Raw genomic sequence first — 228611 nt, 5'->3', positions numbered from 1 at the left:
TAGAAGCCATCGTGACACATGGTGCGATTTTGCTCAAAGGACATATCACAGTCCATATTTAATTTGCTTCAAAACACTCTGGAAGATTGTCAATATAAGCGTTCGAAAGAGGCTGATTTCAGTCTTGAATCCCACCATCTTAGAGAGGCAAAAGCTTCTGTATTACTAATCCCAAATACTTGAACTCCTGCACTTGTTCTAACTGTTGAGAATTAAAATATCAGGCGATACGTCAGTTATCAACGGCTCTGAGGTGTGAATTATATCATGAAGAAAGCTAGAAGTCTCTTAAGTTTATATCAGTAAACATCAGATTGGTCGAGGAGTTCGTAACATCATAGCGTAGTGCAAAAAGCCTATCTACTGAACCAAATGTGTGTTTAATTGTTTGGTACAATGTCCGATATTCAAGTTTAGATACAGCAACTTCGAAGTCGTAGGTCACAACGTTCTAGTAGGCTTTCCTTTCTAATTTTAGTTTTTGTCTAACATTAATATTTAATTTTTGGGATTTCTCTAGATCGAGTAATTTTACTTGTTTTCGAACTTCTATCATTTGTAAACATTAACTATTACTGTTCTAATTGCAAACCGTGCTGCGTTATTTTCTGTACAGGGGCTTGGGAGTTTCTCTATTGTGAGGATTGTAGATGAGATGGGATGAGGATAAGAATTTCAATGCCTGGGAAAAATATTTCCAAGTAACTGAGTAGTATAGCAGTCTGATGTTGGCAGTTCCATCAGGACTTACTTAATAATTTGATATATTTTGTAGGCAACATTATGTGAAATCTTTGAAATGGAATTATCTTTATAAGTATTTTATTGGGTTTTTCAGTTTAAGGCGGTCTAGTTAAATTGAAGCTACTAAAAGCCATCAAGTGACTTATGGTGGACATCTTCATCGATAAAAACCTATGAATTCAGATTACTCTATGATCTAAACCTATATGTCTATTTTGGTGCTGTTCTTTGTATCCCCAATCCAGAGATTGGATTTGTTACAGAAGTACGTTAGAGTGTTACTTGGCAAACATTATCTCCGTAAATACGTACGTTGCAAACAACAGCGTTTATCTTTATGTATTTTGCTAGCTGCAATACGATAATATTACTGCGTATATAGGTAAGTAAAATGTATTTCTTAATGAACAATATGTATAGGTCTACCTTAATGTACTGTAACTAAGTATTATATATCTTGCGATCTTATAAATAAAGGCATGAATTAGATAATTTTTGTTCTGGCTTAAAACCAGGCGATGGAATGCATGACGCATACTTGGTCGCAGAGACTTGCTCTGGAGTGACAAGTTAGACCGGGTTATGTGGGACTGCCTCTGGGCTTACCAATACACTAAACCGAAACCGCCTCACAGTTGACCCCTGTCGATCGCTACTGCTACTACATTAAATGTGGGGATATGGCACCCGCTGATTGGGGAGCCGTTATTGGGCACGAGGACCCGGCGATTCTATTGATTCGCGAACTTGAGTTCTTGAACACACGATTGGATACTGTCGTATGGGGGCAAAAGTTATGACTGCATCGAAGGATGAGGTCGTTTCAACCTGAGAAGGGGGGGGGGCAGTTACCGATGACATGGTGCTAAACTCCCAATATGTCGACCAGCTCGCGAACAGGCGCGTTTTCAGAAGAACTTGAGCTGAGTTGTTGTTTGTGGAATGATTGAGAAATGAAGTGCTTGATTTCTAGAGTGTCAGTTTCCCTATGAATTTGATTATTTCTTGACAAACCATGGAGCGTTTAAGATTCTCCTAAGGAGCTTATTTTGGAAAACTTGAAGCCGTTTGACCTAGTTGGACCGTGTAACAAACTTGAAGTAGAGATTAGATCCGTAGAGGAGTACGGGCCGAATTAACATCTTGTAAAATAAGCATTTGATGGAGATGGGAAGTCTGCTAGATAGGCAGATGAGAGAAGATAGCAGGTTTGCTATCCCCAAACTTTCCTGGATTTGGGAATGCCAACCGAACCGTCGGTCGAAGTGGAGACGTGACGTTATCCAGCCATGGAATTATTGCGGTGTCGATCTTAAGTTGCGAGACGCGCAGTGCGTAACGCTTCTTATGGAAAATGATGGGCTGGGTTTTTAGGGGGTTGATTTGCAACCTCCAGAATTTGAACCACTTGACCGCATGATCAAGCTGCTTCTGTAAACGTTCATGAATTGTAAGTTCGAACCTGGCGGCCGTGAAGAGAGCAGTGTCGTCAGCGTAAAACGCGACGCCAATGTGCTCTTTTCTGGGTAGATCTGAAATAAGGAGGTTAAATAAGGCTGGGACCAACGGGGAACCTTGGGGTATGCCAGCATCGATTTGTTTTCGACTGGAAAGTGTTTTCCTGATCTTGAGCGGAAAAATCTGTCCGATAGATAGGACTTGATGAGAACCGTTAGGTCTTTCTTCTGGGAGGCCTAACGTACGCATTTTGCGATCAAACCGTGGTGCCAGACCTTATCGAAGGCTTTGGTTAGGTCCAGAAGGACTGCTTCAAGCTTTTTACGTTGGTCAAGAGCGTGATGGATGTGTGCGGCCAGACGGGTAGCCTGATGGGTGATGAGTGCGAAAGCAGAATTGTTCATCAGGAATGATGTTGTTGTCCTTTGTGAAAGAGTTGAGAGAATAGAGTATTACCCTCTCGGCAAGCTTCGAAATGGTACTGAGAAGGCTGATGGGTCTGTAGTCAGATGGAGATGATTTTTCTCCTTTCTTGGGAATAACCGCTGTATGTTCGTGTTTCCAAGACGCCGGGAAATGTTGTAGCCTGATGATGGAGTTAATGATGTTTGCCAGTTCCGTGAGCTGCTTATGCGGGAGCTTTTTTAACTGGGTAATCGATATTCCGTCAAAACTTGGAGATTTTTTGGTTTGAAGTTTTTCGATCATAGTCTGCAGAGACTTTGGAGACACGAAATAGTCGAGAAGAAAGGCTGGGTTTACTGGTTTTTGATGGAGTTGGATTCGTTGATGACAGCGTCGTTGTATTTAGCTTTAGTGTTCTTTGCGGGTGGGAGGCATTTCCTCTGAGCTTCGTAGGTCTCTGCGAGGACTTCGACTTTTTCTTGGTCAGTGACTACGAAATTCCCTGTAACCGCTGACTTCATGGGGAGAATGACATTGTGCGTCTTCCCCACGAGGCATTTGGATGATGGGTGGGTTCATCTGGCAGGGCAAGACCGTAGCCCAGATCTGCACTTGGAGTTACGATGGCGTTACCCGCGGGGTTCGCTCTGGAACACTCCCAGGTGGGGTGGTGGGCACTGAAGTCGCCACCTATTATTTTTGGAAATTTTCCTTCGACGAGTGATCGGTATTCGGTATAGTTGAATGCAGAAGATTTCCTATACAGTGATGTAATCACGAAGGGACGTTCTTGGATATCGATTTTAATGGAGGTTGTTTCGAAGTTGTTTACTGATAACGAGGGTAGGCGCTCGTGTTTGATTCCTTCTTTAACGAGAATGGCGGTTCCACCGCCTCGACCTGGGGTTCTATCGTTTCTGTAGACAAAAAAGTGTTCGAAAGAGAGACGATATGAAGGTTTCAGGAAAGTTTGCTGGATGAGAGCAATGTCGACGTCATAGAATGTCATGACGTTTTCCAATTCTACTTGCTTTCCGCGTAAGCTGTTTGCATTCCATGTCATCAGTATAAGAGATTTTGGAACAGCCATTTCGAAGATTTAAAAGGCTGTTGGAAGTTAAATAAACAGTGCGAGGGGCAACTACCTGAACGATTGGTAGTTCTATTCCGGATTTTAATTTCCATCTTTGCACAAATTTGGGATGGAAGCCTTGATCGAAGAGTTTCCGGTAATAGCTTATGGCAACGAATAAGAAAATGCACTCCTTTTTGTTTCGGGTGATAATATCAATTGATTGTGCCTATGTGAAATTCTAATGAGATACATGAACCTCTTCTTGTCACGGAGCACTATAGGTGGGAATTTTTCCTTTTTTGATGAAGTTTGAGAAACAGTCGTCGAAATGATTGGCACTGTTTTTGCTGTGGAGGTTAGGTTTGGTTTGCTTGTTTTGCACTGGTCTGGTAGCAAATTTAGTGATCGATAGCTATACGTTAGCCTTGGCTTTCGATTGGATGGATTGAATAGCCGGCTTGGGTTCTAATTTGGAAGCAGTAGCCTGTTTCGCGTTGTTGCCGGCCTTCGGCAGCTGGCTTTCCTGAGGTGGAGTGATGGGCCTTCTCTTCCTTTTTCCCACCAAGGTGAAACCATCATCCGGATCTTCATTTTTCAACCTTAGGGATGTGAGTTGATTTGGTGTCTCAGGAGGTTGATGTATTTGCTCGGCCGGGGTAGCTTTAGCAAGGGCGTCTTGTAGCAGCATCCGCATTGCGGAGAGCTCGTCTCCTTGCTAGGTTAACAGTACTCGAAGTTGAGTAACATCAATTTTAAGCTCTGCATTTTATTTCTGCAGATACTCGATAAGTCCAAGACCCATCAACCGGGCATCGTCGGCATATTTTTCTGTTGTTGGACGGCTTTTTGGAGGCGGTAATGGCTCTGGCATGCAGGACGCCATTGCCCCGCCTTTAAAACGCTTTTCGGCTTTACAAACGTTTCTGATATTTGGGCGAAGGTGCTGATGAAAGCGGTTTACGAGTCAATCGTTTGATAATCAGTTGCGGGTAATTCTCGGAAGAATAGGTAGGCTCGGAGGATCGGACACGACCGTTCTCTTTGAAAGCTAGCACGGAACTCTGCATGAATTAGAGAATATGCTATAATAATTATGAAAAAGTCAGATATATAAAAACACTTTATTATGATACTATATAAAATATAATTTACATAACTATTCTATATGCTACACTACAAGTTAAGATTACATTATAGAAATAATGTTGAATTAAGTTGTTAAGATATACAAAGTGGATATACCAATGTTTATGCTGGTAAAAGATCAAAGTCGTCACTGACGTGAACTTCTGGGACATGTAATTCATCAATCTTAGGAGTAGTTTTCTTGTCACATAGATTGAGTTCCTTCAGTTTCCATTCCCAATTCATTTTCTGGACGGCATGCAGCGATTCCGCTTCATGATGATGTCTCAGGAGCATATTCTCTTTGATCTTCTCCCATTTGTCATCTACATCTTGTAACCAACTAAGAAACAGACGTCCTAGAGAACGCAAAAGCATAAAAACTTAGAAAAGTGTTAAGTCATTTCATATTTTACCATTATATCTCGATCGAGCGTTTCTGTCTTTCTCCTCCTGCTCTGGAGTAATTAAATTATACACCTCTTCATCTCGTAAGATGGTACAAACTGAAAATGGTAGGGACTGATTAGCTAATGCTCTAGCAGCCCTTCCATGAACTCTTAAAATCTCTTGTTCCACAGACAGAACTAATTTTTCTTTTTCAATCACATGCTGAAAAGATGGTTTAGATCAGTGTTTAAATTTATAAATAATCCAGTATTATTACCTGCATTCTCAGTCGATATCTCTCCTTTTCCTGTTCAGCAAACAATTCTTTTAATTGTTGAGGTAAAGTGGGAGGATAATTTATGTTTGTGGTGGTAGGTGCTGTATTAGCCAAAACATACGTACAGCGGTTCATGAGATAATCTTTGAAGCCTTGAGGCGGTTTAGGTTGAACTAGGAACAATCCTTTGCGTCGCTTCTCAATCTAAAGACAATTTTCAGGTCATCAACGATTGGTTTTTGCTGTATCAGTTTGTTTCCATACCTGTTTTCGAATATTCATGAACAACTTGTAACAATTTGTTATGGGTTGGTCGTGTGGATGTACTTCTCTAGCCTCTGCAGCTGATTCCGACGGCTCAGCGGCTTGTTGTGCTTGGTTATTGGCCTGTTCCCTGTTCTGTTTCATTTTTCGTTTCCGCGGATGTAGCTCGACGGAGGGTGGCGGTGGAGGGGCTGCATTTGAGTTATTCGAAGTACTCGGTTCGATTTCCGTGCTTTGAGCTGCCTGTAATGAATCAATCGGTTCGTTAGGTCTCGCCACTATTCTATCTACACCAAGTGATAATGCGATAATGTCTCAAAACGGAAAAGAGAGATGATAAACGATACAGTGAAAATAAAGACAACGAAATAAAGCAACATGAAAAGGTTATTAACAAAACGTGAATAATGTGATTCTATGAATTAAAAACAACAACCTTTTTAGCAACAAATAATAAAATGTTTAATAATAACTTGGGATCTATATAAAATGCGTACTAAAAAGGTTTCTATACCAAGCGGTTTCGATAAACTTGTTCGAGTGGACCCTGTAGTAATTCAAAAATAACACAACACAATTTTTTATAGGTAATTGAAGAAATTAACAAATTATAGTGAAGCTGAGACGACAAATTGAGTTTATAAGAAATATATTAATGCCAGAGTATCTATTAGTATATTATATATTACTAAAACAAACTTTATTAGAAAACGTAATGAATTCGTGTTTAATTTGTGAAATGAAACGTATTTGTGTGAAAAAAAAAAACAAATGCTAAGGAATACATCAATACTATGTGAATATACATCAATATATCGAGGCTGTTACTTCAATATTGAAATCTCTTTTGTTTCTTTCGTTTTCATTCATATTTTCAAAACCTTAGTTAAAAACATTTATTTATATTATTTTAAGTCATTTAGTGAAGAAGAAAGATATATTAGTAAATTTGAGCACCATATTACCTGACTGACACAAATTTGATGTTATGGAGTTAAGTTTTTCAACTTTCAATTCCACAAGTACAATACACATGAACGCATTGGATGAGCTCGTAAAATATAAATTCATATATAGTCCAAGATTTGTGAATGCCAAACGACGGGCACCATTTTATAAAGCAATTTTTTTTTATAGAAGTACTACGGATACTACTTCAGTCTTATGAAAAATCGGTCACAGCGGCCTTGATAGATAAGAGCTAAGAAGATCAAAGCAAAAATTCATATATAGATTTACTGTAATGTTAAAATAAATTATATTTCATAATATTTTTGTTCAATTATTTTATTCAGATTAGAATTTTTTTGTATGTCAAAGCCAAACTGAACTAAAACTCAGAGTTAATTCGGCAACATTGCAATATTTCGACGTCACAAATATCCATGATGTATTACTAAAAAGACTTTGAACAGACTATATAATGTCTGCGTACTGTCACGCCTCACATACGTTAATGATTTTTAACATTTACTACTATATGAAAGCCATTATTATGAGTCTGGCGTTCGTGGAATCACAGACTAATAAGTTTACAAGCAATTATTACAGGGGCCATGATCAAAGCAACTTTAAAATTATCTTTATAACCTTGTCATTTTACTTTAACCTCAGATTAGTTGACGAGGAAAAGATTACACTCAATGATTTGTATTAAAAAGTAAACGTGTCATGATCGAAAATTAGGTGTGTAATCGATTCAGCGTCTTGCGAACCAATCAAACTGTCCGATGTCAAACAAGAGAGCAGTGGATGGTATGTGATGGAATTTGGGCACGAATAACCCCGTACGCATTCTATATTTTGGTCGGTCCCAATTGGACGGCCGGACGGCGCCCTTAGCTTCATACCTGCGAGTCGGTTTTCGACTGAGTGGGACAGGTGGCCGCCCCCGTGGAGGTGGGCACGTCGGCCTGTTGGCAGCTGCCGGCTGCCGCCGGACTCGAGGCCGACGAGGCACCGCTAGAGGGTGACGGCGAGTGTCGTTGCAGTTGTGGGGAAGAGCTGTTGCTGCCGCGATGCGAGCTGCGCAAAACGCGCTGGTGCTGAGCGTGACCCCCGGATCCCCCCGCGCCACTTGCCCGCTGATCGATATAACAGAAACAACTTTAGCAGTGGAGGAAATATTCATTATCTTACAGCAACTTACTGTTATGTTTGAAATATTACCTTGTCTAATATCTATTAAAACTCAAAAATACGTACCTTTCTGAAATTTCATTCACATATCTATTAGGTGTGACGATTAATAATTCTTAATTTTAAAGAAAGTTTAATTTGTAATAAGCACGAGAAACATTATTCATTCATCATCTTAAGACGTCTCTATCTCTCCAGTATAAGTATTCCAGCCATCAAACCATGTATCATACATATTGAACTGCTTTATGTAAAATGATAAGATGAAAACCAGTGGTAGGCGGAAGGGCTACAGTTATTTGTTGACTGTGGTAAACGGTAATGACTATTTCACTTTGTTTCAGAAGCTCATAGTTTACGACACTCTTCTGATCCCACAAATGAACAATAATGCGTTCTTTTAAAAGCGATTCGGATGTTCCAGATTAACCCACTTTTTTACGTGGGTTGATTTTTCAAAGTTTATCCAATTTTGATCACCTCTTATAATCAGTGAAAAAAGTTTTAAAAAACCTTTTGTCGTGAAAGCAAAGCTTTGCACACTGTTTCACTCTGTATGTTGTCCAGCTAATGGCTCATTTTCTTATCTTCTAACTGACTAAATTTAGACACAGCAACACCGTATTCGTCCAATAATACTTGCGTTTTGAAATCGTTATTATTTTTTCGACTGCTATGAAATATCCATTGACTTTCAAGTTGAAATCACCACTCCTAAATTGTCTAAACTAATCGACAGAAGTATTTTGCGTCAAATAATGTCAGCGTAAGTTTCAGCAAATATATTATTTCATTCACCTTTCTTTAACTAAACAAGAAAAGCTTTAAGAAAAAAAAGTTAATTCCAAAGGATATTTGAGAAGTCAAGATTCAATACTGTAAATTAACCCTTATTTCCAGTGTCAAAAATTTAAAAAATATTAAACGTCACACCTGCTATTAAGAAACTTAAGTAGCATTGAAAAAACCACCCATGATTTTTCTTATCAGATTATTTTAAAAGCATTATATTGCCGAGTATATAGTAGAAATGGGAACAATTGCCTATAAATAAGCTTGGTTAATAGCCTTCAACTGTTTCCACCTACTAGCAATAAGCATACTGTAGTTTTTCAGTTGAAGTGTTTAGACAATCTGTTGGGCCCACCACAAAGAAACGTCAGATTGACAGAGAATCTAGTCATTCAAGATCTCGGCCTTTCACAGACTTTTAACGGTACATTTTACGTCAGGGCTTGAGCTTATGTTCTTACTTAATCCCACTAAGAATTGGTGATTATAACAACATCAATCCACTTGAGGCTTATGGTGGTAGTGCAATCTCTCATATGGTAGTGTGAAGCCACTTTTCTTGTCGAGTTTTCTAAAGTTGTTAATCTATGCTAGCAAGCCATGACCTATACTCCTATGGTCGACATAATACAGACCACTGTTCAAATACAGAGGCATTAACACAGCAGTCACTGATTGGACCACTTGGAACTGGCAAATGGCCAACATGAGAGAATGGCCTTAAAAAGAAAACCCTATAATTTCTGTGAAAATGTTGATTGTTTTTTTTGGCATATTCAAGGTTGTGCTAATTACTGCTATTAAGCAATAATTATTGAATAATAGCATGAGCATGTTTGACCATATATTATAGAAAAACAATGTATTATAATAAAAATAATATGTTCATTATTAAAAACATGAATTCTTAAAAAGCGTCAACATGTTATGTTTATCCTTGGTTTTAATAAAGCTTGTTCACTAATCAACTATTTAAATACTTAAATATATTTAATTGTATTGCAACTTTTAAATTAAAATGAATGTTTAAGAATACATTAGGTGATTTTTCCATTCCAACTAAGTTTTTTTAATGACAGTTACATAAGATAGATTCATTATAACCCAAGCTAGATAAATACATAAAGTAATAAAAATAAGGGTACTACTAATAGGGACAAATATCAGTAAAAAAAATGTATATCTTACCAGATATATATCAAGATATAGATTATTTAAGCAAATATTTCTACCTGATCATCGTTCTGAGCACTAGAAGAATCCTTCTTTTCCGAATCCTTCGATGTTGACGCGTTTTCTGGATTACTATTGGACGACGCTCCATCTTTATCGGTCGAATCGTTCGAACTGGCTACGACGTACGGCAATGCCTGATGGACCCGTTGGGAGTTGTTCTTACCTAAATATTTAATAACTCGATTATTTTTCGTCGACGGCGTCGAGGAAATTATCAACCCATACCGTTTCTGCTCGTACTCGCGTCTTGTTCACTCGCCGAGCTTTGTGGTATAACTATTTTCAAAGGGGGTACTTTTAAATCGGTAGTTTTACCGTCGGACGCGCTTGAACTCGCGTCCACCTCCGCATCACTGGAGCTATTGGCTGCGTTCGGTTTTGGACTACCTACTGGGCTCTTTTTATCCGTACTACCTGAACCGCTCGACTTTGATCCCGACCCGGCCGATTTTCCCGCATTACCCGATGATTGCTTACTACTTTGACCTTTACCTTGACCTAAAACAAATGACGATGACAGAAAAGAACAACGAGAAGCGGTGGGGTGACCGTACCTGTACCTCGTTGATTCGTTTTACCGCCTTCTTTGCCTCCGTCTTCCTTACGTTTTTTCCGTTTGTTCTCCTCGTCCTTCTCGTTTTCCTCGTTACTTTCGAAGTCTGCGTACGATCTCTTGCCGGGCTCCTCCCCGCCGCTGTTGGTGGGTATCGAGAGGGGGTCGACTGGGTCGATCTCCGACTCGCCACCCTCCATATTCTTGTCCGACGCGGAATCCGATTCCTGCAACGAGAACGCATGAACGTATAAACGAGTGGGGTGTTCGATCGCTTACTTTTACTGATTTGAATTCGTAGACGTCGTCAGTGTTGGCGCCCGATTTGCCGCTATCCATATCGGCGGAGGAGGACGCGGAACTACCGCTTTTTTGCTTATCCGATGACGATCCGTTCGTAACTTTCTTATCATCCCTCGAACGAGGCTGGGCCCTTGAGGATGTCGTATTGGCTGATTCTAAAACAATAAAAGTTACACATTTACAAATAAAACATCATGTTTTTTCAAAATCACATTTATTTGCCAACAAATTAACCGTCATTGACGTCATCAGAATGCCTCGAAAAATTAAATAATGACGAACATAAGTAGGAATCTCATGAAGCCAGTGAAAAGTGGGGAAAAATTAGACACCTGATCTTTCCGAGTTATGGTTGATTTAACCGTCCGGTTAAACTAGCAAAAAAAATTCGCCAAATATTACATATCCAATAAGACAGCCAATGCACGTCATTAAAATATATGACGTCAACATGTCGCAATAACTTAGAATTTTGGTTTCCAACATTTGCCGGTTTGTAACCGCTAATTATTATCACTGTTCACATTTCGTAGCCATTTGACAACTATGTCGACCACTACCACCACAAATAGAATTCAGTCTCATCAATCATCAATAGCAGCAAATCAATAAGTAATTTTAATGCATTGAAACCTTGAATGCGATAGTTTCAAAATTAAAAAAGATTTCATAAAAATAAATTCTTTTTTGGGAAGAAAAATTGTCGAAGAAATAGTAAAAAAATTAGAGCTTAAAAAAATCATTTCTAATTTTATACTTTTTAAATTAATTTTATAGCTTTATCATTTGCCTGCATACGAGTTGGCTTGATAGTGCATTGGTTAATGCGACAGGAAGATGTGTAACCGGTAAATGTTACTTATGTTTGTGATTTTAACTAAGTTTCTACGCAATAGTATAAAAAACGACAATGAAAAACCACCCTAGTCACGCCAGTAACTCGCTGCGTAAGATGGATGTCTTCTGAGATGGTCTCTTATGTTGGTCAATCAGTAGGTTTAATGTCGAGAATAGTATTCGTTAAAATGCGGGTCACTAAAAAATCCAAGAAGTTAACGTGTCTAAAATCCATGTCATTACACTCCATCGCATATGTTAAAAATTATTAGGCCCATAAATAAGCATAATTTTAAATCATTTACAATAAATGGCGTTACTGCGTATTAAATCGCATTGGGTACATTTGTAACCAACTTCATTGAAGTCTCACTGATCGGTTTCACTTTTCAGTATATGCCTTTTAGCGAAAGTGTAAACAAACGTTTTTTAGGGCGCTGAATATGTCTGAATTTGTGCCGAGTGAATCGCATTTGCGGGAAGTTTTACTTTTTTATTTCAATTTGAAAAAAATGGTGGCTGAAGGTCATCGAATACCGTGTGAAGCTTACGGCAACCATGTTCCATCGATTTTTAATATGTGAATGCTGGTTTCAATGTCTTAAAAGTGCTGATTTTGATACTGCTGAAAAAGAGCGTTCTGGATAGGTAAAAAAAATTGAAGACGAGGATTTGAAGTCATTACTCGATGAGGTATAAAACGCAAGAATTGCTGGGAATAACATAAGAAACCATTTCTAATCGCAAAAGCTTGGATATTTTGTACCGTATGAATTGAAGCCAAGAGAGTTTGGTCAAAAACAAAATCGGAAAGATTCTTGCATCGTAATATTACTGGTCAAGAAAAGTGGATCCGCAACAATAATACAAAACGAAATAGATTATGGAGACTACCTGGCTATGCATCAACATAAACCATAAAGCTGAATATACGTGGTTGCAAGTTAATCCTCTGTATTTAGTGGGAGTAGTGGGATCAGTTTGGCGTGGTATACCATAAGCTTTAAAAATCTAATGAAACTATTAATGGTGATCGCTATTGACTATAATGTATGCGTTTCAATAGAGCACTGCGCGAAAAAACGGCCGGAAAATGAGCAAAGACATAACAATGCTATTCTCGAGCTGGACAACTCTCAACAACATGTTGCAAAACCGATGAAAACATTAAAATGGGAAGTGCTACTCTACCTGCCGTATTCCCCGGACTTTGCTCTTATTACTACTTGTTCCGACTTATGAGTATAAGCAGCACTTCTCTATTTATAATGATACTAATGGATGGATTCGTGAATATTCTCAAAAGATACATCGTTCTTTCGAGATATAATACGTAAATTGCCTGAAAAATGGGAAAAATTAGAGGCTATCGATATATTTTGAATAAAATATATTGTGCCAATTTTTTCACAAAGCTTCAAATTAAAAAATCCTTTAAAAGTAATTTATAAGCCTAATACTGCTTTCATTTAGTTTTAGATCGATAAAAAAAACACCAAAAGCAGTATTTTTCGATGGCACGCCAGACATTCTACAGGCCGCCATTTTATTAAAAAATATATTTTTATACACTTTAAATTTCAAATAATAATTAAAACGTTTTAAAATAATGGAACTAGTTTATCACCTTAAAAATTAAGCCTTTTTGGTTTTTGCCTTAAAAAGACAAATGTTATCAACCCTCAATCAACCTCAATAACCTGTGGCGGAAGTTCGAAAATGTGGAAACGACCCATTTCCAAAACTATTCGTTTAAATGTTAGTGCGCACGTTATTTATAATTATCACTTTGTTTTGGATCGAATTTGAATTTCTCTAAATAAACAATTCGGCCGTTTTGATCAGCATGCTTGAGCCGCTCGTAAACGTCCCGTGTTCCTCGATACTTTGTGTGGTCAAAACATCATCGATAAAGACGTGAAAAATTGAAATTCCGGGGCGAATACCGCAAGACGTGCCACTTGCAACGGTCTGAATGCAGCCCGGGTAAACGATCAATAGGGAAAAGTGAAAGGACCCGGTTCAAGGTCGGCGTTGGCAACGTACGCGCGGATATGCAAACGTCCATTTATTATAACATCCTCATTCCTCGTAGGATGTTATCCGGCCTAATTAAATCGACTATTATAACGAGGAGAATTAAAAATGACCAACCGCATAACAAAAGTAACGAAGCATTGTTCGGGATCGTATAAATAATCGAATAGCCGTTTCGTTCCTTTTTCTCGTTCTTTTACGATTGGTTTGCGTCCGCAATTTCTGAATGTTATCGGTAGGTTCTCATTCCGAGGAATTTTCGCACCACACGTCAGCTGCGATAAATTATCTACGTGATTATTATCATTAGTAAATTTAATAAAAAACAAGATTTCCTAATTTAATTATAGGTTTTCCTCTACCACTATAAGATGGACGTTACGTCACGAGTTCAAATTTTATTGAATATCAAATAGATTTTAGCGAAAAAATGTTGTGGAGTTTTTGCAATATCAAACATTAGGTAAACAGTTTCGTTGATAACAGCATTGAAATGTAAATTGATTATTCGAAAACGGCCACGTCTTCCTTGTTTATGTTGTTCTATTACAAGTCGGTCGTCCGCGATTTCCGCTGAGAGGCTGTTTGAAGTATATCTATAAATATGCCTTTGTTTGTTGTGCTACCACCGTCGAACGGAATGTTATGGCTAATCCGCGACGCATCGAGAAAATAAACACACGGTTTCTTATCGCGATACCCTGGAAATAAATGCAATTTTTCTTAAGTGTTATGTTATAACAGACTCACGTGGATCGCAAAATAAACAGTTGAGCAACAACACGTCCGTTTCATACTGGTCCACAATAGAGCAATGCAATCTTTATTTATGTTATGTTAATTCAAAGAAAAAATGATATTCTGTCGCAATGATTTGAAGGTACTTCGGATAAATTAAAATATAATCAACGAAAATCATTAAACACTAAGTTATTTCGGAAAATCCAATTAAAGAATAGAATGAAAACTTCTAATTACCTTAATTTTAGAAATAATTATGGGAAGACGAACGATTTAAACGAATTACAAAAAAAGATGAAACGAACCAAGTGCCTTGTGATAACGAATCGTATGCGCGAAATTCAGCGAGAGTGTTGAACCAAACCAATCCCGCTGGATTTTGAGTCACACCGAGAAACGGAGCACGTCAAAACAATAGAAGCCGACGCATTCTTCGACGACACTTGCGGTAACATCACCACCACACGCTGGGTCGGTCGCGTTTGTGTGTGCGTGTGCCCGCCTGCATTCCATCGTTCACGCACACTACGACACGAAACGCTGTTACATACGGTCACGCACGCAACAGGACAAAGTGATAGATCGGTCGGTTCTCATGCCGGGGAGAGAGGTCTTTACCTTTGTAAAACTGGGAAGAATGGGAGCTGCCGTGCGACGCACGCCTCATCGCACCGCACTCGCTGCGGGCAGAGGAGACAACAGGCAGCGGCACTCTCAAGCTTCAAGAAAATGGTCGCTCGACCGACTGGAACTGAACGACGACGACGACAGCGGCAGCAGCAGAAAACGCAAGGCCAGTTAAAGCGGACGGCGACGGTCTAGTCCTACCGGCTCGATAAAACGACTGTCCCGGACTTGTATCGATCCTGCTACAGTGTTGTCCGGTGGGAAAATGCACATTTCAAAATAATACAAATAAACAAAAGGCATTTAAATAAGAAAGTATTTACTTATCGAAATATGAATAAATTAGGAGGGTTTCAGTTTTTTCTGTAAAATATCCTGTCTTTTTGCATATAGTCTATCCAAAGTAGCAGTGAACTTACGTAATCAAGGTGTATAATGTATTTCCTATTGCAGATTGTAAATTCGTTTTAATACCAGACAATATTTTCAAAGAGATACAGTGGTGTTACGTTCGAACATGTAACCGAATCAGACTGCAAAAGTCGTACGGTTGACTGTCTGCCTGACTGTGTGTGCAAAAACCTTCAAAACATTAGTGATAAGAGCTTATAAACCGACAAACGTTGCTTGTTTTGATCGCTGCTTAATACTTTTGATTACTCACTTATAAGTAATTATAATTACTTACTTTTAAGTAATCACTTCAAACACTGTTAGGAAACATATAATTTAAATAGTATAAAGGTAACCCACGAAGAGGTCCAATAAAACTTCCAGACATTGTTTCTAAAAATTAAGGAAAACTTATTTCAATTACATACGTATTTTAAAATGGAACATTACGCCACTCTTGGCAAGACGCTAATTAAAAAGAGTGTAAAAAATACAAAAGTTGATGGAAAAGGTAAAAGATTAACATTTGATTGGGTATTGTAAATCATAATATTTTTTAATAATTCATTGCACATATATTATTATTCATGCTATGCTAGAAATAAGGTTTGGCCTGCAAAACATAAATATTAAAATTGTTACTTGGTAAATATAAATAAAATATTTAATTGTATAATTTACTTTTTTAGAAATAGACCTGAAAAAAGAGACACAGTAGATCAGATGGCTGAATAATATGGCTACAGAGTGCATAATGTCTCCCTCCCTGTCACTACATATTCTTCAATCAAATCGAATTGTTATGGGATGTAGCAAAGGATTACTACAGTAGACATGCAGGTCGAGAAAGATATACAGGCAAGAACTGTTTGGATATGTGAAAAGGATTGTGTACAATAACACTTTTCAGTTTAGATGAACTCCATCAGACACACAGAAGATATTGACAAATAGTGCAATTGTGAACTAGTATTATTGGAAATAACAGCTTAGTTATTGACTTGAATAGTGGCTCAGAATGTGACAGTGAAAGAATAAAACTTTCTGGATGTGGGATTACAATTCAATGCTGACAATACCAAGACAGGGTGATGAGAGTGTAAACAACTAAAGGTGGGTATATAATTAATATAGGATAACTGTAGAAAATAGTATTGTAAAGTGTGAAAGATTTATGTGAATATATATGTGTGTAATTGTTCCGAATATATATAACCACCATTTGGTTAAAATGTACGAAAAGAGAATGAATATTAACTGTTTTACAGGTATCAAAAATGCATTAGGGAGAATGCAGTGATTAAATCTAATTTTATCAAGAAAAATGTACATAGAAAGTAACAGAAGAGATTAAGGAGAAATACAATGATATCGGAGTATTTTGATAAGAAAACACAGTAATGAAGGAAGCAAGAACGAAACATAAAAAGATAAATATGTTCTCTAATGAAAATAAAATACATTACTTGGATTTTCAATTATCAATTAGGTGGATTAAGCCTCCAGGGGATGACATAGGTGGTTGAGAAAAGATTACAATGTAAATATAAAAAAACAACTCTAACCTACAAACTATTGTGGCTATTGCGGTCCTTCGATAATATATGCATTAGATGTACTATAATTCACAATATGTTAAAATAAATTACATTTTATAACATTTTTGTTTCATTATTTTATTTATATTAGAATGTGATGTTAAAATAAACTAAAATGGGTAAAATGGGTTTTCACTGAGATGACGTGATTTCACTTTGGATAGACATAGATATTAATTTGATTGAGATTGTAAATATTATTTTTAGTAGTACATTAGTATTAGAGATTGGTTTTAATAGTATTAAGTATCCGTTTAGAATTACAATTCTTGTATCATATAAATTAATATATAAATAATTATATTTTATCTCATCTTTCCTTATACCATCTAGTTAATTCCCTTTATTTAACAAACTGAACTTCACTGAATCAAACAGATTTGAAACAGAAAGTGAATTCCGTTAGTTGCTGCATAATATTTGATATTTTGCTCGTTTACGAATGACATTGGTTTCGTCACAGAAGACTGCGCCGTCTAGAAAATACTTTTTATATTCTTTCAATGCGAGCAAAAAATATGGAAATGCACTTTTTGGCATAATTAAGCGTATATTAAAACTGATGATTCATGAGTATTAAAAACAGCTAAATGTTTACGGGCAGAACGTAATCATGCACTTGAAGGGCGTTTTCAATAGCAAAAGCACCTTCAGCTACTAATCCAGAACTTCGGCCGCGTTAATTTAGATATCTCGCATTAAACATAGCCTCTCAATCCAAATTTACAATATGAACTTTCCCAATACCAATATATCGTTACCGTTACCGCATCATAGAATAGGCATGATAACAATAATCAGCAATTATAAAAGTACTGTGTTTATGTAATAAAATAATCATATTTAAAACAAAAACATTTTAATTATGGAATTACATTGCTACTATATAAATTAAAATAAATGGCATTCTGATTTGTGGAAACTACGACGACAATATCTGAGTTTTTAATCGTTTTTACTTGCTTTTACTGTTTTCTATGATTTCTAAATTCCAGATGTTTAGTTGTCCAGTTCTGGAAGTGTCGAAAAGATAGCTATATAATAAGGACTTAGTAAAACAAATAGGTCTAATACTATTTTTGGTCCCAAACAATGATTTTTATTCAACAAAATTTAGAAATATTTAAGTTTTATAAATATGGTGGTAATCTTAATAAAAAGAGAAAAGGAGGAGTAGAAGTTGTTTAACGAATTATGGCATCGAAAATTTGCACATCACTTATATACTTTTTATTTAATAATTAACACGCAAAATAAATGATTTAGATACTTAGGCCTCCCAGGTCCTTGTTTTATTTACATAGAAAAGACATCGCATATCACCAATGAGCATTTTGGCGCAAACTTAAAACCTAAAATATATTTTCCGAAGAAAAAAAAAACTAGAATTTTATGTTTTTAAAAATCATCCATGCTTATATTTCAGTAAAAAGGGGTTTTAATGATTATTATTGTTATTATTTATTTCGATTATACTCTTACGCTATAATAATAAAGTTATAGTATATTTATTATATAGTTAAATATTTCTTCTGTAGTTGTCATAATTATTTATGTTTTGTTATATTAATGTTTTAATAACAAAAAAACTATGACCACCGGTCAATACATGACAACGGCTATATCGACGTTATATGTCTATAACCATCCTTGCAGGAAATTATCAACAATACAGGAGGCAGCCATATTGTATTTTCTGAGATTTTTTTTCCTTTCGAGATTTATTTTTTCTAGATAATAATCATGGACACTTACCTGGTAAAGGCAACGTGTGATTTAATAGATAAGGCTGTATAGTAGGTGATGCAATATCTAAGGGAGTCTTGCCCTTTGAGTTCTTGGCATGAATATCAGCTCCTTTTTCCACTAACAACTTGATTAATTTTATATGACCATTATCAACAGCATCATGTAGGGGTGTATCATTATCTAAACCTGGATATCGGAAACAAAACAATTTATAATAATAATGTACTTAATAAATAAGAATTAAAAATACCTTTAGCATTAACATTAGCACCAGATTGAATCAATTTCTGAGCAACTTCATACCATCCATGATTACAGGCTTCATGTAATGGTGTCCACCCTACGAAAAAAGGAATGTAAACAGTAAGAATTACCCTTATAATACATCTAGTGTTTTTCCCACACATTACAACACAATAAAATAATGAATTCCTTTGTCTCTATAAATAACATTCCAAACTATATAGTATATAAATTCTTGTAAAAAGTATATGAAAATATAAATAAATTTTGTTGAGTCTGCAACAAAATTTGATAAACTTTTGCAATACTGATCTACAGAATTTAATTTTAAATTTACCAGCAAAATCAGCTACATTAGGATCGGCGCGATGCGCTAACAATCTACAGACTTGTTCTACATCCCCTTTAATAGCCGCTAAATGCAATGGGGTTTCACCTCTTTCATTTCTGTCTCTTGATCTTGATCCGGAACTGGGGCTACGTGATCCCGCTTCGCCTGACGACGTCATCTGCATCAGAAGCGCCATTTGTTGACGTTCGGACATTGGTGTGACCGGCGGGCCTCTAGTTGAACTGCCTGATCCTTTAGGGCGTACATTAGAAGGCATAGTTATACCTGTAAATTCCTTATGTTTATATAATTAACCGAGGTTTAGACTGGAACGTACTAATTCAAATAGTACTATTAAAGTTAGCAATATAACAAAATATATCTTAATTACCTGAGAAAAGTATAAATTTTGTACTTGTAACAAATCTATTTACATTAGAAATTAACAAAACGTAAATAAACTGTAAATTTATCAAAATGCCAGATAACCTCACATGCCATTTGTCATTTTCAATAACGACGCATGTCGCGCGTGTCTATTGTGAACTCGATCTGAAATGTTTTAAACTAAAAATTCATATTTAATTAATTTGAACAATAACAATTTGTTGTAAAGTAGTTACACATTTTTATCTGTTTATTTCAAATCTTAATGAAGTTCAATACTTTATTTCAAAAATCATAGATTTTTAATATCGACAGTAAATTGCAACTAAAAGTTCGATTGTCTAATAATCAATTATCGATACCTTAAAAAAAATATATTTAATTTTATATCAAGATGATTCGTATGGTCTTAATTGATCTTAGTGGTACGTTACACATTGAAAATCAAGCTATATCTGGCGCTGTTCAAGCTTTGAACAGGTACATGCATTTTACTAGTATAATTTTTTAAACTATATTCACATAGTGTTCCAGATTAAGAGAGACCGATTTAAAAGTTAAATTTGTTACTAATACCACAAAAGAAAGCAAGCAGATATTATTTGATCGCCTAAGGAATTTAGGATTTGCAGTAAATAAAGATGATATATTAAGTTCACTCGAAGCATGTCGAAATCTCATTGTAGAGAGAAAATTAAAACCACTTCTTATGGTATTAAAATAACTGTGCGTGTGCTAATAATTACGGTTTGTAAATTTACAGATAGCTCCTGAAGCTTTAGAAGATTTTGTTGGATTAGAGTGTCCATCTAATAAAACTCCAAATGCTGTAGTTATTGGACTTGCACCAACAGAATTCAATTATAATAGATTAAATGAAGCTTTTAGGTGTGGATTATATATTAAATTATATTAAACTATGCTTGAATCAATTGTTTGTAGATGTTTACAGAATGGAGCTGAGCTTATAGCAATTCATGCAGGAAAATACTACAAGACTAGTGATGGCTTATCTTTGGGCCCAGGTTGCTTTGTTAAAGGCTTAGAATATTCTGCCCAATGTTCTGCAACATTGGTAGGAAAACCTAACAAATTGTTTTTCCAATCAGCATTAGGAGATGTATCTGCAAATGAAACTGTGATGATTGGTGATGTAAATCTATTTTCTTCATAACAAAAAGGGTGTATTCAAAAGTACAATTTTTATAGGATGTGACAGATGATGTTAAAGGAGCTATGGATGCTGGATTACAAGGTTATTTAGTGCAAACAGGAAAATATAAAGAAGGAGATGAGCATAAAATTAGCCCTAAACCAACAAAAGTATTTCCTAGTTTTGTCGAAGCTGTTGATTATATAATAGCTCAATTAAAATAAAACACTTTTTATTAATGATTATATATATAAAAATATATTAACATTAAGTAAATATATTTATTAAACATGTATATAAAAACAACAATGTTAGAATATGTGTGTATATATATAAGGGTCATAAATACTGACATTCACTTTTATTTGATAGGCTTTCTGAAAGAAATTTTAAAATGGGATTATTATTTTTCTATTTTCAAATTATTACTGAAGAATAAAGAGGACAAGCACCAGCTTATTAACTTACCTTGTAATGAATATAGGCAAACTAGAAAATTTTCTCTGATAATCCTGAGAGGTATCATCCTTCGAATTTAATGATTCGTTGGACGAGTACGATGTGTCCAGAGCTGAATCAGATCCGCTATTCCTGGCACGTTCGGACTTTTTCGTTGCTTTAAGCAACTTAGGTAAACCACTGGGCCTTTGGCCAAATTTCAGGTCCAAAAGTAAGTTTTGATCACTAGCTGATTTTACTTTTTCGCTGTATGATAGCCGTTTCATAGATTTCGAACTAATCGGAATTTTACTGTCTCCTAGGGAGACGCAATTCAAACTACGCCTTCTTAGCAACTGTTCGCTTTTCTTTTTCTCACTTTCGTTGCTATCACTGCAAAAGGCGTATGAATGCCTCTTTAGCCTCCGAACATAATCGCGTTGTTTGGGTATGTTTTGCACGTTGACTGAACGTACATCATTTGTATTGTCTGACATTATTTCCAAAGTTTTTTGATCTTTCTCCATAAAAGAAGAATTGATGTCGATATTTTCCAGTGATGCTATCAACTCATTATTGTTTTTATTTATATCAGTGTCGGATGCAAGTGCAATTGGATGAAAATCTGCCGGTATTGATGTCTGATTGCTCTTTCGATTGACATCGTCAGGTTGTAAGTATTTTGTAAAAGAGACACCTGCATCGATGTAGAAATGTTGATCCAGAAAATGCTGAGACATATCGCTACAAGATAAGGAAGAATTTTAAAGCAAAAAAAAGCAGGAAACGGACAAACAAGAGGCAATGTTAAAAATTACCTGGGCGCAGGTTTTTTTGTGTATTTCGCACTCCCCCCTTTGGACAGACTTAGATTTGGTAGTATCTGTTCGGATTTTACAGCTGAAAAAATAAAACGTAGAATGTCTCCAATAGGTTTATGAGAAATTTTGTCGTTCCTCATTTCCAAATATCACAAAAATATAATGTAATTTTATTGTAGAGCAAGTCATTTATGTATGTTGTACACGAATTATAGCCAGATTAACCTCTTGGATTCTATAATGACTGAAGCTATTTCTTAGCTCAGTTTCACAACTGCGGCCTTTTGGCACAGATTAATACTCTTTAGGTCGTTAACTTTTAGCAATTCGTGAAGCATGATATGACCAAAGTGGATATCATCTTAATTACACTAGATTAGCCTGTGTCAGATTTCCACCCTTGCCTAAACAATTATAAACATCCATGTCAAGAGCTCTATTCAATTCCACTATCTGGATTAAAAATAATTAAGGACAAAAAATTGAGATAAGTGGTTCAAGAAGAGGCTACAATTACCTATTCTATCGGTAATATATTAGAATTTTATCATAAAAGAGGTGTCTCTAAACTGTTTAGAATTAGAGAACTTTGACCAGAATTCTGATCATTAAATCCTTGTATTAACTTAATAAAAAGGGCTGCCTTATTTTTATAAAACTACTGATCTGAAAAAAAATCTTCAAATCGACCTTTAGTATTAAAATCTCCCTGAGCACAAGTCTCAAAACGATGAAGCAACTAACTGATCATGTACTGAAGTCCAATAATAAAAATTAATAACTAATCCCCGAGTATTGGTTTGAAGTCAAAGCATAACACATGACAATTGACCAGGTATTAATATCCTATAACTCCGATGGATACTTTAGACTTAAACGAAAAGATGATTATTTTGGTTTAAAAGAAATACAAGTGCCTCAAATTAAAAAATGCGTTCTTGCCCTGCGCATCTGCTCTGTACTAGTGATATACCTAAAATGGTTATACAATAATTACACTCAAAAGGTATTTTAAAAAGTACCCTATGTTAAAAAAATGGTAAAAAAATTTGGATTAATTAGCATCATATATATATATATATATATATATATATATATATATATATATATATATATATATATATATATATATATATATATATATATATATATATATATATATAAATCATAGAGATTTGCAATTGGAATCACTTTTTTTAACTATATATACATACTATTACAGTGTTAAAGACCGGAGAGACCTTCAATTGAAATATAATCTAAAAATCTGTTATGTGTAAAAAACAAATTAAGTACCTTTGGTTTGGACTGCAGGTGCTTTCACCGGCATTTTTCCTTTGGCAATTTTATCCTCTTCTTCAATTTTTCTCTTTTCTTCTGCTGCAGCATCAGTTTTACCAATGGGCCCTGTCCTCATATCCTTTAATTTTGCTCGTAGCGTCCGGATTACATCAATATCTGATTCAATCATCTCCATTTTGGATATCATATTCTCTAATTTAAGTTGCAGAACTTTATCCTCAGGAAGAACCAACATTTGCTTCAAGGTTGGACAGAGCTTGATCACAGATAATCGTATAACAGATACAGGATCATCTAAATAATGACATATTGTTTCTAAAGATTATAATAAAAAAAAGTATTTTTTACCAGCCAAGCAAAGAAGAGGAAGATAGAAATACTCTTTAAAGAATTTTTTACTAAAAACATTGAATGCATGGATACATAGTTGGATGTAAATCTGTCTAGTATAACAACAGTTGGCATTACATAATTGATTGATTATACTTTCTGTGATCCATTTTCTTTGGTTTTCTTTCATGTTGTATCTCAAAAATACTAAAAGAGTCCTCGCTGCTTGAGATCTTACTGGCCTTGCCCTCTAAAATAAATTATTCATATTATAATTGAAAAGTGCACCATGAATGACTCACTCCACTTAAACAGGTATTTAATACAAGCTGTGTAAAGTGATGATGAATAAAATCAGATGGAAACACCATAGGCAAAATTTCAAACTGAATTAAAAGGGATTCTTTCATTCTCCAATTGTTTGTTTTGAAAACTTGTGTAGTGCATTTCAATAAAGCTCTACCTATATCCAGCATGGACTGAAGAGGTAAATCTAAAAAAGTAGATTCGAAGTGAAAAATTAAAAAAACGGTACATAATTTGATAATTACCTCTTGATATGACACCAGAAATAGCAAAACTTTCTAAGACAGGCGATATTTTCGGGACTATTGCTTGCAAAACTTCTTCATCGTCATCTCGTAACAACTTTGCGAATTCCGGCACTATCAGCTTACATTCACTGCCTAAAATATTAAATCAATCAAATTTTATAATCTCTGCCATTAATAATTACCTAAAATTTTAACAGTGTCATCAAAAACAGATGCTACTGCTTTTCTAACTATATAACATGGATCGGCTGATAAGTCTCTAAATGTGTGATACCACTTAGTGTTAATATCATTTGGGATTTCTGTCAAAACCATAGTAGCCACAGTTGGGAGACATTTAGAGCAGTTTTCCCTGCATAACATATTCTACAAACAAATTAATTAACAGATGTATCAAAATAAAAATATATATGTGTCTTACTACTGATGGATCTGTATCAATTTCAGCTGTTATAGAGAATCCTTTCTTAGAAATATGAGCAAAATAATCCAAAAACCACACAGCATCACTGTTTGTTAACTGAGGTAGTATACTGACTATCAATTTCTGGTAGTTATATGCTATAGCTGTATATGTTGTGTCACCTTCTGAAACACTTCTTGTACATAATTTCTTTATTAATGGGATAATTGTTCCTTTAATTGTATCTGAAAGTGTTGAAATATAAATGGCTGTATTAAAGCAAGACATAATAAAAGTTTACCTAAACTCAAATACTGAACTGTCATTACCACTGAATCAATTGCTACAGATCTAACATACAGGTTCTCATCAGAGGAAAGTTCCACCAAGAGTGGTAACAGATTCACTTTTACAATAACATCGCCAAGACTAAACAGACCTGAAAATAAAATTTGTATCAAAGCAACTCAATATTATCATCAATGTTACCTTTTGCCACACTGGGAATTTCTTTACACATAGCAGCTCTAACTTCATGAAAACAGTCTTGACATAAACTTTGTACCAAAGGAAGTATATCTTTCTTAACACTAGAATTGATATGAATCAACAATGAATAAATGGCAATGAATGAATGAATGAATATATGACTTACTCAAAAGAACTCATAGATGGATGGAGTGCAAGTTTTCCTAATATTCTACAACTAGAAACTCTAAAATAAGCAGCCTTTGATAGTTGAGATTTTGATATAGCACATTTTAATATCTCATGTTTAATAGTGCTCTCTTTGAGAATAGGTATAATTGAAAGTAAAGTTTCCATCCAAGCATTTGCAATTATGGGATCTTTATGTTCCAAGCCTTGAAGTACCTAAATGCAATTCTTCATTAATTAATGATACTTTACATCACATTAATTTTACCTGTGGAATCAAATTGGCAGGTACTTCCATGTTAATCAAGATGCTGAACATTTTGCTAGCAGCCAAATTAAATTCTGATGAGGCATTAGGAAGTTCTTGCTGTATTTTTGGCATAAGCTTTGACAACGTCCCATTTCTATCTATGCTTAACAATTCAGGTAAAGAGCTAATTACACTAAGTTTTTGCAAATCATCGCCTCTGCTACAATATAAGACAACATAAATCTGTTATTTCAATATGCATTATTATAACATTGATACACCTACATTAATATACTTTCTTGTATATCCAAAAAGCAATTAATTTCCGGTTGGATATCTTCTATTTTACTCATATTTAAATCATTTTTACTTAGTTACATCTTTTAATAAGTTTTATAATTAATAATGAATTGACTTTTAAGTGTTTAGACCAAAAATACACAAAATTTATAAACAAAAATTGAGGTTACACATTGCAAGAATGAGAGAGAAAGAGAGAGAAAGAAAGAAAGTTCTAATGGATAGAGCTATAATGAAAATAAAATTTAGTACATGTAGGAAAATGAAAAATATTTGTGTAATATTATACTACTTATTACCATAGACTAATATTTGCTCTCTGCTTATTACTTATAATATTCTATTTATTATGTATTCTAAACCTACTTAGTGAAATGAATAATTATATTCCAATAACAAACCTTACCTCTATGTAGGTCAGTGATTTTATAGTTAATTAATTAATAGAAAATATTTAAGGGGGATATATATATATATATATATATATATATATATATATATATATATATATATATATATATATATATATATATAGAGTTACCTTAAAATAAAAATTGCTCTTTCTACATTTTTATTAGCGAAAGATGCTTCGTCTATTGAGTGCTTTTGAATTTCCGTCATGCTCTAAAAGCAAACATTTTAATTTTAATATTTGAAAATATGAATACATTTATACTTTGCCTTGTCCAGGCTTATCAAGTTGCAGCATTCTCATTTCTTCATCCATTATATATATATTATATTTTAGCTATGACAGCTTATTAAATTAGTCAAAAAATATATTCTTATTTATATTTTGAATTTTTTATTAGGTGCCATAATATATATAGCGTCCTCTATGAGATTTATATTTAATTAATTTAGTAATTTCTTCTATTTAATTGTCTGGCTACTATAAGTCTATATACGTATATATATATATATATATATATATATATATATATATATATACATATATCTTCGTCTTTCCTGGATAACTATATAGATATATATTTTAAACTATACTTTATATCCTATTAATGAAATGAATAAAAAATTATCATAATGGGAAATATATTGAAAGCAATTAAATTTTTATCTGTTATCTGACAAACGTCAGTGACTCGTGATTCACTGCGCAAAATCTTTTGGCAGTGAGGTGACAACTTGTCAAAAACAGTGGGTGTATGAAAATAAAGTAAACTAATTTAAGAAGTCTATCGCCCTAATCCATTATGTTTATACTCATATAATTAAGTTGAAGTAAATAATTGTTTCAATAATAAAACGTGATCACGTCCAAACTATGATAATCTTTTAACATTCTACTTTTTCGAGAAATTTATAGCACCAGATAGGTAAGGAATTCTCAGTCTTTTTATTTATAAACTACGCATTTCTCTAATAATTTGATGTTAATTGATGAACTTAATATTGTCGCATATAGATAGAATGGATTTATCAGATTCAGGAGGCAACATGAGTGTTGGAGCAGAGGTAGTGTATGGCACACATGAAGAATCTCATGTTGTAATGTCAGAAAAAGTACAATCGCTAGCAGGTAGTATATACCAAGAATTTGAACGTATGATAGCTCGTTACGATGAAGACGTTGTAAAAACTCTAATGCCATTATTAGTAAATGTTCTTGAATGTTTAGATGCTTCTTATCAACAAAATCAGGTGGTGAAAGTAATAAAGATATAATGAATTAGTTAACTGTATTAATTAAAATTTAAGGAACATGACGTCGAATTAGAATTGCTCAGAGAAGATAATGAACAACTGGTTACTCAATATGAGAGAGAAAAGGGAGTTAGGAAGGCTGCTGAACAAAAGCTGTTTGAGTTGGAAGATGCTGCTGAAGGTATGTGCGTGGTAATAAAGCATTTGAGGACTATAAGGACTTGTCAAAAAGAAAATTTATTAATTGTTTTCAATTGTACGTGCTTAATTAAATTGATTTTTCAAGGTGAGCGTAAGGAACTTTGTTCACGCTTGGAAGCTTTGGAATCTATTGTCAGAATGTTGGAACTTAAGCATAAAAATTCTATGGAACATGCAAGCAGATTAGAGGAAAGGGAAGCTGAACTGAAAAAAGAATATGCAAAATTACACGAAAGGTAAATACTTTGCTTTTTATTTGTTAGAATTTAATCTAATGTTAATTTTAAAGATATACAGAGTTATTTAAAACTCATGTTGATTATATGGAAAGGACCAAGTTACTTCATTCAGGTCAGCAGTTGGTTAATGAAAGAACCGAAACTGGTAGATTAGGTTCAAATAGAATTAATATTGGTCGAAGTTCTGGGCCAATATCTTTTGGTTTTGCGAGCTTGGAAAATGCTGAGAATGTAGATAGTGTTCCATCATCTCCTATTAGTAGTACACATTCATCTCCAAGGTAAATGTTAACTAGAAATAATGTTTTAGATATTTATATATAATAGTTTATTACTAATCTTGAAATACATTATATTTTGTCAGTTTACATAGTGAATTAGACAATGTAGCATCAAAACAGGAGGTATTAAAGGTAGAAAAAGCACAAGAAACTGATAGTGTTAATTTAGAAAATAAGAGTATGGTAACTTCACCAGTATCACCACCAAGTAATAATACACAAAATAGCGGTACAGGTGGTAGAATTCATACAAAGAAAGAACAGAGAAGTGCAAACACTTTGTATCAAGAACTTAGTTTTCAGGTGAGATTTTTAGTTATGTTTAAAAGTATTCAATAAAAAAGAGATTGTTCTAGGATGGAGATGGAGATGATGATGCTGGTGATATTACTGGTTAGTTTTAATATTATTGTAGCAATTAGGTCATATTGTTTTGTTTGTTTTTTTATTATAGGAGGTTGGGTACATCCAGGGGAATATGCATCTTCAGGTAAATGGAAAATATTGAATAACCATTAGTTGTGTTACCTTGCATTTAGCTTTGTAATTAACTAAACTACATTGTATAAAATCTTACCCAGATATTTTGTAATATAAATATTATTTTTCTTTATATGAGAAATATATTAAGCGTCTCAAAAGAAAGTTTATATTTGGTGGATTGATTTAAAAATACTTCTTAAAAATATCATGCAATTGTAAACTCATATGTCCCTTTTCTTTTTCAAAACAGCAATCTCTGATTATTACTGGCGCCGGCTATTTAGCCCATACGGTTATTTTTTACTAATAATTCCGACGGTTCTGCTTATCTGTTAAGATGCAAATTAATTGCACTAAAAAATAAGTTGTTGGTAAACGTCGAAAAGTGTTAAATTGGTTTATCAAATCTACTTTCCGACTGCAATTCTGAAGATTTAATTGCACCAATTAAATTTTCTAAGGGTTAGGCGTTGGATATTTTTGTAAAATGCGGAATAATGATTTATGAATACTTCAACACGTAAATAAATATAAATTTTCTTTCGAGACGCCATGTGTGATTGGCGCTTTATATAAAAATCGTATATATGTTTATATTTAACAATTTAATTTATGCTTTTTTTACTAATAATTTCTGCTTTGTTTTAACCAATGCTTATTCTGGTGGATAGTCAACGATAATTTTTATGGTAAGTCATAGCTGCTATTAATTTTTTAAATGATATAGTTGAGTTCAATATGAATTGCCTGGATATAAAAAGATTGATTTTCAGGTATGGGTAAAGAAGTTGAGAATCTCATAATGGAAAATAACGAGTTAATGGCCACAAAGTAAGATTCATGTTGTTTTTTCTTGGTTAATTTTACGTGCTTCTTGGGTTTTCTTTTTATTAGGAATGCTTTAAATGTCGTCAAAGACGATCTCATTGCCAAAGTAGACGAGCTAACTGGAGAAATCGATATGTTAAGGGAAGAAATTCTTTCTCTGAATGTATCGCGAACGAAATTGAGGTAACCAAACCTTTATGTTAGTTCCGACGATTTTCATTGGTTGTTTTATTTATAGAGAACGCATAACAGAACTAGAGGAAGAATTGAGAAAGATGAAGGAAGCAAGGGAAACCAAGCAAGAGGCAGATGATGAAGCCGATGTGCCAATGGCTCAAAGGAAGAGGTTCACAAGGGTGGAAATGGCTAGAGTTCTTATGGAGCGCAATCAATATAAGGTAGAAATCCTTTATCATGTTATTGAGTAAATTAGTGATTGACATAAAACCTCAAGAAGGGATATCTAAGAAGCCTTTTTGTTCCTTAGGAGTGAATCAGTCCAAATCAAGGTTTTATTTTATTTGTTGACGCGCTCTTGTTTCTTTTTCTTATTTCATGCTCTTCTATATTAATTTCCTAATACATTTATTTCCTATACTTCGTCAAACCATCACAATCTAGTTGTTTTCTCTATTTTTCTTGCTAGTATCTTCCACTCTAGTCATTTATATATGGCTATAGATATTTTGATTATGATCGTTTCGCCAGGAGGTGTTATAATGAAAAAATGATGTTATTGTATAGCAAATCGAAAATAAAATAAAAGGAAAATCTAATTAAAAAATGGCAATTCGCATCAGAGCAGTGTTTAGATCTGTCAATTATAATGTGTGACTATAAGTGTCCATCTCTTCCCCTTTTTCTCTCTTTAACATACCTACTTAATAAAACTAGTTAACAGAAAATGTGAGTTGGAAGGGAGAACAACGACTATAGTATCAATTAATCATGTGATACGGTCATATTTATTAGATGTTAGCAACTTTTGAAGGCCTTCCAAACAATTTGATAGGGAGATAATGGTAGTCAATGGAAAATTAGGGTATAAAAAGGGAGTTGTAGAAGGCTCAAAGTCGGAGGTGGTTATGAGAGCTATATTGCAAGTAAACATGTATCCAAGACTAGGGATATGGTAGTGAAGATGCTAAATTTCATATCTGTAAAGGAGATCGATGACATCGATTACACAAGGCGAATGCAATTTTTTTTGGATTATATCGGTTATTCTTAACAACAATTATCATTGCCTTCGTACCTGCATAATTAGCTTTATTAGTATTTTTTATATGTTTGCCTATAACAGGTCAATTGAAAAGTCCCCGGTCTGACACATAGAGGACGCTACTAGAATTAAATCCATGTTTTTTTAGTTAGCCCTAACCCTCAATAGATGCGTGTTTAAATTTGACATCTGTCGGATCATTAGTTTGTGAATTATGGCATTTTGAGTGAAGCAACTTTTGTTATTGTGAAAAAAATGGATAAAAAGGAATTTCGCGTGTTGATAAAGTATTGCTTTTTGAGAGGAAAAATACAGTTGAAGCAAAAACTTGGCTTGAGTTTCCGGACACTGTCCTAGGAAGATCAACCGTCAAGGATTGATATGCTCAGTTTAGACGTGGTGAAATGAGCACCAAAGACGGTGAACGCAGTGGACGCCCAAAAGAGGTTGTTACCGTCGAAAACATTTTAAAAATCCACAAATAATTTTGAATGGCCGTAAATTGAAATTCAATGAAATAGCAGACACTCCAAAGATATCAACTGAACGTGTTCATCATATCATTCACGAATATTTGGGTATGAGAAAGCTCTCTGCAAAGTGGGTGCCGCGCGAGCTCACCTTTGACCAAACACAACGACGAGTTGATGATTCGGAGCAGTGTTTGACAATGATCAAGCGTAATAAACCCGAGTTTTTGCATCTATATGTGACCATGGATGAAACATGGCTCCATCATTTCACTCCGAAGTCCAATCGACAGTCATCCGAGTGAACTGCACACGATGAACCCGCTCCAAAACGTGGAAAAACGCAACAGTCGGCTGGCAAGGTTATGACGTCTGTATTTTGAGATGCGCATGGAATAATTGTCATTGACTACCTTGAAAAAGGAAGGACCATCAACAGCGACTATTATATAACGTTATTGGACCGTTTGAAGGACGAAATCGCCGAAAAACGGCCGCAATTGAAGAAAACGAAAGTGCTGCTTCACCAAGACAATGCACCGTGTCAAAATCAGTGAAAACGATGGGTCGGAGGATCGCTATAATAAGTGTATCACCCTTGAAGGGAATTATGTTGAATAAACAAAAACTAATTTTTCTAAAAAATTGTGTTGCCCTAGTAGGCCGGGGACTTTTCAATTGACTTGTTAATGCAAACATATAGCGCTTTGTTTTTATAATCTTTATTTCAACCTATCTGGTTTCATTTCGTGATACTATAATAACCAAATATTTAAACATGTTCAATATTCAAACACACTTCTTACGTTATTAACGAGCAAGAGTGTTAATAAAACATAATTTCATAGGAGAGCTTTATGGAATTGCAAGAAGCAGTACGTTGGACGCAGATGCTTCGAGCCTCACGAGAACCACCACTTGATAAACATGCTAACCGTAGTATATGGCGTTTTTTTCAAAACCTTTTCAATGGCGGTGACAAGGTCCAGCGATCACTCAACCTAACACATATTAGGTACCAGTCTGGTACGAATCAGGTAGGCTACAATATATCATTAAATCCATAAAAAGTTTCATTAAGCAATTTCATGTATTTTATTTACCGGTTGTTCTTTTCGTTTAGGTCATACCTGGTATCAAAGCATTACCAAGGATTCAAGATAGGGGTGATATTGAAATGGGTACGGAACTGTGATATTTTAAAGCCATAATAGGTCTGAACAAGAAAAATGTCCTGTTCCGAAAGCGTGGCGTCTTATGGCATCAGAGCAGGCGTTTCTCTTGTTTTCAGACATAGGGTTGTAAACAGCAAGACTGGTTTAAAATAGGTTTTGGTTTTACGTTAATGCGCTTCGAAAACGCTTTTATTTGTTATAAGAGTAGTGTATACATGTTGGTAAATGTTGCTGTCTGTGATATATAACAAAGATTTCGTTGTTTTCACCAAAGTTTATTGTTAAGTTTCACGTTTTTTTAATTGTTTGTTGATTTAATTTAACGCTTTAGTCCAAGATTATAAAAAAAGTCCATCAGGGTATAGAAGGCTTTTTATGTTTTTTTTTCTCTCTTTTTTTGATAATCTCATTTTGATTGTTTCCTATCACTCATTTGGTGAATTAACAAAAGTGTGTATTAATTGCTGTTGAGCTGTTTTCATTGCAATCAAGATAATAATAACAAACAAATGTGTAATATGTACTTAGATATTTCGTTTCAGGTAAACAAAGACTTTTATTTTGTACGATTTATCGAAAGGTGCCATATAGACTTTGTATGTTTATCGCACTAATACCCACCATCTATTATTTCACCTTTGAGAACATCTGCAATATCATTAGTTTTATTAAAAGTACGATCCTTTGCTAGGCAACGACGATCTAAATAAACTTGCTCAATATTTATTTTTAATAAGGAATGCGGTTGGTTTTTTATTCTATAAATTTATTTATTTGGTATACATAGACTTTTGAGTTACCTTTTTTTTTTTGATAACGAGGTATTAAGCAGTATGTCGAGACTTTAAGCCTAAGTCTAAAACACCTTGTACACCATCAGTATAATTAGTTCAGTATCCTCTTTATTGAAGTTGGTCTTTATTTCGGTTAAGAATATCAATATTGAATAAATTATATTGATGTTAAGAGGAGCATAGTTTGTGTCAATGTTATCAACTCTCAATGGCAGAGGCATTATTGCTTACAATACCATCTAGTCGCCAATTATAGTTAACCCTTGTTTAGAAGTTGCGTTATGTTTACTTGCCATATAACATTTAAGGATCCCAGTGATTGTTAAGTTTTAGTTATTAAATATATTTATATTGAGTTTATCGTTTTTCGTAGTTTTTTTTTGTATGGCATATTAAGTTGTAAAGCTATGCTGTAAGGCTGGTTATAAAAATTTGTATTCGGATAGTTGTATTATGTAAGTAGATATGAAATTTAAAATGGTAAGTCATAAAGCGTTTTCTTTTTAGGTGATAAGTATTCGATGAGGAAACGACTGGAACGGAGGGAACAGTATAGACAGGTAAGAGCTCACGTGAAAAAAGATGATGGACGGATGCACGCTTACGGCTGGAGCTTGCCCGGGAAAATGGGAAATACCGGTATGGCGGGAAAACAGTCCTCTGGATATGCCCATGTACCAGTCCCTGTGTATTGTCGGCCATTAGCCGAAACAACTTCCCAGATGCGAATATGGTGTGCAGCTGGTGTCAATTTGATGGGTGGCTATACACGAGATGGTGGATTAATGGTCAGTTATTTAAGTCATCCATTGTTTAGCAAGAACTCATCAAAGAACAAATCTCTTAGGTCGGTGGCAGCGTGTTTTATTCTCAAGAGCCCCAAATTCCTAGTGTGGATCCTCCTGAGAACGAATTGGAAACGTTAGATAAGGAGCTTGACAATTGTAAGGAGGGTGCTTTGCTGGAGACGCGTTTGTCATCGCTGGTTTGGATTTGTACTACGACCCATCAAGCCAGTATTGTCACTGTGAGTGTTTTCCTTACTGTGTTTGGTTTTCAGTTCATATCTTACTTACTCTCGAATGATTATTTTAAGGTGATTGACGCCAACAATCCAGCTGAATTACTGAATAGTTTTGGCGTTTGTTCGGGCCATATTCTTTGCATTGCCAGTGTTCCAGGTGCTAATCCTAGTGATTATATTGATACCCCCATAGAGGTTCCCATCAGTCGTAAGTTAATCAATAGGTTTTGTGGAATTTGATTATAACCAGTTTCTGTAGAATTAGAAGAGGACGTAGTAAAAGTAGAAAAACCCGCACCCGAAACTGAAGATAAAAACGGAAAGCCGGGTGGAAACAGTACCAAAGATCAAGATATCGAAGAAGCAGCTGCTGTAAGTACTACCCTTGTGAGTTTGTTTCAATAAACTTCATATGTTGTTCAATTTTAGCTGGGAAAGTTATTCTTTATTGAAAAGGATACATCCGCGATCAACAAAAAAGACAAATATAAAGTAGGAACGGTAACGCCAGATTTACCAAAGTCAGAAGAATCCACGGAGGAATGTGCAAAAATGAACGAGGAAGTAAAGGTCGATGAAAATTGCGTAGAAAGAAGTGAAGAAGATAACGCTGACGCCAATAGTAGTAATGATATCGAACGTCCAGTTTCAAACGAAGCTCAGTCAAATACTGCTAGTCAAGAAGTAATGATTGTTTATATTTTCTCGATTTCCAGTATATTACTTTGTTAATTTAATAGATAATGTCCAGTGTATTGGCTACAATGTGGATGGGAGATGAACAAGGCAACGTTTATGTCCATTCAGCTGTAGCGAACTGGGCTCAAATGCTACATACTGTTAAGTTAAAAGATTCTGTGATCAGTATAGTGTAAGTGTATTTTCATTCATTAAATGTTGGTATGTTATTCATTGGCATAATTCTCTAGGCATGTCAATGGACGGGTAGTAGTTGCATTGGCAAATGCACATTTAGCCATTTTTAAACGAAACGTGGATGGTGAATGGGATCTTTCGCAATATCATTTGGTGCAAATCGGTTTACCTTATCAGTCTGTGCGACATCTCGTCGTTGTGGGGGACAAGGTATGGTGCGGTTACCGTAACAAGATACACGTTGTCCAACCAAGAGAGCTGAAGGTTATTCATACCTTGGAGGCGCATCCTCGAAGGGAGAGTCCTGTAAATAAAACTCGTGGTGTTACTTCAAGAAATATTATCCTGTATATTTCTTCTAGGTAAGACAAATGGCTTGGTTGGGAGAAGGTGTGTGGGTCTCGATTCGCTTCGATTCAACGCTACGTTTATACCATGCCCATACTTACCAGCATTTACAGGACGTTGATATCGAGCCGTACGTTAGCAAAATGTTAGGTTAGTGCAGATTTACGGTTTTCGAATTATTTACACGTGACCTGATTCTTTATGAACATAATTTTTTTTAATTTGTAGGAACTGGTAAATTAGGATTTTCATTAGTGCGCATTACCAGTTTGTTAATATCTTCAAACAGATTATGGATAGGAACCAGCAACGGTGTAATTATATCGGTACCACTAAGCGACGGCAACACTAACTTGGGTAATGTTGTGACTAGGAATTCCAGTTTGCCAGGCACGGGTAAATTAAATTAATGCTGAGTTACAATTCGATGTACTTATCGGCTTAAATTAACTGTAGGTGTGAGGCTAAAGCCGGTGCCGGGTAATTATGTACCGTATTGTTCTATGGCACATGCTCAACTTAGTTTTCATGGACACAGAGATAATGTTAAATTTTTCGTTGCTGTACCTGGAAATGATCGTAAGCCATTACACATCTCAAGATGAACCTGTTTGACTTTGATATTATTCCTATTGAGATATAGGAATGAGCGCGGCATCTACACCATCAGAGGCAATGTCGGCATCTGTGACGTCGGTGGGAGAACATTACAAAAATCCCAGTTCCATGTTAGTAATGTCAGGCGGTGAGGGCTATGTAGACTTCAGAGTAGGTAAGTCAATGCAAGTTTTCCACTTCATCTATCCATCACTTAGCTAGGGTCAGAAACACGTTTTATAATGTAACAGTAATCCAATTAAAATGAGCAATTAATATGTAATTTTGCTAAACACTTTTTATGCTGTGTGGATATTGTATTCAAATTTGAAAATATAGACTTCCTTGATATGAACGAGATAAAACTGTTTTTACTAATAAATTTGAGTCAGAGTTTTGATTGATCATCGACCCGCCAGACGCATGTCTAAAATAATGCTTATGTGTATCGGGTTAATACACATGATGACTTATTTTCAAACTATAAATGAATGTATTTACTATTTTCTAGCCATATATTAATGTTCAGAGAACACCATTTCATTATAACACCGATTTATTTTCATTACTTTTAATTCTAGGCAACAGTTATTTATTATTACATTGTTGTATTCTGTAGAACAAAATTAATATGAATGTTAATTTGAATTAATAAATAAGAGCTGTTTTCATTGGTAAATTCTTCTTCCAATTTTTAACTCTAGAACTAAAAAAATATTTGGAAACCACAGAAAGTTCTATAAGTGCAGGTAAAATAGATTAAAAGGCACAGCCATTCATCAGCGAAAAATATTCACTTTGATTGGCTTTCAACATATCATAACGTATGATTGCTGTATTTCCTAGTTTGATTTTACCAAATAAATTATCAATCTTGCTTTAAATATGAAAATAAATACATTAGATAAATACAGTATTTTTCTGATTATTGAATACTGTCATCCTGTCTTTTCTGAACGGTTCTTGATGAATTCTGATTGCTGTATGAACATCGCTAATATAAGAAATATTATTAAGCATCAGTTTTGTCTAATTGTTATCTAAATGGACTCACTAAGTTTTTTTATCTTTTATTTGTGAGATATTATGAAAATTGTTGTCTTTGTATTATCTCAATAATATTTTTGATGTTCAGTGGCAGGTCAGTTTATATATTAGGTTGGGGAAATAGTAATTTCGGTTTTTTCCTATTTAAAGTTGCATACCGAGTAACCGCTATTCAGTGAAAAAGTTGATGAAATTATTACCACATATTAATGAAGTATATTGATCTAACATTTCATATCGCAGAATCGCTACGCAACTAAACATTGACCACAAAACGGCTTTGACCATAAGACTGGATACAAAAGGAAGTTCGATACTTAGTTTCTACATGAACTAACAGGGGAATATTTAATGGGCTGAACTTTCATCGCTGCTGAAATATAACGAAATCCATCTGGTTTTCAAACGAATGAAAAATAGAGTAATGTTCCTTAGATGCCAAGGGAGTGTTTGGTGAGAATGGAAAGGAAATGTTCATATTTAACTGCTGGATGTGGCCAAATAATTAATTTGCCTGCCTACTTTTGACAACTGATTCGTTCAAGACGTTCTTCCATTTCGACAAAGCTATATCACAAATATCTTTGACTTTGACTCGGCAAAATTTTGAGAAATTGACTGGGAAGTTCATATATATGGCATGAAAGGTCCATCCACCTTTTATTCTGGTCTTTGCAAAATCTCGTGATGGTTAAAAACTGGTTTCATAAGAAGTTTTGTTTAAATCTCTTGGTTCAGATGTCTCAGTGACATAATTGTGAATTTACCAAATAAGTGCCAAAGGTCATCGATCAAAACAGCAGATTTATCAAAGTAGCGTTTGAAATGTATATTAATAAATTTCCTTAGAAAAAAACATAAAGACAAGCGAAATTGCTTTTCCCCCAAACCACTATTTTTATATCCATTGCATCGGGTCGTAAATTATATATTTTTTGAATATGAAAGCACCAAATTAAACTGTATTTACCCGATCGATCTCTTATATACTAGACATATTTGCACTATTTTTCACTTTAAACGCATGTTATGCACTATTACAAATAATTTTGGGTTTTCCGATGAAATTTGATGACCTTAAAATGTTGTGTCTCGCTTAAATTAATTTTAATCAATGCGATCGAAAGATTCGGCAGATTATCGAGTCACAACTTGTTATGGTCAAATGGTAGCATGGTGTTACAAGATGTTGGAATGGTAAGCTGTGGGATTCCTGAGGTCTGGAGTTTAGGGTTGTTTATCGTTTTTTGTAAATTTAACGGCCTGACTGATATAGACTTCTCTTTTCGAAAAATGTTTCAATGCTTGTAACTAATGTGCGCTTATAACTGTAAATAAGAAACCGTTATATCGAAAAAATGTCCAATGGGAAATATTTACAATAACAATTTGCAGACGATGATACGGAACCACGAGATGGAGCGTCTCATCTGCTCATTTGGCAACTAATAAATGATGAACCTGGGAATCCCATAGGGTAGGTTCACTTGTAACTAATATTTTCTTTTTCCACCTCTTCATAAAAAGCACCATGCATATAGATATTTTTAAGTGAATTTAGTCAGAACAGATCAAACAGTTGGTATTTTGCTCCATACACAATTCAGTTTTTTTTTTTCAGTAATATGGCCTTTTAAATTAATTTGCCATTGATATTATACAACCACCTTGTTAATACTCTTATATTACAGGTGATGAAATGGAGTGCAGCATCGATGGAAATGAGGCCATGGTGGCCAATGCTCAGGAAATTAATCTCGGAGAGCTGAGTCATCTCATAGTTTGGCAGGTTTCCACGCAGTGAAGCTAACTCAGTCATTCGACCGCATTAAATAGAAAATAATATTATTAAAACTTATATTTATACAACTACAGAAAAGGGCAGATATTTAAAACTTAATTGTTTGTCCTAATAGAATACCATATATATTTGATTAGATATATAAATGGTAATAGAGAGAGAATATATACATTAACCAAAAATTAATGCTGTGAATTATGATGTATATGATTTTAAATAATTTTTGGGCATTTTTAGTATCACAGTTTTTGATACTAACAAATAATATAAAATGTACCATAACTAAATAAAATATGTAGATGTTTTTTTAAGAAATATTTCAAGCCTTTCACCTGTAGAAACAGTTATTAGTCAATAGCTTTTCATTATTACAAAAACTGATCATATTTTTAACATAACATTAATGCTGGATGTACTAATTGTTTTTTTTTCTTATAAAACAAGTTAATATTTTTCTATGGCATCATTAAACTATTAACTTGCTTTATAATAAACATTGTATATTTCTTTTTATATTTGTTTATACAAAAGCTCTGTTTTAAATATTTTGAGTGCAACTTGTATACAATTTTCTTGACTATGTACATTTGCAATATTTAAATGTAAGTAACTAGCTTTTATTATTTATTTTGTGTCAAAGCTTTTCTGTATATTATTTATGATTGCGCTTTGTTTTATCTTTAATAAAATGTTTACAAATAAGCTTAACGTGGCCTTTTTTTGATACAAAAAAATAGAAAATAGAAACAAAAATATTTACTATATTTATATTTATTAGTTATATAAATAATGAAATATATTATGCAAAATATTTAATGAGTTAAGTCTTAACATTTAATATATTCTAATTTGAGGTTTCTATGACTCCTTTGAAACCATATGTCTCACAAGATTATTTATAAATTTGTCTATTTTTCTAATATCTTGGGCTATTTCTGTTTTGAACTGAAGACACTAAAAACAATGCATACTTATGAATGTATGGTGAAATAGTAGAATAAAATAACATCTTACCACTACATTATCAGTCATTTTCAAAATTAATTGATTTTTTGAATGGACATACTTCATAGTATATCGCACTTTTGAAGGTTCTTGAATATACAACTTTTCGGCTGCTTTTTCAAATTCTTCCCAAGTTTTTAAGAAAGTCATAATTTTTTATAAATACTTATAGACATAAACCGTCCAAACTCATGAGGTTATAGTGATCGAAACGACACGTCAAACTAAAATAAGCACTCCTTATTGTAATGTTTATGAATTGGATAATCCTCCAGTCGAAAACGCATGATACATTTGAACTATCTAGACATTAATTTTGACAGATTTCAGGTGGTACTTGACAGTTCTTATTTCTAACCCATCTAAATTTCATTTCTTAAGGGTTTTGAAGATTTTAAAACTTAGTATTAAAAAATGCTTTCTCATTATTTTTAGTTTCTATCTGCTGATAATTTGAACCCTAATGTATAAGGTAATCGCAAGTAAGCAGAAGTACAAAGGCAAGATTGCTATGATTCTGTTGATAAAAATTACTCCAACGTAAATAATTATTTTATATTATAAAGTATGTAGTTAGAAAATCATCAGCAGTAAGACGGAATGGGTATGTGTTGGTGTAAAAAGAAAAATGAGGACCTAGAATGTTATGTTTCACAAATAACAACCCATCAAGATGTAAATGTAGTGCTTCCTCCTCCTTCACCAACACCTCAGTTGTTTTACAGCAGGCCATCTATAACTAAATCACCAGATCCTGCAGTTGTAGATAGATTAGTTTTGGAAACACTTGGTGTTATTGAAACATTGGTCGATAAGTATGTAACTTAGGTAATTTTACAACCTATATTGAAAATGTGTTTTTATAGTGAACAAGAGCCTCCTACATCAATGGTGCAACTTCATAACATTGCAGATAATGAAGATGGATGGATACAAGTTGTTAATTCTATGATTAAAGTTATACCTTTGACAGATCCACTTGGTCCATCAGTTATAACATTACTATTGGATGATTGTCCTCTACCTTCTAAAGATTCAATAGTCAAAGTTGTTTCACTATTTTCTTTATCTAGACAAACTGCATTGATGGGAAGAAATAATCCAACACATCAAAGAAATACCTGTGTTGTATTAGGAAGTATTGCAGAAAAACTTGCAGGACCTAGAAATAGAGAAATTTTGAATGACAATGTGATAGATTACCTTTTAACAAATTTGGTATGGTTGTTGAATTTTTAAATATTTTTCTGTTTTGAAGTTTACATTGACAATATTTTAAGGAGCCTGAAACAAACCCGAATGTGATTCTATTTTCCTTGTTAGCACTGGAAAAGTTTGCACAATCTAGTCAAAATAAAGTAACCATCCTAAATAAAATTAAAAGGAAACATCCATCACCTATTGTAGCTCTAGAAAAATGGAAACATGACATTCATTATGTTAAAAGACAGGTGGGATTTTGTGCTCAGTGGATATTAGATAATATTTGTAAGTTAATATATATTTAATTATATCATTTACATACTGATTGTCATTTTCAGTTGTTATAGAGAACAGAACTTATTCATATCTTTCTGTTAAAATGGATCACATCAATGCAATGTTGAATACAAGTGATGTTAGTGAATATTTGAAAATATCACCTGATGGTTTGGAAGCTAGATGCGATGCATATAGTTTTGAAAGTGTTAGATGTACAGCCCAGGCAGATTCAGGGGTTTGGTATTATGAAGTTTTGATCATAACACCAGGGGTAATGCAGATTGGTTGGGCTACTAAAAACAGTAATTTTTTAAATCATGTAAGTAGAAAAAATTTCAAGTAAAAAATTAGTTTATTAAAACTGAATATTATAGGAAGGATATGGTATTGGAGATGATAGATATTCTTTGTCATATGATGGATGTAGAAGATTAATTTGGTATAATGCCAAATCTGATCCTCAGACTTTGCCTAGATGGCAGTCTGGGGATATTCTTGGCTGTTTATTAGACTTAGATAATCAACAAATTATTTTTTCTATAAATGGTGTTTCTTTGCCACCAAGTGTACATGTATTTAGTATGGCAACGTAAGTAATTAATTATTTATGATCAAATTCAATAATAATAGTTGTAGTAAAGGTATATTTGACTGTTTATTTTGTAGATCTGGCTTTTTTGCAGCAGCCTCCTTTATGTCATTCCAGCAGTGCCGTTTTAATTTTGGTGCAGAACCATTCAAATATCCTCCTGCTGTTCATTTCAATACTTTCAATTCACATGGTAATTTGAATCCCGAGGAGAAGGTAGTTTTGCCCAGGCATATTTTTGTGAATCAGTTACGCCAGCAAAATATCAACGAAGACAGTTGTACATTGTGTTATGATAATAAAGCAACTGTCAGGCTCATACCTTGCGAGCATTCGTAAGTATTCTCATCAATTTTTTTAGTGAATCATTGCACATTTTGATTTTTAAAGGGGATTTTGTGCGTCCTGTGCTAGCTTGCTGACAGAATGTCCAATGTGCCGTGCCCCCTTTCAGTTAGTAGTTGAAGATAATCCTGTATCTTCGTGACAGCAATTTTCTCACAAAATGAATTGTTTTTTGTTTTGCCGTTTTGTACATACCATTAATTTTTTTACTTATTTAAGCAGGTCGATGTATAATATCATTAAAAACGACATTGGTAGCTATTATTTTTATGATATGACCTGTATATTCAAGATAATCTATTCATTTCTGTCTCCAGATTGTTATTTTTTTCCGATTTTTGTGTATGTTTACAATTTGTAATAATGTTATATAACAAATGTATATAATCAAATATGGGTTAGGTATTTACAGATATATTAATATTATTATTATTATTATTATTCCCTATTTGTGTTCTAGTTTTTTCAACTAAGAATCTGACCTATGTATTATAATTTTTTGTAAATGTTACTTTTTTTTTGTTTTTATATATAATAAGCCTTGGACTTGAAAATTTTTAAATACTTTCCCGTGACTATTTAAAAATCAACGTTTTTTTGTTGTTATTATAGTTAAATTTTATTAGTTATGTTATTTATTGAATACTTTAACCTAAGCAATGGATGTGCATTTACCTTTTTACTTAGAATTTAAAAATTAGCCTGTTATAAACTCTATTTTTTTGAATTAAATTGTTGTTTCCTTTAATTTTACGCAAAATATATTTTTAATGTTAATGTTATTTTGGTTTTTATTTTCTTCTATATTTTCCCTGCGTTCTATACAAACGACGTCGTTTTAAATTTGCCCCCGTATTCTAGTGACTGTTGTTCTTTGTATTGTTTTAAGTTGGCAGCACATAAATCACTAAAATGCAAAACAACTAAATCCAATCTTCATAAACATTGTGGCGTTTTATTACATTTTCTTAATATTTAGTTTGTTTCCTGCATTATTTTTAATTTTTCAAAGTTTTGTTGACCGAAGAGAACCCTTTCATTCAATTGTTGAATTTCTTCAATCGTCACGTGTACATTAATATGGTCTGTTTACGCTCTTGAATAAAATGGCCGGTGCTGGTAAGTAATTTGTATTTTTTTGGCTAAAATAAACCCGATGACGTTGTCCGTATTTTTTTAGATATTTCACTAACATATGACGATGGTCCCGAGGACCTGGCTGACGAAGGTATGACCTGTTTTTAAATTATTTTTAGTTTTGGTGATCATTTCAAAATTTGGCCAGTTAAATCCCCCTGATGTAACAATTTCTCGTCGTTTATCTAAGTAATAAGCCGCTGTTGTGCTTCTATATAATGAATTTGAATGCATAATAAATAGTAGTATCAAATAGAGATTAAATTCTGTTCTTGGTGTATATTTTTCTTATCAAAAGTCTGTTTTCTTCAATAGAGTTTATATCATATTGTAAAGTAAAATGAATAGGACTCAGGGACAATTCATTCCTTTCTTTCCCAGTATTTGACGTTCATTCATTTTTGTGTTGCAATGTTTATAAATGAAGGATTTCTGTAATTGTAGAATTTTATAAATCGGTTATCTATTTCCCTTATAATAGTTCATTTAAAAATAAACTATAGAATCTGATAAAAAACAATTTTTGAAACTACATTATTTATAGTTAATTCTAGATTATCTATCTTTTTTTTTTACAATATTACAATTATATTTTCTTTTTTATCAGTAATTTTTGTTCCATATTAGATATTATTTTGCTAAATACATTCAAATTGAATATTTTTATTTCAGTTTTAATAAGAAATAACAGTTTTATTGCTTTATATATTTCTTGGTTTAAATCAAATAAATTTAAGATAATCTTGCTATATACAATATAAATCTTTTCCTTATTTATGGTGGAACAATCTCTATAATTTACTAGTTTTTATTTCGTGTTTAACTGTTATTTCCTTTCAGCTAGTTCTCTTTTGATTTTTCCTATCGACTGTTTATGGACTTGGCAGAACAACTAGTTTCATCTTAACTGAATCGTTTTTTCCTTTTGAGTAAATGTTTTTAACTAATAATTGTTTGTCATCAAACGATAAATATTTTCAATGTACATTGAATTATTAGTTTGATGGTTTTAATTATAATTTTCAGTTTTGTTTGTGGGATTGCGAATGAATGTGTTATTTATTAAATGTTAAACTTGTAGAAAGGGATGAGTCTGTGATAATTATCAAGAATTTGCTCATTATCTTCTATCTTAGATTTAGATTCTATGTATTGTTTATTTCCGAAGTAATAAAATATTGTTTTGTGCTTTGTTTTTGATTTTAACGCATTTTAGTAGTAAGTGTTCCGCTGGTCGCTCTATTATTTATTTGTTGATGAATTTATGTAATGTTATGTGCTGTTTTCCGATCGTGCGAACTCTCAGAGAATCATCGACAAGGTCAAGTCCAAAACGTAAACGTTAATATTACTCCCTCGTTCGTAGTTCGACCCCCGCCGCCCCCACGTTCACTACGGACGATTCGTTAGCGATTTATCCACACCCCCACATACGCAGGTCCCATCGATCGGAGCGGGTAGAGCGCTGCCGCGCGCCCTCTGTTCGTTCGCGAACTACCGCGCAGAGCCTCCACCCCGGCAAAAACGTCGCTTGTCGGGGTGCACGGCCTCGTGGAGCACGCGGAAAAATGCCGGCCAAGAATCGGGGGTGGCGGTGGCGGTTCGATGGGATCGTTCCGAATTCCACTCCGGGAATGGCATCGAGGCGTCGGATTTCCGAAAGATAAAATGACGAGAACGACGCGAGGACCGGCGGCCTACGTTCGCAGCCCCTCAAAATGAACGGTAACGCTTCCTTAGAGTAATAAGCTTTTGGTGTTTTCTTTTGCCTTATATTTTTATGGGTAAATAGCGTGCTTTTATTTTTATTTCACCTCGCCCGGTACGTTGTATGTGTACGTAATCGCCAACGTCATTTTGGCGGTAAAACTTTTAAAAAAACAATAAACATTATTGATCTGGCTGAAAAACTAGTACAGTAGTGTATGTCACTATCGATGCCTTAGATTTTTTAATTTTTTTTTCTTTGCACGTTTCAATCGGCATGATCCTGGGACACTAACGAAACGGGCCGGGTCAGGACAGACAGAGAGGGACGTATTTTATCTGATTCTTGGGTGTTTTATGGTGGCAAAAGCGCCGGTCCCAGCCTCTTCAAGGAACATCGACATTTATCACACCCTCATGTTTGCCGTCAATATTTCTTCGTCGATATCTTCCTTCGCGCCCAAGTAATATAAAACGTCCCCCTTAATCACCCCGCTTCTCGCTAAATGGTCGACTAACATACCTTTTTAAATTCTCTAGATTAAGAGACGATTATTTGAGGTTAATTCCTGTCGGTCTTCTTGCGTTGATGATGAGGAGTTACTACACGCGTTCGGAGACCGTTCCTGCCTCGATTGCTACGATTGTACTTTTAATTACTGCATGATTGGTCTGTTCAGTATGTTTTACGTATATTAATCTGTTTTTTAGGGTTCGATTCCAGCATCTCCTCTTATTTCCAAAACTTCACTCAGAAACGGGACGAGTATGACGGGTAAGTGTGCTTGTTTTACAGAATACATTTAAAAAAAATTATTCGCGAGGAGCTGTCAGATTATCTGGCCTCCCGTTACCAATTGATGAGGTTCCATTTTGTCGGTAGCGTCACCGGCCATTTTAGCGTGATGCGGCGCGACGTTGCCAAATGTTCACCGTCGATCTCACCCATTCTGGCGTAAAACGTTCTTGACGAGGTAATTGCGTGCGGATACTGCGACGCACTTAACAATTGACGTCAGGTTTTGATAGGGGGCGCTGTTGCCGCACCGTTCGGACGAGCAAAAGCGGTTTTGTGCGTATCACTCCACACTGTTCCGGTCCTGTACGGTCGGCAGTCTTGCAACAATAAAGCACGAAAACGAATAGGATTTGAGGTTTTTTTTTTGTAGAGGTCCGTCCGAAAAACGTTTCCATCAGAAGTCCGGTGCGTTATTCTGTTGTTTTTCTTGCGTCACTCGGTCACTGGCGATTATTTTTGGTGTCGTGATCGGATAGAGCATTCCGTGACCATTCCATGTTAGGTTGATGTCTTTATACCCTATCTATGTTTGTGTCTGCATTTTTCAATTAGTAAAAGTGTGTTTTTTTTTAAATTTTGATCGATTGCCTATGAAAATTGAATAAGTTTTTTGCCAGGTCTCTTTTGAATTGATAGTGGTAGGATTAAGAAAATACCCAAATGGTTAATGTTCAAGAACCTGCTTATTTTGTTAATGTAAGGTTGGATTTATAAGAAAATATAGTGCTTGTTGCTGTAATGTAATTAAATTGAGTATTTTTAAACTCTGATCTATGATTGTATGCCAATTCAAAATCCATCAAAATCATTATTGTATCAGTGCAAAAGATGCCAGTAACGTTGGGTGGAAATTGCATCCACCAATATTTTTCCTTATTTCTCTTGGTATCAGTTGGCACTGTCTTGATTCTTTCTATCTCTGCTGATCTAGTCCCAATTGTTGATTTTCTCCATTTTTCAACTAAGGAAAGCGTATTCCATTTTGATTAAGTATATGGTGGTTTCCACTAGAATTATTGTCTGATTGAAAAGAGTTTAAGACAAATGCTGTGTACTGGATCAACTATTTGTCTAGACAAAACTTATTTTTGATATTTGATATAGATCTAACTAAATACGTTGTATGAATATGGTTCCTTTTTTTTGAACGAATTAATGCCTTTACACTTCTTGAAGGTCTGTCGCTTCTAAATAAAGCTTTCTAGATCTCGTGAAATATGCAGTTTTCAAAATTAATTTTTAAAACACTCTATTTCATTACTTCTTGTCCTTATTTTTGTTTATTGTTTTCTTTGCTAATCTATAGATTTTATTTGTCTTTTTCTTCGTAATTACATGCTTCTGAGGATGCATACACTTTAATTATCAATATCGTTGTTCTGATTCTGGCGGATTCTTTTATCATGATGTATTCTGTGCTCTGTCATCATTTCATACCCTTGTTTCAATAATGTTTATTATTTGATTGATTTTGATGTTATAAATCCAACTTATATTTATAATTTTTTTTGCGCTGCATACTATGTATGAACGTAATGTTTGTATAATTGAATATAATAGTTTGCTTCTCATTTTTGTACCTTTTGTCCATATTAATCTCTTGGCTCTCTATTTAAAATAATGAAAAGCCAAGGTTTTTAATTTATAATTCAAATCACTACTGTTATCATTCATTTCGCGATTGAAAATGCTGTTCAGTCTAATTTGTCTTTCTGTGTCCTCCCTTGTTTTATTTGTTCTGGTTTGCGGAATCTTCCAAGATATTGTGATGATCTTGTTCACTGTAAGATACCTCTCGAATGGTATATTCTCATATCTTATTAGTTTTTCTAATCGCCGTCATCAATGACACCAAAGTATCTCTTCTTTCAGTTATAATCTCTCATATGCAAAGATTTACAATTATTCGTTTTACGTAAAGTTCAAATAGGGGTAGATTTTGACTCATTGTTTTTTAAGAATTTCCGAATCTCAAGTTTTGGTGATTATGAGCATGAATAGAACACACAATTTTTAGTTGACGCTTTTTCATTGTTCTGTACGGCCGGTTAATGTTGGGTACCATACATGATGTGATATTTTCTTTCAGATTCGAAGTAAAGCTAAAAAGGAAAAAAAGATAATACATTGGATTTAGTTACCAAAATATCAACGATTTAGTTGGAACGTTGTTGTATTATATACCCTATACAACTTATACGGGTGACCCGAACGTAAAAAGTATACTTAGGTCGTTTTGATGATTTTGATAATTAAAATTGATTTGAAAGTAGCTATTTAATACTTCATAATACTGTTTACGACAGATTGTGCCGTTTTCTTATGAAAAGTCGCAAAAAAACATTATTGAGAGTATTTTGAAGAGCCTAAACTAATACATTCTTGATAGAATATGGATAGAGCGGATAGAAAACGGACTTAAGTTTCAACTATAATTCTAAGGACATTAGCCACAAATTATTTTAAACAAACCAGTACAAATATTTAGCATTACTAATAAATTACCCACATTTCGTAGAAATGTCAAATAGTACATTTCAAACTTACTTATTGGTACATAGCTCTCATACTTACGGTCTTGGTAATGTTCCTATTTGACTGTTGACAGATAATGATAACTCATTAACAATACTCGTATTTTTGAATAGCGGTTTTATTCTCTTATTGCTCAATTGCCGTTAGACTTCAGAAGTGTTGGTTTTATTTGTTTTCAGCAACCCGCATTATACCATATTTTGTTATACTTGCCAAATGTAGAACAACTATGGATATTGTTATTTGGTTCAATTTTCGATGGTTCTCCGGAAAAGAGATATTTCTCCTTCAAATAGTCTTCTTTTATTTTGGAGTGTATACATCTTCAGTTACAGTACATCACAGAAAACTTTTAATATTACTCAGGGTGGGAAAAAAGTTATCTAGACATCCTAATCATGTAGAAGTTTTTCAACTCTTTTGTTTTGTCCACAAGTTATTTAAGCGTCTTAGCGGCGTTTGTGTTTAGTAACGCTTGCAGATAGTTGCATTCGAACATTGTCTTTATGTTTAAAATATGAATTATCCCCATAGGCTTCTATAATCCACGAATTTCTGACAGCTAATTTCTAAAAGTAAAACATCATTCCTGTATGACCAACGGGTCTGATAGTGTCGATCATCGTTCGACATTCATGAGGTCATATATAAAAACCTGGTACCGATAAGAATTGATTTATGCTACTTAGATTTTTGTACCTCCGTTCTGATTGTTTCTTTCCTTTTTGTCTTTGAACTTTCTTTCTGGATCGTTATATATTTTTGATCTGTTTATTGAACAGTTCCTTTATATATATGTTTTCTATTCATATAACTCAATAAAACAACGAATAAAACAAATTTTAGGCAGAATTCAAATTTATTCATTAAGATACCCTTTTCTGTTAAGAGTAATACATTCTGTCTAGCAATTGTTTTGCCTTTGTCTTCAAGATAGACTTCAACTTCGGTAATCACCGCTTCATTTGAGCAGTACCTCCTTCATTACAGCTTTCTTTGAGGTCTATAAACGGACAGACCTACTGGAAACTAGATTTGGGCTATACGATGGGTGGCAGAGCAATTCCTTCAACGCATCCAGCATTCAATATTTTCTAGTACTGTATTTTCGATTTTCCAATAGTTAAGGTACGTTAGGGTTAATGTGATTGGCATCATTAGACTTGAATGGCATAGTTTTACATTGGTACCTTATCTTGAACTTTAAGTAAATTTTTGACTCCTTAAGTTATTTATGTGAAAACTTGTATAATAGCTGCTTTGGTTCGTTGCTAAAACACGTTGCATCGAACATTTCATCAATAAAAACATAAGAGCATTAGGTTAGGCATTTTAGAAGCGATTATTCCAATGTAGTTGATAAAAAACTCCCTCTACATGTATTTGATATTATTTTATGTATGACGGATGATTTGAAACAATCTACTATTTCTAATTAGTATTTAGTTTTTTTTATTACTGTTGCTGTTTTTATTTTAAGATACAATAATTTAAGAATTTATTGAAAATATCATAATTTTTGTTAAACTGAAACATTTTTGAAAACATGTATATGATAATTACTGAAATACGCTCGTCACGTGGTAAATTAAGTGATAATTAAGAGATTTTTATACTTTATTCAATTAATGGTTGTATTTTAAAATTATTAGACTAATTACCAAATTACTGGCTTTTTCGATGCTACTTGGTAATTATCTTGATCGAAATTTCATAGTCTTAATATCGACATAATTATATTTACATCTTAGAAATGTTTGGTTTGATGTTCTTCGACAAGCAATTAATTTATTTCTAGTTATATTTCTCCAAAACTACCCAGGTTTTGGGTTGACCCTTGTGTATTTTCGTCTCGATCTCATTTAACCCAGAAAATAAATATCGCTACTATCTGTTTCCGGCACAGTTTCCGGTGAGGCCAGTAAGAAACCTTTGCTAAAACTCCAAATTTTAGATAAGGGGAAAGTACTATTAGTTTCTACATGTCACTGATTTGTTGATTTTTAATGAATGTTGCCATTTGTTGCAAATTTTACTTACTTTCAGAAAACTGTTTTAAAATGTAATCAATGATTTACCCAATTAGCCATTCGTTTTCCCTATTATTTTGCCTTAAATTTGTTTTTCAGAAAAAAATTAATATTTCTCGAAATTATCGAATATTTGATTCCTATTTGAATATCTTCATAAATAGTGCTGTTCAGTCGGATCATGTAGCATCGATCAGAAAAGTGCTCAACAACTGAGCGTTGTCATATTCTAACATTACCTTGACACTTTATTACTTGTATAACAGTAGATTTTGGTGCAGAATTTGATTCAGATGCATTAATTTTGTCGTCATCTCCACACTTCTTAGGTTTACTAAGGCATTATCTGATGTAGTATTCTAATCCTAAGTTTCCAACGGCAGTAAAATTCCTTGTTAATTATGGTCCGTAATTTTATAACTGTGGAGTTGTTAAAAAATTGTTTGCATTTAACTCGAATATTGTTATAGAAATGTCCACTACTGACTACTGTAAATTCTTTAAAATTTATTAGCGTTTCTTGTACGATGTGCTTTTTCAATTATCATTAATACCAATAATTATAGTATCTTAATGGCACTACACTCTAATTTGATTTTTTTTTAAATGAAGGTAATATAATATCAATACACTAATTTGTGATGTATTACATTCACTTTTATTCGTTCTCACCTGACTATTTTAAGTGGTCTTGCCCTCTTCAACACTCAAAGCACTTAACAGTGTCAGCGTTTTCTAGTAATTGAATATCATTGATATTGACATGGTTCCGAAAGTCTTTCATTGTGACTTTGATCGCTTGTTTAACACTGTTTACTGCTGGGATATTGTGAGTGTTATTATTATAGATGGGTGAAAAAGTGTTAACAACATCTTTTAGTATTTTGTTCTGAAAATGTGTATTTATATATATTATGGCAATTAAATATGCTGCAGTTCTTCATTTTATTGTATATTTAATATTGTCAAATTAAAAAAAAAAAAAAACAATTCCTTGTTTTGTTCTTTAATAATTCCGGTTAATTGTTATTCATGATGATCAGCAGTAATAACTGTGTTGGGAATAATTGGGTTACTAGTTACCCCAGCATATTTTACTATATTAATTTTTTTGTTGGGTTGATATTATTTTGGAATTACTAAAATATATTTATTTAATATATATTAATTAATATAAAAACAACTTTGTCTTTGAGGATTTCAGAGATTTTGATGACTGAAGACTTTTGAAGTCACTTTTCTCAACATTTTCAGGATATTTTTGGTATATTATTTTCTGTAAAGTCAACTGGTAACTAATTTAGTTTTTTTAAATGACTCTCTTGTGTTTCAGAGAGAAATTTAGTGTCTCAGAAATTTACTCAAGGTTCTATACTTTTAAGAAAGAAAAAAAAAATTCTTTTTTTGAAATTCAATAAAGCCAAGTTTATCTTTTATATCGAAATCGTCATAATTAAGAACTAGTATTCATATGTTCAAATTGACAGTTATTTACTGTAAGTTTTAAGGATTCATTTTTAGATGTAAAATGGATATGTTATAAAAGTATACTTTGGTATAAAATTTATATTTATACTTATATGTTTTTAACATTCATACACGCTCATATTATTGTTGAAATTATAGTAAAAAATATCCAAAAGTTATTTTGAAACCAGTCTGATTTATTTATATGTATTATTTAATAAGTAACTTGTTTTGCTTGATAATAAATCATCTGGAGATTTCAAATTAGAAATTCAGAGTACATATTTCCTATAAATGGAGGGACATGGCTCAAAATGACAGAAAAAATGTTTAACGCTGATACAAGATTTTTAAAGTTTAAAGGTTATCTTGTTGACAGATGTTCAATTTTATTTTAAGTGCCATTTTAATTTAGTAAGTAATAGTAACATTTAATTTGAGATTTACTGCATTTTTGGAAGAATCAAATAGTTCAAACTGGTGGTTTATATGTTCAATCTTCTTTTAACAGAATTTTAATTTTTATCAAGCAGAATCGTACAACATAAATAAAGCCACATATGTTTGAAATATGTTTGTAAGTTGTAATAAGTAATAAATTTTACTTAATTTCATTTAGTATTCTGAGTGGTTTTAATGAATTAGCATCTCATTCGCTTCTCACCACCTAATTTAGCACCGTGCTATTTGTGGTTGTTGATGTATGATCTTTGGTAAAACAATGTTTTTATATTTCAATATTTTTTTCTTTTCTATAATAACAATATTATGATTTTAAATATACGTTGATTTTGTTTCTTCTTTACTGTATCGACATTGTATTATTATTGTCCAATCGTATAACACTTCGCTTCTATTCATATTTAGATTTAGAAAACATATTAGTCTGGATGATTTTTGGATTTAAGGTTTTAAAGGACTGTCCATAAAAAATTTATTTTTCTCGTTGAATTCAGTAATATCTGAATCATTGCAGATTTGATTGGCCGTATTCAATAGTAGATCAATGAAATAAATATTGCCCATGATAAAAACTTGAAAAAAAGCTTGTACAAAAAACATAATTCCTAGATTATTCACAGTTGTATAAGTTTTTTTTACAAAAGAAAAACATCTGAAAGTATTTTCAAATTGGCGTTTAGACTGAGAATTTGAAACTTGCTGGAAATTATTGCTGTGTTACTATATAAATTATTTACTTATAATTATAATATTTAAGGTGGAAATATCCTTGCTTCATATATACATTAATCTGTGGTTTTTAATTACTTTCAGATTTGATATAAAAATAGAATGGCAAAAGTACTAATATTTGTTTAAAGCCTGCCTAGGGGAGAAATTGATGTTTTTTTTATCAGACTTCTTTCGATTCCACTAGTAGTTAAAGCATCAACAGTACAATTGTTTTCTTCAATCATATTCTGAATCATCTGTTGATAAATAGAGTCTTTATTGTTGAGGAATAGAACCTTAGGTTATATTCAAAATATTGTCAAGCGTTGGATACTGCTTTTTTTCAAACAGCCCCACCACATACTCCAAACCATAATTTTACTAAAATATTTACCACCGTGTTTGAGAGTTGATATATTTGTAGGTTTAGGATTGAATTTTCCTTTTTTTGAATTTTTCACATATTTTATTCCATCTGATTTAATTTTAATTTGCTTTTATCAGACTACAATGGTTGTCATTGTCATGCCCTGTTGCAAATTTCAGTTAAGCATTCTTCTTTGAAATGAAGGATTCACAAAAACGTCTTCTGATCGATTTAGTGGAAATTAAAATTGATGGTTAAACTGATTGATAAGAACCACTATTTCTATGAGACATCGATCTGACTATGCAAGAAGTGAAATTCCTTCCTTGTGGGAAACTTGTTTATTTTAATTGCGATGTTGGATGAATATTTTTGTTTAAACCAAAAGAAATACATTTGGGAGGCGATATCCCTTCATCATGAATGTAACTTAAGTTTTTACGCCATTTTAATAGTTCTTTATCATATTTCAACTTTTCTGACAACATAATCAAAGTATGATTGAAATTGTTCATCAAGAATCAATCAATTATGTTGGTCAGATTTGTGTTAATTATTTTAACGAAATTTATTTTTAAAACGTCGTCGTCGTCAATTATCGATGTAGATTTTAATGAAAGATTTACTATGAAATTACAATTAGGATTTGCATCTTGGTCAAGCAAGGTTTTTCCACATTTGAGTCCATAATCATCTGGTGGGTCTGAAATGCAAATAATAAACGTTTCTGTTCGGTCGGAAGGTTTCAGGTTTCCTGAAGTTTATCATTGTTTGGTTTTAAAAACTGATTTTGGGTTAGTGCAGAACCCCTTAGAAAATATGTTTATTTTCTACTTGTGATAAAAGTCACAATCTCAGTTTCTGGTTACTTACCTCACTTTAAAGGAAGATTTTTTGTTAAGCGCGGTGAATGAAGGACAATAGGAAATGTTAAGAGGATTAGGCCATGATTGTATATGTGCAGATTCATTAACTACAAGCGTTCCTTGCTTGTAGTGAATGAATTGAGAGAGGGGTTTCCATGCTGTTTGGCTGAAACCATCTAGAATTTGCGGCTGCTTAGATATATTATTGTGTAATTTTAAGGATAATTGCCTGTATACTTTAGATATTGTTTTATGTTCTTTCTCCTTTTAAAATTACACATGTTTAGAAAATATATAAAAATTTCTGATTGATTGAACCTTCGCATCCTGGAAAGCAACACTTTTGTTCTCTTTTTTTTTGCAAAAATCAGATCATATTTACCATAAATGTTAGTTATAGCAACACATTTCTCTCTAAATCTATCGGTATTTCTATATAGATTTTACAAAAATACGGGACAAAAACCCGATATTTTTTAAGAACTAGGTTTTGGTACCGAATTTTTCGGCTCCAATCCAACTTTTTATCAAAAAAAAAATGATGACCGCGGGGGAGATATCTCAAAATAAAAGTTCCATATTCTACTTCAACACCTTAGATTTTTAATGTAGATATTTTAATTTGACACTTAAAATTCGATAACTCTCTATATCAATCGATATTTTTTTCTTGAAAAAATTTGGCCCAAAAAAATCGGTAAAAATGTATCAATAAATTTCGGCATCCCAATCTTGTGTGGTCAATTGCGTCTTATTTCGCCAAGGTAGTGCGTGAGCAACGTCGCGTAGCAGCGGCAAGGTGTTATTCGCCAGGCGCGGGGAATCGCCGCTAGAAGCGACAACGTCGTCGGGTGGGTGTATCCCAACCCCGCGGAGCCCGGACGACCAATCGGCTTGGGCTGTGTGGCGCCGTTGCCGGCGGAAGAACTGCCGTTCGGTATTAATAAGCGCGATCGCGAGATCCGCGACTTTGGCGTTCCTTTCGCCGACTGTTGGCCGCTCGGGCTGACATGTTTGCGGCCGTATTTCGCCACTTCCGACGCCGATTTTAGCCCCTTGCGTCAGTTTTTTGTGCACTTTTAAGGTCGCTACAAGTCGCACTTGCTCCCCCCTGTTCGGTAACCACAATTTCTTCGCCCGCCTCGCCAGGACTTAACCCTTTTATCGATTAAAATATTGGCGATGCCATGAGGTTCAATGGTGATGGAACTAAATTATAATAAACAATATTTTGATTTAAGAAAGCTAATATTTCTATCAATATATTTATAATTAATATATATTTTTTAAAATAGTAAAAGATGAATTTCTTTTCAAAGATTTTTCGAATAAAGTCTGTTCATGTATTATATATCACATCAAAAAAGCAAAGTTTATAACGGAAAATAAACGGAGGGGGACATTTTAACATGAATAAACAAGTAAAAACAACCAGGGTTAAGAAACGAATTAATCTTAGTTAAATAGCTCCCTATAATTTTCTTTATTTCGCCAATTTTTGTCATTTGCGGCGTTTTTTATGCAGTTTTACTGTCGCTTCAAGTCGCACGTCACACCTGTTCGATAACATCAATTTCTTCGTCGGCCCACCCAAGGCTTAACCCTTTTATTGATTAAAATATTCGCGATGTCTTGATATTAAGGTTTACATTTGGAGGATATCGCAATTAACAATATTATGATTAAAAAATATATTTCGATCAATAATATTTATGTTTGATATGTATTTTTTATGTGTAGATATTTTAATAAAGAAAGATTAGATTGATTTAGAATATAAATGCAAAAAAATGAACATTTTCCATTGCTACTAGTTTTTCCAACCTTCCTTTTGGATCAAATAGATCGTCTTCAATTAAAGTCTTTTTGTGTGCAAAAATATCGATATTTTTTTCGATAAATCATATCAAAATAGTTAACTTTGCAATGCAACAAACGAATTAACATTGTTCGAATAATTTACAATATTTTTATCTAATGTCTTTCAGAAAGCCTAATGAATGAAAAATACTAGAATATCCACAGTTTTATAAAATATATATATAGTCTTAATAAAGTAAACCGAAAGAAAAACTTAAAAACTAAAAAAGTTGGTACACTTTGACTCTTGTCTTGATTTGTTTTGTTATTCGTTTATTGAGATACAAAATGAAATTCTATATTTATTGTCCATTGCTAGTAGTTTTTTTCCTCATCTTTCAGTCTAAAAACTAACTCATCGTCTTTAGATGCAAAGTACCTACGAATCTACGCATTTTTGCCATTCCAATTATTTCATGTACAATCATCTCTCTTCGATATATTATATCGAAAAGTAAATAGGCTACAATAAAAAATAAACGGAAGGGGGACATTTGAATATGAATAAATAGGTAAATACAGCCAGGGTTAAGAAACGAATTAATCTTACCCTTAATGCCGTATTTCTATAAAACCTAAAGTTTTTCGCTTATATAACGTTTATGATGAAAACAAAAAGCATTCTTGGAGTATCCACAGTTTCTAGGTTTGACCATAATAAAATAAACTAAAAAATATCTTTAAAATGACATTTAGACTGAGAACTGTTGCAGTTCTTGTTTTATTATGTTAATTTATATGACGTATCGAAAAACTGAAGTCTGCAATAAAAAAATAAACAAAAGGGTAACATTTTAATATGCATAACCATATAAGGTTAATGAATTAACCTTATTCAAATAACTCCCAATATTTTTTATCTAAACCTTGTGAAAACAAAACTTTTATTTACTCTTTTGGCTTGTAGTCTGCTCCTATGTTGCGTTAACACCTGTATGGCTTTCGGAAAAAGTCGTTGAAAAGATATTGAAGGGTTTGTTTCTTATCGCTTTGTAGTTGGAGCGTCCTAGATCTTTGATTTAATGGTTTCTTCACTGGATTATTAGCACAAATAAGAAATAAGATAGAAATATTTGTTTAGAAAACACAACAGCCATTTTATTTCCTATCAGTGCCCACAGGCTAATATGAATTAACAGATAGCTCGCGTTTCTAGTTTAGGGTTGCTAGTATAACATTTATTTGGGTTGCTGCAAATTCCGATTTTTCAATCAAGAGTTGTATTTTTACTCGAGTAAAAATATTTCATGTTGTGAAGTTTTTATGTACATATTACATCATTCGATAATATCAAGTTAATTCAATATATGTCGATTCATATCGAGCACTCCTAATTTTAATAATAAAATAGTGTCTTCCTTAATAACTCATGTGCCATTGATCAGGGCAAGTCGTGGTCAGACAGAGCAACAGCTGGAGAACACGGTGGATGGAAAGTGTTTTTAAAATGGATTTTCAAAAGTCAAAATACGGAAAATAGGAAATTGTGACGACTTTCCAAGCGTTCCCATTAGATTAGATGTAACATTAGATGTAACCAGCAGGGATCGTTAGTACTAGTAGGTCTTTCGCATTCTTCCGATTCAATAAATACACATATTTTTTATTTTCTACTGCTGAATTGTACCAATATTTAATATACTAATGTTCTTTCTTTTCATTCGTTTTTAACATTCCCAATGCCTTTTTCTACTATCAACAATATCATGATGATTCTTGTGAAGAAAACTTTTAAATCTTCTGCAGTTTCAACGTGATTTAACGCTTCTTCGGTCTGAATTTAGCTTGATATGGGTCAACATCATGGGTTGATGTGTTAAATCGTGATGCACCACGTTTTTTATCGAAAAATTTAGTATTTATGGTATCAATCGAGTGGAGATCCAAGCTGTCTTTTAAAATAGATTAAATTGACCCAAATGAAAAGTTGTTAATGGTATATATGATATATCGTCAAATGCTGACATTTTTTGAGCCATATGCTCCATTTACTTGACGTGGTTTTTATCAGTCAGTATGTTGTATACATGTTTAAAACTTTAAACTTTAAATCAGTTGAAAAAGCTAGCTAACAGGTCAATTGAAAAGTCCCCGGCCTACCATAGTAAAACATATTTCTTTGGAAAAATTAGTTTTTTTATTCAATTAACAAAAATTCCCTTGAAGGGAATTATGTTCCTTGAATTCCTTCCCTGTATAGCGACCCTCCAACTTTCGATACCATTTTTGTAGTACGATTTGTCCTTTGCTTCAAAATAGGCCTCAGTTTCCGCGATCACCTCTTCATTTGACGAACATTTCTTTCCAGCGAGCATTCTTTTGAGATCTGAAAACAGGAAATAGTCGCTGGGGCCAGATCTGGAGAATATGGTGAATTCGCATTCGCAGGAAGCAATTCGAGGCCCAATTCATGGATTTTTGACATGGTGCATTGTCTTGCTGCGAATCATCAACTCGTCGTTGTTTTTGGTAAAAAGTAAGCTCGCGCGGCACCCTGTGCATCTGTGCAAAGTATAGAGCTTTCTCTTACCCAAATATTCCTGAATTATATGATGTTCACGTTCAGTTGATATCTTTAGAGTGTCTGCTATTTCATTCAGAATCATTTTGTGGATTTTTTAAATGTTTTCGTCGGCAACAACCTCTTTTGGGCGTCCACTATGTTCACCGTTTTCGGTGCTCATTTGACCACGTCTAAACTTAGCATACAAATCCTTCAACTGTATTTTTTCCCTTCAAAAACCAATATTTTATCAACACGCGAAATTCTTTTTTATCTATTTTTTCACAATAACAAAAGTTGCTTCACTCAAAATGCTATAATTCACAAACTAATAATCCGACAACTGTTAAATTTATACACGCATGTTTTGAGGGTTAAGGCTAACTAAAAAATATATGGATTTAATTCTAGTAGCGCCATCTATGTGTCAGGCAGGGGATTTTTCAATTGACCTGTTATGATTAAAACATAATTTACCAAATGACTCTTTCGTAATTTCAAAATCTGGATAGGCCAAAAAGCGTCTTTAGCGTTTTTGTTGATCTTTTCACTTTCGTTAAAATTCGAAAAACGTACTTTTATTATTGAATGCTAGCGAATTTCAGATACTATGGTTTTCTAATTTGACACAGATGGCACATACAGTCAATATAATCCGAATTTCAATTGCCTGAACGGTTTAAATGTAAGTCTTATTCTTTTTTTAAATTATAGTAGTTGTTTACAATGGTATTAACAACCAGTGAAAATATTTCGCCCATTAATGGAAATCTTAAATCTTGATTTCTTCTTTTTACGTATTTTCAGATATATCCAGGAGGCCGAGAAAAGCAATAAGAATTCCCACTTTTTCATTTGAATTTTTGTACCTAGTCTACTAAAAGAATATTTTTTTATCCTATCCAATGACACTAAATTCATTTTAGATCATTACCATCATTTACTCTGATATAATAAAATTAAATCTTACTATTTTGTCATCATAGTAGTTACTTACAATGGTATTAACAATCAGTGAAAATGTTTCTCCCATTAATGGAAATCTTGAACCTTAATTTCCTTTTTTTCGCATTTTCTCGAATATATCAGGGGAGGCCGAGAAAACAAGCGTAAAACTTCATTATCTTTCATTTGGCGATAAAAAGTCCCACATTTTTCAGTTGGTTTTTTATTCTTTGGTTCCCAGAAGACTATTTTTTCCTCCCATCCAATGAAACTATATTTTTTTGTAGATTATTTCCATTATTCATTCTAATCTACAGTAATATAATGGTGTTTTATCAAACTTTTAACATTTGTTTATCTAAATATTACTGAAATCCGATCGTATGTATATTTTTGTCGTATTTTTAGATTTAACCTTATTTGCAGTTTATTTTTTATTCATTGAGTTGTTGTAAAAGGTGAACTTTTTACTGGGTCATAAGATTTCCGTGAAAAAGTTTTGAGAAATAATTTTCAGTTTTATGATCAAGGTTTAAAACTTTTTTCATTTATTATTAAAACCAGCTGGCACAGCTTGCTATTCGCCCTTGTCTGTCTTGTTACTCATCTTTCACTTACAGTATTTTATAAAGAACTTCATTTTGAACATATCATAATGGGATTTTTTTTTGCCAAACACTTCAAGAAAATTGCAGAGGTCTCAAAATATAATCAGAAAGAATTCAGAAAATACAAATTAGAGGATATCAACACACTGTACAGATTCTTTATTATTTCGCAGTAGCTGAACTTCTAGAACATTCGAAAGAAGTTTTAATTAGTTTCTTTAGTGCAGCTCTACGTTGAATGATTTCAAAACATGGTGTTTTTTAAATAAACAAATGAGTTTCCTCATAGTTTTCAATCCATAACTTACTTATTAATAATTAATAAAAAAATGCTTTTTGTTTTTCCTTTTCATCTTACGCCTGATTCATTTTGCGTCTTCTTTACATTAGCTATATACTTGTATGTTTTATTGCTCTTTAGAGGTTGTCTCTTATATTATATAACATTTGTGACTGTTAACATGTAAATATTTCTTGTATAACTTGTGTCAGTTTTGATATAAGATTGTAGGTAAGATCTACTCTTTTAAATAATTCAATTTTTGGTAGATTGATACTATTTTGTTGGAGTACTATTTTAATTTTTAAAATCGTTTTGATATTATTGTGTCCCAAATCACACATTTTTGTTAATTATTTAAATAATCAGTGACTTGTTTGACTATACCTTAAAATTTACAAATTGACAAATGTTATTCCTGTTATTAATAGTTCCATTGCTGGTAACAATTTACTGGTATTATTAATACCAGCCACTTTAATATATCTAAATTTTGCTTACCATAATTCTACATGAGTGAAGAGATATAATTTTACGAATATGTAATTAAAAAAATTAATATAGTAATATCTGATAGTTATAAAATTCTCTTCAATAATTTATTGATAAAAAAGTTTTCAAATGCTTCTCAGAATACTTTTTATAATCTCTTTTGGACTTTGAAATAACTCATTTATTTGTATGTGCTGTTGTAATCATAAAACATACAATCGACATACAATAATGCAGTTGAAAAATAAAAGAAAAAAGCAACGTTATGACTCGACAAAGCACACTATTACATGTCGGTTTGTCGATAACAATTTTAGATAGTCACATAAGTATTCAATATTGCATATGTGTCGATTCAAAATAATAAAACAACCCATATAACAAAAATCAATTTTATCCAGTTATGTATATCGTTGTTGTTGCCTCATTATTTTGTGTATTGTCACCAGCGTTTTGTTCGATATTAAACGAAGCTAGTTGTCAGCATTAATATTATAATAGTATGCTGAAATCCTCTAAAATTTATATTATTTAGTTAATGCAATTTTCAATTAGTACTTTCAATAGTTTTTATATTTTCAGTTCATTATCGATATTTCATGGTTGACATATAATACCCAATGTTTAATCCCTGTTGTAATAGAGATGAAGATCGTGAAAGAATTTTCGGAGTTTATAACTATTTTGTTTGTGTTAGAACATCTCTTTTCAGTATTTTATATGCAGCTGACGTATTTGATTACTATATCTCAGATAGTAGAGAATGGAAAACATTGGTTCGAACGGATTCATTGTATTTTATGTGCGATGTTTATAAATCGCTGATTGGTCGCTTGCTGGTTTTATTGAAAATTCTCTGAAATCAGATAGCGCTGCTTGCTAAAGCTGCACTACCGGGGATTATAGGAGATCTTATTTGAATGTTGTCAATACGAGTTACTGTTTTAGGAAAATCGAGGAAATTGTATTTCTAAGTTAATGTAATAATGTTTAATGTTTTCATGTTAATTTTTAAATATTTCTGACATCAATATATAAAATAAAAGATACATTTTATAGAATATATTAATTTATCATGGTTTAGTGATGTTTTTTCGATATTCTTTTTAAACGGGCTTTTCAAAACATCAATTCTTGGTACTTTTTTGACAGCATATACATGTTATTATACATAGTATTGAAATAATATTTATTGCTCTATATTTTTTACATTGTTGATTGTTTTTCATCCTTTTTTATTGCCAGACTTCCGCAAGCTTCAATCAAATATACATTAGGGTGAAAATAGTTTCCAAATTAGAACGTAATAATGACAAGTAAATAACTTTATTTGTACTCTTTTCCTGGATTTTTTATGATTATTACTTAAAAGCCGATAATATCCACATTTTATTAATCTGTAGATACTGAGAATATATTTCAAATAAGACGCAAATGCTACATAAAATATGAAACTTCTATTTTGCTCTTTTTATTTTTATTTCTCCACTTTATTTAATGAGATACATTCGCTAATTTGATTCAAATTTATCTAACCTTTGTGCTGCTTTTCTCTTATATTTTTGTGGTAAATTTAAAGAAGACTAGACTAAGTATTACTTACGATTTTATAAACACATTTTGTTATTTAATATAATTGTTTTAAACATCAACTCATTTTATAGGCTTCAGTATATCTGAAGCAAACACCGAAAAACTGTTGAAATGGTATTATTACCTTTTTACTATGCTAATTGTTCTCTACGATTAATTTTGTTCAGGTGTGAGTAACAATAAATTCATTTTAACGCCGATTTTTTAAGTGTTCTTCGATAAATCAGGTTTTTTCTTGCAATTTTTTATACTCATTTGGTTTAAAAGGTCACAATAATAAAAATAACTAAAATTTCCTTTCATTCCCCAAAAAATATTATGTTCACATCTTCTTAGCTATTTTATTTTAGCATCGGATATTTGAAGTACTAGGTCCATACCATAACTCCTTAGTTGTTTGTATCGATTCAGGATTGTGATGATGAAACCAAGTCCCATCTTTAGCGATGAAGTGACGTACAAAATCATTTTAAAAGATGCATTTAAATATTTTTTATTGTGTTGTTAGCGAATGAATATAGCTTTCTGAAATCTAAGACTTCAATGGAAGTATAGTTTGAATTTCTTAATATACCTATTAAATATCTCTAGCTGATGATTTGATAATCAGTTGATAAATTAAATATATTTACCTGAGCAGCGGAGTTTAATAATGTTTAGAAAAATGTTTTAAAACAAAAATGTTTTCCTATAAAATATCACCTTTTTTATTCTAATTTTTTTATATTTAATTGTCTATTTATTTGTGACATATTTAATGAGACAATATATGAGAATTTAAGCACTTATTCAGTACAGCTTCTTCAAAGATTCTTTCGAATATTCTTCTTAGAGGGTTACATTACACATTTGTACATTTTTTAATAAATTTTAAATGAATTTTCGATTTCTCCCTCTCCCTTTTTTGAAATTTTTTGACATGATACCTATGCAAACATATTCTTTTAATTTTTTTTATGGTTGTTAGAATGCAAAGTGGCGAATGTAATAAAATGGGCGCTTTTCGTAGAAGGATGAATTTTTAACCGATTCCCGTTTGTATACGTTTCTACCTAAGTGATTTATATGCTAGCAATACGAACATTTTAAAGTTTTGTTAAAATGTTCGACAAAAATAATATGCCCAAAATACGAAGCAAAATAACGAGGCTTTTGTCGCATTAACTTATGTTCATTGAGCAATTGTTTCATCTTTTATTCTCATATGTTATTCTTTTATTCTTTTTATTCGATTGTAAATTATATTTTTTATTACAAATAAATATAAATATTTGTTATCATTAAACATTTTATCATAAGTTGCAAATTCAAATGGTGCATTAATAGAATTACCAACCAGGCTTCATTTCAATGTTGTGTTTGATACAACTAAGTATTGATAATATTGAATTGCCGCAATAGTTCTGTCATGTTTTTTTAAATTAATCTAATTGTCTGGTCTCGCACAGTGCACTCTGTTTGGAGTAGTGTTTCAAACAGGGAACCCAAGAGATGTGTTAAGGATATATTTAATTAGTGGACCCGATATTCTCGGGAAAAGGCCTTTTCTAATTATTGATCGGCGAGCAATATTGTTGCAATTGTTGCAAACTATGAGGTATACCATTACGGTAGCATTGCAGAAATTGAATTAAAGAGTTATTGATGCTCCAATTTCCTTTATAAACTTTTCGCTAATTGTGTTTGTAAACCAGGAGATTGGTATCAGACCGGTTTCCGGGAAACCAACTTAACCTCTAATCTTGAAAAACCTGAAGTTTTTAAAAACTGGGTCGGTTTGATATTTGTTTGCGTACCGTATAGAATCATGGAATATGTCAATTCACAAACACTTTAAGGTTAGGAACTGAAAGTTTTCTGGATCTACGAATCTATGAAGAAAATATTGTTCTCAATGAGGGAACATGTATGTATTCTAAAATATATAGCCATAATTAAACAACTTTTTTAAACAATAAATTTGTTTGTGTGAATAAGCGTTAGATGTGAGAATGATTGCTTGTGTTTTATGTGAATGTAATTGCAGTTTCCGACTGATTTGAATCAGTCGACTATTACAGATCTCTAGTTCGGAACATTTAGAGCATAACAATGTGATGTTGTCCTACTCCAGACTTCATACTGAATCAATAGTCGTGTTAGATAGGGCGTTCTTCATGTAAAATGGCACTAATTCTAGTCCTGCATGCAATGACCTCCATAAAACCACTTAAATTTCGAAGAATGAGACTGACTCTCAAATAAAATATAAAAATCATTAGGCAGATAATCGGCAGCTCGGAAGTCACGGACTCAATAGAGAAAACTGGACATCTTATAATAAACAACTTATAATAAACAAAACAAAATCTTATCACAGTAACCCAAATTGTGAGATTGTTTTTACGGATGACTCTATAGGAGTAGGCATTGCTATATATCACAATAAATTCTTTAGGGTGCCCTCAGTTTCTACTATCCTTACAGCTGAAATGTTCGCAATAAGGGAGATCCTAAACTTTATAATCTCACTGAATGGTCATGCTATACTTTTATCTATACATAATTTATTTTATTGTTTGTTTAGTTTTTTATTCTGCGGGTTTGATTATTGATATTATTTATTTATTTTTTAACTGCTAATGGATTGTTGCGTTATTTTATTTGAGTTCCTTGGGACGCGAAACAGACGGAGGGGTTTTTTCAATTTTCGTTAATATTTCTGGGTCTGTGTTTTATTGAAAATTCTCTGAAATCAGATAGTACTGCTTGCTAAAGCTGCACTACCGGGCATTATACGAAATCTTATTTGAATGTTGTCAATACGAGTTACTGTTTTACGAAAATCTGGGAAATTGTATTTCTAAGTTAATGTTATAATGTCTAATGTTTTCAAATTAATTTTTAAATATTTCTGACATCAATATATAAAATAAAAGATACATTTTATAAAAAATATTAATTTATCATGATTTAGTGATATATTTTCGAAAACTTTAACCAAACCTCTTAGATATGAAATATATTTAAGAGAATATATGTTATGGAAATATTAACTTCCTCTCCTTTTCAACCTTTTTAATGAGAAGTTGAACCAAACATAAATTTAAGTGGACGTATATTTGAATTTCATTAGATACTTTCAGAAATTGAAATTAAGTGAAATTAAGTAATAAAAGCTTTAAGATCTGGTTCTGAGACCTAGTCATACATTTTTGGAAAGACAAAAAAGTTTTCCGATGCATTATCATATGAATACGATGGTTGCGTTATTGGCCAGAGAGTCGTGTCATGCTATACTTTTTTTCACAAATGTGGTCTTTCATGAAGTTTCTTGATCAATCTAAATATAGTCTGTGTTGATAGTCTCCAAATATACTAACGCGTTGGCGAGACTAAACCAATAATATCAATAAATTCTTTAATTTATATCATTATTCATTATTTTCATGACTTTTATGCTTTGATAAATTACTCTAAGGTAACTCAATGATTTAGATAGTTCTTAAATGTTTTGGTCAAGCCTTTATTTAACATTTTTTTTATCGATGAATTTTGCTATTTGTCGGTGTAATAAATACAATCAAAATCGTTGCCCTTAATTTGTGTATATTACTTTCGAATGCTTCACTAACAAAATTTGGAACGTAATTTTCAATATATAAATATAAAAATGTAAAAACAGTTATTAATTTCGATTTTAAGTTGAAGAACCAATGGTCTATAATTGCGACTTCTTGTGATCAAGAGCTACTCACACATTTTGCATGACACTCAAATAACATTTATAATTGGCAGGTTGGTCCGGATATCCACAACGAACATGATTTCAAGTCATGATTTTTACGTTTTATTGATTTTCTATTACGGTGGTACGTTCAAATTCTTCCTTCCTAGGAATCTCATCTAATAATGTTTTATTGACCTATCGAAACATGTACCTCGTAATTGAGCAAGGAATAGACCGAATTAGTTTCTAATTGTTTCATCCTCTTGCTCATTTCGATGAACCCTCGACAAAGTTAATTGAATTAGATCAAATATTGATCTGCAAACTCTGTACATTGTTTGAAGATAATAATTACAATCTAAATAGCTCTAAATACGTTGATAGTCATGTTTCCATGTATCACTTAAAAGCAACCCTTTAAAAACATTACATAGTTTAATGTATTGGTTCTAGCTTGAGTTTGCAATTTAATAATGATTTTTTATTTTGTCTTATATTAGATATGGTTAGTATAATCTTAATTTATAAAATTAATTTATTACTGTTGTTATATTGTACTTGAATTAATGCACAAGCAAGACACAAGAGAGTGCGGGATAACACATCAATATGTATTTCACAAATTAAATTACTTAAGCTAAAGTTAAGAGTAAACAGTATATCAGTTCATGCTGTTTGGTTCGCTTCAATCTTCTGATATAAATACAATCAAAATCATTGGTTTTAAAAGGTGTACATAACTTTCGATTGCTTGACTTTATACACCAGAAAATTTGGAACATAATTTTCAGTATATAAATGTAAAAATTACGATTTTTCAGAACTTTCCTCCAACTTCAACACTTCTGATTCCAATGATAGTCTAATTTATATTTATATCACTACACAAAAAATTATTCTTTTCCTCTGTAAATGCAGTCTTTCTCACGGATTTTTGAAGTCAGGTTCAAAAGATAGATGTTTTTTGTTCGATTGGGGATTATCGACGCACAAAATTCCTAAAAATACGGATGCTAATGATTTCTTGGTGGATTTTAGATTACGAACTCCCTCCGGTGTCGAAAAGTCGGGTTTGCGCCATTTATTAATCTCTTTTCCGTTTTTTATGGTACGGCGCCCCTGTGTATTGTTAAATATTCGCTTTCTATATTCATCGTAAATGTTTCAAATAAAATTTAATTTAATCAAGAAATCAATTCATAATCTTATTGAATGACCAATTATGATGACTTTCATCAGCGATGTTTTCATGTTAAAATGAAATAAAACTCCCCATCCAAAACATTTTATTCGCAAAAAAATCTAATATATTTGAGGAAGTAGAAGTTGTTATTGTGTACTCTTTGTCAATATAAGATGTACTTGAAACGGATTAAATCAAATCTATTAAGTTACTGAAGACTGATGAATTGGGTAGTCCCAAAAATGACACGCCTTCGTTAACAAGATTGCAACCTTCCTAGGAATCTGAATCGTAAAAAATACAATATTTGATCTAGAGAAATTCTCTCGTACGAAGTAAAAAAGCATTGATTTCAAAACTGTAATAAAAGTAAATTTAAAATTTGAATGTACTGATTAGATGTAATATAGCTGATGCCTATTTGGCTGGGTGTAACATAAATAAAGTATTACTCCTGGATTCCAAATTTGGAATTTAAAGTACTTTACTTATTCCGGGAGACGTTATTTCAAAACATCTATTATATTTACGAATTGTACAGAGAATATATTCTAAGACCAGATCCTGATGGATCAGGAAGATCCTCAATAATAGGAGCTTGACCGCCACCACAGCCTATTTCTAAATGATCGTCCTTCCATTTTAAATCACGACACCAAATAGAGGTTAATTTATGATTGAGAGAGAGATATGGGATAGGAGAGGTAAATCTAGGTATATATTTATAAGGATCCATGGGCTCTATATTAGTATCTGGTGTAATAATGTTCATTCATTAACACTTGTTTTTCTATACTATTCAATATCAAATGGTTTGATCCTTTTAAGTCTGTGTCCTGTTTTGGTGTTATCTAAGGAATATTTCTGTTGTAAAACTTCGATATTGACATGAAAATGAAATCTCTCCTCATGTTGCTATTATCTTGATTTCCTGATTGATAATCGGTATCTGAAAGTCTCGGTGTAAGTATTCAGTCCTCTAGAATCGCTGTGCATCTACAACACCTCTCAGAGCTTTATTCTAGTATTGTGTTAATATTACTTTGCATTATCTCCATATCTGAATTCCATATGTCTTTAGAGATTTCAAGACTTGTCTAAAAGCAATATATTATGTATCGATGATTGTGATTTTCTTCCAATTAACCAATACATTTTCCTATATTTGAACCCCAGTTCCAGTAAACTAATTTTTTTGCTTTGAAGATTAGACCGTTGTGTGCCACATTTGTTCATTGAATGTTGTTGAATTGTTCATTGGGAATTATATGATGCGCATCAGTGAGCTGTTTAGGGCGTGTAATATCGCTTTTTAGGCAAGTTTGGCGAGTGAACTAATTAGGCAGATGGGCCTGTAGTCGGAAGGATTCGACTTGGCTTGGAGCTGAATGGAGCCTCAGGATAGAGTTAATGTTGTTGGCAAGCTCGGAAAGTTGCTTTCTGGTGAGGTTTTTCAGATGGCGTGCTGTGATTCCATCTGGCTCTAGAGATTTTTTTGACGATAGACGTTTGATTGTCAGCTGGAGGTCTCTGGGAGAACTGGGCTTTTTCCAGATTTGTTAGGGCGATATCCGTGGAGGATTCGGCTTTTAGAGGTCGGATTGAGTTCGAAGATTTCAAACAAACCACAAACTACATCTTTTCTCCGAATATAATTTAAATTTTGAAATATTCTATTAAGAGCATTAATAGGAAATATGAAAAAATCGATTTTTTTAGAATGCACTCTTAATAATAGCTGTGATACGTACGCCATCTTATGTGAAATGCTATGCTATGAATAATTTTACATCTTATATATTTTCTTCCTATGTCCAATTCCCGGCAAATTGAACAGAACTTTTCTTTAATAATCGAAATTCCCGCAAAACATAATCTTGTATGTGATTGTTGCACGAGGCGCTTCGCATTATGGTGGCGTCGGCACCTATGTCGACGTCGACGACGTCGGTCATCGGCCTACGCGCGGTGAATCACGCGGGGGGCGGCGCAACGAGTCGGCGTGTAGGCGTCGGGGTCAGGGGGTAAAGGTCGGCATCACGCCGGGGTCATTGGATTAGCCACCTGATTTGGCAGGCGGGGTAGGGGTCCTGCTGGTTAAATTGGACCCGCCAGAGTGATTCATAACGCCTTGCTCGGTAGCTTTTTTTGCTAGTTCGGTCGGTCGACTGTTTAGATTTATGTCGACCAGGTGTAACTGGAAAAATTCAATTTTGGGGCTTTTTATCATCGCCCGAAAACACTCGCATCGATATTTATGTTTTTAAATCTTACGAAAAGTTTTGCCCAGTTGTAGTTCATTGTATGTTCTATACGTGGAAATAGCTTTGGTTATGCATATATTCAATCCCTTCCGCTCAAACTAAGGTCCAGAGTTTGATTATATAGTTTTGAGCCGTTTTATTTTTGCTGCACTTAATATTGATGTTGATATTTTTTATTAATTACATCTTAGTTCAGTTCCAACCTTCGTAGGGTGAAGACGTATTTTCAATACGGTCCAAGCTATAAAAAGATACCGTTCTTTAAAAAAACCCAGTATTTTATTACGGTTATTTAATTGAGTGTTAAAAACGCATAACAGATGCGGCTATCCGTCTCTCAGTGGACCTAAAGTGTAGTGAATACGTGTTTACGTGACCAGACAAAAGGACTGCATCTCATTTTTATTAGTGTTTAAAATTATTTCATCTTATTTTACAACAGTCCTTTTGAAATTCATTTATAGTATTTATAGTAAAAAACTAGTGCTAAAATAACGTAAGTGAAAAATGAAGTGCGTGAAATAAACAATGTATTTATTTTATTTTTTTTATCATCTGGAAGTAAATAAAATAAAATATTAAAATATTAAAAAATGGCAAACCACAGCGATTCAACCAAATCACCTGCACACTTTGATATAAGATTAGAACAAACAGCAATAACGCAAACTCCACCATCAGAATGGACTACAGTCATTAATAAAAAACGATTGAGAAGTCCAGAAGAAGAAATCGCGAGGAAACAAACAAGAATCAGTGACTATTGGTTGCAGAAACCGATAGAGACAAAAAACAGTTTTAGCAACCTGTCGGAAGAAATTGAAGAGAACATACAACCAAGCCCTGAAAAAGTTGTTCCCAAACCACCACCAATAACAGTCTATAAGGTAGGAATAATAAAAAACATCCATGACTTATTGAAAACCATTACTACGAACTACACAATTAAAACAGTGAGCTATGAAACAATTAAAATCCAATTGTTCGAAGCGGATCACTTTAAAGTTCTTATAAAAGAATTAGATGAAAGAAACACCCAATACCATACATTCAGGCCAAAATCCGAGAGAACATTTAAATTCGTATTAAAAGGATTACATCACGGGACGGACTTTAACACCATCAAGGTAGCACTAGCTGAAAAAGGCCACGAGGTCGTAAATATTCACAATATACGACATCACACGACAAAAAAACCTCTGCCTATGTTTTATATAGACATAAAACCTAATGGAAATAATAAGGCGGTGTATGAAATCACCAAATTGGAAAATAATATTATTAAATGCGAACCACCACATATAAAAAGAATTATACCACAATGCACAAGATGTCAAGCGCACGGGCACACAAAGACTTACTGTCGCAAATCATATAGATGCGTAAAATGTGCAGGAGAACATAAGACAGGAGATTGTACTCGTAAAGTTCGCGATGAAAAAGTGAAATGTGTTAACTGTAACGGAAATCATCCAGCGAACTACAAGGGTTGCGCAGTTCACAAGCAACTACAGCAGAAACTCTATCCTGCCTTAAGGGAAAAAAGGCATCAACAAAAACAATCCACTACTACTAATCTACCACTACCCACCAGAACAAGTCAACCAGACATAACTTATGTCCAAATAGTTGAAAATGGTTCAGCACAAAAACGAGAGACAATATCTCAACCTACTGAAACTAGCAACATCTCAAGATTAGAAAATATGATGGCCAAACTAATGGATCAAATGAGTACGATGCTTGGTCTACTCACAACCGTCGTAAGCAAACTTGCCTAATGCCTGAAACCAATAGCTACAAAATCGCCGTCTGGAATGCCAATGGGCTTCAACAACACGCCAGGGAACTAAAAATGTTCGTAAATGAACAAAATATTGACATTATGATGGTTTCCGAAACACACTTTACGGACAAGAATTATCTGAAAGTTCCTAAATATAAGATTTATCATACAAATCACCCTGATGATAAAGCACATGGAGGTACAGCCATAATAATTCGAGATGATATAAAGCATTTCGAAAAAGAAAAATTCCGCAAAGACTACCTGCAAGCCACCAGTATAACCATAGAGGAAGCCCATGGACCATTAACAATTTCTGCGATTTATTGCCCACCCAAACATAACAACAAGGCAGAACAATTTCAAGAATTCTTCAGTACGCTAGGTAATAGATTTATAGCAGGAGGAGATTATAATGCAAAACATTTAATGTGGGGCTCAAGAATAATAACCTCAAAAGGTAGAGAACTGCTCAAAGCCATAAGGAAAGATAACTTACAACATATCTCTACTGGTGAACCAACATATTGGCCTTCAGACAGAAATAAAAAACCAGATACAATAGATTTCTGTATTACAAAAAATATTGATCCAAAAAAGTGTCAGGCAGAATCATGTTTCGACCTGTCTTCTGATCATTCACCAATAATAGTAACAATTTCTTCAAAAATTACCATCAAAGATAAACCCCCTTCTCTGTGCAATAATAGAACTAACTGGCCCTCATTTAGAGAAAACTTAGACCAAAATATCTCTCTAAACTTACCGTTACAAACTGAAATGGATATAGAAATAGCAGCAATAAATCTTACCAAAAATATACAGGAGGCAGCATATTCCGCGACTCCCAACATTGAAACATTTCCAAGAAAAAATACACATATATCATGTACAATACAGAAAAAGATAGCAGAAAAAAGAAAGTTACGACGAAATTGGCAACAGCAAAGGACTGAAGAGAATAAAAGAAAATTTAATAGAGGCATAAAAGAGCTGAGAGATCTAATTCAAATTGAACAAAACCAAGGCATCCAAGAATACCTAGAAAACTTGACATCAACTGAGGCTACAGACTATTCGTTGTGGAAAGCAACAAAAAAGCTTAGGAGATCCCAGCAGCATAACCCACCTATTAAAACAAGCGAAAATAATTGGGCGAGAAGCAATAAAGAGAAGGCCGACATTTTCTCAAAACACTTAAAAAATGTTTTTAAACCTTTCCAGTCTCAGCTACATAAAGATGACGAAAATAAAATTACTAGCTCTCTAGATTCGCCATTTCAAATGGATTTACCGCACGAGAAATTAACGGTCAAAAAAGTTAAACATACAATAATGAGAGAGATTAATATTAAAAAAGCTCCTGGTTATGACTTAATTACTGGCAAAATTTTAAAAGAACTATCAGAAAAGGCTATAAAACTATTAACATATATATTTAATGCTATGCTACGAATTAATTATTTCCCTAGTATCTGGAAAGTAGCTAAAATATTAATGATACTTAAACCAGGAAAAATACCAGAAGATGTGACCTCCTACCGACCTATAAGTTTATTACCAATAATCTCGAAAGTTTTCGAGAAATTATACATAAAAAAATTAAACTATATAATAGAAAAAAGAAAAATTATTCCAGAATATCAGTTTGGCTTTCGCAATAAGCATGGGACTATAGAACAAGTGCATAGACTTGTAAACCAAATAAACGCTGACCTAAATGCCAAAAGATATTGTTCGGCTGCTTTCCTAGACATATCCCAGGCTTTTGACAAAGTATGGCATACGGGCTTGCAGGTTAAACTAAAGAAACTTCTCCCTCATCCGGACTATCAGCTACTAAAATCGTATCTCACTGACAGACATTTTATCGTAAATCAAGGCGATGAACATACCGAATTAAATCCCATATATTCAGGAGTTCCGCAAGGTAGTGTACTGGGTCCAGTACTGTATCTTCTGTATACGGCTGATCTGCCCACCACAAAAATAACTACTGTGGCAACATATGCAGACGATACAGCAATCTTAGCATCCCATGAAGATCCAGTCACAGCATCAATAAACCTACAAACCCACCTGGATCAAATACAATTATGGTTGAAGACATGGCGCATTAAAGCCAATGAATCAAAATCCACGCATATAACGTTTACCCTGCGTAGAAGAACATGTCCACCAGTAAATATCAATCATCGTCAACTCCCCCAAGCAGAGCATGTTAAATATCTTGGTATGCATTTAGATCGACGCCTAACCTGGAAGAAGCACATACTCTCTAAACGGAAACAACTAGGACTAAAATTATATCAAATGTATTGGCTCATTGGGCGCAAATCCAAGTTATCATTAGATAACAAGGTATTGCTGTATGAGTCTATACTCAGGCCCATTTGGACATATGGAATTCAACTATGGGGTACCGCTAGCAAATCTAATATATCCATCATTCAACGGTTCCAAAATAAGGTGTTGCGTGCCATTGTTGATGCTCCGTACTATATTTCAAATAAAGTGATACAACGCGATATTCCTCTAGAACCTATAACGAGTGTAATCCAACGTGTATGTGTGAAGTACTTCGAAAGAGTGTCAGTGCATCCCAATGTACTCGCTAATCAGCTAAATATGCGACGTGATAGTGAAGTGCGTAGACTAAAACGTTTAACACCACCTGATCTGATTACTGGACATATGTAGAGTTTAGAATAAGCATTAGAATAAGTCTAATTAATTAAGATAATATTTTATACAGAAGATTGCTTATTGAAGTGATTTTCTACATGCCATGTATATATAATATAAACAGAAGAAATACTTATTGCCAATAGGGCAGATTGTGGACTCACGAAGAGTAATAAAAAAATAAAAAAAAAATTACATCTTACATTAGATACGCTTAGTATAATCTGAATTTACGTATTAATTTATTACTACTATTCTGTTGTACTTGAATTAATACACAACTAATGCGAGTACCAGATTAATACCTCAGTAATTTCCCAAATTAAACTACTTGAGCTAGAGTTAAGAGTTAAAGTTAAAGTTAACATAGCGATAAGCATTGGTTATTAATCGTAGAACTTCGTTTTGGCAGCGTTGGATCAATTGTTGGTTTGATGTTTTAGTGCAATGCCTTATTTGCATCAAATAGATCCATGGGCTTTATTATAACTATGATGACTAACCAATACAGTTGAGTGATTTGAGTCCGATCTGCTCTGCTTTTTGTCTAACATGATGTTTCCAATTTAACCTACCATCGAGATGAATGCGGAGGTATTTAAATGACTCTGCTTGAAGAGTCGGGAACCCGTCAAGTGATAATTATGTTTTTGTCATTTTGTCCATTAATTATTAAGCTGTATTTTTCAATCTTTAGTCCTTTTGTAGATTGACAACTAACACTTGTACTTTTTCTACATATATCCATGATAACTGTGTCGTCGACAAATATTCCAAGTATTGTTTCTTTTGTTGTTGGGACATTAGCAGTGTAGAGCAGATACAGCAGTGGCTCTGAAACACTACCCTGGGGAACTACAACCGATGTAGGTTGAAGTGTTGAGAATGCCGCTTTATGCGAGATTCTAAATTTTCTTTCGAAAAGATATGATATAAGACTCCAGTGGTTGATAATGGTTCTACTTAACAGAAAGAGTTTAATTATATAATAATTTTCTCGACAAATCAGTTTATTGGGCTAATTATCAGCTATTAGAATAAAGATATACTACAAATGAGAACATATCGTATTATAGGTTACATTTGCAACGGGCAACAACAGGTGTATATTGAGTTAGCGTATACATTATCAAACTTTGGAAGATGCTAATGTTCCATGTTAATTCAAAATTATGTTAAAGGAGCCCCCCTACCATTTTTTGCATAGATACCAAAATAAGCTGCTACATAAATTGGCCTCAAAATCTATATAAAAAACATGCCAGTTTTTTTAGAATATGGTCCCGATATATAGTGTATTAATCTACGCAATCAGTATAAATTGAAAACTTTTCAATAAAAAACCGACAAATTGTAAAGCTGAAATTAATAAGATGAGACCTGAAACAGGAAAAGGGAATAGAAATCGTCAGTGCTACTTTATTTATTAGCGCCATATGACGAATCTTAACGATTATTGAAACAAAACATTTGGCACCATTTTATTATTTCATCGTGAACGTTACTTGAACATTTTGAGAATACAGTAAGTTGTATGGACACGTGTACCGCATTCGCTGGAACTAAAATATCATTCGAATCAAACTTCAAAAATGATCAAAAGACCTTTGGGTATAGTTTCATCAGTACATTTCTAATACTATCATCCTAAACCAAAGTAAGAGTCTCAGAAGATGATGATGCATATACATATGTCGTAGATGTATAGAAATACTATAGAAACCATTAGTTATATTCGGATATTCGGATGCCACTGTCATTCTGGAAATTAAGAGAATTGCGTCAAGAGACATAAGGGCATGAGGATTATCTTCTATGGTGTTATCACTGATGAATTGCTATGGGTGCGATGTATTGAACAATATTTTTGATTAAATTTACACTAGAAATAGAAACATTAGTTTAATTTTACTTGTTTATTGATTGGTGTAAAATTACACATGGTTGACAGAGGGTTAACCAGAAAAAGGGTTTAGGTTATGACGATAAAATAAAGCGAATATAAAATAGAAACGGTCATAGACGTCATATTCCATGGCACTAACTTATACTTCTTATCCACTTGTTCTTGGTTCTTAGTAGGTGAATGTACGGTTGCCTACCGCGTCATGCGGTAATCTTGGTGTTCGTAGTTATTACTTACAGTGCTTACAAAGTAATACTTAAATGTTGTCAAGGTAACTAAACTCATCACAAAGTGAAAAACAGAAACAATTCTTTCTGTCATGATCTGTAAATAATAAGCACGGATGCACTCCGATGCGCAGAAAAACTTTTTAACGAGATTTTTTTATTGTACAAATCGCTGATGAGTCGATTTTGTACGTATTCTATATTCTATAGTGCAGTCTACTCGGATGACTATCGATTGGACTTCGGAGTGAAGTGATGCAGGCATTTTTCATCCATTGTCACATACCGACGCAAAAACTCGGGTTTATTACGCTTGATCATCTTCAAACACTGCTCCGAATCATCACCTCGTCGTTGTTTTTGGTCAAAAGTGAGGTCGCGCGGCACTCACTCTGCACAGAACTTTCTCATACCCAAATATTCGTGAATGATATGATATACACATTTGGTTGATATCTTTAAAGCATCTGGCATTTCAACTTACGGTCATCCAAAATCACTTTCTGGATTTTTTAAATGTTTTCGTCGGTAACAACCTCTTTTGGGCGTCCACTGCGTTTACCATCTTCGGTGCTCGTTTCACCACGTCTAAACTTAGCATACCGATCCTTGATTCAAAAAGCAATATTTTATCAACACGCGGAATTCCTTTTTATCCATTTTTTCACAATAAGAAAAGTTGCTTCATTCAAAATGCTATAATTGACAAACTAATGATCTGACAGCTGTCAGATTTATACACGCATCTTTTGAGGGGCTAACTAAAAAATATATGGACATAAACATATTTAATTCTAGTAGCGCCATCTATATGTCAGGCTGGGGACTTTTCAATTGACTTGTTATAAGCTTATGTGGTTTGGTTTGCTTCAGTCATTTGATTTTCTGTTTGTTGTCTGCTGGTTGTATTGCTTCCACGTTGCTGCGCTTTAGTAACTTTATTTTATGTTTAAGTCGTAAGTAATTTTGGATAACTTCGTAAATCCACTTGATTGCGAGGTCATCGTGCATTCTTCGTTAATTACGTAGGGATAAGTTACGTTTGAATACTAGTCGTTTTTAGGTTTTAGTCAAACCCCATATTTGAACCTACAAGTCCAAATAGGCTGTAACATTGATTGATAAACTAATTTTTTTGATTTTATGGAGGGTACTCGAATACGATATCAATCTTACGCCTAACCAGTACAGTTTTTTGATTTTGAGTCTGATCTGCTCTGCTTTTTGTCTAACGTGGTAAATTTAACGAGGAGTTATTTTCTTATGTACGGTTAAATATTAAATGTTATCGAGTTTGCGTTCTACCGTTGACAAATAGATGGCGCTATACTAACAACTTAGCATTTATGATGTCTCTCTTTTTTTGTAATTTTGCATCTCGTATTATTAATTTCTGTTTTTATATATCCCGTGTAGAAACATATCTAATGTATGTATTTTTTATATTTTATCTTGTATGGGCTATGTAGATCAGTGGTAGTGGTATATCTTAACGACATTGTATATCAACGACAGAGTTGTCGAAGTTAATTTTTATCTCCGTACTTATATGGAATTCGATGTTTATTTAAATATAAAAGGAACGTGAAGACGTATATGGACGAGAGCGTATCTTCCGCGGTTTATATGCGGCCGTAGCAGCCGCGGCGCTGACCCCGCCCATCTTAAAAATATCCAGACGAACGTATTCGCAGGGGGGCCCAGTCATAACACCGGCCGAAAATAGATGCCCCCTTCGCACCTACGCGTCTTCGACGCCCCATCAATCAATGGTTCCGGTGCATCTGTGCGACGCCACATATTTAGGGTGTTAAGGTAAATTGGTGTCTCGATGATGATATGGTGGACGCGCTAATTATAATTATTCTACTTTCGGTAATTCTTAATAGAAAGGCTATTTTTGATATCTAGACATTTCCAATCTAACGCAGCTATTGCAAAAATTGTTTTATCTTAACGTGTTTTTAAAAAAGGTGATTAAGGGGTATTTTTTACAGGTGTAAAACACAAATAAGTTTGTATGAAATCATTTATTAGAACTTAATATTTATATTTCAATATGATTTCTGGCATATCGCTGGCTCAGATGTCTCAGATGATACATTTTTGTAATATTTGGAGCCATATATCGGTGATAACCACGGCAAATGTTGTTTTCAAAATCAATCGTTTTTTGCTTATTGGTGTGAACTAATTATTTTATAAATCTTTACTTTAGAGAATAATCTAGTGGTCTTAAATCGATATTGGAGGACTCAAAAACTGAAATGATGCGTTCACCAACTCGATTTTGTTCCGAGTTGTTTGATATTCAAAAAAATTTTAATGTTGTTTTATTAAATATATTATAATTATTGTTTTTCCGTCGTGAATTTTTTTTAATGCTCGGTATAAAGAAGAAAGGATGGTGGTTTTTTCATCACCCAACCTTATCTGCACATCAAAATAATGATCACGTATTTTTATCGATATAATATCTTTACTGTACGTTTCTTGCTGTACTTATTTTCAGCAGTACTTTTCTTTGATGTAAACAGGGAAAGAAAGGCTTCTATCAAAAGGTACTAAGAAGTAAACATTGTTTACAATTCCCAACTTAGACGGTTACGTTGTAATAATTGATATATCATAAGTTTAAAATTTTTATGCATAAAAAATTAAAATTCATTAAGTAGTAATACATATACTATCTTTTGTTAATGATTTATTTCCTTTCAGTTATTGATTTTTTAAAATGTAAATGGAAAGCTTGTATCTGTTTTTTTAATTATATCGCCAAGATGATCTCCAGACCGTCAATAAAACTCATCCAAAGGAAATAGAATATTTTCGAACACAGTTTGCAAGTCGTTATAGAGATTGCCGCCATTTCTTGACGATTTACATTTTTTTAATTACTTTTTGACTTTTGCAAACTCTGCGGTCGCTATGTTAGACATTGTCATTTCTTTTTCAAATCAATCTGAAGTGGCAAATAGTCCCATCCTCTTGAGTCATCTTCAGGAAATGAACTAAATGTGACTTTTATTATTTTATGGGTCTTTAACTAGAATTTCTTTGAAATACCAACTGAGATAACTATAATCATGTCTACTGAAAGCATAATCAATGTTTTATTCATTTTCCTACAGTACACAGCTAAATTGATTATTATCGTATTTTTGTTGATATTTTTTGCAAGTTGTGTCTTATTACATAATTGATTTTGTATGATATGTTTAATGTGATCAATGAGAAATGAATATTTAGTAAATCTATCGTCACCATTTGTTTATAAACAGTTATCCTAGAAGGTATATCAAGATTTGCAGTAACTCATTACTGGTTAGCGTGGTGTAATTTTATTTTTTAAGTGTTATAAAAGAAAATTGTGTTTCTAGTTGTACAAAAAATGTTTTTAAGCATACAATACACTAGCTCAAATTGCCCGTTAAATGTTGCTTATTTTTATTTGCCATATGGCATTGTTATTGTTATTTAAGCATTCTTTATTTGTTGTTTATAGAATTATTTGTTGTTTATAGAATTTCCTGTAAAAATTGCGCCATGGTCCCAAGATATACCTCAACATTTTCACACTGCACTTTTTTCCATATAAGATCAAAGAAATGGTTCCATTTTTTCTGAACAGTCACATTTTGGTGTAAACATTACATTTTTTGTTTCTGAAGCAATATTTCATAAGTCGATTCTATCCTATTGTAATTTCTCATATTTTTGGTTATATATCTATATATTATTGTGAATATTATTATTATGTAATAGTTAACGCTGTAGCAAGTTGTTTTAGTTCAATCATCATCTAATGATTCAAGTTTACATTTGATTTTTATCTTCCTTATTGAAATTGCTTCTAATATAAATTATTTGAGCCTGTATTTACCTTTATGTTCAAGTTTCGATAGCATATATATATATATATATATATATATATATATATATATATATATATATATATATATATATATATGTAAATATATATATAATGACAAAACATTTAGTTTAAATAGCCAATTGTTATATTTTGCGATTTCTTCAAGTTTATGTCACCAGAACGAAATAAATTGCCTATGTTTTCTTAAATATTTTACCAAAACTATTTCGCTTACTAGTAGATTTGTTAAAATCTGTTTCTTTTTTGTAGGAACATAATCGTATATCTTCCCGTGTTATCAGACATATCAAAGTGGGTCAACAAAACAAGTAGGAAGTTTCAATTTTTCGAACTTCTTGACGAAAAATAAACATGTTTAAATTTTGGAAAACTTCTTTACATAATCAACTTTTCACTGAACGAAAAGTTTTACTTAATTATATTGCGATTTGTTTTTATATTGCTATCTCAATGTGGCTGGTATTTTTAATATATTAATTAGTAATTTAGTATTTGGAGTAAGAAAAATTAGCAGTGAAGTTAAATTTGTGTGTATAGTCGTTTTTACATTTCTGATGAAATGGTGAATGTTCATATTCAAATTGTTTCACTTAATTTTGCACCTATATAGATGAAAAGAAACTAAAGCTACGAAAGATGTTTTTTACATTATGTGTTGACATTTTTATGAAAAATCGGGTGTGTAGAGTACGTGCGTAACATAACAATCTCTATTTCTCCCTCTAGATCTCTATTTCCTTTCTACAATTTGAATTTATATAAAGTTTTTTTATGTATAATTCATAGTTATATAAAACCCAGATTAGATACCTTAACTTGTTGAAGTAAAATATAATGTAATAATATTTTATGTATTATGTGTGGTGATTATAGTAGAGAGTAATTTTCGTTTTGTAATAGCACTTCTGTGATGGAAAGTTTTTTGTGTAGTTAACATCAAAGTCTTTGATGAACTACATTTTTTAATTATTCATTGCATTAATGGATTTAATTCGTGATGTTTTTTCATAAAAAGTATTGAATGAGTATAAAATGAAAAATGTGTTATTAAATTTATTGTTGACGAATGAATTCTGTATGAATGAATGAAATGAATTTTGTGTTTTAGAGGTATACATTGAATTACTTTTTGTGATGTTCTTAAAAAGTTAACTTATGTTAACAGATGAAGCAATATCTGGTGAATACAACTATTTGAGTCGTTCTTTTTTCAGTGCGCGTTGTAAGCTCAGTTGTAGTTGGTAGCGATATCTAATTATGACGTCAGTTGGTTTTTAATAGTTCATAGTTGATAACCCTACTGATTCCACTAAAAGTGCAGCATTGACTTGAAATGGCGGATATTTCTCTTGACAAAAGATGTTGATGGTTCGGCGAGCTTACCAACGACTTTTTATGCTTGTGAGAGTTCTAACAGATTCATTTTTCATAATCGGCGATAATTTAACGCAAATGTTCCTTTGATTTTTGTCGTTGATATAACTAACAGGTTACGAATTGGATAACACTCCGAAATGTCCTGGTTTTCAGTATACAAGGTATCTAATTTTCTTCTTTTTTTATATAACTTCGAAGGTTTTTAGGCTTTTGCTTAGTATATGTGATAAAGTATATATTATTGTTATTTTCACGTTAATTATAAAGAAACTTACTGAAATATATGCTTAAAAATTAAAACAGATTTTTTTTCATCTAAAATTTATTGAGATACTTTTGTATAATATACATTAATCAAAATATATGCCATCATTTTCTTTTTCGCACCTTTCTGAGGGACTTGGCGATACCGTGTCGAAAAGCGGTGTTGGTATGTTAGCGATTTATTTTCATATTTCTTCAGTATTTCCGGTGTGCCTGTCAAGCCATACTGTGTAAATCTTAAGTGGTATTCAGAAGGCGTTATGGTAGAATTTCCCTTTTGTAACATATTGCAGCGGGTTGTCATGCAAGAGGTTGACTTGCGCTTGTTACTCGTTATTGCTGTCAATTTTGCAAGAATACATCATTCAGTGTATGAAATTATATTTTCACTAGCTTTGCTGATCCCATCATATACACAGTAAGAGTTTATGGTCACGAATAATCGTGTGGATGCTTCTCCTCAACCAACCTGTGAGTTTTTTCTCTTTCGTTTTTCCTGGAAAACAGACAATATATCCGCGATATTAAATTCACTATTGCAAATGGTATTTTTCAGTGTGGTATATAATACATGTGGTAGCTATTTTCTCTCCTTTTGGATCGGACGTTAACGTCGGCGCCGGCGACATTTAACCAACTAGTAAAGGCTATTTGAGAGTTTGAGCTGAGTTTTCGCCAAGTCAAGTCTTGCAATTCGTTGTATCTTCGTGTTTTTTTGGTCTCCCATGCCTTTCTTTGTAATTGACGTCAAAATCATCACGCCTAGATCGTTGAACCCAAATTCTATACTTGGTATATGACGGAGCAGCATTACCATATATTTCCAAAAGCGTTTTGAGAACTTCGGCATCAGATTTATATGTGGGCTTATAAATTAATTTAAATGGGTCTTTTTAAAATTGTCATTGTGAAAATCAATATATTGTATTTTATTCAAAATATTGCCCATCGAGAGCCGCAATTTTTTCCCTTTTCCCAGGTATTTACGGACTCCATATCGAATGAACGACTTATCTTTTGACGGTATTCACGAATCGATTAATTTTTTGGTATCTTCATATGCCGGTAGTAATCAGAAGAAGCATGTTCTGGGGAATACGGTGGGTGGGGTAGCAGTTTTTAATGTTAGTCTTAATGTTTTTGTTCTCACTGGTTTTACCACATGTGGTCGAGCCTTGTCATACAATTATAACATTATTGCGCGTTTGTTCATACTTCGGTCGTTTTTTTGTGTAGTGTTCAGCTCAAACTAATTAATTGAAATCGGTAGTGATCCCCATTGAATGTCTTCAAATCATCGTCTTTAATGTTTTGACTGTTCAGAACAGTTTTTGTCTTCGGATTCGAAATCATATGCTGAAATCGATGGAGCATGGTTGCCATAAGATTCACACAACATTCGATGATTTCCCGGAAATGCGCTTTACTCGTTACACATTCAAGTTAATAATTCACTTTCAATGTCCTGAAAAATAATTCATACATTTACACACGAAATGATACATGCTGAAAGTTGAAGCTTGTAAATGAGGCTTTAACGTGAAGTTGGTTAGAAATATACCCAATGCGATTTAATACACAATATCACCATCTGTTATAAATCCTTTAAAATTTATTTACAGGACTGAAATAAACGTAATGAATGTCGAAAATGTAATAAATAAATTTTGAATAACACAATGGTACTAAATAGAAAATATTTCTTTTATTTAGAGAAACCTCAAAAATGCGAGCTACCATCCAATATCTCTGAAAAAATATTTGCAATCACCTAATACATCACAGACTCCATTTTTTTAGGAAACGCTACGAATTAATTCCTAACATGTAATTATCTCGAAAGTTATGACGATATGGCGCTACGATTACCACCAGGTTGAATGAAACCCAATGGGGATCGAAGAAATAAATAACGTTTTAGTATTTGGCCCACCGTCATCCATAAATCTCGTCATTTATTTTGACATCGTGTCGATGCAGTCGATCGTTAAAACTCCCCACTCGTAAATCTAAACCAATTTTCAACGTCGCGGCTGTGATTCCGAAGAGAGGAGCGAAGGAAGATCGAGCTGTGGCGGTGGCCGCGGAGGTTCTCGTATTTTCTTCGGTTTTACGACTTCCTAATAAAAATGCCACGTTCAAATGGTTTCCCGGTACTCAATGGGTGCGTACCCGACAATTTTAGCCTCCAATGCCGATGCCACACAGTTGACACGCTTATAAGAATAGAACGGACACATCGCCCGATGCTGTCCGGCGGGTATAACAGAGAATTTATTCAAATTATTAGAATTATTTCATCGTAATGACGGCGATGTCATGTCGTAGTACCACGGAGAATGTTAACGCGTACGTCGCCCAACAGATGAAGCTTCGGGTTTTTAATATTACGCTCGTCGTTCTGTTGAATTAAATAGGACCGTTGCTTTTAACATCTCTGTTATTCTGAATATTCATTCATTAACTAGACGATTGGATATTCAGTGGGGTTCCTTTTTCAGTTTTTTATTAAATTTTCTACCAAGTTGCCTTGGTTTTATTTCATTTTTTTCAATTTGTAATTTTTGTTAAACCAAACCAAATTAAAAAGATTAATTTACTGTGATAATATTGTGCACAAACATATATTAGAGATTTAGTTAGAGTCTAAATATGTTCGTGTTACTTTTGCGTTGCAGAGAAATGACAAAAACCTAGTTATATCACTTGACGGATGCCCGATTCCTTAAGCAGAATCAGCTAAATATCTCGGCATACATCTCGATGGCTGGTTAAATTCGAATCATCATTTTAGTCAAGCAACTGTACTGGTTAATCGGAAGATACTCTCAACTTGTCCCGAAATCAAAAAGATTGTTTTATCAGTCAATCAAAAATCCAATTAGGACCTATGAGGTACAAATATAGGGTTGCACTAAGACATCAAACCAACTAGTAATCCAACGTACCCAAAACAAAATTCTACGATTAATTACCAATTCTTATTGTTACGTAACCAACGAAGAGCTGCACGATGATCTCGGAATCAAATGGATACACAAAGTGATCCAAGATTTCGCCTTAAAACATTAAATAAGGTTGCTATATTACAGCAACGTGGGAGTAATAGAACTACTGGACAACACACAGGAAATCAGAAGATCGAAGCGAACCAAACCACACGAACTTGTTTAGTGTATATGTGTATTCTTAACTTTAGCTTAGGTAGTTTAGTTTTATTTTAATTTTGGGAAATACATACTATATTGTAAAATAGCCGTTTTGCCAGTTTTTTAAAGCCTAATTATTTGAGCAACCTTAAAACATTCCGTAATATGCTTCACTCTCCAACAGCCGTTGAATGTCAACATGATGATTGTTTTTCGCGGTAGCTCTTTCAATAACCCAAGTGAAATATCATCAATTATGATTGAGATTGTTATTAATTTTCATGGCAACGTCCATTGAAGAAGTAATATTTACAGCTACATCAAATTGATGAACAGAAGTTGTATCCATTGTAGATTCTATATCAATCAGTTAGAATGCGTTAGCTAAACTTTGTGCGAATAATTCAGCTTTTGGATCGTTGCGTCGAACCCATTTGTTAGTGCGAAGAGCTTGTGCGATTCTTGATTTTTGTTTGACTTGATAACATATTTTTAAAAATGTCAAGATCCAGTTGGTATGGTACTTTTATTAATGTCGGTGGGCCAGTAAGCGGGTTTACGCCCTGAATGATAATTACAATTTGAACATTAATTGCTGTGAGTAATTAATGTAAGTTTTTTGAGATTTTTCTAATTTTTCTACCATGACTGAAATTATGTCGCATTTCAGTCTGAACTAAGTTGAATGCCAGTTAAGAAGACGTGAAGAAGTTCTTATTTCGTAAGTTATTTATAAATACTTAAAAGTAAACATCAATAATGAAGACGGTCCTTTTCGGAGCTCACTCCCCCGCGAATCGCCGGGATATTTTTAGGAACGACACGTGACAACCGAAAAGGGGAAAAAACGGAAATCTCCGAAGTCGTTGACTCCGAGGATGCCAATCAAGGTGCGAAGATTTATGTTGGAACGCGAAGGGATACATGTTGTTTTTTTCGTCGCCCCTCAAATAAATATGGCGTCCGCTCCCTCTTGTATAAGTTCATACTTCGTTAACTCTTACTCCCCGGTGTATTTTCGTCTTTGAAAGTGACATTTCTTTCAATTAGGCTCGCGCCCGGTTATTTTGTTGTCCGATCAGATTTAAAAAGAAAAAATAGATTAGATGCGTTTTAATTATGACCATGTAGAAGCGCTTGTTTATCTGTTGGGTTGACAGCAAGGTAAATTTGGTTTGGTTGGTAAAACGCGTTGGTAGTTTATCTATTTTGAAGGGTTGCTTTTAGTGGGTTATTATATATCAATATTGGTATTTGATTATGAATGTTATATTCGAAATACGTGGATTATGAATTATATTTAATGCATATATATTACAGTAACCGAGATATTTTGATTCAGATTGATATTTACTTCACCTCTGAAATTGTGTTGTCAGAGTGAAAAAAAATAATTGTATCTTTGAAAATATGCATAGAAATAATTGAATACATAAAGAATTGTATAGCGATTTGGGTTTGTAAACATTACTTTACTTTTCAATATAATCTCCCTCAATTTCTATACATTTATTTAAGTGATCTTCTTATTTACGAATTTCATCATTATAATATTTTTACAGAAGTCGTTTGTTTACCTTTTCATTTGTTGAAAATTGTTTTTTATGAAATAATTTTTTTCAGATATAGGAAGAGGGAGTTAATTCTGACGAATATTCAAGATTTCGGAACAGTTCATATTTTTTTTATTAGTCTCTTGGAACGTCAAAACTCTGCCCGTGGGCAATAAGTATTATTGTTTGTTATTTCTGTTATATAATAGAACCACCCTAACATGTAGAAGATCACTTCAGTAAGTGATCTGCTGTACAAACTTGTAATCTTAATCTTATTCTAGACACTATTTTAAGTTATTCTAAAGTCTATCCTAACTTACTCTAGGGATTATTATATCTCACTCTATGTATCTATTAATCAGTTCGTATGGTAGTTTGCGTTTGAGCCTACGCACTTCACTGTCATCGCGCACATTTAACTGTTTGGCGAGTGCATTAGGATGCACTAATAGTCTTTCAGAGTACTTCGCACTAGCACTTGGAATCAGACTCGTTATGTGTTCTATGGAGATATCGCATTGAATCAGTTTGTTGGACACGTAATATGGGCCATCGACGATGACTCGCAACACTTTATTCTAGTACCTCTGGAGGATATCTATGTTAGATTTGCTAGTAGTACACAACAGTTCAATATCACAGGTCCAGATGGGCCAGAAGTATTGACTTATACAGCAAAACCTTGTTATTTAATGATAATTTAGATTTACGCCCGATCAGGCAATACATTTGGTTTAGTTTAAGCTTCGGCTGTTTGCGCCTTTTGTCACTATTTGTTTTTTCCAAGTCAGACGTCGATCAAAATGCATTCCCAGATATTTAACGCTGTCTGCGTGCGGAAGTTCATGATTATTCAATTTTACTGAGGGACAGGTTCATATTTTAATTCACAGATGTTATATCACAGCGTTATTTTGATATATCAATGATTTTTTGTTCTATAAATTGTTTTTTTATAATTTTTACATCTAATTGGTTTAAGTCATTAGAGTAATAACCTAAGTTTATTATATTACCAGTTTGGAGATAATGCATAACCAAATTCTCTTTTCATTTTAAATACTCATTCTTCTTATGCGATTTGTGGACTCTAATTTACTTCGAAAAAAAGTAAAGAATATCGCTTCCACAATAGACTAATATAAGTTTCATCCATTCTGATGAAACAACATAGAATCTAATCTGTACATAATAATTTGTAAATTTGTACCCGAATGACTTATGTTCTTATAAATGATGAAGTAATAAAATGACATCGAATTTTTTGAAGATTTATTTAACAACCTAGTATAGAACTTATTTATGCCTTATTTGGATTTATAAGGTTCAAATATGAGGTTACACTATTTCTGCAAATATAACTTGTGTGTTTTCTGTTTTTCTTGGTGGCCTTTCGGTTCAACACGTCATTCAGTGTCTGAGTATAACCAATAAATATCTTTCTTTTTTGGAAATTTAGCTTTATTCGTCAACATATTTTCCTTTCGAAATGATTTAACTTTTTCATGCCCCTTTTTGTAAAAAGTTCTGTTTTTCGTTTTAATATAAGCCTCAGTTTTGGCATTTACTTTTTCTTTTTCTGTAGCATCTTTTTAAGGCTTGCAATATATTTATAGTCCTTGCTGGAAATCTGGAATGTACGGTGGATGGAGTGAAAACAGGTCCAAGCGTATATAGCTGATTTTTCAACGTAGAATTTCAATACTGCCAGGATGATGAACATCAACAGCAGTTGATGAACAAAAGTCCGAAAATAAAATATAGACTATTTTGAGTTTCTAATTTACCAAAAGAACATCAAAATTTATACTTAGATGTATAAATGTGCCTAATGTTGATACATACGGATGTTGATGTCTCATTTTTTTAGTACCAGACAGTTTTACAGAAATGTATGTTTATTTATACCAGATATTTTCCCGATGCTTTAATTTCAGTTCCTCTCTGACAGAATTAGACGGTCTCGGTGTAAATAATTATTCATATAGTATCTGGGTGCATCCACAATACTTCTTAAGATTTTATTCCATAGGTCCATGTAGGTTTTAGTCTGTGCTTGTACAGCGGCTATATATTATGTACGGATAATATAGATTTTCTCCCAAATAACTAATCCATTTTTTTTGTCATTTAATTTGAGTTCTTTTCTGTGCAATAGAATCTTGGAAATGTTGAATATTGCATTGTGTGAATGGTGAATCAACCTAACGAACACTTACTCGTAATTAGTTGCTCGTGTGTTTGAGAATATCTGCTCCAGCCTCCATAGTTTTGTTTTCAAAAAATTAACATTTTGGGAATTATGGTATTTATCTCGCACTCAACATGCTTTTATAGTGATGCAAGTACAATAGAAAAATAGTAATAATTTAATATTGTATTAAGCATATCTAATGTATGATGTAAGATGTATTAAGGGTCGTTTTTTTTTGGAAAGAAAGTGAATCATTCAAGGGGCTATTTAAAAGTACGAATTTCAGAATTCTTCCAGAAACTTTTTTTCGTATTCTAATATATCCATTCAATAATATAAGTTTATCGTGCCAATAATATAATTGGTCTAATTTAAGGTACATTGTTTTTATGCAAAATTATTTGTTTATTCTATAAAACATTTTTTTTCTGTCGAATTTTTTCAACCCGCTGTTTCAGAAAGTTAAAATTTATTAATATATTATTAGTAGTCGTTGTCAACTAACAATTTGTTTCTTCTCACTCAAAACTAGGTACTTATTTAGGAATACTCATTAGCTCTTGTTTAATCTTTAATAAAATAAAATTATAGTATGAGTGTTTTTACCATTTAGTGCACGTCAATATACAACTACTTAATTTCTGCTTGTTATTGTATTTTTGTTTGTTTTTGTATTAGATTTTCTTCCACATAACAATTTTTTGTATTTTAATTCCAGTTCTTTCCTGTTAATATTTATATGCTCCTTCCTTTTGCGTCAAAATTCATTCTAAGCTACCTAGCATTCTTATTACAGTGCATAATAATTGATACTTCTTAGGTTTTTGTTAATATTTCCGGAATCGTGCTACAAAAATTACATTTCATACCCTGTGGGGTAATTATGATACCCCACTGTACTGATAACTTATGCAATATTTTTATTTTGAAATTAAATTATTACTTACGCTTAAATCATTATTTTTACGGTCAGGACATAAACATATTTTAGTTTCGTCTCCGTGCACGTGGCAAATGGATTTTTATATGCACTGCAGGATATTTTAATCTTCCTATGGTAGAAAAGCTGCATCTTCGTTTTACATAATGTAGAATATCTCCAGCAGAATTTTCTTGAATTGTGACGTTGCTGTTCGCAGGAAATAAATCTATTGGAGTTGTTACAGTTTTGTGAAAATTATTGCTATTTTGTTTCCTGATTAGAGCTTTTGAGAGTGCAAGTTCTTGTGCAGGGTTTCGTAAAAAATTCGTCATCTACTTCGATCATTACATTTCCATGGAATATTTTTAGTATATGATATAGGCACTGATCAGTAATTGCCATAAAAATCCTAAAGGACTATCTTCTAGTTGAACGAGCACAATCGTAGACATGTAGGATTTCGATACGCTGCAGGCCGTGTGGGGAAACAAGGTACCACACGTAATTAAATTTAGTTTTTGTCGCAAATTCCAACTAATTCCAACTAATAATCAATCACTTGTTTAAAAATGGACTTAATATTTTTTCTAGGATAATCTAGAAGGAAAAAAAATCAAAAAAACATTTGGAAAGTTATTAAAAAGATACCGTATCTGGGGTACCTAAAATACGGAATGGTTAAAAATGTACGTTATGTACGTTTATTTATATAAGAGATATTTTCCCTATACTCTAGTTTCTATTCCTCCAATGACCGTCGCGGTACACTATTAGATTCGAATTCCAATACTACTTATTTCGTTAAAAAATAGACCACACATCCTACGGGGTACCTTTGATCGTACCGCTAAAAAACCGGCCGCCTACGAAAATAACCGTTGTTTCGATAACATCAAACACCGCCCCGTTCGGAATGCACCTCGCCTCCTCTCCTAAATCTTTCCCGTTTGCGACGTATTTATCGCACCCGAAATAATGTCCCGTCGTCGATGCGGCGCTGTCCCGCTCCCCGGACTTCCCTTTCCGACGTTTCCCGCTTCCTCGCGGCCGTACGGACGGCACGAGGGGCCTGAAAGTAGCTTTTTTTCCTCCTGGCGTCTAATTCGGGACCGTCTAATCGATCTCGTTGGGGAACTTTTTCTCTTCCTTCCTCTGATGTATTTTTTTTTCGGGATGTGCGTCTCAATATTTGACCAGTTCGTCGGAGAGGTTTGTCAACCTCTCCTAGATGCGTCGGTTACGAGGAGTACACGTTAAGTTCGAACGATTTCTGAAGCGTTTCTATACTATATTGTCGAGGAAAAGCTAGAACGACACGATAATGTAACAAAAAAATCAAAGATTTCCTTTTTTCTTTTGTATTATTATGTACACGTTAAAACAATTAATGCTATAAATTGAAATAAATATTGGAAATATCAAGATGTCGTTCAGAATTTTTTATTGCTCTGGGAAGCATTAAAACTAAGTTAGCTCATAGTTATTTGACTTATATATATGCTAAAATTATCTTATGAGGCGTATTCAAAAGATAATAAAATTTTAAAAATTTGGGAGTGATTTTGTGTGATAAGATGTCTAGAAATTATGCCTTTCCAGCAATATTGGTTACTTACATTTTTGTCATCCGATAATTTGCATTATATATTGTTATAAAAATAGTATAAAGTGCAACAAAGTCTTGGAAAGCTTATTCAGAATGACTGTGAATGTATCGAATATGAGCGCCCCAGTCGCTTAGCCCTCAACATTTACTTTGGTCTGATCTAATTTATAGATTCATTCCTGGAGCCTGAGCGATGCCGGGTGAGGATTTTACGTGAATTTTTAACTATGTGAGAAGAAGCGTTGTTTTTATGCAAAATTATTTGTTTAATTTATAAAAGAGGTATTTTTTGTTTTATTTATTAATATTTTATTACTAGTCGTTGCCCACCAACTTACAATTTGTCTCGAAAGTGACTTCAAACTAAGTACTTATCTAGGAAGCCCAATTGCCACTTACTTAGTCTGTATTAAAATAAAAATACCATTTAGTGCATTTTCACAGTATTCACACAGTTTGATTATTTGTTGTCCAAGAGTTGCAGCATTTAATTGTTTACATGGATGTAGAGTCTTGCCTCGTGTGTTGTTGCGAATCTGTTAATTTCCTTTATGTCGGTTGATATCCGAAGATCTCGGTGTAAGTAATTGTTCCTGTAGAATCTGGGTACATCCACAACACTTTTGAGGGTTTTATTCTAAAATACTTGTGTTATATACTTCTCATATATATTACTTATATATTTTACTTCTCAGAGAATATCCCCCTAACTGAATTACATAGATCCATATAGGTTTTAGTATCTACTTGTACAGCAGCAACTTCTTATGTGCGGATAATTTACATTTTGTTCCAAATAACCATTACATTTTTTTAAATTTTAATTGGAGTTATTTTCTGTTATTTTTGATATGCCCCTTCAAATGAAATTCTGACGACTTTGCGTCAAAATATTCATGCCATGGTACTTAGCATTATTGCTGTATGGGATAATAGTATTATTCATATTTACTGGTATATGGACAGTTTGGTTGTATATGAATTTAATATGCTTTGGTTTACACTCGTTGACATTTATCATTATTTATCATTTATTACTTACGTGTTGCAGTTTTCAGGTTGCTTCTTCGCTAATGTCTCCAATAGCAAGTATCGCAGTATTATCAGATCTAATGTGTGATATGTCACATGTACAGAGTAGGTAAAGAACAGGATAAACAAGAATGATAAAAGTTTACAGTGATAACATAAGTTTAATGTTATTTTTCAGTTTTATGTTTTTGTTCCATTGTTAATGATGCAGCAACCATTATGCATACAACTTTCAGAAATTGAAAACATCTTCTTCTTCCAAGTTGAAGGATCTCTAATAAGTACCATCTTCTATTGACACGCAAGGTATTAAAGAATCATTATTATTGTGTTCAAGAAATTTTATGTTCGAGCCTAGATTGAATGTAATTTTCTAGTAATAGGAAATGTTCTAATTTTTATACGAAATTATAATAATGTAAATTTAGCACCACCGCCATCACCATTATTATCAAATCAAACGTAATGGCAGCATTAGACTTATGCAAATGATGTTTTTATCGAATAGCATTTCTAGGTCCGACCGAAAAAAAAAGTAAAGAAAATTCTCGAAAGGTACGATTTTGTTCGAGGTCTTTGTACCCTCCGTTCTATTTTTGGTGGGCCATCAATTAAATCGTTCGTCTTTTAAGGGGACGAATGGGCTCTGAAGACGAAATGTATATCCTTGCAGCTTGCGTTCGTCAAGCACGTGTCCGAAGTGCACCATCTGCAGTATCGCTTCTTCTTCGCCGATGGCACGTAAACCCGCCAAAAATCCTTCGTCCTTTAGAACTCCAGGTGTGCTCGATAAGCTCTCTTTTATTAAATAGTTACATTTAGTGGTTCTTCGTCTATTATAGGTCGCTATCCTGATCGCTAATATCCATTTATAACATCTGAACGGCGAATATTGGTTGAAGTTTGTGTCAATTAGATGAGACCATATTTCTAGTCCAATCGACAAAAAAGCAGTTATAAAATGCTGTGTTTTCTTCATTTAATACACAAGAAAACCAAGTGATAATTTTTCACCATAAACTTTCCCTTATTAAAATTATTTTAATTATATTAATAGATAAAGTAAATTGCCAATCTCAATTAAAATCCTTATATAACAGGCTACGGTACCTTCCATTTTTCTAAACGGTTAGTAAGCATGTTCTCGATTTCTTAAACCCTACTAAGTTCAATAACTACTGAACTATAACTTTTTGAACTACTAGTGATTCAAAATAAGATGTTGAGGATGATTCTGAATATACCCCATTAGTAACAACCAAATATATCGAGAAACAGGGGTACCATTAATCTTTTAATTCACAAATTCAATCGCGAAAAAGGTGAAACGGAACATTCGGCATTAATAATACGTTAATTGATTCAATTCCGACACTGCTATCGCAGCTATGTTGCACGCTCTACAACAGTATACTAATAGAAGACTTAAAAAAACTTCACTATACAACCTTACAAATGGTTTGACTCTCTATGTTATCAAAAATTTGCAGTATTTCGGTGTTACCATTGCAGTGGAGTTTTCCCTCACATCTTGGAGCGAATCTCAGAGGATTTCAGTGTAAACATTTATTTATGTGGCGTCTTTGCATTCTAGGGCCTCGTTCTGAAATATTGCATTGTATTATATGGTGTTACATATGTAAAATAGGTAAATATTAGGTACCAATAGACTACCTTTAGTTATACCTGTTTTCATCTTGATTAAATCTATATTTCCTGGAATATTGTTTTCATGGATTCAGCGTTTTATGTTGGTAACCATTTCTGAATGAATCCTTCCAAACTTTGTTTAGTTTGGTAATAAAGCGGTGGTCTGTGTAAAGTTATCACGTGTGAGCACCCAGGGTTATAATTCTTCATTTAATTTTGATTGTCTACAAGAACTAACTAACTCTAAGTTGTTGAACTTTATTAATTGTATTCAGTTAAACTTTCTCAAGCCTCATTTTCAAACGTTTTAAATCACAAATTATTGAAGGAGGTCAATTTTTATGATAAATGCTTTATTTCTTTGTTAAACGCGATTAAAAATATTTAAAAATATGGTATTTACATTAATTAAACGTCAGATGTAATTATTTTTTTATAAGTTCAACTTTATTGTTATTGTTGTTGTTTATGTTTATATAATAATTTCCAGAACGGTTTTGTTTTGTTCAGGCTTTTAGTTCATTATTTTTTAGTTTTTTTTGTCAACTGCATAGAGATTACCACTTCTTCCAAAGTTTGACATCTTTTCACCTGAGAAAAGAACAGGTTGTACTTGAACACTTCAGTAAAATGACATATAGTAGAAATAAAAATCTGATATTAGATCTTTGATAAGGGGGCAACATAAGTTATAGTAAATTCGTCAAAATTAATTCTTAGTAATAAATATAGTTCAAATCTGAACATGTCGACTTAAAAAAAATGTTGGTTAATTGATTTTAAAATAGAGTCTTTCTTTTCCTTTTTTTCCTTTTTTAAATTAATTTCCTTTCACTAAATCTGTAGGCATATAACCATTATAATAATAAACTGCAGTAATCATATAATAACTATGGAATAATCAGATTTAGAATGCGTAAAATATTTTCGTTAAACGTTCAGGAGTTAAACATTTTCTGCAGTAACCGCTTCAGGTTTCCCTATCATTAGTTTTCCTCAAGTAGCCTTACCATAAAACTTATAAATGCAGTGTTTACTTGAGCAATTTCTTCCAATATCTAAAATGTCATAAGATATCATTTTACTTGGAATATTAAAAGAAATATTATTGCAATCGTAATATTAAAATTGACGTTTTATGTTTAAGTCTAATACTTCCTGAATTATTATTAATGATTTTATTAGTGCTTCTATTTATAGATTAAATTGGATACTTTTCAGCTGGTATCTAATTAGCAAAATACTGGATGGTTCGCTAATATAATAATAAAGTTGTATAATGACAATGAATCATCATCTTTCCTATATATTGTTATGTTAGCATTTCCGGGTTTCATATCATTAAGCTTTCGCACCGGGATAAAGATTGGTTTGCGACCTTCGAAATCACTCGTGGTGACGAAGAAATGTTACGGCGAAAGGGGCGCCAGATGGTGCTTCCAGCTGCCGATGGTGGCACGAGCTGCAGCTGTCCCTTTGACTCCCGTCCACTGCGTCTTCTTCTGCACTTTGCACATGGTTCGGTTTTTAATTATGAGATTTTCCATCTTCAGCTCGAAGCTACCATTGACCTTATCTACAGAGTGACACGGAGAAGGTAAAATATCAGTATAGAAATAATCCGTATTAATTAATGATCAAGTCTAATCATAATATGTTATTTAATGAATTGCGTACTTTAGGCATTAATTAGACTAAAATTCGTTTACAAGATGAATATAACATTATAGAAGATAAAGGATGTTGTGGGACATCGATAACTAAGGACGCGGACTAAACATACTACAACTTTAAGTTCGAAACTTCTTTGAATCACTGCCAATTTTATGAGCAAAATTGTACTTGTTTCCATATATGTATACTACTGAATGACCCGTAATACTCAAAATAATCCTTACATCCTTATCCTTATATTATTTAAATTAAGATTTTGTTACTCATAAGTAGTCAAAGCTATTTATTTTAATTTGAGTAAAATTAGCTCTAGGGAGATTTGAAAGAAGTATCCATGCCTTTGTAACAATGGAAATGCTGACAGGCGCTGGTAAAATTGTCCTGTTTTTCTCGATTCTTTGTTTCGGGGCCGATTAACCCGCAATTTCGGTTCACCAAATAATACACTGTATTTTGAACTGTTTATGGACTTTATTCACTTATTTTAATTTGTACAGACTACATATGTTACCTTAAACGTTTACAATCTTATTCTATCAATTCTTACAATGCTTGCTGTTTTCCCGCTTACATTCTAACTTAACCTAACTTTTCACAAATGTCAAACACTATAACTAATTACGTCGAGGACATCCGAACTCTCTTACCCATCGAAAAAAGAAATTTTGCCCATCGACGTGTAAATCATATATAATAAACGAGTCTTTGCATATAAAGATGCAACACTCAGATGATCAGAAGTTTGAGAGGCTGATGTGTAAACATTTCCTTCATTTTTCGATCTTCGTCGGATATGTTTTTCTTCTTCAGATTGTTAGAGAATTTATTATATGACGTTTTTGTGTAATCAATCAATCAATATAGTATGTATAATTAATATATTGTTACTAGTCGTTTCCGTATAACCTACAATATGTCTTTATAATAACTTAAATCTAGGTATATAACTAAGAGGACCCATTGGCCCTATCTCAGTCTCTGGTGAAATAATGTTTACACATGTTACTGCTGTATTTTTTAATATATGCCCCTCACTACACAACACCGCACAGGATCAGATGGTTTGATTCTTTTGAGTCTGTGTCCTGTTCTGGTGGTAATCAAAACCTGCAATACTTCTCATGCCCCCTTGCAATTCTCTTAATTTCTTAACTGACTGTGGGTATCTGAAAGTCTCGATGTAGGTAATCAGTCTTATAGTATTTGGGTGCACCCACAATACCTCACAGGACTTCGTTCTGAAAAATTTGTATTTGATTTATGTTACTCTTTACAGAACATAATTGAATTCCATATGTCCATATAGATTTTAGTATTTGCTTATATAATAGCAATTAATTATATACTGTTAATTGTAATTTTCTTCCAATTAACCAGTACATTTTCCTATATTTCAATTCCAGTTCTTTTCTTTTCTTCTTTATATGTTCCTTCCAGCGAAGTTTTGCATCGACATTCATTCCGAGATATTTAGCGTTATTGCTATATGAAATGATATTATTATTTAATGTTATTGGTGCTTGTACGGTCTGTTTATAGGTGAACTGCACATGTACAGATTTGCTTTCATTAACTCTTATTTTGCAAGCTTGTGTCCAATTATTTATATTGTCACTTGTCTGTTGTAATTTTCGTAGACTTCACTATTGTCTCCGACAGCTATAATCGCAGTATCATCAGCAAATGTAGCCATCATAATATTTTCCATTTGTGGTATATCACAAGTGTAGATTAGATAAAGCATTGGTCCCAGTACACTTCCTTGTGGTACACCTGCTTTAGCTTCTTTTATTGTAGAGTAAGCTTCTTCTTGTTTGACTCCAAACATTCTGGTTGTAATGTATGATTTTAATAGTTCGGTGTGTTGTTTTGGTAGCATTTTCTGTAGTTTATGAACAAGGCCTTCATGCCAAACCTTATCTAAGGCTTGTGCTACATCTAATAATATAGCTGAGCATACTTTTTTACTTTCATAGGCTTTTTCAATAACATCTGTTATTCCGTGGACCTGGTCAATATGTACAAGTGATAGTGTTGAGTTAGCTTGGTGAGAAGACTGACTTCGCTAGGACTTTCTATTTTTGTAGCTGTAAAATTGTAAGTTGTGAGACTAAGATGGGAAAATAATATATTTTTCAAGAGGATGACTGTACTATCATCTATTACTGATTGATGATTTTTTATAACATGTAGGTCTTTGGAGTTAATGAGTGAAGAAAAAAAAAATACTACCAGTTACAATACGTCATAGAAAACATTTCTGTCGATTGAATGAAAAACTGGTGAACCAGTTTACGTGTTATAGTATTGTTAACCAGTTATGGTGTGGTATCTTTCGTTCTTTTTTACTATTTTCTAAACAATGTAAATGTGTCCCAATTGTTTATTCATCAACCCCTAGCTGATCTGCAAGTTTTTTATACATTTAAACTGGATTTATGTTCAGTAATACTTTGTTTTGTTGTTTTCTTGTATGGGGTCCCCGAGGTTTTTGTACTCTCCAGGACGTTCTTTGTCATTGGCTTCAAAACCATTACGTTTCTATAATTATTTGGTTGACGAACTTGCAATTTTAATCGGTTAAGGTTGAGGGTTGAGGAAAAATGTCTTGGCTCTAATACATAATATTGTACAAAATATGTATAATAAAAATTAATGATGAGTATTATAGAATGTTCATAGGAATCAATTTTTAAGTTTTTTAGTTAGAGCTTCGCATTTTTCTTTAGACATCAACGTTGAAATGTCAGATCTTGAATTTCTTGTCACTGCTTAGTATCAAGTGTTCCTTAAAAGGGATTTTGAATTACTTCTAATTGAAAGAACTAATTAGATTTAGGTTTGAAACTGAATTTAATAATTGGCTTAAATGTCTACAAGAAAAGTATAATACATATTTAAGGACGCTCTTATTATTTGTGGTGTATAAGGCGATGGGCAATATTTCTTTCGTCTATGGTCTGAAAGTAGTTCAGATGCACTCGACATAATTAAATATAACATTTAGCATATATATATATATATATATATATATATATATATATATATATATATATATATATATATATATATATAGATGTTAGGTTAAGATAGAGTAATTAAAAAATGTGCTGAAGAAACAAGTAGCGTGTAAATATAGAATATGTCATCTAGCATAATGTCTAATAGTTAAATATGGCGAATAATGTCCATAAACAATTAAAACTGTAATTTATTATTATTGCTAAGGCTAAGTAGTTAGTTAAAAGCAAATTGGTGCTTCGAGTTTGATGCTTTTTTTTATTTTCTATATACTTAAATATTTGGTGAATCGAAATCGCGGGTTAAAAGTTCCAACACTTGATATCAACCAAAGTATTAAAGGAATCGAAATAACCCAACGTGTGACTGTGAAAAAAAAACAAGCATATTATAACCGAATATTAGATAACAACATTTATTGATAGCATCCAGTGAGTTTCTGTAATTACACTGGTATCAATAAAACGCGTCATGAACTTGGATGTGTTACAGCATCCCAGTACTGCTTGTACGGTGTTTTCGTATACATATCATTTTGTTGATTACGGTTTTATATGTTTATAATCCTTAAGGTACTTCTACTCTGTTTTTTTAGTTCAGTGTTATTTCATTTTTTTTACTTTAAGAAATCTTTTTTCTCGCTCGTGCGCAATGGTATTTTGTGTTTTCAACTCTGCTCTCAGTTTTTACCCCTTCAAAGTAAATGATTATGATTAGTTCTTTCTTATTTAAATAAGTAGTTGTTTGGTAATTAATTTAGTTATTCTTTATACAATTATTTCTAATTTGTAATATTATTATTATTATTATAGATGAACACAATGTATTGTATTGAAGTAGTCTATTCCGTATGACTTTAATGACAATGTTTTTGAGTGTTGATTTGTCTGTAAGTTATATGAACAAATAGACAGGAATGAATCGTATCGATGACGGCCGATGAACGTTTGTTTCGTGACCACCCTGTATATGATAATGGTCTCGCCGACAGGGCAAACCGGAAGGGTGTAATACGTCGAGGAGAGGTACGAGCGATGGTGCATCTGTAGACCGTGAATTAGGGGGATGCGGCAGCGGGACCGGCTACGTGGGGCATGTGTTCTGGCGGGGATGCGCCACCAGGCTGACGTCGACGGAATCGTTCACGGGAGTCTGGCACCTGCCCAAGGCAGATGTGCGCGGTTACTTGATCAGGGTCGCACGCAAAAGATTCACAATCACGAAAATCGAACGCAATTTATTCCCACAGAATCAATCGGTGGGATTATCGACCAGATCTATATATAGTTTAATCCCGTCGATCCTGCCTACGGGGTTCCTTCACTTTTGTGCTGTTAAATCTTGTTTATTTGGTTTTCTTGATTCTTCTATTATTAACAATCAGTGATATTCGGTGTATTAGGTTGTGAGTTGTTTCCCTGACCTCCCATCATTTGGTTTTTTATTAGGCCATTACTTGTTAATGTTACGATTGTAGCCTCTTTTCAAAAAATATTATCGTCTATCAGTAATAATATGTGATGGTATGAACTGGCAGGATTAATAGTAATATTAAAAATTATTCTAGTTTATTTAGAGTATTTTTCATTATAAAATACTCGAAGGCATATCTGAAAACACAAATCTTCCAATTTTTACTTAAAAAAAAATCGATATGATCGATCTGTGCCTCTCACCAGGTGTAGTTAGGATGGAAATAGCTTCAATCAAAATCTACTAAAGACTTGAAATTTGTTTGTTTTGGGTATAAAGAATTGACTTTTTTGGATGCTTTTAATGCTTTTCTCTAATTATACTGATCATGATACAAGTTCATGTGTTTTCTAGTAGTTTTATTGCTTCCTTGTGGGGTGAGATCCTCGGTAACTTTGTAATCGTGCCATTCTTCGTTGGTTACATAGAAGGGTTTTATTTTGGCAGCATTGAACTAGTTGATTTTTTTTACTAGTTAAATTTTACATATTTTAACCTCATAAGTCCGAATAGGCTTTATCATTAATCGATAAATCAATCGCTTTTAATTCTGATATATTTCTCTAGCTTCTATCAAAAGCTTCTTAATTTGTATTGTGATTTAATCAATAATAATAAACTTCCAGAAAAATATAAACATAAGTCGCAAACATAAGCTACTTATCAACACACAACTTGAACATTGCGGGTTGACCTATGACCTTGTTGAGGACAATCCTCACCATGTTTTTATATAACATTATGAGACGTAAAACAACCTACGTAAAAAATAGAAAAATATTGATATTAAAATATAAAATATAATATTTTTGAATCGCTGATACATTAATACACATTATTATACTTGCCTAATGACATTGAGTATATAGATTCCTTGCAACTTTTGTAATTTTCTAGCCTTCAGTGTAAACTTGTAGATCTCAATAGATGATAACGTTTCCAATGTTTTTGTACGAAATTCCTTCTCTAATATAATACCAAGGTATTTTGCCGAATATCATAAACTATTTATGGTAATTGCTATATATTAATTATTTTTAGTTGCAAGCATTTGGTTTTGTTCCATCCAGAACCCCATGTTTTGGTCCAGTTATTGACTTGGTATTTTTGTAACTTATTTTAATTTTTTTTATGCTTTTTATGTTTTATAGTTGCGGAGGTGTGTTGCTTATATCACGTACAAGATCATCTTAAAGCATTCCCTGAGATGTTTTCTTAAACATTATTTTGAGCATTTATTGGTGAACTTTAAATTCATTATACACTTCTTTGTTTTTAAGCGATTTTTTAATGAAATTAGTAATTGGTATTAATCATTTTTTTATTTGAAAAGAAGTTTAGAGAAAGCGATAATAGTGTTGCTCATTGTTGCATATTTGATATTACTTCCTCAGTTAGTCATGTGATAAGAAGCATAAGTTGGGTATATAACCACATGATTATATTATTTAGTTAACTGGATGTTTTGCTGGTAGTTTCCTATTTAGTTCTTATTTGATTATAAAAATTGACATAATAAGCTGTTCATTTACATAAATAAATAATATTTTCTTTAATTATTAATATTAGTTCTTATGTTCCATATATTATTTCAATATATTTAAGATTCAAATTTAGAAGTAAATAGATTAAATAAATTTGAAAATATAGTTTAAAATCAATACCGTTTTGAATCCAGTCCTTAAGCCATATCTGTAAAAAAAAGTAGTCGGCAACCAGATCTACAAATGGACCAGAGACTGGAAAATACACTTTAATAGACAGACAAAATAGTAAATAGTATAATACGAACAAAAAAGTAATTATATCACTTCACGGATGTCCGATTCCTCAAGTAGAATCAGTATCATAACTCGGTGGTAGGTTGAATTGGAAACATCATGTTAGACAAAAAACAGAGCAGATTAGACTCAAAGTCAAGCAACTGTACTGGTTAGTGGGAAGATACTCTCAAATTGATACAAAATCAAAAAGGTTATCAGTCAATCATAAAATAAATTTGGACCTATGGGGTGCAAATATGGGGTTGCACTAAAACTTCAAATCAATTAGTAATCCAATGCACCCAAAACAAAGTTCTACTATTAATTTCCAATGCTTATCGCTATGCAACCAACGAAGAGTTTCACAATGGCCTCGAAATCAAATGGATACACGAAATGATTCAAAATTTCACCTTAAAACATGAAACAGGGTTGCTAAATCACAGCAACGTGGAAGTAATGCAGGTACTGACCAACAAGCAAACAGGAAATCAGATGATTAAAGCGAACCAAACCACATGAACTTGTGGAAGTGTATTCTTAACTTTAGCTTAAGTAGATTAATTTAGTAATCATTTTTTTTTAATTTGGGAAATACATACTGATCTCGTACTCTCCTTGCTTGTGTATTATTGCATGTATTAAATGCGATAGAACATTTGTAATAAATTAATTTTCTGTTCCTTTTTTTTAAGCATATCTAATGTAAGATGTAATTAAAAAGAAACTTTAGAGCAACAAGATTTAAAATAATATATTTTACACAGCTGACCGCTTATTGAAGTTATGTATTGTGGTCATGGATTGGCCAGATTGTGGAACCGCTACGGGTAATAAGGGATTGATAACCAAGACTCACATCAATAGGTCATCTAATCTGTTTCATTCTCAACATTTTTATAACGATTTACTCCGCCGACCAATATATAACATCTTTTTCATTTTTGATGAAATCGAATAAAATACAAAAGAGTATTTTTCTATAGTCCCGCTCTGTGGAGAAAAATAAATAGTGACGTTACGTATACACGAGCCGATACTGACGCCACTGATGCGTCCGTAACGATAAAAAAGGGGATCGACTTTCGTACAGGAATTCCCTAATTTGTAAATCGGCTGGACGGGTGTGGCGCTCCGTCGTAGGGGTGATTGCACTCGGCCCGAGCATGGGACGATAAATGTTCTCACAGGATATGTTTCGGGCCCGCCGGTTGGGACTGTTTGGGCGCTTGTTATTATTGTTACTGATTTCGGGGAAAAAAAACAACCGCACTGGCGCTTAAGACTACGGAACTTGCCAGTTAACTTTACTGCGTATATTTATTTTTTATTATTTATTACATTGTTATTACAATTTGTCTTTACAATAGCTTAAATCTAGGCATATATCTATACCCATCGGTCCTAGCTTAGTCTCTAGGACTTATAACGTAACTATACACGGTTTTGAACCTCAGAAACCAAAAGCTACTACAATTCCAGTCCCAATGCGTTTCGTATTTTAATATGGTTCGCGAATATAGATTCGATTCCTCAAGATGATCATTGATGGATGATTCTAAATGTTATGTTAAGTTACTTTAAGTAATGGTACAATGTGGTTAATTAATTTAAATTAGAATATCGATAAAAATAATAATAAAAATAAATAAAACAAAAGCTCTTTGTAAGGTAATTTGGGCGGCTGGATTCAAATTAGCAGCCCGGTTTTTTAAATTGATTCTAGTTTTTGCAATATTCAATAAAGTTATTTTAATATTATCGGCGATTTATTGAATTAAAAAATATAACTCAGAAATGAACTGAGGTTGAACTGAACTGAGTCTTTTATACTGCTTGGAATCTGTTTCACGCACTAAGGTCCAACAGTAATCAGCTCATGCCATCGTAGCGAAATCCTTGGCATCAGCTTTCTATTTTCGCTATATCTTGATATAGCCGCTCTCCTTACTCGTCGCTCTTGTAGCCCAAGTTTTATAAGAAATAATCAAGACGTGAATGCAGAAAATGTATTTTGAGAGGCATTCGAGCTCCAATCATGTAGTAATTTTGCAACAAATTATCGATTGTGTGTTTGTAATCCGGTGATTCGTGGTTACGGAGAACACTGTGAACAATATTTTGAAGGATGTTCATCCTGCTGCTTTATCAGGTTTTGAACATTTTGTAAATTTTTCATCAATCATTAGTTTTCCAATATAAAATCGGACAAATTCGGAAATCAGACAATTCCTGCTTTGATTTTTGCAAATGACAGTTTTAGAAACAACCTAGTTAAGTACTGGAAAGCCGGTCCTTCACTATTAGGCGTATTGACAAACTTCTTAATTATGCCACATTTAGTACGAAGACGTGGCAATAAAACTTTCTATGGGTTTACAAGTAGTATGGAGGACACCTCTTATTGTTCTTGTTCATAATTGGACCACTTAAGCATACCTTTTTCTCATAATGATGATCAGCTACACGGCTGTCCCACAGACACAAAAACAACATTTCATGAATCCAGATTACATCCTAACCAATAGACCAAAAACCTGTAATGAATATGTAAATCAATTAAATATTTTATAAATTATAAAATAAATATTTTAAATATTTTAAATTGATGCTCATTGTATTTGATCTTGGGCAGAATTGAACGCATTGAATCGTAGCATTTTTTAGTTTATACTGCATAATTAATCGGAATGGATACTTTTTTGTTTCCAATGAGGAATAGAGCCGCCTTCAAATTGTATTTCCAATCCATCAATGAACAAACGCTATACATTTACTATGCATGAACACTATGCAATTAGATCGTAAGTGTATCACATCAAATGATCATTCAGTCATTTTCTTTTTTGAAGAACAGTAAAATCGCGTGATTTTTATTTTCGTATATAATGACTTGTTTTTTAGGCTCAAGATGTTTCGGTAAGTTCAAATCGCAAATCAAATCACTCAGTCCACTTTGCGAAATTAAATGCTTTGCTCGCCGGTGTAGTAAAAAGTATACATTTTCACCAAGTGACCGCTTGTACAGCTTTGTTCTGCACGTGTTACAATACAATTTTGGTACCCATGGCTTGTCAGTGTTTACAAACAGCCAATCAAAGTACTGCAAATACGCATCTTTGAGTGCATTTGTCATCATTTTTTTCACGTTTACCGAACATATAACATCCATAAAAGTAACAGAAATACTTAGAATCGATTTTGCAGTGTTATGTCTGTATTTTAACACGTTCCGAAGCACAGTTACAGCATAATAACAAGCTACAAATGGTGTTTATTGCAAATTGAGTAGCAAGAGTGCAGTATTGTCACCATGCGTGCTTTCTCATCTGCTCGGGTGCAAAAGTTAACCTTGATTTTCTATAATTTATAAGTCGTGCCAAACCTTGTCAAAGCCTTGTGGTACATATAAGAAAAAAGCTAAATCTACTTTTTATATTCATAGGATTTTTCAGTGGCATCTTTTATCATCTATGTACCTGATCAATTGTTGAATGTTCATTAAAAAGCCAAACTGATGTCTTGGTATTAGGTTTTTTCTTTCTATAATGCATACAGTTCTGTTCTCTTTTTCATTTTACAAATATGTTTTTATTCCAAGTTAGCTGTCAGTCTAGATACATGCCAATTTAATTAGTATCTTGTTGGTATGTATTAATATTCACTAGGTGGGTATATTCTTCTACGCAAGGTAAAAGTTGCATCGGCTCTTTATTTCACGCCAAGTTTTCAGCAATACTTGAATTTTATTAAGGTATATTTGGAGCTTTTTTGTTGCCATAATATTGATTCTTTTGATCAGCAGTATTCAGGAGATACAAATTGAAGCTATTACACTGCTTTGAGGTATTCCTAAATATATTGGATGTAGTTCAGTGTGTTTATGATGTCCAACTGAAGTTGGAGAGATTGAGGATAAGCCTCTTGAGTTAGACTTGCGATTCAGAATGTCAAACTATTGAACATCTTTGGTATATATGGCCGAATGCAGTCGAGCAATATCTTTTAGGACTTGGGTCTTTTTTGGTTTTTCAGTCAATGTACTTTTCGCAAAACTCAAATTGATGATCTGATTACCATCAAATTAGTAGTTATCGATTCCGTAGTCAAGCTAACAATATAACCGTATTATATTTTCATGCTTTGACGTTGGATATCATACCGTCCATACGTGCTTTAGCGTATCTTTATGGAGAATAGTTGATAACCCAATAACTACAGTTCAGTTACAACTGTTTCTTCGCGTCATAGCGTTAAGTCATGATTTAGTAACATATATATTTTCACAAGAACTTCTAGACAGAACTAATCTCTTAATATTTGTTTTTTTTCAATATAAATTATTTATTCGAAAATATGTTTGAGAGATCAAAACAGTAGTAGTTGGAATTGCTAGGATATTCTTACTGCTACTTTATTGGTCTAGTGGTGTTAGTGATTCTTTATTTTTTGTGTTTCAAAGGTTTTTCTTTTTTCTGTTTATATTATTTTTCGGCATTGTTACTCTCTTTTTTTATAATAGTACGTCGGTCTAGATTTTGAAAATTATCACCGGCTAGGATCGATTTTTTTGGAATGGTTTGTGAAATGAGGAATATTTAGATCGCTCGTGTCGTTGAAGCCACGAGCCAGACGTAATTACATTATTACGAACCGAAAAGTTGTACAAACACCTGCCGCCACCTATAGCAATGATTTTATCCGATGAGCACAGCGGAAAGAGTCCACCTGTCCCTTTTGTAAAAGTACATACCGACACACAGCTGCCCCCTTTTTGTGGTCTTTACATTTCCTAGGTGGGACGCCGCGACCTCTCTCTCTCTCCCTCTCTGTCTGTTTCATTCTCTTTTTTACCCCGAATTCGTTGCAACAACGAGAAGCAAAAGTTACATAATCAATTACGATCTTATTGTTGTCGTCAATTTCTGGGCTAAAATGTGAGAGAAAAAGTCCATTGTTCGCGCTAAAGCTGTACCGAAACGTGTCATGGATCACCTGTCCGTCAAAATTTATGATTTTTTTACCCATTTCAGGTACAATCCGTAACATCTCTGTGAATTTTTCGAATGCCTTTAAGATTTCCGATCAGCGATTAGAAATTGGTAAAACGTTTTTGGGGTGGGGATTTATGAATTAAACCGTTAACACATCATTCAATAACTTTATGGCCTGAGTCTCTTTAATTGATAATCTTGTCTATTCTAACCTAGTCCTCCTATAACTTAGTTAATTTTCCTGATGCAGAGTTTGCATAATGTACATTTTTTCTCTATCAAAAAAAGAATTGTTATCCATTGTTTTGAAAATAACAGAAATTGTATCACTAATAGTACTGTAATTTACAAAACAATAGTTAAGACATGTGATAGGATATTTTCGTGTTTATCATATGATCATTAAAGTTTTATTATAAAAATTACATTAAGTCATTATAAATGTTCACCTTATAAATTAGTAATTATTATTATTAACTTATTTTTACTTATTAGTAACAAAACTCAAAAAGCCATATCTTATACGAGGTCCAATAATGTTCATAATTATGTTTAATCACCATACTTAATAGAAGTAGATTTCATTCTGTTAAGTACATTAATCGTAAAGGGTTTCTAATAGATGTCGCTACCATAACATTAGTCGGTCTATATATTTTTTGTGGCCATTGTTGTCCACGGGCCCACAATCTACAATTTACCAGTTGAGGTTGGGTTCTGGAAAAGTTAACTCGGGAAATCTATGAAGATATATTTTTTTAAATATTAACTGGTATATTGTTATATTCTGTAATATATTACGATAGTGAAGGGAGAATGGATCGAATTAAACCATTATTGATGTTGGATGTTCCTTTTACGACATTTTCGGTAAACTCAGAGCCTAATGACGTAATATGGGGCATTCAGAATTATGCTCTACATTTTATTTTGTAGCACGTGCAGTGTTTGATCTTGATCTACACCCGAGAGGAAATAGTGCTGTCTTATTATACTATTGTATAATGTTTGGTATCATCTGTATAAATGTTAATTATTGGTTTGAAACTTGAATTGATAGTTGACTTACTTCTAAATTACAGTACTGCAGAACTAACGACTAGTGTTTTCATACAAAAGTCGACAAAACTGAATCATAAGTTCAGCGGTGATTTTCAGTTATATCTTCAATTTGAATATATCAGAATTAGGAAATAATTCTTAGCACTTGACGCTCATTCTGGAACATGTACGCCTCTTGCAACGTGAAGTCGAACTTGCAAGGTGGTCACTGTATCTGTGGCTTTCTGGCGGCCTTTTCCGCATAGTTTTCAAATTGTTGATATACGTCAGCATTAGTTGTTTCATTAAAGCAGTTCGTAGAACATCACTCTTTTTTTAGAGATTCTAGTTTGATTTCAAGTAACTCATAATTTTGTTGTTTGGCATTTGCCTTATTTCATAAAATACTCTTACCTAGCGAGCAAAGAAACATATTGAATATATTTAATAGATTTTGAGTTAATTCAAATGGATTTTCTTCATTTTTGATTACTTTTCTGGCCTATGGTTTGATTATTTTCTGGTTTTATAACTTTGAGCTTTCTTTTCTAGTAATGATTGTAATTGTTTGCGTTCCTTTTAGAGTTCCTGGAGTGTTTTTGTCATTGAGATTATGATATAACAGTTTCTTTCGCTAATATTTGGTGGGTTTCTGTTCCATAGTTTTTAAATAATGAACATTAAAACTACGGGTAAATGTTGGTCTATTTGCATGTATTTATATATTTATACAAGTGGAATTTAAATTAATTTCATGCAAAAAGCAATGAAAAAATGTTGCGTTTTTGTTTTTTTGAGTCGTTTGATATATATAAATAATAGCGAATTTTCTGAAGCTATTAACTTTATAAATGCGAAGCGATAACCGATGTTTATCTTTTTACTGAATACTGTATTTTTACAATTACTGATTAAATATCATAAAATTAATTCCATATTACTTAGAAGCTTATTTTTTAAATCGCTGGAATAAACTGTCTGAGAGTTATCGGTCCATAGGTCGCCTAATCTGAAGAAGTTGTTTACGATGCGACGTAGTCCTTCCACGGTCGGATCGAAGGGCTTCGTTCCGTGTGGGGCGCCGGGAAGTGGCGGGGCCGCGCGGGGTCCTCGGGGGGCCATCGGCGGCAGCCATTGACCGAGACCGGATGCAACAGAGGCAGCGTGACGGGAACGAAAGAGCCGACACAGAGGCGCGCGTCAACCTAAACAAACGACATTTTTCTCTCTGTTAACTTCTTCCGAGAATTCCTCGGTTCCTCTTACCCTTCACCCCCCGCCGGAGCAGAATTCCTTTGTTGATATCATCGTGTTGTCGATCACTTTTAATTTTTTTCCCCCGTTGCGCGGCTACGTCGCACGTTGATAATCAGCTTCAACTTCGTCGGTGGAACGCCGATGAGCTAACTGCGTAGTAAGCAAATGGGTTCGATACGTAGGTCACGCAATTAGTACCCGAAGATGTGACCGAGTAAGCGTACTCACAGTGATCATATTGACTTGGTCGATAGGAACAATAAACAGGCTGATGTATATGTTGTTGTGATGGCTGGACTTGTTGGAAGTTGATGTCAGCAATAAAAGATCACACAGAATTAGATTTATGTTAATATAGTGTATAGTGTGTAATTCCTACGATTTCAGTAGAAATAAAAGCTGAAAATGAAATAAAATCGCATTTGAAGTAAAATACCTAGTTATTTAACATTCATTTTCACATTCTATCGTTTGTATTCATTTGAACTTTTTGGCGTTTCTTGATATTATTCAGATTATATAACAGTATGAAAAACAAACGAAAAAATGGAAAAAGGAATTTATCAAGGTATTGTACTGCATTGATATTGTGTTGTATTGAGGTATTTCTTATACATGCTAATTAAGACACACTTTATGATTATATTACGTATTTTATTTTTTTTACGGTTTTATATAGTCCTTTGATACAATGTATAGCTATTATTTTTATTTATTTTAAATCTTCGCGACCCCCATATGGTTATAGTTTAGTTAGTATATATTAATTTTTAAAATAATTTATGCAGTAATAATTCTTAAGAATTGGTTAAAGAGAAGATGCAGATGTAAGAGATGTATTTGAGAGAGCTACCAAATTATTGCTTTTTTACCAGAAGAAACTTTTCATAGCTAATACTAAGTTCAACACAGAAAGGTTTAAATTATATACATTTAATGATGGATGTTTGATTAGACAATCAAAAACAAAACAAAATTTTTAGCAGGTCTGTGGAAAGAAAATTTAAAGAAGTAAAATTTGAGTAGATTAAAAATGCTAATTGTAATTTTAGAAATTATTTTTAATAATAGCCTTGTGCAACAACACGTGCAATTACGATATTTCATTAAGTATTTTTACAAAATCTATGTTTACACATACTTAACATATTAAATTATCTTAAGTGTATATAGTCTTATGTGTATATTGTCAATATGAATTCCTAAACTAACTATCTGCTTAGGTTCTTTTACTACTTGGCTTCAGTGACAATACTTGGGGTTATAAATTATCCATATTAAAACATTGTTCCAAATGTTTTAATCTTTTGTCTTTCAAAAAACAGACATATATGAAACTGTAAAAAATGACAAAATCGCATTATTCAACCAAACATGTAACATTAAACATCAGTAACCTTTGGCCTGATGAAGTATATTTCATTGAATTATTTGATGTATAAGATACCATACATTAGATAATATAAACTTTTTGTAATCTGATCATGATGGGACCTGATTAATACAATTTGAAGGCTTATTTTTAATTAACATATTTATTTGTTTTGTGGAAACCTTTATCGTATTTTATTTTGTCTGAAATTCAAATCTTGTAGGAATATATGCTGACTTTATATATACTTGTAAAACTAAATCCATGATATTAAATTTAATTTTACATGTTATTTGGTAACTGAAGCAAGAATAAAGTTGTTAGGGACTTATATATACAATAAACGAAACAAATAAGACCTTATTTAAAATTTTATGGACAGTGTTCCTTACCTCGATAAACATTATAAAAGTTTTTTTCTGCCTTAGATCTATAACGTATAATATGTTTAGAGTATTTATCAATGTATTATTACAATGAGGATCCTTACCATCGATACGCGTTAAAATGCATAATTATAACACAAATTTATTAAAATAATGTATCAATATATAGCCAGACAAACCATCAAGTGGTACCAAAACAAATACGTCACATACAGATTTTGAGTGTTTCAGCGCAAATTTAAAATTAACTTTCCAATGTTGTCATGCCCATTGTTAAGTGTTTTATTTTAAGATCTTGCTGATGCTGTAATTCTTCGGATCTAAATTGGAAAGTGAGAATTGAAAAGTTTGACAAGCACTTTTTTACATTAATGCTAGTTGTCATACATAGATCATATTGTTTTTATGATTTTGTAGCATTAAACAAAAACACTATTACACTTATAACTGTGAATTCAGGTTGATCATTTATTGGTTTATTTTTAATAAAGCGGCAATATTGCTAATGTGAAAATTACACGTGTTTTTCAAATCAGCTTACAGATGTTTGAAGGTATTGTTGATATGATGAGATGATCTTTCATAAAAGCGACACTTTTTTATTGTTGACTAATACACAGAGTTGGCTAATATTCGGCCATTTTTATAGAACCGGAGATGCTCCTTAGCATACAATGTGACAACGATTCAAACTAGTATTAAACGGTAATGATGAATAGGAAAGATGAGCATAACTTTCCAGTTAAACATTTTCATGTAGGTTTTCAACGATTGAAGCCAAGTGACCTCATATTCAGAAACTAAGTTCTGATCATATAACGATTGTAATAATAAATGAGTAATGCTATTATACAATAATCCTTTCTATGATTGGTTTTTTAGTCTTAAAAAAAACTAATATCCGTAACCGTATCTGAATCTGGTATAAAAATGGCTTGGAGAAAACATTAATCAATTATATATGTTATTTTAAGCGATGATATTTTGCCATATTTCTGGTAAAGCTAGTGACAGTCTGAACCAATTAATGGGACCAGGTTCGGGATAGTTGCTAATGAAGAACAATTCCTTTCGAATTCCGATTATTACTACCTCCTATTATATATATTAATTATCAATATCACTCAATGTATTTCGTCGGTAGTTATATTTCAGTTAAATAGAAAATCGGATAAAACATATAGAATTATGTTTTATGGGCACATATCTCATATGCATGTTAGCATAAGTTACTTTATCTATTCCTTAAAAGTGGTTTCTTGAAACACTGAAGCACGTTCAAATGTGCTCTTGTTAAAATAATAATGTGTTTATGAATAACGTAAACAATAAATTCATAACGGTTATCAATTAAAGAAAACACTCAACTTCCATGCTTTTGAAAGCCTTCGGCATCGCCTAAAGCCTTGATTGTGTGATCAAGATTTCTAGCTAAATTGACCTGGGCGCCAGTGGGATGGATGAGGTCTTTCTTACGAGATCAAAGGGTGAATACTAGTGTTTGCGCTTTTGTTGTCGATTATTTCCTTAAATTAAGAGTAACTACCCGATGGGGGGAATTTTCGTTAACTATTTTGGTATTTATTCCAGTTCTTGCTTCTCTAATTTTCCTTTAACTAGTTTTTTTTAACTTTTCAAGTAGTTATCCATAGAATGAGTCAACCAATGAAAATTAAAACAACATAAAATGTGTTTGTATTAGTTTTTGTTAAGAATGGGATCAATGTTTTCCGTTGAAACAACCAACATCTGGATCAATAATGGAGGTTCTAGTTTGCACTAACATAAAAGAGCTGGAATATATATCATAGATCGAATATTTATCATTTGTGAAGCTCTACTAAAATAGCCTGCTGGACCCTCCAAATAATCATAAATCCATAGTCGGAAGGGTGTATACTTTTCAACGCTATGTTAGAGAATACGATTGTTGAAACCGTAGGTTTTTCTTTGTAATTTGTTCTTTACCAAATTGTTTCATGCTTACAACCAGCCACTAGTTTCACCTTAAAGGTTGTCGATTTTCATTTTTTTTCCTGGTGATATGGTTGACTTCGTCATTCAAATTTGTTACCGAAATTATGTGTAAACAATTATAATTGTTCAAATACGTTATTGTAAGGCATATGGATATACTTGGTTTATGAAGTTTTTCGGAATACTTACATCACATATATTTATTGTAAAATGTCTCTTCTTCCTTCCCACCTCACCATCTTACAATATGAATGTTTTTTTTTGTTTTATTTATATATTTTAAAGTCTCCTTTTATCAACTAGGGGTTTATCTGGACTGGAACTACAGTTTAACGTGGACTCTGAACTGACACTGCTACTCTGACTGGCGAGTGGCCAGAACTTAGAAATCGTCCCAGAAAACATTAAGACCCGAAGGTCTTACCCAGCCTGGATACAGGCGTGACTGGAATTATTTTCCTTGGCGGATTTTGCACTCTTGCCTAGGACAATCACATATGTTAAACAATCATAAACATAAATTTACGACCCCCTTCCAATCCGCGACTATCGCCACAGTAGATGGACCGTCCTATCGCCTTTACCACTGCGCCATCAAGCCGGCAATATGAATAATTTTTAATTAATTACATGTTACATGTAATAAAAAATTAAAAAGTATTTTTTTCGTAATTTTCAAAATAATGTGTTGAGTGTCGTTTTCACGTAGTGGTCCTCTTAAGTCCCAGTCAAATGCTGACGTCTTTGCACTCTCACGTCTTTATTTATTCCGGTAAACAAAAGGTTTTGGATGCATATGGGTTATTTTTGTCTCGTCTGCGAGCTGACATGTCATTCATAAACATCTCGCTAACTGCTATAAAATATAATGCCATATTTTCATTTCTTCATAACAACATGCATTTTATCTTATTTCTTCGTATTCTTGAACTCGATGACTGCGTCAATAGATGCATGATAAGTGTTTTGCGAATTTTATAAACGTAGATTTTGCTCGATTTATCCGAATGGAGTGAATGCAAGAGAATAGTATTAACCAGCATGTTTTATTAATAAATGTGCAGTTTAATATTATCGATAAGTAATGGAATGCAAAATTGTTTGTTGTTATTCTCGTTTTTATGCTTTTAATTTATACCATTTTCGTGATAAGGACGTTGACTCACAAACAATAATACTATTAATAATTGGTATTGTATTAACACCAGTTATTAATAGTTATAAAAGGTTGTAAGAATGGTTTTATAACGGATGTCTTAGAATGTGTTCAATATTTGAATATACTGCCATTTGTGTGGTAAAGTGTGCACTGAAATAGAAAAACAAAAAATTTAACATTACTGGAAATATAACGTTATTCGAGAAATCGATACATTTTTTATTTTTACAAGTTTTTTTTTAAATAATAAATTAAACGGCGAAGTTCATTTTCAACTTTGGTTAGTTAGGAAAACTTCTTCAAGAAATTGTCAAAATACAATTTTCTTTACATTATATGTCCTTAGTACAATCTAATTTATAAAATCAATTTATTACTATTGCTCAGTTGTGTTGTAAAATACATGAGTATATATTTGCCAAATTAAAATTAAATTACGCTACGTAAGCTGAAGTCAACAAAGATTAAGCATTTATACACTATACAAATTCATGTGGTTTGATTGGCTTCAATGTTTTAGTTTTCTGGGCGTAATACAGTAGCTGTATTGCTTCTACGTTTCTATGATTTAGTAATCTCGTTTCACGTTTAACTGCGTAAATGGAAGCGTAAATTTGACTTCGAAGTCATGTTGTACGTCTTCTTTGATTACGTAACCATAAGCATTGATCATTAATCGAGGAATTATGTTTTAGCAGTGTTGGATTACAGGTTTGTTTGATGTTTTATTGCAACACCATTCAAGTTCAAATAGGTCCTATAACAGACTATTAAATCAATAACTTTGATTTTAGGTTAAAAAAAAAAGTTTTTTGATTTTGAGTCTGATTTGCTCTTTTTGTCAAGACAATGTGTCACTTTTCGAGCGGATTTTAGGCTGAAAGAATTATTCAATATTTGTAGTGCAAATGACCATTACTAGTGCTCAATATCGCAACATTAACTGAATTATTTCTACTTGAATTGGAGGATATGCGATTTCAATAAGATGGTGGCATATACCATACAGCCAGTGAAACAATTCTATTATTACGTGAGATACTTCCTGGTCGTGTAATTGAAGGTGACATTTCCATTCATAAAAATCAGGATCAAAGTTCTATTTTTCTGCTGATCAAAATTGGACTCTTAGATCATGCGAGATCACCAGTCTGCCAAAGGAGTGGATTAAATTACTATATCAACAAAATTCGAACGTTGAGTATTGATATTGAATTCGAATTGATTCGAATATTATTGAGTAATAACAGAGTATAAATTTCATCATATTAATTACGCCTTGAAAGGTATTAAGTACTTTTTAGGAATATTTTCAATATTGGGATTTTGTGCCCGATTTTTTTTTAAATAAACCACAGGTGGTGTTGCCTAGATGAACCTAACTATTCCAAGAGTGTACGACATACTATAAGCCTTTATGTTATTATTAGATTTGTTTTCAAATGTTTTTCAAATTGCCATTTTGCTGTGGATTTCGTACACTGGTTCTCACATTAGACAGCTTTGGAAAAGGTTTCTTTTAAAAATTATTAAACTGATGGTTCCATTATCTGTTTGCGAATAAGAAATGATTTGTCGAATTAATTTACAATCTAATACAATTATAGGACATGACTAGTTGCATGAGGAAGATAATTTCTATAAGGGATATCCTTTATAAAATATCATATTCTAAACTAGTATACATGCCCTTATTCGATCGATTGGTATTACTACTTTATTAATATTTTGGTCTACGCACTTCATTGGCAAGTCTATTGTGGTAAACTTCGAATTACTTAAAATTAAAACTTTGAATTATACTCATATGGGTTCTAGAGGAATATCACACTGATTCACATTATTGTATTATCACATTATTACAATTTGCGAATTGATTGAATTATTATTGATTAATAACAGAGTATAAATTTCATCATATTAATTACGCCTTGAAAGGTATCAAGTACTTTTTAGGAATATTTTCAATATTGGGATTTTGTGGCCGGTTTTTTTTTATAAACCACAGGTGGTGTTGCCTAGATAAACCTAACTATTCCAAGAGTGTACGACATACTATAAGCCTTTATGTTATTATTAGATTTGTTTTACGAGTTTAAAAATCAATTAAAAGCAACGGAAGCCGTACGTAAAGTAAGGAATGCATTTGATGAAGATGGTGGCTTCTGTTCATCTCTGTGCAACCTTTTCAGAACAAAATAACGTACCTTGTCTTGCCTTTATGGTAACTTGTTTATCGATGATTGGCTATCGTAACTATAATAATGGTTAAAGCATGTTAAACTTGATTATATTTCTTTTATTGTTTGTTATTTTAATGTTCAGTGCATGATAAGCCGGTTGAATTTTCAAAAAACATTCGTGAATCATGATCATCACTGAAATGGTTTTATTGCATACATCGTATAGTCCAGACATCTTTTAAGATTATTATTATTTATATTTGACTTGCTGTAATAGTCGAGGGTTCAAATTCTACCATGCATGCGGTTTACATTTATTATTATGTCACGCTAATAGCCAAAATGGGTAAGGCGGGATGTGTTCTGGTTGATAACTCGCTGGTTGGTAAATCTAACACCGAGATCGTAGTTTGAAGCCCACATTCACTTAACTAAAAAGTGTTATCATCCTCATCAAATTAAGATATCGCCAATGCGATAGCCAATGCAACTCAAAAAATGATCGCAAGTTGACTATTGAAAGGCACCATTATTTGATGTTATTACCATCCGACAACTTAAATTTTCCTGATAAACACCTCATTGAGCTCCCAAATATCAGTCATCGTGTTTAGTAATTGAAAACGTTTTTGAACAATCCCTTGAGTTTCCTCAGTCTACATTCCCGATTTTTACTTTATTTTGAAGGAAAATGCGACTGAAGACCATCGAATGCTGTGTGAAGCTCATGGCAACCATGTTCCATCGATTTCAGCATGTGAATACTGATTTCGACGTTTTTAAAAGTGGTGATTTTGATATCGAAATAAATAGTCGTCCAGACAGAATTGAAAGAAATTGATTACCATTGGGTATATTGATGTACAAGCATGATTGTGGCCCCTATTCCTATAATTGTAAATTTGTTCCTGTTGTAAAGATGCGAGCACATAAAATAGCGGAATTTGTCGACCCTCCCCGGTAATATGGTGCAACAACCCGTCTCACCCCCACCCCCTGCCGGCGGTCCTTTGACTCCGAATTTCGGTCCTTCCGAGAAACGCTCGGCGGTGCCCCGTTTGTCGGCGCGGCGAACGTCGCCCCGGGCTGTTGTTGTCGGGTTCGAGGCCCCGAGACCGCCGCCGTGAAGCGCCTCTAACGTGCTTCGGATCACGCCAGTGTGCCAAACGCCAGACGCACCACCCTCCGCGTCCTACCATTACCGTACGGCCCGAAGATCTCATTAAAATATCGAGATTTCGTTAACGTTGTGGTCCTTTCTTTTTCAAAAATCATCCGGCCTATTATATAGGAGATTTCTCGGCCAGAATGTACATGGTGTAGAAGAATATATCGACGTTTTTCTCTTATATTGAAAATATTGCGCACTGCTAATAATTACTTTGTTCTGTTATTTAGGATATATATATATATATATATATATATATATATATATATATATATATATATATATATATATATATATATATATATATATTCGAATTCTCCTGGTTAGACGAATTAGTTGGATCTATTTCTTTAAAACGGCAATTAAGTATAATTACAACACAATAGACCGGCTGAAATTAAAAATATTTTGAACAATATAATACAAAGGTTGAAAATGGAAATACTGGAAATTAGAAATAAGTCTATGACTAGGGAAACTAGGCTATGACTTAGTAACTGGACAATGTTGCAAATACTACCAAGAAAGGGGATTATAAAACTCACCAATTTTATTAATGCATCGTTTCGACTAAAACATGTCCCAGTCGTCTGGAAGATGGCAGAAATTATTATGATCTCAAATCCTCGAAAATCACCAAATGAAATAAAAGTATTACATATTTGAAAACTATTGAAAAAATTAAAACCGATTATAGAGAGAAAAAAACTAATACCGACACACCAGTTTCGGTTTATTAACAAACATTCAACAAATGGCCAGGTGCATAGAATAATAGATGTAAATGAAAAAGCGTGTAAAGGTAAAAGGTATATATAAAGATATGGCCGGCTTGTTCATAAGCTACGGAAAATGTTACCGAAACAATACACTGTACTATTAACACTTACACATATTACTATTAACTTACATTATAGGCAGAATTTTTATAATCAAACAAGAGGAAGCTTATTCTACAATATAAGAAGCTAAAGCAAGTGTACCATAAAGAATTGTATTAAGACCAATTCTTTACCTACTCTACACATGTGATATACCACAAATGGAAAATATTACGATGGTTACATTTTCTGATGACACTGCCAGGGACAATAGCGAATAAGCCACACAGAAATTGCAACAGGCAACTGTCAAAATCAATTAATATCTCGGAATATCTCTTGATGCAGAACGCTGGATGGAACATGTAAAAAAGAAAAGAAAAAAATTGGAATTGAAATATAGGAAAATGTGTTGGTTAATTGGAATAGAAGCACAATCATCAGTACATAATAAATTACTATTATACAAGCAAGTAATTAAATCTATATGGATATCCGGAATTCAATCATGGGCATGTTCCGCGAAAAGTAATATGTTTTCTAAAACAAAGTCCTAACAAGTATTATAGGTTTATCCAGATACTACAGGACTGATTACTTACACCGAGACCTTCAGACACAGACTGTCATCCAGGAAATTAAGAAATTGCAACGAGACATGAGAACACACCATTCTCATGTGAATATAAAAATAATACAAAACTCTTTGATAGCACCAGAACATGACATAGATTCAAAAGAATCAAACAATTGAATATTGTGTAGTATAGTGTACTGAGGTGCATTTAATAGAAAACCAGCAATGTTAATACAAGTTGTAGGTTAGTCAGCAACGACTAGTAACAAGGTAATAAAAAAATATAGGAAATTTCCCAACTTGAGTGTTCATACATACATTAGGGATATATCGTTGTTACGAAGGTAATCATTTAATGGAATTATTATTTTAATATATATATATATATATATATATATATATATATATATATATATATATATATATATATATATATAAATTTAATTTTTCGAAGTCTTAGTTTTGGGGCTACATAAGATTCATCATTCAATCCAAAATTGAAGTATTTATTGGAAACGAACAAAACCTTGTATCATATTTAACTTGCTGTCCATTGCTAGTCACTACTTTATTTTAGGATGAAAGGATGCTTTATATTTTCAAAATATACAATTTGCTTGATCCAATTTTTTATATCTTCATACGTGATGTTCAAGCGGATCATCTGTTTTTGCTCGAAATAAGTGGTAAACAAAAAGAGCAATAGAGGTTGGGGTGACATTCTAATTAAGTCTTAAAAACTGTAGATCATCTTAGTTATGCAGTATCATGTATTTTTCTTTATAATTAAGCGTTGTCATGTTAAAAAGTTACTGGATCGTGTTTTAGTATCATTTCGATCAAATTTCTTTTAATTCTCGACTCCAGTGCATGAATTACAATCTTCAACTTCTAATTATGCGGCTTCGTATACTTTTACCCCCAATTATCTTTCACAATTCGCTGAACTTTTGAGGATCACTCTTAAACTGTAACCTCTATAAAAATGCATGCTTATTAACTACAGCTATATTCATATTAAGTAATATTATTCCCTCAAATGATTGCACTATTGTCTCAACCAACTATCAGTTAATTTATTTTATCAATGTAACAGACTTGTGATTATCTTTGCCAACATTTCATGATCTGGAAAACGATTCGTCTCACTAACTGAAACTGTTGATTTTCCCTCAAGAAGGTAAATATGTTTTTTTTGTGGATCTTGGTGTTTGAGCCTGTAGTTGTCGTAGGGAAGTGAAAGTATGAATTTTCATTTCATTTTCATTCACTGGACCATCCAACCAATAGGAAATTGTAAATTGACTTACATAAGGGAACAAATTATCGCTTGAATGTTTTGACGTTTTGAGAACGTAAACAGAAGACAGTGTCATCCGCATAAAACGCTTATCTTACTGTTTCAACCTTATGGCTGAAGATGGGGTTTTTATTGGGTTTGTAAAAATGCCTCTGGGCTCTAATGTAAGTCGCTTTCACCTGTTAATTTACTTTCGATGGTAAATTCTAGTAAGAGTACAAAAACGAAAATGTTTTCGAGATCATTTCTGTTTCTATATTTCAATGTGTGCTCTGCAAAGCTTTTCCAAGTTGATATGATCTATGACTAAAGGGTTATTCCAGGAAATTTTAATTTCAGTGTGGTTTCAAGTGACTGAGTATGTACTAAAGATACAACGCATGACCTCCCCAATATAATAGTATCAGTTGAGTGTATTTTCTTTGGTGGATTTTTATTTACTTAGAAAAATTTTCATTTTGAAAAAATTTATTTTCCCTAATATTATATTTAAAATATAGATAATTATTTTTGTTAGAAGACTTCAGAAAACTTGTATGACTATAAAAAGTTACGTATCTTGGAACTTTTACGTTGGTTTCGACGTATCATTGTTTCCCCTTTCATGTATATTATGCAAACTTCGAGTGCATTTCGTGTTTCTATATCATTAGCAAGTATAAGCTCGGTTCCTCAGGCTGGCACAAATAAAAAACTTCAATTTTGACAAATTAAGATATTAAGGATGATTATGAATATTATGGTCAAGTTCTTTAATAGCAAATGTAGTTAATATATGTATATTAAAATGTCGACAAAAATAATAATACTTTATCGAGACTCAGTCAATGCACGCCACATTTTTAAGAATTTCCGTGTTGTTATCCTTCGTCTTTTGTCTTCCAACAATTTATTTCAAGGATGTAGTTGCTTAACCGAAGTAATAATTCCGCTGACTGTCTCGCAACTGACGTTCCTGATCGCCAAGTTATTATAAATAACGAGCGGGGACGCTTGTGCTTGTAAAATATGCGTTAATAAAAGCCGACATGCGAAGAGATTGAACTTGGCTTTCATTCAGCTGCGATTGTGCGTGGCCCATTCGACGACGGACGACCGCACCGTCGAGATGAGCGTTTCGATCCGGGCTGCCGATAAAACGTGTAGTTTTTCAGGTCATCGGAACATTCATTGAAGAAAGTCCGGCGATAATGCGACGCACTGAACGGGGCCCGATCTACGGATCTCCGTCCTAACGCAATTTGAGCGTTCGCATTCCATCATTTACGATCAAATAGGAAACGATCGGTCCCTATTCCTATTAATAAAATACTATTGTTGGTCGAATTCTGCTTCAGATAGCTTTACGATAGTGCAAATACCATTTAACTTTAACAATACAAAATTTAAGAAATACCCTTGTTAGTTGGTGGATACTAACATAATATCAGACCTTTAAATTAATTTTTGGAGGGTTTTAGATGGTTTACAACAGATGGCATTACTGCGTATTAAATCGTATCCGGTGTTACATATGATTTATGTCGATATAAAAGCCAATTTTGAAAAGAAGAAGAACAACAAGTAGAGCGCGTTGTAATTTGTAACTAGACTGTTTAAAATGGTTTAACCAATGGATGAACGATGTAAATAAAGTTTCTATTTTGTTTCAAAGCCATAAGTGGTGTTATTAATTCCATCCCGTCCCGTATCATAAGTGATTCGTAACATCGGGTACATTTGTAACCAACTTCATGTTGAAGCTTCACTGAGACTTTTCAATATGTGTCATTTTGTCCAAGTGTGAACAAACATCTTTTTCAGTTTGTGAAAAATGTTTGAATTTGTACTGCGTAATTCGCATTTGCGGGAAGTTTTACTTTTTTACTTTAATTAGAAAAAAGTCATCGAATGCTGTATGAAACTTCTTGTAGCTATGTTCCATCGACTTCATTGATGGGAAATCTAGTTTCATAATTTTAAAAGTGGTGATATTGACACCGAACACAAAGAGTGTTCTAACAGTCAAAAAATGTTGGAGACATTACTCATTGAAACCTCTGTCGACTAGAATTGGATACATTTGAGCCGAACACTGTGCCAGAAACAGTCGTGATACGAGCAAAGATTCAACAATGTTATTCCCTAGCATGACAAAGCTCGACCACATGTTACAAAACCGTTGAAAACATACTTGCAAACATTAACCCACCCGCGGTATTCTCAAAACCTTGCTCCTTCTAATTATTACTTGTTCCGACATAAGAGTCGTTTCATGTCTGATCAAAAAAATGGGTTGATTCGTGAATAGCCTCAAAATCTTTTTGGGGGATGAAATACGTAAATTAAGTGACGGCTATCGATGGGCAATACTTTGAATAAAATACATTCTACCGATTTTTCACAATATGGCTTTAAATAAAAGAAAATTCTTTAAGACTGACTAAAATATATGTAATCTTTAAAATATTGGTTTATTAACAGTAACATATGATAAACATATTCTAAAAGACCGAATGATTTTTAAATTGCAAGTGTGACTATTAAGGTTTTAGTAGAAGTAAAAGCGGAACATTTAAAAATTCTGGAGATCGAATCTAGAGCGTTACGAAACCTTGAGTTCACTTAACATTGCATAACCATCATTTTCGTCTTTCATCGTTCAACTTAGCGCACTTCTGGCTGTAAAAACTTCGTAAAATAACATGGTTCAATCAAGTTTGTATCACTTACCCTTAATCTGTTGAAATATAGCTCATATAGAACTATTGATGTATATGAAATGGGGATGACGCCTAATCTCAAATTTTACCAACAGTGTTATTTACCTCTATATTACATTTATAAGACACTTTAGACATAACTACAATAGTTAAAATAGTAAATACCTGCCTTAGAATGGCAATACATTACCGATGTTCAAGCCATACCGGTTGGTTCACGCCTAGCAAGATTTAATCATATTTCTATAATTTCTTTTTTGCTTTTTCGTAATTAAAGTACATAACTTAAACTATCAATATACATTAGAATGTCTAGTTATAACACAAAATTATAAAAGTAATGTATTCATAAAACCTATACCTTACAAACTATCCAGTGCGATCAAAACATCTACGTCACGCACAGGTTATACGACTCGGGCTTCAAGAAGCTCGCCAAGAAGATCAAGCATGATTTCGACGGAATCTTATTTATGTAACATAATTAAAGTTTTCACATTGCTCCCGTTTATAGTGTTGGTTTTCTTCAGATTGTCATTTTGCTGTGGATTTCGTACACTGGTTCTCACATTAGACAGCTTTGGAAAACGTTTCTTTTAAAAATTATTAAACTGATGGTTCCATTATCTGTTTGCGAATAAGAAATGATTTGTCGAATTAATTTACAATCCAATACAATTATAGGAAATGACAAGAATTAGTTGCATGGGGAAGGTAATTTCTATAAGAGATATCCTGTATAAAATATCATATTCTAAACTTGACTACATGCCCTTATTCGATCGATTGGTATTAATACTTTATTTATACTTTTGGTCTAGGCACTTTATTGACAAGTCTATTGTGGTAACTTCGAAGTACTTAAAATTAACACTTTGAATTGTACTCGTATGGGTTCTAGAGGAATATCACACTGATTCACATTATTGGAGACGTAATATAAAGCATCGACTACAATTTGCATTTTGGAACACTTATTTTTTGGACACTTTATTTGGAACAACACTTTATTTTGGAATTATTAACATGCGTAATGAGGCATGAGAGAGGCATTTGTTAAGCAGCCCTTTTTTTTATCCAAAAATAGATATTTGTCCAAGAATGTAGCCGATCTATTAACGTTTAGATTTGTATTTATATGGTTTACCAATATGTATTTGTTCCATAATTTCTTGCTTATTACGGAACTCAAATTAATGTTTTGGAATAATATTTCTGTTTTCAAGTATTGTATTTCTTAATCTACAGTTTGTCAAAAAAATTGAGATTACAGATAATGAGCTTTTAGGCCGGTAAAATGTTTCAAATATTGTATCGTATTAAGCTCCTTGATGTACAATATGTCAAAAAAAAGAGATTACAGGTAATGAGCTTATAGGCCGGTAAACAGTGACTTCTGGTTATTTTCTAGGTTTTAGTCGTAATATTGCATTAAATATATCTTATTATTTTCATGTTCATTTTTGGCAGTTCTTGTAGTCTTCTTTTTTAGGCTTATTATTATTTCTTTGACTTCCTTTGGCAGTACTTTTTTATGGGGATGATCCATTGGAAATAGGGTGTAAACAAATTTTCAAATGATTAGACACAATTTCAGCAGTTTCTTTATTATTCCTAGCCCAATTATTGTCATTCTTTTTAACTGGGTTATGCTGTTGACGCCGTCTGAGTCTTCTTATCTCTCCATGGTTAAATATCGTTCTTTTTATAACATTTTTATTAGATACCCTTAGTACAATCTTAATTTACAATTAATGTATTACTACTTTTCCTATGTACTTGGATTAATTAACAATCAAGACGAGTTCGAGAAAATACATCGGTATGTATTCCTCAATTATAAAATTATAATTATTTATTAATTATTAACTTATAGCTATACTTTACACTAAATGTATACACTTTATATAAGTTCGTATGGTTTTGTTCGTTTCAATCTCCTGACATCCTGCGCGCTATCCAGCAGTTGTATTGCTTCCACGTTAGTATGATTTAGTAATCTTCTTTCGTGTTTCAAAGCGAAATCTTGAATAACTTCGCAAATCCATTTGATTTCCAGGTCCTCGTGCAGTTCTTCATTAGTTACATAGTGATAGGCATTGGTAATCAATCGAAGAACCTTGTTTTGACAGCGTTGTATGACTAGTTGATTTGAATTTTTAGTGCAACCCCATATTTGCACCCCATAGGTCCAAATTGGCTTTATAATTGTATTATAGGTCAACCTCTTTGATTTTAGATCAAGTTGAGAGTATCTTCCGACTAACCAGGATAGTTGTTTTATTATTGTTCTAATATGTTTTGCTTCTCGTCTAACGTGATGTTATCAACATTTAACTATAACTTATGCTTAAATGTTCTATTATTTTTGGGAGAATATGTAAACATATAGATGTTTTTTGATTTTTTTATCTGCCTTGGTACAGGATCACACCACACCACTTATTAATAGGCAAAATAAATGATTTTTATGCTTTCACCCCCAACATTGTTTACTCACTGTATACTGAGCTCATACAATATCAACGAGCGTTTTAATGTGATTTTAAATCTAAAAACATATTATAGAACTTATCCTGATTATAGAACTGATCACCTGTTACTAATACGACATTCCATTAAAAAAATTTCGGTCGGAGGATCAGTAAATTGTATCGCTCTCTATTGGTTTTTTTAACGATTCACTGAAAATATCACGGTGGTACATGCTCATGCTAAACTTCTCCGGAGATAATAAAACTTTAGGCCTCGAATTTCCGGGTAGTCGTAAAAAATAGGCGCCTCTACGTTTGTCACGCATTTTCTCACGCTCGTCAGCCTCCCTGGTCTCTTTGGATTTCTTGAATGGGTCACATGTAAAAGATTTGCATCCCCGAAACAGGTAGAATACGTGACTCTTTAGGCACAGCGGGGTGTTTTCTCGGAACTTTAAAGTCAGTCGAGGCATATGTTCTAAACACTAGATAGATATTCATATGCAGATCATTTTATGCCTATTGTAATTTTATTAATTCTAATTAATAGATATGAAATAAGTATCACTTGAAATTATCAAATAATCTGAATGGTAAAATAATTTAACATTATTAACAGTATGATTTCTTGTACACATTATAGCAAATACATGTAAAATCTTATTTAGGATATATATAATGAATATTTTATCAGAACCAAATCTATTAATAATCATTTGTATCGAATCTCTTAAATCTGCCTTCATAGCCCTTCCAAGTATGGGTTGGGTATTCCTGGAAAACACAAGGATCATGATCATGACATCTTCGATCTGGACAACGTAGAACCTCTGATATTCGTTCAATTCTTATTCGATTATGATTCGATGAGGTTTTGTGCATATCGGAAAACTAATATAATAACATAGTGGCGTTGAATTGATGGAATAAGCTTTTATCATCTTATCTCTCACTTTATTGATAAAACTAGAGGTAGATATGGTTCTCTGTTCTTGAGAAATGGTAGTGAATATAACCATTCATAGATTATTACCATTTTTTAAAATTTTAAGTGTTATAACAAGCTGATGGGCAGTTTGGTTCCAAACATGAACTTAAATCAAACCTTTACTTTTTAAAATTTATTACATTGTTGTTAGTTTTTACCAACTAAATTTTTGCCGACCAACTAAGAATTTGTCTTTAGAGTAGCTAAAATCTGGGTATATATTTAGGAATATCCATCGAACAATATCCTATCTCATCCAATATCCTAAACTTGGTCTTTAGTCTAATACTGTGTTTTTATTAACACTGTTATTCTGTTGTAAATGTACCTTACCAACTTCACTACATAAGATCAAATGGTTTGATTCTTTTGAGTCTGTGTCATGTTCTAGTGTTATTCAAGCGTTGCAATACCTCAATAATAGCATGGGAATAAAGTATATCCTCATGTATCCCTGTAATTCTGTTGTGTTGTATTCTGATTTACAGTAAGGGGCCTCGGTGTAGGTAATTTTTTCTATAGTACCTGGGTGCATCTGCGGTACTTCTTAGGACTTTGTTCTCAAAAATGTAGCGGAACATCCCCACAACTGGATTCAATAGTTCCATATTGGTTTTAACATTTATTTATATAATAGTAACTTATCAAGTATACATATTTCTTATTTTCTTCCAATTAACCAATAGACTTTTTTATATTTTAATTCCATTTATTTTTAATGTACTTCTTCCTTCGAAGTTTTGAATCGATATTCATTCCAAGGTACTTGGCGTTGTGACTGACTATATGGGATGACAGTATTTCTCATTGTTACTATTGTATGTACATTTTGATTATAAGTAAAGTCAGTATGCTCCAATTTGCTTTGGTTAACTTTTGTTCTCCAAGTGTTCATCGAATTATTTATATTGTTACTCACCTGTTATAATGTTCTAGTTGTTTCTTCGCTATTCGCATCAGAAAATGTAGCCATGCTAATATTTTGTATTTGTGGATATATCACACGTGTAAAGTAGGCAAAGGGTTGGCCTAATATACTTCTTTGTGGTACACCGGCTTTTTAGCTACTTTTATTGTACCATAGTCCTTATCTAAACTAACCTATCTAAATTCTTAACATTTTCTGCATTTTTTGTGGCTTGCTGCATGTTTGTCGAAGGCTTACTTGGACTAGATTACTTTTAGCAATCTTCCAAACATGTGCGATACATAGATAGATGTTTTAGAAGTTAGCAAGTTTAATAGCGCCCTTTTTTGACAGTTTTTGCTCGGTCATCATGCATCATTTGTTCGGTTATTAAGTATTATTTGATGTCAGTTATAACTCTGGTGGCTTCCTTTGGTGTAACTAGATGGATGGGTGGATTTTTTGGTTGGAGAAATCATAATGAACAACTGAATATTAGCGCCCTACGATTCTTTGGTCACAGTTGCCTACCTTACGTTAGATTTTTCGAAGTATCCTACGTGAATTTCCCTTATTTTGTATGCTTTATTGTTTCACCTAGCATAATCTGTGGAGTGTTTTTGTAATAACTACATATTAACTTGTAGTGTAGCCCATCTATATAATTTTATGGTGATCCTGGGTCATATGAAAAATTATTTCCAAACAGAGGTCTTGGTTCCACGAGTTTTTAATCACAAATGAATAACTTCGTTTCTAAAAAAGATTTCAATTTAAGTTAAATTCTTAATGTTAATAGTTATGTATTTTTAGTTTCTTAGTTGATGGGATGTTCTTTTATTTTGTAACTTACAAAAATGTGAAAAATGTGTACGCTGAAGACTATTGATTGTGTGACACTAACGGAGGCGCGGTATTGTAACCTCGTATTCCGGTGGTACATCCGCGTTCGATCGAAAGCCAAATAACCCAAATCGGAACCGATACGATGCGGAGGGACTGAAGACGACGGCCGGCATCGATTTCCCCTCGGGGCCGAGAGTGCAGCGGCGCGTCTTCACCTTGAACCTGCGGCTGTGTCCTTGCTGGCGTGGTGCAACGGACATTCCTCGGCTATTGAGGAATGCCCCCGAGGCCTCCGCTGGACACAAACAATCCGCCCGCACGTCCCACCGCCGCGGTGCTGAACGTGGAATGCGGCCACCATCGACAGCCGATGCCGCCGCAGCACCACAAGAAGAAGACGAAGAAGAGGAGCAGCAATAAGAGCTCAGCTGGACCCTCGTGGAGCGAGAAGAGAGAAGCGGCATCGCCTTTCTCGCGAAATATCAGAAACGTCGGGTTTTAACCTCTTTCTTTAATCGCGCCGATCTTGGCCTACGGTTCGTCGTTTTTTTTCGGTATTCGTTGGGAGTTTCAAAAATTCATACCAGAAATCTTTGAAAGATTTTATTTCTCGCCCAAAAGTTACTTTCGGCGAGGTCCTCGTATATGTTAACAGTACTTTTTTTCGATTCACAACGGCATTAGACATCAGGTCTTTTAAGAATTTTAGGAGAATACCTTTTTTAAAAGAATATTGTCGGTGTAACTATCGGAAGTATTTCGATATTGTTGTTTTTAAGATGTTGTAGTCCTATGCTATGTCTTGTCCAATGCTGGGATTCTTGGAATAGTTGAGAACATTTTCGTTACAGTTAATTGGCTTTTAGACCCTTAGTGTGACATACGTTTTAATCTCAGTTTCTTATTGGTGAATCAGTTTTGAGCATGCGCCAACTCTTTTAGTTTTTAAGACTTTATTAGGATGATTCTTGTTATACCTAGTGTTTGAAGAAACTGGAACTCGTTCGGAATATCAAAAACTAAGAATTTTCCTTGGAAACTCTGAAATAACTTGAAGGCTTAATGGTCCTTTATCTTACCGTATTTTTATCATTATTTTGGTCTCATTTTATATCGGAAAAGCAACAAACCTTTGAGACTGTCAGAATCAATGAGTCTCAGGAGTATCTTCATAAAAATATAATGGAAGTGTTAATCGCAAGCCAGATAACGGCATAAGGTTGTGGCAGAATTTTTCATTGGTAAAGTTCGGTTTCGGTATTCAATATTACTGACTTGCCCAGCTGGGGGTATTGTCATGTTACAATACCACATCCTTGCATTTCTGTTCCTATAATGACCTTTTTTCAATACTCAACTCAAACATATCAATCGCAAAGGTGTTTTGTGATCATTTTCAGTTCATGGACCAAATTGTCGAAATCAATATTTACGTGTTAGTATTAATAAAGGGATGTTGATGTTGAATTTTGAGAAATAAGTAAACTAATGACCGTTCAGCAAGACATTCTCGTAATATCTATTATAGATTCGGCTTATCTGCTAATTATTCCTTCATATTATAAATTTCAAAATATTTTTAAAACACTCTGATTCAAAATACTTGACACATGTATATGAAATTTACTAAAAGTACATATCAAATAAACAATCTCCATATATCTTTTTAGGGATGTGATATTCCAGGGTTTCTTCAAAATCGGCCGTTTTTCTGCGATTTCGTCCCTCAAACGGTCCAATAACGCTATGTAATAGTCGCTGTTGATGGCCCTTCCCTTTTCAAGGCAGTCAATGAAAATTATTCCATGCGCATCCCAAAATACAGACGCCATAACCTTGCCAGCCGACTGTTGCGTTTTCCCACGCTTTGAAGCGGGTTCATCGTGTGCAATCCACTTGAATGGCGAGCGATTGGACTTCGAAGTGAAATTATGGAGCTATGTGTCATCCATTGTCAATATCGACGCAAAAACTCGGGTTTATTGCGCTTGATTATCTTCAAACACTGCTCCGAATCATCAACTCGTCGTTGTTTTTGGTCAAAAGTGAGCTTGCGCGGCATCCACTTTGCACAAAGCTTTCTCATACCCAAATATTCGTGAATGATATGATGTACACGTTCAGTTGATATCTTTAGAGTGTTTGCTATTTCATTCAATTTCAATTTACGGTCATTCACAATCATTTTGTGGATTTTTTAAATGTTTTCGTCGGTAACAACCTCTATGGGCGTCCACTACGTTCGGTGCTCATTTCACCACGTCTAAACTTAGCCTACCAATCCTTGAGGTTTGATGTTCCTGGGGCAGTATCCGGAAATTCGGCATCAAGCCAAGTTTTTGCTTCGACTGTATTTTTGCTCTTCAAAAAGCAACATTTTATCAACACGCGAAATTCCTTTTTATCCATTTTTTTTCACAATAACAAAGATTGTTTCTTTCAAAATGCTGGAATTCGCAAACTGATGATTCGACAGCTGTCAGATTTATATACGCTTCTTTTGAGTGCTACGGCTAACTAAAAAACATATGGATTTAATTCTAGTAGCGCCATCTATGTATTTGCGAAAATTAAACTCTTAAGAAGATCCATTAGAACCAGCCATGGCTCACTGGCAAATACAATCCCAACCAGCTAATACATTTTTTTTCAGTTGTTACAGCTATTTTTCGAAGTTGTTGGTTTTCAATAAGAACGAGTTGATGTTAAATCGAATGAAACAAACTGTGTGAGGTAAACTAGCGAAATTCTTTGCTCGTTTTTGAACATTGTTTAAATATTCGCTGCATTTGAGTTGATTGGTTGCAGTTTATTGGTATAGACTTGTGACTATAAAAATAACAAGAACACCAAACAATTTCCATTTCTGTGGATACGCTGTCACCTGTGTAAACCTTCTGCAAGAACCCCGAGGAGAATTGGTTCTGAAATATCAAGATAACAATTGTTTTTAACTCTTTTGAATTTTGAGGACTAAAATGTTTAAAAATATCTATTTTTATTTCTTGTTGTAAAATGTTTTGTGGTGAGTAGTTTTTTGAAGAGAACAATGTAATAGTATATTATCTACTCTGATTACAATTACAATAAAATGCATATTTTGTTATACTAAATTTACAGTTTTATACTAATTATACAGACTGAATAACTCAAATAATAAACTTCCATAATTTTTAACAACAGTTGAGTTATATATAATCAGAACATTGCGTCAAAACTAATATTTATGATGTTGACATAGAACTACTAGCATACTTGTTACATATTTTCTCACGCTTGCCTACCCTCTCGATCGTCATCCACTTCTTGAATGAGTCGCAACGTAAAAACATTCGCATCCCCAAAACAGGTAGATTGTTTTTCTATAGCGGTACGTTATTCTTAGAACCGAACACTAGAAGAAAATCTTTCCGAGAATCATTTAGTATTCATAAAATTAATTTAGAAATGTAGAAGAATATACTAACTTGGTGTTTTCTGGTTAAAATAATATTTTCTTGAACATATCATGAGGGTAATTTTTTATTTTTATATCTATTCAGGAGTTGCCCAAATGGATATAAATTAATAACTCCTCATTCTGAGATAATTGTAATTTATTTGAGAAATTTCGAAGAAACTCTCGATATATTCGATTTCTGGTATCGAATGGATGATATAAAATAAAGGCGCCTTCGCCATAAAATTATACACCTATTTCGTGGTGGATCGAATTAATCGAGCAAAGACCCCTGGATCGACTCAAAGGTAGTTCCCTTGAGTCGAGGTCAGTTTATTGCGTCGTTAATCCGAATAAGACGACGACGACGAAGTGAAACTGGCGTCCGCGCTACCGCCGCTACTGGATCGCGCTCTTCGGCTTCTCGGCCGCCGAGGTCGCAGCCCTGGAGTTCATGGAGGTTTTTGTTTGGGAAAATTGCTGGGTGGCCTTACGTTTGAAAAATAACCTGAATATATATATATTTGCGGTGCAGTTCAGTTCCAACCTTCGTAGGGTGAAGACGTATTTTCAATACGGTCCAAGCTATAAAAGGATACCTTTTTTTAAAAAAAACCCAGTATTTTATTACGGTTATTTAATAGAGTGTTAAAAACGCATAACAGATGCGGCTATCCGTCTCTCAGTGGACCTAAAGTGTAGTGAATACGTGTTTACGTGACCAGACAAAAGGACTGCATCTCATTTTTATTAGTGTTTAAAATTATTTCATCTTATTTTACAACAGTCCTTTTGAAATTCATTTATAGTATTTATAGTAAAAAACTAGTGCTAAAATAACGTAAGTGAAAAATGAAGTGCGTGAAATAAACAATGTATTTATTTTATTTTTTTATCCTCTGGAAGTAAATTAAATAAAATATTAAAAATTAAAAAATGGCAAACCATAGCGATTCAACCAAATCACCTGCACACTTTGATATAAGATTAGAACAAACAGCAATAACGCAAACTCCACCATCAGAATGGACTACAGTCATTAACAAAAAACGATTGAGAAGTCCAGAAGAAGAAATCGCGAGGAAACAAACAAGAATCAGTGACTATTGGTTGCAGAAACCGATAGAGACAAAAAACAGTTTTAGCAACCTGTCGGAAGAAATTGAAGAGAACATACAACCAAGCCCTGAAAAAGTTGTTCCGAAACCACCACCAATAACAGTCTATAAGGTAGGAATAATAAAAAATATCCATGACTTATTGAAAACCATTACTACGAACTACACAATTAAAACAGTGAGCTATGAAACAATTAAAATCCAATTGTTCGAAGCGGATCACTTTAAAGTTCTTATTAAAGAATTGGATGAAAGAAATACCCAATACCATACATTCAGGCCAAAATCCGAGAGAACATTTAAATTCGTATTAAAAGGATTACATCACGGGACGGACTTTAACACCATCAAGGTAGCACTAGCTGAAAAAGGCCACGAGGTCGTAAATATTCACAATATACGACATCACACGACAAAAAAACCTCTGCCTATGTTTTATATAGACATAAAACCTAATGGAAATAATAAGGCGGTGTATGAAATCACCAAATTGGAAAATAATATTATTAAATGCGAACCACCACATATAAAAAGAATTATACCACAATGCACAAGGTGTCAAGCGCACGGGCACACAAAGACTTACTGTCGCAAATCATATAGATGCGTAAAATGTGCAGGAGAACATAAGACAGGAGATTGTACTCGTAAAGTTCGCGATGAAAAAGTGAAATGTGTTAACTGTAACGGAAATCATCCAGCGAACTACAAGGGTTGCGCAGTTCACAAGCAACTACAGCAGAAACTCTATCCTGCCTTAAGGGAAAAAAGGCATCAACAAAAACAATCCACTACTACCAATCTACCACTACCCACCAGAACAAGTCAACCAGACATAACTTATGCCCAAATAGTTGAAAATGGTTCAGCACAAAAACGAGAGACAATATCTCAACCTACTGAAACTAGCAACATCTCAAGATTAGAAAATATGATGGCCAAACTAATGGATCAAATGAGTACGATGCTTGGTCTACTCACAACCGTCGTCAGCAAACTTGCCTAATGCCTGAAACCAATAGCTACAAAATCGCCGTCTGGAATGCCAATGGGCTTCAACAACACGCCAGGGAACTAAAAATGTTCGTAAATGAACAAAATATTGACGTTATGATGGTTTCCGAAACACACTTTACGGACAAGAATTATCTGAAAGTTCCTAAATATAAGCTTTATCATACAAATCACCCTGATGATAAAGCACATGGAGGTACAGCCATAATAATTCGAGATGATATAAAGCATTTCGAAAAAGAAAAATTCCGCAAAGACTACCTGCAAGCCACCAGTATAACCATAGACGAAGCCCATGGACCATTAACAATTTCTGCGATTTATTGCCCACCCAAACATAACAACAAGGCAGAACAATTTCAAGAATTCTTCAGTACGCTAGGTAATAGATTTATAGCAGGAGGAGATTATAATGCAAAACATTTAATGTGGGGTTCAAGAATAATAACCTCAAAAGGTAGAGAACTGCTCAAAGCCATAAGGAAAGATAACTTACAACATATCTCTACTGGTGAACCAACATATTGGCCTTCAGACAGAAATAAAAAACCAGATACAATAGATTTCTGTATTACAAAAAATATTGATCCAAAAAAGTGTCAGGCAGAATCATGCTTCGACCTGTCTTCTGATCATTCACCAATAATAGTAACAATTTCTTCAAAAATTACCATCAAAGATAAACCCCCTTCTCTGTGCAATAATAGAACTAACTGGCCCTCATTTAGAGAAAACTTAGACCAAAATATCTCTCTAAACTTACCGTTACAAACTGAAATGGATATAGAAATAGCAGCAATAAATCTTACAAAAAATATACAGGAGGCAGCATATTCCGCGACTCCCAACAGTGAAACATTTCCAAGAAAAAATACACATATATCATGTACAATACAGAAAAAGATAGCAGAAAAAAGAAAGTTACGACGAAATTGGCAACAGCAAAGGACTGAAGAGAATAAAAGAAAATTTAATAGGGCCATAAAAGAGCTGAGAGATCTAATCCAAATTGAACAAAACCAAGGCATTCAAGAATACCTAGAAAACTTGACATCAACTGAGGCTACAGACTATTCGTTGTGGAAAGCAACAAAAAAGCTTAGGAGATCCCAGCAGCATAACCCACCTATTAAAACAAGCGAAAATAATTGGGCGAGAAGCAATAAAGAGAAGGCCGACATTTTCTCAAAACACTTAAAAAATGTTTTTAAACCTTTCCAGTCTCAGCTACATAAAGATGACGAAAATAAAATTACTAGCTTTCTAGATTCGCCATTTCAAATGGATTTACCGCACGAGAAATTAACGGTCAAAAAAGTTAAACATACAATAATGAGAGAGATTAATATTAAAAAAGCTCCTGGTTATGACTTAATTACTGGCAAAATTTTAAAAGAACTATCTGAAAAGGCTATAAAACTATTAACATATATTTTTAATGCTATGCTACGAATTAATTACTTCCCTAGTATCTGGAAAGTAGCTAAAATATTAATGATACTTAAACCAGGAAAAATACCAGAAGATGTGACCTCCTACCGACCTATAAGTTTATTACCAATAATCTCGAAAGTTTTCGAGAAATTATACATAAAAAAACTAAACTATATAATAGAAAAAAGAAAAATTATTCCAGAACATCAGTTTGGCTTTCGCAATAAGCATGGGACTATAGAACAAGTGCATAGACTTGTAAACCAAATAAACGCTGACCTAAATGCCAAAAGATATTGTTCGGCTGCTTTCCTAGACATATCTCAGGCTTTTGACAAAGTATGGCATACGGGCTTGCAGGTTAAACTAAAGAAACTTCTCCCTCATCCGGACTATCAGCTACTAAAATCGTATCTCACTGACAGACATTTTATCGTAAATCAAGGCGATGAACATACCGAATTAAATCCCATATATTCAGGAGTTCCGCAAGGTAGTGTACTGGGTCCAGTACTGTATCTTCTGTATACGGCTGATCTGCCCACCACAAAAATAACTACTGTGGCAACATATGCAGACGATACAGCAATCTTAGCATCCCATGAAGATCCAGTCACAGCATCAATAAACCTACAAACCCACCTGGAGCAAATACAATTATGGTTGAAGACATGGCGCATTAAAGCCAATGAATCAAAATCCACGCATATAACGTTTACCCTGCGTAGAAAAACATGTCCACCAGTAAATATCAATCATTGTCAACTCCCCCAAGCAGAGCATGTTAAATATCTTGGTATGCATTTAGATCGACGCCTAACCTGGAAGAAGCACATACTCTCTAAACGGAAACAACTAGGACTAAAATTATATCAAATGTATTGGCTCATTGGGCGCAAATCCAAGTTATCATTAGATAACAAGGTATTGCTGTATGAGTCTATACTCAAGCCCATTTGGACATATGGAATTCAACTATGGGGTACCGCTAGCAAATCTAATATATCCATCATTCAACGGTTCCAAAATAAGGTGTTGCGTGCCATTGTTGATGCTCCGTACTATATTTCAAATAAAGTGATACAACGCGATATTCCTCTAGAACCTATAACGAGTGTAATCCAACGTGTTTGTGTGAAGTACTTCGAAAGAGTGTCAGTGCATCCCAATGTACTCGCTAATCAGCTAAATATGCGACGTGATAGTGAAGTGCGTAGACTAAAACGTTTAACACCACCTGATCTGATTACTGGACATATGTAGAGTTTAGAATAAGCATTAGAATAAGTCTAATTAATTAAGATAATATTTTGTACAGAAGATTGCTTAATGAAGTGATTTTCTACATGCCATGTATATATAATATAAACAGAAGAAATACTTATTGCCAATAGGGCAGATTGTGGACTCACGAAGAGTAATAAAAAAAAAAAAAAAAATATTTGCGGTGCATTTTTTATGGGTACGAATTGCGTGCTTATGTAATTTAAGTTGTATATGATTTTTTCGGATTTGTGTTCGTACATGTTGAGTAAAAATGAATTTGTTCAAAATATTCATTCAATATAGAAGGTACAATTATTGTTGTGATTTTTAGTAAATTACAATGAGGCCATCAAGTATTTTCGATAAAAATTTAATTTTTTCATTTATTTTTTAAAAATATCTTTATTTTCTGTTATTCGACATATTCGTGTATGTTATATAATTTTTTATACCATTCCAAATATGTTTCTTTTCCGTGATATATTGTTAAGATTACTTTCTTAATTTATCGTTTATTACTTCATTATTTTTCTATTAATTCAAATTGTAAGTAAATGTAGGTATTTAAAAGAAAACATGTATAGATATTTAACATTCCAAAAACATCCATCCATGTTTATCTACGAATTATTTATGTATGTCCTAACTATTTGGTTATTTAATTTCTTGTTATTATGCAGTTGTTAATATATTTTTTGTTAAAATATTTTCTTTGAATTATATATTTTCTGTATATTTAAACGGTGTTTACATTTTTTACATATTTCGAAAACTCTCTATGATTATCATATGAGCTTCTTCTATAAAATATTTTTTGTGTTATTTTAAAATAATAATTTTGTTATTTTATGTCACGCTTTTCTAACTATTCTTTTTTATATTTAGTATTGTAATTCAAAATTATATTCAATTTAACTACATCTAACTATATTATATTGCAAAAGTTTTAATATGAATATTAAGCCTCTTTTTTATGACTTGTTTTCTTATTAGTTACATCTTACATTAGACATGCTTAGTACAATATTAATTTATAAAATTAATTTATTACTATTGTTCAATTGTACTTGCATCGACATACAAGCAGAACAAGTGTGTAATAAATACATCAGTATGTATTTGCCAAATTAAATTAAAGTTAGACTACATAAGCTAAAGTTTAGATTTAACACTTATACACTAAACAAATTCGTGTGGTTTGATGAGGTTCAATTTTCTGATTTTCTACGTGTTATCCAGTAGATGAATAGATGATCTACGTTACTGAGATTTTGTAAAATTATTTCATATTATAAGACGACGAAATCTTGGATAATTACATAAGTCCATTTCTTGTTTAATTACGTAGCGATAAGCATTGTTGGTTAAATGAAGAATTTTGTTTTGGAATTGTTGGATTACTAGTTCAGCCTCAGTGAGCATTTTTTAAAAGTTATATCATCATCCAAAAGTTACATATTCTTCTGAGAAATCGTGTTTTTTTTGTTAAATTTAAATATTAACATATTTATTTAGTTTCTTTGATATCTATTTCCATTATTATTCCACAATTTGATGTAAAATAAGAAGTTAAATTATTCAAATATTTTTAAATTATTGTATTAAATCCAATCATATTACTAACAAGTACGGATCAATTGTTATAGCGAAATATATTTTTATCAAGATAATTGTTACATCTTTATATTTACTGTGTGAAATATACTTTAGATTTTTACAAAATTTATGTGTAATACGTATTTTGAATAATTAAGTGTGTTATTGGAAGTTGAGTCGAAAATAACGCGCGTATTACTACAAATTGGTCGGGCATTCATCGTTACTTGTTATTGGTGCATTTTTAGCGATGCGGTGGCGGCAGAAAGAGGACGGACGACGGCCGCGGTGCTGTTATGTTTTCGTGCACGAGGCGGCAACGTCGCCCGATCACCGTGGGAAAGACAAGACTGTACACAATCGTAGCAAGCCGAGCATCCGTACGTTACTTCGGCCTTTCGAGTTAGAAATTTACTGTAGGAACGTCGCGTTATCTTCGTTCTGTTATCAGTAGGGTTGCTAACCGTATTCTATTATGGAGGACACTTCTCTTCTCTAAAGCGTATACGTTTTCTATAGTTACCGAACTAGCTTCTTTGGAGAGTTTGTCGATGTCTAATTTACAGTTTCGTCCGAAAAGTCTAATATTAATTACTGAAAGCCTGTCAAAAGTCGGGATTTTATTTACACAATGAAAAGTTTCTGGTATAATTATTTAAATTATGTTTAAATTATTAATTTTAAGAAATTATACAAATTCCTTAAGGATACAAATAATGATAAACAACCAGATCACATAGAGAAATGTTTAAACTATCTGGTGGATGCTGTAAAATCTCCCATCCAACGTTGCTCAGGAAGTAGAAACATTTTTCAAGTTTCTTGGTGATATTCAACAAGTTTTTAGTGAATAGCTATCCTACCTCCCGTTAAATTATGTAGAACTATCTAAAGTACTGTTTCAGCCTATTTTCCTCTCTAAAATCAGTCAAAATTATTGTCCAGTAATGAAAAATTCACTTATCACTAATTATATTTGGGGACATATATGATATATAATTGCTTCCACGTTAGTATGATTTAGTAATCTTCTTTCGTGTTTCAAAGCGAAATCTTGGATAACTTCGTAAATCCATTTGATTTCCAGGTCATCGTGTTTCTTCGTTGGTTACGTAGCGATAGGCATTGGTAATCTATCGAAGAACCTTGTTTTGACAGCGTTGTATGACTAGTTGATTTGAATTTTTAGTGCAACCCCATATTTGCACCCCATAGGTCCAAATTGGCTTTTTAATTGTATTATAGATCAACCTCTTTGATTTTAGATCAAGTTGAGAGTATCTTCCGACTAACCAGTATAGTTGTTTTATTTTGGTTCTAATGTGTTTTGCTTTTTGTCTAACGTGATGTTATCAACATTTAATTATAACTTATGCTTAAATGTTCTAATATTAACCATCTTAAGCTAAAGTAGCTTAAGTAGCTAACGAGCCTTGATAATTAGTACTCACTCATACCAAGTAATAAAATGCTTATATTAATTATTAATAACATTTCAAACGAATGCTTCTACATTTATTATTTCTAGAATGGATCCAGTTGTTTATATTGAACCTATTATTGGCAAACGTAAGTTCAGTAATTGTGGCAACAGTTGTAGATGACAATACTCAAAAACCGCCCTCTTCATACTCAGTAGTGTTCATTTGTACATATTTTATTATATTATTAATTTTCACTTATTTATTGATCAAGGTCACAACGTACTTACAAAAACAATCTAATAACCAAATAACGTATGTTTTTAACAAAACAAATTATAGGTTAGATTACGAAAAATATATTGTTTTAGTGTAGTATATCAGAATATCCATGTGTAAAAGACCAAAGAACTGAATGTGAGCTATTAAAATGTAAGATATCTGTCAAAAATTTAAATATTTATTTATATAAATGAGACATGTATGTATGACATTTCGAGTGTAGCAAACTCAATTAGCCTGATGACTCTTTAGGAAGCTGCAGTGTTCCATTTCATAGCACAGTAAACTCAATGAGTTATTTCTTAGTTCGAAGCCTTAACGTATATATCATCGAATGTTGAAGCTGTTTGCCTACTATTTGTGTTTCAATTATCATAAACTCCATTTTATTATTATTTGACTATTTATTTGTCATTATTATTTGTATTATTATTATTATTTGTTTATGTGTTATATTATTAATTACATCTTATATTAAATATCTTTAATACAATCTTAATTTACAAATTTATTTATTTATTACTACTGTTCTGTACGGGATAAATACATCAATATGTATTTCCTAACTAAAAATTGAACCTTTTAAGCTAAAGTTAAAAGAAACACTTAGTAGCTGTATTGTTTCCACGTTGCTGTGATTCACTAAAGTTATGTCATGTTTTAAGATAAAATCTTTGATAACTTTGTAAATCTTTTGTTACAGTTCTCAATCACCAAAGCTCCTACAACTACCAACTCACATTCACTTATATTTCCCCATATTTAATTCCAATGATACGAAACATGTTAAGGCTCGATTCTGGTGGAATACTCCATGGAGATCATGCATATTAGACTGCTTACCTTCGCCTCGATATAAAGAGGAGGCCATTACCTGCAGAACTCACTACCTGTGTACCGAGCCTCGCCGTAAAAATGCCTTATGCTTTACGAGCCGGGGCACTTCATTGACCTTTCGGGAAAAATTCCTTGTTTGGTCGTCGCGGCAATGCCGACGGTGATTCAGTGGTCCGATAAGCAGCAGCGCGGTGTAAACAAATGCGCCCGTATTCGTCGCTACGATTTCCCGTTACGTTCATTCAGCTCGGCTCGATTTTGATCCCCCGTCAATCCGCTGGGGCTTCTATCAGCCATCGTTATCACGCGGCCATAAAACGTCCTCTTCGGCAAACATTATTTATTTATATAGAGCCTACGGAATAGCGGGATGCGATCCAATTTGGACGGAACGATGCTGGCGATTAGTTTTAGGTGGTGGCGCGATCTGCGTCGGTATCGAGAGACGAGCACCACCTAATGTCGGAAAAACTTTTACGACTTTTCGATGAAATTCATTATTTAAAGATGGCGGATTCATTTTGAAAGAAGAAATTGGATTTCGTGTATAATTTTATATCAACTTTGTTATGCTATGTTTATTAAGCCAGTATTTTATATGCGGAGACTATTTTTATTTTGGGATTAATAATTTAAATATATCAATTTATTATTGAAAACTACTTTTGTGTATTAATTTTCAAAATCTTGTCTTTCTATTTTCCTAAATGTTCGTACATTGTGATTTTCCATCCGTTTCTACTGACTTGTGACACGGTGCATTCTGTTGGGGACAGTACACTTTTCTTTTCCTTCAAATGCGGCCGTTTTTCGATGACTTCGTCCATCAAACTGACCAATAACGCTATGTAATAGTCGCTGTTGATAGTCCTTCCTTTTTTAAGGTAGTCATTGAAAATTATTCCATGCGCATCCCAAAACACAGACGCCATAACCTTGCCACCCGACTGTTGCCACTCTTTCGAGTGAGTTCATCGCATGCAGTCCACTCGAATGACTGTCGATTGGACTTCGAAGTGAAATGATGGAGCCATGTTTTGTCACATATCGAACCCAAGTTGGGTTTACTACGCTTGGTCATCTTCAAATAGTGCTTCGAATCATCAATTCGTCGTTGTTTTTGGTCAATAGTGAGCTCGCGCGGCACCCACTTTGCATAGAGCTTTCTTATACCCAAATATTCGTGAATGATGTACACGTTCAGTTGATATATTTAGAGTGTCTGCTATTTCATTCAATTTCAATTTATGGTCATTCAAAATCATTTTGTGGATTTTTTAAATGTTTTCGTCGGTAACAACCTCTATTGGGCGTCCACTACGTTCACTGTCTTCGGTGCTCATTTCACCACGTCTAAACTTAGCATACCAATCCTTGATGGTTGATTTTCCTGATAGAGTGTCCGGAAACTCGGCATCAAGCCAAGTCTTTGCTTCAACTGCATTTTTTCCCTTCAAAAGTCAATATTCTATCAACACGCGAAATTCCTTTTTATCCATTTTTTTTCACAATAACAAAAGTTGCTTCACTCAAAATGCTATAATTCACAAACTAATGATCCGACAGCTGTCAAATTTATACACGCATCTTTTGAGGGTTAGGGCTAACTAAAAACATATGGATTTAATTCTAGTGGCGCCATCTACCTGTCAGGCCGGGGACTTTTCAATTGACCTGTTATTACCAAGCATTTTAATTTTTTACTTCAAACCTTTAGAAAGTTTATTTTACCATATAAATCTTTGCAGAAATAATCCATTTGTCATGGCTTTGGGCTTTATGCTTTCTGAATTTCATTGTGGACATAATATCATTGATCATATAATTGATTTCATTACTATAAAAATACCTTGAAAGGCCGCCGAGAGAAGACATTTCCTTGACCAACGCCAATTCGAAATGGAAATTAATCGAAGATATCGTTTTATATTTATATATAACTTGTTGATGCTTGAAAACGTTTAATACTTTTGGATGAAATCTGATAAAATGTGGGCCAAAGTTTCATGAAATTTACATAAGACATTGGACATAGTAAGTATTGGGAAGTCTAGTGATTGTAATATGATTGTTTCATTCCAATTACTATTCTTCAAGCTTTCGGGGATGTTTTTGGTTTTCAAATCATGGTTACCACTAAATATTAGGCTTTATCCTTGTTTTCAAGGTACCCTTCCAAGACAATTATACCTACTATAATGATTGACGACTCCATGATGATTGATTCCATGAATTATCATTTTAGTGTACAATAATTATGTTGACACCTGATAGTTTGCAAAGCGCTACATTTTTCTTTTGTTTTTTTGGAAAGACATTAGTACTGCGTTTTCTGTTGCACGGAATGTATCAATCCACTGTCTTTTATGCAATAAAACGAGTTGATGGCAGTACAAACACAAGTTTGGTTAAAGAGGCGCATATGCGCGATATAGGTATATTTACAACTTGAGTTATTGCGAAATGGTACATATACAATTACATTAATTGGTGAATGCGGCCTAAATTGTTTAATATTAGTGCACAAATATAAGAATGTCGACTGGAATAAGTGTGGATAGAGCATTTTCATTTTTCAATGGATGTGTCAAGCTGCCTAGTGGAGCTAAGCAAGCAATGAGCCAGTAATTTCATGTAATCCATAAGCTCGATTGCAAGTTGTTGTGTTACAAGTTTCGAAGATCATACGTCTCCAATATCATTAAATAATAATAAATAATGATATCAGCGTGAGCTGCATCTCCATGTTAGTTCAAAAATAATGTTAAGATATTGTATTAGTTCAATGATATCACCATCGACACTAGTAAAACTGCACTAGTACAGCACCAGTACCTCAAAGTATATGCATAGTGACATTTAGTCACATTTACTTTTTCTAATTATTTTATAATTTTAATAATATAATTCCAGTTATTGTTATATTAATTAAAATTTGATAATATTTTATTAGTATTATAACATGCATATAGAGTTCTAAAAAGTAAGTGTAGTATATATATATATATATATATATATATATATATATATATATATATATATATATATATATATATGTATGTATACATATATTGTAAAAGTCATAATAATTAATTAATCATCATGGATAACAATAGGGCATGACAGTTTAGAGAGAATGGTGAGAATAGCTTTTTGTTGTTGCTATTGAAGCCAACCCCATGCAGCATGAGTGGCAATATTTAAGTCATTAGAACTAGGGTGTTGTCCAAGAAAAAAAGGCGGCTCTCTAGGATACTGGCACGTATGGCATCAAGCTTATTTTTGAAAAATAAGCCATCGGACATAATATAATTTTTTTATTATTTAAATAATATTCTTTTACAATTTCTTATGCAGTCTTATTCAATAGATATATATTTAGTAGAGTGAAGAACATTTTATGGTCCTTATGGTTATTAATATACATTTGCCGCATCAGTCACTTCATATTTCTACTAAAATGAAAATTGTCATTAGTTCTGTGTTTCCACGAAGAATTTTTTGAACTTTTATTATTGTGCTTTTGTATGTCGAGGAATTATATCGAAAAACAATTTATAGCCTATATGGTTATTACTAATATCATATTTGTGCTAATGTGAAGACAATGACAGTTTTGTTGTGAATAACTTTATCTGTGTCTAGAATTAACTTTCATTAAAAAAGAAATGTAAAAATAAAACTTCCTTTTATAATTATTCAAACCGACAGATTGAGTTAGTATTAAATTAAAGCAGCATTGACGATATTTATGTATCCTTAGCTAATCGTTACCATAGTAGTTGATGTTTCGCAAGAAAGTCGTTCTTGAGCTTCGCCGGCAGGAAGTGTGCATTAAAAGTCGTTGGAAAAATGCCTACGCCACGTGGGCGTATCAAAGATGCATCCGAATACCCAACGAAAGAGGAAGAACTACGACTTGTGTATTAATATCGGCCTGTTCTTATGTAACCGAATGAATGAAATGATACCACCAGATCTTTACTGTCTCATAAAATATCTTATTCCTTTTTAATATTTCCTAAACATTTTTTTATTGTTTCAGGTAAGGCATCAGCGGAGATGGTAATAAATAATGAACGGTTATCGGTAAGCTTTTGTTTGTTAATAAGCATATATATTTACTTAATATTAAATGAGTACTTATTTATCAGTATTGTTTATTGAGTAAAATATTAGGAATACTTGCATATCTTGTGTTATGTAGCACAATGTTCGAAAATAAAAAATCATTTCTAGTCATTATTGTTAATAATAATATTTTTTATAGTAACATTAAAAAATGTGAATTCATTTTGAGGATAAATTCTTTTATATATTTGAAGTTATTAATCGGTGAAATATAATTTTTCTAATTCTTGCTTTTTTGTTAAATTTTGCCTCATCTTTTCGATACCTTTTGGAGCTATTCAAGAATATTCATGTAACTGGAGATGCAACATCATGTTATCGATCAGAACGGGTGAGAATAAGAGGGGGGTTAATAATTGCTAAATGAAGTACAAAAGATGAAACAGTGTTTTCTATTTAAGCGTTTTTTTTTTCAAATTTATAAAATCACGCTCTACTGTTATGGGATATTTTGTTACGTTTCTGCTCGTATCACATGTCCGCTGTTCTTTTAGTATTCATCTCATACGCGCCAGTTGTAATCAAGAATGGTTTCATTCAGTCTAATATTCTTATTATGTATGTTCTATTGATTATTACAGTAACTTACATAGTACATTTCTTAGCATTTCTAACAAGTAACATTTCTTTCTTCAGTATGTCAAGGAATTATATTGAAAAACAATTTATAGCATTTATGGTTATTATTAATATCATATTTATGCTAATATGAAGACAATGACAATATTGTTGTGTATATCTGTGTCTAGGATTACTCATAATTTATGAATTTTACCGATTTGTGAATTTATTATTTCGAATCTGTATTCCCGAAAAACCCGATGCATCCATTTCGTGATAATATTATTCCAAGACGCCATTTATTATTAGTTCTGTCAAAAAAGCATCGAAATTTGGTTAAGAAATATAAAATGTTCCAATTGATAAGACTTCATTTAAACGCATACTCCAGAATCGAATCAGCACTCGATGTGAATTTTCTTTTCTGTGTTCTATGGACTGAAAGTTGAAGGACAAATTAGGTGTACACGATTATTGTTCGATGATATTTGTTTAGTTTTTCATTAGAAACTTTTTCGCTATGGTGATTTGCGAGATGCTGCATGAGATGATAGTGATACAAAATTCAATTCTTGACAAGTGGAGCAAGATCAATCTTCCACCACACATCTCAACAGTTCTGAATACACAGTCACTGATCATGTATCAATGATTCATTGTATCTTATTTCATTTTCAATACAAAGTTTAAGAAACATTGTTTCTTCGATATTTAAGACACGCTTGAGATCATCATTATTAACCTATGGTGATCGCCCAATCGATGATTTGATGCCATTTGATGATTTGTTCTGGTTTTGGATCACGTTCATGTCCTTCAATTTGCTCTGTCTTGGTACATTTCCTTTTTAGGCCAAGTGGTCTTCCATCCATAAAGGCCCTTTGTACCACAAAAGACTTGGAGAAATTTGTTTAACTACTAACAGCGACAATATGCTTAAGAAATAGCTTCCTTTCATACTTTTGAAGCAGCACTACACTGACAATTTTTCTATTTTCTAATTACCCGTTATTCAGTTTATGTGGCATTTCTTATATTTTGGATCTTTTCCATCGCTTATAATCGTTCACAAATTACAACTCGATTCACATTCAACTTCTCTGACAATTGTTTTTGATTTTGTATTGCGATTCCACGTTTTCAAATATTTTCGGCCTATCAAGATGTTTTTTTCCCTTTAACGTTGAATGGTTAAAGATCTCCCACTGTAAATGTCTACCAGCAAATCATGACTTTGAGCGATCTTTTCATGACCTTTTTCTTTTGATGAAACCAGAAAAATAATGCAAATGCATATTTCCATCTATAACGCTACTATTTTGATGGAACTTGACTATGTAGTTTTAAGGTTGTAGTCAGTAGAATAAAGTGATCTATGTATCATATAATATTGAATATTTATGGCTAATGAAATTTATTACAAAAAGCATATTAAAACTTACCGCATATATCTGGTATTTTAGTATCTCCGTAATCATCAGACATTACCTGTTCTAAATCCCACTTATTTTGAGCAATGCCTTGTGACTTGACTGAGCATCATCATTCATATGAGATTGCTTCGTCGACCCTCAAGAGATAAAATAAACCAATCTGCCCGTGTAATTACATATAGAAGATCGCTTCAGTAAGTGATCTGCTGTACAAACTTATAATCTTAATCTTATTCTAGACACTATTTTAACTTATTCTAAAGTATATCCTACCGTACTCTAGGGATTATTATATCTCACTCTATGTATCTATTAATCAGTTCGTATGGTAGTTTGCGTTTGAGCCTATGCACTACGCTGAATCAATTTATTGGATACGTAATATGAGACATCGATGATGACACGCAACACTTTACTCTGGAACCTCTGGAGGATGTCTATGTTAAATTAACTAACCATATTACGTATCCAATAAACTGATTCAGCGCGATATCCCCTTAGAACCCATAACGAATGTGTTTCGAAGTGTTACTGCGAAGTACTATAAAAGATAATAAGTGCATCCCAATGCAATCGCCAAACAGTTAATGTGTGCGATGACAGTGTAGTGCATAGCACACTAGCTAGTGTACCCCACATTCAATACCATAGGTCCAAATGGACCTAAGCATTGAGTTATACAGCAAAACCTTATCATCTAAGATCATTTATATTTACGCCCGATTAGCCAATACATTTGGCTTAGTTTAAGCCCAAGCTGTTTACATTTTGTCACTATATGTTTTTTTCACATGAAACGTCGATCAAAATGATTCATTCATTCGATCATACTTATTCATTTTTACTTGGGGTCAAGTTCTTCTACAAAGGGTGAATGTCATATGGGTAGATTTTGTCTCATTTGCTTTAATACGCCATGTTTTCAGGCACAATTCTAGTTTGTTTAGATGAAGTTGGAGGTTTCTTGTGGCTGATATTGGATCCTCGTGTGATAAAACTATTCTATCGTCAGCATATGTTGCAATAGTATTGTTTCTTGAGGTCGGTAAATCAGCTATATACAATAGATATAACATTGGACCAAGGACTGCCCTACGGAACACCTGAATATATTGGTTGATGATCAGCGTATTCGTCATCCTTTTTCACAATAAAATGCCAAATGCTCAAAGTGATAAAAAAGAAACAGTGGGCAATATTTGAATAAAACCTCAGGTTTTTGAGGTATATTTTCATCATTTAAATATCAGTTCTAATATAAAAATTCCATTTCGACTATTAATTTCTGATATTGTTCTTTTTCTCTAATAAAGAAGAGAGTAGAGCCGTTAAAGATGTTTTACTTAGTTATATTTATTTTTCTTTTGTTATCTCAACCGTGCTGGGATTGGAAACCTTTTGTGCCCGTGAAACAAAACCGTCCGAGTGCCGGCTGAAATCTCCCGGTAGGAGAAAGAGATCGTGTGGAGACGCGGGGGGATGGGAGAGGTGTACTCTCCCTTAGGCGAAGTGTCGCCTCGCAACATGATAAATGGCAATCAGCGGCCGATCGGGGCTCCGGTTCCTTAATGATAGGGCGGCGAAGAAAGGAGCCTCTCGTTTACGATCGGTGGAATTTCTCGTCGGTTAATCGAAGCGAAATTATTGTTTGTGTGTTTTTGGAAGCAGCACGGTGGCCCCACACTCCCTTGTTCTGGCCTCGTTGTCCTCGTTCTCGTTTAGTTGATGTGTCGCGGTGAGGTAGGTTTGTAAACATACCACCTATGACATGTTGGAGGAGGTCGTTATGGTCTTTGTTGTGTTGTGGAGTGCTTTGGTGGTTTGTAAAATAATGTACGCGTGACACAGTGTTTCCGATTGGAAAGGTCAAAGTGTTATTAAAAAACAATATTTGCGTATATATATGTTTATGCTAAAAAGCATTTATACTCGTTTTATTTTTATATAACCTTAATCACCAGTGTATTCAATAGATAGAATCACTTCTCATAGATAAAATAGCCGGCTTAGTGGCGTAGTAGTTAAGACGACAAGACGGTCCTCCTACTGTCGCGATAGTCGCGGATTCGAATCCTGCTGGGACATGGATGTTTGGAAATGTAACTGTAAATGTCTTTATAACATTGGCAACAGTGGAACATCCTACAGGGAATAACCATCCCAGTTACGCCAGTAACCAGGCTGGGTAAGATCGGATATCTTCTCGGATGATCTCTAAGTTGGTCACTTGTCAATCGGTATGCCTAATGTCCGGAGGACCGTGGTTCGGAGTCCACATTAAACTGTAGGCCCAGTCTAGATAAACCCTTGTTAATAAAAATTAGACTTTAAAATAAATAAAATAAAAATAGGTAAGACAGCGGACATCCAGGGGCCTCAGACTACAAGTCAGATTAGTTTTAAAGGATGTTTTTTAAAATTTGAAGCTTTATTGTGAAATATCGGTATAATATATTTTATTCAAAGTATTGTTCATCAATAGCCGCTACTTTTTCTCATCTTTCAGGCAATTTACGGATTCCATCTCTAAAGATGTATCTTTTGACGCTATCCACGAATCGTCGACCCATTTTTTGGTATCTTCATAGGAAGTGAAGCGCTGCTCAGATAGATTCATGACTCATGTGTCGGAACAAGTAGTAATCAAAAAGAGCAAGGTCTGGAGAATAGCGGATAATGTAACACTACCCATTTTAATGTTTCCAGGTATGTTTTTATTGGTTTCATGCTGACGAATAACATTGTAGCGGCCTTTCGTGCAGTGTTCAAACTTCTTTTTCGTCAAAATGAAGCAAAAAGTAAAACTTACCGCGTTTGTCATTTATTACAAATTCAAACATTTTCAAAGTACTTAAAGAATGTTTCGTTCACACTTCGACGAAATGTTTTTTGCTTGTAGGTTTGGCTTGTAGATCAGAATTCCTCCCCACTACCCCGCGTTGAACATTCTTGGGCAATCCAAATTTTATATATGAACTTTTCCGGAGAACGTCCTTTATTTCATCGTACAATCACCTTAATCTAGTTTAAAAAATGGCGAAAATTTGATTGTTAGGTACTAATATTGTGGTAACTGTGGTACTAATATTGTCTTGATTCATTAAAGATGAAGGGGCAATTTTAATTAAATTGAACATAAGATAACCTGTCAATGATATTGAAAATATTACTTTTCAAAATATTTTCTTCAAAAATACGTTAAAAAAACCAAAACCTTATTGAGCAAAAGCTTTCCAGAAGGTTGAATATTATACTCGAAACTTTAATAATATCAAAAAATGGTATTTTTGGGTTTTGTTAGGATTCATAAATAATATCTAATATAAGAAAGCGGCTGGTTTTTGTAATTGTGTATTTTGTTCATTAAATTATTTAGCTATTTATTGCTACATATTGTTTTTTGAACAAATTTTAATTAAAAAAAAATAAATATCACATTGCAAATATTTGTTTCAGAATTCCTTTTCTGTTTACTTAATTTTATAAATATTTTGCACAAGAGTATATAGGAAGATGGATTTATTAAATTGATGACAATTTATAAGTAATAATATTTTGATAGTGATAATATATTTTCTATTATTTATTTCTAAGATTTTATTTTGGAATATAAAATAAAACACATTCCGGATGTTTATTGCACAATTTGTTTATTTCTGATCAGTTTTAATTAATTTTATTTACATTTTGCGTGTTTAACATTTTGCAAGAGAGTATTTTTTTGTTATTATTTATTATAGCAATTTGGTAAATTACACTAATAAGGTACTTGTTTTTATCCTTATTTACTACGGTTTTAAAATGACTAGAAGTACTTATTCTACGATGGATTTCTTCGGCTTAACATTTATGTCACTACTTTTAGTGTGCACTGAGTCACTACACACTCTTTTTAATGTTCTAAGTTATTTTAATATATGTAGGAGCTGGAGAAGCTCAACATTGATCTAATGGAGCCTCTGTTCATGTCTTTGAGCATATTCCCCGATAACATTATCGAAGGTTTCTAACTTGATTGTCATTACGAGTGTAGCATGAAATATCAACAATACCTCTCAGTACCTTGTTTTGGTATCTTTTTGATTACTCCATTTATTTGTCCAGAATTGTATTTCTACAATAAGTGTTTAAAACTTCTCGACTGATTCAGTGTAGTTATCTATATTGGCTAGGTTTGCAGTATTATCTGCAAATATAGCAGCAATATTTTCATTGAATGTAGCCAAATCCTGAGTGTACAGCGGATTAAGAACTCATCCCAATACGCATCCTGCTTGTGTGCAAGAGAATATGGTAAAATATATTAGTTGAATTAACAACAATTCTATAGTAAATATATTTTATCAATGTAATTTTCTGTAAAAAGTGTTTAAATTTAATTATTGAAGTAAAAGAGCTCTATTCCAAATATAGTTTTATATAAAATATAAATAGTTATTTTTCAAATGTTAAATTGTTTATTATTTTTCAAAAATGTGGGAACCTGTATTAATTAAATTAATATTGATTCAATTGGAAATACTTTAATGAATAAAGTGATATTAAAATTTTTAGAAATATATTTTTTAGAATTTCGAAGAAAGAAAATTTAGAAAACATCATTTTAGGTAGAACATTTTTATTGTACGATTTGCTTGTTTCCTGACATGCATGCATGATATACATTTTATTTTACGGAAATATCAGAAAGTTACACGACCAATCTTCTAGCTTTGCATTAAGCTTTTTTAATATTTCGATTACTTTAATTAAAAATTATTCAATAATTAATATATACTATTAAAGTGATATTAATGATTTTAAAAATGTTTTAGAATTTTAAATGAAATGTAAGAAAAGCACGTGATGTAGAAATTTCTAATACGTATAGTATATTGAATTTACTATATAATTTGCTACTTACTGATCGATGTTGTTTAATATATATTATATATTATTATATGTTGTTATTGCTTGTATGTCTAAGTCACCTTTTTAATATTAGGTATTATTTACAAATCCTAATAAAACATTTCTATGATAAAATTTGATAATTTTTGTATTGTTATATCTTGTGCTTGTTAAAGTAAATGTTATAAGTATCATTTCTTATAAACATTACTAGTCTATAATTATAATATTAGAGCAAATAATAAAATTAACTTTACAAATATTTTAGCCTAAAAACCCAAAACCTAAAACAAATGTGGATTTATCATGTAATTAAAGATGTTAGGAATAATATATTTCTTATAAACCGTGATAAGTTTCATTTGCGATGCTAAGAACAAAAATTTAATTTTTTGTGTTTTTACCCCGGTAGATGGGCAAACGTTGTTTTCGCCCCCGTCGACGTATATTGGCGAGCCGCTGACCGGGCCGGTCCAGTGGCGGAGGCGCGATGGCGGCCGCATTCCACCGGAGCGGAATGTGGAATGCGGTCCGCGTTTCCGAGAACTGACCACCGACCTCTCTCGTTCGATGGCCGGCCCGTCGGAGCTTTGGCCGCCGTTCGCCGCCAATTCCCGAATCCACACACCGCGACGCCGGTGCCGGTGGCGCTCTTTGATGCCTCCACCCGAAAAACGTCACGATCGTCCGTTTCGCGGATCCGACTCCTCTCGTTCGCTTACATCGGGTACAGGGAGCTCCGTCTTCGGGAGAGCACACGTACCTTTCGTTGGTATGGTTTTCTGTCGAGTTCGTGGAATGGGGTGATGTTTTTCCTTGTTGTTCGGCTAACGGCGTCTCCTTTAACTTAGATCTAGATGTCAGCGTCTTTTCGAAAATAAAAACAACTTAATTTGCTACCTTTTATTTCAATGAATTCAGTAAACAGTTATTTATTATTTAAAATGGATTTAGTAAACATATAGCGAGCAATCACATATTTTGATCAATACTTTTTATTAATTTTTGAAATTATTTTTTACTAGATGCTTTGATTATATATGATGATGTATTTAAATATATATTTTCAAAGAAATATCGATTGAAATAGGGTATAGAACTTTGACTTTCACATATCTCCACCACCTGTTCACTATCAAAAATCATCGAGAGAGTAATTCTCCACGTCCTAATTGAGGCTGAGAAACCGAAAAATCAAAAATTATCCAAGACGAGCAGTTTGAATTTTGATCCAAACAGTCCTCAATCCATCAAGCTGCAAAGCTAACGGACGATATAAACCGCACTTTTCATGACAAGAACCCCGTAAGGGCAGTGTTGAATTTGACTAGGACCTTCAACAAAGCAACAAAACATCATGGTCTAATATTTAAGGCATTAAACTTGGCATCCTTAGTAATCTTCAGTATGTCAGTACTTCTTTATCTTATTCTTAGCTTATTCACATAAACTTTTATTTAAAAAAAAACAATCCTAAAGAAAACGTCTGGTGCTGTTAAGTCCGGAGATCTGGCTGGCCATGTTAAATCGCCACTTCGCGAAATTAGTCTTCGTGGGAAAACGTCATTCAATAATTGAATTATTGAACGAGCTGTGTGTGCTGTGATCCCATCTTGCTGAAGCCACATGCCCTCTAGTCCTTGCTTTTCTGTTTCAGGCGCAAGAAATTTTCAGATCATGTCTTGGTACCGTTCAGCAGTAACAGTAACTACAACACCATGGTGATTTTCAAAAAAATAGGGACCAATTATGTTTTCAGCATGAATACCGCACCATACAGTTATTTTTAGTGGATGCAATGATGTTTCATGAGGATTCTGTGTTTCCTAAAACCGATTGTTCTGTTAAGAAAATGGGCTTCATCGCTCATTATCAATTTAGACGAAAAATCTTTAATTTCACCAGACAGCCCTAGGATTGTATTACTGTACTCAACTCGTCCCCATAATAAAATTTGGACACCTACACAACACAATGGATAAAGCGAAACTGAGCTAAACGTCACATAACCAAGATGGTATGCAATTAAAATGTTAGCGGGACTTTTGCCCCGCCTCTCATAACAAAAATCCTTTTTACAAATAATTTAAGTCACTACATATTATTTTTCTAAAACTTAATTATTAAACTAATTAAATTAAATTTCAAGTTAATTAAATTGTTAAAAAATGTAATTTTAAATTATTTGTAAACTCAAAAGAAGTTAAAATGGCCTTGAATTTTTAATTTTATTAGCATTGTTGACGATGGATCATAGATGCTGCTCTGTCAACTTGTTGAATATCCTGGTATATATAATAGTATTATTGTCTTAATACTAAAAATTTTAGTAAAATTTTTTAAATAAAATATTGCAATATATAAATTGTTCACAAATTACATTTAATTTTATGTCAATAAATATCACGGATAATAATGCTCTATTTTTTCGAAAATACTAAATATGCCCGTGGAATATAACTTCAGTATTTCAATAACGCCCAATATTGCAAGGCTATATTAAATTTTGAACGGACATAAAATTATATCCAATATTTTTTCTAATCTTTTGTTTTTAACACTTTTACCGTGCTTGTTTAATTTAACATCACATCAGTTATCCTATGGTCTGTAAAATATTATAATAAGTAAAATGTCCAGCATTTTTCTAATTTTATTGTTTTCTGGTTTTTTGTTATTTCTTATTCAGCCTCCGTGTTTTAACTTAACATTTCATGATCAATAATTCCTAAATATGTGTCTTATTAGAGATTATTCACCTACACCATAATACTTCAATATCAATGAAATCACAATTTTTTCGAAAAGTTTGTTTTTTCTTCAGACGGTCTAGGAGGCTTGGTCTACGAACCGATCCGACCACACATCGTCGTCGATAGTCGGGTACACAATTCGTGGAATAGGGTGATGTTTTGCCTAGTTCATCTGTTTCAGATATCGGCGTTTTCCCAGAAAAAGAACCCACTTGGCTTAATCTTCAGCATCTCTATCCGGTAACGTTCTCGTTTCGACAAACATAACATGGTCTCTCTCTGCATTATCAGCCGAGATATGTTTTCAGTGAGTTATTCCATGTGCACGTGGTATATTTTGAATTTGTTATTTATATGTTACATCTTTTTTATTTTATTTTTCATTTATTCAGCACTCAAGTCTGTTATTCGTCGATCTTTTAACACCGTGTAATCGATTTGTTACGGCATCATATTTTTTTAGAGAAAATTCACATTACATGAATCTCCATTAAATTTATCAACGATTTCTACCTAAACCTTCTATTTAGAAGCTTTAAATATGCTTTACACCATGTTCGTCGCACATTATTTTATTATTCTCCATATAATTTTATACATTTTAGGCTTTTTAGTCATCAAACATATTAATTATTTAATGCTATTTCAACAAATCCATGAATCATTAGTCTTTTTCCTCTAAGTCGCTACCATCTTTCCGTATATATCATTAAATTCATATAAGACATTGGACAACTATATATGTTACAAAAATCTTTTGTAGATTAACAGTTTTAGTAATAATTTTGTTAAGAGCTCTGCATTTTGTTCATATATCCAATATACTTTGTTTAGTGTAGAGTTAAATTATTTAAAGGAATTATTTGTTAGTTTATATAATTATAATTGTTGGTGGCATTTATTTTAATACGCCAAATACTTTTCAAGGAGTTGTCTGACTACGGTTTGGGATGTATTCAATCAATATATCTTTATTAAAATATCTTTCAAGTTCTCATAGCAGATACAAGTGTGTTCAGATCAGAAAAAGAACACATTGAATCTATTTTACAATATATTTATGATTTTTGAAAACTAAGGCCTACTACTAATGTAAACAACATACGATACACTATACTACTATACGGAATTTCTGAAAGTTAATATGTAAATTCAATAAAGGCGCATTCCTAACAAAAATAATTACATTAAGAAAATAGGTAACTTTGAAATTTTAACTTCCAAAAGTGGGAAATATTTATACGCTTAGATTATTTTTCGATAGACTATGATTTTAAGCAAAAATGAAATGATAATATAGAAATAAAAAAGCTGAATACAGAAATCAAATTATAATGTCATAAATATCCGTTTTGTCTGATGGGGAAAAAACCGTTGCATATCAAAATCGAACATCGATCGATATTATATTGATCATTGTTAGCATTATAAAATTTATAAAGTTTTAAAAAATACGTAATTTATAATATTAAGATATTTAATAAATATGAACTACTAATTAATATAAATTATTTAGATTATTTAGACTTTCGACCAACAGAGATATAAATAATAATATATTTACACACTTCTTTAATAGTACAAAATGTTTGTCTTTGTTAGCTGTAACTATAAAATTATACTTATATTACTTCTACTTATACTTATAATTATACTAATCAACAATAACATAATAATATTTTTAATTAAGCTTTTCACTTATTCGTAATGTTTATATGTTATTTATCCAAGTTTCTTTTATAATAAAATATATAGTAAGTATCTTTTCACTCTGAAATATCATCAGAAGTACATTAGACTGCATAAATGTTTATAAGAAATCTATATAATTTTTCATTGATTTTGCAATATAGCAAATTTATTTTTTATTAATATAATAATTATTGGTCATATACATGACTAAGGTAACTATTTTGTTATGTTACGTACAATATATATTACTACAGAATTTACTAGCTTAATCCACTTTTACATTGTCTGTTGACTACATGAAATTCATCTCTTTGAAGATCCAAATTAAATTAGGTTGTGTTTAAATTTGAAGTATAACTCAACCATTTTACAGTGCTGCGCACACAAACTACGACCGTTATTTAAACCTACCGTTTATGTATGTTAGCTTAATGCATTTTTTTAAATAAAATAACTTAACTATCTTTGTGTCGTACAATAACGTTTTCCGTGTTTTCTTGTGTTTTTGTTCCAACCGGCAACACTGTAAATAAATCAGATATTTACTTTTTATCTACAAAATGGAGGATGGCCGATCTAGAGTGCATTCCTTTCGTTTCGATGCGATAAATTAATTATTGAGCTAATTTTGACATTAAATTAACTATTAAATAGCTTTTAATTATAATAGTAATATATTATATATATTTTAACCATTTATTTTGGCAAAAGGTGTATATAAAGTAGATTTTCAAATATTGTTCATAAAGGTTATTCATATTATTATTATTTAGTTTCATTTTATATCGTTTTTCATAATCAAGTTTTAAAGTTCTAAACTTGTAAAAACAAATTATATTTTTTTCAAAAGTTTTAAATTTTAAACGAAAATTTTATTAGTAGAAAAAATCTTTTTGATCATTTGGTCTGTTGAAACATTTTTATCCTTAGAAGTACGGAAGTTTGAACCCTTTATTCGCCAGAAAATTAGAAAATAATAAGATAGAAGGGATAAAGATTAATAACAATTGAATGGGGAAATGTCTTGACTAATTGTTTCAAATGTTTTGTTACAATAGTTTTTAAAAGCAATCTTGAATAATCAAAACACTTTTTGATACCTTTTTCAGCGAGTTATTGATGAAAAACATAAATCTCCTTCCATTCACCACTAAACAGTCTATTTCTCTACTTATTGTTCAGTACTTCTAAAATTCGGTCAGTCTCAATCCATTTTCAAAACAATTTAATTAATAAATATATCAGTTTGATGCTTACTGATTAAAAAATTAATAATTCTTAATGCCACTGGTTTTTTTTAGTTTATTGATCTGTAACCAATATGTCAGAACTTTTAATGCTATGGTTGTCGCTAGAATAAACTGTAAGTAGTCCAGTCCAACAGGTACTTGATCTTCCAAGTTTTTATTATCAATTTTAAATCGTTCGAACCAAATCTATCTGCATCATCAGTCACAATATATTAATCATATACATTAATTATGGGGATTATTTCGTTGTTTTTAACTGAATCAATATAAAAAACAACAAAATAAATTTAATAATTCCAGAAAAGTTGTTTGGTTTTTGTAATTTGTATTTATAACTTGTTGTGTTGTAAAGGAATTACACATTAATTTAGATTGTTTATCATTTTAATTAATTTCGTGCGTAGTTATTGCTCTATTCCCATATTTTTTCTCAAAAACCATACATTAAGTGTATTAAAGGGGCCATTGTCTGGAGAATATGGCAGTTGATGTAGAACCTCCATTTTAATAGAGTATGATATGGCTGGATGTTATCATATTACTAATAATCGTTTCGTCATATTTCTGCTATCGTTTATATTTTTTTTTAGCCTTTGGTGGTTTCAGTTTCAACTTCCAATTTCTTAATAATCATTTCTAATACTTCAAATCTTGTAGCTACACATTTTTATCAATGTTAATTAATTACTATAAGTCTTCAGTTACTTCTTAACAGGAAGCTATGATGCTTGGTTTTTCTAATTACCAATTGGTATATTGCTGTAAATTGCAAGACATACCATTACGATAGCAAAGTATTAAAATATTCACATAAAGAGTTGATGAAATTGATGAAGTTCTTTTTACGATTTCTGGGAGACTGTGTCTGTAAATTAGGAGAATGATGGCATGTCGCCGTTTCTTCAAGGTATTTAGTTATTTCTATAGTACCATGAGACATTCAAAATCATTAACAACATCATATTTTGGAGAGAAAATTATTGACTTTGTGCAATTGTTAATAACACAAGGATTTTGATTGATATGCTATATATGCATTTCACTTAACACTACAAGATCAAATAGTATGATTCTTTGCAATATTGCAATACTTCATCATTAATATGACTGTCCTCATATATCTGCGATTCTCATCTTTTCGTGAAGAATAGTCGGTATCTGAAGGTCTAGGTGTAAGTTACAATTCCTAGAGTATCTGGGTGCATCTACCATACCTCTTAAGACTTAGGATATGTCTAAATATGTGTATTTTATTTATATTACTTTTCGCGGAACATCTCCATAACTGGATTCTGTAGATCCATATAGGTTTTAGAATTTGCTTGTACAACACCAACTTATTATGTACGGGTAATTGAGATTTTCTTGCTATTAACCAATACATTTTTTTTTATTTCAAATTCTTTTATTTTTTTTGTGCTTATATCTGGATTCATCCGAAAATACTTGGCATTGTTGCTATAATAGTATGACAGTATTATTCATTGTTATTTTTGTGTGTGCATTTTGATTGTGTTAATTGAATATGCGCCGATTTGATTTCGTTAACATTTATTATCCGTGTTAGGACGCTGATATGTATATTGCCATTCGCTTGTAATTCTGTTTCTTTTTCGCTGTTGTCTCCAACAATTAGTATCGTAGTAGCATCAATGATGCTGGTATTTTCCGTTTGTGGTATATCAAATGAGTAGAGTAATTAAAATGTCCCCACTACACTTCTCTGTGGTAAGAGTGATGAAATAACTCATAAAATCTTTCCTCAAGTCGCAATCAAAGATATTTTAGCGAAAAATTCACTCAACTGCAGTGTCTTTTTTAAATTCAAGGTATTTATAATAAAATTTTGCTTACATTCTTATGAAAGATATGTAAGAAAATATTAATATGACGATACTCTAGTTTACGATAATTTCAGATTCTTCGACGAACCTATTGAACAGCTTAGCAAAAATGTAATTAAATTTGTTAAAATATCAATTCTTGATAATCTGTTTAAAACACTTTTTTTCATGGTGGCTTTTTTTGTAATTTTTTACATTTTCAATTACGTGGCTTAATGTTTTGGAATTCCTAAAGTGGGATATACATGAATTTAACATTAAAGAGAGAAATGTAATAAAAATGTTCTATAAATTAAAACGTTCCGAACAGAACAATGCTGTTAACACTCTCGATGCATGAGAATTAACGCTGACGATCGCTAAGCGTTGGTAACTTGTTGAATAACTGTCCGTATGTGATAACGTGAATGAATTCTGACCGGGCTACGCACCAACAAAGCGAAATGAAGGCCGTTTGAAGGCACTGAAAAAAAAGGCGACCTCTCACTCAAAGCGAAAATTACGTCCTATCTTCCGAGAAGCGAAACTATTCTCGCTTTTATTTATTTATTTGGACTTCCCAGGCTGATTATAATGGAAGCAAGGTTAATAAAATCAGAGTTTCTACCTGAACGCGTCTCATCCACAACACTCGAGTCTGAATAGGGCTCGGGGTTTCTTCGTATTCCAGGTACGACCCAGCCAACTAGGTCGGAGGCGATTCTTCGCTCCTTCATCGTCCATCGTGGGATTCCGAATTAGTATTGTCTGTGTGCGACGGGTTGTTGTGTTTTTGGACACAGTTCGATCAAGAAAATTGCGCAGTGACGACATTGCCTTTAATTACATCACCTGGGGCCTAAATGGTGCGTCCATTCATCGTCTGTGGTATTTTCTTAAGGTGCTTTCTTATAGAGACTAAAGTCAAAAAATATATTAACATATTTATTGGTTTTTAAATGAAGAAAATTATACAATTGGAAAGGAGAGTAAAGTTTCTTATAAAGTAGAAGTTGTACTGGTCAATTCAAATGGAACCCTTTTAATTATCTGAAATAGTATTTAATAAAAGCTGCTTAATTAGTACAGATGTCATTATAAAAAAACCTTAAAAATGAATAAAAAACGGAAACATTGTTCAACAAGAAAGTTATTGACTTTCTTTTCATCAATTCGAATAAAATTAGTACAAACTTTAAGAAGTAAATGTGTAAACTGTTATCTTCTATAGAGTGGTATGTTCTTAAAATAATTTTACGAATAGTTACATAGATTTCAGACAGAATAGGAGGTATCCTAGTTTCTTATACATAGATTTGGCGATTTTGTTCGTTTCTGCGTTTACACATAGTTTACATATACACCAATTTCATATGTTTAGAATAGATAATTAACAAATAATTCGTATGTTATAACTTATTATTCAATATAATCTATCGAAACTTTGGTAGATTTCTGAATTTTATCACATAACTGCTAGAAATCAGAGGACGTTAAATCTATCGAATAGGGTATATGTATCCAATAAACCAGACTTAATTGATTAATTTTGTTGATGTCGATATGAGCAGTGTCAGTTTTTTTTTCTTCCTAATTTTATTTCATGAATTCTTACATCTAGCTGCTTCAAAATAACACAATTATCAGTTATATCAGTTTGAAAGTAATCCGTTAAAATATTCTAAAAACATAATACTTCCATCGATAGTGGAAAAATACCCAAAATTTATTAAAAGTCGTATTTAAATAAATAAAATATTGTTCATTGTCCTTAGTAAATTGCCCAGAGCTTCTACCTCAATCTCCCTTAATAAATCAGCGGTTTTCCAAAACCCTATCCTCTATTTATGCGACAACTTTTTTGTTTTGAATAGTTTTTGAACGTCTTGAACGTTTTGAATTATTGATAAAGAGTTGTGTTATTAATCTAACAATTTCGAGACTAAGAACAAACTAAAATGTCGCTGAATCATAATGTTAATTAATTAATATAGATTTATATGGATTAATAGAGGCTTTTGCTCTTGAACTTCCAAAAAATTGCCACAGTAAACAAATTTGTTGATTAAAATACAGTTTAACGAAAATTTGGTTAGCTGATTGTTTAAATGAAAAATAAAAATTATTATTTTAGTCTGAATGTTAGAATGAGAACTAACGAATGTCATAAATCTTGAACATAATCTTACAATATTTAAAATTGATGTTTAATTTTACTCGTTTCTTATTGTAATATAAAAATTAGATCACAAACCAGCTACTTTAACATTATGTTTATGTGAGTATAGTGTTAATTCCAGTAGTTATTAATGCAGATAAAGTTGTGGTTAAAAATGACAGCAAGGGTCAGAGAACAAAATAAAATATGAGTGAATCATATTATAGTCATGTTTATTTGTATATTGATGAATGAATATCGATTCTTTTGTGTTAATAAACTTCCAATAAGCATCAATAAATAACGAATTTCATTATAGAGAAAAAAAGCATTCAGAGAAAATATATTTTTGAATTAAATTAAAAATTCAATAAACAGTATTTTAAGAGAACTCATACATCATAATGACTAACATAATTCGATGACTAACATCATTAAAAATAATATTCCAGGATATTTATTTCTATATGTTTCCCAAAGATTAAGAATATAACATTTTAACACTGTTTATAATTATTATGCAGCATTAGTAGCTGTAGTAAAGAATAGTTTATCATTCACATATACCAATAACTATAAAATAATATTTAGCTTTAGGTATCGACTTTAGACACATTTATTTAGTAGAAAAATAATTATAAATTATGTTTATAATTTATAATATAATGGTGTATTTTTGAACATCCAAGGAAGGTGAAAAAGTGTAACATTAGTTTAAATTCATCTTACCACACCCCACTTCTTGACCTGTCAATCAGGGTTAATCCCCCTCCTCAATTTACTCTTGATATGGTGGTAAATTAAATACTCAAAAGCTCTTGCTCGCAACTATTTGTAAAATCTTGCATATTCTTAGTGGAGAATGATCCATCCTCAACAGCCAATCGTACCACATAGGGATACTACATGATAACATAGGATAAGTCATATGTTACGAAATCTGTAAATTATCGATAAACAATGATAATGATATCTGTAAATAAAATAATTCTGAATGTGCATACCAAAAATGTCTTAACTTTACAAAGCCTTACAATAGTATAATCACAAAATTTAAAAGGCAATCCCTGAATTAGAAAAAAACTGTGAATTACATTATATATATTATTTTATATGTAATTGATATTTAACTATAGCAGAAGCGACTATAAATTATAACAGTCAAAATAAAGAAAAATGAAAAAAGCTGCTCTACCGTATTAAAGGTTATGCATTATCAGAAATGGTATTGTATAAGTATGATTAATATTACTTGAAATAATTGGAGGATTGGTTAGTTACTTACTTGACATCATATTCTACTAATTAACAGATCAACATTGAAACATACGAAAAAATCAATTAAAAGGATAAATCAATATAATATAAATTCTATCTAAAATTGTGCAAACATGTTATGCAATCAAATAATGTGTATATCGTCATGTAAAGAAGAAAAGTTTACCAAATCTGAACATTTTTACTATATGGACTTTCTGTATTATGTAGGAGTTTCGAGAAACATAATTGTGTCAATACCATGGATCATGCATAATGAGAGGCATTTCCAAAGATTCTCTGCTAGAATTTTACTTATTGAACTAACGTGAAACTGTGAGCAAATATTCTTCGTAAGTTCGAGTATCCGATACATTTAAAAATAATGATTTTTTCAAGTTTCCATGTTAGACAAAAAGAGATGTTATAAATATTAAACATAATATAACTAAATCTGCTTTAGAATATTGGTTACCATCATATATTATTTCGAAAGTGCGGGAGTATAATCTACACTACAATTTTCTCTTTCTATGGTTTAAAATCCTTTATGTATATATATTTATGAATATAATCAAAATTAGACTTAATAATATGTATTTCCAAGAAAACTGTGTGCCTAATCTCTTAAAACTTCCTTATTTTATGTTTTCATCCCAAAAATTTGAGGTTGTTGTGGTTGTAGGCATGTTCCTGAATTTTGCTATTATAAATTTCTAAAATGATTGGATACAAACCAAATGATAACTTCTTTCAGATCTAAGAGTTCCTAAAGTATTGGTCAAACTTACACGAATTCAATGTTTTCCTGTTTCACTATTTTTTTTCACCTACAACTGGGTTGTCACCTTGTTCCTATTTTTATCATCTGTGAAGACCCCTGAATCCCTAAAACTTTCATTTCCTAACACCCTTGAAATTATGATAATTGATTATCCAAATGTTGTTTCATAACAGTTCCATTTTATCAATGATTTTATTTCATATCAATTCGTCTTCATTAGAATTCGACGAACTAAACTTAACTATATGGATAGGTAAAAAAGGTGTGATGAATTTTAACAAACCTTCATATTTTTAGATAGCTTTTGTCGGTTTTAATAGTAATTATATAATTTTTAATTTAATTTTAATTTTAATTTTAATAGTAATAGTTATTTATTTAATAAACATTTCAGAATGAATGTTAAAGTTTCATCATTCTGTGTATTATCTATAAACTGAGAAATGAATTTGAAACGTAAATAGTTTATAGGATATTTAAAATTAACAATACCAGATAAATTATTTTATTTTATTCTCGTATAAAGTTGTTACTACGTGGTAGCATTATTTAAACCACATTTCAAAAGATCAGAAGATCATATTTCAAAAAAGTAAAAAAAAAGAGTGTCAGTACATCCCAATGTACTAGCTAGAATAAGACTAATTAATTAAGATAATATTTTATACAGGAGATAGCTTAATGAAGTTATTTTCCATATGCCATGTAGATATGTATATATATATATATATATATATATATATATATATATATATATATATATATATAATATAATATAAACATAAGAAATACATATTGCCTATTGGAGAGATTGTGGAACCACTAAGAGTAATAATAATATTTCAAATAGATTCCATCGATTCATCATAATTATCATATATCCATTCTTAGCCAACTTTAGTTGAAAATTATTGTTTTGGAATCGATAGTAAAAACACAAATGTCTGTGTCAATCTCTATGTCTGGCTGAGTTGTCCAACTGTGCATCGATTTGCCTTTTGATCGGTTACTCTGATGTCCGATTTATGGATATTCCCTCAATCTCGAAAGCTCTCGAAACAGTAACACAGTGACAGTTCATTTTTGTCTATATTTTGATATTTCTCGAATCCGTAATTTTCTTTTTTAATTTTCTAATAACCTATGTATACAAGGTTTCGGAGCTGAGCAACCAAAAGCTTTTTGTAAGATACATTGGAGTGGGGGGTATACTGAATCAAATCAGCAGCCTGTTTTTAAAATTGGTTCTAGTTTTCGAAATTTTTTATTTTACTATTCTTGGCCATTATCGGCCATTTATGGAATTAAGGTCGTCGAAACTGAGTCTTTCATATTGCTTGGTTTCATGCATTAGGGCCCACCAGTAATGCTTCATCTTGCTTTCATCCCAAAATCCTTGATATCGCCTTTCTATTTTCGCTAGGTCTTAGTATTACCACTCTCCGTAACTGTCGCGCGTGTCGCCCAAGTTATGCGCGAAATAATCAAGATGTGAATGAAGAAAATGTATTTTGATAGACATTCGAACTCCAATCCGGTGATAATTTTACAACAGATTGTCGCACGTAGCTTGTAATCTGGTGATTTGTGGTTGCCGAGAAAGTTGTGTGAAACAATGGTCATTCTGCTGTTTCATCGGGCGTTAAACATTTTATAAACTTTTCGTCAGTCATTAGTTTTCAACTATCAAGTCCCTATTCGCACAACTTAATATTCTTTAACAACTCAAATGCTTTCCTTCCATAACGAAATTGCTTTCATTGCTCAGTGGGAATGAATACGTTCGTAAGTTCTTAAGATAGTTTTTGCACTTGTGTTTGGATATATTGGTAATGGATTACTGTCCATATGCGGAACTGGCTTCGACACTGATGAAACGACAGTATATTTATACTGCGCTGTTTTTTGCATTTTGCCGACAACATTCATGCAGCAAAAGTTGCAATCATAGCACATAAACAAGCTTCAAATGATGTTTAATACTGCTACTACCATGCGCGAATTTGATAACTAACAGGTCAATTGAAAAGTCCCCGGCCTACCATAGTAAAACATGTTTTTTGGAAAAATTGGTTTCTTTTATTCAACATAATTCCCTTCAAGGGTGATACACTGATTATAGCGACCCTCCGACTTTTCGATACCATTTTTGTAGTACGATTTGTCCTTTGCTTCAAAATAGGCCACAGTTTCGTCGATTACTTCTTCATTCGACGAAGATTTCTTCCCAGCGAGCATTCTTTTGAGATCTGAGAACAGGAAATAGTCGCTGGGGGCCAGATCTGAAGAATACGGTGGATGAAGAAGCAATTCAAACCCCAATTCATGGATTTTTGACAGGGTTTGATCGTGTGCCGTCCACTCGGATGACTGTCGATTGGACTTCGGAGTGCAATGATGGAGCCATGTTTCATCCATTGTCACATATCGACGCAAAAACTCGGGTTTATTACGCTTAATCATCTTCAAACACTGCTCCGAATCATCAACTCGTCGTTGCTTTTGGTCAAAAGTGAGCTCACGCGGCACCCACTTTGCACAGAGCTTTCTCATACACAAATATTCGTGAATAATATGATTTACACGTTCAATTTCGATCTATTTCATTCAATTTCAATTTACGGTCATTCAAAATTATTTTCTGGATTTTTTAAATGTGTACTTAGTTGTAGTGTTAGATGTATATTTAGTACCACCCTTGATACACGAATTGAAGATATGAATTCAAAGCATCAAATAACATTAAGAATCGTTCCCATCTGCTGTGGTCTAAAATTTGACCCGAATTTGTAAACTTGTGTAATTATAGTTCTTTGGTATCCTACATTTGCTACATTGTTTATAATTGCTAGTAATCTATCTATTGTTAATAATTGGTATGAGTGAATATTACTTCAGTCTTTTGTTGTTTGACTTTTTATGATACGTCATTACATCTAGTGAATGTGTTAAATACATGTGAAGAAATAACATCTTAAGACAAATGCTAGCTTATATCGAAAATGAATTCTTATTTTGATTTAATATTTGACGTGACTAACAATTTTAAAGAAACTACGTACAATCCGAATTATTAAAGAATATATTTTTAACGAATGTCTTAATGCTGCAATTTTTTTTATATTAAAATCGTAATTTATTGTTGACTTATATGCTCTATATGTATATAATTTTTGTGAAAAAGAATGCAATCTGTCATAGAAATTGTCCGTGCTTACGTATGTGAGAAACTAAAAAAGAAGAAACTAAATGGAATTAGAACTGGATTAAATGGGAACTAGGTCAGTTTGCGTCAGAGGCAGGAGTAAAACGTAACGACACAAATAAAGTCACTTAAATTGATATCGAAAAGGTTAAAGGTCGTCCTGAATCGAAAGCAACAACGAAAACAACGTACGTGTTGTCTTTTTGCATTGGGTCATGTGGAGATAGATAGTTATCGACGACGTCAGACCGACGCACGGTGGCAGTGGTGGCATTCGCCGGCGATGATGTAGAGAAGGAAATCTCCAATGTTAAAAAAGGAACCGTTTAAATTGCAAATGGCAATCGGACAACAACAATGGGCGATAATAAATTACCAGTAGTAAACAAAACAACATGTTTTCGTTTAGATTCGCTTGAATTATCCTAATTTTGTTTTGATCCATCGGACATTTCCAGGGAAGTGACGTTTTCACACACACACATAGGTAAGCACAAACACTCTCACAATGCCACGAGGATTATGTGGTTGTTTACAGGAATTCGTACGATCATATTTGTTTTTGTGATATATTCTGTGACCTCTTTTTCGGATTTCGTCGTATATACGTCGAACACGCTGCTTATCAAAATAACTGATGATATTGGTAACCTAAACGTTCAAAATGTTGACTAGATTGACGGTGCCGGTGAATTGTTGGTGCTTCTTCATTTGATACTTGGAATATATTTGATTTGTTAGAAATGTGGGTAAAGGTGATTTAGTTGATCGTTTATTATACATTTTAAACCTTTTTTATTAGGCGGTCTTATGACTTACTTACGGAAATCCCATAAATAACTACGTATCTAAGGGTCTCGAGAAGTCTGCGTTCGAAGGAGTACATTAAAAACAAATTAGTGGATTTGGAACAAAAAATGTATTGGTTAATTGGAAGAAAATCCTAATTATTCGCATATAATAAGTTGCTGTGTTAATAAGTTGCATGTTCCCTGAAAAGTAATATAAATAACATACAAACTTTTCAGAACAAAGTCTTAAATGGGATCGTAGATGAACCCATATACTATAGGAATGATTACTTATACCGAGATATTCAGATACCGATTGTCACTCCCGAAATCAACAGAATCATGCAAATGGCGTGGAGATGAGGAGAAACATTACCTTTATGTTAGTACCCAAGTATTACAACTCTCGGGTAACATTCGGGCAGAACACAATCTCAAAAGAACTTTTAGTGCAATGTTAATTAATTCATAAACATTATTACTATAGGGACTAATGGAAATGGGTTCTCTTAGATATACATCTAGTTTTGAAGTAAAACAAAAATTAGGTTAAACGGTAACAACTAGTAATAATTAGTTATTTAAAAAAATAAAATAAAAGCGCGATTGTATAGGTTTTTTTCACAAAAGTAGTCTATTTAAAATGAAAATGAAGTATTATTACATAACTGTTTATATAATATTACAAATTTTACTATTACTTTTGTTCTGCTTCTAATAAGAAATCCGGCATCTGAAGACCGTTCGTCTTCAGGTACAATCCATGAATAAACGCCTTTTTTTCAGATCAATAAAAGAAGTTAAGTGCGAAAATCATGGTGGTCTGCATTGAGCATAGTGGGCTGAAGCATAGCATTGGGTAGTAGTTTTCATTTGAGTATATCTGAATTATTTTTGATCGGTTTTGAAACACAGGCAAATATTGTCTTGGCGAAAAATATTTTATGAAATCTTTCGGAGTACTCAGATATAGGAGCTCGTGTTTCTCTAGAGCTCATCTAAATTCGATAGTTACAAGCTATGGAAACTCAAGAAAATCTTAAGAGGCATGTCGATCAGTCATATTTTCATAGTCAAAATGTAACATAATGTCTCTATCTTTACGTAAAATCATTGTATGATATTCCAAATTTCCTGTAGTTTATCTATACACAGACTCACTCGCAATATATCACAATTTGTACTTACATTATTTACTTCATGACTTTATACTTCAGTCATAATCTACTCTAATGCTAATATCCTTAAACGACATATTGATTAAGCCGCGTTAACTTCTGGGGCTTTTTAGGATCTGTCAACCAGTTACGAGTATATTTTTGCATATAATCTTGACATTGGTCTAATCTTTCTAAAACTAATCTGGTCATAATTTCCTAAAAATGCGACGTTTATATTAAAAGTTTCAGTAGTTTTAGCGGTATTTCGATTTGTTTATCATCCACTGCATGGTCTAGATCTGTCTCATAGTGACTGTAAACTTCAAGACTTTCGATGGATTTTTTCTTATTAAAATAATGAAATAAAAGTATCTTTCTGTGAGCTAAAATCCGACATGTTTTTAATGGCTCGTTAACCAAATAAATCAAGGAACAAAAACGAAAACCAAATATTGTTTTACCTGTTATCTTTTATAAAATGCTTTGAAATTATTCCTGTATTCTTCAAGATATTGTGTTATCACTATCCAATATTTTTTTTATTTTTTTAGAAATATTTAAATCACATATTTTTAAAGGACTAAAGGATGATATTAACTTATGATAAAATAAGATTGAGATATACGAATAGACGTCGTTCTGATATGTAAAAATAGATAAGATTTTTTATCAGCAATTGTTATTTTTAGTGAACAGACATATGCTGACTAGTCAGGGTATCCCATTTCAGCACCTTGTTTTGAAATGAAAAAGGAATGCTATTGCACTGCGCTTTACTGCACTTTATTAACAATAACATGTTTTAACTTTATTAAAATAGTTTTATGACCTTTTTATGAATTTCTTTTGTGTTATACGACTAGGGTTCATTAATGAAATGATAAATGAGTGTTTTCGTTTGTGTCACTTTTGAGAAGGGTTGAAATTTTTATGACTAATGATGGGTTATAAATATCGATATTGATGAATATTTGGAAAAACCTATAAGTATTTCTATTATGTTATTCAATTGTGAAGTTTTCGTAAATGAAACCGAACGGAATGTCCGAATATGGAAATTAAAAAAAAACGAATCGATGGTTTACAAAGTGAATTTATTTCCTAGCTTAATTTTCCTCATCGTCGGTACACTTAACCTAATAATGCTCCAATTATCGTCAAAACATCGCCGTAGTGGTTTTTTGAAATACTCCTTCACAGCAGTCGCTACCCCTTCGTTTGATGAACATTATTTTTCATTTAGAATTTGTTGAGAATTACAGCTACAAGTCAGAGGTAGCAAAAAGGGCGAGTGAGATAGATCTTGAAAAAAATCGAACTTTAATGCACCAATTTTAAAAATGTTGAATAAAATGATGAATGATGAATGAAAAAATGAATAGTCTGAGCAACTCCGTTACCTTGTTGAAAAATGCTTGTTTTTCTTTGGCATCCCGTGTCTTTTTCACAATTTTTTCCATCCAATTACTGCAGAAAGTGACAATAAACTGATTTTATTGTTTTACTAATTTGGAGGTAATAGTTCACGCCACACGCCGCCAGTATCTTTTGATATAGAGAGATATCTAATTATGATTCCAGGATTATTGTATCTGTTGTATGTCATCCATCGTGATGGAACGACGCACAAAATCCTTTTAGTGCATTTTGTATACGCAATAGTTGTATTCTTAAAATTGCTACTACCATATCTTCTAATAATGAAATTTATATAATGAAATAATTTTTGTATAGTAACAGTTTAGTTACGAAAATTATATTAAATTGTTATAATTATATATATAATTAATATTAATTAATTATATTGGTTAATTAATTATATTAATTATATTGGTATTGATTAATTAATTATATTAATTATATTGGTCACTATTTTGTATATACAAGGTATTACAACGGTGATTACAATAACATTCAGCTGTCAATTACGTCAACAAATACTCTTCGAGAGACTCTAAGAAATTGTATCATTTCCAGTTTTTACGATACATCTTCTACGTAATTCGTCAGTAATGCCGTTCTATATTTTCTTACTGGTGCCTTTTATTAACTTTTTTTTTTATTTGAGAAACTCTGATTTTTTTTACCTGAATCAAATTTGCCACTAACAACCACATATTCCACGAACGCAAAATCATGAGAGTTAGCTAGGGAGTTAGCAAAAGGTCATCGCTCAAATCGGAAAATATATACATTACTGATTAAAGTTTATTCTCATATTTCTACTTTTATCAGAATGAACTAAATATAACATGCCATACGAGAACGTTTTGTTTTGTAACTTTTCTACCGATAACATGATGGTTTTTTGAATGAAGAAAAAACATGGCGGAGTAAAAAAAAATGCTTCCTCAGAGATATTTCCTTCCGCGACCTTTGGCCGGTGGCAATTTGATCGACTGTTGCGTTGAATTAACGCGGGGACGTTAGCGGTGTGTGATGTCGGAGAATGTCGTAATCAACTGCGATGAAGAAAACAACAATATCAGTTCCGTAGTCTCAGTGTGCGCGACTTATCTCGGACCCATTCAACTTTTGCGTCGTTTTTATGAATCGAAAGTTCTCGGAATGGTTTCTCAACGAAACTATTCAGAACCTATCTCGGGCTGCTATGGGTTATCAAGGCGGGAAGGTAATAGCCATTTATTTGTTGGGCGATAGCGATTGATATGACCGTGATAATGCGTCTTATCACTACTCGGACATACACAATTATACTACCCAACACTTAAAACGATATGACCCGATATAAATAATTGATTAAATCGTTAAAAAATGTTGGCAATATATTTTTATTATCCAGTATGTAGAATATTGTAAAATTACATCGGTCTACAGTATTTTTGCGCATGTGTACCCAATTTTTGTTGCTTTTCTATCAAGAAATAAGAGTAAGAACAAGAAATAGTTTTGCATTTGCTCAAAAACCAACTCAATAAAATTACATAATATTTGTACATAAAATTGATTTATTAAATTGTAAGGAACTTTTATGATTTATTTATCTTAAAATAAAGTACAAATGTTTAACAATGAACAGTTTTAAAATCAAATGAAATTTAAATTCAAACGTTTGAAAATGAACTTTTCCTGCCATATTCAACAAAAGTTTCTCTTATCAACCCCCAAATATAATTCCCCATAATGCTTTCAGTGTACTGGTTATTCGTTATATTTTAATTGCGATGCCAATAATAACTTATGTCGATTTACAATGGAAACATGACAATCTGTGTGATGTTCACTTAGTTTCCTTCAAATTTTGGCACCGCAAACTTCATTGCTCCTTTTTCATCTCTGTACCAACCTACAATAAGATGTAACACATAACATAACGAATGGTTCCATACAATAAAAAATTCAAAAGAATATAAACTCACCCTTCACAACATATCCGCAAGAGTTACATGACACATGTGAAGCCCATTTTGTCTTGACTTTTAACAGGTAGATTGAAGTAAGATTTGATAGGCTTCCCAAATCTTTAAGTCGATCCTTAAATCGTACATGCTTCTCTTATTTTAATAAATTTGCCGCAAATATAGCAAGAGGAGTCAGCGTCTCGTTTACAAACTCTCCAAACTATTTTGAACCGGTAAAAAATATGTGATATACGTTATGCCTCTGTAATACGCAAATATGTATATTACACATTGTACATTGTACGCATATTAGCGACGCTAGAAACACTACCCCCGCCCTCTTACGTCTATTTCGATAGCGCGCAAAGACGCTATAACTTTTTTGAAAGCAAATACTTTCAATGTCCAATCGTTCAATTTCATATAATTTTGCTTTTATATATCAGAATATATTAAGTAACAGGTCAGTTGAAAAGTCCCCGGCCTACCATAGTAAAACACATTTTTTGGCAAAATTAGTGTTTTTATTCAACAGAATTTCCTTCAAGGGTGATACACTGATTATAGCGACCCTCCAACTTTTCGATACCGTTTTTGTAGTATGATTTGTCCTTTGCTTCAAAATAGGCCTCAGTTTTGGCGATCACCTCTTCATTCAACGAAAATTTCTTCCCAGCGAGCATTCTTTTGAGATCAGAGAACAGGAAATAGTCGCTAGGGGCCAGATCTGGAGAATGCGATGGATGAGGAAGCAATTCGAAGCCCAATTCACAGACTTGTGACACGGTGCATTGTCTTGGTGAAGCAGCTCTTTCATTTTCTTCAAGTCCGGCCATTTTTGGCCGATTTCATCCTTCAAATAGTCCAATAACGCTATGTAATTGTCGCTGTTGATGGTCCTTCCTTTTTCAAGATAGTCAATGAAAATTATTCCATGCGCATCCCAAAATACAAACGCCATAACCTTGCCAGCCGACTGTTGTGTTTTACCACGCTTTGGAGCGGATTCATCGTGTGCAGTCTACTCGAATGACTGTCGATTGGACTTCAGAGTGAAATGATGGAGCCATGTTTCATCCATTGTCCTATATCGAGGCGAAAACTCGGGTTTATTACGTTTGATCATCTTCAAACACTACTCCGAATCATCAACTCGTCGTTGTTTTTGGTCAAAAATGAACTCGCGCGGCACCCACTTTGTACAGAGCTTTCTCATACCCAAATATTCGTGAATGAAATGATGTATACGTTCAGTTGATATCTTTAAAGTGTCTGCTATTTCATTCAGTTTCAATTTACGGTTATTCAAAATCATTTTGTGGATTTTTTAAATGTTTTTCTTCGGTAACAACCTCTTTTGGGCGTCCACTGCGTTCACCGTCTTCGGTGCTGATTTCACCACGTCTAAACTCAGCATACCAGTCCTTGATGGTTAATTTTCCTGGGGCAGTGTCCGAAAACCCGGCATCAAGCCAAGTTTTTGCTTCAACTGTATTTTTTCCCTTCAAAAAGCAATATTTTATCAACACGCGAAATTTCTTTTTATCCATTTTTTTCACAATAACAAAAACTAATGATCCGACAACTGTCAAATTTATACACGCATCTTTTGAGGGCTAACTGAAAAACATATGGATTTAGATTATGATTTTTAATAGAGATGGATTATCATTGTAGTAGCGCAATCTATGTATCAGACAGGGGATTTTTCAATTAACCTGTTAAAACCCATGGGCTAAAAATTGTTTGTAGACCGGTGTTATTTGTAATATTCTAAGTGAATCGTGCTGTCTGCGATAGATTAAGCTAAACTGAACATGATCAGAATAGAGACATAGAAGGCGATATATAGACTACAGGTAACAAAATCAAGTGATTGAACATTATTGGTAAATATGAGAAAGCGCACTTAAATAAAATGAATAATACTTTAATTTAATATGGTTATATATGATATTTATTTTGTTTATTTGGCTGTATTTCGTTGCAAGAGTAAATTTAGCTAATAATATTGCTTCTCTTTGAATTGCATTTTATCACAGCGCGATTACAATCAATAATATCAATCTCGGACGAAAGCATAGAACCAAATGCAGTAAATTGGGCTTTTATGCTTCCAGCTTCTTTATACCTGCAGTTGTAAAGTGTTCCCGGAAGAGGATTACGAGTGCTCCTATGTGATTTCCCTTTCTGTGTCTTTATTTTCTATTTGTAGCACTACTGTCAGTAATATATGAAATGATAAAATAATATTAACGACATGTATATAAGTTATGATACTGTGCGTTTACTAACACACACTGTATCCCTGGGAAGGCGCTAAGTCAGCAAGTATTAGCTAGCCAAGACGAATGCTGTACGATAACGTGATCAAATTCAGTTTAACTAGCTAGATCTGTCGGAGATGGTGTGTTTTATTTTGAATTACTAATAATATATCGATTTAATATTTTAGATTCAAAATTGGAATGTATCACAAATCGTAAGTGCGTGAATAATATCAGTGTATCCGATAGAAATGAATAAACAAAGTTTGGCAAAATAGAAATAGACCTTAGCGCATTAAACAACGATTGGTTGTCGATCCAAAAACAATATGTTTTCCATCGTAAAATTGATGAATAATCTAATAAAAATTCAGTATCGAGCCTATATTTATAAATATTCCAAATTCGGAATTGTAGACATTTAGTTGGAGAAATAGGTAAAAATTAAATAGCAGAATATTTCCTTACCTGAAGGAGAACGGTAAGTAATGTCTATTAATTTTTTATTATAGATTTTGAAAATTCTTTATTATTAGGTAATGATATTAATGGGATTAAACCAAAAGGCATTAAGCAGTAAAAAAGTATTAAAAGTAAACCTATCATGTTAATAATTTTTTCGTTAATTATAATACGTGCTTTATTTCAATCGACCAACAAAAGTCAAACAATAAGCATTATTTCTATTCAGCATCATTTTTATCTATGTGCAATATATCCTGGTAACGCCTTTCACCATGTTTAACTGATACGAGACAAACAATATTTTTGGGCGAAAACTCCTACTAAATGAGAATACATGAGAATCCAAAAAATTATTTTGAGAGACATGTTGCATTTCAGAGCCTTTTAAACAGAAAGACCTTATTGAACAATTTTCTGACAGTTATCGACATTTTTTCCCAAAAGAGTATGATTGCACTTCTATCTTCATTGCATCGTACCATTATTCATAGCAACAATATTATTCAAAATATCTAGCTTTATATAACTGGTTACATAAAAAATTCATTTTGTACATAAAAGCATTTCATATAACTTTTTTGGTAAATTTTATATTTCGCCAATAGAAATCTCTAAAGTTGCAATACATTAAATACGTTTTTCGTTGAGATGATGCTATTGTATTTTGTTTACAATTAACCACAGATGTGACATACTGACTATCGCGAAGCATAATACATAACTTAGGGTTATTACTTTATTTCTCTTATTAGTACCTCAAACGTACATAAAAATTTTCATGCTAAAGTACAATAGTTCGACATTAGTACAATATTTTGATTCAGTCTGTCCATCATTTGCTATGACTCTTTCCCGTCTTTCAGGCATCATACGCACACAGTGCTGAAAAATTCCTCCTTCCTTCCTTTTGAAGCGATCCAAGAATCGATTAAATATTTGGCCTCATCCTAGGATATGACTTGCTGTTCGATTAGACCGCGAGTTATTGAGACGAAGAAGTGACTGTCGAAATATCTGGTAAATACTTCGGGTGGTGTAGGAATTTTTATTACAGTACAGGTTATTATAAATACTTTCACACAGATTTCGCTACGTTTTTATGCTCTAAAATCATAATATTTAACATTTTTTATTGATAGTTGCATCTACAATGGCACGCAACACTTCATTTTGGAACCGCTGTTGATGGATATATTTGACTTGCTAGCGGTGCCCATATGACTAAATAGGCTTGAGAATAGATTTATACAGTAATATCTTGTAATCTATTGATAATTTGGATTTGCGCCCAAAAAGACAATACATTTGGTAGAGTTTAACTCCAAGTTGTTTCCATTTGACGAGTATGTGCTTCTTCCAAGTTAAGCGTCAGTATTTAACATCTTCTGCTTGTGGGAGTTAATAATTATTGATATAGACTGGTGGACATGTTCTTCTACGGTGCGTAAAAACTATATGACTGGATTTTGTTTCGTTGGCTTTTATACGCTATGTTTTCAGCCACATTTGTATATCATTTAGGTGTATTTGTAGATCGATCACAGTGGTTATTTATTGTAGGTAGATCGGCTGTGTACAGAAGATGTAGTACTACACCCAGTACACTATCTTGAGAAACTCCTGAATATATTGTTTTGCCTTGCTTTGCAGTAACATGGCGATCTATGAGTTAAAATTTTAGTAGCTCATAATCTGGATAAGGGTAAGTTGATTTAACTTAACCTGCAATCCCATATGCTATACTTTATCAAAGGGCCACTTCATCAAAAATATGTCTAGGAATGCAGCTGAACAACATCTTTTGGCGTTTAATTCCATATTTATTTTGTTTACAAGTCTATGCACTTGTTCTATTGTCCCATGCTTATTGGTAAACTCAAATTGGTGTTCTGGAATGATCTTTCTTTATATATTATACAATTGAGCCTCTTTATATATAGTTTTTGAAATTATCGGTAATAAAGTTATAGACCAGTAGGAGCAACTTCTGATATTTTCCCTGGTTTGAGAATCATTATTATTTGATCTACTTTCTAGATGCTAGGAAAATAATTAATTAGTAACATAGTATTAAATATGAATGTTAATAATTTTATCCCCTTCTCTGATAGTTCTTGTAATATTTTTCCGGTTATTAGATCATGTCCAGGAGCTTTTTTACAATTAATCTCTCTGATTATTATTTGTTGAACTTCTTTGACGGTGATTTTTTTATGTGGTATATCCATTTGAAATGGCGAATTTACGAAGCTAGTAATTTTATTTTCGTCATCTTTAAATAGCTCAGACGGGAAGAGTTTAATCTAATAAATAAGAAAAGGCATTTAGTGAGTCTTTATTTTTTAATCGGGTTGATAATCTTAAAAATCAAAATATTTTTCACATTTATATAAATAATTTAGTATAATATTTCTAAAATTACGAATCGAGAATCTACGTTTTTAGAAGCGATAACAACCGTTATGTTATTAACGTCCTGCGGGATATTACAAAGAAAAATGCAACTAATTGTGGGGGTAGGTGGAGTGACGTCGGTACGGCGTGAGCGAGATAAATCGTTTCCCTCGTCAAAATAACAGAAAGTGCGTCGCGGCGAAAAGAGGGCGACGCCTCAGGACGTCGCCGACAGAGGCGCACCCGGTGGTGCATCGACCGCACCCTCCAGGATTCCTTCCGTTATAGATTTTTCCTTCATGCCCTAACGCGATTAATCCAGATCGAGGAAAAGGAAACAAATGGGAGCTTTTTTCCTCTCCTCCGAAAAGAAAACGCGTCATACATTTTTAAGCTTCGTCGTGTTCTTAACCATTTTGCTCACTCCTAAATTACTTCCAGTAGGAAATAATATTGCGGCTTTTTCGAAACGAATTACTAGTTAGTTAACTATATTTTGATTAATGACCTTTTCTTATTTTACATAGTGTCGGTTTTAAAATGTTCTCCAGCAGTGTTTTTATCTACTGTTTACCTAAACTTTATCCATTTTGCACGTCGTAGCAGGAATGTCGGATACCCAAAAAATATCGATCTATCGTTGTTTTAAGAATATCGATATATGAGGGAATAAAAAATATCGGAGAACATCAAGGATATTTATATGGACTATATCAAAAGGCTTAGGTCTTATTATCGAAATTAAAAAATCATCAACAAGGAGGGGGAAAGTCTGAAATTCTGATACTCTGTTTAGTTCGTGACTATGTTTTAGAGCTATCGACATTTTATCTTATTATATCAGTTATTATAAGATATTGGAAAATATTGATGAACAATAATATCGATACCTCGGTCAAGTCTTTATGCGGGGTTACCCAACGCATTTTTGGGTTTCCCCTTTTGATGATTCAACCAGTACGCATGTTGTCTCGCACTTGGAATTGTTTATTATTTTGTTTATCTTTCTGAGAGATGATTAAATATTTTGCATGCGCAAATGGGATTCATTATTTTCGATATCAAGTTTTAATCGATATCAGTCTTTAATACCTGTCTATAGGTTCAGAGGAATATCGACTTGATGATCGTATTTACTTTAGCATTAATCTATGTATAAAAGAGGCAATGATGTCGTGTTGATCTTGCTTTAACTCCAAGATTCTAAGCCCTACAAAAATGCTGTATAGATTATTCTTCCGATGTTTTCCTTAAATAACTCAAAGTTTAAAACTTTATAGAGATGCGATAGGAGATTTACTATAATAATTCTAATATTCAACGAAGATGAATAAAACGTTTTGCGAATTATTCCCCACGATGATTAATATACTTCTCCGTACTATTGAACCAATCTTCGTAACACTTTATCCACTCTGATTGAAGTACCTCCAAAACATGGATTTTGAATGTATGAGTGGCTTCTTCGGGCGCCAAAAGACGTTATTTGATGCCAAATCAGTGCTGTGCGGATATTTTTTAATTTATTTATTGCATTGTTATTAATCGTTGCCGACTAACCTACAATTTGTCTTTATAATAACATAAATCTTGGTATATATCTAGGACCCATCGGCCCTATCTTAGTCTCTAGTGTAATAATGTTTATATATTAACACCGCTGTTTTTCTATTAAATACACCTCACTACACTACGCTATACAAGATCAAATGGTTTGATTCTTTTGAGTCTGTGTCCTGTTCTGGTGTTATCCAAGAGTTGTATTAGTTCGACATTGACATGAGAATGGAGCCTGTCCTCATGTCTCCTTACAATTCACTTTATTTCCTGTGTGTGAAGTGACTGTTGATGCCGAAGATGTCTGTGTAAGTAATCAATCCTGTAGTATCTTGGCGCACCTACAGTGTTTGAGCAAATTACGTCGGTCAGTTATTTATTTATTGGTTTTTTTTTGAGTTAGCTAACAACACATACATTGAGGCTTCTTTTTGTCATATATCACATCAAATTTACCAGAACGAAAGCCAGATATCTACACATTGTTTTTACAATCATCTCAAGCGTTTTTTCATTTTCAAACACAAATAACTTTCCAACCATTACACCAATTTCGATGTTTATATAGTCGATATTAAATCATGTTTCCAACCAGTATGTGATGTTAACTGAGATCTGTTTCCAATTATTCGCAATTAACACTACCTATATACCTAACATTTTGCTAGTATATATATAATTAACATATGAATTCAGTCAGAGCATTTGATATTATATTAAAAATTTGGTATTAATGACAAATATATTATTAATACCTATAATGTTAATTAATGTAATTTTTTAAATTGTAATTGCAGGGGGCAATACATTCTTTATGAAATTTTAACAGTTAATGATATTAATTGATCGTAGATAATAGAATGATACAGGTCTATTATATGTAGGGATTCTGATAGACTAATTTTGTCATCTTGTAATTAACGTTTTTGTAGTAAGGTTTAGTGTTTTGGCCTCTATTTGGTTTCTAGTAACGTAATATGCGATTGTTCTTTTGCATTTTTCGAACAAGATGCATTTAATTCTTTTTGATTATGAAACACCATCAGGAATTGCAATTTATTTATAAATTGTAACCTTCATTTGTAGAGAAGTTTTGTAAGAGTATTTGTTTGTATATAGTCTTGATATGTGTAAAAATGTTGGGGCATTTTGTGCTTATTGCTTCCATTTTTGAAGGTACCTTTATCAAAAAAACTTGGCAATTGATTTAAATTTTGCAAAACTCTATTTAATCGTTACAGAAGATAGTTTGAGCAACTCTAAAGCCACTTTGATAAATAGCTAACGTTAAGAGTTGTTTTAATGCATTAGTCTCAAATCGCAAACTTAGTTTTCCAATCCTATTACTTTTTCTATGTGTACATTTTCTAATATTTTATTTATTTATCATAAATATACTTTTCTCTATAAATGCTTTTTCATCTCATTTGTTACATTTTATGATGTTTAAAATAAATATTGTTTCGGAGGTCAATCTTAACGAAGAATTCTAGCAATTATATATTATTAAAGCAAAATATCCTTTTATTACTGTAATACTATAGAAAACAGTTATGAAACAATGATTGAAGTTTTTTAAAGTCTCTTTAAAAGTTAAATTGTTTAAGTAAATTCCTTAGTATTGGTGTTATTATACTACTTTAATAGAAATTCCTAGTAAAATGTTCATTATATGCTCAGTTTGCAAATTCCAATGGAAATGTGCATGTGTCTAATTTTTTATATATGCAGGTCAAGTTATTAGCAAAAATTTGAAATTCACTATATAACTTGTATAGAGTTATTTAATTCATTCGGTGTAAATTTTGTTTCATTTTTGATACAATTAGACCTCAGAAGTGTAGTACTCCCTAAATTATTTCTGATAATGAACAGAATGAAGTATTTTGGTTGGTGGGTTTTTAATTTCTAGTAAATTAACGTTATTTATTCAGATCTCGAATTCCCCAGCTAAAAATGTTTTTAAACTCGTTTACGTTGTTTTTTTTGTTCACTTTTATTCTTTTGTTTTTGTTCGCCCATTTTGTTATTGAATACTCACATTGAAACTCTATTTAGTGTTACTGTTGAATATACATTTCCGTTAAAGGTATTTGTAAATAAAACGTTACTAAATATGCTCTTGAACATGAATGAGCTTAATCTGGATATATATGGTACCGATAATACGCCATCAAATATGATCAGTATTAATATAAATACAAAATAAATTAATATTTCATTGTTAATCGGCTTTTCCATTACTATTATCGGTGGTGTTTGATTTTTTATTTGGAGAAACAGGATTTCCTTGTCCTAATACTTATTTTAGGCATATTATTTGTATTGATTCATTATAATAATATAGAAACTTTTTAAACAGTTTGAAAATAATTTAGAGATATTAAATATTAGTGAATATATGGGAAAACTTCAGTAAAATATATAATAAAAATGTAACCACAACTACAACACATCACCGGTTGAATTAAAATAATATTTTGTTAGCTAAAGGGAAAACAAAAAACAACGAAAAAGTTGAATGCTCCTATATTGATTAATCTTTTAATTACTCTAAGGTAATGCCACAATGATTCACTAGTCACTAGTTATGATTGTCTATAGACAAAAGTATAGGACCCGATCAAGAACAATCATCGGATGTATTCTGGAGGTAGCCTAAGTTAGTCTTATTAATTTTATTGAAAGGGCAAAACTTTATTTGTCTCCATGTTTGTGTTTCATGTGAGATCAAGTTTACAGTAAAACTAACAATCGAGTTTGGTTTGGTTAAGAACGTTCTTTGAAAAATATATATTAAATTATCTGATACATATTTCAGATCTGTAATGTGTTATTTGAAATAAAAATGTTAGTGTAATAATGCTAGAACAAATCTTTTTGTGGGATGGATAATAGTCATTCGCCAGAGAATTGTTAGAGTATAATTCACATACTTTAATTTTTACTGGCCAAATTATTTTTTCTATCTTCTGGCTACCTATCTGGTATCTACTTCTATTTACTTTATTTTCTTACTTTTATTGTATTTTATTTGGAATAATTGCAGTACTAGTCACAATACAAAAACTTCTTGGCATATATATATTTTAATAACAGTATTTATGTAGTATCTACAGTTCTACTATAGCACATATGCATTACTGAAGCGCTTTTGATTCTCTAATTAACATGAATAACTGAGCTACTTTATTTTGTAATATACACTGCAATAGTAATATTTGGTTAGCTGAGTAATAATCCTATTATTTGTTTAATAACAAACAATATTTACTGACCAATCTTAGTTTTGATAACAGCCATTGAGGATGCGAAATAATTGTTCATATCATTCTATTTTTCCTACCGGTTTTGGAATGAAGTATTATTATATTGAAGCTTAAAAGTAATTCTGTGTGGTAGAATAGAATTATTACGTGAAATGGCATTAGAATAAATTATTTTACCTATTAGTAATTTGATATTTCTAGTTATATAGTTATTTGCGATATATTTATATATTTGTCGTTCGTTATCATAGACACATTTTTCTACATCCGTGCATTACGAGTTACTATTTTATGTTTTTCGATTCAGTGCCAATTCATGCAAACCGCAATTGTTGAGCACGTCAACATTTTTAAAAATAATTGTCTATTGCTTGTATTGTATTGAAGTAATTTTAATAGTGAATCAAATAGTGATAATTCTCTTATAAAAAGTCATCATGTAACATAGTTTTCGTTAGATGAAAAGTAGTCTTAAAGGAATACTAATGTTCAACTAGATGTTTTGGGGGAAAGGGGTCGACCATATCTCAAGAGGGTGGGTGGCGTTCTTGGTAGTAGAAGATAAAAATTAAAACAAACCAAACATCTATTTTATATCCTTGAAACTCTTACATAATAAGTATTAAACAGGGGGGGGGTCGGCGTATTATTATTTTTACTTATTTTGTATATAATACTTGTAAAATAGCCGTGTTTTAAACATTAAAAAATATTAAAATATAAAATTATTTACTCATTTTGTGAGTCCAAAGGAGTCTCTTGCCCTTTGTTGTGTAGAGAGACCATGTAAAATTTAAATTATATTAGAAATGTGTTGGTTATAACAACTAATAATAAATTTTAAAAAGATATAGAGGAAAATTATCAATTTTCCAAACACAATTTACAAAATTTATTTATACAAAATCATAATAGGATAAAAAAAAATTTGCTAAATATTAAACCCAAATTTAAAAAAAGCTTTCATCGGTAAAATGCTGACAAATCTGCAATGGTCTCACATTCCTTGCTATATTGGTAATGATGTCAATTTATTTTGTACCGTGATCAAACCCCAAGCTCAAATAAAAAAGGGTATGTATTTATTTTTATACATGGGTATGGGAAATTTGAGACGTTACAGTTGATGATGAAAAAATAAAGAATCCTAATGATAAATTTCTTTAATTATACACACACACAGTCGTTTTTGAATTGAAATAACAGATATATTACCACAATTCCTTTCAGTGAAAATAACTGGGTGTATTTGATATTGTATCGTGTTATTTCAATTTAATTTATTTCATTTATAATTGTTAAAAGTTAATAATATCATAACTTCACTCAGATCTTGATGCAAATATCTTTTTAAACGAGCCTTGAGGAAAACAATAGAATAATATAACGTTTGCCTCGAAACGTAAACTGTCGTTTGACGTTAGTTGGTTGTAAAAATGGTTCGCGGAAAACTGTTATCGCACTATATGCGAAATTTTATAGTTGCTGCCCACAGAAATGTAGTTTCTGGGCATACAACTGCGAAAACCTGATTATTCCCCCATAAAAGACTGTGAGAAACATTATCTTCTTAAGTTCCTCACCTGCTTTTGAGGAGGGCCTCAAGATTAACTTTTGATATATTACGTAGTTTTTTTTATTAAGAAAACTCTGTAGTAAAAACTTACATCGGAACAATATGGTCATGTTTGCGAGAAGTAACTGTTATTATTATAATATCTTCTTCAGATCATCCTGATTTTTCCATTCCAGAATTACAGCCGGAGTAAATGTTCAGTGATTTTTAACGACAATACTGCAAAATACTAGTAGAGGGTATACGAAAGAGATTCAATTCTTTCTTTAAATGAAACGAAAACTTAAATATATATTTTATCAAAGAACAAGAAATCGGTCATTTGAAAAAACCCGCCTAATAGGGATTGTCAAAATTATTTCTGCCCATAAGTTCTGGCAGTGACAACATTGTGATATGTAAGATTTATTTGAATTGATCTTGAATAAAGCAGTAACCGACTTTACAATTTATATTTTTTATAAAAAATACAGATTATGGCGTCCTATATATGTCAATAGTCCAGTTAATATGCGACTGGGTTCATATGGTCGTAATTTTTACAAAAAAAAAACAGAAAATGGACACATTAAAGATGATCATGTGCAATTTCTGCGTCATCGACTGTTTCATCCTGCGAATGACGTCAAACGGTCAGCGCCGTTTCTGCCGCCGCTGCAGGAACAATGTCCGGCGCACTGGGTTCGGTTTCATTATTTTCGCACTTTTTCAGAATGAACGGCTCCGTTTCTCTTGGTCGGTCGCCCACGCCGTTGTGGACCCATGCCAACGAATGTGACGTCCACCGCACACACTGTGTCGTACAGCAGACTGCATCTTTGAATCGTTCTCAAATAACACTTTCTCGCATCTTATGCTTCTGTGGTAATGGAAAAGGAAGTTTAAGCTCTTGTCCTCACACGAAAAAGATAATCAGTAATTATGCAATTTTTCCGCATTATAGCTCTTAATTTGTGTTCGTGATTAGCTATTATGGATATCGTGACATCAAATAGAAGTTTCTGAGCCAGTTTTTGATTTCAACAAGATTACACATTTTATTTGATTTAAATAAGACTAGAAGAATAAAACACAGATGCAAAACACTATTAGACTATCGATACAAAATGACTTAAATTCGTACTGGCCTGTTATACAGCATAATTTGTTTTAGATCTAATCAGGAATCTATAATCACCAAAAACTTATTTTTTATCAGCTTAAGCTCATTTGAGTTTAGAACAGAGAGAATCTCTTTAAAATATCTTCATTCATAGGTCATATTTCATTTCTATGTTGTCAAAAATCATTTTATATTACTTGGTTTCTTCTATAACGTCCAAATGGCTATCTACAGCCAATCTCTGATTTAGAGTGACTGCAGAATGAGGCAGTTGATAAAAAAACATTTGTTTATAAGCATTGTTATATACAAAATATTTAAAAAATCAGGTAATATACGAAATAAGTTTTTCCTTCTCATTGAACACTGTCTTACATATTTCCAGTTCCAAGCCAACATTTACAAAGATACGGTTCTCCAACATGTTCATGAACATTTTTCAGAATCAGGTACTAGCCCAGCATCCCACTAAAATCTTCTACCTTCCAAGAATAGATAAGTTCGACCGAGGCTTGATCTAAACATCAAATCAAATCATCATAAAGATTCCTTTCTTAGACATATTAATTATACAACAAAATGACTTTAGAAGAAAACGAGGATACCAGATTTACAAGAAACTTACACATACTAACAGGTAGATTTGGCACGGACAAACTATTTGGCACACCATTCTCTACATTGGTTTTTAAATAGAACTATGGATATTTCAAAATCTAGTATTTATAATATTATCAATTAATTCAGAGCATTTTTCTGAATCCATGTTTTTATTATGGAAAATTATGAGCATGTTCTGTTCTTCTCTAGCTACTAAATTTCCATTAGATGACCCTACGTAGGATGCAGATTTGGCAGTCTTATAATGGTTTCGTTCAGTATGAGTTTCCAATTCTTCATTTTCGAAGGAGCTTGTGCATTGCTCTTGTTCGCTGTTGTACATTTGTACATTTGAGCCATTATTATTATATCATAAATATTAAATTTGTGAAAGAATGTCTTGAAGTAAGTTTTATCCTATTCTCTAAAAACCACTACTAATTTTGGCAGATTGCTATTTCTAGATAATTAAATTGGTCAAAAGTAGTGATCTATTCACGTAAATTCATGTTATTACTTCACTATTCACGTTATTATTTCACAGTAATATGTATATTACTTACTTCACAGTAATGTGTATATTTATCAATATCTGATATAGGTAATTAATTTTTAGACCTAAATGAAAAATATCATACACGAAAAAATAAAAATAAGATGCGTACAAATATTTGTTATACATCATTTTAGAGAAGAAAATTATTGGTATGTTCGATATATGTTATGTATATAGTATTCAAGCTGAAACAATCTTCATAAAACATTGAGGAACGTAAGAGATAGGCGGGTTGCTATTTATATTTTGAACCTAATAGTGAAAAGACTGTCTTTACTATCTTTCGAAGTATTCTACATGATAATCAATACCCTTGGTTACATGCGGTTGAACCAATCGTTGTAACACTTTTTCTGTTTTGATTGAGTACCTTCAAGACATTTGTAGATGTATCAACGGCTTCTTCAGGTACCGCAAAGCTTCTAGTACACAATTAATTCTTAATATTCGAAAATCAAATAGGTGGTTGTTTCAGTCGATGTGTTAGAGCTTGCCAATGCGTACTGCCAATGCTGTGTATAACATCAACAAAACTGTTGATGTTATACACAGCTTTTGAAGTACCGCCATTGCATTTTTGGTAATTTCTTTACGCCATTTGACACGGGCATCTTTTTAAACGCCCAATACACGGCCAAATAATGCGGGATTCAACACGAACAAATCTTTTTAGAGCTAAATGTTCATGCAATTGTCGCACGAACAAGTTCACGAGTTAACTCTTTTAACATTTTTCAAGTTTGTAGCCAACACAAGTTGTGTTAAAATGATAAAACGTTCTAAAGAAGGTTATGTTAATACAAATAATTATTCATTTCTGCGAATCAAAGCGATTTTTTGGGGGGAAGGCGACGGTGTTGGAGGCCGGAGCGCCCCCCAGGTCTGTTATTCGGAATTGGAGCGCATCCAATTTTCAAAGAACTTCATTCTCGCGGGATTATTTTAGATACGTCTGGACCGTCTAAATATATAAAAATGAAATCACCACTTTACGTAATATTAGTGTCAATTCTGGATCTCGGTATCAGTCAAATGTATTTTTATTGTTCGACAACAACACGAATATTCTAAATATAACCGAAAGGGATTTTTCATCACGAACATGTAGAATTTTCTCACAATACTACATCTATATATCAAATATGTAAGGACGGTGAATTAATTTGGACCGTTTTTTATAATCTCAAGGCTTTTTATGAGATATTGGGTATATTATTATTATTTTTACTTATTAATAATTTTAGTCTAATAATATTTGGTTTGTACTGTTTTTTAGAAATTACATCTTTATGATGGTGGGGGAATCAGTATTAGTATTTATGTTACATCCCTTTAGCTGGAACAACTTTTACATACCAACCAAACAATTCAATATTACTAATAATGTTGCTATTGAAACAAAAGGCCCTGAACCCTATGTTGTATTGTTTTTTAATCTATACTACAATTGTATTAGAGATTAGTTAACTTAAAATGCGTCTACTATTATCACTATTAAAAATGCAATATTGTATTTGAAATAAAACAAAACACAAAAATAATTATTTTTCCATAATTATCATATTATTTTTTACACAATACCTTATTACATATTGTTCCTTAGCCTTTTAATAGAAAAATATCATATAATTTGTAATCAATTTTCTCTCCATTATGGGTGGGCCTTGCATTGCAAGTATATTATAATTTTTTTTGACTATTCTATCTATTGTAATCATTGATCATCTGTACGTTTCATTCCCTTCATTTCAATTTCATAAAGACCATTTTTGATGCATTTTGGGACGAACCCATCACCAATGATAATTAATTTTAGAATGACACTGATTGATTTTGAGATACAGATCGCCAATATTGATTCTTTGTGTTAAATGAATGAATATCGTTCAGTTCATGCGGAACTCGAATTTGTTAACGATTATTAGACCTTTTAAGTGACATTCTATTTTTGTGTGCGCTACATTTCATCTTTCTATAACCTCTGTGGTATTGATGAGGAATTGTTATAGGAGAATGCTCTACGAACATGGTCTTGAGTTAGTTGCAAGCAACCTGATCAGCTTTACGTGTAAAATTTATTTTAAAAAATTATTATTAAATATTTTGTGTTGATTTTGAGATTTTTTTTTTGTAATTTCAGTGTTGTAATTTTTTTTCTGACGGTATAATCAGTTTAATTCCATTTGAAGTTCCAATTTCTTGAAAAAGAAAAAATTCGACATCCTAAAAAATATCCTCAAAGTTAATTCACAATCACAACGTTTTTTTTTAATGAATGTGTTATACGTAGCTTACATATTTATCTCAACAATAATATAAACAAAAAACTTGCGTAAATTATTATTGATTCTGTTTATGATTATGTTAGGTGTATTAGTTTATTATATCAAATGGGGAGGTAAATAAATCAAATTATAATTTTCTATAAGCTTTTGTCATTAATGTGCATTATAAAACACTATGACTTTGGATTGAATTTTTAAATTTTTTTTAGTTTGATGAACCCTGGACTCATCGTTAGTCTGATCTTTGACATTATTTCGTAATTATTGAGATGTGATCTCAGTATAGTGTCCGTCATTGAGTTGGCTAAAAGAAGTATGAACATCTTAATTAAATTTTGTTAAATACTTTTAGTAACACTTAATTGCAAACCAGTATTCTATAACAAACATTCTATGAATAAAAAATATTGTTTGTCATACAATACTGAGTAATATAAAGTCACCATATGTTAAAATTATACCTTAATAAAAATTATGTTCGAATTCAGATTCGGTCGGAGGAAGATCCAATACGTTTTTCCACAGTTTTCGCCTCTTTGCTGTAAATTAAAGTTGTATTACATAATCTAGCAAAGGGGTTTTTTGATGGATTATCTGTTAACAACTCTTCTGAAGAAGATAATTTTCGTCTTCAGAAATACGTAAGTAAATGGAAAAGTCACATGTGGAATATTGATTCTTTACTATCAACAGTAAGACGACCAATAGGAAAGTCGTTGTATTCCGCCATGGCATCATTGAGAAAAATTTACTGAGATATTTAGATTCAGTCCTCAGTTTTGATGCACCGTATACCCCGAGCTTTACCCCGTTCGACTACCACTGTTTGTGAAAATAATATTTAATCTTTTCATGATGTTCCATGATTTAAAAATATTTGCAACAATTTCTAGTTATATATAATTTTGATTTGGTTTATTAATTAACAATATTTTTATGAAATATACGTTATTCTATACACTAGGATAGTTCAAAGCCCAATACAAACTTGTGATATTCAACAATTACTTTACTATTTTTCAAATTTCTTTATTTAATTATATCACTGATAATGGAAACTTGTTGAGCATCATATAACTTAAATACACCCGGATTGTCTAAACCAACGAATCTTAATTTAAAAATTAGTTTATCACTACTGTTCTGTTATATTTGCATCAATGCTCAAGCAAGATGAGTACGGCATAGGAATGCCAAGAAAATATATCAACATTTTTCGATATTTTTCTGAAAAATGTCGATAGTTGCAATCGAACTTCGAGTTTCAAAATAAAATGTAAATATTAAAAACCTATTATTTTTTAAGTAGTGTATGGAACTTTTGTTCTGCCCCTGGTCATCAAATTTTTTTTTGATGTTAAATAGGACTGGAGCGGAAATAGTTCGATACGAGAACCTAGAGTGCTTGAAGGAGCCTATCGAACTTTTATTTTGAAATTTCTCCCCCAGTCATTAGGATAATTGTGTGTGGAAAATTGGGTTTGGAGTTAAGAAATTGTTAAAAATACTAGGATTTATTGTATTTACCAAGTTATAAAAATATGTTTTTTTTACATACTTTTATATCGATATTTTTGTCCAGTACGGAATAAATACGTTCGGGATGGTAAATAAATATTTATGTGGTATTTGCAAATATTCCAGCGAATTATTATTATTGTTGCTACCGACAAGACGAGCTGAAACTGGTGATACGGTGATATTCGAGATTTCCCGTGCAGTTATCGTCCGAGGTGATTATTTTTATTGGTGATACGCGTCTGTTGTTATTTTTGTATGTATCCTTCGACGCCGTGGTCGACCGATCCAGACACAACAACTCTCGGACAGACTAAAATAAGCACATTTTTCCGCCGATTCCGATCTTCTCACGTTCCCCGCCCGACGATTATATTTTCACCGAGCGCCGTCCCCGTCGTCTTCACCACGAAATCCGATCGTGAATCCACTTTTTGGACAAACGGGCCCGATACGTACGCGACGACGAACCAAACGGCGTGGGGTCGAAGAGGAGGAAGAAGAAGAACGCGTCGCGGCGACATCTGTTCCCAAACGTCACCCAGAACTGACGACTTCCGGAGCAACGCCGACCTCAGTGGTCAGATCCTAGATGGATGATCAATTGTCGTGATGTTTTAAACATGTATTAAATTGGTGAAGTTTCGCTGACAGCGTCTGCATTAACTTTGTCATAACCCAGAAGACGGTTATTAAATTTTAATAAATTATTATTGCATTTTATGCCCCCAACAACACATTTCATCCTTTTTGTATGTAAAAGTTGATGTAAAAAAAAGTAACTGGCTTGCCCGGTTCCTAATTTAAAAAATTCAAAATTGAAATAAGACTCATATAAATTATTAGGTTGGGAAAAAGTGGTTTCGGCTGTTTCTAACAGATGACTTCAAATCGTTTTGTATATCTCGAGTAATACTTACTCGATGAGGCCATATTATTGCGATTTTGAAAGGGTATAGACCATAGATCATTCAAGATATAAAGGTAGCGTCATTTATTTATTACGTTTTAAAAATAGTTTTCTTAGATCAGATGTCATTGATTGAAACTTGATCACGTACAAGATTAATGTGATAAAAAGATCGTGCTTGAATCCAGAAAAAGCTTTACAGAGAATGGCAGATCATCAAACAAAACGGTACACATATCATTGATAAGTGCTTGAAGCGTATATAAATAAATTTTTTTTTAAAACATAATATTTTTAAAGATGTCCCACACCACAACTATTCCCAAGTGTTTGGCTTCATCATTGTAATTGGTGAACTTCTTGAAGATTGTTCTCAGTCCAAATTCGATAGTTTTACTCGTTTACCTAATCGGTTTATCAAGAAACAAAACAAACGTCGATTATTAGGTGACACTTTTGTATAGTCAATCTTCTCATAATAATAAGCTACTAATTATAGAACCAAAAGGTCATAACATGATCTGCATGATGGGTAAAGTCTAATATCGTCGGACTTTTTCCTCCCTCGTCATCCTAGTTTTTTGTAGCATGCTCGTACCTTCTGCTTTTTTAATGATCATTAATTATTTGAATGATGTTTGAGCCTCTTGACATAAATAGTTTACTAATGCAGTTAAATTTTAAATAAGACTTATCGTAGTCCTTTTGTGTTATAAATTCCCGGATTTTAGGGTTTGTATTACATTATAAATTCAATATATGATTTTTTAAGCGTCTACTAGGGTTCCATTAAATTTTGGCTTGAAACAATTTGATGCACCATTTTATTAAATGGTCTTCTATTTGTCTAAGTAACTTTATATTTGAACGGTTTACAAAACGTTGCTTTTTTAATTTTCAACCTCAGTTTTATGAATAAGTACTTAATAAGATGATATAAAGATATGGTATATTTTATTAAATGCGTCGATTGCATATTAAAAAGTAGCAATATACCAATATAATTTAACTAATTAACATATGATAATTCCAGGAGTGATTTTCCATATACGAACAATTACAATAAAGATTAATAACAATCTGATTTTTCCGTTGAAACTAAATTATAGAGTTAATAGATTTTGTTTCGTAAATTGTTTATATATCTAGCAAATTATTTTAAAAATTAAGATAAACACTAACCACTCTCTCTATCAACTAGAGATACTTGACCGAATTGGCTACATAATCTTGATTATATTTTTTAAAATGTATTTATAAAGTATTATAAACAAGGTCGTATATAAATAGTTTAGTTTTATATAGAACAATATTTCGTAGCCAAATGCTGGTTTTAAATTTTGTTGTTTTTTTGTCCATCTGTATTATTGCTGGATCCCACTGTACAACCAAGAACGGAAAAAAAGTTGGGCCTCCTCCGATAAGGGCGATTAACGCGCCCTCTCCTCTCGCGCCTCCCCACCAGTGACGTTCCACTTCGGCGTGGATCGGTGGCCGTCGCCCCGGTTCGGGAGCTTTCGCGTCACTTCGACTGCGCCCGCGTCCCGTTTCAGTCACGGCCCCTACGTGGTAAAGTTTGGAGAGGTCGCCGGAATACGCCGCGACATTACCGCGAAAAAAATCCGCTTTAGTAACGGGTTTTCGTTTCTGTCGTTCGTACGTGGAAGGTACGACGTCACGGCGCGCGTTGTGCATCTGATGCCTGGTGAACTTTAAAATTGATTTGGTGTTTTTTTTTCTTCGTTAAGAGGGCGAAGAAAATTGTGACGATGAGGAGAGGACCTGCGTGTCAGGACGCTGTCGCATCGCTTCCGGTGGATGCCGAACAAGGTAAGATTCAGGATACGCCGCGTCGAGAAAATTCCGAAAGCGTGAGAATGTCGTCCGTTGGAATGCGTGTGTTCCGTTAAGAAGCGATCAAAACAATCCCCCTCCACCCTTTTTAGTACGCCGTAAAGCTGGAAGCGTTGCTCGTTTTCGGTTGCGACGTTGTCGCGTTTGCTATGTTATCTTTTAAATTCTTCCATTAATTTCGTAAGAATTTTTGGACATTTAATGTTAATAACCGTTATTTTCCTATATGTTTATGTAACCAGCATGACACGAATTCATTGTCACTGTCAGATATTGTTGACATTGTTAAGAATGTTGTTTATAACGGATAAATGTACGAGCAACGTTGTTTATATTATTCGAATTACGTGTTTTAGTCAAAGATGCACGATATCTGAGATATAACAACCGCAAAAATAAGTATTTCACAACAGCGACGACACACACCGGTGATGCATCTGTTTGTTTTGTACGGCAGCGTGGACTGTACTACGCCATTCATTAATGAACGCTTTTTCTACGTTGCGTCGTAGCCAGCGTCGTCACAAGCGATGCCGTCCGTCGCCTTGCGATGCATTTCCATATTTATTCATTAACGTTTTTCCGGTCTCGTTCATATTCCTTCGCGATTATCGCTGTGGCCGATCGACGTTATTTATTCTACACGATGACGAAAGAATTCGATTCGGATGACTAATAAAAATAAAACGAAGTGACGAAACGATTTTTTTTTTCGAAAAATAGACGCGAGCATCGGATTTGTTTTTGAATCGATGGCGATCTGACCGCGATATTCCGTTTAATAATTTGGAAACGATCTTAATCGGGTCAATGAACCGAGCCTCTCTGGAAATTAAGCGAGATCCGTCGTTTCGCGGAATGGCCGAGCCGCTACCGCTGGTTGGATCGGAGGCTTCGTTCTCCTGTCTATTACAGAAAAAAAATCCATTTTATTAATGATGGGGGACGTGCGGGGTGCGTTTCGTACTAGGGGTGGTGCGAGCGTTAACCCTCGGATCGTGGGGGAGCGAACGAACGAAACATTAGCGGCCTGGATTCTGTTATCTGGATCGTTCGTTATGAATGAAACGTGTTTTGTTTGTGTGCATGTGTGTGAGGCAAAGAAGGTCACGCTTCCGGCCTGTGACTGCCACGCCGCCATTTTTAAACCGCTCCAGTAAGCGTCCTTGAACCGCGTCTAAATATTTTCTCCTCCATACACTTCCCGTTCGGTCTGTTGGTCCTACACACATACACGACTTGAGTGCGCTCTATTTTTCACAACTTGACAACGTCCGGGCGCCATTTTCGCGTCCCTTGTTGATTATCTACGGTTGCGTCGGTTGAGAGAGGAAAAAAACACCACCACCACCACCTGGCGGCGATGGCGACGCGGTACGTGGTGGACAGCGTGTCGAGAATTACCGGGAATAACGGGCATGCGATAAGATTGGATTCCGAAGTGACAACCGTTACATGTGTACCTGTGCATATTATTTTTGTCGTTAACGGTCACATTTACGACGGTTTTTTTTTTTACGACACTGCCGGTCCAGCCTTTAGGTCTACCTGCTGTCGTTTTACGCTCCTTCGACTTTCAACAGAAACGCGCCTCTTTTGTGTAAATGGCCGCGACGTACGTTCTCCTCGATATTATTTGACCAGACGAATATCGTTCGCAAATACATTCGGTCAATATTTAAAGTCATAATTGTTTCCTTATTATTAAGCGTATGATATGAATAAACAATCGATCCAACACATATCGGTTCATTTCCTTATTCTGTATACATAAATCTTAACATCCATATCAAAATTATATCAGATACCTTAAACACAAGAACAAATAAGATGACACTAAAAACCAAAAAGGCCCAAAAAAAGTAAATCTGTTAATCTGTTATCAAATTAATAATTATATTACATTATGTAATCAGTAAAAAATATTTCATATTGTAAGCATTATTCATTAGAAAAGACTAACGGAAAATGTGAATTAAATCAAAAATATAATTATTTTTTAAATATAATTTATTTCCATATATTTGCCGTTAATAATGGACGCTACTTTGTTTAACAACAAAAACAAACAAGGCAGTGTTAAAAAGCCAAAATGATGTCAAAAGGCACATGCGCAGTTTATTTTAAATTATAATTTAGAGTAAATAAGATAAAACAGTAATCCAATGAATGCTTTCATTCAAAATAAAGTCAACGAAATATGAATAAAAACAAAAATAATTGTAAGGTATAATTTATTTCCTAATATTTAGGTATTGTTACTTTTATTTAAGCATAACTTTGAGTAATGGACACTGCTTGCAAACATAAACATAAAATATAGTTTATTTTTTCATATATCTAACTATTAATGTTACATTATTTACCGTAGATCAAATCCTCAAGTTTGTATTTATCTGTCCTATGCTGAAAAAAATAACTTTCATCAAACTTGTGTTGAGTAAATAAGATGAAATAGTGATTCAATTAATGCTTTCGTTAAAGACAAAGTAACCAAAATATGTATAAACTCTGAAATCTTATATAGTTTATTTCCATATATCTACATTTACATAAGCGAAATCCACAAGTTTCTATACATTAAAGGACTCGAAAGAGTACCTCAAAATTCACATACGCGGTCTATTTTAAATTATAATTTGGCCAGTTTCTTTTTGAAACTACACTAGTGTCCTAATAAGGTATTAAAAATTACAGACTATATTTAATTTTACGGATTTTAGAATATCAGAAGTAATAATTAATATATATTAATCCTAAGGTAACGGAAATAGGAGTAGAAGTCAAAAAATCACCAATTTTATTATATATCTAACTAATAACTTTATTATATTATTTATTTTACTTACTATACAGATCCTCAAATTTGCATTTATTTGCCGTAAGTAATTTTATAGTACGCCTTTTGTTGAACAAAATCACTTTTACATTTATTATTATAAGTTACTAAAGCAATGAGTTCGATTTTGTTAAAGTATATTTACATTTTACGTTCATTTGTTGGAAAGTATGCAGTTGTTCTATCTTGCGTTTTCTTTTCATTTCACTTTTCTGTTCTATTGTTTCATGCAATCTGCCCGTTCCACTAATAGTAGTATATATTACGGGTTCAGTTATTTCAAACCATTAAGCAAATATACCATTGGCTTACCCATATACTTCTTCCAGTATTAACTGTATACATTTGTCATGTGACAGTAATTTCTTACAGTTATTATCTTCAGTAGTTAACATCAACTCTCCTCTATGTTCAACCAAATGATAATTACACATTGTTTGTTTTATACACAAACAATAATGTATAGCTACCCTGGTATTAATATTTTATTAATATTCACTTTATAATAAATAATTATGTAATCACAATAAATCTTAGTCTGTTAAAAATAATCGAAAATCATTTTATGTTTACAATGAAAGTATGTTTAATGAAAAGCTGAATATTTTACTTAAATTACTATAGCAATATAAAATCCTCCGAATATGAATTATATTTATTCACCATCGTTTTAACGGGCATTTCTACTTATTTTAGTGCACTGAATATAGGCAACCAAAAATTTCGTTCGGTATGTAATGCATTGTACGGTCGGTTTTTTTTTTTGGAGGGTCGTATGCCTTTTCTCCGAATTGTGGATCTGAACCGTTCTACCTGACACGGACAGTGTTTATCTACAAAGTTTGAAGAATTCGACCATCACGTGGTAGCAGAGACGAGCGGGCCGAGGAAACTATTCAGTACGGAGTGAGTTTAAAAAGTGCATCGTTTTTAAAGTATGGCCGATATGACGGATGACGAAGAGAAGGAACTCATTACATTTAAATTATTTCACAGGTAATTCATACCAATTTGATCAATATATCTTTATTTTTTTGTGAAATGTCAAAACAAGCGGCCATCTTGTAAACAAAACACTGACCGTTTGATTGTTTGTTTTTCGATGAATATTAAAATAGAGTTTACTTATATTATTTATTTAGTAGTAAACACATTTTTCCGTATTTAATATAAATATTTTTATTTTTTATTTAAATATGTCATTTTTTACTGTTATAATATTTCGTATTTTTAATAATTACTGTGCTGTAAGGTAAATCCTCGAACATCATTACCGAATATACCCATATAATTGCGAACGGGTATTACGCAATATTTATGGATTTCGTAGCGCTTCGGTCGGAGCCTTTCGCCGCCATTATCATGCAAATTTCCATTTAATAAAATTCGTTTTCTGGAGAATTTCACGGACCTGTGCCCCGCTCACATCCTGTATACTGATTAGGACTCGTCTAGTCGATTGTTGACCGTTAGAATGTTCGATTTACGTGCGCCAATACGGCGTTGTTAGTCCCGAAGAGCCGTTTTTAATTAACATTTCAGACGTACGGCCAGAAAAAGAAGTGGAGAAAATGCGGGAGATACTTTCTTCATATCAGACAACGTGTTAATGGGCGTGACCCGTTTTTTCTCCGTTTTAAATAGATTCTAGGACCGGGGCGTCCCGGTTTGGAATGATGGCGACCTAATAAAACGACAAAACATGCCCGTTTATCATGATATGCTTGAAAAATAGGAGCGGGTCATGCACTGTCCATGATTATTCTTCGCATTTCTTTTCGTCTAATGATTATTTGCTTCTGCATAATATCCATACTTATTTGATATCAAAATTTTAATTAATATCGATGAACATGTTATACACATTTTAAAACAAATTTAAACTTGGTAATTTAATTAATAAATTGGTCATTCATAATTATTTGTTAGGAATATGCGACATGACATTGTGACACAAAAATAGATGTTTTATTAAGAAATGATATTAATTGAACACTAAAGCCGCCCTATGCTAAACACGAATTTAAATTGAAGTAACATTTTCTTCATTTCATAAATATTGAAACCGGTTTCACTGGTAGCATGAATTAAATTAATAGTTTTTTAAAGTATTTGGTAAGTACACTGTGACACTACTACTTAATTTGATTCTAGTAATGGCAAGTAAAATATACATGATTATTTGGCACCAATATTTTGATTAATGTCAAATTAAATACGTATTGATTCATTTATTCACTCATATTTTTTTATTAATATTTTATTTAATTAGTGCGAATGATGAAATTACCTTTTTTTTAAAAACCTTTAATAAACTAATAGTTTTCGAAGCTAAATGAAATAAATAGTTATAGTAAATATGATGGAGCAATGTTTTATAAAACTTATTCAGTAATTTGGTCAGCAACCACAAAAAATTTATAAATATATTTTTTCTTAATTTTTTCTTTTTGTTGATAATTTTCTAACACGTTTTTAATTGCATTATTTTTGTAAAATAGTGATTTTAATGGACCTGAATATAGGCAGCAATATAATCGAAGCAATCTTTTTAATTTATCAAAGGATTATTCCACTATATTGAAATGCAACGTGTAATATCAAACACTGTTCTATTTTATATCTATATATTATATTGTTACATATTTCGCATTAATAGATTGTAAATCAAAATAGTTTTCTCAGAATCTCTCTATCAATCTAAAAATTCACTTCATAACGGAATTAACAATTATTTAATTTAATAGTGAATATATTTAAAATATCAGATATAAATCAGATCACTTTGTACTATTACCTGTTTTTTAAACGTTTCTATTGTGATTAATATTTGTTTAGAATTTGTTTATTATCAATTAATGATTAATTTTTTATTGGAATAAGAAAAAAGATACATAAATGTTACCATCATTAATTGATGCCAAATGTAATTTCTGAAATAAATTATATTATCAGTATATTTTCATTAGCTAAAAGAAAGCGTATTTATTTTATATTTCATTTTAACTGTCGCTTTTTAATGATGTGCTTTTTTGCCTTTTTCTTGTTGATTATATTTTTTTTATAACATCTTTATTAGATACTCTTAGTACAATCTTATTTTACAATTAATTTATTACTACTTTTCCTATGTACTTGGATTATATCATCAGTATGTATTCCTCAATTATAAAATTATAATTATTTATTAATTATTAACTTATAGCTATAGTTTACACTAATAATACACACTAAATGTTCACACAAGTTCATATGGTTTTGTTCGTTTCAATCTCCTGACATCCTGCCCGCTGTCCAGCAGTTGTATTGCTTCCACATTAGAATGATTTAGTAATCTTCTTTCGTGTTTCAAGGCGAAATCCTGCACAACTTCACAAATCGATTTGATTTCCAGGTCATCGTGCAGTAATCAATCGAAGAATCTGGTTTTGACAGCGCTGTATGACTAACTGATTTGAATTTTTAGTGCAACCCCATATTTGCACCCCATAGGTCCAAATTGGCTTTATAATTGTATTATAGGTCAACCTCTTTGATTTTAGATCAAGTTGAGAGTATCTTCCGACTAACCAGTATAGTTGTTTTATTTTGGTTCTAATGTGTTTTGCTTTTTGTCTAACGTGATGCTTCCAATTTAATCTACCGTCAAGATGGATTCCAAGGTATTTTGCTGATTCTGCTTGAGGAATCGGGCATCCATTGAGTGATATAATTAAGTTTTTATTATTTCGCCTTAATGCAAAATTAACGTGGACAGATTTGGAGCTATTAAGTTGAATTTTCCAATCTTTTGTCCATTTGTAGATTTTGTTGACTGCCACTTGCACTTTTTCTATTTCCCTAGGAAGAGATATATCTTTTGCCATAATAACTGTGTCATCAGCAAAGGTTCCAAGAAGTGTTTCTTTTGTTGTTGGAATGTCAGCAGTATAAAGCAGATACAGGAGAGGTCCTAAGACGCTACCTTGTGGAACTCCAGCCGAGATATTTTTAAATGTCGAGAACGCCATTTCGTGCGATACACTAAATTTTCTTCCGAATAAATATGACTCCAGCAATTGACACTAGTTACGCGGTAACAATTTGCTCATCTTACAGATTAATCCCAAATGCCAAACCCGATCAAAAGCTTGTGACACATCCAGGAATATATCAGCTTCTCAGATAGCTTTGATATTGCAGGTAGTAGCGAAATAGGCCTGTAAGATTCGACTTGTTCTGCAGGTTTGTCATGTTTTTTGAGCATAATTATTTGTGCAACTTTAAACAGACATTAATTATATGTCACCATGATGATTGCTTTTCGTGGCAGTTCTTTCAATAATCCAGGTGAAATGTCATCTATACCAGGTGCCTTTTTAGGATTCAGGTTATCAATTTCAGTGGCAACTTCCAGTGGAGAAATTAGATTTAGATCTACATCGGGTTGATAAATAGGGGATGTATCCATGGTAGATTCTATATCATTAGGCCGAAAAATGTTAGCTAAGTATTATGCGAACAATTCAGCTTTTTCATTGTCGCGTCGAACCCATTCATTTCGAGTTGATTATATTTTTTCACTCTTAATTAATGCCATAATCCATTTAATTTCAAATATCTAGAGCACTAATATATTTCGATTATATAATTTATAATCGAGTTTTTTAAGTACTGGCTTTTAATAAATGGCGATTGAAATTTTGCAATTATTTATGCGCATAAGAGGGAGATACATATATACTATTGATAGTTCCAAACATTGTATGATGCCAAATGTAATTTCTCAATTAAATTATATTTTCGGCAAATTTTGATTAGCTAAAAGAAAACGTATTTATTGTATTACTTTCTATTTTATTTTATATTATTTTTTATTTATCTATTTTTAATGCCATAATTTGTTTTCTTTTCCACAATGAGATTATTACTTCTTCCTTCATTTAAAGTCATAATCAATTTATATCAAATTATCTAGAAAAATATATTTCGAGTAATAAGCGAAAATAAATATAGTTATTATTATTTATATGAATAAGAGAAATGTACATATATCTTATCACCATTTATAGATCCGAACATTGATATCAGGCTAAATGTAATTCTTCAATTAATTTTCGAAAAATGTATTAACTATTTTTGATGCCATATTATTTTCTTTTCTTTGATGACAATATTGTTTCACTCTTTATTGAATGCCATAATCCATTGTAAACCACAATATCTCTATAATCGATATATTTCGATTATATAATTCATAATAGGGCGCTATATATATATATTTTTAAATAAGTGTATCAAATTTTGTTGGCCCATCTCTCCTGAACTGTTATACGATTGATTTGAAACTTTTTGAGACTGATAAGAAAATGTCTTAGACACCTTTAGACCATTACCATTGTACCATTAGATAAAGAATATATTTTTTGCCTGATATCGAGTCATCCCTATTCCCCATGACGATTGTACCGGCGTGATGGTGTCGGAAGAATCTCGGTAGAGTCAGTCGGCCGACGCCGCCGCCGTCCCTCCGTCCCCCGAAAACAATTCCCGACCGCTCCCGCTGACCCGTTTCCACCATCGGCTGGCCGCTATCGATTTTCCGACCCGGTGAAATTTACGAATCCGTCGTCGTTGTCGTCGTGAACGAGGAGAGCGGCGTGGGGGAGGAGGGTTCGACGACCTGCGGGCGCAACCACCGACACCAAACATTCCCCAAATCGAATTCCAAGTCGATTTCCGATGGGTGACAGCGGACGACGACGACATCCATTCGAAGAGCGAAATAAGAAACGAAACTTTGCCGGGGATGTTATTAAGATTATCGAGCTTTCCTCATTTAAGGGCCTCTATTAAAACTGAACTTCCCCATTCGATTTGTTGTCCGGCTGAAGGAAGGTTTTTTTCTTCGCTGACAGCAAATTACAAATCCGGTATTACAACCTACCGTTATTGTTAGTTTCTTGTACATTGATTTACATTGGATTGTTAAAATTATATAAAAAAAAGTAATTAAAGTATTGGCCATTTGATTCTATACATTTTTCCCATCTCTTAGGCAATTTATTGATGCAATTCCTAAAGGATAGTTTCTCTTTTGAACTAAACCATTCGTCGAGTCATTCTTTAGCTTCTTCGAAGTGATGTAAAGAGCTGGTAGTCGGATGGAGCCAAATGTGGAGAGTGCTGCAGATGCGATTAATCCTCCTATCCAAGTGATTATAAAGCTTCTTTGGTTAGTTTTGATATATGAGGTGGCAAATTAATCATAAATATCATGAACGTATTGTGGGCGTTTTTCCATCAATGCTTAGTGCAAATTGATTATTTATTGTTGCCAGTAATCAATGTTAACTATTTCTCCAGGTTTCAACAGTTCATATTATACGACACTAACCCGAACCCACCACACACATGGCATGACCTTGCGACCAAAGTAATTTGGCTTTTCAGTCGATACGCCAGCTTACAGATTACTCAATACAGAAGTGACTTCTTTTTATACCTTTGAATTAGTATTTCGCTATGATTTTTCTATTTTTAAATTGCCTGCCATCTATTCAGGTGGCACCCATCTTCCCATCGCTCGTAATAGCTTACATTCAACTTTTCTGCTATTTTTTTTTAGATTCTGTGGAGTAAATTAATTTCTCGTAGAAGTCCGAGGTGTCTGTATTTTCTTCTGTTAAGGCATTTCTATTTTTTTTCTGCAAATTGTTTTTGAGTTTTTAGTTGGTCTTTATCCATTAATTCCTGCAATTCCCCATGTTCGATCGTTTTCAACCTACCAGGACATTATCTTAAATATTAAGGTCACCACAATTGAATTGTCTATATCACGTTTCACAAGTTCTTATGATTGGAACATGCTGACTGTAAATATCTACCAGCAAACGATGCATTTCCTCAATGCAACTCCACATTTTCAGAATATTGTTTATAACGCTGTTATTTTGCCGGAACGGAACATGTATGGATTTGAGGTTATTGACGGTAGAATAAATTAACATCTATCAAATCATACCATTTAATTATTACTGAAAGTCCCCTGTTTTTTTAATAATAAATAGATATTTATTATGTTTTATGGCAGCATACATACACCTTTTTTGAAGAAATGCTTCAGCCTCTACTAATTTTTGGAAAAAAGTTATATCAGACACCACGCTTAGAACATTACTATATGTTTCTAAGTTTAATTAATAAATATAAAATAAAATTTTGCTGAAACTGACCAAAAATTCCTGTAGAAAAAAGAAAATTATTATGATTTTACAAAATCGCTAATATTTGGAGGTTATATATCTTGTTTTCTCTATCAGATGAGCCAATTGTATCGAAAATATTTAGTGTTGGAAAATGATTTACCTAGCTAAAATATTGAAACATTTATTTGTCAATAAATACCCAATGAAAAAAATCTCAATCGCATAATCTAGACCTTATGATGCTTTTTCAACAAGTTTTTGGGCTACAAGCTTCTTTTATTTTCTACGCTGTCTGTACTTGAGTTACCATTTTAGCACATTTTTTTCAACATCTAACACATAAGTTTTGTGTTATTTTGTTATTCTGTTTGCTTTGCTTCTAGCTGATTTCTAAACGGTTATATTGTTACCATTTTTATGGGGAAATTAATTAATATTAATATTTTATTTTAATAATAATTAAATTTGAAAAATATAAATTATGGATCCTTTTCAAAAATGACTAGTAAATTATGAAAATAGAAATTATTTTTAAACATCAGTATTTTCAAATGTACGTACATAACCTAAAATTATAAATTAATGCCAATTTTTATTTCTAAATATTTTGTTATTTATGACGTTAATTTGTAAAAGTATATATTAACTTTTAGTAAATAGTTATTTCAATAAATAATGTTTGTTTTACAAAAAAGATATTCGGATATCAGAATGAGAACGTCACCTACAGTGTAAACAGAACTTTAACCGCCATTTACAGAAAGTGCTTGTTTATTTGCGGGCAATTTGTTATTTAAATGTTAAATAGTGAATATAGTTATAAGGGGTTGTGAATTTATAGTAGGTTTATTGATTTTAATTAACTCTTACGGTTAATTTTATATGTACATAACCTAAAATTAGAATCAATAGAATACTATTTTGGATGTATATAAAGCCATTTGTCGGATAGTTTTTATATCTTATCTTAAATGTTTGTGTGTCCCGACGTATTCAGATTTTTTGTTATTATTGAATTAATATTTATAACCACTAAAACCTAAGAATTTCATTAAAATTTAATTCAGTTTTCCTATTCCTTCATAATATTTTCTTATTTATAACATTTATGAATAAATGTTATTTTATATTATTATATTGCGTTTAATATTTTACTAAATACGTAACATAAATATTTATATTTGACTACGGAAACGGTTATATAGTAGTACTTAATAGTACTTATTTAATTTAATTACTAATTTTTACCGGATAATCTTGTTTATTAGATTAATTATTGTTATTTTCTTATGTTTTTTTGCCATATATATATATATATATATATATATATATATATATATATATATATATAATGGTTATATATATATATACGAATCAACATTTATTGTATATTTAATAAGCCAAATGGCACGTGGAATATATTAAATAAAATATCACTCACGGTTTACCAGTTTGTTGATATTTTATTATTCTTTTAGATGTTAGATACACAATTTAATCATGATATTTTTAATTTTTAAGATATATAAATAAACATCTTTGTTTTAGGTGCATAACCTAAAACTAACAAATAACGCTAGAATGCAAAATGTATGGCATGTCATTTATTTCGTTCTTTAGTGAATGAAGTGCTTTATTATGATATTTTTACAGTTATAGCAGTACAATGCAATCGAAACAGTTGAAGTTTCTAAACCGAAATGTAATAATCAGAAAAAAAAGCAGAAAATTAGGTGATGTATTGTTTTATAATAATTTTATTTGGTTATTTGGAGTTTTTCAATTAGGAGTTATATAATCGAAATATATCGATTGTGGTAAAATATGTCCTATATGTGCATTGAATTTGTTAAATATAATCGAAATTAGCGAATTATAATTAGATTATATCCACTTATTTTGTTTAATAATTTTTCATTTCTGATATAACGAATGGGCGTAATTTTTATATCATGTACATAACCTAAAAGATGACAAATAACTATTGTTGGGATACAGGATGTGGCGCATAGAATATTTATAAGGAGAAACTGTTTGCTTCTGTAAACATTTATGAATCGAGGGTGGTTTAATCCGTGGTGGGCAGTGACGTAGGCGAGGGCAGCACGGACGGTGCAGTGGCGGCGACGCTTGAACAGGTGCGTTCGCGGGGTCATCGCACTGGGGAATTCCCGGTATTCCGCGGACCAGCGTACGGCTCTTGCAGGACAACATTACGAATACCTCCCAACGAGACGTGGTCGTGAGACAATTTTTGATGAAAGTAATGGAGGAATTTCAGTTAGCGTTCCGGGACGAGCGGACTAACAGCGTACAAGTCCTCTGGTCCCTAATCAAGCACCCCAAATATTCCTATTGATAGTTTTGTTTTGATATTAAATCCTCCATCATTTTTTTCTTCTGATATTTCTCGAACTGTATTTCATCAATCAATGGTAAGCTGTCATAATTCAGAAGGTTTACATAAATATGGTGGTCATATTCGGAAGCCTCATTCGTTTTCTTTTATTATTAAGCCTACATTGTTTAACTAAAACCGGCGTACTTTTTTGAGAGCTTATGTAGGCATTATATGTTCATATAAACAAATATATCTAGTATATAAAAAAATCGAACCTATTTGTTGTCAATAAGTAGCTATAATTTTTTTAATGAGACATCACTCAAATGGCATCGAATCATCCCTAATGTCATTAATGGCTTTCGATTGAAAATATTTAGCAGGATATGATTGACACGAAAATGGCGCCCGCCAAAACGTATTAATATTTATGAGACACCGTCAAAATGTTTACCTGAATGTTATATGATTAACTTATGTTATTTGATACGTGATTATAATAATGAAACGTTTGTTTATACGGATTCCGTTTTGTCATTTAGCCGTTTTTTTTAAGAATCTATCTGTGTAGTTCGTATCCTGCTGGCCCACTATGTTTTCACTCCTAGTTTTGTCGCAGGTTGTTGATCTAGCACTATATTGCTTAGCAACAGTACACACGCCGTTTCGGTTGGTATTACGAGCTGACATTGGTACGGTTTTGACATCACGCGATCATTCGTTGCCACATTCGACATAACCTATTTTTTCTTCAAATTTTGTTGATGAATGATATGTTCTATTGCGATATGGTGACAGTTATAACAGCACAATGCACTCAAATTAGTTAAATCTTATTTTAAACCTTTAATAATGGTGTTGCCTTTAATGTTTCGGAATTTGGGATCGGGAATTATTCCCTAGAACTTTCAAAATATTATCCACCAAAATCCATTTTTTAAACGTTGGAACCTACAATAGCACTCTATCTGAAACATTTTTTTTTAATGCCTCACCCGTTTTTTTCCAGTATCTTAGATCATTGCACTAGTTCTTGATGTTGTCAAAAGACAAATTACTTTTCAAAATACAAATAGACTTCTCAAAATAATCGTAATTATCAAAAAGAAGAATTTCAAACTTATCAAGTCCCAAAAGTATAGTTATTAACTTTTTTCTTACAGCTGATATATATTTTAGCATAAATTACATTCCATTTTAAGCCTTAATGCTTTTAGCACACATTACAAAATTTTTTAAAAGTAACTAGCTATTTTTATATTTAAGATTGGCTGCCCTTTAGCAATTTATAGCGATAAATTGCGTATATGTGTTATTTCTCAATATATTGTCTACGCTCTACACTAACAATTTTTGTAACTACTGACGAGAATAATTTTACGTAGTGATTTCCATTGATCGAACTTTATTCGGGTTATTTTTGTGGCCTTTTTCTAATTTCTTGTGTGGATATTATGTGTGTTTGTTCTTGGTTGCAATGAATAAGTTGTGGTAGGTATTTGGTTTGTCGATATTTGGCCCCATATTTTATAGAGGTAAATCACCGAGAATAATAATTTTCAGTCAAACAATATTATCGCTAAGGCTATTTAAAATCAAGACAAGAATGCGCACGAAGGCCCTTTGGCATTGCCTACGCCACTGGCATGTTCGAGTTTGTGTATTAGCGTAAAAAGAACGGGAGAGGTTGTTGACTGTTCTATGTTGTTGTGATTCTGTCTGAGACCCGCATTCCTCCACCGGTTTATACATACACGCACACTCTCTCTCATACACACACACATTAAAAGTCCGTATCGTCGCTGTTGCCGGATCACCGTATCCCGCCCCGACCGAGCTTCACCCCCGCGGCCTATACGGCGTCTTGAACGGACTTTTTCCCACGCGACACGCACCCCCGTCCCAACACCCCGTCGAAGGCTCACGGTCGTCGAGGGTGCGTCACGACCAACATGATAAATGCCTTGAAGCGGGACGAGGCGCTGGCACCAACGCAAAGGACAAGGACAGACACAAAAGCCATTGCACTTAGGTGCATGCATCTCTGTTATAGTCTGGGTTCAAGAGCGTCGCTCCAAAAGGCATCGCATTTTCTCTCTAGCCGGCGCATAAGCAAACGCCAAGACCAACCGGAAAAGGGATCTACAAAAATACCGAAAGAAAAAACGGCCCCTGTTCTAGGCCCATACCGGGTTTTGACTAAAAGTTCTCACTAGTTTGGGTCGACCACCCATCTGTTCTCACATGTTTTACGTGGTAAATAACTGCAACGTTTTGATTGTTATTTACTCATGGAATTGTTTGTTTTTCTATCATTATGATTATTTATGGATAAACAAGTCGTAAATCTACCGTGTCTATTTCAATGAATAATTTGTATATTTCTCAATATGTTACTAGGGAAGATTATATCATTATCATTTCATATTTAATTATTTCTTCATCTTGAGTTATATATAATTTGGATTAGGTCTCATCCACATTATTACAATAGTTATAACTGTCTATAATTAATATTTTCCATGTTCTTTAGTGGTGAATACTAATTATTTCCTTGTGAGTTCATCTTATTTTGTTTGTCTGAAAAAGGCAAAATAACTTTCTTATTATATATCCAGTAGATGTCAAGAAGTTGAGATCCAGGTCAATAACATTATTGAGGCATATTCTAATGCATTCTAAATATTCTAATGTTTGATTTCCAATTAAAGATAAATTAAAAGGTTTAATTAGTTTTACGCATTGATTTTAGTTGTTTCACTTTTAAAGTTTGATTTGAAACATTAATTACTAAATTATAATATTTCGTTTTTGCTCATTTTTTTTCCACGCAGTTATTTTTGGATAAATATCTACTTTTTCGCTGGTATATCAATTTTTTTTATACAATTTAGTTGACAAAACTAATATAATTATAATAGATTAATAAAGGAAAAGTAACTGAACATTTATATAAATTTCATAATTTTTTCTAAAAGGGCAACTAAAGTTAGTTATTAAAATTATGTATTATTAGTGTGTCTAATGTTCTCATTATGTTTCCTTTTTGGTGTAATATCAATTTGAACATTATTGATACATAAAAGTATTCTTTATTATTTTTATATCTGATTAATTATTTCACTCTGAATTTTTCCATTTATTATTTAAAATGATCTAGGAAACGACATTATGTGTTCTAAGTTAAATTGTTTTGATTAATTTAATGTATTGTTGCTTGTTGTATTTTAGAACTATATTCGTTTTAAAGTTATATTTCCGCTATTTTTATCTTTTTGTTACCAGAAAATTGAAAAATAATAAATTTTTTACAGAATTATTAAACTTGCTTTTCGTTTTTTTATAATTAATAATAGTTATTAATATATTAATTTTATTAATTCCAAAAATTGTATTATTTTACTCAATATCTTACCATTTTTATTAAATATTGTGTTTTAATGAATTTTTTAAATAACTGTTTATAACCCGAAAATTTCGTAAATTGTTTACTAACTGCTGCTTAAAGAATATGGATAATTATCTGATGAATATAGCCGAGGTGAGGACAATACTGCAATACTCCCATATATCCATAATAGATGTATCAATATGTTACACAAAATTTTAACCGCTCTATATGCCAAAGGACTACATACTAACCTGATCTCAGTAAATATATACATTTTGCAATCAACAGGTATATGAAGCTGTAAAGATTCTTATAACTTCTATTTGAAACAATTATATATTCCGCCTTCACAACATCTTCGCCTGTGAACGTTTACATCTCAACTCATATCTCATAGTCATTTACTATTTCTATGACTCAGACCTTAATTCACAAACTCGCTCCGGTTACTTTGTCTTATTAAAATTGCTACTTCTTGTATCTCAGATCATCATTAACAGTTGGAATGCTTTTCCTTGGCTGGAATTTAAAATCTGTTAACAAGCTGCAAAGTAAAGCACAAAAATGTTCCACATTAACATTAGACAAAAGCAATATTCAATTAATCCATTTTTACAGTAGCAAAATATAAAAATTAATCTTTGGTTTTATATTTATATTATATATTTGAGGAATTGTTTTCTTCTCCATGGACAAAAGTATAATGTGATGTCATCATTTGAATGGTGTTTTCGCGGTAGTCAAAATATGTATGAATAACATTGAGGTTCTTAGAAAGTTTACGTCAGTTTATGTATATACATATATATATATATATATATATATATATATATATATATATATATATATATATATATATATATATATATATATATATATATATTTATATTAGAATTAATTATTCTGTTTATTTTCGTTATTGCCTTAGTTGTCTGAATTTTGTTGAGTTTGTGCTTCATCATAATTATTGTTTCTTTAGATAAGCGAATTGTTTTTTACCCAAGTTATTATAATTTATAATTTTGTATTGTTCAAGTCATATTCAGTTATATATTCTTCGAAGGTATATTATATTGGTCTTAAATCGTTTATATGGTATCACTGGTACATGTCAAATAAAATTGAAGCTGTTATTACTAAGCTTTTGTTAGTTTTTTATTTTTCATTATTACCCTTACAATATAAATTAAGAGGAAGCCTGTCATTAAAAACTTAAGCAAAAACTGTTTAAGTTGAGTTTTTGTTGGCAACTTTGGTTCTCTAATACAGTTTAGTTTTCCCGGAGAGCATGTCTTTGTACTTCCTAATTAGAGTTCTGATTTGATTTCATCAGTAATGAATACTTTCTTCTCATCATCCAATACATGTTCTAGATAATTTCAAAATGTAGTTTTTAGACTCTGAACATCACTTCACTCGTTTAATAACTGTAAAATTATGGTGACTGAATGGTTTTTATTTTTAACTATTACAGTTTCTTATATCTCGATGTATTTTAACATAGTAAATTATATTTGTTTTAGAACTAGTTAAATAGTTATTTTCTATAGTTTAAGATTGTCAACCATGTTTTTATTTAAATTCATAAACCTTTATTGTGGAAACTAGCCCCAATGTCTCTTCCATTGATTAACTTGAGTAAACTATATCGAAGTCAACGCTTCTAAAATACCATTAACATTAATACTTACCAAGTTTTTATTAATGAAACATGTTCATAAGAAGTTGACTACCGTACTTTAGTTTTGTAATACTAAGTTTGACCAATTTTTTTTGAATTAAATGTAATTAAACTTTTCGTAAGTCGTGCCTTATTTACTCTTAATGCAGCATCATTACAGCTATTGTCTATAATTATAGAGAAAAAGATAAATAGACTGAAGCCAAACTTTGAATACATCTTAAATAGTCCATGCGTTGAAAAACTACCAAAAATCATTTACCCTTCTAAGTGGTAATGTAGAATATATCTAAGGACTTTATTCATAGTTATTTGGTAAATATAAATTACAGAAGCGCCTTTTTCTATATGCCTTCCATCTGTCTTTTAGGTATAATTTGGATATTCTCTTATTGACAATTAAAGATAAGACGGAATGTTATCGGGTGTTGAAGATACTGTATTTAGTATTTTTGTCGATTCCTATTTTTTACGCATGGATATATTTACTGAAAGTTCATTTATGATGAAAATATTTAATAATTTTTTTGATAATTTTAAGGATATTGTTATTTTATAACCAGGTTTTTTAATTAACATGAACTTTCAGCAATAATGTGAAAAAGATTTGGGGTGTATGTATATTAGTGTTATTATAACTGATGTTAATAAAACGATGTCATTATGTTTTCTAGTATAGAACTATTTACTTAATTTTAAACTGTAGATTTTTTGCTAAAAAGACTCATGAACATTTTGACAGGGATGTCAAAAAACAAAAACTACTACATTGGGACTTGTTCCCTTAAAGTTCTTGAGTATATTTCTCTGTTTTAATATGTGGAATGAAATTAGGTTGTTTCAGGAATAATTCTTTTAATACTAAAAAGGTACTGATACAACTCCAACTACATGGAAAGATATACGACATTCATTCAATATTTGATTGTTGGTTGTTGTTGGTGTGTCTTTTTACTTTTTGTAACAATAAAAATGGATGGAATCATCAAAAGTTGAGTTTCTTAACGAATCCAAAACATTTTAAATGAGGTTTAATTCATGTATATTGCAAATTTAGTATTTTAGTGTGATTAACTGTAAGAAAATTCTTTCGAGATTCATGTTTTGTTTATACGCAGCTGCAATGGTTACCTCTGGGGTGAAAACGCCATAAACTTTATAAAAAGAGTAAAAAGTAACATATGTTGGCATAACTAATATCTATTATGACATAAGAGCAAACATATAAGCCTAATATATAAGATACGTTTCAAAGTAAATGGAACAATTTCATAATGGGGGTAAACACTTATTCATTTACAAAACTAGAGATTTTAATATACAGCGACAAGAAACTTGACGAATGAATGTCTTAATTCGTATATGTTTGAAAACATTACATCAAGCTTTTTGTTTTAATAAGGTCAAATGAGACTTTTGGCTTTAGTAGAAAAAATTAGTTTATTTTGTATACACATCTCGCGGATACTAATACTCAGTGAAATATAGTACATAATGTTTTCAGAATATGAAATTTTGTTTATAATATAATAAATTTCAATAAACATGTTTGGGCATTAATTCGTTTTTATCCTTAAATGTTTTTACGTTTTATTGACTTTTATATGGGATAAATATTACCATACACATAAATATTTCTTCAGTTAGAGTGTTTTGGTAGAAGATTAATGAACTGAGATCATTATCAATAAAGATATTAGTATTCTTAGTTTGTTTTACTTAAAAGAGTTCCATTTATTAAAGTACGTACCATATATTTTGAAAGTAATTCGGAAGAGTTAAGACTCATTTTGCCGTAATATTTTATGAACCTTGGAAGAAAATAAAAATATCCTCTATTTGTATTTTTAACTTTATGGATTTGTTTTATGTGCTAAATTGTTTTACACTACTAATCTTTATTTTTTCTAGTATATGTTTAGTTTATTTCTAGTATATCACATATAGGTGAGCAGCCCAAGTTCCGATTCTACTTGTCTTTTTTTTAAAGGAACAGAAACATTTAACTTTGAGAATCAAATCTGCTGTAGTATTCAATAAAATTGAACAGAAGCAATGATAATTTTAAGCTATTTAATATTTTAGTTTTATGAAATTGTTTCTATGGGCTACTATAATATTTTTGGAATCAAAACTAGTTACAAATTAAAGCTGCAAAAAAAGTAGCACAAAAGTGTATACTGAATTCTTCAATCTTCTTCTGTCTATTTTTTTAATCGATTTATATTTTTAATAATTTAATGATCTGAAACCAAACAAAAAGCATCAGTCCCATCCATATGAAATTGTATCATTATGAAAATATTTTTTGAGCCTGATTACGGCGTTTGTTTGTTTTTTTCTTTTGGGACCGATGCGCGCGGACTACAAGACGTTTTCGGCCCGTTGTTTTGATTCCGAACCCATTTAGGGAGCACAAAAGAAATGTGTTGGACGATTGTGAGAACCGAAAAGCAGACAGCGAGGATCGCATTCCTTTCTTTCTATTGAAGAAACTGTCTCGAGTATACCGAGGCAACACGTAAAGTAACACGCGACTCTTCGAGTTCGATCATCCAGGTAGATCGCCGCCATGTGCCTCTTGTATGTGTGTGCGTGTGTGTTTGTGTCGTAATTGTCGTCGTCATTCCAAGAAGAAATTCTTGTTCACATTTGCCGAATACGATACCGTTGCTCGCTCCTGTTTCAAAAATATTTTAATAACATACGTACATGGACTACTGTTAACTAGATGACTCATTGTCCATTAGTTCTACAATGATTCGGTCATATTTAGAGCTCGTTCATTGAAAATTCCACGGGAAATGGCCGCATTCCTCGTGTCACTTTTCTGAGTGTGTCTGTTGTCGCCCGCGATATTATTATTATGGTCTTCGTGCTTTATTTTATCGGAAATATTTGTCTTCTTTTGGTGAATTCTCCTTTTGGTGAGATTCATCAGGATTATGTTGATGTTAAATGACACATTTTGATTACTGGTTGTATTTTTTTTTCTTGAGTACTTGATGAATTAGATTTGAGAATCAATCTGCTGTACTTTTTGCCTGAACAAGACATAACAAGATATAAATCCTAAATATCCTAGATTTTCTTTTGATAATTCAGGTTTATAGTTAGTCACAATTATGTGACTAACACATGTTCAATTTTTTTTCTACCCCCCAAAATGTTATATGTTAAATTCACTATTTTATTGTCATATTCCCGATCTTATGAGTATATCTATGTATTACGCAGTTTGACTTTTGGTGGAAAAGTCCACGTGTTTCATTCTGTCCGAAATAAATATTGGTGTTTTTTTATTTTGGTGAAAGCGTTAAAGGTATCTTTAGATAACAGATCTAAGTTAATCGAACTGATGTTGATGGCTAAAGAAGCATTTTGATTATTGGTCGAAGTTGATTTAATTTATCTCAAAATTCGAATAATATACCTTTTTATGTTGTAGTACTCTAGTATTTTATATTGCTATTTTCATAGAACTCTAGTTTCACAGACTTTTTTTCTAAATATATAATTTTATATATAAATATATGTTGAGAATGCTTATTTTAATACAAAACATAAAATTATTAAACAATAATCAGTTGTATTTCTAACGAAAGAAGAATACATTTTGTAATTCAAAATACCTAAAACAACAATTTCATATTTTATTCTATTATTTTTTAGCTTAAGTTGTCTTTTTTGTCGTATTGTTTAGCCAGATATATAGTTTTCATGTTGTTATACCATTTTCTGTCTGGTATAAGACGCTATAAGTTCTGATATAAGTTATGAGTTATTTGTTAAAAAATTAAATTTCTATGTCACAGGAAGATGGAACTCTGGTTTTGTAGACTTCCTAAATGTTTAATGCGATTATAAATATGTTGTAAAAGAGTGTTGAATATATGTTCAACAATAAAACAACATACAGTATTTTTTAGAAAAGAAGAATAATACATTTTGTAGTACCCTAAGTAGTATTTTACCTAAAACATGATCAGGTATTTTATTCTATTTTTTTTCTAAGTGAAGTTAAAAGTCTTCTTTAGTTTTCATGTTGTTATATCAGTTTTCTTATTATTATTTGTCCATTTTTTGATATATATTTTTTATCTTGTTATAATACTTTGTACAATTATAATAATTTTTTAGATATTAAAATTGTTTTTTCGATTTCTATGTTCGGTATATAGCACTGAACAAATTTTAATATAACAATTATTTGATAAAAAAATTAAATTTTTAATGTCGCAGGAAGATAATTTTAAAAATATTATAAGGAAGGGTTTTATGTTTGAAACTTTTAAGCTCTAGTTGGTTTGGCGTTTCGTGAAAATATCCTGTAGATGATTGTAGTACTTTTCTAAAAGGTTTCTAAAATTAATTTTTCAATAACAATATTGTTTTAACCACTAATCGCCGTTAATATCCTGTATTTTTAAAAGACTGGAGTTGTATAGGAGTGCGGTTTGTTTTTTCAATATCATTCTCTTGTTTGCGATCCGAGAACCTCATCCCACCTTTTCATCCCCTTCTGGTTATTCTCATTCTTATTGTGATGGTCTTCTCGTTTTAGCGTCCCTAGATTGTTGTCAATAACTAACAATCGGGGTAGCTACGAATTTATTCGATTTTTTTCCTCTCGTGCGATACAAACGGGACCCGATCGAATTTTGGCGATGATAAAGGGCCAAATTTTCACGACCCCCAGGGCTTGGTGCGCCACCCTCCACATGTCGACGACTATCTTGATCGCGGCCGGCCATTTCGTGGTTTTTCGCGAGGCGGAGCCACGCTCTGACCAATGAAATTGGCGGGTCTGGTGCGATAAATTCGCGAGCCGAGACCTGACGTCCACACCAGCGGAGACGGCGGCGGCGTTGCCGCATCACGCCTCAAGTCCCCGCATTGGACGATTCGTTTTATTTATTCAATTTTTTTGTCGTGTTTATAATGAATCGTTAATAATTTAATTCACCATATTTGGATATGCTCGTTCTTGTATGAGGGCTGAATTAATTAATAGATGAGATGATAAAGAAAACGGGCTTATTTTCCTATACTATATACAGTTACCTAAAACCATTCCTATCTGACAAAAGGTCGTTTTCGAAAGAAAAATGATTTCCTTCCCCGAATTCCACCGCCTGAATACACCCCTGTCAATTGATTCCTCGGCATTTCTGGGAAACGGCCGGTTCGCAACGTGCGGTAGGTACGTACCTCGACCCCCCCACCCCTCGGACTGTACCAATGCCGCGCCCAATGGCCGCCCGCCGCCGAAATACGGAGCGTGCGCGCGCAACATTCCGCCCCTCCCCGCCGGTAAACGCGCGCGGACTTTCGGCCGCCTGCGTGGTCTGTCCGTCAGTTCCCGCCAAAATGGTGGTACTACCTGAGATAGGGCGACCACGTGGTCGTATCGGGGGACGCTCTCTTGTGTTGTTGCGGTTCACCCTCGTAGAGAAATGGCGCCAAACCAGTCGCGTTATCGTCCGGTGTTGTGGTGCGTCGTCGGTCGTTCTCTCGATGGATCCCGTAGGATTTTACGTCGTTTCGGTATGTGATGACGTTCGTTATGCCAAGTTGTTCCGCATTCTGGGCTTAAAAAGTAGGAAACGTAAGTATTCGATCGATGCATAACTCGACTATTTTCCAATGAATCAGATTCTCCGTCGGTGATCTAAACGATTTAACTAGTATTGCTATGACTCAACACATGTCCCGTTTCATCGTTATTCTTAATAAACGAATGATTCAGTAAATACAAGCGACGCAACACCAGCATGATCCAGAATCTCGTAATAATTCCCCATTTGTTTGTTTCAGGCAAGGCCTGCCGAGGATGGTCCAAGGAATATTCACCAAGGTCGAACCGGAAACGCTCACCATGCAACTGCCCAACATCATGACCAAGCTGATGAAACTAGGAGACCGTGAGTAATTTTCCCTTCTGGTGACCGTTGATGATTTCCATTGCGCACCGCTAACGTTTCTTTTTTTGAAAATATGTAACAGTTGAGCTCATGGCGCCATCTACGAATCGACGTCGTAAACAGCTTCGGATCTCATGTTTAATTCATGAAAAAAAATGTCGTTACTATAGAATAAATGAATTCGACGGTGCCGACGGACTTATTTAGTTTTATTCGGTCGAAAAAGAGTATTCGGTATTATCATCCGCCGGTTATATGTATTATTTGTTGATACCGCAATCTCCTTGGCGATTGAAACCATGTGCTGATATCATACGCGTCCGTATAATAAAGAAATGTTTAAATGGAGTCGGGCCACGTTATCTTGGCGCCATTTCTAATAAATTCAAGTAGTCTGTACTGATATTTATGGTGGCGTTTGGTTTTCATCGACGAAATATGTCCTTATCTTTTTAAAGACTTTCCACGTTCCCTATCAGGTGCACTTGACGAACAATGGTAGAGCCATAACAACGACTACGACTTATTTTCTGACCAAGTCATTCCGTTAATCAATTTCGATAAATCTAACGACGTATTGTTGGGAGGCTTCCATGCCTGAGTCATGTCGTAATCGTTGAAATTCTTAAAACTACATATATAAATCAGAAGGAATGGCTCCGATTATACCTTGTTTGGTTCGCAATATGTTCACCATACCCATACTGGAGCGATATCATAAAAAATGTTTATTGTGAACGTGCATGTGCGTGGAGCAATAATGGATGTAAGTCGGAAGAATGTTGACGTTTCACGGAATTAAAATCACATCATCAATTATATAATTCTTGGGAGAGTGGAAAATGTCGATCTTTAGTGATAGATTGTTCTTCTTTGGTCGTTGTTTTCTCGTGTAGAAAGTGTGTCCCTTTTTAATTGATGCTGTTGTGGTTAATAGAGCGGTAGAGATTTTATCAGGGACCTCGGCTATGCCAGTATCGATTTTTAATTAATACGTAAAATGTAGGGTGGCCGGTCTATGTGTGTGTGTACGTCATCAGGCTGGAAAAATCGGTGATGGGGCCGCAGGCCACGTCCGCGGCAGAGGTGAACATTCATTGAATTCCTCCATTCATGAATGCTTATTACGAAAATTGCGATAGCGTATTATCGTCGTGGAACGGAAACGCCCCATTAACGATTATAGAGAATTAGTCACGCTGTCGTTTATAGGAATTAACGGAAATTCTTGACGCCGTCCGCTCGCATCAATCCCGAATGCCCCCCAAAAACTCCTCTCCGAATAGCTCCTTCCTATTTCAGGAGCGCGTTGAACCACTCTCCGTCGCCCGCCCGCGTCCCGCCGACACGGCACAATCGGTGGCATATCCGCCGTGGACAGGAAGTTGCTGCACGTGGATGCCAAGGCCCCCTGCGACGACGCCGTCTTTAAATAAATCCTGCTACGTCTAATTTAAGAAAAACGCGTCTAAGCACCTCTGCAGATGGGGGAGCCTTTTCCTCTCGTCGCTCCTGTCCACCGCCGATGATATTTTACTCTATCGTGTCGTCGCGCTTACGTAAATAATTTCCAGGTAGAGGAAACGTAAACAAAACAAATGAGGTGAAATTTTATCGGCTTCGGTGGCGCAAGCCGATAAACAACACGAGCACGCTTGGGAGGGGGGTGGTTGGTAGGGGGAAGGCGAAGAAAAAGAGCGTCATCTGTCGTTCGGTCGCATCTAAAAACGTGGCAAGGTGCGCTTCTAATCTCCTCAAGTAGGCGGGGTGTTTCCTTCCCCCGGTTGTCTATCGATCGGGCCTCCTGCGCCTCCGCTGTTCCTTATCGAATTAAGGGAACGGAGCGGCGCTCGATTAGGGATGGGCACTCGCCGCCAAATATCGAATTACCCGCCCCGCGATCTTCCGAATATTACCGATAAGGATCACCCCACGCCGCCACTATCGCCCCCCCAACGGTATCTCTACGCCGTTTCACGAGAAAAAACCGTTCGAAAAAATATATTCCCGCCAAAAAAAAATTACGAACGTTTGGCGGAGACGCGTCCGGATGTCGATAAAAAAGGATCCTCGATAGAGTCCGTCTTTTTTTCAATCTAGATGGCTCACCACCGTTCGCGAAGCAATGAAACTTAAGTAGTTTGTCGTGTCGAAATAATGCGTTGAAAATAATGCCAGGACAATTGAGGCCATGGAAGTGGCAGACACATTGGGCGGTGCTGCGCGAAGCTGAATGAAACGGCGAGTACTACGAACGTTCAACGATCTTGAAGCGACGTTGCCGGCTCGTGCGGTTTCGGTTTTACGTCGCGTTCCGTTCCGCCTTTCGACCGGTGTCCGTTAATCTCGTCCGTGTCTATTTCCAAAATCAGTGTTTTTTCCGATGATTTCTTTTCGCGAACAGGCCGAATCTATTAGTAATAAGAACAACGACACTCTGCGATAATTTTGGCAACATGCTAATCCCTGACGGTGCGCCGCAAAACTATCGAAGCGCCCTCATATGGCTTTGCCATCAAGTAAGCCGAAGCAACCATGGCGAGGCAACACTATGAGTTTCGTCTCGTAATTTTGCGACAAATGTGGTGGAATATTGTGATTATTTAACCCAAGTTAGTGCGATATTGTTGAGAATAAGGTGATATATATTTTTATTGTGTATTTGAGTGATAATTATCGGTTGATCGGCGTAATTCGTGCGAAGCATTTCTGGCTAACCTGTAAGATATTTGGGGCTTGAACCAAAATGGTGGAACCGCGTGCTTTTGCATTTGCCGCTTTTTCATGTCTCATACAGGCCCGGCTCCTTTAAATGTAAGTATTTTTTCGTCGGCACGCGTAATTTTTTGAAATAATTGTTCAAATTTTGAATTTTATTACACTTTCGTGTCTAACGGCATATTTCCGAGCTAATGCTGCTTTTCTACCCGTACTAAAGTCGTTAATACAAGTTAACCTGTATGAAGTTATGTGTGATCTATTTTAATTTATCATTTCGCTGTAGTTTGCTAGTTTAAACTGTGCTTTCGTCGTTAAGTAATGTCGGCAAAAATGTCTAAAATATATTTTTTTTCAGGGAGGCCACAGTTAGTCACATTATTGAAAAATATCCCTGAAATTGCCGCTAAGGCGATCGAAAACTCTGACCGTGTACCAGCCTTGCGAGATGTGATCGGTGAATATTTACTACCTCTAGTGGTGCGGAATATTACCGGATCTTGTCGGGGAATTGATGCCGCCTCTTACACCGTTTTAGAATTAATTAAGAGAGGCTTCGTGAGCAGGTTCCAGGCGGAAATTAAAATATGTCCATCTATATTAGCGCTCACGAAAAAGGAAAATGATTGGAACGTCCTTCCAGGAATAATATCAGTAAGTAAACCACTTAAAATTTCTAACGGTAATACGGCGCATTCACCATTAAGTAATTTTATTGCAACGTCACGATTGTTACCCCCTGAAAGACATGGGTAGTGAGATGTTCCCCATTTGTCTCACTACCTTGTCTTTCATGAGGTGATTGATCAGTTCATCTTTCTAAGATAATAATAATTTAACAGGTTTACAGCATCGGTTTGCCATTACCCATCAGAGTTGGCAGTTTTAGATATCGAATTTCTATCACAGCCAGCTTTGATGAGCAATGTTGAACTTACACCGACATTAAGTTCCTGCAGTTGTCCGTGCCCTATGATCGTCAATTTGGCTGTGAATTCTGGCTTCGATATGATATCACAGCCACTTTGATGAGTTAGGTTGCAGATGCAAACACCATCTCGAATAGAAACAATCCTTTGAGAAGTGCTTAGCTATGTCCAGAGCGCGTCAATTTGACTGTGTACCTTAGTTTTGATTGGTATCACAGCCATTTTGACGAGTTTTGTGCATTGCTCATCATCAGAGAAAGAGGTAATTCCATGTAAGTTTCATTTCAATACCAATATATTGTTTATCAGATGCCTGTGCCGCTCATCAAGTGGTTGTGAAATGTTAATTTTACATTCATATCACAGCCAGCTTTGATGAGCGATGCAACATTGACATTCATCTTAATGTTGATATTTAAAGAAATTGTTGCACTATGTCCATGGAGCAAATGTTTTGTGTAGGCTCTCGCTCATCAACTGGATGTGAAATGGATCATTAACTCATATCACAGCCAGCTTTGATGAGCGTGAGAGTGCGCCTAAACCATCAGATTTAATGAATAAGGTAAGAACGGTTATATCAAAATATCTTCGTTTACAATTGAATTCGAAATTTAACTCGATTTTTCTGTATTTATTTTAGACTATGAGCAAATTAGCCACACTATTAGGAAGAGATGTAACAGAAAGAATATTCCTTAACAGGTACCTCGAGTTATGTTCAAGTCAGTATTTCCCTACTAGGAAAATAGCTGCCGACCATATTGGTTATTATTGTGCCATAGTCAGCAAGGATGTTTTCGAAAACAAATTGGTAATTACAATACTATATCTATCTTCTAATAACGTGAATTTCTTTTTTATACATGATGATTTAGACGACGGTCTTCTGAATACGAATTGAAGTCAATATCGTCTTTCTGATTTTAATATGGTTCAAACAATTTTACCTACACAATTTTTAAAATTTATATCGTGTTATTGATGTTATCTCTGCCTGTATTTTCTAGCTTCCACATTATTTAGCTCTGTGTCAAGATGAAAACTGGGGCATTCGCAAGTCTTGCGCCGAAGTGATTATATTCGTATCATCAGTATGTTCTCCGACATTGCGGAATACACTGGTAACGCAGACGTTCATGAATTTGCTACAAGACGAACATAGGTGGGTTAGGATATTAACCTATCAATCTTTGGGAGCCTTTATAGTAACATTTGCTAATCCTCCATTAACAACGATACAATATGATGCAGATGGAGATGTGATATTAGCTAATAAGGATGGTCAAAAATTGTAAGTTGTTAACACTATTGATTTGCCTTTAATTTAACCTTTTCATTTTTCTCTTTTCAGTCAGCCTCCTTATGATGATGCAAAATCGCTTTCGGCTAGAGGAGAAGATTGTTTCACGACTTCCTTCAACATCCTGGAATTAGTTGAGAGTTGTCCTACCATTAAACCTCATCCAGTTAAAACCATCAGGGATTATCTAAAGACTGACAATAATTCTGTTAAGGTGAGTTTGTTGTTGGCAATGAAAGCATGATCCGATTGTTGAATATCTAAACTCGCAGCACGAAGACGACTTGCTTTATTATAATGAGTATAACTATTGGCATATAAGTCCTCCGGATGTCGACCCTAACATTTTGAAGGACCTTGGAGTAACTACAAAGGAGGCGACCACGACTGAAACAGTGAATGCATTGGTAAGCGCACTTAATTCATTATTCCATAATTGAAAAGACCTATGTTCTGATACCATCGCTTAGAGCGTTACTAAAACACCAAGTAAACGTAAGTATGGTGTGCGTCTTGCTTTGGTTGTTTGTGTAATAATTATATAACTATATGATGATAACAACGACGGTCTTCTGAAACATATATGAAGCACAATGTGATTGACTCTTATCTGATTTTTAACGTTGACCCTATATGTTCCCGAACATTTCAACTGGACAGTAACCTAATAAGTTACTTTATTTTTTCAGGCCGATCAACTGGAGAACTTGTATTCCACAATAAGTTTAAATGATAATTTTGATGATAACTCTAACAAGTCAATTGTACCTTATAGTGATATTATTGGTGATACTGTAGTTGAAGAAAGTAAGTTCATTTCACAATTATTTTATTTTATTAGCTTTTACCATGATTAGAACATACAATACGATACACTATGAAGATATCTTTGTATAAGGCAGACTATGAGTTTTTATCTCAGTAATAAAACAATAATGTAATCACACGCCCTGTTAATTCAAGAGTCTATTTTCTTTTCAGATATAGCTGTAAATAATTTAGATAATACAACGGCTGAAACGAACAAACCCAGTCAAGACGTTGTTCCTCAGGTCCTAGTTGATAAGTTTATATTAATGGCTCAAGGTGAAAATAACACAGATGACTACGACTTGTCATACTTATGCGCTTACAGTTTACCGGCCGTTATTTTAACGCTAGGAAAGGAAAATTGGTCATTACTTAAGGATACCGCAGTCACATTAGCAGGTAATAACATCGGTGAGCTAAACGAGTAAATATGGACATAATTTACGTCATATATGTTATAGGGCACAAATCTTACAAGATACGGCGGATCGTTGCTAGTAGTCTACACGAATTAGCTAATATTTTGGGTCAAGAACATACTGACGATTTGATAGAACTTTTTGACGGATTCTTAAAAGATCTAGATGAGGTATAATATTGTTACTGTTGCGCCATACGATATATGTATTATATAAATATGTTTTCAGGTCAGGATAAAAACGTTATTGCACCTGGGGGAGTTCTTCGATGCCATTCACCCTAAAAAAAGATTAGTTCTGTTACCAAAGCTTGAAGATTTTCTACGTGGGGATAATATGTGTAACTGGAGATTCCACGAGACCGTTGCTCAACAGTTCACCTTGCTGGTTAAGTATTTCGAACCTAACGAAATCGTCAAAAGCATCGGACTTCACGCTCAACCATTGATGTGGTATAACGTTGCGGCCATTCGACACGCTGCTGTTGGATTGGTGAGGCAAATTTTCTAGTATCTAAAGAATCTTTCTAACTGTCGTTTTATAGGTTACAGAAATAGTCAAGCGTATATCCTGTGACCGAGCGTTGACGTCCAGTTACCTCATGGTTATAGCGGAACGTTTTGCTCATTCCAAAATATGGAAGCCCCGTCAAACATTCGTCGTACTCTGTAGAAAAATGCTACAAGAAAACGCACTTGAAATTGAGGAATTTGCATCTATACTGTGGCCTCATTTGTTAGACCTGAGTTGGGACCCCATCGCTAACATTCGATTGATGGTAGCCGAGTGCATCGTCGAGCATATAGTCACTAATGGTGCGTTTATAAAATTTACGTCATCTGTGTAATTAACGATCTTCTTTTTTACAGAATACTTTTTAACTGAGGACATGGATTGTTTACAGAAAGTTCTGAGGAGGCTACAAACGGATAAAGATAGAGACGTACGATTAGCTGCCATGTGTTCACTGTAGCAGATCTGTTAAAATTAATAATTAATAACAATTTTAGTTATACAAAAGTATTTTTGCGTTTATAAATTTTAGATTTTTCATTTTTTTGTTTTTGGAAAGAACCAAAATGTCTCTACCTTCAGTCATAATGAAACTATGATTGTTTATATATTTATATGTTTTTTGTTGAATTTAATAAAAAAGATATACTTTTATGAATTCATTGTTTTTTTTCCTAAGTACATTATACAAATCTTGTCATTACTCCATATTCCTAGTATTTTTTGTAATTAGGCTTCCTTGTGAATCACGGTTAAATGATTTTCATAATACCTTTCACTAGTTTTATAGCACATGAAAGCAATTATCAACGGAAATTTTTAAAATCAATATACCCAAACAATGTTCTTTCAATTATAAACCAACTGTTATTTTACTGGAGGGTTTAATATTCACTCTTTAGATTTTGGGAGTTTTATAGAGGAAAAGGTAGTATATTTATAGTATATCATATTTTTAACTGAAAAAATCTTTTTTCCTTTTGATTAAACATCGATTTTTAAATTTCATGAATCTTGAAAGGGAAGTTAAATTGTACTTAATTAGAATCACCAAAAAGTCATAACTGAGGGGCGGGATAAATGAAACTACAAGCAAAGAACCATTTTTTATTATTTTAATATCAATAAGATCTAGATTCCAAAACGGAAAAAATATATTAATGAATAACATACTTGCATATAAGGATTGGAAATATACAGGCATGAAATAATTGAGTAAAATATGTTAAATGAATTTTCTTGTTAATTGCATCAAGTTGAGTTGCATTGTTTGTTCGCTTAAAAACCGCATTAAACGAGGACCGCGCAAATCGACCTTGAGTGAACGGAATTTGTGAAAGACGCTGTGCTCCTCTTGAGCCGAAGAAGTAACGCGCATTGTCCATCAGTATCCATTCAGGTACGGTCGCCTACAATGATATTGTCTTCGTTTGTAGTAGATTTCAATATGTTCACAACCATCCAATTTGCAAAACTTAATGTACTGCTAACAAATTAGAATGAAATCACGATACGAAGTACCGCACATGACTTGTACAACACGCATTACTTCCATATAGATTATTATTATTATCACCGTGTTTAAAATTTCTTTAGAAGTCTATTAGAAGCTTTCCGTTTCCTTTTCCATTTTTGCTCAACTTCTAATTAAACCATGAATAGGTTCTCCAGCGTTGAAACGTTTTTACCCATTTTAAGTGTCACCGAAACCCTGTCATTCAGTGTACCAAAGTTCTTTAAGGTGTCGCTTACGTCGAAAAGGTCGCGAAGGGTCCCGGCTAGTTCCGCCTGTATGCTTTCAGCGAGTCTCACCAGCTTGTGCAAGGTCTTGGTAAAGTTGGTGGAGAGGCGCACAACTGCGATGATGATCACGATGGCTGCAAAAACAGCTTGTGGAATGTTGAGTTGCCTCGTGATGAAGCTCCCTCCTTCCTCATGGGTTTGCGATGTGGACGACCAGGTGTTAGTGCTCATTCCCAAGCATATCCATGAGGAGGGACTCCTTTGAATAAAGTAAATCCTTATTATTTGCCAAAATTCTTTTGCAAACAATTAAATAGTATGTATGTAATTACCTGGATCATTCAAGTTCGTGACTCTCCAAAAAGTGGGTCCGTACATCTAAATGGGTGGCCAAATCGAGTACCAAATGTTGTAGTGAGGGATGCTCGAGAAGTTCAGCTTCAGGTAGCGGCGGCTGGCATCTCGGTCTATACTGTCTACCTCGAAACGATCTATGAAGGTGCAGTACCACGTCACAGAACACATATCGCAACAAAAGTAACCGTAGGAAGTCGTCTCCGAAAAATTGCAGATAAGAGAGATCTGAAAAATTATAAGTCTGATTTGCTATGATATATGAGACGGTAAAATGAATACTAACCGACTCTGGAGCGAGTAAATAATCTGGACGCTTCGGTAACAAAACGATCGACGAAAGACTGGCATCGTTCCCAATGATGAATTACTATACTGGGGATGTTGCAACAATAGCAGAAGGCGGTCAAAGGTGAATGCAAAAATAGCGTGAAGAGGGATCCGTTATGTTGTTGATCTATTAACAAAATAAATATAATCCTATTACTTAAGCAAAGTAGAGTGAGACATACCTTGAAAAGCAGGTGGAGTGTCTTGCGGTGACATTAACGTAACTAATGGTTGTCCGAAATATCTAGGAATGTGTTGAAAAACGAAACTATTGTCAGAATCCACTATCACGAATAAAGGACGTCTCGTGAATGGGTACAGGTCACCAGGGTAAAGGCAGTGTACTTCTTTTGTCTTTTTGTGTTCACCATCTCGTCGTCCTGTAGTTGAAACGCCACCCAAATCGTAACCCACTGAAACCATTATTATGTATTAAGAAAGCCTCTCGCTGGAAAGAACTCACTATCTTCCGGATGTTTCGACGTTGAAAAACAACCATCCGCCGATAAATACAACAGGAGGGCTCCGTTAGCGGGAAGCTCCTTGAATCCGCTGGCGAGAAACACCAACACCTGACTCAGAGTGGGTTTGTACAAAAGGTACTTGTGAGGATTTTCCCGTCTGGCCGGCCTGTCTCCGTTCTCTAGATATCTAAAAATACCCATTGAACTTATTCGTCTTCAAGGATTTAATTTCCGTTACCCTTTTTGTCCAGGTACGCTGTAGGGTACTCTTCCAGGTGCGGGGGAAGCATCATAGATATGATTAAAATCTTCCTGAGGCTCCCTCTCTAATGTCTGGATCATTCTAAACATATCCATAGTGAGTTCAGAGAATTTCACTTGATCCGATGCACAACCAACGATCAGAATTTCTTGTAGAGTTAAATTCATGTATTGTGATTTCTCTACAGGAGGCGTAGTGAGGGGGCTCAATCTGGAAATACACATTTATTTACACAGTTTTTATAATGGCATGAAGGAGAGCGTGAACTTATTCGCATTGGACAGAAAGGATCTTTTTGTGATATTTGGATAATTCGACTTGATTTTATTATTTCTCTCTAATCCCAGACGAAATTCCGCAGATTTAAATGATTTTATATGGAGAGAATAATTAATTTCATTCATTGCGCCCGTTATATGCGCCAAAGTGGTGCAAATTTTAAATGAGACGGAATTATGTTCAGATAGAAACAAATTCGACATTGCGGTGGACGTCATGGACGTCAATTGTAGTACAAAATATAAAATAAACCTAATAATTTAAAAAATAATATTCAATTAATTAAATTAGGATCAGATGCGTCCAAGTCAAAGCTTTTATTTGCTTTTAAATTATTACCCCTGAATATAGTTATGGTAATGTTTATAGTTTTTTTTATGTTTTGGGTGTTTACGCATTTGTATTGTATTTATATGGATTGAATTTGGGGCTTCTTTTAATACATGATTGTGCTTTATGTTAGATTACAAATAACTTGAGGGTAATTTTGTTGATTTAGAGCCAGTTTGTTAAAAATGTGACTTTGTAAATGTAATGTAATAATAAATGTAATAGATCTTAATCTTAAAATGTACGTATTACCTATGGGATAGAACAATAGGATTCGTATCCGCATGGAGCACCGACACCAGCGAATCAGACGTGATGAACGCCTTGATCTCGTCCAGCACCAGGCTCCACTCGATCTGGTCGTCTGGCTCGTAGGTGCTGGTGTAATCGGCGATATGTCTATCTAACTCGACTATTAATTCCCTAACTAACTTCATTCTTCTGAGAAGAAGGCACACTACAATAAATCGTGCGTAATAGCGGAGCTTCTTGACCATCAGTTCGGATCTGGAACATCGAGATGGGTAAGTAGTAGTCGGTTCTCAATCCCAAAACGTGTCTTCCCAGTACCTGTCCTCTTTGGCCGCCCTAGAGTAATACGCTCTGCCTCTAATAGCAGCGTAGAACGAATACGCTTCGTTTAAATAGTTTGTTTCGCTCGTCCTCAGGCTGCAAACAAGAGAAACTTCTTTAGAGATTTTCTATGTTCATTTGTTTAATATCGCTTCGTATGTTGTTAAAATAAATTTTTGTGTCTACGGAAAAAATAGTTAGCACAGTCTCCGGAGTTGTACGAAAATATTTGTCAATAAACCGTATCAATGTTGCAATTAATTAATTTCCTGAATTATATGTTTGTAATGAATTGAACATATTTTTAATAGTAAAGTGGCTACAATATCCAAGAGGTGGCATGAACTATGACTGATCGCTATTATCATGGAAAAACTATGTTACGTACTTAACACATATAAGAAAACGGTGTTTTTTCACTTACTAGTAATGGTAATAAAGTTGACCGATTTTTGAAGCGATCTCTCCGATTTGCCATCGTTTCAGACCGTATTTGGTGTCGAGAATTTGCCGGTGTTGTTGCTGAAATTTCCATAATTTCGTGTATATGTCAAATGTCCTTCCAAAGTATGCCTGCCATTGTTTGTGTCCATACTGCGGCAAATCCCTACAACAATCGCAAGTCTTGTATAATAATACACGCGATCAAATATCCTTCTACGGTTCTAACCTACATTTACATCATCCCGACGTAACCGAAAATGGAAAAAGTAGTACGGTTCCGCTACAGTATCGATAAGTTCGTTTCTATTAAGGTTATCTTGGTCGGCTTGTCAATAGGCGAAGAAAAGTAGTCCGCGCTATTCGTAAATTGATTTGTTTGAATGGTAACGGCAATCGATGCGTTTTCCTTTTGAACTCGCCCCGGTAGGCTAAGAACGTGGCTCGTTAGCAAGCATGAATTAGATTCGAGGGTGATCAATCAATCGCGACGGTTAAAATATGGATTTTTTATTATTCGAGGGACGAAGTCGGCCTGCGAATGAATACGGGGTTCGCGGAATCCCGATATCGAACACAACACACGGTTTTTCGGTCGGCGCGCGAGGGGGCGGGAGGGTGACGGGACGACGCTGCCGCCGACCACTTACCTCAGTCCGTTGAACAACTGTTTGGATTTCTCCAGCAGGTGCACGAACTCCATAACGATCTTCCGTTCGTGGTCCTCCATGTTGGCCATGCCGACCATCTTCCTCGGCGTGGACCCGTTTCACTGCGGCATCCCTTCGGCGGGCGCCGTCTTCCGCCACAGTCGAGCGACGGCGTCCAGGAATCGAACGACGGACATCGTCGACGGTGGCGCGCCGATTGGCGATTCGCGGAAACCAGGGACGACGGCACCGGCGTCGCATGCGCTGCGACGCTCGACGCTCATGTCCAACCCAGAACTACAGTCCAGTGACGGAACACCAAATCCGTTCTTTATTATTCCCTCAATAAGCACAGTAACATTTATTGTTTTATTTCATAATCCAATTCAGTGTTTTAACTGCCTCCAGTGAAATTTTTATTAAATATAGCTGACATAAACATATTAAATTCGCAAGAAAATAGATGGACAAATGCTGCAACTATTAATTTGGAACCAGTTATCATAAATATATAGACCCGAAATCCGTTTTATGACCTACACATCTCTATTTCTTATTATAAGAGATATTTCTGTTAAGACTTGATAAAATCGATATTTGGAAATTAAAAATTCAAACAGTGAATATCAATAAAATACATATAAGTACGCGATTCAATTAACTCATCGAAATCAGTTACGCCCATGATTGCCTAGCAACATCGCGTCTAAAAGATACTCCGCCGCCTCCAAACAACTTCTACGCACGGTGTAAATCAATCTAATAAATCGCATAACGAAACAGGCTGAATTCTGTCAACCGTTTTCACGGAAAATATCTCGGTTTGCATCAGCCGCTGATAAAAAAGTAACGTTTTCCCAGAAACTCCCACGCGCTTCAAGAAGGA

The 228611-nt window shown here is 33.0% G+C and overlaps 8 protein-coding genes across 35 annotated transcripts; 4 read left to right on the top strand and 4 right to left on the bottom strand.

Annotated features, from left to right (window-relative positions):
- Positions 1 to 4789: 4789 nt before the first annotated feature.
- On the bottom strand, positions 4790 to 19852 carry LOC143198034 (uncharacterized). 6 transcript variants are annotated; one of them, XM_076406955.1, is made up of 13 exons: positions 19709 to 19852; positions 19324 to 19602; positions 18994 to 19083; positions 18750 to 18929; positions 10738 to 10916; positions 10460 to 10685; positions 10131 to 10403; positions 9902 to 10068; positions 7589 to 7822; positions 5739 to 5981; positions 5475 to 5678; positions 5224 to 5419; positions 4790 to 5166 (listed from the first exon to the last, which is right to left on the bottom strand). In XM_076406955.1, the coding sequence occupies exons 2-13, from the start codon at positions 19592 to 19594 to the stop codon at positions 4931 to 4933; spliced, it is 2499 nt and encodes an 832-aa protein (XP_076263070.1). In that variant the 5' UTR covers positions 19595 to 19602; positions 19709 to 19852; the 3' UTR covers positions 4790 to 4930. The 6 variants fall into 6 exon arrangements, with proteins under 6 accessions (XP_076263070.1, XP_076263067.1, XP_076263066.1 ...); XM_076406952.1 differs by having other exon boundaries at positions 19423 to 19602; positions 19709 to 19847; XM_076406951.1 differs by having other exon boundaries at positions 19324 to 19612; positions 19709 to 19830.
- A 2-nt stretch (positions 19853 to 19854) lies between these two features.
- LOC143198038 (haloacid dehalogenase-like hydrolase domain-containing protein 2) lies at positions 19855 to 21209 on the top strand. The gene is made up of 5 exons (XM_076406970.1): positions 19855 to 20184; positions 20239 to 20416; positions 20468 to 20592; positions 20647 to 20857; positions 20914 to 21209. Exons 1-5 carry the CDS (start codon positions 20099 to 20101, stop codon positions 21079 to 21081), a joined length of 768 nt encoding a protein of 255 aa, XP_076263085.1. The 5' UTR covers positions 19855 to 20098; the 3' UTR covers positions 21082 to 21209.
- On the bottom strand, positions 21087 to 26710 carry LOC143198033 (serine/threonine-protein phosphatase 4 regulatory subunit 4). 2 transcript variants are annotated; one of them, XM_076406949.1, is made up of 15 exons: positions 26589 to 26710; positions 26454 to 26536; positions 25631 to 25832; positions 25361 to 25578; positions 25195 to 25295; positions 25007 to 25144; positions 24724 to 24950; positions 24485 to 24668; positions 24300 to 24434; positions 24051 to 24241; positions 23767 to 23998; positions 23413 to 23712; positions 22114 to 22195; positions 21326 to 22039; positions 21087 to 21234 (listed from the first exon to the last, which is right to left on the bottom strand). In XM_076406949.1, exons 1-15 carry the CDS (start codon positions 26637 to 26639, stop codon positions 21219 to 21221), a joined length of 2874 nt encoding a protein of 957 aa, XP_076263064.1. In that variant the 5' UTR covers positions 26640 to 26710; the 3' UTR covers positions 21087 to 21218. The 2 variants fall into 2 exon arrangements, with proteins under 2 accessions (XP_076263064.1, XP_076263065.1); XM_076406950.1 differs by lacking the exons at positions 26454 to 26536; positions 26589 to 26710 and adding an exon at positions 25898 to 26097.
- Positions 26711 to 26995: 285 nt separating this feature from the next.
- On the top strand, positions 26996 to 39667 carry syd (JNK-interacting protein syd). Of its 13 annotated transcripts, XM_076406941.1 has the most exons (27): positions 26996 to 27249; positions 27339 to 27574; positions 27632 to 27758; positions 27864 to 28014; positions 28068 to 28298; positions 28382 to 28601; positions 28655 to 28691; positions 28753 to 28788; positions 29453 to 29470; positions 29555 to 29612; positions 29676 to 29792; positions 29848 to 30007; positions 32150 to 32338; positions 32425 to 32482; positions 33778 to 34058; positions 34118 to 34297; positions 34367 to 34502; positions 34554 to 34666; positions 34724 to 34978; positions 35035 to 35165; positions 35224 to 35476; positions 35533 to 35668; positions 35747 to 35914; positions 35975 to 36097; positions 36156 to 36290; positions 38558 to 38639; positions 38854 to 39667. In XM_076406941.1, the coding sequence occupies exons 2-27, from the start codon at positions 27344 to 27346 to the stop codon at positions 38855 to 38857; spliced, it is 3630 nt and encodes a 1209-aa protein (XP_076263056.1). In that variant the 5' UTR covers positions 26996 to 27249; positions 27339 to 27343; the 3' UTR covers positions 38858 to 39667. The 13 variants fall into 13 exon arrangements, with proteins under 13 accessions (XP_076263056.1, XP_076263058.1, XP_076263054.1 ...); XM_076406943.1 differs by lacking the exon at positions 29453 to 29470; XM_076406939.1 differs by lacking the exon at positions 38558 to 38639 and having other exon boundaries at positions 35762 to 35914; positions 36162 to 36290.
- Positions 39668 to 39718: 51 nt separating this feature from the next.
- On the bottom strand, positions 39719 to 40196 carry Srp9 (Signal recognition particle 9). The gene is made up of 2 exons (XM_076406971.1): positions 39978 to 40196; positions 39719 to 39917 (listed from the first exon to the last, which is right to left on the bottom strand). Exons 1-2 carry the CDS (start codon positions 40116 to 40118, stop codon positions 39822 to 39824), a joined length of 237 nt encoding a protein of 78 aa, XP_076263086.1. The 5' UTR covers positions 40119 to 40196; the 3' UTR covers positions 39719 to 39821.
- A 104-nt stretch (positions 40197 to 40300) lies between these two features.
- LOC143198037 (RING finger and SPRY domain-containing protein 1) lies at positions 40301 to 43166 on the top strand. The gene is made up of 8 exons (XM_076406969.1): positions 40301 to 40468; positions 40535 to 40783; positions 40835 to 41186; positions 41249 to 41456; positions 41510 to 41769; positions 41825 to 42039; positions 42117 to 42374; positions 42430 to 43166. Exons 2-8 carry the CDS (start codon positions 40569 to 40571, stop codon positions 42524 to 42526), a joined length of 1605 nt encoding a protein of 534 aa, XP_076263084.1. The 5' UTR covers positions 40301 to 40468; positions 40535 to 40568; the 3' UTR covers positions 42527 to 43166.
- A 104-nt stretch (positions 43167 to 43270) lies between these two features.
- Positions 43271 to 222957, top strand: LOC143198035 (serine/threonine-protein phosphatase 4 regulatory subunit 1). 10 transcript variants are annotated; one of them, XM_076406958.1, is made up of 15 exons: positions 43271 to 43503; positions 43565 to 43612; positions 45940 to 46003; positions 215501 to 215607; positions 218684 to 218979; positions 219898 to 220068; positions 220265 to 220548; positions 220609 to 220771; positions 220830 to 220964; positions 221247 to 221364; positions 221539 to 221766; positions 221829 to 221956; positions 222015 to 222278; positions 222331 to 222601; positions 222656 to 222957. In XM_076406958.1, exons 1-15 carry the CDS (start codon positions 43491 to 43493, stop codon positions 222757 to 222759), a joined length of 2394 nt encoding a protein of 797 aa, XP_076263073.1. In that variant the 5' UTR covers positions 43271 to 43490; the 3' UTR covers positions 222760 to 222957. The 10 variants fall into 10 exon arrangements, with proteins under 10 accessions (XP_076263073.1, XP_076263076.1, XP_076263074.1 ...); XM_076406961.1 differs by lacking the exon at positions 220830 to 220964 and having other exon boundaries at positions 43273 to 43503; XM_076406959.1 differs by lacking the exons at positions 43271 to 43503; positions 43565 to 43612 and adding an exon at positions 44950 to 45246.
- Positions 222958 to 223393: 436 nt separating this feature from the next.
- Positions 223394 to 227957, bottom strand: LOC143199002 (protein SCAI). Its single transcript, XM_076408712.1, has 10 exons — positions 227726 to 227957; positions 227059 to 227241; positions 226632 to 226730; positions 226314 to 226568; positions 225429 to 225662; positions 225190 to 225377; positions 224909 to 225139; positions 224683 to 224853; positions 224375 to 224624; positions 223394 to 224301 (listed from the first exon to the last, which is right to left on the bottom strand). The coding sequence occupies exons 1-9, from the start codon at positions 227821 to 227823 to the stop codon at positions 224380 to 224382; spliced, it is 1704 nt and encodes a 567-aa protein (XP_076264827.1). The 5' UTR covers positions 227824 to 227957; the 3' UTR covers positions 223394 to 224301; positions 224375 to 224379.
- Between the last annotated feature and the right edge of the window lie 654 nt (positions 227958 to 228611).

The sequence above is a fragment of the Rhynchophorus ferrugineus genome, unplaced genomic scaffold (genome assembly GCF_030347505.1).
Source record: "Rhynchophorus ferrugineus isolate W39M unplaced genomic scaffold, kcgeb_rfMv2 rfM6, whole genome shotgun sequence".
Taxonomy (NCBI): domain Eukaryota; kingdom Metazoa; phylum Arthropoda; class Insecta; order Coleoptera; family Curculionidae; genus Rhynchophorus; species Rhynchophorus ferrugineus.
The sequence above is the reverse complement of the archived record's forward strand: the minus strand, read 5'-3'. Positions and strand labels throughout refer to the sequence as shown.

Excerpts from the sequence above, each read along its gene's own strand:
- LOC143198034 (XM_076406955.1), bottom strand. The coding sequence starts at position 19,594 with ATGCCTTCTAATGTACGCCCTAAAGGATCAGGCAGTTCAACTAGAGGC. Across the intron at positions 10,404-10,459 it reads AACGAATCAACGAGGTACAG|GTCAAGGTAAAGGTCAAAGT; the intron begins GTACGGTCACCC and ends CATTTGTTTTAG. Across the intron at positions 5,982-7,588 it reads AGTCGAAAACCGACTCGCAG|GCAGCTCAAAGCACGGAAAT; the intron begins GTATGAAGCTAA and ends GATTCATTACAG.
- LOC143198038 (XM_076406970.1), top strand. The coding sequence starts at position 20,099 with ATGATTCGTATGGTCTTAATTGATCTTAGTGGTACGTTACACATTGAA. Across the intron at positions 20,417-20,467 it reads AATTAAAACCACTTCTTATG|ATAGCTCCTGAAGCTTTAGA; the intron begins GTATTAAAATAA and ends GTAAATTTACAG. Across the intron at positions 20,593-20,646 it reads AGATTAAATGAAGCTTTTAG|ATGTTTACAGAATGGAGCTG; the intron begins GTGTGGATTATA and ends AATTGTTTGTAG.
- LOC143198033 (XM_076406949.1), bottom strand. The coding sequence starts at position 26,639 with ATGGATGAAGAAATGAGAATGCTGCAACTTGATAAGCCTGGACAAGGC. Across the intron at positions 25,833-26,453 it reads AGAGCAATTTTTATTTTAAG|CAGAGGCGATGATTTGCAAA; the intron begins GTAACTCTATAT and ends CTTATATTGTAG. Across the intron at positions 24,951-25,006 it reads AGTTCAGTATTTGAGTTTAG|ATACAATTAAAGGAACAATT; the intron begins GTAAACTTTTAT and ends CAACACTTTCAG.
- syd (XM_076406935.1), top strand. The coding sequence starts at position 27,344 with ATGGATTTATCAGATTCAGGAGGCAACATGAGTGTTGGAGCAGAGGTA. Across the intron at positions 28,015-28,067 it reads TATGCAAAATTACACGAAAG|ATATACAGAGTTATTTAAAA; the intron begins GTAAATACTTTG and ends TTAATTTTAAAG. Across the intron at positions 34,979-35,034 it reads CAAATACTGCTAGTCAAGAA|ATAATGTCCAGTGTATTGGC; the intron begins GTAATGATTGTT and ends TTAATTTAATAG.
- Srp9 (XM_076406971.1), bottom strand. The coding sequence starts at position 40,118 with ATGACTTTCTTAAAAACTTGGGAAGAATTTGAAAAAGCAGCCGAAAAG. Across the intron at positions 39,918-39,977 it reads AAATGACTGATAATGTAGTG|TGTCTTCAGTTCAAAACAGA; the intron begins GTAAGATGTTAT and ends CATTGTTTTTAG.
- LOC143198037 (XM_076406969.1), top strand. The coding sequence starts at position 40,569 with ATGGGTATGTGTTGGTGTAAAAAGAAAAATGAGGACCTAGAATGTTAT. Across the intron at positions 40,784-40,834 it reads ATTGAAACATTGGTCGATAA|TGAACAAGAGCCTCCTACAT; the intron begins GTATGTAACTTA and ends GTGTTTTTATAG. Across the intron at positions 42,040-42,116 it reads CATGTATTTAGTATGGCAAC|ATCTGGCTTTTTTGCAGCAG; the intron begins GTAAGTAATTAA and ends TTTATTTTGTAG.
- LOC143198035 (XM_076406958.1), top strand. Across the intron at positions 46,004-215,500 it reads AAACGGGACGAGTATGACGG|GCAAGGCCTGCCGAGGATGG; the intron begins GTAAGTGTGCTT and ends TGTTTGTTTCAG. Across the intron at positions 220,965-221,246 it reads CTGAAACAGTGAATGCATTG|GCCGATCAACTGGAGAACTT; the intron begins GTAAGCGCACTT and ends TTATTTTTTCAG.
- LOC143199002 (XM_076408712.1), bottom strand. The coding sequence starts at position 227,823 with ATGGTCGGCATGGCCAACATGGAGGACCACGAACGGAAGATCGTTATG. Across the intron at positions 226,731-227,058 it reads CAACTTTATTACCATTACTA|CCTGAGGACGAGCGAAACAA; the intron begins GTAAGTGAAAAA and ends TCTTGTTTGCAG. Across the intron at positions 225,378-225,428 it reads AGCGTACCTGGACAAAAAGG|ATATCTAGAGAACGGAGACA; the intron begins GTAACGGAAATT and ends GGGTATTTTTAG.